The following is a 288358-nucleotide window of genomic DNA, read 5'->3' as shown; positions in this document are numbered from 1 at the left end:
GTGCCAGCGGATTGTTCTTCTTCCAGCCGCTGGCTGTGAAATCTTCGCTCTCTCTGAGCTCGTAGATCATCTGCGCCACACATTTAGCTCCTTCTTCATCCACAAACACGTCTCGACTCCGCTCGGACACAAACTGGCCAGACTCTCGGGGAGACAGTGGCTCTTCCATTGCTCACTCTGTGGGAACAAAGTGAACATTGAAAGACAAACGTTGCTCCCAATGGAATATTCAGTCTCTGCACAGTATAGCCCTGTTCTGACAACATTTGTCATGTTATGACGTACAATAGTAATGTTTCAAAACAGTTGTAGGCATGTGTGTTGCATTTAGAGATTCTATTTTCAGATCTTGTTCACAGTATGTCACAGTATTTCTGTTCCAATCTTCTGGTTTAGCATTATTTGAGATGCAGTTTTGCACGCTGTGAATTATGTTGCATACAGTATATGCAAGATACGAAGTATTAAATCTCGTGTGCGGATCGAATATATCAGATAAAGTCGATGTATTTTAATGTCCCTGTAACAAGTATTCATAACGCTGAGAGTAGTGTAGTTTTGCAGAATTTCACTTACTCAAAAGGAAATCTCCAAGTACTTGTTGTACACCGTCGCCGTATTAATTCTCAAACCTGCCAAGCGGTCAATGTTCATGTAAGGAAAACTGCATGAAGGGTGTGTGCGTGGACCACTGGTACAAAGTGCATTAGATAGTATTATATACGGCAGATTTTACTGAACAAAATCCTTTCAAACCATCTTCTTTTTGTTTACTGGTGGGTTACAGTTCCTCGTGTAAGCTGAATACTGCCATCTACTGTGCAATGTTTGGGCGGCGTGCCTTACGAACTGCTCGTTTCGGGCCCGGGGGCTGGATTTGATTTGGATTAGGGTCAGACAATCAAAACATTAACGTCATGCTTTACCATTTGGTTGCATTTGACCCATTTTTCCGCTTTATTTTGTTCACGATTCAGTGGATCATTATGATGGCAAGCCGACCGGCCCAGATGGAGCAAAACAGGCCCATAACGAAATGCAGTTTTTGGTGTTCTGTCCCCGTTTTACAGCACGCACAAAACAACCAGAAAATGAACCGAAAAAGCCCGATCAACATCGGAGTACCAGCGCAACAATGTCGTGATTATTTACACCAGCAGGGGGGGCTGTAGCTACACTAGTTACTAATGAGTTATTATCAAATATCAAACGACTAGTCAAAGTGATCGGGTTCAAGGTAATAACTGCTCATGTTAAATGAAAGTAAAACAGTTTGTATGTGTTATATAAAAGGTGTAGGCCAGGGAGCTGGATTGGTTTGCACGAAATTGTAAACCTATAAAAATATGAATCTAATACAAGGCGCAGAAAGGACATCTGTGCTCAAAATGAGCCTAAAATGCAAAAAGAAAGCTTATAATGTAAAGGTCAATTTCCAAAAGCACCAACATAGAAAGTTCCTTTAAAAGTTGTATTACCAGTTGTAATGACTGTATACAGTTTTTAAAAATTAGAGACAATTAGAGAATGTTAAAAATGCGGAAAATACAGTATGTTTTCAGATTTGTTATATTTCTTTGTGTAATTTAATTTTGTGTTAATGGATACGACCGTTTGGATCATTTGCAATGGTAAATAGTTTTCTATTTTCACAGTGGATTGTTTTTCCACGGAGTTTTGGTAAACTATTAAAACCAGCATAAAGAATATGTCGAAGTACTAGCAGAGCTTGTGGAACAGGTTCAAGAAGTGAAAGTGACCTATTTGTCAGTTATGGTGAACCATACCTGAAATGTGACCTCTGCATTTAACCCATCCAGTGAGTAGTGAACACACGCACAGCAAGTGGTGAACACACGTACACCCAGAGCAGTGGGCAGCTATCACTGCAGCGCCCGGGGAGCATGTAGGGGTAAGGTGCCTTGCTCAAGGGCACCTCAGTCGTTTCCTGCCGGCCCTGAGGACTTTCTGGTCACGAGTCCAACTCTCTAACCATTAGGCCACGACTGCCCAAGAACTGGAAAGAACTGCTCTATAAATCTAGTAGTGATTATATTGTGAATCAGTTGACATTTTTGTGGCTTTGCATATGGGTGTACGCACTTCTGTCACACACTGTTATGCTTAAACATTAGTAGGCCTACTTTATAATATGAAAATACTTTTTACTTTGCGAGTCTGAAAGTTATTTTGCGATTTTCACGAGCCTGTTTTCAGTCAGATCAGATGTCATATCTTATGCTGGGGACACACCAGAATATTTTTTAAATCTTATTAAAGAGTTTACGGTGAGGGACCACAAACATGAGAAAGACATACACCAACAGATTTTCAAAAGTCCTGACTGTTGAACACAGGAAATCTCGCGAATTATCTCGAGATTTCAGAATAAGTTATTTATATTTCACTGCTTTGTTTATTATATATGTGTTCAATATAAACAAATGTGTAGGCCTATATATAAACTTTTGTCATTTTAAAAATATTATTCATCGTTGAGAAATTGCTCAAGCATCGTCGTGTAAAGGTGGCACAGCAGTAGATATTATTTTATTGCAACTCAGATATTGTTTTATTTGTCTTCACATTAATTATGAATATTGATAGTTTTGTAAAAAAGGAACGATGTTCTTCCGAACTGGTTTATTCACACTTAACACACTACAGGGAAATCTGATAAGATCATCGGGACTTTACCTAGGACGGTCGGAAGGGGAGAAATCGGCCACGATTTTCTTTTGGTGAGGCACCAGCATTACTAAATTTAAAATTGTGGACCTACAGAATGTTTTACATTTAGGAAAAATGTAGGTCTTCAAGAAAAATATTAAAAATGTGGTGAATTTCCTAGACACTATTCATGCAAAAAGTTGACTTGTGTGGTCACAATTTCCTAGAAAAGTTGAGCATTTTATCCATTTTGCCCAATTTAATTTCCTGTTTTAACTCTCACTCTTCCTTTTAATAGCTACAGAAAGAAATCTTCAAAGACTGTTCCATTTAAAAGCAGCATATATAAGGTTTTGATATAATGCTGATGAAGCATGAGACATACTAAACAAAATAAATAAAAGCAGCGGACGACGAGTGTAAGAAAATTACCATAGACCACACTGGAAAAAAATGGCATTTCCTTTATTTCAGACAAATGACAAAGTCTACAAATGTGTCTGGTTGAAGAACTTGAGAGACAATTGGAGTAAAAAAATAAAGATAAAAAGAAAACAAGAAAAGGGAGAGTGAGAATTGTCTGTCACAAATTACTACCTAAAAGTACAACTTCAAATTCACTTTTGTAAAAAAAAAATATGGACAATGATTGTGGGCCTTTAAGGGGGGGCAGACCTACAATAATTCCAGAGGTAGAGCAAATTTCTTTTTTGCAAACCAAGCAACACACCAGGGAAGACATACAAAAAAGTACTGCAAGGATTCGGTTCTTGGTGAAAATATTTGTACTTCTAAGGAAAAAAAGAGAGCACACACAGGGATTATATTCATGTCCATAGAAATTATTTTCCATACCTATGACTGGATATTTACATGTCATTCCTTAAAATAAAAACTCTGGGGTGAACATATGCAAATATGTACCTTCTGGAGTGAGCATTTTTAATGGTGGTAAATATAATTAAAAACATTTAACACCGCTGACCCATCCCCCCCAAACACACAAAATATTTATAAAGCAGCTTCCTTATCCAATGCAAAGTGGTTGTGTGAAGTATGTGAAAGTTGGCCCATATAAAATTAAGATTTATAAAAACAAATCAAAAGAAAGAAACCAATCCCACAAAATCCACAAGAACAGCCAGTTGAAGCTCAAATCTATGAGAAAATCCTGTCAGGCCATTACGCGGCGGTGAGGACTTGAGCTGCATTTGGATGGATATCCTGAGAAAGTCGGCTGGTTAGTTCTGCCGTCCCAAAAGGTGTAAAGCACTGGCAGAAGTAAAAAAAGATAGAAGACATAAGACTTTAGCAACTGTGATTCAACTGAATATAGCATGCATGCTGAATGAAGATACAGAGTTTGTGACATACCTGTTTTGTAACAGATACTGGGCGTTCTGTATCTGGTCTTGGGTTCCTGTGATAGTAATGATGCGGTCTTCAGAACCTTGCAGGGGCTCATCAATTTTAATTGATGCTCCAGACTCATGACGAATCTGTTTGATCCTCTGACCCCCTTTACCAATGATCGACCCTGCCAGCTGAGAATCGCAGCGATGGGAGTAAAATTCACATTTTGCTTTAACATGCCATTAGATGCTCTTTATGCATAAAGTAATTCACTTACATCTTTAGGAATTGTCACTTGTGTGGTGATCACAGGGCTCTCCAGGTCGTTATAATTTCCCCTTCCACCTGAATATCATTGAAACACAGTGAAGAAGAAATTGTTATGCAATCGGACATCAACGATGTTATCATCAAAAGGGCAGATGGCTTACGCTTTTATTTGGGGGTTGGATACTTACCAGACTGATAGGAATCCCAAGATGAACTATTGTCTAATATAAAAAACAAAGAACCAAGTGTGATTAAATTGGCCACTTATGAACAGACCTATCAAAATGTTCAAGTGACTTAATTTACTTGAAACCCTGCAAGTCCAGCAAAACAAAAGCCATAAGTTATAGGAAGAACTGTATATTCTGCTTTGTACGAGTAACATATATGAAATAACCTGTCCTTATTACTTTTGCACGAACAGACATTCTAAAACGGAGATGTGTATGACATAGGTTAGTTATTCAAATCTACCGCAGCAGCTTCTTACTGGATACTTAGAACGTAGAACTCAACTACATCCAAAAAAAACATCTTACCATATCCTCCATCAGTCTGCAAAGCAAGAGAAAAAAGAACATGAGGACACAAATAAAAACACAAAAAGCACAAATGAGATTTGCAGCTATAGAGTGAATCCTCTGACAACTGGCTACATAAACATGGATGAAAGGTAGACATGAAATTTGTTCAGGTGGTTTAAATTGAATAGTTTAAAGTGTACAGAAAGACATGCAAGACTAACCATGCTGCCTCCATAACGATCATTGCGTCCTCTCCTTTCCCCACTTGAAAAAGAAAACAATGAATGAATCATATATTAAACATAGGTAACTGTAAAGAACTCATTCTGAAACAAGGCTGAGCTAAATACTACTGCTTTCAAAACACTTGAGTAAATATTCAACGACGAAATAAGTGTCAATAGCAAATACAGCTTAAACTAAATAAAAATCTAAATGATGTGTGGAAACAGGCAAAAAATTTGATATGTTATTCATTTGACAGGAACCAAGCAAATTAAAAAAACAACAACTTTGATTCTGTTTACAACTGAAAAACTTACTGCCGTCTCTCTTCCATGTGGCCACGGTGGGAGCTGTGTGAATACTGGTCATCTCTGTAAACCGACACAGATTTACACATTTATGCTTATTTCAATGTCCCAAAACATTTATTTGTATTTTGTTTTACACAAATAGGTGTAAAACAACACAAGGGTGAGCAAATGATGATTTAAGTTTTTATTCTGGATAAATCTAAGAATTCTGATTCTAAATAAAGCAAAAAGTGTGTCAACTTGACTTTTTTGGAGCGAAGACGAGCAGTGCTTGCAAATTACGAAACATTACACTACCATTTTCATGAGTAGTTGCCAGAAAGCTGTCAAACAGTTAGATTGCATTTAGAAAAGTAATCCCAACCCTAAATATGATGACCAGTAACAGTAACATGCCTAGCAAACACCATTAAAACAACAATTGCTTATACTGGAAGATCTGAAGAGCTAAGTGGCTCACCCTCTCCTGTGGTGCGGGGGTGCCATTTGCATGTTTCGAGGAGGACGACTCCCTCCTCTTCCCCCTCTTTGAGGAGGGCCCCTGCGTGGGCTCATGTCATCATAATCTCTCCTGTTTGGTGGCATGTGGTGGCCACCACGCCCTCCGCTGGGGGGCATGCGGTCAAACCCCCCTCCACTGCCCCGTCCCCTGGAAGGGAAGCCTCCCATAGGTCGCCGCCCTCGCTCTTCAAACATCGTGCTGAAGCCACCATAGTCATACGTTTCATCATAAAAGTTGGGGTCGTACGGCTGGGCACGTCCTTTAATGGGAGCCTGAAGAAAAAATGGGAGTTATAGGCCTGCCTAATAAGACCACACACGTCTGTTAACGTTGTTATTTATCTCACATCAACGATGAGCTCTAGCATTGTCTTAATGCACTCCACCACACGCTCTGCTTTCCCCCCAACAAGCACCACACGGTCAGTAGACTGTGGACAGCACTCCTGGTACAGTTTGATGGTGGTCTGGGTGCTCTGAAACAGTTCAACATTTTCTCAATGAAAATCTTTGCTTTTTAATCTGCGCCGGAAAAATTGACAGAAAAGTCCTCTTACCTCACGAAGTTCTTTAATCTTAGCTCCCTTTACACCAATGATGCTTCCGGCTAGACTCTGATGGATGAGCAGCCTAAGTTCACAGTCAAAATCCACACCCTTGTGATGCTGGTACTGCGCAAACCAACCAAACTGGACATTAATTCAATTCATCAGATCTCATCTCAGTTTGAGACAGTGGCAAGAATAGTGCAGGGCAAGGAGACATTTCCATTTCTTAATTTGAGTTGAAAAACTCACCTCTTCCAGAGTAGGTATGATCTTCAGCATTATATCAGAAACCGTGGGAATATCAGCACTGATGCTTAGAATTCTGTTAAAACAATGAATCGCATTCCACGAGAACACAGAAGAGAAGCAAAATCAGACATACAATCAGCCTGAGAGCAACAACCTATCAATCTGCTGTTAGTACATTTATATGTGAGGAAGCAAACTGATCCCAAGGAGTGGCATGAAGGCATAAGCTCCTTTATGTCAAAGGGAGTGGAAAACAGAAGAAAAACAAGCAAACTGAAGCTCCTTTCCGTTGCTGAAATGTAAAGTACAGGGAAGGTCAGATATTCAGTGAGAGATGCTTGGGAACCGATAAACGGGACAGATTGCAAATTAAAGGTCGACCGATTTTAGTTTTTCAGGGCCGATATCGATTATTACAGGTTGAGTAGACTGATATTTGTAACCGATTTACATTTCTGTTGTAATCTTTTTTTAAATAGGTTCAAAATTACAAGAGCACTGACAAAAACTTTGCCCAAAAACCATGGTTACTACACGTTTACTACAGTAACACCATGTAAACAAGCAATAGTTGTCAGAAAGACACTCCACTTGATGCATGTTGCTCTTTAAAATGAAACAGTTTATCCTTGTGGTGGCGATCTTTTATAGGGAATGTAAACCTTTCCTCTCTGCATGTAAAATGAACATATTTAAAGAAGAGTCTTGCTGTTTTCTTGTGCCATTGTTTGGGGTTTGCGCGGATCATGTTAAATCGCTCTGTGCAAGGATGTGATCACATAAGCGGATGCAGGAGAAACTGCACCTGTCTTTCCTTTCATACATAGTCCCTAATCCGAGAATATTAATTGGATAATTTCAAATTAGAGACTTCAAGCTTTCATTGGACGTATGCTTTACATTTCTATGATGAGTATTCGCTGAGTTTTAAATCTGTTTAAATGACATAACTCAAACAGGCGGCTGTGTCCCGTGTGCGCATGCATTGCCTGAGTGCGCTGACTGAAGATCGTCTTTTGAGAGCATGCGATTACTTGATGCTTTAAAATGGTTTGTATTTATGAATTGGCCTGATTTAAAATAATCTGCAAATGCCTTTTCCCTCAACTGATGCGCGATCAATGAAGCAGGTCGAGCTAGCAAATGCTTCCAGTGCCTTCAGCCTCCCGCTTTGATTGGCCGGACTTGTGAATCAGATGGGCGGCGTTACACTAGGCAACAGACTAGAGTGCCGTGTTCCGACGGCTCTCACTAAATCCTTGGCTGCATCAGAACCACATAGCGCATTTCAAAATAATAAAAAAATGCTACACATTGCCGTCGATAATCGGTCGACCCTTATTGCACATAGAGAGATCGGAAGAGATGAGATAACAAGATTGAAGCAGAACTTCCAAGCACATTAGAAAAAGATAAAAAAGCACAACAGAAGAACAGACTGGGGACAGGAGTGACAGTAAAGAGATCATTCGGGCATACCAGAATAAGTAAAATACCACAACACAACAGAAAAAGGGAGAAAATGTATCTGCGCAGCCCCTTCACCCTCAAAAACTAAACTCATCCTCGTATTACAAAGAAACCTTAAAATTGAACTACGTTCCATAAATCTACAATAAATATTTTTTTTCTCTCAATGTGGACGAAGAGGGAGAGAGGGTGGGAAAGGGCTTTCTTGTGTGACAGAAAAGGCAGTTTTAAAGCATAACAGTTGTTCATAATAATAACAGTCATGACAGCATCAAACTCATGTTTTATGGCAGTATGGGAATATTTTGTACATTAAGGAAGTTAAAACAGTTCTGATATTGGCAATAACAGAGCTGATATGACTTGGAGGTTTGGAGTATCTGACTGGCACGTACCGCTCGGGCCCACTGCTGTCTGGGACTGACACAGTGGCATTGTACTGCAGGGGGCGGGGCCAAGCCCAGAGCAATCAAGCACACAGATGTCAATGAAGTAAGCCGCCCAATAGGAAGGGCGCGATTATGGGTGTGGCCAACCAGGGAGTCAGGAGGTCAGGCGGCAACGCAGGTGGGCGGTATGAGTCGATCCGGAATATGGGAATTGGCCAAAAATGAACAGAAAAATAAAAACAAGGAAAAGGGGAGAGGGAGTGGAAGAGGAATACATTTTTTAATTGGAAAAACTTTCAGTTTGATTTTCAATTCTCATAATGTTGGAGGAAAATGGAGGACAGGAGATGAACAGAGATTATGAGAATATATATTAGGCCAAACACTACTTTAGCGTGTATAACTCATTGGCACATTTCAAATACTCTTCAATTTATTAAAGAGTACAATAGAATGTGGTATATACATAATCCTAATAATCATACACATCGAACATTAAAAAGTAATTGCCTGACTTTGTACAAGGATTGTTGAGGCAAAAGTGGCCATTTGGTTTCTTGGACTATATTGACTAGTAGCATGCCCAGTATGCAGGCTTAACAGTAAAGTACTCACATCTGTACGAAGGGCTTTAATATTCTTCCCGCCCTTTCCAATCACCGCTCCGGCATTCTGCAGAAAGAGCCAAACACCATTCTGATAAAGCTGAAGAAAGAAAACTGTATAAAATACAATAAAAACACTCAGATCTTACTTTGCTCTGTAGCAAGATTCTGAGCTCCACCATGTCATCAGAGTTCCTGGAGCGCTTGTGGGGTGTGTCCTCATCAATATCCTCGGCAGAACGCTTACCTGAAAAGCAAGCATTGGTCATAATCACAACCACAAAAGAACAGTGACATGCACTTTTCCAATTACAGAAAGAATTCCAGAGACTATATATAACACTATTCACACCCCATTTTAAACGCCACATTTCCAAGTACAGAGGGGTATTTAACCAGAACAAAACCGTAGGGTGGCGCTTATTATCTGGAATCTATTTGAATGTGAAGCGTGTGTGCTATATTTAAATGCAAGTCGTTCACATTCGTTTCTACGTTATAACATGTGATAATGATTTGTAACGTATACTATAGCATTGGATTTGATTTAGTGTGAAATTTACCATTACTCTCTTTGTTGCTGAAAGTGGTCTCCTCATCTTGGGGGTCCATTTCTAGATCCATTATCTTTATACAACGAGTGAATATACAGTCTTCTCTGTCCCAATGTACCCCTAAGGAAAAATACAAGTAATGTTAGCGTAGAAACAAACTATATGACCAGACAATAATCTTTCAGTCTCATTGTGTTAAGCCTTTATCGTAACGTTAGTTGCCTTTAGCGTGACTACTGAAAAGGTAGTTTTAAGAAAATAATTTATAGTACTTCTGTAGGAAGTTTTCATATTGTGGTATGAAAAGCAATAAATGTATAGTATATGTTCTGTCTCTATGCCAATGGAGAAACTGCAAAGGAGGCCGTGATCACTCACAGGAATAAAAACACAGTTACAGTTTGGCTGCTTGTTTGAAAACACGCTTTAATTCGCATATAATGTTTACAATCGCTCGTTTCAAAATACGACTAAAATATTCCTGTAATGCTTCCCGATACGAAACCCGAGTTTAAAAACACAACCGTCATCTAAAATTAATTCAATGCTTCCTGTAATGGTTAGACTGCTAATTAACAATAGATAGTTTCAGGAAGCTAATGAACCACCTAACAATGTAGCACGTTAGTCGCTGTTAATTACCCCCGTGTTTTAAAAATAAATCTACTAAATAATCGAATAAAAATCGACTAAACCAAAGCCCGGCCATGAGCGTAAACGATAATAAAAAAGAGATTTCGTCAAAGCGGTTAGCTTCCATTAGCTAGCATAGCTAAAGCTAGCGATCTAGAAGGAGAAAAGCCAGGCGATTAAGCCTTCTGCGCGGAAACGCAAATCGAACATTCAAGACTGCGAGCGTGTTTAACATTAAAAAATACATAATTGATAACATAATAAACTATATGGAAACGTTATTTTACACCAGGAAACGTACCTACTGACCTGTTTCAGTCGCTGTTGTGCTCGGTTCGTAACAACAACTGACGCACACAACCTTGGTTTCGCCGATAATACGTAGACCAATGAAAGCGCCTCCCTCCACAAACCAGACGCCTTGTGATTGGCCTAAATCGAAGCCCATCAAATACTAAAGCAGAGTCATGGACGATCATTGGTCAAGTTTAACGCCAGTCAGTTTCATAACAAGTCTAGATGATCTCTCTCTCTCGCTCTCTCTCAGTAAGTACACAGTTTGTTGTCTGCTACTTTCTGCGTAAAACGAAATATTACAGATCTTCATATTAAGTCGCCGTAGTTCAACCGCAAACACAACGTTGCCTAAATTATGATAATAATCCACCGATTTACAGCAAGCCGCGTGTGATATGTTGATCAATTCATGCAGCCTGCACTGAAATATAAGGGGACTTACTCATTACGTTTTTGGTAAGTAATTAACCGGCAAATAAATAGTATAATATTTACTACTTATCATCTTTAAATAAAAAATATATAAAAAAAGTTTCCCATTAAATCAATCTAATGTTTACCATTTTAAATGTGTGTAAGTAATACAAATTAGGCAAATTATTTAGTTTAATCTATAAATCAACAAGTCTCTCTTTCTGTTTAACAGATGAAGCCCCCTTGTTTGGGTCAGTGAAAAGATGTACACAGAAAGTGAAGTCCAGGTGACCAAGGGATGGCTGAGCTCTCAATGGCACATCTTGGTCCCACCTGCCTGGCTGGATGCTTGTGTAAACTGGGTGAAGGAAGAGGCCAGTGGAGAAGCCATGCCTCAATCGCTGCTGAAACAACGTGTTTTGGACCAGTGGCTTTTAACTGACCTGAGGGACTTGGCCCACCCTGTGCTCCCCGCAGGCCTTTCCGATGCACAGAAGACGGAACTGAATAGCTGCTACTGTATTCAAATGGACTCCTTATTGGACATCAGCCAGCCTGCATACTCTCAACTACAGCATATCCGGGGCACTGACCACTCCAACGATCAAGTCTCAGCCGTCACGCAGGAAACCCAAAGGCCTTGGGAGGCCAAGTCTACGCGCATGTTAATGCTGCAACTTACGGATGGAGTGCAAAGTTTGGAGGGTATGGAATACCAGCCTATTCCAGCCCTAAGAGCCAACTTGCCACCTGGCACAAAGCTACAGTTGGTTGGGCCAATTGTTGTCCGTCTTGGAGTGTTGCTGTTGAAGGCAGAGAATGTTAAGGTGTTGGGAGGGGAGGTGGAACAGCTCTTGGAGATATATTCTCAAGGCAGATTGCTAAATGGAATATTGGGTCTGCCTGAGGTAAACCATCCACAGCCTGAGGAACCAGATGACCAGGAGCTCTTGGCCAGCGTGGAGGCTGTGGTAGATCTTCAAGTAGCTGACAGTGGTTATCACAGCTTACCTTCACAAGCTTCTACCAGATTATCTTTCCCCCACTATCAGTCACAACGGCAGCCAATTCCCCAGCCTCAGATAACACCTGTTTCTAGTAAAAACAATTGGGATGTGGTTGAAATTCCAGATGATGACTTCAATAGTATTCCAGACCATTTCGGTGATGTTCCTCAAAACGTTGATAGTTATATGGTGGATGATATTCTTGAGGACTTTGATGACATCCCATTAGAAGAGCTGGACAGTGTGATGTGCCCCATAGATTCAGAAGTCTTGCCAAGCACAGGGGCTCACACGGAAATTGAGCAGGCCTTTCCTGCTTCAAACTTGCCACACATAGACAGTCTCACCAACCAGGTAAAAAGTGGAGGATTGAGCCATACAAAATTTCCTAAAACCTCCACTGACATCAGCAGCCACCACAATAGGTCTATACGTGAAATTCCCTCTACATCTGGTGTGAATGGATCCAAATATGTTGCAATATGTGAGCAAAAAGCTGTTCCTCCTATACCCAGGTACCTTTGCACAATGCAGGCTGGCTCTTGGCCACCTGCTGTTGTTCAGGTTTTACGACTGCAAGGCTTTATCGTCACGCTGATCGGGAACTTGCGCAGTAGTGGAGGCGAATGGAAATTAGGGGCCACCATATCTGATGGAACTGGGTACCTGGATGTGGATTTGTGCGATGCCATGCTTGCTAACCTGATAGGCTTTTCAGCAACAGAGGCCAGAGCGCTGAGGAAAGATCCAGCGAGACGCAGTGAAGTGGACAATGGAATACTGCACTGTCAGAAAGAACTCGTGGACATGTGCTGTATGATGAGTGTGAAGGTGGATCAGATGGGCAGAGGAGTTGTGTTGCGTGCCGATCCGCTTACTGAAAGTGAATGCTATGAGCTGCAGAGAAAAGTGAAAGAGAAGAGAATTTAAGTGATTTTATTTTCTCCATAAAATCTTTAATAAATCATCCTTCCGCTTACTTTCTCTGAAATGCGCCTTGTTAAAATATTGTATTCTATTTTTTCATTATGTTGCGTAAAGTTTTTTTTGTTACGTGTTAAATTTTAATATGTTCAGTGTTTATAATAAAAATTGATTTCTTTAATTTGTAGGAATGTTTTAATGGATTTCTTTAGAAAATGTGTGCCTGACCAAGAGTTATTGTCACAATCCTAACAAGTGGGTCCTTGCACGGGGCATTGCTAGAGCTATGCCTTTACTGATCCAAAAAAGACATGCGTAGGTACAGCTTCGGTCCCTTAGCCCCGGGCCACACTGAATGAATTTCAATTTAACCAGTTTTAAAACAGTGGGAGACCACAGGGCCTCAGAAAAGCAAGTTGTGCAATGATTGGCCCAACAACCAGTGGATAGTGATTGGTCGAATGTTGGACACGTGTGATGAAAATGTTAAGCCTCTTACAATATTTGGAACATCAGGTTTCAAATTGTACGGATAGGTACGCCCACCTTACTCGCGTATACATTTGGGCGGTCTTAGTCTAATCCTACCACGAACTGATGTAGATTTGTGGGGGTGTGGTTACACGAGGCCTTTCAGGCAGGTCTGGGTGAGTGTCCACTTTTAGATAGAATGCATCTTTTGTTCTGACACATAAATGCAATTTTACGTGTCTTCTACAGGTATGGGCAACTTATAACACACTAAACACACAGAAAAACATGTATTCGCGCCATATGAAAATTTTACAATGGCACGAGATCTCGCAGACATTCGCATGATTAAATATGACTTCAGAAGGACACCAGCCCTGCTTCTGTATCCGGATACTATCATATATAGTTGCTTAAATTCTGTATGAGTCATGAGTATGTCCGAAACCAGCAGGCTGGGGCAGCCTTTGTCACGTAATTGACCTTTGAATGTGGCCTTTGAAGGACACAGCCTTTAAATTGAGATGCAGAAGGAGCTGGAAAAGCAAAGAACCTGAAAAGATTTTCTGAAGGCAGTTTAATATCTCAGGACAGACATGAGACTAATGAACAAAACAATGAAAACAGTTGTGGATCGCCCAGTTAACAACAACAAGAACATGATCGTCACTTAAAAAGTTAACTTGCCTTTCCATAGCACTCTGAATGTTTCATGGGATGTGCTCAGTAAAGACATGAAAGATTATAATACTATATTCTGTGTTGTTAGTTTAAGCACATCCTGTTTTCTCAATACCTGTGACTTTATCAGGTAACATTTACAGTAATGACACATTAATTGCATAAAAAGAAATCTAAGAGATCTAAGTTTTTAAAACCCCAATCTGTTGACTAATATAAATTATAATACACTGTGTGGCCAGTCCTACATGTTGTGGCCAGTCATCTGCTCTGAACTTGCTTTCTTATCTCTGTGCCCTTCATAAATAGATCAGACATTTCACATACTGCAAATCTGTAATAGTCTAATCTGCAATGTTTCTTGATATTTTCAGTCATTATATGTGTCACGTGTAACCCGTTCCTACTTGTTCTCTTATTTTAAATGAATTGGATATCGTTGGCTTCGAGTTAAAACATTTTATGCAATACAAATAAAATCCAATAGATGGCGCGAGCTTGCAGTGCGGCATTAAGTTCACTGCTTTCCATGCCATCAAAAATAGAAAAGTGTGGCGTGTTTAACAAAGAACGGACATCAAAATGATTAATCGAATATCGATGATGGTATGTCTGATCTGCCAAGAAAGTATTGCTCTTTTTACAGACTACAGCCTGCCTTCTTTTGTTTTTAACTAAATATTTGTGGTGATGGATAGGACTACATAGTAAAAGTAAAAGGCTTGAGATGTTTTGCTCATTGTAAATATGCTTCACAATACATATTAAAGGAGAATTTTATCTTAAATTGTAATCTGGAAACGTGTGATAAAAGAGGTTAGATGGTACAAGTAACAGAAAACTTACTAAATTTAAAGTGATAGTTCAATTATTTTGGCCTTGTGCCATTTTAAACCATTTTTGCCTCCTGCCATTTTAAACCTGAATGACTTTCGTTCCTCTCAGGTGTACAGAAGGAGATATTTTGAAGATTGTTGTTGGTAACCAAACAAAATGATCCCCCGGACCTCCACCAGTCCCAAACCTCTTAAAACCTTTTTTAAAATAGTAAAACATTTCTTAATGTATTATCGGAATGTCTATTTACACCTTACACAAACTCCACCCACCAGTTTCTGATTGGAATAGAGAAAATATATGTGTCCTGTGGATACACACAGTAGAAAGAGAAAGAGACAGAAAATTACCCCACCTCCAAATGAGTATATAACCTTCTATTTATTTCATATTTCATAGCATATATTTTTTGCACGAACTACCTTTAGAGAGGTGCTTAAGAAGCAGTCAATTATATAAAGCATTTAAGTTTTTAGAAAGACATGAAAAAATACTTATTGCAAATAATTCATTTACAATTGTCACAAATATTACATTTGTAATTATTATTATTATTATTATCCAAAAAATACCTAAAGGATCCCCGTAAATCTATTTAAATCTCTTATAGGGGTGTAATGCCTTATGGTGGGGTCCCCCATCGGCACTGTCCCCCACTTATGTTTATTATATTGACACACAACAATTCTCAAAATATATTTTCCATAAAAGAAAGAGTCATATATAGGTTTTGAACAGCATGAAGGCAAATAAATGATGACAGAATCTTTATTTTAGGTAAACTATCCCTTTAAACCATTGTTAATCATTAGGTGAAGACCATAAGGGCCCATCACTTGGATTAAAGTTAGCTAATCCCTAATTTATACAGTACTTTGAAAATATATATAAAAAAATGCTTAAAACTAGCAGTCACATACAAAGCAATAACAATAATTTGCTAAATTATTTATAAAATTTTATGTGCATTATTTTTTTCATTTGAAAAATAAGCACAAAATACTCTTCTTTCTGATATTTGATTTGACTGTGCACTGCTCATCTGCATTGACAGAGGATGAAGATGCCAACAAGCTTGTGCTGAACAATCTATAAATCTCTCTCGAATATAAATTAAACTGCCATTCACAATCAACAACTTTGTAAATGTTTCGAGTGATGGAGATATGTCAAGACGAAATGGTAAAATTGGGATAGTGCACCCAAAAATGAATATTTACTGCAAACCCGAAAGACTGCCATGGTACAGGTACAAAGTCATACTTGAGAATTTGACATGAGGGTGAATAAACATGATGACAATTTTTATTCTTCGGTGAACTGATGGACATTGCTGTACTCTTTTTAAATCATTGATTATCATTTCACCTTTTTATTGAACTGTTCTGCACCCCAGAACGTTTTCTTTATCTATTCACTTATTTAATGTGATTGTGTCTGTAGGAGGGTGAGCGCACAACATGAAATCACGTGATTTTAATTTTACTCACTTTATACTCATTTACCCTTTTAACTATCTATGAATGTATTGAGAATACACGTGAAAACTTGAATGGTTGTAATTCTTGAATGCTTTGAAATAAGGGCTTGTCTCTTAGATTGTTGGTAACCAAAAATCACTTAAAAAGTTATTTACTTTATCTTTTTCTACATAATGTATATTGTAATAAACTGGTCAAATGTAAATTATAAAGGCATTTCTAGTGATATACAGTTTGTCATAAATAGATAATTAGCCTACATTGAAGTGTTCCACTGAATGAACAGTGTCATTTAAAAGGTTCAAATGCTAAACAAAAGTTAACATTATTTTCAATAAGTTTTTGATTGTAACATTTTATTAAAGATATTAAAGCTTTTCAAAGTGTGGTTTTGACCCAAGGACGCCCCCCTCAGTGCGGCGCTCATGCTGCATGCAGTATCAGTGCACTGTTATTCGCTAACATTCGCGCAGTTGGGTTTAAGGCACTGCATAGTTTAAGCATTATGGTTTATGCCATATGTCATAGTCTAAATATAGACTAAATATAGGCTAACTAGATAGTGCAAAGGCAAGGCAACCTTCACTGTACCCCACTGCGCGCACACGCTTATGTCCGCTTTGCCTTTGATTTATATTCTGGCTTCACGCGCGTCTAGTCTGGCGTGACGAGATTGACGCTTGTGCGCGAACTGCTGCTGTGTGCACATCTGCCAGGTTTTGGGCTAGTGGGTAGTTGGTGGCTTTCATTAACCCAATCCGAGAAACGTGAGAAAACAATTGCCCGGTCCTAAACTACTAGGAATGATTTAATAAGTGATGCACGGTAACGCATGACATTCCATATGCGTTGCCCTCGATAAATTCATACAGCAGCGTAAATCAAAGTCTTAAAGTCTGCGTGAGGCTCGATCGGGATGCTGTCAATCATCGATAAGGTGTTTTAATGATCTTTTCGCCCTCTCGTATCGTCTCCTCCCCTCTGATGCGCTGCGCATCATCCGGCTCTGCGCGCACTCACTCCAGCGCTCGCATTTCTCACGAGCGCGTCTCCTGCTCTTATTGCGCCGCATCAGACGCTGCAGTAAACGCATCTCATACCCGTCGTTCTAGGTACAGGCAAACAAAGGCCAGAAACAGTGACACTTTACCCAAAGACACACGAGAGATTAGGTGACCTACTACGCGTTCCAAATCGTTTCTGCGTGTTCCGCGCTCGGACGCTCCAGACGCGAGCGCGCGTTTTTGCACTGCCTTCGCGCATCCAGGAGTCATAAATCTGGCGGCGAGGACCCGGAGATGAGCCTGTTGTGGTGGGGGTTCGGTTGGGTTCCGGTGCTCCTCGCGCTTTGGAGGCCCGGAGCCGCTTGCCCCGAGCTCTGCACGTGCAGTGGCGTGCGGATCTCCTGCGTGGACTTGGACCGTAGTATCAAGGCTTTTCCCATGCTGCAATCCGAGGCGGAGATGGAGAACATCACGGACATGTAAGTTGAGATGAAGACCCTTTATAAAAGACCGAGGAGCTGCGTGTCAGGCGGTTTATACAGAATCACAAATGATTTGTCTTACAGTGCTCCTTTTGGTCAGTAGATTTGGTTAAAAAAACTAGTTATAAAATAGTCATTCAATGAACTACAGTGCCATACCTGTCATAACTGTGCTTTACTTTTGTGATTTATTGCACGTGTTCCACAGTAAATCTTTTATATACAAGCATTGGTTTTGTAAGTGCATCCAAGCAGTGACATGTCTATCTTCTTAAAAGAGTCATTTTATAGAGATTGGGTTAAAATGAATATATTCTACTGCCGTTCTTGTGTTATTTGTTGCACACAAATAAATAAGAGTGTTGTAATTATGTGACATAAAATATCTGGTTTTGTCACTGTCATTGAAATCATTTGCATCCATTTAAAGGGGTTGTGTAGTTGCATGTCAAATTAAATCTATTCCAAAATGTTCCTAAAATACTATGCAATACATGGTCTGGTATAGAATGTCTTTTCAGATAATTGCGATAATATTTGCTGTGTATTAGTTATGAATCAGTTATGATATTTATTGCTTGCCATGATCAGAAACGAGTGTATTTTGTACTACAATTTATCTGGGAAATAAGAGCGAGCATGTTTTTTTCATATACAGATACATTGCAAATCAAAGCAATTTTACTTCTATTAATGAAAAGGATCTCGTCTTATACCACAACCTAAGAAACTTGTGAGTACTATAAATATGATTGACCCTTATCATTCAGATCATATTTTTTAGCAATGTGGCAAATTGTAACATTAATGTTGCATTGTTCTACAGAACAGTTACAAACACAAGGCTCACGTATATTTACCGGGAGGCCTTTGAGGACAACCAGAAACTTCAGTATCTGTGAGTGCTTTGTTATGGTTTATGAATAGATGTTGCAGTTGTATTGATCAGCATATTTTAACTGTTTAGACATGTCATCTGTGGTACAGAATTACACATTTTGCAATATAATGTATGTGCAACTTTAACTGAAGATTTAAGAAGTGAATTAGCGCATGAGTTATGGGCAAGTAGTATGTTGTATGCTTATATGAATACTAAATGTGTTATGGTTCCTTACAGAAATCTCAAGGAAAACGATCTGTCATATCTGTCGTGGAGGACTTTTCAGCATTTGAACATCTCATATCTGTGAGACTTTTTACCGACTTTAACCGAAACTAAGTTTACCGAAAAAGTTTTGTTAAGTTTGTAAATCTGGTATTTGTAATAATATATGTTAAATATATAAAAATGATAATAATATGTTACAATGTAAACAGTATACCTGTATATTATAATATATTACACACACACATATACAGTACATACATATGCATATATGTATGTTTACAATCTTGCTTAAATAATGTATTTATTTGACATATTTATTCCAGTCACTTAAAAATTCAGTAAAGAGAAAATGTAAAATATCCATTAGCAAGGCTTCTCTGAAAATGATGCGACTTACACAATGAAAGCTGACACTGGAAATCGAATACAATGAAAGCTGTTAATTAGCCAAGCAGGACGGGTTATAAAGCGATTATCTCCAAAAGGCCAAATAAAGGCAGATGAACTGGCCTGGCCGCTGTATCTGTCAATCACTAACGCGCACTGTTATAATGCAACATTGTTCTTTCAGGCTATGCATGTAGCGGGTTGTGTTTTAGTGCATGCATGATTTTTAACATGTTTTTTAGAGATTGAGAAATGTCTCTGTGTTTCAGATTGCTAGCAGGTAACCCTTTGCAATGCTCATGTGAAAATGTCTGGCTAAAGCAGTGGAGAGGAGAGGAGGCGGAAGAGCTGCTGTGTGTGCTGGAGGGAGGGAAGAGGAGATATCTTTCCACGCTGACGCTGCCCGACTGTGGTAAGATCAAACTCATCATTAAAGAAAGGAACATTTCCTTTTATTGTCACTTTTTATTAATGAATGGAAGAGAACATTTTAGTTGCTGTTATCATGAAGAATCAAATTTTCCTTGATCTTTTAAGATAAAAGAGTTCATTGTATGAAAACATACTGAAAACTTTCCTGCAAGTGAAAAAAAGACCATTTACTTAGTTTTAGTACATCTTGTTCTGTACTTCCATGGCATTCTGACATGAGAAAGATTAATACATTTTAAAACATAAATGCCCACATTTACATGTCAAGACAACACTTGTCTTGCCCAGTCTACGTGGGTTTGATTATTGTTTATTATTATTGTTATTATTTGTTTGAAAGTTTTAACTTTATATTGTTTTTTTTTTCATTTCTTTTGTATTCTTAAAATGGGAGCTTGTAGAAAACCAGGGTACTATTTCAAGTCAACATTTAAATGAAAATTAAGTTATATTAAGAACTCTTGGTATTATAATTAAATGTAATTTAAGTAGGATGCGATTGTATAGAAAGATGAGCATGGAAAAATAAACACACTTGTCTATGTGTTTGGTTAAAATATAACAACTTTTTTTATATTTAACATATATTCATTTATATGTTTTATTTGTATATATATATATATATATATTGTATTAAATGACATTAAACTACTCAGCAGTTATAGATTCTTCGCAGAGGTCTACCGAAAGTTTACTTTGGGCCACATAACGTTTGTTTATGTTATTGCCGCTGAAACCGTCTGCAGTGGAAAAATATATTATCATTAATAAATTACATTATAAGTTGACCTTAGAAATATAAATAATAGAAACAAAAGGTATTGTAAATGTATTTTTGTAAAATGCAATGAATATTTTTGTACTTCTTTCAACTAAACGTATGAACTAGGTAGCTTTGCTACATTTCTTATGGATTTGGGTTCAGTAGTTTTCTCTATCTCTTGATCTCAGACTGACTCAATAACACAGAGTGACGATTGTACTGCTTTTTCATTTTAAATAAACCGTGCCAATTATGCTCAAAGCATGCACGGCAATATAATATTACGGAGTGAAGTTTTGTTTGTTTGTTTTTTTAAATTGGTCCCGTCCAGGCTGTAGCTTCATGGCTGCGGCTTAAGTCGTGGATAATTATTGATCCAAAGATCAACCTCCAGCCAGGCCTATTTTAAGCATTACCACAGCCAAAGGGCCTCAAGGGAGGAAGAGAGAACAAGGAGAGAGGGAGGAAAAAGGAAAAATAGAGTGAGTCGGGGGGGATCCCCGGAATGCAAAAACACTGGGACATTTAAAGTCCGATTTTGCTCTGAGCGTCTGCTGGCCTATGGCCACAGACTGTCTCTGTTTTCAATTTTTTTGTGTCATGAAGGAAAATGAGTTGCTTCAGTCAATTGTTTCAATCTTTCACAGTTTGGAGAATATCTAGAGTGCCACATTTACATGCAAGATTTTGTCATCATTTGCGATGCACATGAACAGACAGTAAATCGTATGAAATATGTAAAGTGACCTGCAGCTTTCTGCTGTTGCAAGAGATGCCAGGGGCACAGTGATAAGCACCCAACTGTGGCCGTCTGGATGCAGAGAGAGATACAAATCTAACTTTGCTATCCACTGATGACATCAACACAGAGGCAGTCTGAACTGTCCACACTGCTTGAATTGGCTGTTAGCACTCAGCAGGCTAAAATGGCATTCCTGTGATGCATGGGGAAAACTGAAGGCAAATATCAAATATTAAATGAAAGAAAACACGAAATATTAATAACAATATTTTTTCTACCAGTGACCAAAAATATGTTTATTAGGTTCATATTAATTTTTAATTGATCAATGTTTATTCTTGTTTAAAAAATTTAACATTAAGTAAATCATATAACTTGAAAATTAAACATTTTTAATATATAGTTTTTAAATATTTTTTGCATTAACTTGATTATAGATTGGACCTTATTGTAAGTGTGACCAATACAAATTTATAAATTCAAGGTCTATTATTAAAACAAGTACAATAAAACAAGTAGACTTGGTAAGATTTAGCCAGATTTGCATATTTAAAATCTTAATAAGAATGAATAAGAATGTTTCATTTTGATCATTCATAAAGTTGGACATTTCCTGAAGATATTTATAGAGAAAATGTGGGCACAAAGAACATATAAAATTCTTAGCTATTTTGTTTAAATGTAAATAGCATTTCTTTAAAATAAAGTACACCAATTCTATTAAGAACATACATTTCTGTCAGAGTTCATGTCAACTATACGTCTTAATATTTCAACAAGATCCCACAACAATCGTTGTGAACATTTTGCTGCTCATGTTACAACTTTATTTAGATGTTTTAGAAGATACAAGTTATTAATTGTAAGTCAGCAGATGTAAGTCTTTTGGTTTGTTGTGTGTTTCGCTATAGTTCTCCCCACTGTGAGTCTCAGACCTTCTAAGATCACCACGTTGGAAGGGACAAATGTGACGCTGACATGCAACACATCAGGCATGCCCACACCCAGTCTGAACTGGAACACCTGCAAACTAAGTTCCCGATACGAGGTAATGGTGAAATTAATCTGAATATTAAGATCTGACTTGGGAAGTATGGTAAACAATAATGTTTAGGTTTAATACAGCTCTTAAAATTAATATACTGTAACAGGAATACACTTGTTTAGGTCTTTGGGTCTTTTGAAAAGAAATTAATCATATTGTGAAAGTAAAATGTGTTAAATACAGTTTCCTCTATGTTTTAAGTCAATAGTGTGAGATTTGCTTTAGATTTTGCGTGATAACATTACATTTAATTTCTTTGCGGTTCTTGCAACACATGAAATAGACAGTTTTTTAGACTGATTTGTGGAGCATAACAGGACACTAGATATAGAAATGACATTGACGTTGTTGTGACACACACCATCAGCTCAAACGCTCGGGTCAGATGTCAGAGCTGAAGCTCCTGAATGTCTCTTTCTTGGACAATGGATGCAAAATAGCCTGCACATCTGATAACATGGTGGGAGAGTCTGAGGCGTCTCTGCATCTGGACATACTGTGTAAGTCTTCATACTTTGTTGGAATATGAACTGTCTATATGTTCTTTGCTTTATGTGAACAGTTTATTTAAAACTGGTGCCTAATTCATATTTATTCAAACTGGAGCCGCAGTAAATATGATGGTTAAATGGTGGTTGATGTTTTACTTATTTTAAGCGTTGAGTCAAATTTCAGCATACAGAGAACAAGAAACAACTTTTGCTCAAAGCCTATCCTCTAAAATAAAATGACCCCAAAGGTCGTTTTTGCCAGCATTACATTACATTTATGCATTTGGCAGACACTTATAGTGACTTACAGTGCAGTGACACTATACATTTCATCAGGTGAGATGCGCGGATCAGCTCAAATGCCACCCGAATCCGCTGCTTCATACAAATCATCCACCCTCCACCAACCTGCACATATCTTTTTCTCTGATCTAGATATCCGCACCCGACCCGCACCCGATCATCACATTATTCATTCCAATTCTAATTCTTTGTTTTTAAGCGTGACGTCAGTGTATCATTTATTTAACAGCAGCTTCCCTGACTTTAGAGCTAATTTGCGCCTCTCTGATAAATAATACGCGTATTTTACATAAACACTTTTATTTATCAAACAAAGTTTGGCTTTCCCCAGATTTGCCTACATTTTTCAATTAAATAAACACAGGCTTTATTACTCCTTTCAGACTTTCATGCGAATATCGCTGTTTCTGTCATTGCAACACAGACACACAAACTGTAATCTTCAGCCCAAAGCAACGACTGGATAAACTAATAAGCATTGGAGTTGACGCTGATTAGATTTTTACATTTTCTCTCGGATCTGTTTCGCCTCCATTTCTTTAAGAATGGACCCCTGGCCGTCCAATCCTCGCGATGGACTTTGTTTTTAACTGAGAGTCTGCAAATAAGTGCCTGTCTGCCGGATGAAAATGCATTTAAAACACGTTCGTATTTTACAGAATGTAGTTAATATTTGCATAATTAATGACTGATCTTATCCACCAGCGACCCACCCGCAATGAATCAGAATGAACTTTTTTATTATCTTACCCACCCGACCATTCCCCACGCATCGCTAGTGACAAAGTTTTTACATCATGTGATGGTTGTTTTCTTTAGGTTGTGTACATTTTTGGACGTTCTCTCTAGTCTAAGCCTAACTTAGTTCTTTAGGTTCTATTCGAGTTAATCAACACTTTTAATGCGGATGGATCAGCTTTCTTTAATCCCTATTCTTGGTCTTTTTTCTTTTTAAAATGAATTCCTAAAATGTCCTGAATTCAAGTCAACACTTTTATTGTTGGGGTCTTAATTACAAAAATAAACATAAGCATGGTATTTCACACATACTTCTATCTAGAGAGAAAGACATTGTCCCGCTTTCTGTGGAATAAAGTCTAGGTTCCTTCCTAAAATGAACTTCCAAACTAGACAAAATATTCAGCACTGGCTTTTATGCGCTACTTGACCAAGAGGCATCCGTCCTAAAATATCAAATGAATGTCAAAGAAAGCATTAAATAACTATGTAATGTTTTAAAACAAACGAAGTAAACTGTTTGTGGTGCTTGAAAAGTTGTGTTTGAATTCATGTGTTCCCAAATAAAACCTTATTAAGCGATTATTTAGATTTTGAAGGTTCTTTGTTCACTTGACCTGTTCTCTTAACCTTAAGATAAAAAATCTCAACCTTATCGCCTACATAACCATATACTTTCAATGCTGCCTTAAATATTTTAGGATACTAATGCCTGTTTTTGTTTATTTTTGATTGGTCTGCTGATCTGTGCCTGATTTGGGATGACAGTTCCTCCTGCAATCAACAAGCTGATGGATGCTATCTCAGACCACCACTGGTGCATTCCCTTCAGTGTGTCGGGCAACCCAGAGCCGAAACTCAGCTGGTTGTTAGATGGTAATCCAGTGGAAGAGGGACGCTTCATTCGAACCAAGATCCACGATTACTCAGAGGGCGAATACCATGGTTGCTTACAGCTGGACAGTCCAACGCACATCAACAATGGACAATACACACTGCTGGCTAGTAATGTGTACGGGACAAAAAGCAAGGACATATCTGCTCATTTCATGCGTGAGCCGTGGAATGGTGAGATGACGTTGAAGTAATAAAATAAAAATGGATATTGTTTTTACAATTATGTCACGGTAATAGACAATAATATCTGAAAAGTTTCCTATTTCTTATTTTCATGTTAATCAGAATCGGTCACTGATCCAGTGTATTATGGTAAGATTCTTTATAAGCATGCGTACAATTAAAGCCGAAGTGTGTAGTTCTTTATATATTCAAATAATTTTTTTCTGTCCGAGCGTACAGTGCTCAGTCACTTATAACTAAGCTATTTGTAGGTTGGTCTTCCAAAGTGTAAAATACTTTGCTCCTGACACTGTCAAAATATTGATTTGTTCATTTCAGCATCTTGACCAGTCAAAGTGCCCAACAAATTGTGTGAACGAAATTTGAGTTTTTAGAAAAACTGTTTAAAAAATATTAACACTTCAGTATAAGGGGCAATTTTCACTATTAACTTGTTGTTATTAGCATGCATATTATTGGCATATTGGCTGTTTATTAGTACTATTAAAGCACTTATTCTGCATGCCCATACTCTACAACCCTAATCCTACCCAATACCTAAACCTAACAACCACTTTACTAACTATTAATAAGAAACATATTAAGAGTTTATTGGGGGAAAAGTCATAGTTAATGGTTTGTTAATAGTGAGAATTGCCCCTAAACTGACGTGTGATCTTTTTGCAAGTCTTTTGGGTAAAAATGACACATTTCTGCTTTAACCAAGTGAATTGCAGATATTTACATAGATTGGTAATGCTGCTTGACTCTAAAGTTTTTCTTCTGTTTTTGTCTTTCTCTTCAGATCCCACAACAGGTACGAAGAAAAGCACATATATTATAGATGACAGATTTGTAATTTGATAAATGTAAATCTAAATGTTTATTCTATGTACAGATGACACACCTCTTGGACCCCCTGAAGATAAAGTTGCTGTGAGTGAAACCGAATTATTCCTACACAATTGTATGAAAATCCAACAATAATAATGATTTGTTTTAAATTGACAAAAAGTAACAGTTTGTATCTTATTATGTTTAATATACAATATTCATACTTCCAGCTTTTTTATATGTTTATGGAGGCTCAGAATGCAGACTTCAGCTTATCCAGATGAAACGTTGAAAGTAGTGACTGCCATGTAAAAAGCATTCCATTCTTCTCATAGGTGTATGTGGTCGTGGGAATCGCTGCGGTCACATTCACAGGCTTCATCTTGATGCTTGTCATTCTGAAGTTTGGACGCAACTCAAAATTTGGAATCAAAGGTAAGCGGCTCTCGGTTCCTTGCGCAGCTCTGCCAAGCTTCATTAAGGACTGTAGCTCTGGGCGAATGTATTGTGCAGACAGAATGAGTGGGTTTCTTTTGTAAAGTTGAAAAGAGAATGCTTAAGGAAAGGCTGTGATTTGTCTTTTTCTAGAACTCTACTAATTACTAACATGCACCTAATCTATTATGTTATTTTCTTGTATATATGGGTTAAGGGTAGACCAATGTGTTAAAGTTAGCAGAAAATGACAAAAAAATGTTTTTAAGCATTCATTTTGCTTATTTATTAGACACTTTTATATTTTCAGAAAATTGAGTGGTGCTTGCATGTACCAACTCCGAAAAGATAGTTGGGTGTTTTTGCATAGGCGTACAGAGTGTTTTAAGAACATTGTTAAGCGGTTTCTAGGGTGTTCAGGGTGGTTACAAGGTTACTTGCTGGCCCAAGAGCCCATATCCAGGTCTTTGATCAGATGCTAAGAAAAGTAATAACACGCCACATGATTTGAGGTATTATTCATAGCACGAACAGTGTGTCATGAGTTATTTGCCAATGTGTAATACTTCGGGTTAAGGATTTGTTTATGAGTTATGCTAGACAGTGAGACTATTCCAAATTTTCATTTCAAATCAGCATTTCTAGATGTACTGTGGTCGTTCCAGTCCAGTGTGTGTTAAATTTACATCAGTTGTTGACAGCAATGTGAAAGACTAACAGCATGACACGACACATGAAAACTGTGATAAAAATCCCAGTTACCACATAATTTATTTATCAAGGATTACTGTTTTATTTGTGTAAAAGTCAATATGAACTTATAGAGGTCTGAAAATATACAGAGCATCTTTTCTGTTATTTTGACCCGTTTCTCCCATTTTCTGCAAATAAATGTAAAAAGAAACAATATTTTTATTTGAAATTTGATAGAAATATTGTTAGTAGTTCACAAAATGAGACCAACATGAACATAAACAAATACTTATAAATAGTAAATTCAGAAAAACTGAAATGGTGCTTTGAAATGGTCTTTTTCGGCGGCTGTATATTCTTGCCTAAGCAAGCAGGCAACACTGACTAATAAAACTCAGAAACAGATCTCTCAGTTGATGCGTGTAATAAAAGGTGGAATTTAGTCTGGCCGTTTAATGTGTAAGAGTATGTTTGTGTTTGTTCTGGTTTATGACAGCTTGATAGTCAGTTGGTCTCTGAGTGGGAGCGTGTGATTGTTTTTGTGGTTTCTCTGAGAGGAAGTGTCGAGTTAGATGTCCTAAGGGGCTTATTTTCGCACGGTGGTCTTGAGTGTATGTGTGTGTGCTTGTGTATATGTCTTCTTGGTTTTCCGCAAGGACAAAATTAACGATTATTTACATATATGAACGCTTAATAGTGAATTATAATATTCTAATGGGTTTCGCTTTAGCGTTTTTTTATGATCTATTTGGTGTATAGCAAACATACCATTGCATCCCACATTGCTTCTTTGTTGCATTATTCTAATGTTATAACATTTCAGTATTATGAGGACTCATTCATTATTTGTAGTTAGTATAATGCCCCATGCTTTTTTTTACTACAGCATGCAGTTAGGCAAAACATTTACTGACCTTTGTAAACCCAGCTTGACTCGAGAATTGTGTGCTCGATTGCATGAAAATCTTACCTTTATGCCTTGATATTTCTTTAAAAAACATATTTTATGATTAAATGAAGATTTGAAACTGGGTCTCAGACTTTTGTGCCCCACTGTAAACACACATACACAAACGCAGGGACTCACTAAAATGTGGAGAAAAGCAGACCTGCACGTTTAGGAGAGGAAGTGGATGTGGAATGGAACTTGGTGAAATTTTAGCCCTCGGGTTCAGGAAGTGTGGGTGTCTGGAGAGACGCAGCGCTCCATCTGTATGAGACTGAGGAAGAGTGAGAGAGTCAGCAACCTTGTGCTTATCAATGATTCAAAGGGCAGGTTTCGTTTTTCTCTGGTTTGGACGAATAAAAAATCAATGAATCTCCTCAAGGTCAGAAGTATCATTGCTCCTAGACTTGTGGCCTTTGGTTAACGTGCTTAAGGTGCATCTCACCAGTCTCCCCTCTTTCCAGCCTTTCCCACACGTCTCTGCACTGTCAAAAGGTTTTTAAGGGAATACTTTGGATTTTAAACAACATTAAAAGACCATAGAAGAGTATAAGGACTTATCCCCCAATTATATAAAAAAGAAAACATGTCAAAGTAATGCCTGTAATGTCTAGTGAAAGACATGCACTGTTATTATATAGATACATACTGCTTCAGTAGTATGGACAGTTTCAACTTCTATCAGGACAAGGCAAAGCTGAAACATAGTACATAAACGTCCAGACAATATATGCAAGGACTACATTTGACTTCAAGAAACTACAAGCTCCACATTTCTAGATTTGAATTGAAACAACCTGAAATGTTTTGCTTATTGATAGCGGATTACTGTAAAACAAATTTAAACTGAAGTCCAACTTATTTCAGCATGCCTGAAATGCTTTCGACAGAGCATTACATGTTTTGGACCTGGAACATTCCTTTTGAAAAACAAGACGCTGTTTAAAACTAATACTATTACATTTTATCTAGTATTACTGACGTACACTACTGGTGTGAAAGTAGATGACATTTGTAACATAGATTTTGTAAATGATTCTATCTTCCTACTATAAAGCAGGAAAGGTTAATAGTCACTAAAGATTTCCATGTCCATGTTTAGTGGATCTGCGGCGACCAGAAACATTTTTGTTAGCACGGCTGCCCAATAGATCTTAAATAACATAACATTTTAGGATCAAATTAATTGAAAGCAAAGTCCATCCTGATGTTTTTTGGACATCAGTTTTTTACCATAGCGTTTTCCTAAAAGTAGAGGTCCAAAAGAGAGCGGAACTCGTCATAAAGTTTGCAAAAACAAAGGCCACCGTGATTCGTCAATTTTACTGACACTATTATACTATCGCACAGTCCTTGTGTAGTTTCACAGATCAGCTTACTGCAGCAAATACAGTACACCGTGACGGAAAGCAGTATGCTGTGCTCTTGAATTATTTTGTGATACTTTTAAATCAAACGTGGATCTGTCTGCGCAGCGCTTCAGGAAGTTAAACAGACCTATTTTAATACCCGGAGACTTTTACTGAGACTAATATTAACATTTAGGTCCACTCTGAGGGCCAAGAGAAACCTGACAGTTCCCCACATGGCATGTAAAATGTTTTACTGTGTCTTGGCTTTTCATCTGCAAGTGTAAGAGCACCATCAGTACACCATCTGCCGTCTTGATAGCCAGTATGTTTGTCTATGTTGCACTAAAACCAACAGAAAGAGCTCTGGTTGAACCTGCAGTCCTTCATTACAAATCATTACCAAACGCCATCTTCCGTCAGCCATTCACAGTGTACTTACAGTCTGTCTGTGCATGTGTGTGTTTAGAGTTAAAGGAGTGGATGTTGCCTTCCCACAACATTGACTGTTGCCATAGTTACAAGCGTCATAGTTACTCAGTTCCAGCCATGAATCCTTCTCAATGAATCACCAACAGCTGAGATCACACACACACACACACACGTTATACACACAAACATGTATACCTATACAGTTATATTTGATATCTGCTGGTATGTTGAAGAGACTGTTGATTAAAGCCTGACACATTGGGGCGGTTTCCCAGACACGGTTTATCTTAAACCGGTTCTAGGCCTTGGTTAAAATAGGTTATTATAATAACATTTAAGAAAAATTACTGTGTGTATCTTGAGACAAAACATTTGTGCTGATATATTTTCAGTGTTATTTGTTTTTGATCAAGACACCTCCAACATTTAAGTTAGTCTGGGACTAGGTTTAAAGGTGGGGTGACAAGCTATTGCATGCATTTTGACTCATGAACTGTTAAACGTGCAGGCTTCTCATGCTTAACATGGTCAACTTGACAAAAAACAAGTTAGACGTATCATGTCGTATTTCTGGTTTTGTTTTGTGGAAGGAAGAAAATCATTCAGGTTTCAAACAACATGAGGGTAAGTTAGAATTTCTGGGTAAACTGTTCATCATCATGTCATCATCATGACGACAAAAAGTTTTCCCAAATTTGTCATCTCATACACTCATTTTTTCATTGTGTCAAATCACTATTAGTGGGAGGATGTTGCTTGTAGTGTGAACTGTGCATTATATGTGTAGTGCTGCTGAAAAACAACACGTGTGGGGCTCGACGGTATGTTCTTACCTTTATCTAATGAAGTTACAAGTTTGATTCAATTTGGTAGCATTCATTTGGTAGTATATTGGTAGATATTAAATTGAGATAAAATTGCAATGAATTGTGTTTAGTTTGCCACCATCCACCGTGTTATTGTTACAGTATAGTTGATGAGAAGTTGAATATACCATCTTACAAAAGCACTAAAGACTAACTCCAGAATAACCCTTATCTTTTTCTCTGCTAAACTGCTTCTGGCTTTTGTACGCCGTTGACATTGTAGCAAAATCATTTACCCTATTATTTGTCTTTTTTGTTAGCTTTGTATTCATTTGTTCATTATGTAAATATATCATTTTTTCAGCTGTTATGTTGTGCTTTTTATTGTTTGATTTATATTAATGTTGTGATTTGTTTTGCATGTTTTGTCGTGTTCTGATTTGTCTTTTTTAGGTTTCATTTTTATTTCACAATGTTCCTGTTGAGGTCGTAGCAGATAACAATGACTGTGCTCACATCAGACTGAACTGGACCAAGAATTTTGTGGACCATTTTGGAAGAGCAGAGAGGTTTATGGCTGACCTCACCTGTAGCTTGTCCAGCCATCTAGACAATTGTACAGTAGCTGATATTGGACAGATGTTATTTGGTTGTTGCAGGAGAAGGGTTCTTGTAGCCCCTCCCCTTAGTCTAACCCAGTGTACCGAGGGAAATAGTGACCTGGTCACATACTTTTGCTGAGTGGATAAATGGGTGAATCCATCAGTGGCTTTGGGAGTTTCCAGAATCTGTGTCAGTGGGCAGCGCAGTCCTTAATGTTTTGAGAGAGGAGAAATTGCTCCCAAACCAAGTCCCTCATAAATGAATAATGCTAGATGGGCCCTATTTCACCCTGTTCAAACATTTAATGACCAGACAGCTAAACCATAAAGATGTGGACACAATAAGTGCAGACACCCATGCATATACTGTATGTGCAAAACAAGACATCAAATTCTATGTCATATATGAAATTATCATTTATAGATGCATACCGTAAGCATATATATACCATACTATTACAAGCAGGGAGAATGATTTTAATGTTAGTTAACTATCACTTTTATTCTCTGTAACACATGCACACACATTCAAAAATGTCAAGCAGTTTAAAGCCTCTTAAGCCTTTTGTTTTGTTTGTTGGGATGCACCCTGTAACCTAAATATTATTGGCGTCAACTCAAGTTGTTTTCCATTTAACTTCAGGCAAGAAATTGGACAGCCAATGAAATAAAAGATATCTTCAACATTAAATCTAAATTGACCCTATTTCTTTATTTCTGGTTTTACCATAAGTAGTTATTCAGCGCACATTATTCCAAAGAAAAGAGTTGTTGTTCTTCTCATTAAAATGTGTTAACTCTAAAACAACTATTCTTTTTAGTCGACATTTCCAAGCACTGTTATCTTTCAGCGAGACTACATTTTGTGATGCAATTTATGATGTAAAAAATTCAAGATGCACCAACATTTTTCTAGTTGAACACCTGATTCCCTGTCACATAACAGAAGTAATATGGGTTGCAAATGTTGACTGAATGAGAACATTTACATTTTGTGTTATTGTTTTATTACTACTGTCCATGTACAAATATTGTATATTTTGTTTTATAAGGGCAGAAAAATCTACTTTAGACATCAGAGACTTACTAACTTAGCTGGATATGTACAGCCTACTTAATCTAATGTGGTCCTAAAATGATTTAATCTTGCTCATCTCTGTTTAAGTCACTGTCTGTTGTTTATGTTGACTGGTTAGGTGTTGATTTTGTTTTAATAATAGGAACGATTTTAGATTATAATAACCCCGGACTCTCCCGGGATGAAAAATTTGATTTATTGTTTTTGCTTCAGAAAATAAATAACATTTTAAAATGTCCTGTTTATCAAGATCTCTTGCAAACCAACAAGAGACCGTGCTGCATTTAATAAAATGCATTACTGTAAATAACACAGTTCTGTTTTCTTGTCTCTAGACAGCATCAGTTTAGTCGGAAAACAGTAAGACTTCCTAAAAAACAGAAAAACAATCCGTCTCATGTCCCAGAGTGGAGGTGCAAGAATTTCCTCTCTCCCCCACCCTCATTCTTTTACGTATTCTGTCCCACACAAATATGACCAGATTTTAAAGGCAATACTGCAGCGTTATATGGCAGACATCGACATGGAAGCACAGAAGCAGCATCAGGCTTAAACACAGAAACTGTAAAGTAAATATGTCATTCTCATTGGATTTTTCACCAAGTGATAACCATGTGTTTAGCAAGAAAACGTTAAAATGTTCGGCGAACCGACAGCACTACGGGCGAGCATTGTTTAGTGAACACGCCTCTAGTAAGCGTTACTACATTTACATTTGTCATATTTGTTGATGCACCTTGAAACGGATAGCCTGGAGTGCTTTTCCTTTTTGGTTGTCGACGTATGGCGAGCTGGCAGAGATTTAAGCGAAAGAACGTTTCATGAAGTTAGTAATTATTTTAGGCTTGTGTCTACAGTTTAATTGCATAATGTGTTGTATTGTGAAGAGAAACCTGCTGGGCCACTCCCCCCAGCATACTGTGCTGTGACTTTGTTTTAATTGTCGCCTTCCACTCTTCGATTTACAACATCTGTTCTCATATTTTCTTTCTTTAATTCTTAAAAGACGAAGTCCGTCCTGCCACTCTCTTTACGGAACATATTTTCTTTTTTCTAGGCCGAAAGTATTCAGTGGGTTTCATGTTGATACAAAGGGTTTCATCCAAATCTCTCAACTCCCTAAATTCGGCCAGGAGACTGAAAACAAACCCCAAAACATTCTCTAACCTAACTTTCCACCTTTGGGCTACATGTGTTTACCTTCTAAAGATGTTGAGTGACATGATCCAGGCAATGCTCCGCTAGCTGAACAATTCCTTAAGAAAGAAAATATTTACTACTGTCACTTTAAAAAGCTTTGCTGAAAGATTCAAGTCTAGCATTCGTGTTATTTTATGTTTGGTCAGAAGAGATTGTTTATGATTTTTGCTTTGAGAATACCCTGTTTGAGAATTCTGGGCTGTATCCTGAATAGCGCTGAATACCCTAATGACCTTATAGCTTTAGAAAAATGTGCAGTGTACAACAGCGCACTATGCAATCCCATAATGCAATTCACTTGACCTTGAATTTGCATTGAGAGGAATGAAAGATAAGTAATCACTAATATATTTTACTTGACTCATTAATATAACTGCCAAAAGTTACCAATGTATGCAAATCTATTCAAATGGAAAATGATCATAAATATACTGTATCTATATTAAAACTAGTTATTTAGAGGGACGGTGTGATTATGTGACACCAAAATGATCATTGTTTAATATTCTACTTTCTAAAGAGGTAAGCTGTATTACCGTATGTACAGTCTGTTCTTAGCATTAGGCTAGTTTTCTGTTCCAGTTCATTTGATTTGACTTTTATTTGAAAGGGATTTAAGAATCAGACCAGCAAAAATGCGAATGCAACCCGAGCTGGTAAGGTAGTGTGTATTCTATTGTTACATGAACTTCCTGTCACCTTGGGGTCTCCAGAAGGAATAGCGCCAAGCATTTTACTGTCACACGAGACGGTGAGAGCGTTTTCGTCTTTAAAAATAGCATCAAACATTAAAACAGAGAAAACGAATCAATCTCAGTTATTTTTGGGAATATGATATTTTCCTCTGCGTGTGCTGGCCTGACTTTTTGAGAGCGCCCCCGCTCAGTATTGCTGTGTAACCGAAATCCAATCCTGGAAACAATCTGCCCGCTGCTTTCCTCCCTCATCGCTCTTTCCTTCCCGCCCCTCATCCATTCATCTATCCGTCCATCTATCCATCTCTTCTCATTAACTCCTTTGATCAATAGATCACTTCCTCTCTGCTTGCAAAAAGAAAAGCAGAGTTTAAGAGTGAGCATTGGCTGGGTTTTCTTACAGGATACATCCAGTTCCTTAATGAGCACAAGAGCACTTGATTCTGACTGAGTGTCTGTGTTTTTTTGGCCTCTACTCAATGTGCATCTGAACAGAAATACCTCATTCAACATAGTTGAAACAATCCAGGAAAACTGGCCGCCGGGGACCTGCTGCTTATTGTATTTTGGGGGGCTACAGTGATATGGAATTCATTTCCAAAATTTGATCTTTGTAGCTCTTATTCTTTTATATATAAAACCATATTCAATTTACAATGTTTATTTTAAACATATATTGGATGGGGTGCCAGAAATGTATTTTTCAGTCAATTACTATAATTCCACGTTTTACAGAATTTCTGAAATAAATATATATATATATATATATATATATATATATATATATATATAGAACGCTTCTGTGCCACATGAAGAAATCATTTGAAATAAAATGTCAAAAATTTGGTCTCCATATAAATATTTAGATTTTGTTGAGAAAAGAGACAGTGGAGTGATATATAATATACAAACAGCACTGGCCAGCATGACTATGTCTCGTGTAGCCAGACCTTTTCATAGTTTCCCGCTTTGAATGGACAAAGACTGCCCGTGAAGACATATAACTGACAGGTAAAGCAACAAATCACGTTTTGTTCTATTTAGGGGCGTGGAAGTGTCCCCACAGTAACAGACCCGTGTGCATTCGTGTACATGTCCTGCACCATGGAGATTATAGACTTTGAAGTGAGGAGGGCATGTAGTGATCCTTACGTTTGCCTATTGACTTGGAAGAACCAAATCAAAGTTTGTCAGTGTGTCTGCCGGAGTGTATAGGGTATATCCTCCAACACTTTCCTGTTTAAAGTCATTTAAAAAGCACTCTCATTGAACCATTACATTTTAAAATAATGTGTAATAAATGACATACCGTATTTCACACTAGGCCTAATAAGACTTAAAACTGTGCTAAAAGGCTGATATTATTAATCCTGCGTCTTTGAAATTTGTTTGAACCCCAGAAGCTTGTAAATCACAGTGTGACATGTATCTCGTGAGGCCTTCAACATTAAATTATCAGCGAGAATCAATATAACAGCTTGAGATTCGCCCTGCCTCAGGCTCATATGCTGTAATGTCAGGACCCCTGGTCACTTGGTTGCTTCTGATTGTCTCTTCTTTCAGCTGCTTGCTCTCATTGTCTCGCCCTCTTCACTCTGACCAGACTGCAGTCTCTGACCCCTGTCTCTTAACTCTATTTGTAATGATTTTAGGGAGTGAATAGAAAACAAGTATTTAAACTTAAGGTTAATCAATCAAATGCGGGGTTTGCTCATGTATGTATAAATGTATGAATTACATTTAAAAATTAAAATAATTTTATGGCAAAAAGGTGTTTTAGGTTGTTCATTTTCTTTTTCGGCATTGTTATTATCAGCAATGCAAAAAAAGTGACGATATCGAAAATACATAACTGCCTTATTGTTTTTATTAAACATAGAAACTTCTTATCAAAACTTTGTTTTGGTACACAAACAATGTTTTATCCGTCTGCTACAATTTATCATTTATCCTTCACAGACCATTGGACTCCTAAACAGACTCTCAGCCAACAAAGCCCCTAGTATACCCGTTTTATACCCCTGTAAAAAATACAAAACGTATTTGGTTGAAAAACGTTCATTAAGAAATTTTATTGGCACTACATGTTTTTATTCTTTTTAAAATTCTATTTAATATATTCACACACCCACGTAGAACCATATATCATATATAACACAATCATCAAACCTCCGCAGTGCACAACTTTCAGTAATCTTTACAGTTGCTCCATGAATAAAGCTGAGTATCTTCTGCAGCTTCAGATGATGCCATAATTGCCATGAATACATCAAATTGTTCATTATTTTCAGAGACACTTTTCTAATGGGGTACAAGTAACAAGATGCTTAGTTTTCGAGTAAATGTGCCATCAGATGGGTCATCACAACATGGTGAGGCTTCAATTTCCTGTTTTATTCTCTCAGATGTCACTAATAAACCTCCGCCAAAGCCACGTTTAACACACCACTGTGATCCAGGCAAACCTAGAATGCTGTACGTCTTGTCCGTATTGTCACTAGGAGTTGAATCTGTAATTTTCTGTATTATTACTTATGGTACAACACAGTCTTGAAGTATGTATAAGAGGCACATGAGACATTTTGTGTGGTGTGTCCAAAACCAAACGTAAAAAATAACAAAATAATCTGAAATATTTACAAAAAGTGAATACAATTATGGAAAGAAAGATAAATGACATAATTAAACCCATTCAATAAAACCCAATAGGCAACGCATTTAAAGGACATACTTGCTCTCATGTTCAAGACAGATGTTCTTTAGAGAAATTCTCATGAAAGCTGATCAGTTATACCCTTGACTATTGCACAATTTTGCTGAACATTCTTTGCACATTGTTCTCGACATTTGAGGATATTAATTCAGGTTTATTAATTTCATCTATTGTTTATTTCCAAAAACTGATAACTGACTGCCGTAATAATTCTTTGGTGACTGATTTTAAACAGAGTATGAAAGAAAGAAAGATATTTAGTATTGTACTAACTTCTACAGTGGGCTCCATGAGTCTGAGAACACTGGTAAAAACAACTATTTAGCTTTGTTCTCTAACTACAAACTTCTCTATTACAAATTATATGAACATAACAATATATACAACGTTTGATAAGAGCATTTACACGAGTTTCCGAAAATGTTGTATTTATTTAGTATGTTCTACATTTACTATAAACGCAGCATTTACGTGATGATTTATTTTATAATTTAAAACCCCAATGTCGCATTATTTAGGACCTCACTGTACTGTGTACAGATACTGTGTTGTGCGTACTGTACTGTGTGAGCTGCTCATTCTTGCAGCTGATGTAGTCGACCAAGGGACTAGCAGTGACAAGATAATTCTTCTATTTTTATTGTATATTTTAAACCTTGTTTTATAGCTAAATGTATATTTTTAGTGTTATTGCCATAATGTATCAGCAGTCTTTTTAATGATAACTGTATTTAAAAACTAGCTGAAAGGAAATTGCTTGTTCATTTTGACAATCAAAGTAACATTTTTATTGTTTATACAATATATAAAATAACCGTTTAATAACACTATACTACTAGGAAATGTTTTATAATCGCATGAAACATTTAAAAGCTGTATATTGAAGCATTACTTCTGTAACTGAATGTGTGTTTGTCTTCAACACAGGTCCTTCCTCAGTCATCAGTAATGATGACGACTCTGCCAGCCCTCTTCATCACGTCTCCAACGGCTCAAACACACCTTCATCCTCTGAAATGAATGCAGACGCCGTCATCATCGGCATGACCAAGATTCCCGTCATAGAGAACCCACAGTACTTCCGCAGCGGCCTTCTCAAATCTGACACTTGTGAGTCCACTTGTTTGTCTGTCGGTTTAAAGCTGCCTGTCTATGTACTGTCATTTACATGATAGCAGTAATAATAGCATATTATCCCAATGCCAACAAAAAGAGTAATGAATGGGTAAACCTTGTGTATTTCATGTCATTTCAGGAAATCATATTTAATCATCATGACATCATTCTCAAAAGCTGTTATACAGTACTTTAAAAGTCTGAAGTTGACCTTATAACTAGCAAATATTATATTAATATTATAGCAAATACTAGGCAGTCAGTATTCGTTTGTTCTTGTGCCAAGAGGAAATACTTTTTTTCTATGAAATTGAGTTCCATCATTTGTACAATCATATATCACAGTGTACATTTATTTGAAAGACTACTACTTGTTAATATAGTATTTAATTATAATAATAATATATGTATTTAAGTACCATAATAACATATTAATTATATTTAATGAATATATCATTTTAAATACTATAATTAAAGTAAACGAGAGTAAATATATCATTTCTTTTTTGGTCGACAGTATCAGTATCAGTAATGAGAGTAAAACCTTGAGTCAGGTGGAAAATTAGCCATTTATTTTCTATCCAGATTTGATCAATACAACTTGAGCATCAAACTGACAGGTTCCCTGTGTTCTTTTTTCCTGTCCAACCCTAGTTACTTTTAATATAGCCAGGGTTATGGTGTACAGTCAGTTACTGTGGATCGATGCCACCTCATCATGTAGCCCTCACTAATGTAATCGTCTGACCGGCTAGTTTTTCTTCAAAAGCATTTCTTAATCGCATTAAGAATAAATCTCAGAGAGCGCTGTGTCTGTTCAGACTGTCCTCTCCCGCTTTTCTCCTATCTCTTTCTCTCTCACCACACTAAACGCCTGATTCATCATGCTTTATCTCTGTACTGTCCTCACTCTTTTCAGAGACGCCTTCCTTGAGTCAACAAACACTAAAACTCTTTCCCACCATATCTGAGATCGTCTCTAGTACACCTGTATTCTTTTTTTCGTTGATGATTTAAACTCATGGACACCAAGAATTTTATAGAACATGACAAAAAATCTCTTTAATTTAGGTTTTAAGTTTAGCGGTTTGGTTTTATTATTGCTCTTTTAATATACAGCGTGAGCCCCCTGATAATGAATTTCTTTGAGATGATGCTGGGGCTTGCAGTACGCAGCGGTAATGCTCTGCGGAAATGGAAATCTATCATCCACAAAAGTGTATTTCACTGTTTGTTTATTACATATTTTGTACAAATTATAATCCTTTCTGTAACCACTAAGATTGTAGTCCTATCCTCCCAATTTCCTTGCAATTCCACAGATGTCCCCCCCCAAAAAATCTCCAGATTAGATGGGGCCTGTCTATACTCATGGGGGTGGTGTGACTGTTGTCAGGCTAAAGCTCAGGTCTGGCGACCATAAGGAAATAGTTTGGGCCCTTTAAAGATTGAGCCATGACATGAGCTATCACCACTTTGACCATGAGCGAGGCACTTAACCTCAGGATGCTCCAGCATGATTGTCCTTGTAATGAGTGTTCTGTAGTCTCTTTGGATAAAAGCATCTGCTAAATGACTACTTACATGCTTACATATTTAACCATTCCCAAAAACAATGGGTTCCAGATTAGAAAAACGGTTCAGGTGTAACCCACCCGTAAAGTAAACTAAGCCTATTTCAGGTCTATTGAGATAATATAACAACGGAATTATACAGTATTATGCAACATTATTTTCCTGACATTTACACACATTTAAGTCCCTTGTGTATCGATGTTTAAATTAAATATGCTCTTATGTTATTTTTTCTTGTCAGTTGTTCAACACATTAAGAGACACAACATTGTGCTGAAGAGAGAACTTGGTGAAGGAGCTTTCGGAAAAGTCTTCTTGGCAGAATGCTACAACCTGTCGACAGAACAAGAGAACATTTTAGTTGCCGTGAAGGTGAGTTTTTTTTTAAAAAGACAATCGATCAACAATGGTGTAACCTGCTATCGAATGGAAATCAAGTTTTTCATGGCATATGAAGTGTTTGTATGTGCTCCGTGTGTTTGTAGACTTTGAAGGAGGCCAGTGAGAATGCCAGGAAGGACTTTCATCGTGAAGCCGAGCTGTTGACTAACCTTCAACACGAGCACATTGTCACGTTCTATGGTGTGTGTGTGGAGAGCGACCCCCTTATTATGGTATTCGAGTACATGAAGCACGGCGATCTCAATAAGTTCCTCAGGTACAGTTCTGCTTGAATGAGTCTGTGTGTATCGGAATCCAATAGTGCCTAGTCAGTTCCTTTCTGTAATTTCTGTGTCCTTGTAAGACGATAGTCACAATTTATCATGTGAAGAAGCCGCCACCGACTCCCAGGAAATCAGCCAGTCATACCACATACTACTAATACTACCAAATTCACATTTAGTGTTCCTTGAACTGTGATTTGATAAAGTAGTACTGGATCTGACGTTTTATAACCACCGGATTGGAAGATTTGACCATAAAACCTTTTTTTTCTGTTCACCTGCAGGGCTCATGGTCCAGATGCTGTCCTGATGGCTGAGGAACAGATCCTGCAACAGGCAGAGCTCACGCAGTCTCAAATGCTCCATATTGCTCAGCAGATCGCAGCGGGCATGGTGTATTTGGCCTCCCAGCACTTCGTTCACAGAGACCTGGCCACACGAAACTGCCTTGTCGGAGAAAACCTCCTAGTAAAGATTGGGGACTTTGGAATGTCTCGAGATGTTTACAGCACAGATTACTACCGGGTAAGCTTTCTAGTGTTTCTTCTTTTCTCTCTGTACTTAAAATCAACTATACTGTACACAGTGGTCCCCCAACTTTTTTGTACACTTATACTAAACCACACATACAGTGATATAAATGTTACTGGATTAGTTCCAAAATATGGAAAAATTAAGCAAGTGGTATCTGCAAACACATAACACCAGAGATCTTTAGTGAATTTTAGTAAATAGAGTATATGAGGTCAGTTCCCCTCAAGTTCATGCAGGTGTTTTAGCAAAGTAACCACCGGTAATCGTAGACAATAACTAAAGGCACACTAATCTTTTTAATCAACCTAAAAATACTTCCTTCTGTGTCAGTTTTTGCTATCTGAAATATGTAAATGGATGTAATTTTTACGGAGTTTTATGTTTTATTTTTCTTAGACAGTTTCAATATTTTGATAAAATTTTTAAATAAATGGATTTAAAGTGAAGCTGTATTGTTAACGCTATTTTAACAGGCCATCATATCAGTTATTATCATATAAAATTATTATCACCTTTCAGTGTCAAACTTTTTTTTTACATTGGTGCATCCTTCCCTCCCTTACTATAATTTAACTCATAGGTATACATTGCGGGTCAGACAGGTGGGACATGTCCCCGCCACTTTTTGGAAGAAATAAAAAATACAGAGTGTCTATTTACAGTGTCAATAGTCCGTCTTGTAAGCAGAGGCTATTTACATGAACTCCCCCTACCAATTACAGATTGTAATAGAGAAAATGTAAGAGCCGCACAAACAAACTGGCTGCTACAGTGGTGTAGAACGTAAAGCCTGTGTTGCTTTTCATGTCGTCTTGTCCTTATTTTTCTCGATATGCGGTTGCTATTGTCTATCGCAAGATTAATTCCATTGTATTTAATAGAAAACTTGTTTAAAATAAAATGAAAAAGTCACAACTTTGTAGTTTCATGAAATGTATAGTTTTCTGAAAGTTCTAAAATTCTGAAAGTTCATTATATATTGGTATCTGGCAATGAACGAAGTAACACGTGAAAATAAGAATTCAGACACACCAATATTTTTACATGGGGAAAACATACACATTCGTTTGCTGTAGTTTTTATTTAGTTACAAATTAATATATTTAAATGCTACATAAAAATATCTGATGGTAGGTCTGCATGATTATGACAAAATAATTCTTGCTTTTCCCCATGACATTGTAGTTGTGATGAATAATGTTGATTCAATTGTTTTGAAACTGCACACCGTATTCTTTACAGAAAACATTCTGCTCCTGAAATGATTACTGTTTTCGTTCTGTTTTACACATTAAAGGAATTGTTCACTTACAACAAACATTTTCATGATAATTTACTTTTTGATGAAAACATTCCAGGATTATTCTCCATATAGTGGACTTCAATGGACTCCAAACGGTTGAAGGTCAAAATTACAGTTTCAGTGCAGCTTCAAAGGGCTTTAAACGATACCAGATGATGAATAAGGGTCTTATCTAGTGAATTGATTGGTCACAAATGCTCACCTCGCTCTGTTCTGCAAAGCGTGTTCACGACTCAACATATTACGTAATTATGTTGAAAAGGTCACGCTTGACATAGGCGGAATCAAGGATAGGCACATGAAATTACCATTTTAAACATAAAACTGACACAAAGACAATTAAATATGTGTCGTAGAACATTCAACAACTTTTGAATGGTCCTCCTTCTCCACATTTGTGACCTTTTCAACGTAATTACGTATTACCTGAAGTCGTGATGGCGCTTCGCAGAACAGAGCAAGGTGAGCATTTGTGTTTATAAAGTATATCTTTTTTTTTTAAATGACAATCGTTTCGCTAGATAAGACCCTTATTCATCATCTGGTATTGTTTAAAGCCCTTTGAAGCTGCACTGAAACTGTAATTTGACCTTCAACCGTTTGGAGTCCATTGATGTCCACTATATGGAGAAGAAATTATCATGAAAATGTATGTTGAAAGTGAACAATTCCTTCAAAACTCCTCAAAACTGTAAAATAACTTGTAGATAACTACAAGAATTATTTGTGACTGCTGTAAACGCGCTGTTTATGCACCCGTTAAAATAAATGGATCCTTCGCACCATGTACGTGCCCCTTGCGCACCCATATTCCCAATATTCGTTATTAAAGTATTCTTTTCCTGCTACCCGTCATCCCCACCACTTTTCAAAACAAAGTTACACTGCTGATTTCACAAGTCTTTAAAATGATAAAAATGACATTACCTTACATTCTATTACAGTTTCAGTATGTGAAAGTGAATGCTGGCTTCAAATCCTTTTCCCAGTATACATATAAATCAATATGCTTCTCATGTTCGTGGCTACGTATGTATTACTGAATACCAGTTATTCGAACACCTTGACCCTAGTGGATTTTGCCTCTGTGATGTCAGCAGAATTTCAGTCAGTGTGTGCGTGTGTCCTGATTTTCTCCTGTCAGTAAGTGTCTCTCAGATTAGAATTCTGAGAGGAAGGTGGCGTGGGAACAGGAAAGAGGGGTTACTATGGCAACAGCAAAGAAAAAGAAGAGAGCGCTTGCGCCATCCGTCAGAAGCCGAAAAAGTCATTAAAGATCTCTTATTAGTATTCACCTCCATGTTCAGCATGTAGGCCTACGGAGAGAGAAAGAGAGATCTAGACACAGGGAGAGAGGCCTAAGTTAGGGAAACAGTCAAAACCAAGGAAAAGATAAAGAAATGTAATGATCGGGGGTAGAAAAGGCAGAAACCAAACCTTACACTATAGGAAAGAAATGCAGAGATTGTTGTAGAGAGACCGACATGTCTCTTTATTTTTGTATATTTATGATGTTCTCCACTTATTTATTGATAGTGTAAATGATGAAGATAACTGTGTTCGTCGATAACTGTGTATCAGATGTTTATGATTCTTATGACACGCTTCTTCATTTCACGAGCCTCTGTTGAGATTCAGATGTGGGTCAGTGGATTTGTGTGTGTGCGCTATGAGTACACCATTGATTAGGCATATACGTAGAACATCAGTTGCCATAGAAACAGCTGGTCGGAGAAGGCAGTGGATGATGGGCGGAGTGAAAGCATGTTGTGCAACCACAGAACTCAGGCACTTCATAACATTCTTACAAACCCACATTTGTTCATTATAATCCATATTTAGAGACTTGATAACCATAGTGCAAAGTCTTGTCTTGTTATCAAATTGTCAGACACCACTCATTTTGGTCTTTCAGACTGAGCATAATATTAATCCAAAATATATTAAATATTAATTAAAAAGGGCCGGATTTTACAAGGTGGCTTATTTGTATGAATTCATATGATGTGAGTTGTGCCATAAATGTGTTAAAAAAGGAACAGGTTTATTCAATTCATTACGGATGAATAAAATCAAGTCCCAACCTACATGTTATCAAATGAAATATTTCGTCTTAAATATTGTTATTTAAATATGAATCTACAACATTAGCTCCGGTAACAAACCAGTACCATTGCTCATATTAGAGATCTGGTTGAAGCTGTTCTCAGAAGGGCGTTTCTGTGTGAGTGTGTGTGTACAGAATGTGTGTTTGATCCTAGTGAATTGAGGTTTTAATAGCACTTGTGTAGTAGACCACTTTTTAAGTGACGCTTCCAGTCGGCAGCTCCACTGTGGGACCACTGAAAAAGCCTAAAAGCTTTTGACCTTAATATTTGATGAGTCCAGTATGTTAAACCAATTAATCTGAGACTAATCCACATACTGGACCGCAATTTCATAATTAATATTTCAGAGGCAGCGCATTATGGAGAAAGCTAATAAATGAAATGATTGGTTTTGGGGTTGAGCTTTAGGCCAGACCAACTCCCCGACCTTACGGCATCCAAATCCAGAGAGGAAGGCTTTTCTGCACTATATCAGGTCCTGAACTGAAAATACTATTGACCACTCGTGCTTTGAAAGTCTGTATGGATCTTTCCATTAAGATTTGTCAGACACTTCTGGTTTTGCTGTAGAGATAAACTTTTATTCTACAATTATTTGACTCATCAGTTTTTTGTTAGAGGTCTGTTTTTTAGAGTACTGTATTTTTGCCCAACATTGAAAAGTTGATGTCTTTGGTTTTTTAATTAATGTGGCATAGTTGTACTTGGAGTTTAAAGTGAAGCTTTGAAAATAATTCAAGAAAAAAATACAAACAATAGTGGTAGTCTGGGGAGGGGGAATTGGAGCTCGAGTATTGTATCCTCTTCAAAGCCCCTCTATAAATGGCACAAAAACTCATGAAATACCCCAAATGTTTAGTGTCTTTTTTTTGTACCATACACATCATATTTGATGAGGACAACATGAGGGGGCATTAAAAGCAAATGTTGTATGCCCCCAGACATAACTTTGCCATTACTGTACACTGTATGTAAACTAGTAACTTTGTATTAGCACCTAATGTACTATTGCTCTTGTATGACATATCGCTTATTGCTCCCCGAATTCTTTGTAAGTTGCTTTGGATAAAAGCATCTGCTAAATGACTGAATGTAAATGTTAATGTAGTTGAAAGGGTTATAAACATACAAACACAAAACATCGCATTGACAAACACACAGAATCTTTCTACCATGACCACTTTTTGGAAATGCATTTGTATTTTATTAGGGTACAGTAATTCATTCACACATTTTTGATTTTAGAAAGTTATTTTTGAAGATAACATTGAAAGAACAACATTGTGAGTTTGATCATTTGCATATTCAGTCCCTGAAATAATGCGATTTGTTGTCATAATTGTATGTACTCTTGTCATTTCAAACCTGTATGACTTTCTTTTTTCCGTAGAACACGAAAACATTTATTTTAAAGAATGTTGTTAACTGAATGGGGTCCAATGCTGTTCAGTTACCAACTTTCTTCAAAACATCTTCTTTTGTGTCCTGCGGAAGAAAGAAAGTTATAATGGTTCGAAATGACAGGAGATGACCGAATTTTCATTTTTGGGTGAACTAACTCCTTAAACACACTCCTTGATAGAAACAGTGCGCAGAGATAGGAAATTATATTGGGACCAGGAAATGTTGCTGGATATGAGCCCCATGGCTCATGTAAAAACACATAGACAAGTCATTCCATTTGTCTCTCATGTGTAGGTTGGAGGTCACACCATGCTGCCAATTCGTTGGATGCCACCAGAAAGCATAATGTACAGGAAGTTCACCACAGAGAGTGACGTCTGGAGTCTTGGAGTGGTGCTGTGGGAAATTTTTACCTATGGGAAACAGCCCTGGTACCAGCTTTCAAATAATGAGGTACACAAACTCTACATCCAGATGTTATCCACACCATGTTGCTCTCAATCTTGTGCTAGAATTCCATGACTTTCTGTTTTATATCTAAAACTAAGTGAATGCAATAACCTCCTGTACTCGATTTGTTTCCTGGAAGGATGAGCTGTTAGTGTGTCTACCAGTTGGGCTACAAGAGCACTGGACAGTTGTTTACGTTTGATGCCTTGCTCTTTCTAGGTTATTGAGTGTATCACCCAAGGACGTGTGCTGCAGCGACCCCGAACCTGTCCTAAGGAGGTGTATGACTTGATGTTAGGATGTTGGCTGAGAGAGCCACACACCCGGCTCAACATCAAAGAGATCCACAACCTGCTTCTCAACCTGGCAAAGGCATCCCCTGTGTACCTGGACATCCTAGGATAAGAGAGCCTGTGTTATTTGTGTGGGACTGCACATGGACACCTAAACCTGCCCTCCTCTTGCTTATCCATCCCATCATTCTTCTCTTCTCCAGCTTTAAGACCTTATTTTTTGCCTTGTCGTACTCAACACCTGTGTTCACAATGTAAATGTCTAGATAGATCAGCAACAGGGTCTCGTCTGTTTACATTATGACTACGTGTGATGTAATTCCGAACAGAAAACGCAGGAATGACGATGCGGTTTTTACGCACCTAGAACAAAATGTCACACAGGTTGACCTTCCTCAACTTCTGGACCAAGTGAACTCAACTGCATACTCGATCATTACACTGGTCACAACTGCGAATCGGATTTTGTCCAACATTCAGGAGCATAATGAGAGGAAAAACAAACAGCTTTTTTTCTGCCCACTGGAATCTTGTCAGCACACGGCTATTGTATATCTTGTACAATATCATATACAGTAAATGTCATGTAGGGAAAGGTTTGGACACATCAACTCTTCATTCGCTAGTTATTTCCATATTTTAGGATAAAGAGTTTAAAACTATCAAATAACACAAATGTAATTATTATAGTAGAATGTCAAATCAAAATCTCAGTTTTACTGTATATCTGTGTTCATTCTTCATTCTGGGAATGTAGGCATAGTTTGTTGCTTTTTATTTATAGATATTTATTTATTTGAAAATGGATGAAAAGACATTTTAAGATCATGAGAAACACGCATTCACTCCAATGTGTCCAAACCTGGGAAGTGCACATCTGATTCTGAACATCATGATAGCCAGTGACATGCTGCGAGTGCTGTATACACTATATATTCATATGATGTATGTGTTGCTAAATCTGGGTGTTTAATTGTAAGCTTTTGGACTCTGACCAAGCAAATGGGAAATGACGTGACCCACTGAAATGCGTTCAGCACAGTAGAAATTTCTGTTCTGCTCTCAACACTACAGAACATGCACCATAGAGGGCTAAATGGAGTCCTTTGAGAAAAGGCCGTACCTCAATACTGTCAATGTGCATTTACTACAGGAGCTTAATTAGGGAGAGTGGACGATTATGGCGAGGACTGAGTTACAACCTCCTTCCGTCTTTCTCATTCGCCATGTTTTACTACGAAGTTGAAGCTCTAATGTAGTAGGCTACTCAAGCTTTGGGTCACACAACTGCTATGGTGTAATATATATTTCATAACGGGACAAATGTCTACTATTAGCGCCAACTCCCTATAGACTCATATAGACTGTCAGAGGAGGAAAGGGAACACCATGGAGAGAAAGAGACGGCAAGAGATAAACATGCGTAAGCTACATTCTTTTTCGTGTTATCGTATCAGAATCAGCTTTATCACTACGGAGGCTTTATTGTTTGCATTGATATTTATTATTGAACTGTCCATCTTCACTCCTATTTTGAAGCTGTCTATTTTGTGGACTGGCTAAAAATGTTCACAAATGCAAACTGGGCCTCATCGGTTTTACGTCCTCTTTCATTTTAGATTTTATTATTTAAAAAAAGGATTTTATTATTTAAAAAAAGGATTTTATTATTTAAAAAAAGGATTTTATTATTTCGATTTGTGTTTGACAATTTTATTTATATCAAATTAATTACTGATGTTATTTTTATATTCGGTTGGGGATGAATGTAGATTTGTCTTGGGTCGAGTGTTCTTAATCGGGAAGTATTGATAAAAAAGTCTGTATGTACTATATAATGTATGTACTGTATAATCTCACAAACATAAAACCACTTATGACCTGCATAAATTACCAAAAAATCAATCAATCGACCAACAAACAAAATCAAGCCAACCAGCAAGCAAACTAAAAACAAAAAAATAATATTTTTGAAGGCATGTTTCTATAGAAATTGGGATTTTTTTGGTCTATTGTGACATTTTATTTGTGACAATTAAGCACATTTTCTTCTCAAATTCCAACTGTAATGCTAACCTGGATGTTGTAGTTTGTTTTGTGCAAATTTTTATTTCGCAGATGGTCATTACTGCTGTACAGTATTTCTTAGTAAACAATAACCATAACTTTTCGCACTACAGTAATAATAATTTGTGCTTAGTTGTCATAGAAATTATGTTGTAAAAAAATCCCTATGATCCCAAAAAATAGGCTTCATTTTCTTTAAGCAAAATATATTTTCTTATTTCTATTGTTTTAGGGGGGGGGTATGACTGGGAACGTACCAAAATCCATCTGAACAAAGGAGATACAGATTTGGAGTTCTCGGGTGGTTTGGGAAAGCTTACACAAATATCCACAACCGTCTTGAGACAGAACAATGAACTGTGACTGCATACTTGACAAGCTCTTTTAAACAAATGTACAGAACCTCTTCTGATGTTTCAGAATGCCTATAAGCTAAATTAGTGTCCACACTCCAGGTGTAGAATTGAATTCAGTGTTCTTAAGAGACCCTTTTCCTTCTCTTAATACATTTTCAGACTGCTGGGAAAGGTGTTCTTGACACAGTCCGGAAAAAAAAGCTAAATTAAACTACAATAAGGTATCAAGTTGTGTGCGATTTCTTTTATGGAGCTATACAGTTATCCTGTCGTCTACAAAAGTACAATCAAACATTAATGTCTGTATGGTTTCTATATCTATACAGTGACATTCCCTAAAAAATAAGGACGAGTCAGATGTCCTACATTGTATTTAATAAAAGTATAATGTCTTACCTTATCATCTTTGTGCGTGTGTTGAGTTTGTAGCCGTGTGTAACAGACTGTGAATTATGTTTGTGTTTATAGGTTGGTCAATAGAGGTCCATACAGGGTGTTTAGACGGCATGGGCCGAACATATTGACGTACAGGCACTAAAATGCTTTATTGACAGCCGTATTATTTATGCCTTATTGGCTGCCAGTCTGAGAAATTAACTTCATAATGAAGACCAAGGTAGTTAATACAAATTTAGATGAAACTGCACAATCAATGAATATACTGTATATACAATGTATAAAATGAAGAGCTGAATATTTAAAAACCAATAGAGAAAAAGGGCAGAGAGAAAATAAAAGAATTGCCCCTCTTGTTTCACTGACGTATAGGCAGAGGGGAAAAGGGATGATGGATTGATCAGTCGGTGGATCGATAGCTTGTTTTGACATTGTACATTAAGACCTAACTAATTGCCAGAGGGCTAAATGCTTTTAAAAACACATCCATGCCACTCAGAGCAATCGCAATGACTTCTCACAGCATGCATCAAAATTCTCTAAGGAACAAATGTGCTTGAGTGCCCTAAAACCACAAAGCTCCACTCTTCTGGTTTCATTGTTTTACCACTTTTATGGTGGTTCTGTTTAAATGGTAATATATCATTGTAATCATAGTGTGATTTTTGCACCACATACAAAAATGTAACTATTAAAAACACTGATCGGTGATCTAGTATCTTTTAAGCAATACAATCTCATAGGCAATTGTACGAGCACGCCATGATTTGTATGAAATAATAATCGTATTCGTTTTAGTATGATCTGTGGACCAGTGACGAAACAAACAAGCTAAAACAAACCTAAACTGCTCGGCTGGTTTTAAGTTGATCTTCTAGCTTAAGAGGGGCTTTGGCCACCTTTACCAAGTCAAGCTGGTTTTAGCTGGTCAGAGGGAGGATGAGGGTTTAGTATAGTTTTTTTCAACAAATCATAGACATAATCGTATGTTATTTTGTATGATTCGCATCATACAAATGTATATGCGTTGGACACCTTCAAAATTTACTAGTCACAAATTTCAGGCTGATTTTAAAACATGCCATAAACAACATCATTGTTTATGAGGCCTTTTGACTGAAAACCAAATGAAGTACTTCATAAAATTTTAAAGGGAGGGTCACAGCTTTAACAATGACAAGGCCCCCATACCAGCTTCCTCAGAGAGATATAAGCTTTTAAGCATCACTTCAGTACCGGCATTATGTGGTTATAACTGTGAGGTTTTGTGGTTTCGTGGATATGTAAACACTATATACAGTAACTGTAAATACAGATTCACTCTGGTGTCGGGGCTTTTATTCTGGGAAAGCAACGAATTTCATTTGGGATATTAGCGCGTGTTTGTCTATTCATCGGACTGACCACATGGCAGCTGCTTAGTGTCAACATGTGGAGAGAAACCAGCTGTTGACAGCCAGCTTTGGGTACTATTGATCAATGTGTTTTACTGTTCTGTGGTTTTGTGCTTTAACTGATTATCAGAGCTTAAATAGTACATGCGTAGCGTAAAATATACTTTATAATAATTCTGTCCTCGATTCTGATTTGTCATTCGCTGTTTTGCTTACCGCTGTAACGATTCGTTATATGCACCTTAGCAACATACTGTATATGCAAAACATATATGGACTATTTTTCCAACTAAAGAAAGGCTTTTTATGCTGTTACTTAATGAAAGTTGCATCGATACATATTTTTTGACTCTCATATTTGTATTGTGCCTAACAATGCCTTCTCTTATTCACGATACAGCACTGCCTCTCCTTGTTGTTTACGCTCTATAAATAACGTATTGAACATATGTAGGTCAGAGGCTTAAATTGGGGGTTAAAATATGTGTATTATTTATATTTCAATACTGTCAAGTCAGCTTTATTTATATAGCGCTTTTTACAATTTTCATTGTTACAAAGCAGCTGTACAAGTCAAATATCAGACAGACTATATATTCCTATATGCAGTGTTAACGAAATAAAACTCTTAAAAAAAAATTAAAAACCAGAATGAAAAAAAAAAACTAGAAAAATTCTAGCAGCCCCCCGGCCAGGCAAAACAGTATGCAAACGGTGGCGAGGAACCCAAAACTCCAGAAGAAAAAAAACCTCAGAGGGAAACCAGGCCTAACCAGGGGATTCCAGTTCCCCTGTGGCAAAAGCTGCAACCTCTGCACAAGCTCGACAGTCCTTGCACAACAAGGCAAAATAAATAAGAAATTTAGATTTAAGATTATCATTAATAATCTAATAGGGTTGGATTAATAAACATTAATAATCTAATATGCAACGTCATGTTCAAAAGCAGGAGAGCAAGAAAAACAAGTGTTCAACTAATTAAGCATAAATTGCATGGTTATGTAAGTCTTCTGTAATAAAGTCTAATAATTCGAAACATCATTGATTTTAAGTAGAGACTATATGATCTGTACCTGAACGGATGGCAAAAGTCTGCCTCGGGTGTTACCCCTGAGGGGATTAACTTGCTTTTAAAAATGACTTTGATCAAATAGCCTCAGTTGTACAGTGATAGCCGTTCACAGTTGACTTGAGGTGCTCTTGTTTTTGTCCTAGGACTGTGCTGATGGTCTCATGCAGAATAGCTTGGGAAATCTCTAAAGCGTACAGTTCCTACGGTTGATTTGCTGTTTCAAATCAAGACATTCTCGTTGAGCTCACATTAAGGGTGAAAGCATTATTATGGCAAAGTATCAAGTGAATCTCCACTCTGCAGTTTCATCAATAAAACGCATTGAACAAATTAGTGTGGCGTCATCAGCAAATGACTTGTGTTGACAAGCATCACTGTAAATATAAGCGGGTGGTTTTCAGAAGTAGCCTATTAACTTTGTTCCACACTATATGAATGAGTGATACCTCAAGTCTTAATGAGGGGATGGCGGGTAAGTGATTAGACGTTCAAGTGATCAATGATAAAACAGGTCAAATTAAATGTACGATCTAAAGTGTCCATTTTTGGAAGATTGACATATATAAATCGAACATGTATTAAAAACTTTGGATTCACCATTTGGAGAAGAATTGAAGGAGGCTTTGGCCAAACATTACACACAAAGTTTATTGAAACTATAAAGGCCCAAAAAGGGATAAACAAATATTAACAACAGATTAAAGATAAAAGGGGAGATTTTCCCGTGGATGTTACATGTTGTGTTAAACACTTTTCCGTGGATGTTACATGTTGTTTTATACACTTTCCCGTAGATGTTACATGTTGTGTTATACATTTTCCCGTGGATGTTACATGTTGTGTTATACACTTTCCCGTGAATGTTACATGTTGTGTTATACACTTTCCCGTGAATGTTACATGTTGTGTTATACTCTTTCCCGTGGATGTTACATGTTGTGTTATACACTTTCCCGTGGATGTTACATGTTGTGTTATACTCTTTCCCGTGGATATTACATGTTGTGTTATACACTTTCCCGTGGATGTTACATGTTGTGTTATACACTTTCCCGTGGAGGTTGATGTTACATGTTGTGTTATACACTTTCCCGTGAATGTTACATGTTGTGTTATACTCTTTCCCGTGGATGTTACATGTTGTGTTATACACTTTCCCGTGGATGTTACATGTTGTGTTATACTCTTTCCCGTGGATATTACATGTTGTGTTATACACTTTCCCGTGGATGTTACATGTTGTGTTATACACTTTCCCGTGGATGTTACATGTTGTGTTATACACTTTCCCGTGGATGTTACATGTTGTGTTATACATTTTCCCGTGGATGTGGATGTTACATGTTGTGTTATTCACTTTCCCGTGGATGTTACATGTTGTGTTATACACTTTCCCGTGGATGTTACATGTTGTGTTATACACTTTCCCGTGGATGTTACATGTTGTGTTATACACTTTCCTGTGGATGTGGATGTTACATGTTGTGTTATACACTTTCCCGTGGATGTTACATGTTGTGTTATACACTTTCCCGTGGATGTTACATGTTATGTTATACACTTTCCCGTGGATGTGGATGTTACATGTTGTGTTATTCACTTTCCCGTGGATGTTACATGTTGTGTTATACAGTTTCCTGTGGATGTGGATGTTACATGTTGTGTTAAACATTTTCCCGTGGATGTTACATGTTGTGTTATACACTTTCCAGTGGATGTTACATGTTGTGTTAAACACTTTTCCATGGATGTTACATGTTGTGTTATACGCTTTCCCGTAGATGTTACATGTTGTGTTATACACTTTCCAGTGGATGTTACATGTTGTGTTATACACTTTCCCGTGAATGTTACATGTTGTGTTATACACTTTCCCGTGGATGTTACATGTTGTGTTATACACTTTCCCGTGGATGTTACATGTTGTGTTATACACTTTCCCGTGGATGTTACATGTTGTGTTATACACTTTCCCGTGGATGTTACATGTTGTGTTATACACTTTCCCGAGAAAAAGTTACATGTTGTGTTATACACTTTCCCGTGGATGTTACATGTTGTGTTATACACTTTCCCGAGAAAAAGTTACATGTTGTGTTATACACTTTCCCGTGGATGTTACATGTTGTGTTATACTTTCCCGTGGATGTTACATGTTGTGTTATACACTTTCCCGTGGATGTTGCATGTTGTGTTATACACTTTTCCGTGGATGTGGATGTTACATGTTGTGTTATACACTTTCCCGTGGAGGTTGATGTTACATGTTGTGTTATACACTTTCCAGTGGATGTTACATGTTGTGTTATACACTTTCCCGTGGATGTTACATGTTGTGTTATAGACTTTCCCGTGGATGTTACATGTTGTGTTATACTTTTTCCTGTGGATGTTACATGTTGTGTTATACACTTTCCTGTGGATGTGGATGTTACATGTTGTGTTATACATTTTCCCGTGGATGTTACATGTTGTGTTATACGCTTTCCCGTAGATGTTACATGTTGTGTTATACACTTTCCAGTGGATGTTACATGTTGTGTTATACACTTTCCCGTGAATGTTACATGTTGTGTTATACACTTTCCCGTGGATGTTACATGTTGTGTTATACACTTTCCCGTGGATGTTACATGTTGTGTTATACACTTTCCCGTGGATGTTACATGTTGTGTTATACACTTTCCCGTGGATGTTACATGTTGTGTTATACACTTTCCCGAGAAAAAGTTACATGTTGTGTTATACACTTTCCCGTGGATGTTACATGTTGTGTTATACACTTTCCCGAGAAAAAGTTACATGTTGTGTTATACACTTTCCCGTGGATGTTACATGTTGTGTTATACTTTCCCGTGGATGTTACATGTTGTGTTATACACTTTCCCGTGGATGTTGCATGTTGTGTTATACACTTTTCCGTGGATGTGGATGTTACATGTTGTGTTATACACTTTCCCGTGGAGGTTGATGTTACATGTTGTGTTATACACTTTCCAGTGGATGTTACATGTTGTGTTATACACTTTCCCGTGGATGTTACATGTTGTGTTATAGACTTTCCCGTGGATGTTACATGTTGTGTTATAGACTTTCCCGTGGATGTTACATGTTGTGTTATATTCTTTCCCGTGGATGTTACATGTTGTGTTATACACTTTCCTGTGGATGTGGATGTTACATGTTGTGTTATACATTTTCCCGTGGATGTGGATGTTACATGTTGTGTTATACACTTTCCCGTGGAGGTTGATGTTACATGTTGTGTTATACACTTTCCAGTGGATGTTACATGTTGTGTTATACACTTTCCCGTGGATGTTACATGTTGTGTTATAGACTTTCCCGTGGATGTTACATGTTGTGTTATATTCTTTCCCGTGGATGTTACATGTTGTGTTATACACTTTCCTGTGGATGTGGATGTTACATGTTGTGTTATACATTTTCCCGTGGATGTTACATGTTGTGTTATACACTTTCCAGTGGATGTTACATGTTGTGTTAAACACTTTTCCATGGATGTTACATGTTGTGTTATACACTTTCCAGTGGATGTTACATGTTGTGTTATACACTTTCCCGTGAATGTTACATGTTGTGTTATACACTTTCCCGCTGATGTTACATGTTGTGTTATACACTTTCCCGTGGATGTTACATGTTGTGTTATACACTTTCCCGTGGATGTTACATGTTGTGTTATACACTTTCCCGTGGATGTTACATGTTGTGTTATACACTTTCCCGTGGATGTTACATGTTGTGTTATACACTTTCCCGTGGATGTTACATGTTGTGTTAAACACTTTTCCGTGGATGTTACATGTTGTTTTATACACTTTCCCGTAGATGTTACATGTTGTGTTATACATTTTCCCGTGGATGTTACATGTTGTGTTATACACTTTCCTGTGGATGTGGATGTTACATGTTGTGCTATACATTTTCCCGTGGATGTTACATGTTGTGTTATACATTTTCCCGTGGATGTTACATGTTGTGTTATACACTTTCCCGTGGATGTTACATGTTGTGTTATACACTTTCCCGTGGATGTTACATGTTGTGTTATACACTTTCCCGTGTATGTTACATGTTGTGTTATACACTTTCCCGTGGATGTTACATGTTGTGTTAAACACTTTTCCGTGGATGTTACATGTTGTTTTATACACTTTCCCGTAGATGTTACATGTTGTGTTATACATTTTCCCGTGGATGTTACATGTTGTGTTATACACTTTCCTGTGGATGTGGATGTTACATGTTGTGTTATACATTTTCCCGTGGATGTTACATGTTGTGTTATACACTTTCCTGTGGATGTTACATGTTGTGTTAAACACTTTTCCGTGGATGTTACATGTTGTTTTAAAGTGCATAAAAAAACACACATTTATAGTTTGATTATGTAATTTTTTTAAATATTTTGAAGTATTTTATTTTAGCCTTGTCTTGCTTGTCGATTCAGCTTTCACATCAAATTCCTACATTACAAGCATTTTTGTCTTTGGACTTCTTTTCAGCAAAATGAAGTGGCATTCTAAAAAATGTATTTTATAACCAAAGATTTGCTTTCACGTCCTTTCCTGTATCCAATGTAAAAATCCGATATTGGTCTAAATGTAAAGGATGCGATGTCACCGTTTTGCTGTACGTCTTGCTAAGATACTAGGTTTCATTTCCTGTACTTGCCCTCAACCCATCTTCCCGTCTTTACCTCTCTGCATTTCTCTACTCATCACTCACTTATTCAGGACACACATACACATCAAGTACAGCCCTTCCTCCCCCCACCGGCATCTTCACAAATTAATAATTCAGAACACAGATAATCAGTCGATAGTGTTTTTCATATACAACTAAATAATTCACTCATCCATAGAGGGCATTCTGCATTTATTTGAGTGTGTTTGTGAGTATGCTTTATGGGTGGTTTTGTCTGTCGGGGCAGTGTTTGAGTGATGCTGTTAATATACTGTGCACAGTTATTTTAAAACAGCATAGTTATTGTAAAAAATATTATAATAATGATACAAATATTAATATAATTAAATGTTGTCAGTTTAAAGCTGTGTAGCCTACAATTGTTTTAAAAGCATTGAAGAATTAGGTAATTTATTTAAAGACAACATAAATCTTTTTCAAAAATGCTTTCAAACGGATATAGACATCATTGAGTTAGATTTCTTTAGCGCTTGTGGCTACACTTTGACCCCACTGAAGACCCTAATTTTGTTTATTACTTTAGACTGAATAAACCTGTAACTTTTACTGTTCTTTTTTACAGATTTTTTACGTATAATGTCCAAAATGTAATAGGCCGTATAATGTAATTTTACAAAACTTTGTTATTGACAAAAATCCTCAAATTACAGAAAAAGACTGCAAAACAGTTTAAAACATGTTATTTTACCGACAAAAACTACTGTTTTTACAGTATATTTCTAGCGCCCCCGTTGCAAGAATAGTTGTTGGTTTTTTCACAAATCCACATTCTGGTTTTTAATGAATAGTCAGCAGAGCATCGGGTTGTGTTGTCATATGCATGTCAAATGTATTTGCATGGTTAATTAGAGGTATGGTGTGAATGAATGCAGCTGCATGTTTTTAAGGGCAGGCTGGGATTGAGTCTTTTGTTTCTTCACAGTTGAAAATAAAGGGACACTGAAAGGGGAGAAGGCAAAGAGGGAAGTGATGGCGTTGAAAAGACGGAAGTTTTTGTTTTGAACGCTGACTGTGGATTAGCATTCTTCCGATGATCAAGACGAGTCTCTCCCCCACTTATTGACTCTTTCCAGCCTGACCAATCACTTAAAGAAATGTTTTGTTCAACACAGAATTAACGCTGAAAATAATTTTGTGTGTGCAGAAGAAATCAATTGTTGCAAATTATTGTGAACAGCTGCATGGACAGACGGGCGGAGTTAGTTTCATTCCGCCAACCTTAAATATAGCACGTCAAGGGATAGTTCACCCAAAATGACAATTTTGTCATCATTTCCTCACAACAATTGTTGTTCTAAATGTCTTTTTTCTGCTAAACACAAAGGAAGATATTTGGAACAATGTCAGTAACCAAACAGATCTCATTCCACATTTACTGCCATATTATACAGTATCTTCCTTTGTGTTCAGCAGAACAAGGACATTTATACACGTTTGGAGCAAATGTTGGCAGATCTTTCTTTTTTGGGTGAACTATACCTTTAAATATTTGACGATAGATGTCCTGAGCGAACTTATAGTCGTGTTTTACAGATAAATCTTGTTATATGTAACAGTTTTTTTCATATCATGCAAAAGGAGTAACATCTTAAAATGCCCAGACATGTTGGTCAATGGCTCATACATTTCAGGATGAAGTAGCAAAAGAAAATCGATCAAATATCAGTCCAAGCAGCTTTAAGCAAGAGACAAATTGGCTTAACGTCTCTTTATTAACCATTTGTCCAATTCAAGTTTGACAAACATTACAACCAAATTTACTCGAGTGGTTTTCTCTAACACATTCAAATATTTAGTACATCGGGCAACTGCTGTCATCATACACACACAAATACAAACACTTTCACACATTGCACACTCTCAAACTTTTCCTTTTCTCCCAAGAAGCAAATTAAATTAATAAAATACATTTAAAACTTTTAAAGATCATGCACTAATTATAGAAATACAACAAAGAAATTAAAAATCACATGAGCTCCCATTAACAAAAGCACATACAGCCAAAAAGTGCTGTGAATAAATACACACGATAGTGATGTAAGACTGTCAGGACACGGCACGCAGGTGAGCTTTCCTGTGAGAATAAGAGTAACGTTACATTCATTAGATTGCATTGTTGTATGAGGTGTTTCTATGGCCGTGCAAGCGTTGATTTTATAATAATCATAATATTATTATAATTATAGGTAATAACACATGTATGTGAATCCTGTGCTAGGCAACCATTGATATTTATGAATCGTTTCAAGACTTTCCTACAGTAGCACACTACTGTACGTTTTAAATGTGAGACCATTTAGCACATAAAAAAAGTAAAATTTAAGGATTATTATTTTAATCCAGATTATAAGGACCATCAAATGTGCCTGTTTTATGTTAACAGTTTTTAAATTCTGTCATCCTTAATTCACCCTCATGTCATTCAAAACCTGTATAAGACCGAATGTGGCTTTCTTCGGTGGAACACAAAAGAAGATATTACAAGAAATGTCAATGGAGTTCAATGTTGTTTGGTTACCAACGTTCTTTCAAATATCTTCTTTTGTGTTCTTCAGAAGAAAAAAGTCAAAGTTTGGAACGACATGAGGTGCACGATAAAGCATTTTCGAATGTGTTCCATATTGATATCTATTTTGTGTTACCATGCTACAACATGTAAAGCATCTATATGTGACTAGTTCTAAAACAGGACTTTCTCAATGATGTTTCTAGGTGCATAAAGCTGGTCATTAAAATTAAGGTACATTTTGTGAACAGATCAGATCAAACAGAAGTCTACAGATTAGGTGCGTAGGCAAACACGAGTGATGTATAATACAGGCCAACAAACGGTGAGGTTTGGTTTATTTAAGTTCAGATAGAGCATTAGGCTAAAGTAAACCTGGTATGATTTCAGGTAAGACAGTCTTGGTGGCTAAACTCAGAATCAGAATTGGGGTCCGGGAGGGCACGGTTATCCTGGAGATCGGGTTCAAGATCTGGGTCGTTTTCATCATTGCTTTCCGCACTGTAGTCAACTTCTTCCAGGAATGCTGGCTCATCCTCTTCCAACACATATGTGCTGGGACTGCAGAAAACATACGTGATGGGTGGTTATTAGAACCAAGAGAGAGATTTAAGGTGAAATCTATCTTAAATAGCACTAAAAATGATCAAGATTTCAAGATAATGCTTTTAAAGATAATTTGACAGAGTGAACACTAGGTGAAATCATAAGTTGGATCCCTTGGAAAAGTAATACACCTGTCCTTAACAAACCTCATAAATTCACGTATCATTAATGTCCAAAGCAGTGCAGGACAGTTGCCAAAGTTCATTACTTAAGAATCAGAGGTTTGTTGAGCAATAATAAATAACCCATCAATTTAGAAATACCAGTTAAGGACTCCTGCAGGTTAGCGGTCAAAAGCCTTGTGTTGGCAGATGAGACATTTTTCTGCATCACTCTCTCTCTCTCCTAACACAATAACCTTACAACGAGTGATGATGGTTTTATGGCTCTCTTGTTAAGCAGTTAAATTGTTTAATGTGTGGTCTGGTGGTTTGGCTGGTTTTAGTGGGTTTTTAATGGTTTTAATGGTGTGAGGGGGAAGAAACTGGATCCGAGCGAGACGGGCGGAGAGGAGGGGGAAGGCTCAAAGTGGATTAGCGGGCGTTTTGATCAGGTGATTAGATGACTATAATGAGCAGAGTGCTTCTTTCTTTTTTCGCTCAAGTGCGTCGAACCCCATGTGACTGAAATCTCTTCAAGTGGAGCCGGCCATTAGAAGAGGGCTGCAAGACTGTGTGTGTGCGTGTGTGCACACGCATATTGTTATCCATTACAGAAATACATAAATTGGGAGGGGCTGAAGATTGTCCCAAGAAGCTTCTAGACGCTAGAAGCATCTGACATCATGGACATCTTGGCTATTATTGTTCTGACCATTGGACTTCAAGCTGCTTAATGTTTGTATTGAAATGTGATATCCGAGCTGTTGCATTTGTAACCCCCTTACATTTTTCACAGTATATTTGTTTACTGTTTGATACATTATCAGAATTCCCCTATAGACGGTGACGCATGGTCATATTGTGGGCAGGCAGAACTGCCCTATCAACACTTACAAGTAAACAGGGTAGCTGTGTCTTTGGATAAAAAGCACAAAAACGCTCAATTGATTTCAATGGTTTATGATCTATGTGGCCATTCTGGCTGTTTCTGATCTTGTGTCCTCTTGTTCTCGCTCTACATCATCATCAACTGTCAAAGCCTGGTTCCAATAGTCAAGAACACGAGTACAGAGAATGCAATGAAATGTGTTCCTGATATCAAGGATGCATCGAATGCAGACTTGTGCATCCAAAACCCGCTTGAGGTCGCAGAAGTCACTGCAGCGCGTCCATCCGAGTTCATTCTTTGTGTTCTTGGAATTGAGAAACGGCCTCTGTCTCCAGATACCAGTTGTACATAGTTAGACTTGGAAAATTATACATTGTCGTAAGTAATTGTGAAAACTCCTTGTTAACTGGCAATGGATTAGGCTTTATTGTTCTTGGTTAAGAATTGTGAAGAGATTTATAAACCCGCCGCTCCCCCATTAACTTGTATGCTGCATGACAGTCTTGCCCTCACCAATATGGCTGCCATACTGACGTACAATTTAGCGGCATTTGCAGTGTCGATTCTAATCTATGGCACACTGTGACCAACAGATTTTGTATGAAAGTTCATTTCTAAAATGGCTGCTCTATAATAAGTAATTGGAACAAGTATTTGTTTTTATGTGGATGGAGTTCTATGCAGAGTTAAAAGATGACATTTTTTGAAGTATTATGGTATTATAATGCCCTGTTTTTATAAACAGAGATGAAGAAAGATGATAGATTTACTTATTGTAAATTTAATTGAATGTACTTTCTATGTATGAAAAAAGTGATTTGCATTTGAAAGTATTTTGAAATTGCAGAGGATTCAATTTGTATTAAATTTATATCTATTTGTACCAAACGTCAGTCTGAAGCAGCATTTCTTATAAGACTAAAAAAAGTATGATCATATAAGCTTGGTTCTGACAAAACTACACTGGTTGCCCATAAAGCAATAGTAGAAACTTGAAAATCCTGTTTATTACATGTAAAAGTTAGCTTGTACAAACAGTATTAGCTTGTCGAGGTGCATTAGTGTTGTGTTAACGTGTCAGCGGAGAACTAAATCTCCAGGTTGAGTCAGATTTCTCCCAAAGTTGTGTCCTATTTATTTACATCATTGGAATTTTGTCTAAATTTAAATGACTTTTTCATACAATTTTCTGTCAGGAGCACTGTTGTCAGATATTTAAACAATAGCGATATTTAAGGTTGGCGGATTGAAAGGGTTCTGGACAAACTCTCCGCCTATCCATGCAGCCTTGCATTGACAGAGCAGGAGCACAGAAATACATGTACCCCTCTGGGGAACCTGAACAGTTCATGATGCGTAACAAGATAAAATAATCTCACAGATACAGTCAGATATGGTGGAGATGGGGATGGAGGTGGGATTTGAGTGCGGCACGATTAAGCAGCTGATAAGGAGCAAGAATGGCAACTTAAATAGGACGCATGTTGTATGACCATTGGTTAATGTTGATCAGCTGCACCTGACGTGTAATCGGGTGATGCAAGTTTGCCTCACTTGACCTGCCAGAACTGACGCTACACTTGATTTTAGAGCTGTATTGTTCTTGTTTTTTCCTGTACAGCTACTTTGATACAATGCAAATTGTAAAAAAAATCTTGTCTTGGCATTCATATAGTATAGTATAAATATAATGCAATCAGCAGGTAAATTTACATCAACTTTTTAAAGGTCCAGTGTGTCATTTTTGGGATGATCTATTGATAGAAATGCAATATAATATCATAGCTATGTCTTCAGAGGTTTATACAAACTTACACCATTTTACTACCTTAGAATGAGCCAATTCTATCTACATACACCCCTTTGCTTGTAATTCGCCATGTTCTTCTGTATTGTGAATTTCTCATATAAATGTGTTTAGTGACAAAAATGGTGATGCAGAGCAGACATTGAAGTTTGACCTGAACCGGATTGCATGGAAGAATTTCTCATTTACAGCTAAGCTGTTGCTTCCTACACATTCACTAGCCGGGTAATAGTGCGAAAAAGGCCCTAACATTGTACATTCATTTTATCTCACACCACATCATAAAGAGTATTTATACCATATAGGCATAGCATGTGTGCACTGTAAATGTGATACCTGGTGATGTTTGGAATGTTGCGTGTTTCAATCAGGTCATTCTCCACGTCCAGCAGATGGGAGTTGTGTTTGTGATGCTCTAAAGGGGATGTAAAGTGTCTCAGTCTGAACAGACCCAAACAAAACTGAGCACCCATCTCCTCCAGTTCTCGTGTCCCAATCTGGAGACCCTACAAACACATATACAGAGGGACATTTTTGTTATTTTGGACCTAATTGATACAAGTGTTGTTATTGTAAATCCCTGAATGCTACATTTTAAAAAGAAAAATTATTATAAAACATTTTTGGCAAACAAAAACAGATCAATAAACTAAAACAATAAAGCTTAAAAATGTAAAAAAAAACGACATGATACAATAAACAAATACAATAACAAACACATGGCAAAAGTAAAGCATCTTTGCTTGGCACTTAAGTACTAAAGAAAAGATAAAAAATAATGGGTAGGATGGGGAATAAGATTAGGAAATGTTGCAAAGTGGATTTAAATTTGCATTGATGTTGAGAGCACCGTCAACAAGACCATATTACTCCACATTTAATGACTCTTAATAGGTTGCTAGGGCAGTTTGTTTTTAAATCCCTGAATGGTTTGGCGCCTTCTTATTTGTCAGAACTGTTAAACTTGAATAAGCCAGTCAGATATTTCTATTACAAAACTGCAGTCAAGAGATGATCATACCTTTGCAGTTGCTGCTAGGCTATGGCAGGGGTTTTTCCAGTATCTCAGAGATCTTTACATTTTACAGTTTAAATCAGGTTAGAGTCACACCTTTTAACTCTGTCAATGAAGTCATTCTGATCATCGCAAATGAGCGTACTACCGAAAACTGGGCCTACGGTCGTGTCCACGCATTTATCAAAATGGACGTGAGTGGTTGTTACGATTAAATCTCGCGACAGGTCTCAACTCTTGTACGCAAGTTTTGAGATAGGGTCCGTGTTTGCTGTACCCTTTTTATAACTGATAAGGACTAATGACAAAAAGAAAGATAGATTACGTTTTTTTTTGTTTATTATGACAATGTAAAAATAGATTCCAATGCGTGTTCTTAACTTCATGATATTTATAAAGTATTTTCTTTTCTAGCCTAAATATATGATCATTTAAAGGTTAACGGGTGCTTTGGTGTACAACTTTTAATGAAATTTTAGGCTAAGATAATTTACGACAGTTAAAAAGCACAGTTAAAAGTAAAACATTTTAAAAACTACAATAGGCCTCATCAATATATTTATAAGCAATGGGTTACTTTTCCTATTTTCAAGATGATCGCATCTTTGTTTGAGAAATATACATTCTAATGAAAAACGACAAAACGCATGATTTAATGTTTTTTTATTTGTGCGATGTTCTCGTGGGAGTTTAAGACAGGGTCGCAGTAAAAGATTGCCTGGCTTTGTGTGGCATGCTCCAGGACCACGGCCCCCCTGGTTCTTGCCTGAGACTGACAGGTCTGAAAGAGAAAAATAAATAAATGAAGCAAACATAAACTGTGTGTGCTTGATTTAAGCAGCATGAAATGCAAGATTAGCATTAGATCCCGTTTAGAAACATGCATCTATCTCCTCCACCACAGACCATTTTCTCTTCACCTAAATTCTTTTTTTAATAAAAAACATTTAATACACATTTGATTGCGTCCCAAAAATGACCAGTTCAGCTTAATTTACACCTCAATTCGTTTTTATATGAACACATTACTGTAACTCAAACAAGGTTCTTTAAGACTGAAGTCAGATTCATTTTTTTAAAACTTAAATGCATTATACAACCAAAGTGATTTAAAGCAACTACAATACTTTCAGTGTAAAAACTGTCAAACAATAATAATAAATTATTAATTTTTACAAAATATAAATATCCAGTAAATATCCAATAAAAATTACAAACCTCAGCTGGAGTTCGGTGCGCTGTTGACCGCAGCACTGATGTCTTTACAAACTGTCTTTCACTTCTTCTGATTTCGCTTTTCAAGGTTAAGGTTTACATATCTAAATCGTAAAAGTTCCTCGTTTTGGCCGTATTGCGTTTCTCCGTGTCGCACAATCTAGGGGCGATGCGTCTACAGTGACCCTGAATTTATAGGGGGACGATTTCGATTTCAGCCGCGCATTCGCAGATGCATTTCTATACACAGAATTCAGTGGTCTTGCACAAATCCTATTAGACCCTCCTCAGCTACACACTGAAGAAAGTCAGAAAGAAGCCATGTTACTTTAACAGCTCACAGAGAAGCCATTATGTGTCCCAGAGACAGTGACTCACTATTCGAAATCTAGAGGCCTGGTGCCATCTACTGTTTAGATGCATCATGACAACATGTCTTATCTTCCCTGATATTTTTACACTTCATTGTCGGAGACATTTAGGCCTTTCAGGCCATTCCTTTTTATTTATTAGAAAAGTACTCACATTTCTGTAGAAATGACAGTATTATTGGCAGCAGTTTGCCAATAACTTGCTGTAGATTTACATTTATGTAATTTACTGCCACCAGTTTATTAACCAATTAACCATTAAACACTAACAAGTCTTGATCCTTACAAAAAAATATAAATAGCAGCCTCATGCAAAGCATTCTGGGAACCAAAATTATAAAAAAAAACAGAAAAAGGTTTTCTGGTTCCCAGAATGCTTTGCATGAGGCTGTTATTTCATCGTGTTTTTCTGTAACGATTAAGACTTCATGTTTAATGTTCATTTATCTTTGAACAAATTATTGCCAATAAATTAGATGGATAAAAATCTACAGTAAGTTACTGGCAACTAGCTGCATAACTGCGGCAAAAATGTTTTCAGCGTATGTGCAACCCATTACATTGAGTAAACAGGAGAAAGTGATAAGTTTTTTTCATTATAGACTAATCATTTCAGTGCAAAAGGAAGGAAAAATAGCCAACCAGTGCACAGCACTGTCAGATGGAGCTATACATTTCTATACAAATCCTTTTGGAAAAATTAACCACAAAACATACACTGTAATCTTTGTTTTCAGTGTGATTTTTGTCAGATTTCACTGCTTGATTTTATTGAGCCTTTGATTGACCAAATAATGTTATTTATGAAGATGAATAAGGTAGATAACAACCGTTACTTCAGGGGCTATTCATATTGGACCAGTGCAGCACATCAGCATATCAGATAGTTAAAGTGGAAGTCTTTAAAACCCAGCAGATCCCCATATTTCACTGTATGTATTTTGGTGACCCAATTAGTTTTGCTTTACAAAACAAAACATATTGGGACCCAGAAGAAGCCTAATACCAACTGCCTCAATCTTAAAGGGGAAATTCACCTAAAAATCGACTGTGTTTCTTTTATCACCCACATGGCGTTAAAAATGTTTAAAGAAGTTCCGGCGGCTTCGGAGCACAAATAAAGATATTTAGGTCACATCCCAGAGATTTCCAGACCTCCTCATCGACATCACAGTGTCAGTTTTTGCCAAGGTACTAAAGATATTGTTAAATTGGTCCATCCGCACATAGTGGCTCAGTTGATTTTTTTGGAGCGCCAAGAATGCTTTATGTGTGAAAAACAAACCAAAATACCAAATTTAATTGATATATTCTCCTCTGTCTTGTCAGGGTATGATGCGCGTTCACGAGAGCACTTGTTCTTCATCTTCTTCTTGGACGAGAGCACTTTGACGCATGCGTATTAGGTTTGTGCGCTGAACGCTGCATGTGGCTTGCCCATTTTGGATGCTCTTGTCCAAGAACAGGACGAAGAAGTGCTCTCGTGAACATGCGTCATTCACTGACAAGACACGAGTAGAATATATCGATTAAAGTCGGTATTTTGGTTTGTTTTCTTTTTTTGTGCTTCAAAAAAATCAACTGAGCCACTATGCACGGATGGACCCATTTAACAATGTCTTTAGTAACTTTTCTGGACGACAACAACTATAACCATGATGTATGTGAGGAGGCCTGGAAATCTCTCGGTTGTCATCTAAAATATCGTTATTTGTGCTCCGAAGACACCGGAATTTCCCTTAACATGTTTAACGTCATGTGGGTGAGTAAAAAATCACCCAAGGTTGATTTTTGGTTGAACTTCCCCTTAAATGTAGTTGTGATTGTCACAAGTACTCTACATACTTGTTCTGCGAGTATTGTAAATTTCGTGCACAAAGAAAAAGCCACCTTATATCCCTTACCTTGTATTTTCCCTGGTCACAACCACACAAGGTGCTCTCCATAGTGTAACTGCGCTGAACTCCGATCTCTCTCCAGACCACCACTCGTGCCGTGGCCTCTTTAGAGCGCTCCACTACAAAACTGCAGCTAGACAGGCTGAACACTGGAGCTATCTGAGAAAGCAACTTGGGCAGCGTCTAAAACACATGGAAGACAGTTTTAGAGGCAGATTCCACATTACACGAACTGTGAAACATTGTTCAACGGGACCGTTAAGGTGCCAATCAAATATTTAGTTATTAAACACACAGAAGTGTGCGACTGCGACTAACCCTGTATCCGAGGTCCTCGTGTAGATCAGAGGAGCTGGTGTTGACATTGGTCTGCCACACTGTCTCTTTGATACTGCAGCCATACATGAACACGTTCTTCTTCCGTGAATGGCCGTGATAATCGCAAAACACCTGAACACGCACAGTTGACACACAGTTAGCATGACATTTTACCACATTCTCTTGGATACGATATGATACCTACCAGTGGAGTTCTTGCTGTTGCTCTGAGGTACTGCAGGAGACTCTTGGCATGATAGATGGTGGGGTGCAGCTCTGCATTGGGGTTCTGCCACTGCCTGTTCAGATCTTCCCCACTCAGAGAGCAACGGTGACTATGAAGACAAGAGTAAAGTTCACCGGCGGATACAGATTGGGTGCAACAAGAGGCCATTCGAAGGATTTTTTTAGGACACATAACTGCTTAAAGGCATGGTTCACCCAAAAATGACAATTCTGTCATCATTTACATACCTTCAACCTGTTCCAAATCTTTATAAATGTATTTGTTCTGCTGAACACAAAGAAAGATATTTGGAAGTATGCTTGTAACCGACCCGATCTCTGCCCCCATTTACTGCCATAGTAGGGAAAATAAGTTCTATGGAAGTTAATGGGGATGAGATCTGGGCTGCGTAAGCCTACAGTACATTGTTTGTAGATCCATTGGTGTCCATGTTTCTAAGATCAACTTAAGGTTACGATGCTTTTGGGAAATGCAGCCCTGTTTGGTTACTGACATTCTCCCAAATATCTTCCTTTGTGTTTTAACTGTTGCAAATAAACATATATTTTTTTCACATAGACTATATTATATATAAACACTAATATATAAAGAGGTTTTTCAAATAGAAAATGTATGTTTATTTGCAACAGTTACGCTTCATGCTTAAGTTATGCCATTAAAACAGCGACATCTCTTGACGGACACCATGCTGCGTTGTCACAGGAACATGCCAGCTGAAGATATTGAGGAAATTACATCGCTCCCCTTGCCAAGTGCTCCCCTTTTCCAAACGTCTACATAATGGCACGCACATGCCCTGCTCGCTCCGAAGTCTAAACTCCAAGGGCTCTGCCCTTCGAAGGGAGTAGGGCATAGTAATGATCACTTCAAAGTGGAATTTCCCCTGGACGGTTCGGTACGAATACATGGTTGGCTTGAGCGGTCCAGAGCCGTTGAGAAAGAGAGTTGACTCCAATGGAACAGTTTTTGCACAGCAATGGCGGTTCATGGAGACTCTCAATAGTTCCCGGAAGCACTAGCAGCGCATGGACCTGCAGCAAAATAGACCGATTGTGACTAACATTTAACCCATTTAAAGACTTAAGTCGATAAATAAATAAAAAATGAAAGAAATGAAGCATTTACAGAGAAAACATAACTTCCTGGAACTATCTGAAGGCTCCATGAATCACGCGAAAATGTTGAACTTCCGTTGTCGAGACACTCTCTTTTAATGGTTCTGAAGCAGCCCAACTGTCAGTCTGCCGCCTACTTTTCTAGATCCAATCAATTTGCAGTGAAAAAAACAAACCACGCCCCCCACTGATTTTTTTCTCATATCACATATTGAATAACGCTTTATTTGGCAACGCATTTTCATATCATATATTTTTATGACTCGAAGTGATTTTGATGTTTGTTTACATACTTGCCATTGATGACTCCATCAGGGTTGAGCATGGGGATGATTTTGAAAATGTAGCTCTCTCTCAGACTCTGTGCTTCAGAACTGCGGCTCATAAGGAATTCCAGAGTGCCCTTCATCACCCAGCTGGCGTTTGTCTCACCGGGATGTACCCGGGCAGACAAAAACACCACTGGACGACTCCCTACACACACACACAAACATTAGGACGCAGTAGAATTTAATCAATAAAACCAAACTACATAGGAGGAAGGGTTTATGGCTCAGACTTCAGAGCTACAGATCATGAGATTTTCCCATGAGAACAAGTCAGACGCATGCTGTTTCTTACATGGTCAGAAATGGCCTTAGAGTTGCCAGAGTAATTTGTAACTGTGCCTGTGTGTAGTACGTACTGAACTGGCTGATGTGGTCGTTGCTGGACGACTCTGGCATGGCAGTGATAGTGAGCAGTGGACAGCTGTTTCCTCCCAGTGTTTGACACAGCTCATCCTCTCTATAGTAGATCTGAGCTGTACGTAGAGCTCTCAACTTTCGCAGGTGCATCTAAAGGACAACACCGTTTAAACTGAATGACTTTCAGATGTTACTTCAGTCGCCTTAATCTGCCAACGACTTGAATTTACAAGATGAGCAACAACGTTGTTATCAGTGTCACATTTGACATCAGTCTCTGTGACAGCATCTGAACAAAAACCTAATCACGTTGTTTGAATGTAACAACACCAACTCAATAAATAAATGAGTTACATGCTCTGATACCAAAAACGTTAACCTGAACACATTCTAGAATACACGGTTGTATGGCAGTTGTATGGTACCTTTAGTGTAGAAAAGGTATACGGGTAATGGTAAGCGAAGTAGCAGACATCATCTTTATGCTGAAAGGTCACAGTAAAGGTCATGGTGAAGTAAGATTTTCCCTTTTGACCTCCAGCCGCAATGGAGCTTCGTGAGAAATGGTTCCTAGGTACATTAATAGAAAGGCAAGCCAAAAGTAATGATGAACTTTTTCGATTTTAAAGATTTAATTCACAATAACTCAGCATAGTGAGGTCTGTCCTTACTTGTAGTAGCAGATATCCGATCCTGTTCTGGCCCAATGGGGGCTTCCACGGATGGCTTCCTGGACAGAGTACATGAGAACCTGCATACCTGTGAAACCAAAGGAAGACCAGAAAGAACAAATCACATCAATTAATATCTCAGAACCCGTCTGTTTATTTGAAGCTGGTTAGAGGTGAGTTGACTAAAATCAAACAAACGTTCCAGTCAGTATACTTAAAGTCTGATCCATACTCTCTGCAAAAGCTCAAATGCTTAGCTACCATGCTAAAAACTACATTTGTAATTAAGCAGCGCCGAGCCAGGCTCACGTGGAAACATAACCTTAAACATAACCATGCAACGGTATTTCATGCATTCTGACTTCTTTGCAATGTTAAACATGCTGGCTTCTAATCCTTAACATGGTCAACTTGTCAAAAAACGAGTTGGACCTATGACGTTGTATTTCTGTGCTCTCCCCCAGCGTTCGTATAGGTTCCGGAAAGTTTTCTCCGAACATGAAAATACGTTTCGTGTCTACACGGGATGCGGTGCGACAAGAGACAATAGAACGCATCCTTTCTACTTGTGCGACAATGAGTTAAGGTTAGTTAAACTCCTCAAAGCTAGCTTCCTGTCAGATCCTAAATAGACCCACCATAATTGAACTGGCTGTTGGACTTCTCACAGTTGATTATGTTGAATCGATAGCGAACACCTGGACGCATATTGCCCACTTCAAAATAGAACCACTGGTGATAGTGGTTACTATTGATATCGGAGTTCAGGATCAAGTCATACTCAAACCTTCAGATAGAAACAGATCGTGCATGATTATAATAGGATAATACTTAATATTACCAGAAGAAAGGTTCATATCAAATATGTTCAGCACATACTTTCTGACTTGTATTGCTTTCCGTAGGTTTCCGGACTCAAATTTCGAGTTAAATTTGAGAGATTCTCCGTTTTCAACAACTGGAGAACTGAAAGAGAAGAGGCATCCAGAAATGACCAGAGATTTGTAGCAGTGAAGTCTGCTTTTTCAATGACTATAGTTTGGGACTGTAGGTACTTTCCGGATTGGTATGTTTTAATTGAATGATTTTGAAACATCATGTCTACTGATAACAATCTAGCTATCTTGGAACCATCTAAGAACTAGTGGTAAAAAAAATTCAGTAAGTAAATAAATTCAAGTCTATCTAGCTCACTTAAACCGGTTCTAGATCATACATAATTGTTAGTATATTTTATTTTGTATATATTAATTTGATGAATTATTAATGTTATGTGCTACTTTTGTGTACTGGATGCTTATTTTTACAGTGTCTTGTTATACCTGTAGTAACAACAGAAAGTAATGCATCATTTCAAGCAACCAACACTAAACTACTAAGCATTTCTGCAACCAGTTTACTTAGCAAAATTGTGATCTTGCATGTCCTTTATTTCGTAACACAACCTACGTATGTTTAAAATGCACACTTACCTCTGATTGTCCAAGTCATATACGACTTTATCAAGAATGTCAATGGGATGAATAAGTCTCTCGATGTCCTGGAAGATCTTTGTTCTGTTGAAAAGCAAAGCTTTAAATGGCATAGTACATCCAATAATACAGTTCTGTAGTCATTGACTAGCTTGTGTCTTTTCCAAAAGTGACAACCACCTTTGGAAATGTTTGTATACAAGAACTTTATTGTCCAAACAATAAAAGCATTAGGGTAGTTCATACTTGCAATGTATATTCCTAGTGTTATGAAGTTGGCTGTGATGTTCCAAACTTTACCATAGAAAACAGATAAGGTTACAGAGAAAAGTATGTTTTTTAGCAAATGAAAGCAATCAAAAAGCAATCATATGACTTTAGAAGACTTGGAATACATAAATCATATGCTACTTTTGCATACTATCTTTTCCCAGAATTTACTTTTATTTAAGGATGGTATTTTGTGGTAACACCGTGTCTACAACGGACGTGTCAGGTGGGCGACATGACAACCTGCTTGTACTTAATAGGTTTGTCGCGCCATGCCGCATCCATGTGTGGAAATTTTTTTAAATTATAATGGTTTCTAATCCGTTTCTATTGTCTTTTGTGGTGTCGTGCCGGTGTAGACACTGTGTAAGAAAGGGTTATTCAACTTTTGTGTAATACCTTTGCACACCATAAACTCTCTCTACGATGGGCTCGCGGAGATGAAGTGCCACATGGCCGAAGTAATCTGGGTATGCCACCTCTGTGTAGGCGGGCACTGAGCGGGTACATGTAATCATCTCCAAGTAGAGGTCAGGGTCGTGCAGTGGCAGAACAGCGGCTGTATCTGGAACCTCAAGTACTGCCTGCTCCCCACTTTCCTCCTGATACCCATCGTCAGAACCTCCATCCAGGACCAGCCGGCTCAAACTACAGGCCAAATCAGGGGCCGATTTGCCCTCTGGGGTTTTTGAAATAGATATGCTGCCTTGCTCCAGGGGTGATTCTGGCGATTTTTGTGGCTGAACGTTTTCCAGTCGCTGCCGTTTTTTTGGAGACCCGACAGGGATGAGTGTGGTGGGAATGACGATAGGGCGATGTGAGTCTGAGTCAACAGCTTTGCAGCCTTTGAAATCATTATCCTGAGACAAAACAAATTTCATTTTTAGTAGTTGAACTTCTTAAAGCTTTCTAGAATGTCTTCCAGATTTAAGTTATTCATTAAGTCCATTTAAGTTTAAAAAACAATAACGTTGATAAAGATGCTGATAAATGTTGATAAAATAGAACAAAATGCTAGGTCGGAGTACTATTACAAGCCTCTGAATGCATACATTCAAATGTAAAAAACTAAATTGTGAAAAGAATAACGCCACAACTGTCCTCACCTTAAAATCCTCTGTGAATTCCACACAGAAACGCTCGTAGACTATCAACTCATCAAATGGCCGTGTTTGCATTTGTTTGGGCCGCAACTTGTTGATATCGGTCTCAATATCATCAATCTGCAGGAAAAACACCATTACAAAATAATTGCACAAAACTTTATTTGTTGTTCTGTTCTAAAATTCGGAACTTCATTTAGTACTGTGAGCAAGAATGTGTGGTTATAAAAGGATCGACAAGACATGTTTAATATTTACATTTAGCAGATGCTTTTATCCAAACAATAACCCATATAATATACCGTACATTTATGTATCTTGCAGATGTTTTTTTCCAAAGTGACTTACATTTATGTAAGGTGTGCAGTACCTGGACCAATGTATTAAAGGTTTTGAAGGCTATGTAATGACATTAGGAAAAGTTATATGTAATGTTTATATGTTGTTACACTGTCCTTAAATTTAAAGTAACTGCACGGAATTACACTCTTGACCCTCTAAATCTAAATCCACCCAGTTCAACATGCATGTGCACAATAATTGTCTCAAATCCTTTTTCTTATGCAAATACATAATATTTTAATGACATCATCAAATGTATAATGTACTTTTGTCACTTACTCGTTCTTTATGTTTTTTCTTAATTTAAATAACAGGTACTATCGAAAGAATGAATCAAATGTAAATGGGAATCCACAGTAAATCGAGACAATGTTTGATTTTATCATCTTAAAGAGTTGTCCCTGAAAGTGCTGTTACTCCCTGTACACTTTAAGAAGACTACAGTTCCCAGAATCCTTTGCACTTCCGTCAGCCATATTTGATTATCTTCTGGTCCTGATCTTTCTTACAAAATAATGACATACACGAAAAATTCAGTCAGGCTTTAGAGCGCATCATTGTACTGAAACTGTGCTTATTAAAATTACAAACGACCTGCATATAGCATCAGATAAAGGTAACATCTAACTCCTAGTCCTGCTTCACCTTAGTGCTGCATTCAATACTAGACCATAACATACTACTAGAGCACTTGTATTAAGGGACACGTACAGCAATGGTTAAGATCTTACTTATCAGACAGACATCAATTTGTCCATTTAAATGAGGAATTATCAAATCTAACACAAGTAAATTATGGATTACCTCAGGGATCAGTTCTTGGACCTGTGCTGTTCTTCACATACATTGAAGTGCATCGAAGATATAAAACATTGGATGACTTGTAATTTCCTTCTTTTAAATTCTAATAAAACAGAAATATTACTTATCGGACCAAAGATACGTAAATCGAATATTTGCTGTATTGCGAATATTAAACCTGCAAGTTGAAGGATGTTTTGTTACTCCAACAAATACAGTAAAAGATCTAGGCGTTATATTAAGACAGCAACCTGTGATTTCGAAACCACATCTCAAATGTCACAAAAACAGGCTTTTTCCATCTAAGAAATGTTGCCAAATTACAAAATATTCCAGGTCTAGAAAATACGATCACATAACCCCAATCCTTCGCTGGCTACCCATTAAGTATCGTATTGACTTAAAAGTTATTTTAATCACTTATAAAGCCTTAAACCAGTGGTCTCCAACGTGGTGCCCGTGGGAGCCCGCATGAACTCTGTAAGGTTCCCGCTAAACACAGGGCTCACCAATAATAAATCTGTGACTATATCGATCAGCCAAGTGCTACATCGTCATGAAAGTTTTCTTCTAAGCAAGTGTTATAAGCTTTAATATATTCTTTAATATAAGAAAACTGAATTTTGTTCTGTGAGCGTAAAAATAAGGCATCACTTGTTTAAAGTTTGTTATTAACCCTCTACAGGATTTTAGATATTTTGGTAGCCCTCGCTAACAAAAAGGTTGGAGACCCCTGCCTTAAACGGTTTAGCCCCTACCTACATAACAGAGCTTCTTTCTAAATACAACCCATCACACTCTCTAAGATCTCAAAACTCAGGACTTTTGATAACACCTAGAGTTCCACCAAAGGAGGTCGAGCTTTCTCATACGTAGCACCTAAACTATATCCTTCCCGACACACTCAGCAAATTTAAATCAGGATTAAAGACACATCTTTTCAGCCAAGCATTCACTTAATGCTAAATATGCTAAATACACCACCGGGAGACTGCATTTATTAGATTTTATTTACTAGAATAATTTAACTTGTTGTATAAACAGCATGTACTGTGTTTTACCTTTAAAGTTTTTTTATTGGTTTCTTATTTTCCCCTGTAAAGCTGCTTTGGAACAATGCACAATGTGAAAAGCACTATATAAATAAAATTGAATTGAATTTCAAGATTGGATAAATGTGTGAAACTCATTAAAGAAACAGATTATTTTAAAATATCACTACAATCCAATGATGTCTTATCTTTTCTAAGGGGTACCAACAAATGTGTTCAGGCCATATTTAGCATATTTTTGTAGAATAAGCAATAATTTCCACAGCTTTTTTGCTTTGTTTTATGACATACCAAAGGCATGCAGTTTACATGATGCAATAGCTTTTAATTGACTCACTCTTCAGGAGGAATGAAGCATTATTTCAATGAGCTGTAAGGGTACCAACAAGTCATGGGTTCGATCCTCAGGGAACACAAACACTAATTCAATTTGTATAGACTACAAACACAGTTGCTTTGGATAAAAGCATTTGCTCAATGAACACATGCCAATGTCAAAATATATCAAATTAATAAGCTCTCCAGATATCAGTGTTAGTTACTCAAAGGTCCATATATGGGCCAGCCATTAGGATAGATATGTTGATGGTTGTACCTGGCTTTTGTGCCCGGTTTCTTCCTCCTCATTTTCTGTGTCAATCTCAGTGGTTTCATTCTCATCGCTCTCATCAACGACATCATCCACTAACATGAAAGCACAGAAATGCATATTCAAAGTTTTCTCACATACAACAGCAATGTACAATTACTTTCTTATCAATAGCAATACTTCATGAACATTACGCATGTTTTACCTTCTGGGGGTTGGCTGTACAGCAGTGCCACCGGTCCTCCAGCTGGTATGTGTGGTAGCGGGTGTTGATATACACTCTTAATTGTAGGCAGTGGTAGGCGATTCTTTGGAAAGCATTTCCTCATAATCAGGCTGGATGCATTGACCAATGGATCCAGTGTCCGGACAGGCAGGCATTCCTAATCAGATCACATTTATTTTTAAATTTACTAGCCCAAACTGTAGCAAAGCGATTTGGCACGTTAATAAATAAAGTTGTAACACTCATACAGTGGATGTGTTGTAAAGGATCCTCATCCCGTTTGCATCAATGAACGCCTTTCTCCCAAGCTTAATGGCTGTAAGGTTTTTGATGCACCCTAAAATGCTTTTGCGAATGATCAAGTGGCAGTGGCGAATGTCGTTGCGATGCCAGTCTTGGTAGAAGGCAAGTAGAGTGGGCAGATAACCTCTGTCCACTGTCCGCCGGGCATTCATTTCTAGAGAGCACACATACAAGAAATATTGTATGTTCCACTCCTCGAATCGGATGTTCCAAGAGTTCTGTGATGTTATATTGGTTTAGCTGTATAGACAATATACTGTAACACAGTGACCTATGGTACAATACTAAAACCTTTGTCAGATCAATGTGAATTAGCCTTAAAATATTCAGAACTTCAAAAGATTTAGGGTGATTCTTATTAAACATGTACAAATTGATTTAAAAACTTGTATTTTTCCATCAAGTAAATTATTAAAATAGATTTTATATGCAATCCACGTAAGGAGATATCTTACTGGACTTCAGTAACGCCGCCAGCGTATCCAAGGCCACCCTGTTTTAGAAAAGAGAAAACAAAACATGTTATTGAGCATCATCACACTTTGATTTTCATAGTATGAGGATCATTTTGTGATCTATATTCTATACCATTTAAAATTGCATTTAGATATAGTAGTAAACATGAACACACATACTTGAGCAGAGTGGTGCTCTTCTTGCTGTAAGGTCCAATAATTTCAAACATGAGATCCAAAGCGCCACTTTTACCCAGCGAAACAGCATTTACCACTATAGGTGAAAGAAGTAAGACCTGCATGTTTGAAACTTTAACTAGATGTACAACTTAAAGGATAGTTCACACAAAAAATTCAAATTGCATCATCAGGCTTTCCTTTGGCTCAGTGGTTAGACCATGCCACTAGCAACGCCAAGGTCAGGGTTCGATCCCAGTGGATTGCACATACTTAGCTACAATAGATAGTAAAATGCAATGTAAGGGCGTGTTCATACTCATACATACTATGTTCAATTTGTATATTGGTCCGGACCAAAAAATATATATATTCCTGGTTCGCTTCGCATTCACACTGGCATTTTAACAGCGAACCAAAGATACCGAACCTAAAAGCACATGGGTAAGGCCACAACCTGATTGGTCTTGGCTTCCGTGACATGTATCATGCGAAGGAACTCTGAACATACATAAAAATGATGCGTGCTGTCACAAAAGCGCTCGTTTCTGTGCTCATATTGTGGTATTTTTATCATATTCAAGCTCACCATGACCTCAAAAAATGTCAACATAAATCAAAACAGCGTCATGAATTCTTCCGCTGCTTGTACAAACAAAGATCTGCTGCTACAGAAGACAAATTGAATACGGTAGTCAATGCTGCCTTAGAACTGTTTGATTTCTCACATTATTGAAAGTATCTTCTTTTGTGTTTTACTGAACCAAGGTTTGGAATTTGATAGTGTGAAAATTTTTGGGTGTACTTTCCCAGAGTTTAATCTAGAAATAACCATCCGGTTTAGTCCAGTAACTAATAGTAATTAGTTAAAAACAGTAGTAAATAATATTATTAATATAAAAATATATTGAGGAACATATTGCACCAAAGGTAGATTCATATTACCAACCTCACTGGAGCTACGGTGTACAAACAAATGTACTTACTGTTGCCTGCGTAGACCCGCAGCACTTGAAGGCACGGCAACAACATTTTGCAGTTCTGCAGATTGCGTTTCACTAAATTAACAGTCACATTCAGAGCCCCGTTCAGACGTGCTTTAACACCAAACTTCCTGTCTGAGAAGGAAGTGATGTCAGTGTCACTGGCGATTGGGATTTCCAACAGCTTAGTTGAAATTTTCGACAACTTAACATTTCACATTAACACTCCAGTTAATATCCCAAGAAAATGTTTCGATTGTACCAAAGATCTTATATACTGGGCTTAGATTACCATGTCCAAACATACAGTAATGTAAATAAATGTGATGTCAGTCTTACCTTTAGGTCCGACCTTAACCAGCAGAAAGTGAATGTGCAGCATTAGTTCTTCATTCATAGGAAGGTCTTTGCTGGAGCTTACCAACAACTGTAACAGAATTGCTGTTCCTCCCTTAGACACAAACGCCCCAATCCTGCGGCCTCCACCTACCACAGTAAGGACAGGAGCAGATGTGACACAGCCTCTCTGTAATATAGTGTAGTGATCGAGAGCCGGTCGCTCGTCCTCTTATGCTACCAATCTCCTCCGCGATACGAGACGTGAGTGATTACAAGCGTCAGCTTTTCGCGCACTGGTCTCGTATCGCGGAGGAGATTGGTAGCATAAGAGGACGAGCGACCGGACCGTCAGGCAGAGAGGACCAGGCCTGGACTTTATGTAATAGTTTGTGTGTGTGTGTTTGACGGTTCCCGTCTCCTTCCTTCGCTTTTATTGAACATGTTACATATAGTATTAAACTCAGGCTGAAAACAAAAAATCATTATATATTAAAATGCCATCATTTTATCTTTATATATAGGACTCAACATGTTAACCCTACAAAAGTACATATATATCTTATTAAAGTAATTCAACTTCAGTGGATTAATAAATGTCTTAAGAAGCAAAACGATAGGTGTGTGAAAGAAAACAATATTTTCAGTTTATTTAGCAAAACTTAAAAGCACTAAATTCAAATATGGTGGCACATAAACAAATTCAGAATTCCTTGGTTCTTGTCTGTCTTGCGACTCAATATCAGACACGCGAAAACCAATGAGATTTGAACTTATCAACGTGGTCCTATATTTGAATTTAGCACTGATATGCATTGGCTTTGATTTTCATGAAGATGATAAAATGACAGCATTTTGGTGTTCTGTGGAAGGAAGTCTGTGATTTTAAAATAGATTTTTCATTAAAGTGGCACGTATAATTATTTAATAAATCAACAACAACAGACACAGAAAATAAACACATACCCACTGTCAGCAGTTCATTCAAAATATTGAGAATGTTTAGGGTGGTCTGCAAATCCCGTGTGTTCTGTGCAGAATAAAGTGGATTAGTTGTTGGAAAGCACTTAAACAGAATAACCTGAGCATAATGAATGTGATTGTGAGTGTAATATCATCTGCTCTGTATGCTAGCAGCAGACAAAATGGAGTCAAAGTTCGAGATCCAAGTCAAATCTTAAGTATTTAGTCACAAGTCACTCTCAAGGCACAAGGCTTTTTTGCAACACTTGTATTTGCTGACGTTTAGGTTAAAACCTGTCAAATTACAATTCGATTGTTTATAATTGTTTTGCCAATTGTGATGTATATTTGAGTGTAACAGCTTCTAGAATGAAAAACACGGAAAGCGGGGCTTGAATTCATGCTTTGGAAATCAATTGGATTGTTGTGAATTTGCCAAGAGTGTGAAAAAGAATAAATGCAAAAGGTTGCAAGAGCATACGGTGCTGAATAACAAAAAGTAAATTTTTTAAGTCGAGTTTTGCAAATAAAGTGTGACTCAACATCTCAAGCCTCCTGTTTCCATCCGTCTAGTACCTCTAGAGATGAGAGAATAACTTCCATCCCACTTGAGCCTTTAGAGACCATCTCCTTACGGGTCTTTTCTGAAAAGAAACAAAGAAATGTGTGAGGTAATACAACAGAAAGAAAGTTCTTGACTATTTCCAGATCATTCAATAAATCAAGCTGCTAAAAGGTTCACAGAAACTTTCTTTTACAAACCAATTTGCCCAGCAACCTGGGTGTAAATGCCTTGCTCCAAGCAAGACCAGTCAAAATTCCACCAGGCTTTTCTGTGGTTCAGTGGTTAGTGCATGGCGCTACCAATGCCAAGGGTTCGATCAGAAACAATGTAGGCCTATAGTTTAATGCAATGTAAGTTGCTTTACATAAGTGTCTGCAAAATGTATAAATGTAAATAAATAAGCTACTTTTATATTATTCAACATATTTTCTACCTATAAATGACTGTATAACCGGGCTGTACAAATAATTTAGCAATGTGTGCACCACTAATTTCAAGTCTTTAACGCTGATTTACAATATACGACATTGCCACTTTGGCAACAGTAACGTTTTACATTCACAGAGTTAAAAAGAACAAAAGGAGCGTCCTCCATCAACTCAACACATGTACAGTGATAGAATACTGCTTACCACTACACAAGCACTTTAAAACCCAATTATTAATAACACTTCAAGCATTGGAACCTAAAACAGTCAAAAACATCACAACTTTGCATGCAGGTTACGTTTCAAAGGCTACACCTTGTCAAGAACAAGTAGTTTGGGCAGTGTCAGATATCAGCGAGTTATGCTGGCTCATAAAGAGACACACAAGACAGAGCTGCCCCGTCCTCCCAAATAAACATATCGCAGTCTACAACAAGTACTTGCACATAAATAAAATGTGCTGTGCAAATGAAATACTGGTTACATGGCAGAAAGCGAGTGTGTACAAGCTACTGTGGTGCATGGTTTCCATTGCTTTTAACTCTGGACTGAACGCAGTTAACTGAAAAGACACGACCACAGATCAACTTGATAAAATGGGCCGAAGATCGACGAGTAGAAGATATTTTACATTTCATATAATTGGCATAGTACAATTGACATAGGCTACATTGTACAATTCCGTTTTCTTCATGAAGTTTGTTGCTGTTAATGGGCTTTGGAACTATGTGTATGTACTGTATTCATGAGCTTACACTTTGATTAAAGGAATGAAAAATGGGTTACATTTATGCATTTTGCATTCAAGGTTTTTATCCACAGCGACTTACTTTACATTGTACTACACTTTCCTTTTTTTAAGTATGCACAATCCCCTGGGATCAAACCCATGGCCTTGGCTTTACTAGCGCCATGCTCTAGCCACTGAGGCACACGAAAGAGTTAACAAAACAATAATATTGATTTATTCTAGAAGAACAGTAAAAATATATTTTTTTGGTATACATTTGGTTATAACGACTCATAAAGAAAAAAAAATGAAGGTTAAAAACACTTTTTAAGTACTTTAATAATGAAAAGTAAATAACATCTTAACATTGTTTTTAAACATTTTGCATTAGGGTTTAGCTTTAATGCAGAGTCATTTTTTATTATATTTATCATCTTACCCGGGCTGCCTGGGGACCAACACAAATTGTCTGTCCTCCTTCTGGCACGGCTTCTATAGTCCATCTTTGCAAACACTTTCAACCCACCTCTGTGTCTATTCTCATAACTTCAACATACTCCAGTGCTTCAACCATAGCACTGATAGTCAGGAAATTCTACACCAGTGTAATCATATTTCACATAGACATAGACCTCTCCCCCTGCCCAGGTGCTGTCAGACAAAACATACGCCTTCCGTGATAGATCCAAAATAAAAAAAGACAGTGACACATTAAAGGAATGGTTCACCTTTAAAATTACAATTCTGTCATAATTTACTCGCCCTGTTGTCATTCAAAACCTGTATGATGTTCTTTCTTCTACAAATCACAAAAGAAGATATTTAGAAAAACGTTGGTAACCAAAAAACCTTTGGTCCCCACTGACTTTTACTGTATGGACACAAAACTAGTGCAAGTCAATGGGGATTTTCTGTACCAACATTTTTCAAAATATCTTCTCAAGGTATACAGGTTCGTGATGACAGAATTTTCATTTTGAAGGTGAACTATCCCTTTAACACCAGATAAAACAAGAGTAAGATGCGATTACGAATTTGCAAAAGAGGAGTACGAAAAAAGAGAGGAAGGGGGTTGGCACAAGAGGGACCATTCGGGAACATGGGAGCATTCCTAAATTTTTCTTAGTTGATGAAGGCACAGTGCAGGGGTCCTGCTGTCTGCAGACAGTGTCGATGTTACACTTATGTGGTGTACGGTTACGGTCAGCAGGGGTCAGAAAGGGCAACCAAATGCTGGCTATCCCCCATCGTCACATTTCACAGTTCATCCAGGATCTCGGCATGCTTAGATATGACAACCTCGTGGTTGCATGGTTAGGCTTTTATTAATTTATTTCTTTTTAACGCCATTCAAGCATCTACGGCCATATTCGTGACGAGAAACCAGCTAATTCATACACAAGTCAGTGTTATGTTTTCAATATCCAATGCAAATTATGTTGCTCAACATCATTTTATTGCTTTATTCTCTTATTGCAACACTTTATTGGATTCTTCATTACTTCTGTAATGTGTGTTTCCAAATGAAATACAGCATTCCACAAGAAAAAAAATATAGACCTGAATGTGAGTCTCTCAGTGGATTGTGGAATGCTCTGCCACCCAGCAGCTACCTTGATGCCAACCGGCATTAAATTACTGTATAATAAATCAAAACACAACAACTAAATGAGCATTGGTTTACTTCAACCTGTAGCCTGTGCAACCTAGATGATTTCAGCTGAAATGTGTGATTGAAAACATTATATGATCAATACATGTCTCAAGAAAGTAAAAGGGATCCCTTTTAACTTCACGTCGACCCTATTGGTTTTATTGGGGAGGTACTCTAATCTCACTCTCCGTAGGACGTCTGCAAGTGCATTTTAATTTGTTTTGTGTACTGTTGCATCAACTCACCTTGAGTCTGGAGGATGTGAAGGATTTTGCCTGTGATCTGGCGGATGGCATCCGTATCGGACACTTTGGGCTCTTCGTTCAGTCTTTCCAGCTGACTCAGCAACATCAGCACCCGGGAAGCACTGGGAACACAGGAAACCATCACAGAAGCTAAACAACTGTCAAAGTCGTGCGTGTATGTGTGTAAGATAAAGACAGAACTAACCATTTTTCCATTGCCATTTTGGGTTTATTCATTCCTTTCACATTTACAGCTCAATCTGACAGCCAGGGGGAAACGAGGCAGGAATAATTTACAGAGATAATAATAGAAAAGTCACATTGGTGAGGGGTATGTACAGTATAATACACCTCAGCAGATTACTGCATACAATCCTGTAACGTTGCCTAAAGCACATGACAAAAAAAATAAGCAGCATTCCATAACACATCAATATCAAAAGTCTATGCCACATTGTTGTCATCAGGGCTAAAATATGTTTTGGACTATTATGAGACATGGCGTGAGTCAAGAAAAGGTCTTACAGTTGGAATCATTAACGTTAGATGGTTTAAAAAAGGTTGACCACAGTTATTCAGAGACAGATGAATTCGACCACCTTTAATTCATAAACTAACAGAAAACCTTCCAGTATTAAGAGTGTTCATGTTCATGTCAGATCCACCTGTCCTCCAGATGAAACACTACTGCTAGCACAGATCCGCTAAGGGGACAGGACAATTCTGACACTGACACAGCATAAACAAAGCAGCAAACACATGCGTTTCCTGACCTTTAAAACACGCGAGATATCCGCCATCGGAACTTCTTGCACCTGTCTCTGTTGGCAACACAGACACAAGCCCCCCAACGGTATTATTATTTACATGAACCCACAAGAGACTCGGAAGTGAGGGCGCGTCCCAGTAACGGAGAACTGGCGCACAATCTACGATTTATAATGCATTGTACACCAGAGTCTTTCGGAACGATGATCTACAGATCAGCGTTCCAATGTAGCTCCACCTCTTTCCGGTGTGACGTGAGTCGCCAACGCCAACAGAGTCCAAAGCAAATAGTTTTAAATAAATATACAAACAGATTCTTGTTGACAATATCATGTTTCCTTATAGGTCTGCGAGAAATAATATGGACGTAATATTGGATTCATATTTTCTCAGACAAAAAATTTTAGGTTCCCAGTTTATCCCAGAATTAAAGAAACACAACAATAAAATAAATAATATATAGTATTTTTCCTTCCGGAGAATTACTAAGGGTTAGATTTAATTTTGAATTCATTCATTTGGTTAAAGGAGAAAAAAGTTGTTGAACTTAACTTAAAATATATTTACTAAAATATATATTAAATATGGAAACTATGAAGAAGGAGGACAAAAAGATGTTTCTATAAATAATATGGCCTACTTCCTTTAGCCAAGAATTGTATTCATAAATGTAGATTTTTTTTAAACGCCCCCCTTGTTTATAGTATTTTAAAAGCTTTTTGCGACAATATGTTAAAACTTTGTTATTCCCCCTGCAATATCAGTTTTTTTTTGTTTGGATGTTTTATGCAGAAAGTTTATTTATTTGGAAATTTGTATTTTTTCTTATTATGTCTAAGCCCCTCTTAGAATTTATATTTTGAATGTTAATTGTATGCCATCTTGTTTGAAATAATTTCGTTGAAATCTATTTCTAACAAACACACCATTTAGGAAAATCAACGAGCATTTGACAAATTCACAGGCACGATCGCAAAAAAACAATGATGCCAGTGAATTTAGTTGATATACAAAATGTTACAAATTAAAACAAATGTTATGTTGATGTCTGTAAGATTTTGACATTGGTATCTTTCAGCAGAGCTCTGGGAGCAAGAGACACTGACACCAAAATGTGATGGTATCAAGTTCATTTATTTCTTCAAAGAGCACTTTACAAAGAAATGTCTTATACAAAGGGGCTTAATTAACCCCTAGGGGGATTTACCCATGTCCATTGCTCATTAGGGTGGGGAACTTAATGTTGATACACCTTCAGGTCCTACGTCCACTGGCCACAAGGGCGGAGACAAACAATCCAACAGTTGGCCCCATCAACCCCAAGTGGTTTCGCTTGTCCATTGGTCAGAATGTTGAGTAGTAGATCGGCCTTTCACAGCATACAAACAACAGCTTGAGTTATTTAAATCCTACAGTTAAAGATGACACAAAATGGCAATGTTATAATGTTAATACCAGAAAATGGAATAAGCATTCTTTATAGCATTTTTATAGCTTTAAGCCTAGAACTACATGTCCCACAATGCAAAGCGCAGGGATACGTCATTCACTGGCGTCCGCTGCGACGGTGCTGATTATTTTCACAGAAAGCCTGACCATCAAAAGGTATTCATATATTTTCCTTTAAAACGTCTTTTTGTTAGTGAAGGTATATCTTAATTCTTCGTGTATTATTAACATAAAACGTACGTATAAACCAGTAACGTTACTTGTACATTTTGAAGTTAAACTGCTGATTGATCACAGTATCTGTGTCATCTGGGGAATTTGTCCCTGTGCAAGAAGACACTTCGAAAACACGTCTCGTTGGAATAAAAAGGTTTCATCTGATATTTTGTTCAAATTGAGTTATTCGCGCATTCTCACTATGTGACAACTTATTTACATTTTGTGATTTACATTTAAAAAATTTCTCTTTTCGTTGTGTACATTTTGGGACGTGAACTGAGTGTATTGAATTGCTTAGTTATACAGTTTAAGTCTGTAATGCAAGTAAACGAAGCTAATGTATGTTCATACTATAAGTCAGAGATCTGACACACAGCTTACCAGCTGCTACCGAATTTAAGTCAATAATGTGTGCATTAAAATCTTTCTAACACATGGATGTATTTTTATTGCGTTAGAAGCTGTCTCCATGGTGATGAAGTCATCAGTAGAGGAGGAGGAGGGAGGCTGGGGTCTAGGAATTCCAGAAAAGATGAGGAACAACGCCAACTGGGTAGACGTCACCAAAGACTTCAAAGGAGCTTGTAAAGGTGTGATTTTACGTTTTAGCTACTAACATTATCTGGGGATGTGGCATAGTGTTTAAAGACAAGTGTTGCCGATCAAACGTTTGCAGGTTAAATCTTCAAACGATTTAAGCCATAGAGAACATTACTTAGAGTTGCTACTGATAAAAATGCTTGTCAAGCCTGTCTTATATGTCTTATTGTAAGATGATACTCTGTGTGCAAATATACCAACTTCCCTACTATGTGGTATGTGGATTCCACATAGAAAATACCTGCTTGTCAACTGTGTGAGATGATAGAACAGCATACAAGCAATATAAGGCATCTACAAAAACAAAAAATTCCTACTGTGTCCAGTCGACACTTGTGACATGAGCGGTCGGGTAGAGCTGTTAGATTTAGAAATTACAAATGTAGTTTTGTATTTATATGTATTTATAGTACCCCATGTACTGTATATTGAGGACCCACTGCTATTTCTTTCAGAAGTATTACATTGAACACAATACATAATGTCACAGTACACAGTTTCTATGATGGCTGATAGTTGATGGTGTCTTCATTTTTTTGCTAAATTATTATTGACTAATGGAGCAAAATTGTCTTCATCTCAGAATAGACATTTTTCACCGAGCCTTAAAATACACCGTCTACAGACTTCGTATGATCCTACTGTCATTTGTTTGTTCATTTATTTATGAGCTACTGTCAATGGTCTTTGATCTTGTATGCAGATTATATTTACACCAATACATTTGGGAAACACATTTATCCAAAGCGACTTGCAGTGCATTTGAGTTATGCATTTTATCATGATCTGACTTTGTCTGACTAGATGGGCTAAGAGAAAATGCAGTAAATGTTTAAAACTAAAAGAGTGTTGGATTGATAGTACATTTTCCGAAAGTAAAGTTGGGACTTGGCAGCATGACTGGTTTCTGGATACGTTTTGCTTTATTCCTGCTTGCTTTTGGCAGGCTTACAATTTATGGTCAATAATAGTTCTGAAATTACCTACTTTTTCCATGCCACTGTAACTGCATCATACATCGGCTCCCTCCTACACTATGACATAAGCCATTAGAATGCCATTAGAGTCTTGATGTTATCCGTCATGTTCTGTGTTTTATCAGACTGTTGATTTGTGAATCTTACCTGTATTGAAACGGAATTGTAAATTTACTGAATTTAATAAATGCTTTTCTTTGTTGCAGAACTTAGACTTGGCGAGTTGCTACATGATAAACTGTAAGTACTCTGTGTCCTTTAAAAATTCTTCCCTCATAAAGGTGCTTTCAGACCTTCAGCAACTGTGTCACTGTGTGTCGCTAGTCTCTTGCTACGAGGTCATTAAAAGGCATCCTAGCTTTGGTTGCTCTAGTAACATTTATAAACAAACCCTGCAGTAAATGATGAGAGACGGATGCCGTGAGCTTTACTGCTTAACTCCTATTGGTAGTCGCTCCCGAAAGTCGCTCATCATTTTGCATAAAGTTAAGCAACTCTCAACTTTGTTGCATCGCTAGACACGCCCACTTCCTGTGGCCCACGGTCACTGTCACCGGAGATTAAATGAAGGAGATCGCCTTGTCGCTGGCGGTCTGAAAGGGGCGTAAGGTTCACTGTAAACAACGTTTTTACAGATTTTCCTTTTTTTTTTTAAATGCGGTCACAAATGTGGGGAAAACGGTTATTTTTTCATTTTATTTCTGGTGCCCCAGCTGGCAGAAAAAAAATATTTGTATTATATACAGTTTATTTTTGAAATACAGTTGAACTGTAGAATTACAGAACCGCAAATTTACAAGAAAAACAGGCAAAAAAAATTCAAATATCCTTATATCCTGTAATTTTACAGCCTAAACTGTTATTTTACTGTGTATATCTCTCGCTTCAGCTGACAGAAAATTTCTGTTAAAAAATATATATATCTTGTTTATCCTTAAACCAAAAGCTTTTTAAGATTTAGGAGCACTTTTGGATGTAATCTGAAATTTGGTTACATTTTGAGAATTTGTGTTTCTGCAGGTTTGGCCTGTTTGAGGCAATGTCAGCCATTGAGATGATGGATCCTAAAATGGATGCTGGGATGATCGGAAACCAAGTTAACCGTAAAGTTCTCAACTTTGAACAGGCCGTTAAGGTAGCACCTGTGGTAATGCTTTCAAATGATGCATCTCTCGTGATATTTGGTTCATGATCTTGCTACCTTAAATGGGTGAATTTCACAAAACCAGTGAGCAATATCAAAAGAAAGAACTAAGAATATTTGTCATGAGGACTATGGGATTATTTTAATGAACAATTCAGTACATTTTCTCTCCTACATGTTCATTCATATAATGCAGTAAATACAGATACATTATTTAAGCATATAGTTGCATTTCTTGTTCTTCCTTGAACTTATTCTTACTAAAAAACAGTAACTCTAAACAGTGTACTGTTTAACAGCGATAAGTATACAGTGATATCTCTCTCTCTGTGAAGGACGAGGCCATTAGAGTGAAAGACCTGAGTGTTCCAGAGCTCATCGGGATCATGGACACATGTTTCTGTTGTCTGGTCAGTATTATATCATTTACCAGCACTATGTTGTGTCTCATAAACCTGTATCAAGCTTTCTGTCACCGTTGTCTGTAACTTTTTAAAACTCTTTTCTTTAACTCAGATCACATGGCTGGAAGGTCATTCACTCGCTCAGACTGTGTTTACATGTCTGTATGTTCATAACCCGGATCTGATTCAAGACCCTGCTCTTAAAGCATTTGCATTAGGCGTCCTCAAAATCTGTGACATTGCCCGTGAGAAAGTCAATAAAGCCGCTGTGTTTGAGGAGGCAAGACATTTTATAATGTAAAACTTTATATTCATGTAATTTATTTTGTGTAATATTACAAATTGATGTTAAGTATATTATGAATTGTTCAGTGAATGTTCATTTATATGTTTGAATCAGGAAGATTTTCAGGCGATGACATACGGATTTAAAATGGCAAACAACGTAACGGATTTGAGAGTTACAGGTCAGTAAAGAGACTGATCCAGTTCAACAATTGTAGTTAGTTATAAACATTTTACAATTGTTTCTAGGTAATGTTAATTAATGTACAATATAATTGATGAGAAGATAAAATGTATAAATAAAAACAAATCCTACAGATCTACGATTATGTTGAATTACATTGTTATATTATTCAAGGATGCAAACTACTGAATTTTGGCAGAAATGTGTAAAATTGTGGTGAAAATAACAGTAAAAAAATCCTATTGGATTGAATCCCGGAAAATGTATTTCCATTTTATTAGGTATGCTAAAAGATGTTGAGGATGAACTTCAAAGGAAAGTAAAGGTATGTTGATCTGTCTCAAGCCTTCATCTATTTTCATGATTCCTCACGTGTTAAATAGGTTTTTGCTTTCTTACAGAGCACACGCAGTCGACAGGGTGAACAGAGAGATCCTGAAGTGGAACTAGATGCAAGTTTTTATTATACAAGCCATTATTTCAAGCAAAACAGATAAACTTAACGTTTACATAAAAAAATGTTAAAGGAATAGTTCACCCAAACAAAAATAATTCTGTATATCATTTACTATACTTGCCCTTTTGTCATTTCAAACCTGTATTACTTTCTTTCTTTTGCAGAACACAAAAGAAGATATTTTGAAGAATGTTGTTAACTGAACCCCATTCACAGGGTTTGTGTCTATACAATAAAAGTGAATGAGGTCCCAGTTCTGTTCGGTTACAAACTTTCTTCAAAATATCTTCTTTTGTGTTCTGCAGAAGCAAGAAAGTCATAAAGGTTTGAAATGATAAGATGGTTAGTAAATGATGACAGAATGTTCATTTTTGGGGGAATTATCACATCATCTTCGATCAGAATCTGAATTTGATCTGAAGTTATATTTATTTCCTTTTATTATGAAAACAAAAAATAATTGTTTAAAAACTTCCATTTTATGGAAATTTGATGAAAAGACAATTATAGACAAAACATGAGTGGTAGTTTTCACTGAGACGTAGTAAAAACGAAATTTTCTCTTTTACTTTTCAGCATCAGCAGTGTTCGGCTCTCTTTAGCCGTGTTAAATTCACCCGTCTGCTACTCAGCGCACTCATTTCCTTTACTAAGAAAGAGGTAGGCCACTCATTTTCTGTAAAGCTGCTTTGTAACAATGCACATTGCTCAAAGCATTATACAAATAAAATAGATTTAAAAACCGCTTATTTTTAGTGGCTCACTTCACAATCAGTTTTTCGTGTTTAAGACGAGTGCTGTTGGTGAAGCACAGAAGCTCATGACACAGGCCGCCGATTTACTGCCTGCGATACACTCCACCATCCAGTATGGGATACAGTCACAAAATGACACCACCAAAGGAGGTAAAGCCTGCTTATGTGAGACATCTTACTTGTATCAATGTGGGCTCAGTAGTATTTTAGTACTCGCCTTTTCAAAAATGTATAATTTATGATTCAACATTCAATGTTATTTAATGTTGGAAAATGCAGGGTACCAGTATGAAGTAGTATTCGCTGGTCATGTGATCTCATAATGTCTCTGTGAACTTCACTGCAAGTCTTCATCTCGTATGGGTGCACGAGATTTGAAACGTATACCTCAAAAGTACAATTTGTTTCGATTTCCAAAGTTCAAAATGACTACATGGACCTTCACGGCCTTGACCAATCCTGAAAGTAGTTTATTATGAAGTTAACTTGCCGAATGCCATTTTTTTTCTAGATCACCCAATCATGATGGGTTTTGAGCCGCTGGTTAACCAACGTCTGCTGCCCCCTACTTTTCCACGCTATGCCAAGATTATCAAGAGAGAGGAAATGGTCAACTACTTCAGTAAACTTATCGAGCGCATTAAAACCATCTGTGAAGTCATCAACATAACAAACCTGCACAGTATCTTGGTAAATAATTTGCCAACGCATTTGAATGACGCACTAAAGGAAGAACATTGGTGGGGAGGGCCTGATGGATTATTTGCACTGACCAATTTCAAAGGTCACTGCCTAAGTAAGGTTTTACCTCCAAAGTCAAAGATTACAGTAATTCTGGATACACAAACGATCCAGTTAATGTATTAAATCTTCAACCACATGGTAGGCTGTTTTTTGCTAAGTATTTGCGTACAGTATGTTGGCTTTTATTTAACACTTGGTTTACACGTCAGGGATGATATCTTCTGGTGGAAGAATAAACTAAAATATAATTTGAATGAAAATCTTTTGTTCTTAATCTTTTTACCCTGTAGCTGTTTCATAAAAGCAGTAAGACACTCTGAGCTGCGGAATCTGTTGTGCCAGACGGTGGTGACCAACTTTTACAATATGGCAGTGCATACATGTGATGCTGAGTGTGTTTGTGTGTGTAGGATTTCTTCTGTGAGTTCAGTGAGCAGTCTCCATGCGTTCTGTCTAGATCACTGCTGGAGGTAAGAGTGCTGCCATCTCAAATAATAAAGCTCTGCTCTTGGATCGTAACTGAAAGCCGTAACACCTTATTGTTGTCTGTCTGTTTGTGCGATGTAGACCACGTTTCTTATTGACAACAGGAAAGTGTTTGGGACTCATCTGATACAGGACATGATCAAGGATGCACTGCGCCATTTTGTAAGCCCTCCTGTTCTGTCCACAAAGTAGGTGACCATTTTGCTTTTTAACTTATTAGTTATTCCTGTTTATATACACAGGTGGGGTTTCCGACAATTGCATTAGCAATTTATATGGCCTGTCAAACCATCAATCGCATCCAGAATAAAAGTTTGTGTTTACATAATATACAGTATGTATGTGCACTGGAGATATTCATTTTGCATTTATAAAACATAGACATACGTGCATATATTGAAGAAAGACAAAATACAATAACTCATTAACGTATAAATAAATACATGTTCATATTTTCTAAATATGTATACATGTATGTGTTTGTAGACAGATTCAAAGTGACAACATAAACAAACGTTACTGCGCATGCTTCCAGTACACATCCAGAAACAATAGAGTGCCTGTAGGTTATTTCTGATAACAACCAAAGGAAACTGAGAAGAACTGTTACTTGGCTAAACTCTCCAATATTTCGAATTTAGACTCCCATTAAACCGCTAGATGTCGGTTTCTTTAAATGCGACCAAACTACAGGAGCCATTCAACAAATAGTTTATTTAATAAAATGATTATACAATAAAATAATATTGCAAATTAATATTAACACAAATAAAATAAAATAGTTATATTATTAGACACTGGCCAAACACAAACCGGAAGCTTACTGCGGGTCAGGCCCGCGCAATACAAAATGAATAAGCACAGTACACAGACATACTGTATATTATGTACGCACAAACTTTATTCTAGAACCGATTAATCGTTTGGATGTATATACAGTATATATTGGATAGATAATGGATGGAAAATGTTACAGTTTTGGTCTCTTTGTATGTTGCTAGTAGTAGATTTAAAGGGAAGGTTTGCCCTAAAATAGAAATTCTTGCATCATTTACTCACTATCATGTCATTCCAAATCTGTATGCTGTATGCAGCAGAGCACAAAAGAAGAACGTTGGTAACCAAACAACATTGGTCCTCTTTTAACATTCATTGTATGGTCACAAAATCCACAAAATATCTTCCTTTGTGTCTACAGAGGACAGAAAGTCTTACAGGCTTTGAAAGAAATGAGGGTTAATAAACGATGATGTCATTTTTAATTTTTGGGTAAACTATCCGTTAGAGATAATACTGTATACGAATAAGAAGCTAAAATACTCCACATCAATTTATTCAAATATTAAAAAATAATATCTCTGTTAATATATCCATGCTGGGATTTATGCTCCATCCAAGATTCACACGAACATTGTGATGATGTTTTTCTCCACAGATGCAGTTTGAACAACAACCATCAGGCAAAAGATTACATTGACTCCTTCGTCACACACTGCTCACGGGTTTGTTATAATTTTTCTTGTGAATCTTATTATAACTAAGGCTGAAAATGGGGTGAACAAGTGGGGACAAGAAGTCAATTTCAAAGGGAACGAAGTTCCACCTCAAAATTGAGCGATTTCCATCTTTTATCAATCCCATTGCAAATATACATAAAGTGTCAGTTTTAGCATCCGTTCTTTAAAAATATAAAAAATGTCCCTAACTAGATCCCCCCAGCAAAAAACCCAACATAGTATGAATTTAATGAAATAAGAGCGGTGTGACCCACAGCCCTTCTGCAGCCTCATCCAGATTCACGGACACAACAGAGCACGCCAGAGAGACAAACTGGGTCACATACTGGAGGAGTTTGCCACCCTTCAGGATGAGGTGTGTTTGTGCAGAAAAACAGCCAACAGCCTGATTACGTGGGCAGACATTTTGCGTTATTGCATTTTAGATTTCATGCCATTATCATCCAGCTTCTTTGGCTGTTTTTTTAGGCTGAGAAGGTGGATGCTGCTCTTCATGGCCTGCTGATGAAGCTGGAACCTCAGAGGCAGCATTTGGCCTGTCTGGGCACCTGGATCCTGTATCACAACCTGAGAATCATGATCCAGTATCTGCTCAGTGGTTTTGAGCTGGAGCTGTACAGCATGCATGAGTATTATTACATTTACTGGTGAGACAGTTTCATGTCATTATGTTTTAACGCTATAGACCCACCCTTTTCCGCTTTGTAGTAGTGATACGTTTCTGTCGGTCACTGTGTATATAAACAGGTATCTATCAGAGTTCTTGTATGCATGGCTGATGTCCACGTTGAGTCGAGCGGACAGCTCTCAGATGGCAGAGGAGAGAATTCTGGAGGAACAGCTTAAAGTTCGGAGCAGCAAGAAAAGCAAAAAGAAGAAGAAAGGTTCTCACAGACTGCCAAGTGGAACAATTACATATTATTCTTTCGGATTCAGAGCTTTTAAAAAGAAATAGTAACAAAACATCTGTTGCACTTCCTCTTACAGTATGTGCACATTAGTTTAATCTCAGGGTGTACTGTTTTAATCTATAGTGTACTGTGACAGTTGTATTAAACATTCTGTCATCATTTAACCAGCCATAATTTTCATTGTTTCCTCAGTTCGCCCTTTGAGTAAAGAGATCAGCATGAGTCAAGCTTACCAAAACATGTGTGCCGGCATGTACAAGGTAATGGCACCAAAACCAGAGAACTTACCATGCAATGTTGACCTAGAATGCACTGTCAAGCTGAGTGTGCATTTTGGGAGATGTGTTTATGTACGTGTGCATTAAACAAAGAGGTTCAATGAAATCTATACATTTGTTATGACATTAAATCCATGATCTTTGCGCTCCTAAAACACTGCCTACAAGAAACTCTCCCTCCAGTCTGATACTGCTCTCACTTTTCCTCTGCAAGACAATGATAGCGCTCGATATGGACAAGAAGGTGCGTAAACCTCAGTTTGAGCTGGACAGTGAGCAGGTCCGTTACGAGCATCGTTTCGCCCCCTTCAACAGCGTCGTCACACCGCCTCCTGTGCACTATATACAGTTTAAGGTACTCTTTTGTTTTTCTGACTTCTTGTGTTGGAATTTTTTGTTGGGTATATGACAGTAAACAATGTGTGTGTTTGTAGGAAATGTCTGATTTGAAGAAGTACAATCCTCCTCCTCGCTCAGCGGATCTCTACATGGCAGCCAGCAAACATTTCCAGCAGGCCAAACTCATACTTGAAAACATCACAAGCCCAGATGCAGAGGTACATTAAACATTCTTGTAGTTTTAAACTCATTCAGTCAGTTGTTGAAATGACCTGAATTATTTAGATGTCATACATGTGTTCTTCCGGGGTCATTTTGGTGTCTTGTTGCAGGTCAATCGCATTCTTAAAGTGGCCAAACCCAATATTGTGGTAATGAAACTACTGGCGGGAGGACACAAGAAGGAGACCAAGGTACGTGATGTGTAATTCTATAATATATAAGAAATATTTCGGGTTCATGTCTGAAGTTATATGGGTGTACTATATGCTCTTAATTGTCAATGATCAATAATCATGCGCTTCATTTGCAAAAGCAAACAAAAATCATGCATTCAGTAATGGACTTCCAATCGAGGTCTGTGGAAAAGGCATGCCACTGTAAATAAATCGTCGCCTTGGAATTCTTATTATTTATCTGCATTCTGTTGACGTTTTGAGATGGAAAGCTTCGGTTTTGCATTCCATTTGACTATAGATACAACCGTTTTGTTTTTTAAAAGAAGAACAAGAAAGAAAAAGAATAAAACATCACATAACGTTAACAAGTTGTCACAGAACAATTTTGACAGAAATAACCTTTTTGACCTCATAATTCTTCAATTTTAAATTATAGTTTTGTAATTACAGCCACAAAATATAAATGTCAAACATTTAGAAATGAGACAAGTGTGCTAGGTGTTCACTTGGTCAAACTTGTAGAAACTTGCCCAGATGCTGCCCATACAGCTTGCAATATTGAAAAAAACAGACCTTTACATTTTCATTTAGGCATTTAGCAGATGCTTTGATCCAAAGCGACTTACAGAGAATTCAGTGAGCAATAAGTGACATGTCATACAGGAGTAATAATACAATGGGTCAACACAAAGTTACTAGTTTCAACAAAAGACTTTGTTTGGTTTTAAGTAGTTTTTTCCATGGCTAGATGTTCACATTTTATAAATCAATGCTAAAGTAAATGTGAAATCCACTACATTTGAGTTGAACTGATTTGATTAACTAAGGACTTTTTTTCCATCCAGGCACTTCCTGAATTTGACTTCTCCGCACACAAATACTTTCCTGTAGTCAAGATCATTTGAGAAGAACTGTGATACCAGCATAAACTCCTTCGAAGCGTGGACCGAACCATTATTGTGGCCACTGAATAAAATCCTATCCATAACTTTAATGGGATTCATCTGGTTTCAATGTCCTCAGAATTGATACTTTGCATCAGGTGCAGGTATTGGAAAGATAAAAGTGTATCGAGGTCCATTGGTATTTTTTTGTTCGTTGTCATTAACAAATTTACAAAACTTAATGTGTAGAAGAGAGCAAATCTTTTTCAAATGATTTACTGTTTGTAAATGTTCTGGTGGAATTAAAACTTGTGAATTTCAGATGTGTTCTCAATACTTAACATAAACATTTGCTTCATTAGACAAAGAAATGCTGCATACAGAGCAGATAAAAGTTATTCTAAATTCAAGAGAATAACATCCACAACTATGAAGGAGGGAATTTGTTGGGATCACTTTCAGTGTTTTTTCCTCCGTTGATGCACGACAATGCATCTCTGGCCAGACAATATCTGACTGGTTTCCTAAATGTTGTTTGTCTCTTGTCGACGTCCCCATGTCTTAAAGAAATGGTCCCCTTTAACTTGACCATAGTATTTTCTATTCCTGCAATGGAAAGTCAATTGGGACCATGTTTTTGGGTGAACTACAGTATTCCTTTGAATCTGATTCAGACTCAAGTCTTGACTTTTGAGTAATTTAATGTAATCAAAACCAACACTGGTCATCTACATCTAATAGAATTAATGTTTATTGTCTGTTGGTGTGGATGCAAATAAATGTATAAACCATTACAAGCACAAATGAGAAAGAAATGCAAATAAAATGTTAATTTCTTTTATTATGAGATCCCAAATTTGGTAAGAAAACTACATTTTTAAAAACAGTCCTTAACATGAAACAATATTTAAATCAACATATAAGAAACAAACTTACAGCAAATAAAAGACTAGAATGTGCTGTTATTTAATGAGGTACTATGAGTTTGTGGACACCTGGATAAACAGTCCTTTAATCTAAAAGATTTTTCACCAGTTCACATATCAGCTTCAAAACATAAAAATCCCAAAAAATAAACAATTTAAGCTTAAACGTTTTTTCTGTGGCTGACTGTTAGCATTTAAATGCATAAATGTCCTGTAATATATTAGCTTCTGTATTCTGCAAGAGCTAAGCATCTTTCGTTTAAGTGAAGGTTTGACAACTTGATTTAAAGGCCTGATTTCGGAGATGTTCATTACATTCAAGTTTCATCTAAAGTTGGTACTAGTAGTGGAATTTTGTACCAGGCTTATCTTGGTAAGACATATGAAAGTTTCGGTTTTGACATGAATTCTGTGTGGTGCAGATCCTTCATTACACAGTAGTGCAGTATTAACCCAGCACGAATCTACCATCATTACAGCAAGTTTAACCCTCCCATCATAACATAAACGTCTGTCGAGCCATGAACGGGGTCACGACTGTCACTCCAGCCAATGATATGTTAGGGAGTGTATCAGCAGGCACATTGTGTGATCAGGAATTATAACATCCCTGTGAGTTCTGCTTGTTTCTCATCCTCAGACTCTGGCTGGTTGTCGTCATCGCCGTTATAGTTAGCCATCTCGTCCTCAAGATCCTGTCCGGCATCTTGATTTTCATCTGTAACAACACATGGTATTGTTATACCTAAAGAAACAGCCCTACATTCGTTTGAAAGCAGCAAATTGTAATCTCTGTCTGACATTTCCCACAAATCCCAACTCAAATAATCTATACTGTGATTTTACCGATGTCAGAGTAAGATCAGAAGACTGAACACTGATTTTTATGTCCTTGCTCCATAACTGAATCTTTTTTTGGTTCAAACCACTGCATTCTGTTGTGTAAAACGCTATTTCCCTTGTGGGGTAAAAGATGTTAAAATGCACCTTTAATCTTGGAAAGTTGTTTTTCAATCTCTCCCTCGTTGTCATACATGATGACATCATCTTCTTCCCTCTCTTCTCCAATCCTGTCTTTTTCCTCATTCCCGTCCCCAATCCCGATCTCATCATCTTTCGGCTCCAGAATTCCTGCTTCATCCAACAGAGTATCTACATAAAAACAATATAAATGAATAATGTGGGTGTACGTGTGTGAGTATTTTGCCCCACCTGTCTTTAAGGATTCTCTTTTAATGTCCATCACTGCCTCTAGAACTTTCTTACTGTCTGGTCTCTCAAGAGTTTCATTCTTATTTGTTGTTTTGTAGGTTGGGATGGGTGATTTTCCTATAACGGCAGCAGCTGAGAAGCAAAGAAAGTTGTTATAAAATCATAGGCCTACTGAAGAATGAACAGAAGAACAGTGTACTTTGATTAAAAAATGAATTAGAGAGGGAAAAACATATAAAGAAGTGCAAAAAAAATGATAGGCTGCTCAGCTAAAATGATATCAAATGCTTTAAAATGTCAACCAAAACCAGAAAGACGTGGAAGAAAACTGAAAACTACCATTCGAATGGATCGAAGGATAGCCAAAATGGCAAAGACAAAAGCCAATGATCAGCTCCAGAGTGATCAAAGAAAGTCTGATGTTACCTGTGAGTACTGTAACAATAAGAAGACGCCTATATAGCCAAGCTGTCGGCAAGAAGCCCCCCGCAAAGTCCCATTGTTGAAAAAACAACATGTGCTGAAGAGTTAGTTAGATTAACACATTGGCTGGACTAAAGAGAAATGGTGCAATATTTTGTGGACTGATGAAAGCTAGATTGTTCTTTTTGGGTCTAGGGGGTCGCAGACGGTTTGAATTCCAATTCCAACACTGAATTCAAGCCACAGTACACTGTGAAGACAGTGAAGCATGGTGGCGCAAGCATCATGATATGGGGATGTTTCTCATACTATGGTGTTGGGCCTATTTATGGGATTCCGATAATAATGGATCATTTGAGTACATAAAATACTTAAAGAGGTCATGTTGGCTTATGCTGAAGAGGAAATGCCCTTGAAATGGGTCTTTCGACAAGACAACGACCCCAAACACCAGTAAGCGAGCAGCATCTTGGTTCCAGACCAACAGAATTAACGTTATGAAGTGGTCAGACCTTAATCCAACAAAAACTTGTGGGGTGACATCAGAAACACTGTTTCTGAGGCAAAACCAAGAAATGCAGAAGAATTGTGGTCTGAAGTGCAAATGTCCTGCGCTGGAAGACTTGCCAGAATGTTGCATGGTTGACTCCATGCAACACAGATGTGAAGCAGTTCTCAGAAACCATGGCTATACAACTACATATTAGTTCAGTGATTCACAAGAACGCTAAATCTTATGTTTGACTTTGTGAAGTAAAATGCTATTATTTTGAACACAACTGTGTATAAACTTTGATGTACGAAACCTTTGCAGCACTGGAGAAAGGTCATAATATCACAACAATAGGTAATCAGAATTAAAATCTACATAATATACTTGAATGCCACTATTGGTAATCTCATGGTCATACATTTTCATTTTCTGTAATAAATAATGTGTATAAAAGATATCGTTTTTTTTTTAAACATACCAAGTTTTTCATTGTTCTGCACCTGAACTTCATCTTTTGCACGTGACTCCACTTCTGGCTTGCTGTTCGAAGGTTCTTCCAAAAATGTTTCTGAATGGTTTGTAGCAGGAATCTCAGATTTGGCTTTTGCTGACATATTCTGTGCAGAACCGGCAACATCCAATCGAGATGAAAAGAGGGATTGTAATTATTTTACACATTTTTTAAGAGCTGGTGGCAGAAGCGATTCTTCTTTTTAAGGGATCTGAACCTCTTGCTCAGTATTAACTAACCAGCACATAACCTAAAATGTATAATGAATAATATATATCAAATATATATATATATATTATATAATAAAGGGTGTTTTGAAAAGCGCTTAAACATTCCAGACTTTGATGTCAGATTTTTTCATAACTGTACCTGGGTAGCGACCGGTGCAGGTACCGTTTCAGCATTCTGCTCTTCTAGTTCTGACACTGCAGTTCTCTCATTGCATTTCTCTTCCATGGTCGCAATTTTTTTGTTACACTGGGACCTACACAATTCCGCCACAAATAGCCATTTAAATTATTGTTCGGCAGTATGATAATGTAGTTTGATCAGTATTGAGAATGGACTTACATGAACGTGTCCGCATTACTTTGACAGGACTTCAGCTCATTTTGCTTCTTGCTTAGATCCTCCAATAATGACTTCATATGATCTTAAACATAGATACACATATATATATATATATTACGATATGCATCGCTTAGAGGACAATAAAACGTACAAATACAAGGTAAAGGGACTTACTCTTCATTTCCTGCACTGTTTTAGCACTGGTGGAAATGTTAAGCTTCAGAATTTCCTATAAAAGAGAAGATATTTCTTTATTTAATAAAAAAGATCATACACACTAACTATATGATGAAAGTGAAACTTTTTTCAGGTGGTCATGTCATAAATATATCAATTCCAACTATCAATTTAAAGGAGCAATGCAGATATTTTAGCGGCATCTAGCAGTGAGGTTGCGAATTGCAACCAATGGCTCACTCCACCCCTCCCCCCCTTTTGAAGCATTACGGCGGCTGACCACAACAATGATGTCGTTGCCGAAGGAGATAACGTATTTATGAAACACGCTTTGTAGAGCAGTTTGTCTGTTTAGGGATACTGTAGAAACAACATGGCGAATTCAATGTAAGGGTGTATGTAAGAAGATAGTAAATAGCTCATTCTAAGGAAAGAAAAACACTACATTATGTAAAGTGAAAGAGGACATAGTTATGTACATTATACTGCATTTCTGTTAATAGATCCTCCAAAAAATTACACACTGGACCTTTAATAGACAATTCATTTAAATAGTAACTTATATAGTAAATTGAACAAATGTGTATCACTTGTATAAAGCATATCCGGTTTCCTGAATTCTACCAACGTTTTAAATTCTGTTTGTCAATGTCCAAAGAATAAATACAGGGCATTTTCTTATACCTTCTCCTGTTTCCAGTTGTTCAGTGCTGTATCCTGTTGTCTACGATGTGTTTCCTCTATTAGCCCCATCCTCTCATTCTGCATGTGCATCTCATCCTCCACCTTCATCTTACTCTGCTGCTCTCTATCTCTGTCTGCAGACAGCAGCCTCATGCGATCTTCCAGCTCCAAAATCTTGCTCTGGTGGAAAAAAAATCACTTACTTGACACAAGACTGTGAATGGGTCCCTCAATAGGCCTCAATTTTGTGCACAATTTGGCATTTGTGCATCCAATGTGAATTTAATAGAAAGTTTCTGCCACTGTAGCATACATCTTTTTTTTTTGTATTGAACGATTTTTTAATCAACCTGTAGCTCAATGTTTCTTGAGTTTGAGACCCAATAGTTGAAGCCAAGCAGAAGAATGCAGGCGATGAGAGCAGCCACGAGCAAAGATGGCGAACGTCCACCACGTCGACCGTTCCCCAGCGCAACCATCATGCTGTATACTCCACAACAACACCCTAGAGATGGATCTAAAAAATTCAATATACAGCGAACATTATTACTAGGAAGAAAATGAAACAAAAAAAATAGTTCAGTAAAAATACACACTATAAAAACAATACAGAAGACAACTATTAAAGAACAAACAAATGCAATGAATAATTTATTCAGGCTGGGAATTAGTCACATTTTTAAAGGGATGAGTTACTCAAGTTGTTCCAAACCTGTATAAATGTATTTGTTCTGTTGAACACAAAGAAAAATATTCAGAAGAATGTTAGCAACTGACATCTCTTGGGCATCATTGACTACTATAGAATCATTTTTTTTTTGTTCTGTTTATCACAGAATGACATATTTTCAGGAATTTAGGAAAGCAAAAAGTTCTGGGGTACCTTTGACTCCAATTTAAAAAAGGTTTTACTATGGTAGTTTGTATACAGGTTTGTAACAACTTGAGGGTGAATAAAATTCATGATGGAATTTTCATTTTTGGCTGAACTATCCCTTTAAGTATATAAGCATACGCAGGATAATAGGTGGAGCTGTATCTAAAGAAATCAATTCAACTTCAGCTAAAGTTTTTGTTTACATGTTAAATGAATTGACCTTTTTTAATATAAATACGTTTCAAATGACTGCAGTGGATAACAGAAGCTTACCATATATTTATTAAAAAATATATGATATATATATATTAGTTTTAACTTTATTTCAAACATTATACATACATATCACACCAGGGAAAGAAGTCTTCACATGCCATAGACAGTGAACAATAACAATAATAAGAAAAATAAAACAACAAATAAAATCTTGGGTTTGCGTACATTAAAGTAAACTCAAGATAATAGAAAGTCATATTTGTAAACAAATCATCATAATGTTTTTGTTGTTTACAAGTCTTAAGGATGAAACAAAATATTTAATTTCAGCAAGAAATAAAAGGAAATATAAAGGAGATTTAAGCCATTTTTGTTTATGAATAAAATACGTTGCATATAAAATAAAAATATTAACATTTTCATGAAAAAAGCAAATTAGGGCTTTCATAGTAAAATAAAATATCTGTAAGGGTGAATGTACAGCCTGCATTTATAGGGCTAAACCATACGAATATAAGTAAACACAAATACATCTGTTTCTTCCATAAGACCACAAAATGAGCAATTTTCATCAATATTAGAATATTTGGAAATAGATAAATTCACAGGATAAATGTTGCGAAGGATAATAAAATGCATTTCCTTAATCTTATTGTATATACAACATTGACTTGGCAAAAGCCAGGCTTTTCACCAATTTACATTTGAAACAAACGAGACCCAATAAAAATATATAATGATATGGTAGGTAGGTAGTGTCTGGAATTTGTCATGTAACGTTATAACCATAATGGTTGAATTACTTTTGTGGAAATAACAAAACTATGGTACAATGATCCTGCTCGTACTTTCATTCATCAGAGACATTTGCACAACTAACGTTACCATGTTGCATTCAGGGGACGCATTTGAAAAACTAATGACATTTTACTTTTCGTTTGGGAAAAAGAAGAAAAAACGAAATGAGGAGAGGTTGTTTATTAAAATGCAAAGGAAGCTGCTTTTGTCCTGGTAGCATGTCTGCTAACAGAAAAACAGGTACATAATTCATGGCATTTTCTTCCTCATACCAGATAAACCGTTGGTATTGTTTTAAAATTGCTCTTACCACAGTAAAATGTAAGAGGCCACGTCAGGTAAATGCACGAAACATGTACACATCGATGATCGGTGCTCGTGTTCCGGTTTCGTTAACCTCCGAAGTACAAACAGGAGCGGTGCTTTCGCGTTGAGTCCGCGCATGCGCACAAGAACACCCTCAGCGAACAGGCTCTCTACAGGTGTCTGCTCTCATTTCTGTCTACATCAAAATCATTTAGTTTTCACCATATAAGATTACATTAAATCAAATCATGCTTGTGACTTCACCATTTTAAGCATTTCAAATGACTGCACACATGCATACTAACATTTTGATTCATAATGGTAAAGCAAAATAAAAATAAATTATTTTAACATACAATCTACATGTATTCATTCTATTGCTCTTTAGGCTTAATATATTTCAACAACTGTCAATTTTTATAAATAAGAAGAACTGATAATGAACTAAATCAATTACACCAGGAAAAATTATAAAATAGATATTTTAATTGTCTATATTTAATTATAGTTGTATAACGCTTTTACAGAATAATAAAATATATACATAAAAAGAATCAAACATAATAAATATATATTATCTATGAGAAATGTAATGTGAAATTAATTTCACTATGATTTAAATCTTAGACATGGCCTTACCCGGTCAATAATAAAGATTTCAAGGTTATATTTTCACAGAATGTTCTTTACATCATGTAGGATGGTTTCATGTCAATTAAAGAAAGGGTCAATCACAAAAAATACTTAGCTAGATTTTTAGAGGCTAGGGCACATACTTTTAAAATGTGAAACTCGCTTTTTTTCCCTATTCTTACCAGTCTGACCCAACAAAACAGAAATTCTAAAGTCACAAACCTGCAGTTACTCCATTTGTTTCTAGTTTTGACAATGACTTACACCGTGTCTACACAGGACTCAATCGGCGCGGCGCGACACGATGGGATTGTTGCATCGCATGTCCAGTGTTGACTGAATTTGAATTGATAATGGATTTCTATTGTCTTTTGTAGTGTTGGAATGTGCCGCGTCCGGTGTAGCACAGTCTTATACTTAACATGGCCGAATAGCAAGGAAACACAAAATCAATGTCATTTATAATAAATGTGTATTACTTAATGCAAAATAATTGTACATATTTTCATTTTATTCAAAGCATTTAAGCCTATTACATTAAGTTCATATGATGTACATTATTTCATTCTTTCAAAACTTTAAATCATCACTGGACATTCAAATAATAAAAAAATGCTTGCAATGTTCTTTTCTCACGATCGCTTCTTCACATTTTCCTCCTTCAAAACAAAAATATTAAATGCATTATGTTTAATAAATCAACTTGGCACATTTTGGAATGTAAAACCTTGATTTCAGAATGGCAAACATTAAAATACAGATGAAATCAGTCAAACCGTAAGCTCCCCAAACTAAAACAACGTCTGCCAATGAAATGTAATCCAATAACAGAATCCCATCCCAAAACATGCCAATAAGGCTTTAACTAGAGAACCCTCAGCAAATGTGTGCTTACCTTTACAGTTTTGCCAAGCTCAACAAGTGTTTGTTCATAGCAGGCTTCCATGCCTTTAAGACTTTCTGGTTGGACTATCTGCCTCTCTATACCAGGACTGCCTGCGTCCAACACCATCTGCAAGAATCTCTTTTCCTAAAGACAAAATAAAGGTTTACAAATTATAAAATGGTCAGTCCTTGATTCTGATTGGCTAAGCGGAGTTCTAAGCCGTTATAAAATTCCCCAATTTATAACGGCTGACCGCACCACATAGCCTAAATATCTTTTTATTTACTTTAATTTTTATATTACTTTAACCTTGCTACGCATATGGAATAACCGTTTTATAAAAGCAATAAGCCCCTCGAAGCAGTGGGTAACAGTGCATTTTATAACAGCTATGTGCGTTGTGGCACAACGCAAAGCTGTGGTGGAGACAAACTGACATACACACAAACAAACAAATGAACATACAATTCAAAAGTCTGATGCTTCTATCTGGCATTCTTCTAGTTTAAAACTTATTACAAACATTTTTAATGCAAAACAAATTTTAATGTAAACATAAATCTAAATCTATTTATAATGATTATTGCTTTATTTTGCTGGTGTCAGTTGTGACAGCAAATTATAAGATAATGTAACTTGCAAAGGTGTAAGTTAAAACAGTCATATCAAGCCCTGAAATAATATATATACAACAAATATAGCAAAACATAAGAAAGAATTTTCTTTCTTAAAAAAGAATCCTACCTGCACTTTTAAAAGGAAAGTGAAAGCCAGCCCGGCTTTTCCTGCCCTCGCTGTTCGTCCCACCCTGCCCGTGAAAACAGGCAAGTAAAAATTGGCTCAGATCTCAATTAATTCATAGGATTTGATATACAATTCTGTTCAATTCAGATAAGACAATAATAAATGTGTGCGATTTATAACGGCTGACCGCACCACATGTGATGACCACACCACATAGTATTTTTCATTTGTTATGATAAAAACTAAATTATAAAAAACTAAAATATAAAAACACGAAGTATATTAAAAAACGAAGTATATTTTTACAGCACTGTAACTGAACAACTAAATTAGGTCATTAGAACATTATGGTTTACAGTCATGGATAGCATCAGTGATTGTAATGGGTTCGATTCTCTTTTTTCGTGTTGCGATGTTCACATCCGGTGTAGAATATGCAATAAAAAAATTAAATCCACATATAGCATATGTCCCAGATATATTGTGCATCTCTCGTTTCTATCATGATCTATTAACTTGCCTGTGAATGTACGTCCTGATGTATTGTGGAGCATCATAATTAATGACACATTTCACTCCGTTGATGTCAATGCCTCTCGCAGCGGCATCTGTGCTTATCAATCTAATAAGACAAATAAGTCCAATCACATAATTATAAAGTGCATAATCCTTTCAAATCAAACGATTCATTATCATAAGCACATTCCAGAACTAGATACCTACAGTTGGATCTTCCCCTGCTCAAAGTCTTTGAGCGTTCTTTGTCGTTCGCTTGGGCTTAGTCTGGAGGAAAACTCTGCAACATTCACTCCGCCGAAGAGCTTCACAACCAAATAGAGTCTAAGAGCCAAAAAAGACAGATAGTTAGATGACGCCGAAAATTGTATAATCACAAATTGACATTGATTTGTTTTGTCCTGTCTAAACAGTTGTTCCATCATTGTTTTTTCTGATCTATAGGCTAAAATGGTATTCCATCTGAACGCTTGTACTTTTACCCCATCAAAAGCATATTCATTATTGCAGGGAAGGAAATACCACATCAGCAATCTGCAATAACAAGGCATCATCAGGATGTATTGCTAATCTCAATGATACAGGAGCTGAACTCCAAAATTACCGGTGTGCCGTTTCTCTAGAGTTGGTGAAGCACAAAACGGGACTGAACTTGAGCCGAAGCAAGAAATGAAGGAGGACTAGTGGTTTCTTGTTTAGGTTGCAGGGGACATAATACTCCTGCGTAAAACAAGCACATATCAACCGGTGAGTGCGAAAGCGAGACAAGACTACTAATACACTGCTCCAATTGACTCATGTACAATACGACTTACAGAGAGGCTCTGAGGAAAGTGAAATGACTCCTGGTTTTGTGTGGCCGTGTCTATAGAGGTCTGTGTGGAACTGAAGAGTCGTGGCTGGTGCAGATCCAGCAGTTGTAGTTTCTCAGGGTTATGGGTGAGAGTGGCAGAAAACAGCAGCTTCTGCAAAGGCATCTGTGGAGGAGACAAACTGACATACACACAAAACAATCAAATGAACATATTCAAAAGTCTGATGCTTCTATTTGGCATTCATCTAGTTCAAAAAAGTTTTAATGCAAAAACATATGTAATATAAACATAACAATTTAAGTGAAATCTTGATTTTTAAAATCTATTTATAATGCATATGGAGTTTCAATGAAAGTAAGTTCATCCGACCCTTTGTGCAAGGGTAAACTATAACATGGCAAATTTACACTTTCAAATCTTAGAAGGTGTGTGTATTCAAAGGTGTGGTTACACGAGATGTTTCACGTTGCTATATGACGTGTCTAATACATGCATGGGCAACTTATAACACACCAAAGACGCAGAAAAAAACACTACAAGAGTACGTAACATTGGTTTATGGAGTGTCCAACAACAAGTTTATGTACATACAAGGTGTAAAAACACTATTATGTCGTAATAATAGGCAAGTTATTCTTTCCTTACTTCTTGACTGACTCTCAAATGATTTGTTCCGCGATTCATCCGTCTAATCTCCTCCTATCCTAGCCTAGTGTCATGTGATTGGTCAGATGGTGTAGTCTGATGTGATTGGTCAAACGCGTTCAGCATGTGTCGCAAACGGAACGCCTACTGGATTACGGTTAACATGTGGTATAATATAACATGTTTATTATATACAGTGTATAGATAGAGATGGCTGGGATTACTTTACCAGTTTGAGCCCGAATCTGATGAAGAAACATCAGAAGGCGCTTTGGAGCACAATGTTTCTTAGTGACAACTCTTGTCAACAAAACTTCCAGTGCTTTTGCAGATCATTGAATTAAAATATTATTTTTAATTAAAATACGTTAGTTATAATATTATTTCGTCTTTACCGTGTGTTGTTATTGTACAGAGCATTTTAGAAAGTCTCCATTATTTGTCGGTCCCTTTAAATAACCAAAAACCTTGTTGTTCAGCATCCGGGGAATAATGACGCCTCGCAGATCAATATGATAAAAATTTAATTCAATCAGATCCAACTTGACAAATCTTACCTTGACACTGTTATTGGTCCAGGCAGTATTCTTCTAAAGACGGACATCTGTGGGTCACCTTGGCATCTGTACACTGCTTTGGTCACCTGGCTGAGCCAAGACTGATGCATGCTGTCAATCATCCTGTCTGCTTCATCTATTATCTACAACAAACACGAACATCTCCACAAATGTATACAGGCAATATTTGAAACAAATATACAGTATATTATTCTCACTTTTGTACAGAACTTACCAGAAACCGTAGGTGTCGTAGACTGAAATTGTTGTGTTTGTTGATGTGATCCACAAGACGGCCTGGCGTAGCCACAACAATATCAGCCAAACTGTAACAAACACCCCCTCTGCTTTTAGAAAGCAGCGCTTGCTCTTCAGCAAACGATTTCTGTCCTGCGATCATGACTACCTTCACACCGCTACCTTCAGCATATGAGCTAAACACATTTGACACCTGGAACACATAAATCACATGCAAAAGTAAAGATGAGGAATGGATAAGCAATTCCTCGGTTAAATGTACATTATTAATATTGACCATTTTTAATACATTACCTGCTGTGCCAACTCTTTGGTGGGTAGTACAGCCAATGCACGGACCTCACACACCACACGCTTAGAAAGTGCCTAAGGTAACAAACAAGTTCATCCACATGTACCTAAAAATCCAGTCCCACATTTAAATGTGATTTTATACATATTTTTGGTTATTGGCAATTTATCAGTTGCGACAAATTAATTTTAGATTCCTACTGTACCTGTATAACGGGTATAACAAAAGCCAGTGTCTTTCCACTTCCTGTAGGTGCCGAAACACAGATGTCTCTGGGCCGGTAGCCACCTGGACCGACCAGTAGCTCTGAGCTTACACTATTCAAAATGGCAGGTATGACTTCAGCTTGAACTGAGAAAGGAAATATAGTAATTAGTAATAGAGAATAATGCGATATCTTCAGTCGATGAGTTTACAGATATGAAAATGAAAATTCTGTCATCATTAACTTGTATTCTTTGTTCTGTTGAACGCACAGGAAGATATCTGAAAGATTTTCAAATCTCACCCCCTATCGACTCCCATAGTATTTATTTCCCTACTACGGCAGTAAATGCAGCGTGAGATCTGACATTCTTCCAAATTTCTTCATGTGTGTTCAAGCAAACAAAGACATGAAGGTTTGGAACAATCGAAGAGTGAGAAAATGATCGAATTTTTCATTTCTGGGTGAAGTATCCCTTTAAAAGAACTTTGCCTTGTACCAAGCACAACAGATACTCCATTATTCAATGCAATGTTAAATGATTATCTTTCTGTCTTACCCGGAAAAAAGTTCTGTATCCCGTTGGCTTTGAGCTTCTTTAGCAGAACTGGACAGATGCCCGGTACCTCATTGACAGGGACAAGGTTACCCTTAATGTCCCTCTCAATGACATCAGGCTGTGACAACCACTGGGGCAAAACTCTTTTGACCTGTAGATGTTCAAAACTAAATATTGTATTTTTTCTTTATAGCAGATAATAAATGTATTATATAACATTTTCTACAAACCTTTTGCACGTTCTTTTCTTTGAACCCACCCAAGATATGTAAACCGGTCTTGGTGTCGTTGTTTTCTGCATGTAACTCATCATTCTGTTGGTTTACGGCTGTTTCAATGTCCTCACTTTTCTCCAAGTCACCTTCGGTTTTCTCTATCGTTGTTTCTGCAAACTCCTCATTGTCTGGTTCATCATCTCCTAAAATTCGTATATGAAAATGCATTCATTAAGACTGATTTGATTTTGTCGTGAGCATAATGAATGAAAACTAAAATAACATTACAATGTGCTACATAGAATATTTTTTATACAAAATTTGGCTGCTGTGAGCAGTCCTAAGAATAGGACACAACGTTGCACCACTGTATTGGCAAAATTGTTTTGCAACCACAAAATTAACATGCATTTTTATTTCAACACAATAACACAAACAGGAGCTCGGTAGTTTTACCTGTTTTTGGACTTTCATCGCATAGCGATGCTCTTTTGCGTTTCTTTTTCAAAATAACACCTTCATTGGCAAGATCTGTTTTTCTAGCCCGTTTTCCTCTTTTCTTGGATTTCTGTTGCGTTTCCTCAGTCTCTTGGTGTCCATCTTTAATTTTCTTCTTTTTTATGTTGCCCTGGTGATCATCATCTTCGTCTGCTGTGTTTGAGATGCTCTGCAGTTCTCTGGCTTTGGCTCGTTCCTGCAGTTTAGCCAGCAGGGCTCTAGATCGAGACTCTCCGCTAAATTCACTGTCCTCCTCCTCCTCCCCCAAATACCTGTTCAAACCATATCAAGTTATGATCTAAGTAACTTACGTGGAGGTAGCAGGTCCTCCTTGTACGAATAAGACAGCACACAACTACAAAAACGCAATGGTCTGCAGCGAATATGAGATTTGAATCAACGCGGTGCAGTCGTTTCATATGAGAAATACATTTTCATAACTTTTTGATGTTTTCTGTCAAATCAATACATACCGATTTATCATAAACAGTGCCATTGTAGACTCCTGCCTCAATATCAAGTTAATAAATAAATGAATTAAGGCCCACCATTAAGATAACGTGCACATTTATATTAGCCCTACAATGAAAACAAACTGTACCATACACCTCTTCTAGTCAAACATGTGGGTACTGAAGTGTATGACGCGTAGTGATGACGTAGCATTAGTCACTGTAGCCCTGTCCCAAATGGCGCACTCCGGGCTTGTGGACCTCCTGCGAGTCCACACTTGGTTACGTAAAGAAGTACAGACTGTGGGGCATTTAAGAACGGCACACGAGAGTGTGATTTAGCACAGACTCGAAATCGAGAGGAATACGGTAGGTGTCCGACTTCGCTTAGCACTGCGCAGACATGTCGGATTTAAAGCGATGCTTTTGAATGACCTCGCGCTACTTTGATGTCATAGACAGATCGGTCTGCGCAGCGCTGCGCTGTGCTGTTCAACGCCAGCATCGGGCAGAACAGTATATACTTATGTTATGTTTACAATGCTGGTGTGTTTATACATTTGTATAAACAATATTACATGCGCATAGTGTTCTTAATTTGTGTTAGGCCTATATATTTATTAGTTATGTAAGAATCTGGACAGAGCACACTCACTTTATTGCATTAAAGGTTTTTATACTTAAATAAGGTCCTATATTAATTTAATAAGAAATAATGTTACTTACAATACAAATAATAATTAAAATTTAAAAAGTAAAACATTCTCCATCATGTTTACTATTTACATCTACGAAACTCCTCCTGTCCATTCTCTGATTGGTCGTTCGCAAGGATTCCTGGGTAAATAATCTGTGTACAGAAGTCCTCTTCAAGGGCACAAAGGCTGCGCCCACGAGAACCCTATTATCCCTGCGTTCCATTCCGAAGGGCTCATCCCTATGCCCTGAGCAATTCAAAGGGTTTACCCTCGGGAGTGAGAGCTTTAAAGGGCTGTAGGGGACCTTCTACTTCTTGAAGTTCCCCTCAGAATCTTCATCCCGATCCCATAAGGAGGCGCCACTGTCCTGCAGAGTTTAGCTCCAACTTGTCTCAACACAACTGTCTGGAAACTTCTGGGCTCTTTCTTAAAATGCATTCTTCAGCGATCTTGTGTTCTCATGTTCTCGCTCTATGTCATCATTAACTGTCAAAGCCCTGTTCCAATACTCGAGAACAGAGAATGCGTGGAAGTACCCAGATGTGTTGTTGATATCAAGGATGCATCGTATGCAGACTTGCGTGTACCAAACCCGCCTGAAGTCCCAGAATTCCTGTATGGGACAGTCTAGCCGACACAAACATAGCCGCTAAGTTAAGACTGCTTCAGCCATTATTCTCACAGACATTACACCAATTGAGTTGCTTTAATTGAGTCAATTATGTTGAGTAATTCAATTTTCTACCAATTTACAGGAGATATCAGCAGAGACTGTCAGACTGTCAAATGTTTATCATGATATCAGTGTTTTTATATTAATCATTATTTGTTGATAATATTCAGGTTGCATATTCCATTGCATTTTACTTAACCTGCTACTTATTGCTTTCATCCATTGAATGTGTACTGTTAAAAGGATACTCCGCTGTAAAATGAAAATTCTGTCATGAATTACCCCCCCAGAAGTCGTACAATAACCCTAGGTTTATTTTTCGTCGGAACAAAAGTCAAAATAGTTTGCAGGAGGTGCATGAGCTGACTCCTGCCCAATTTACTGCAACGTAACTGACATTCTGCTCTTTGAATGTTCAGTTATGTTGCTCTTCTTTAAGTCAAGTCAAGTCAACTTTATTTATATAGCGCTTTTTACAATTTTCATTGTTACAAAGCAGCTGTACAAGAACATTGACTATAAGCAAAACATATAAGGTTATGCAAGTCAAAACACAGGTCAAATATCAGACAGACTATAAATTCCTATATGTAGTGTTAATTAAATAAAACTATCAAATTTAAAGGTCCAGTGTATGACATTTAGTGGCATCTAGCAATGAGGTTGTGAATTGCAACCAACGGCTCACTCTATCCCCTCCCCCCTCCCTTTCAAAGCACTACGGTGACCGATACAGCGCTAAGATGTAGTCACGTTTACGAAACAAGCTTTGTCCGTTTAGGGATACTCTACAAACAACATGGCGAATTCCATGCAAGGGGACCCGCAGTGTATGTAGATATAAATAGCTTATTCTAAGCTACTAAAAATATAACGCTTCATTATGTAAGGTTTTTATACACCTCTGAAGCCATAGTTATGTATATTATATTGCATTTCTGTCAATAGATCCTCCTGAATGACACCCTGGACCTTTAAATATTTAAAGACAAAATCTGTTGAGTGAATCCTGTAGTCTTTGTGTCTGCAACATCAACCTCTATGTGGTTTTGGTAGCATTGTAGATAAAGTTATATTCCAATAGACGGCAGTAATGCCACACGCATTATGTAGATCCATAGTGAATGCAATTTACTGAAAAAGCGCAGCACAATATAGCCATTATATTTACATATATTATAAACAATAATGGAGTCATCAAAGCATCTGGTTAATACAAACGCATTTCTGATTCTTCATTAGTTTCTCTTAAAGTGATACTTTGTCTAAAAATGAAAATTCTGTCATCATTTACTCACCCTCGAGTTGTTCCAATGTGTATACATTTCTTTGTGCTTATAACCAAACAGATCTCAACACCCATTGATTCCCATAGTAGGAAAAATAACTTCATCATTTGTTTTGTTCTGTTGAACACAAAAGAAGACATTTTGAAGAATGTAGTTCTGAGGCACTATTGATTACCATTGTTTTTTTTCCTACTATGGTAGTCAATGGGTGTTTAGATTATAAGCATTATTCCAAAAATCTTTCTCTGTGTTCATCAGAACAAAGAAAGTTATACGCATGTGTACCAACTCGAAGGTGAGTAAATGATGACAGAAATGTCATTTTTGGGTGAAACAATTGTATTTTGTGTTCACTTTAACGCTTTCCTGTAGCTCAGTGATTAGAGCATGGCGTTACGTCGTGGGTTCAATTCCAGGGATTGAACATATATGTTTTTCAACTCCACATGGTGTTATTAGAACGAATGTCATAGTGTTAAACAAGCAACACTTTCAAGAGTGTTGTTTGAACTCTATAAATATTCGTTTGGAGTTGATTTTAACTCTATTAGAGTTGAATTAACACTGATCATTTTGCTGTGTACTCAGAAACAGTTCTATGGTATAATGCAATGTAAGTCACTTTTTTTCTCCTCCAATTGAGATGTGGGTTCTCGGCACTGTTTGCATACTGTTTTGCACTGTTTGCCTGGCCCTTTGGGGGGGGCTGCTAGAATGTTATAGTTTTATTCAATTAACACTGCATATAGGAATTTATATTCCTGTCTGATATTTGACCTACGTTTTGACTTGCATAACCTTATATGTTTTGCTTATAGTCAATGTTTTCTTGTACAGCTGCTTTGTAACTATTTGACTTGACTTGACTTGAAAGCGTCTACCAAATGCATAAATGTAAAAATTGTAAAGGCTGTCTAGAGCCCTCTGTGGACCATCATTGGAAGCGCATGTCTGTCTTCCAGCTGACGTCACCTCTTTCTGCTAAGCAGCTACAACTACCACCTCGTCACTGACCGTGGACGGTCGAGTCGGTCCACTAACGCGCTGTTTATTCCTGTTTACAACCCGTGTATCATTATTTGTCTATATGAGCAGAAACCCATTAACACTACCATAACAAGATCTCTGAAGATCTCTGCTTCCCTCCGTACGTGGTGCACTTCCTGATTTTCGGGCCAACGTGTGTTTTTATGGGATCAGCTGAGATGGTTGAATGAGCAAACGGAGAGGGGGCAACTCTTGAAAGCTTTACTGCCGACAATCATTGCGGATAAAGCTGTCGAAGAACAACCGGTGTTCACCTTAAAGTACAGCGTGGCGACAGGACGTGGACCCGGGGGATATTATTTTGTCTATAAAAGCACATCGGCTGTGAGGCTAAGCGGAGTGTGTGGCTTGCTCGAGACATTTAACAGATACTTACATAAGATGAGAAAAAGGTGATGATAGACCAAGGTACACAAGTAGGCTATAAAGACCTGATGACTCATCCTGCTGGGCGATTCCCTCTATTTGTTTGTATTCAACTCGGATATTGCCGGATTAAATGCAACTTGAATGAATGATATTGTGATAAAGGTTCGCATCTACCTCCGTTAAACGTCATCGGTGGATCTGTCGCATACACAAGGAACTGGCTGTTTATGATTCAATACTTGAAATAAAAGTGTTGGTGGCTGGAAAATGAAGAAGTTCTTTGACGCCCGACGGGAGATGGTGAGCTCAGGGCCCGGCTCCGGGTCCAGTGCGGGAGGCGCCGCGGGGTCCGGCAACGGCGGCACTTTCATCGGACGGGTTTTTACTATAGGACGGTATCAAGTGACCGTGGAGGAGACTGTGGCTGAGGGTAAGATATGACTTTGGTGACTTTATGGATGCGCCTGGTGGAATTAGTACATCGTCAATACAATTCTAAATATAAATCGAAGTCATTAATGAATTATTAGGCCTAATTTAATAAAAATGAAAGGGCCTTCGAACAACTCAGATCCTCTGACGTAAACAATTTTCATTCATGCGTCACGTTTGCTGACAGCACAGAGTGACGCGTGCTGCCTCAGCAGATAAAGCTTGAATGAGTATTCCTTTCCAAAATGAACACTTGCTTATCAGTAATGCCCAAGACTTAAAAAGTAGACTTTGATCATTCATCTTTTAAAGTATGCCACTCTCTGTGCCTTTGTTGGAGCTTAAAGTCCTCATGAATGCCATTCAAGTTTGCTTGCTCTAATTTAGCCTTCAGAATAAATAACCAGTGTGCTCCAAACCTATGCTCCAATATACGCGTCAACCTCAGTGCATATACAAGACTCACAATGTATGCTCAGGCTTCAAGATACATAACAATAGTCACCAGCTTTACTTCTCTTAAGAGTTGCTTTGATAAGCAGAATATGAGTCATTCAGTTTTCCCACAAATTTACTGGAAGTCTCCACAGAGTGCTTTAACCTGGTTGTCAGTAAAGGCATAAATGTGGTTTGTCAAATTTGTGAAATTTTAGGCTACAATACATCTTATGTTAATAAAAGATTGCCTATTCTTAAATGAGCCATGTCAACCCAGCAGACGATTTAATGAAGTCCGTGAGACAACAGACTGGCAAATGTTTTCATGACCTCAGTCTCTGGGGATTTCTAAATGCTTGAGGCTCCAGCTTTAGGTTATCTCTGTTATTGCCTAAGCAGATTTGGAACAGTTGTGTCTCACGAGAGATCGGATGCATTCTGCCATAAGAAGAAATGTTGTACGGAAAGTCTAAAAACTAATGTGATTGTTGTATTTCAGTTGTTCCATACCAAAAGAATAATGAAGCTTATAGTTCTGCCAGTTTGAAATTCAGATAAATTTTAGGTTCATTAAGTTAGTAATTGTTTGAATGTCGTACTATTTTACTATTGACTATACTGTAAGTGTCTTTTTTTAGGGTGAGTATTACTTTCACAATAATCAAGACCATAAAAGTATTGTAAATTGGTGTAAGTACCCAAATTGCTATGTCTTATGTAAAGGAAAGTTTAAAGTACCAGTGAAATTAAAAACAACAATGCTTTTTTTCATTAAATATTGCAGCGTTTATTGTAAATGATTTATCAATGTGGATCATTCTCTTTTTAAAATTCGTGTGCCCTCATAAACGTAAAAAGGAATTTGTAAGGAATTGTAAAATGATGTGTTAGATGGCTGTGGTGGAGCATTCGTTAACTCCTCCCCTTCAACTGTCAGTCTGCTGCCAGTTCCATTTCAAAATGCTGTTTTTATACATCCAATCAAATCGCAGAGAAACCCAAAGACCACACCCATTAGTTTTCTCATTAGAAATTCCACTCGGAAATGCACCACAATATGGAAAGTAAAAATACTCGCAACTTCCTGTTCACAGGGACTTTAAGAAGAGTTCAGCAGCCAATAAACAGTTAAATCCAGCTATTCTAACAACATCCCAACTGTTGGGTTAGGAAATAACTAATTCGTTGGGTTATTTTTGCCAACATGTTATTTATTATTGTTCTTTTTGTTGTTTATTATTTTTGGCCATCCTTTTTTATTATTTGATTGCAGTGTAAAAAAATAAAGCACAACATAGAAATACCTTTATAATACTTTATTTCCAATAGAATAAGTTTTGGTTGCAGTTGTTTTATTAATGTATGTCCTTTATCATATAGTTACTAGCATTTAATTATCAATTTACAAGAATCAAATAAACAGAACAGAATAGAGGCTATTCTACCTTATACAATTTTAAACTACGATAATTAAAAGCTACCAAACAGCAGCACCACCAGGCTTAGCAAACTCCAAAGTGTAAATAAACAACATGTACAACTGCTTGTAAAAGACAGTGTTCCACCAGCATCATGCTTTCCACACTAACAAAGAATACTGAGATGGAAATCATGACTGACTCTGTCAATGAATGAGTAAACATCATTTTGTGACATCCATATCCTTTATTGTGGAGCAAAATAATGTTTGAGCAAGCGTTAATAATTAAAATATTCAGGCGGAAGGAGTTAGGGGTTTTCCATGTGGCATTCTTTACTGAGCCTTTTAAAATCATAACAGTTAATATCTACCCAGTCTAAACGTTTTATTGGGTTACGTTAAATACATTTAATTTGATTTATTTATGTACTGGCTTCAGTCACATTTATTGGCTCCAGATCACATCAAGTTGAACTTAAAATCCCTGTGTACTAGAAGTCGCGATCGTCTTTGCTTTCATATTCTGACAAATTTTCAACGGAAACATAATAGCGAATGATACAAAATAGAAGGCATGTCTTGTGTTTCCAGTGCTGAATTAAAGAAGTCCTTTTCTTTAGAAAGAACTTGCAGCTGACTGACAGTTGGAAGGGAGAAGTTAAAGGGACAGTCCACTTAAAAATGAATATTCTCTAATCATGTACTCACCCTCTTGTCATTTCCAGCCTGTATGGCTTTCTTCTACAGAACACAAAAGAAGATATTTTAAAGAATGTCAGTGACCGAACAGTTGCGGTACCCATTGACTTACATTAGTTATGTGTCCATAATGTAAGTGAATGGGTACCGCCATTGTATGGTTAGTTACCAACGTTCTTCAACGTTGAATATTTTCTTTTGTGTTATGCAGAAGAAATTCAGACAGGTTTAAAACGACAAGAGGTGACAGAATTTTCATTTTTGGGTGAACGTTGCTGTCTACGGGCAGAGTCAGAAAGCTCCCGGACCTCTTCAAAACCATCTTAACCTATAGGGTTATCGTACAAGTTAAGGGTAAGTAATTCATGACAGAATTTTCATATTGGGGCAGAGTATCTTTTCTAAAGGATACTGCTCTTTCTCATTTTCTGCTTTGTACAGTATAATCTGCATCTACATTGTAACATTATTTATTTTTGTCAATACCGCACCTGGTTAGGTTTTTTTTCTTGTCATTCTGATAAAGAGGGGCTATGTGGGTAGGTATCACACTGCCCTCCGAGAGCAAAGAGATCGCTGTGCTTGTGTACGTTTATGAATAATAGATGGCCAGCAACTGTTTTATTCATTAATGTGCTTAATAGTTGCCATCTGTTAATTCTCAGCTGTCATGCCCAATGTGTGCTCGAGCATTTATGTCTGTATTAGTATTGGCGGTGTTCACAGTTAAGTCTTATTTTGAACTTGACATCGTTTTTCTCATTTGAATCTTTACAACAGAGATTAAACTGTTTTAATTTAACTATAATTCCCAATATAAAGTCCCAATAAAAAAAAATACATATCCTATTTTTTATTGGAATATTGCAGTGTTTGTAATAAATAGCTTGTCAGCGTGAGTCATTCTCTTTTTAAAGTTCATATACCCTCGTAATCTTCAATCAAAATCTGAAAATGCGCAAGTAAAAACGACCACAGTGTCCAGTTCAAAGGGACTTTAAAGATGAGCCAGTTTTAACTTTATGAACTTTATTTGTGTGCATTGAAAGTATTTTAATATATCATACGAAAATATACTAAACTAGATGTTTTTCTTTCATTAAACACAAACTTTCCTGTATATAACTATATTTTTATGAAAAATACTGGTTACACCAGTTGACACTAACCAGTTACACCACTTTACACCACTTATTGCTTTGTTTGAAAACATTAACACATCCGACGAGTCCTTTAAAGGGTTTGTTCAGGGTTAGAATGAAAATTCTGTCAAGAATTACTAATCCTCTAGTTGTTTCACAACCGTATGAAAGTTGTTCATCTTCAGAACACAAATGAAGATAGATTTCTGTCATTCCCCAAATATTCTCTCAAAATGAATTTAAACAGAATTTTAGTCATGGTTCTCAGAAAGGCGAATAACAAAGTAATTTACGGATTATGGATTTGCACTGAGTTGTGAATTATGTTCGGCCATCATGAAATTGTTAACCCATTACATTTTCTGTTTTTGAGAATAATCACTGCTCCTGAACTGGTGGAATAGTGATGCTCACTTTTGAGTGGGAATTGCCTAGAATAAACCAAATGGAAAATGGGATGTTTGTAGTTTAGTGCTGTAGATTTAGTGGGTGAGTGTGAACCATTGGTGGATGGATGATTCATAGTTACATTCATCCAGTTTTTCCTGGTGCAAACATTATCACATGCAGACACAAACAGGACAACGGGAAATGAGAAAAGGGAAATTATACCTATTTCAGAAGGCTCTCCATATTTAGCACTTTCCTGAGACAGTGGGTGTGTGCATTTTTTATGCTTGTTTGTGTGTTTTTATGTTTTTTATGCTTGTTCCTACAAGCTCAACTGTCTGAAGTCTCTACAAACCTTTCAGTTTTTTTTAACAGGCTATTCTAGAGTGTACATTGTGGGACCAGACTGTATGCCGACTCTTTGAGATACTGTTGTCTCAGACACTGCAAGAATAGTCTCAGATCAGCACATAAATATTCAATAACTTCACCATTGTGCCCTTGAGCATTAGAAACAGCTGTAATTGTATCTTTGTATCACTATTGGACCGTGCTGTCGTATTGTACAATAGAGAAACGATATTTAATACACACAGAGAAGAAACCTGAGAAGTGCATGCTGGGACACAGGGTTCACAATAGAGATGGCACAGATACTCTCACACCATGTGATGAAGAAAATATAGTTTTCCGATTGAGGTCATATCTGCATAGATTTTACAACACAAACTCAAGCACAAAGATGCCTCAATGCCAAACCTCTGTGGTACAGTATAATGGACTATTATTCTTATACTCATTTTTTGAATCCCTGATTTTAATCCCGAAACTGTTCCCTAAACTAAGGGATACATCATATTTAAAAGTTTGAAATGTAGCTGACAGCATTTTGTATAATTGACATTTACCTAGAATATAAGATGCTGCAGTTTTGAGTATCATCAGTGTCTGTCCAACATCTTAAGGGATTCTTAGTAATCAGCATTGTCACCAGGATGGTGGACACAGATATTAATAGACCCTCTTACATAATAGCATTCTCCGGGAGGAGCAGGGTTATTAAGACTGCGCCACACCTCATCTGAACACAGGCATTGCTTGTTATTTAACAGTTTGCTTGTTTCCTCCGATATTCATGTGTTTATTTAAATGAATTTTGAATCTGACTCATCACATCTCTAACGCACAAACACAGAACAGACTTGACTGTGTGTCCAAAACACAGCACCTCCCTATGCATTTGGTTTTTGTCTAGAATCTGTAATGGTCTTTGAAGTTGAAGTTATCTAATTTATTGGCAACAGTTTGTTCAAAGATAAATGATTGAACATTAACAAGTCTTTATCTTTTCAGAAAAAAAGGTTCCCAGAATGCTTTGCTATTCTTTTCTGGTAGGATAAAGACTATTTATTTTTGAAGCAAGTATATAAACTGTAGATTTACATTTATGTAATTTACTTGCTTCAAAAATAAATAGTCTTTATCCTACCCACAGGTTATATATATATATATCTATATATATATAGATATATATATATATAACCTGTGTTCCTATGATACGTTTCTGCAATCCTAAATGATCGCTTTCAGTCTCGTGCTTAAAGATCTCCAGTATCTGGATTTCCTCTTCACAGGTGGTTTTGCCATCGTGTTTCTGGTGAGGACTCACCAAGGGCTCCGCTGTGCAATGAAGAGGATGTATGTCAACAATGAACAGGACCTTCAAGTCTGTCATAGGGAAATTCAGATTATGGTGAGCATTTTCTTTTTTGTATCTTTCTTTTCTGAAAACCACAGTCTACAATAAACATGGACGGACCAATTTGTATTAGCTGGACTAGCTTGTGACCATCTTAATTTATTCACAAGATAGTTGTGGCTGATCACAGGGATTAATGTGTTGATCTTTGAAATCCAGTCTACTAGTGAAAATGTCAGCCCTGTTTCAGCTTCACAAAGTGTCTTGTTACTTTAAATGCTCAGCTGCACGCAGTTGACTCCCAAATAGATGACTAAAAGGAGCCTTTTATTTTTTGTGAATGAATGAGTTTATTTTAAAAGGCATTCAAGGACTTAAGCTATTTCATGATTTAAAACTAGTATTAAGGCTTTGCTGCCTCCAAGTGTTCCTTGTCTGAGCTTGTAGTCTGTGGTAAAAAATAAAAGGCTCTTTCTTGGTCACTATTCAGTAATTGTGACTAAATGTTGCATTGATTCAAATCTGACATTAATTCCAATGGTCAATACACACTCAGTATATGTTTGTTCAGACAAAAGTGCTCTTCTATAATGTCCGTCCAATGTTAAGCTTTTAAATGAGAATGGAATGGTGTCTTGACAAAGCCAGACATCTACTTTTCAAATAGGAGGTTGATCAAACCGCCAGTGTGGGTTTTCGCAACATTATTTTTAGTATGTTTATTTGTTCAAACAGAGGGACCTGGTGGGTAACAAAAACATTGTGGGCTTCCTGGATTCCAGTATTACGGCAGTAGGATCAGGGGACGTTTGGGAAGTTCTCATACTGATGGACTTCTGCAGAGGTCAGTCTGAATTTTGTTATGGCTTCTAGTACATGTGCATGCCTGGATCTGCTAGTAAGACATAATACAAGTGTTAAGAAATCTGACAACATTGTTAAATTGAATCTTGTCCCCTTTGTCACACACATAGTCTTTGCACGATAGGCTTAGCGTATTCATTATTTTAAATATGTCTGATATGAATCTAGGTGGCCAGGTTGTAAATCTGATGAACCAGCGCTTGCAGACTGGATTCACTGAGCCAGAGGTGCTGCAGATCTTCTGTGACACATGTGAAGCGGTCGCACGACTGCATCAGTGCAAAACTCCCATTATCCACCGGGACCTTAAAGTATGATCTACACACACATGTATTTTACAATCACTTCATTTATTATTATAAAATTATTATTTTAGAAATAAAGTACATTTAGTTCAGTCGGACGCTACAGATGAATTAAGTCGCGTCTGCTCCATAAAGCGCATGTTGTGCAGTTTCTTTTTAAAGGGCAAGAGAAGGTTGTTAGTATTTCGTTCGTTTAATATATGGGAATTTGTCTTTGTTTTTTTTTTATTGTGTATTTATTAAAATAATTATTTTCTTTTGTGTTGTAACGCTTATTATGTAATTTCCACCTTATTCATTTTTATTAATAAAACTATGTAAAATATAAGCAGGTTTGTCATAGTGCTATTTTATTGTTTATGGATAATTTGTTAGGAATAAAAATGAGCAAACATTTTGAGCATCATTTTGTTAAAAGAACATATAAGATGTACAGATCTAATGTTAAAGTTAAAATTTTGTCAAAAGTTTATTGATATGAAAAAAATATTCATCCCTCAATACAAATAGCATATTTTCCCACATACCGTGATTATAACATTTAGAACATTCTGAGTGCTGCAAAAGCTCTGAGAAGATTTCCTTTATCCAGTGATCTCATAACGTAGCGTTTAGCGCCATGTTGGCATATAGAGTATTTCAATTTAAAATAACTTTGCCCCTTTCTTTTTTAATAATTAGACGATACTTTTCCCTCAAGTCCCCCTGCGGATGAGCCCTGCAGTCTAATGTGAAAGATCAGAGAGTAGAAAAAACGGATTTCCAGCACCAACACTAGTCCCGATGTAAACACAGCTTGATGACATCATGAATATGCTAACAAGCTCCAGAAATCTAGTGGGAAACTGCGTTATGGTAGAACGTTAGAAATTCTAATGCTCCGATCCTGAATAGCAGATGTTACACCAGAATACTGTTACAATCGAGTCATGCGACAAACATAATTGGGTCTTCTCACTCATACCTTTTAGTGTCTCTTTTAGGTGGAGAACATCTTGCTTCATGACAGAGGTCATTATGTGTTGTGTGATTTTGGTAGTGCCACTGACAAAGCCCAGAATCCTCTTACAGAAGGTGTAGCAGCTGTAGAAGAGGAAATTAAAAAGTGGGTGTCCTGTTGTATTTATCATACAAAATTCTTTTGAGTAATGAGTAATAAATTAACTGAAATGTTCCATAATTTCTTTTGTGATTTTCAGGTACACTACCCTTTCATACCGGGCCCCAGAAATGGTGAATCTGTATGGGGAGAAGGTTATCACAACTAAAGCAGATATATGGGTATGTGAAGGGTGGGTAAAATAATTTGAATGTCCCAGGCATGTCATGATAACAAACATAATTGCGATAATCGATTTTATTGTCATTTTATGAATATTTTATGGCTCTGATAATGTTAATAAAATGCAACTAGAAATGGAACAAACTTTATGTTGGCTTGACAAAGCCTGGCCTGAAGAATGTAAAATAGTTTGAAAGGTTTTAGGTAAAGCTCCTCCAATACGGTGTAAACAAATATTTTGTGACCCCGGTCGGTGAAAACCAGGCTAAGTATGTTGTTAGGATGAATGAGCATGTTGCTAGTATGATGTTTACACGATGACCATGTTGCTAGCATGATGTTAACACGATTACCATGTTGTTAGCATGATGCTAACATGGGTAACATGTTGTTGGCATAATGCTAGCACGATTAGCATGATGCTAACATGAAACTATCACAATTAGCATGTTTCTAGTATGATACAGCAAGCCACGAGTGAAAGGAACCAACCCCAATGTCTCTACGATGTTCTGATGTGGAGATATATGTATTGCGTAATGGTCGCTTAAGGACTCTGTTAGGGGGTGGCATGGCAGCTGCCAATTAATAATACTCCAAGGCACAAGTTAAATGAACCACAAGTTTATACTGGTGCGCTTTCTGACAGATTTTAACAGTGTTTTTTAGGGATGCTCCGATCCACCTTTTTTGCTTCCGATACCGATTCCGATACCTGAGATTCAGTATCGGCCGATACCGAGTACCGATCCGATACTAAGGTAAAAATTTTAAAGTGCACAATTACTTAATAAACTATGTGCATTGCTGTGCAAGACATCAGGCTCGACTTAACATAAATTTCCTGACCCCGTAAAACAAAATAACAAACTAATGATTCACAAATTTAGTAAATAGTTTATTAAACCAGCACCGGTGCAAAACAAATGAAAAATAAAACAAAAGTGTTCACTATCTTTGGACAAAAGACATTCAAAATTAAAGTGCAAATTAAGCAGCTGAATAAAACAACAGCTTCACTAGCTTGATAAACGGGTATAAATAAATGGAAACAAAATCTCTTAATAATTTTTAAGAAAGTGCAAAAATAATTAAAAAATCAATTCGCAAAAAAAAGCTGCTGAAATTGAGCAAAAAAGTAATAGCTTTACTGCTTTAGATATTCAAAGTAACATGAATCAGATCTTTTTAATGCTTTAGTCACTAAAGCAAAGTCCACTTAACTAAACTAAAGTTTAGTGAAAATAAAATGTAACATCCAACACAGAAACAGATGAATAAACCGCTAGCTTCCCTAGCTGAGTAAAACTGCACATGTTTGTTGCATTTAACGTGGCATTTTGTGGCACAAATTTCTCATCCAACCAGTGTGCGGTTAAACTTAAAAGCGACACGTCGCAGCTCCAGATATCTGTTGTAAAACTCACCGCATTGACATCTTTAATTTTTTCGGATATGTGTTTGCTTTTTGACTTTTCGGTACAGTTCAAGGTAGAGTTAAATATTTACGCTTCGGCGTGTCGTACTGCGGCTCCAGGTGGTTTATAAGGAGTCTGAAGCCATTATTCGCAACGACGGACAGCGGTTGCCCATCCATAACAATGAAAGCGGTGGAACTTATTGGCGTAGCTGTTGTAAAATAACTCCAAATGACAGATATTTTGGCTCGCTCCATGCTGTTCGCTGCTATATGTTCACTTGTTCACGTGCACTACGTACAGAGCACGTTGCTAGCGTATGATGGCGCACGTTGCTAGCGTATGATGTCACACGTTGCTAGCGTATGATGTCGCACGTTGCGCAATGCGCAGCCGCCCACGAGAGAGTTTAAGCGCCGGTGTCTCCATGAACTTTTACATCGTCTAGCACAAATTTTATGTCAGATCGGGTATCGGTGACAAATTGCACCGATACCCGATCTAGAATTTTATTACGTATCGACGCCGATACCCGATACGAATATCGGATCGGAGCATCCCTAGTGTTTTTATTGTGCAGCAAAAGTTGATTTTGATGAAGGGGTAAACTGCAAGCATTTACTTAGAATCGTAGGAAAAAATGGCTGTTAAACCTGAATCTGCAGTCGGCAGGAGACGAGCCACGAGGTTTAACGTACCCAAACAATGACCAGGGAAGCCCACATTTCTGTCAAGCCTTGTCATAAACACTATATGCTGTTAAAGGAACGAGTCAGATCGTCCAGTATAAGAAAACAGCTTAACATAGCCTACCAAAACAATGACTACGCAAAACCAAATTTCCATTAAACCTTTATTTTAATAAACACTAGCTACTGTTAAAAGAACAAGCACTTTTTCCGGGGATAACATTAGTCTCACGTTTAGGTTGTTTATTTTAAAGAGACCACATAACGTGGCTCAAGGCAGCAATAAACTATTGTACTTACTTTTATTAAAAGTAAGGTTTTACAGAATTTTGGGCTTACCTGGTCGTGGTTAAGGTCCTTAAACATTAGTACTTTGAGGTTGTCATAGTGAATTCCTATGGAGAAAATCACTTGCTGCCGTCCACGTGATTGAAAACAACCGTTCAGTGAGCTATTTTTAGTGTGCACGTGATGCCCGCATCAACACAGGCAGACTGCTCGGCCCTACTTCTCCGTGGCGATGATGGCGTGTGGTTAAAAATCATAACAAACTCATTTGAAAGGAGTGGGACACGAACAGGATTTTTAAAAGTGGAGGGGACATGTCCCCAGTGGAAATTACGACCCTGGGTGTCCCTAATTCTTCACTAGCTTAACCCGTCAGAATGTCTTTGTCCACTGTTATTAAAAAGAAAACATCATTAATCATTTAAACCCTGTACATGCATGAAGTATGATGACCACAGTCAGGTTTAGTTTCCTTTTTGTTGCTCTTAGGGCATAGAAAAACAAGAAGAGGAAGAGGTGGCATTGAATAGGATGATGCCCTAGTTTAGTGGTTGAAGTACAGTTATGCCATTAAATCCAATGAAAACACAGAAAATGGCTTTTTGATAGCTATTCACTGTAGTGACCTCTAGTGGAAGGGTTAATGCTAAATAACTTTGTTTTTGTACAGACCAAGAGTGTGATTTCTGTTTGTTTGTGTTTCAGGCATTGGGCTGCTTATTGTATAAGTTGTGTTATTTTACATTGCCATTTGGAGAGAGTCAGGTGGCCATCTGTGACGGCAGTTTCACCATCCCAGACAATTCCCGCTACTCGCACGACATGCACTGTCTCATCCGTAAGTTCAGATGACGATTGATCTGTCAGCTAATATTAACATTTATGTCTCACATTTATTTATTGCCTGTTAAAACCCTTCTATATGTTATTGAGGGCTTTCTTTTTTCCTTCATTTTGAAAAGTATTAAAGTGGCAAAATAGCATATTCATAATGATATTAAAACTTTTGTTTGTTTGAATGGGTGTTTCTTCAGCTGTTATAATTTTTATAAAGTGCCCATAGTTAATAGTTGCCAAAAATGTCCTTCCTTGTCAACGTCCATTTGGTTTCATTTTCCTCTCTCAGGTTACATGCTGGAGCCGGACCCTGACTTCAGGCCAGATATCTACCAAGTGTCATATTTTGCCTTTAAATTTGCACGGAAAGAATGCTCAGTACAGAATGTCAACGTAAGAATGAAGAGGGTTTCTTCCCACTTTTCAATCTCACCTTACAAACAACCATGTACACATCCTCTCACCCAGAGTCTTTGTCTGGCACATCCATGTTTAATTCATGCCCATCCTTTTCAGTGGATATCGTAAGTGCTGGCACATAGCGGCAGAGGAAGTAGGATATTGCTTCTAGCTGCCAATTGGCTTAGATCCAGTGGTCCCATTCTGAGCGGTATTGATAGCATAATGGAAGCATTGAGTCATGTTCAAAAATCTATTAACATCGACACCCGCAGAGCGCTATTTTGAGTTAAATTCAGGGATGGCTTTGTTGTTGATTTTAACTGGAAAAAGCTTTTCAGGACGACTTTTGATCCTCAAAGGGTATTAACATTAGATTTTTTTCTGGCCCATTTTGAAGTATCAATGTCACTATATGCATTAGAAAGCCATAAACTTTATTTTTAGCACAAGCTGACTTTTCAAACATTTCACATAAGTTTGACATAAGAATAAGTTTGAATTATGAACCAGAACTTGACCAGTGGTTACCCTGCTAGGATAATATTAATTTGATAGGAACTGTTTTGCATCAATGTTTTACAACAAACAAATTTTACAGACACAAATCCTGTATAAGTATGGTAATAGTTTCCTTATACATTTTGCCTTGTTCCCTTTTATATTTTCAGAATACACCCATTCCAGAAAAACTTCCAGAGCCAATAAGAGCCAGTGAAGCTGTGGTCAAGAAAAGTCAAAACAAAGCCAGGTAACCTTATCCGTGTGCAGAACCTGTGTTCATGTTTTTTACATTTTACAAGTGTTCAACAGATATGTTTTGAGCTGAGTGCATTATTGTCTATATAATACCGGTAGAGTATATGGGGGGAGACCACGGGCTACTGTAAAGTAAAAATGAATAGCTTGTCTACATTTCACGGCAAGTTCTGTCTTGTGTATTACTGTCTGATGAACACATTAAATTGAATCCATTCAAGAGAAAATTCGTTTTTAAAACTATAAATTAATAGTTTGGTAGATAACATATTTCATGTTTTGGTTTATCATTTGTATGATATTATTGAATGCATAAGGGACTTCCTGTTATTCAGGCTCACTGATCCAATCCCCACTACTGAGACTTCCATAGCACCACGACAGCGACCCAAACCTGGACAGGCTCAACCAATCACAGGCATATTGCCCATTCAGCCGGCTCTCACTCCTCGCAAAAGAGCCAATGTACCTGCAGCAGCCAGCAACCAGCCAATCAGTGAGTGTGTTGAGCGACACTATAGAATATGACCAGACTGCTTACTGCACATGCTGTATTTACACCCATTAGTGTTGGTGAAGCACCGCCGGATTGGGACTCATTTTCAGCCCTGGAGTTTCATGCCTTAGACCGGCCCACTTTAGTTTACGACTGACTATATTAAAATAATGATAATTAAAACCTAAGTCTGCAATAGCGCACTGTTCTCTACAGCCTTGAATTCATTGTCATTCAGTGAAAATAAAGTTTTGCTTCACAGTGAAGATTTATTAGAACAGGACAGTATCAGAATCTATTTTCTTTAAGAATAAGTGTTCATAAATATCCAAACATTGAAATAAGGAAAAATATATAAATTACAAAAGATTAAAATAAAATGTATTGCACTGTCTAATGACACTATAATTTATTTTAAATAAACATCTGCTTTACAACTTCAAATATTTTTTTACAAATATGAGAACATTAGTTAAATAATAAAACTATTGGACTGTTATCTGACTTTTCTTTCACAAAGATTTCTAATGATTGTTTCATCTCTTTTTCCTCTGCATAAGTGTAGCTTCAAGGAAACATGGACAACCCTAAAACATTAATTAACGCGGGCTTCGAACCGACGTCGGTCCGAATGGGGGACGGGTGCTCTAACAATGAGCTATCTCGTCGTCTTTATTTGCTTTGAGAAAAAATGTGGTCTTCTTAGAACATTTGGTCAGTTTCCAGAGCTTTCTTGCTTTTTATTCTGGACTTTTCAGCGCCGCCTTTGCGCTTTCTGTCATCCATTTTTATTTCTGACGGTTTTTTATTTTGAGCAACTTGCAGTGGCGCTGTCGGGGGCGGGGCCAGGGAGTCAAAAGATAATCACGTCCTGCAGGCTGCGCTCTGAGTTGGGCTGCGAAAAAATATGAAATAAAAAAGAGTGGGGCTGCGATAAAATAATAAATAAAAAGATTAGGGCTGCTGTGAGTGAAGGCAGCCCAGGGAAAGCCACATTTCAACCGTGCCATGACAATACCGGCCCTCGCGGCCAAAAAAACTGACCGGCCCACCCCGGTGCTCCCGATTACCCAATCCGGGGCTGTGGTGAAGTATAATGAATGGACACTCTTTAATGACTTAAAGGGAAAGTTCACATACAAATTGTGAAATCATTTATTTATCCTCATGTCGTTCAAATACTGTATTTGACTTTCTTGTGCAAAACACAACTTCATCAGAGGACTGTTTTATCCAGGCCACAAATAATTTCTAGATAACAAATTCACCAGCAACATTATTAGGTACACCTTGCTAGTACCAAGTTGGACACCTTTACTCTTAAGAAAAGCCTTTCAAGTTTTCATGGTTTGCGTCTGAAAACGTTTGTCCATAGTAACATGATAGAGCTGATATCAGAGAGCCGCAGATTTGCGACTGCACATTTCTCATTTGATTGGATTTAGATCTGGTGACTGAAGACATTATCTGGATTTATGATACCGGACACATTGTGGTCAGAAGGGATTGAACAGGACAGGAACAATTTTCAGAAAATAATTTCCAGAAAAATGTCAAGTTCTTTTCAAATCTAGCGCATTTCTTGTTGTCTGTAATGCGCATATTTGACATATTGTGTTTTAGACAGGAATCGGCGGCTTAATACATAAGCATACAAACCTGATTGGTTAACTTGTGAATGAATCTCGAAACACTGTGTCATAACTACTCAAAATTACAGAGTAGATCACACTAGCTACATAAAGTTGGCACCGCTTGATCATGGCATAATAAAAAAACATATAAAAAACCTTTGACCTTATTGGTTGAATCTACCTGATTGATAACATTAGGTGAAAGGCATTCGCTATACAGGTTTTGAATGACACGAGAGAGCAGGGATGCAAACTTAACTTTTGGAAAACACAAGTTCTCACTTCTTACAAATATAAGTGAACTTGGTCAAAACCTCACTGTCCTGCTTTTCTGTTGGCTCGCAGGTGTTAACATAGCTGTACAGCCTGTTGTTCCCGGCCAATCCCAGAACCCTCAGCTTCAACAGGTTCCTGTTGGACAGCTACAGGGTACAATCACTCCAATACAAGCCATCCAACCTCAGACCCCATCCCAACACACACTTTTTGTGCAGCAGCAATCTACACCTTTCTTTACTGCTCAACAACAGGTAATGCCTACACATTCTATAAATAATCCCAAATTACCTATAGTTACCAAGGGATACGTCAGAATGCTTTTGATGTTAAATGGGACATGTGAGTGTTGGGGTTTTAAACAATTGAATCAAAGTTTTATTTAAAACTTGTGTGCTTTTTTTATATACGATGTGATATCAATTCCTACTTCCATATTTTAGCAGCATCATGCCACACAGGACTGGGGCTTATCTTCACAAACGCTCGCAGTTTCCTCAAACCCAGTTTTCACACAGTCTAAGCTTAAGTCTAGGGCACCACCTCCACCAATGCACCACACATGTTTATCAGCAACCACACAGACAAAAACAAAGGCTACCGCCCCTGCCCCGCCTGCAGAATGTTTACTGACTAACACCGTAGTTTGTGATATGATTATATCTGGTTCTGGGACCCGACCCGTCCATCGTAAAACCAAAGCTATGGCGCCCCCACCCCCTACATCACATGCTTCCACCCTTCCGCCGCCCAAAGCCAGCCCAGAACCTCCCCCACCTCCATCCGCTCATTCTGAAGTGGAACTAGATCAGATGGTAATTCCCCACACATCTGCTGTGTTTGGATGATCTTTGGAGTGTTTCGGTTTCCCTGTCTTTTCTCCTTTAAGTATAATCAGAAAACATTTTTACACAAGTGCGCCAATGCACATACAGTGAACATAAAGTGTAACATACAGTGCATTTTTCCCTTTAACTGTAGTGCACAATAAGTTTATACTTAAAATTGCTTTTTAAAAAAAACTTTGTTGACTCCTTTTACATTATGATATTCTGTTTAAACGTCTTGGGATGCAGCAACATATACACTTATATACAGATAGTCTGTATGCACTTGTGTAAAGAATGTTTCAGTCGTAGAACTTGCACACAGGGGCTTCATTGTTGTAAAGAGTTTTCTTTTCAGGCTATTGTTCTATTCGTTTTTATGATTTATGACTGAATTTATTCACCCTCATGTCATTCAAAACCTCTTTGACGCATTCTTCTCTAGAACCCTAAAAAAAGATGTTTTGACAAATGTCTCATTGGCCAATGTTTTATGCTTACCAACATTCTTCAAAATATCTGTTGTGTTCTACAATAGAAGGTAAATCATAGAGTTTTGGAATGACATGGGGTGAGTAAATAGTAAAATAATTTACATTTGGATGAACCATTCCTTTAAGTTTAAGGGATGCCGCTGGTACATTGAAATGAATAGAAATGGCCTTAACAGACATTTCACCCAAATGTCAAAGGCGATCTTTCTTTCTTGTAATATTATAGCTAGATATTTTACATTTTAAAGGGGTCATATGGCACGAATACGTGTTTTTCTGTGTCTTTGGTGTGTTATAAGTTGCCCATGCTTGTATAAGACATGTAAAATTGCTAAAATTAATGCCAGGTCGCTGTGTTAAAGCGAAAGCTCACCCAGAACTGCCTGAAACGCCCCGTGTAACCACACCCCCACAAATCTATGTCAGTTCATGGTATGACTTGACTAAGACCGCCCAAGTGTAAACACAAGTAAGGTGGGCGTACCTGTCAGTACAATTGCTTTAGAACCTGATGTTCCAAATATGGTAAGAGGCGTTACATATCCGTCACACGCTTGCAGTATTCGACCAATCACTGTGCACTGGAAAACTGCCCAATCATAGCACACCACAGCGATGAGCTTTGTAAAAAATCTGTGCGTTTCAGAGAGGCGGGGTAAGGAGGAGATACAAACCTGCACGGTATGTTGAACATGCAGCGTTTTTTAACTTTTATTTGGTGTATACACATTACCTTGCATCCAAAACAAACGATAATATACGTTTTAGCCGTGTCATATGACTCCTTTAAGCAAATCAATAATGGACTCTACTAACTGGTCGAACAAAGTTGGGATATCAGTTTCCGGTTTACTTTCGGATGTGGGTATTTCTAGAATGACTTGGTTACCGAAAAACTGACTGGGGATACAACATTTCTGTCAAAATGTACTTTTAATGAACACTAGCTGCTGTCAAAAAAACTAGCTCTGCTTCCATGGATAAAGGGAATAATCTCTTGTTAAGCATTTTGTCCCACGTAAAAGTCATTTATAAGAAATAGCAAGGCTTTATGTACCTGAACAACATGAATTATAAAAAGAAAAATGATCACTGATATCAAACATCAGCATGATATGATGATTGTCGTTGCCTTGAGCTTTCCTTATAATTGACTTCTGTAGAGAAGAAAATGCTTAACATTAGACAGGTCCGTAGCCAGCCAGTTGAAAGGGGAGGTTCTTTTTTTTTTAAAGTGGACCTTTTTTGCAGTTTTTCTCCTCCTTTTGTATTTAATTATGAGGTTCAAATACCTTTATGCACTAATTTCTGCTGGATTAGTTTGTCTGCTGGTATCTTAACCAGCACGCTTTTTGATGTACCTAAAATATTTATTGCATTGTTGTCAAATTGCTTCCTCAAGTAACACTTTTGTCAGTCCATACACAGTTCATAAGTTTAAAAACCACACTAACAACAGAACAGATTTAATGAACTTTACTGAAATATTAATAATAATTCCACTCATCATAATTTCTTGACTCTCTGTCAATGCCTCTTTGTTATGTTTTATTATTATAATTACGCTAAGTTTATATGGCTATTATATTGTAGACCAGGGGTCCCCAAACTTTTTTCTGCAAGGGCCACATAATTCTCCCTGTCTTTAATGGGGGGCCGGGTCGGTTTGTAACAGAAAATTACATGGGCCGGAGGTACTACTTGAATTATTGTGGAGATTTAATTATGATTTGAAATGTATTTATTATGCCTCCTAATGGTATAATAGTTTATTAATAGTATATAGTTTAGTGCTACTCAAATTCAAAACATTTTCTTTTGCATATTAATTAAACTTTCTCTTTCCCAACCGCTTGGCCATTTTGTCGTCTCTTTGAAATTTTCCGATGGTTCGCGCGTCAGTTCTATCGCATTGGTATGTTATGAATTTAACAAATTATTAGGCTATGTGAGTAATTTAGAGAAATTTGGGTCTGAAAGCCAATATTCTGACGCTCGCTCACGGCCCTACTAGCGCAATCTCCTGACTGGTTAACGCTGCGCAAATTTTCACCAAAGTTCAGATTTTAAACTCGCGCGAATCACGCGAACGCTCAATGCGCGTCATTCGCGTGAATCGCGCCGCAAGTAGGTCATCGCATCTTTGCATTGACTTAGATCACTCGCGCTATAAGGCATTGTTCAGAGGGCCGGTCCAAATCTGTGGGCGGACCACATTCATATATACCCCTCCCCTCGCATCATTCAGAGGCGATGCTTCTTCACGTTGCTTTGAAAAGTGTATGCGAGAACTCTCTCTGTCTGTGCACGCACATACACGCGTCCTGCAATAATAATCGTATTAATTTGAAACAGCAACCCAGAAATTTGTCACAAGCATTGATTAAAACAATGATGACAATAATCACATGAAAAAAACGACTTAAATTCTGGACCTTTGGCAGTGAGGGGGGGTTCGTTCGAACCACCCGAACCCCCCCTGCCTACGGGCTTGTTAGATGATTCACTTTATCCGTGGAATAAGGGCTCATTCTTTTGTCAGCAGCTAGTGTTTATTACAAATAAATTTGGACAGGAATCTGATTTTCACTGGTCATGTTAAGGTTTCGTTAAGTTGTTTTAGAAACACCTACATGGGAGTTCAATTGTGTTTGTTTTGGGAGTTACATCTGAAGTTTACCAACTTTCTTCTTTAACCCATCTACTCTGTAGAACCAGTCCTGCAATCATCCTTGAAAAATATACAACTGTAGTATTTATTGTTCTCTTACTTTTCTTAAAGTCTGTAGCTGGGAGTCGTGGGGAGCATAAGGTCGGCTCTTTGACTCCTCCCTCTTCTCGTAAAACGGCTCCTAAAGGAGGGCACAGACGAATTGTGAGTGATGTCACACACAGCACCATATTTGGAGTTCCTGTTAGCAACTCCACTTTACTCCTTCAAGCTGCTGCCGCGGAGGCCAGTCTCAACAAGTCCAAGTAAATCAATTAAACACCAAATTTATCATTTTACAGGCGAAAAGGAACATTAAGATATGAAAGTGTGTTTGTCTGCAGGTGTGTGTTTGAAGAATATTGTTTGTCTATTTAGTGTTGGGGAAGGGAAAGATTGAACCTTTCAAAGATGGCAAATGAGACTGAGAAATATATGCCAACGTGCCCTTGCTCTCAAGGGATGGGGACCACACCCTGTGTGTTTTGTTTGGGGACGTGATTAATGCGTAGTTAAGTCCGCTTTAAAGGGAATGTCTAGGTTATGCAAGTCCGTTCACTGAGAAGGGAATGAGCCCTGCACCATACTTAAAACATGCCTGCACATCTTCCTTCAGACAATTATATATATAATTCATATACAGTACTTAAATATAGCCTTAATGCCTCTCTATGTCACTTTACCTTTGTCTGCCTAAAAAAAGGCATTATTTCACATGTCCTTCTGACACCAGTGCACACAGGAAGTGTTCCCATAGTGTCAACAATCTGATGCAATCTTATTTAGCAACTTATCCTACCCTAATGAACTACAGTGTGACCACAAAGCCAGAATGTGGAGGTTAGTCAATAATAACAGGGGTATAGAAGGTATGCTTGAAAAACAGTCAATTTAGTTCTAAGGGTCAGAGAGAACATAAAAAATGGTCATGTGCCAAAAAAACTGTTGAGTATGACCCCTTTGAGACCAAACTTCTGATGCTGTAATATCATATAAACTGCATTGAAGTTTTTTTGTCTTTGCTTTAGGTCAGCTAGCACCACCCCCTCTGGTTCTCCATGCTCGTCACAGCAAAGTGTTTATCAGCCAGGAGGCACCTCAGGACCTTCGGTGGGAGTACCAGCATCCTGGAACCCTTTTGGCGACGACAATTTCTCTAAACTTACTGCTGAAGAGCTGATTAACAAGGACTTTGCCAAACTAAATGGTAAAGTCAACACTTTCATAAGAAGACAAGTATTTCAAGTAAATGAGTCAAGTCAAGTCAACTTTATTTGTATAGCGCTTATTTTATTGTTCTTTGTTACAAAGCAGCTGTACAAGAAACATATTAACTATAAGCAAAACATAAAAGGTTATGCAAGTCAAAACAAAAAAGGTGAAAACACAGAAGACCGACAAAGATACACAGATTCAGACACAAAGCACTCCACACGAACCAACACAGACAAACATACAAACGGGCACGAAGACAGACATGCACAGGGGCCATCACCTAGAACCACACACCAAAGATAAGGAGAGAGAAATACAGGTCAAATATTAAACAGACTATAAATTCCTATATGCAGTGTTAATTAAATAAAACTTAAAAATTCTAGCAGCCCCCGGCCAGGCAAACGTTGGCGAGGAACCCAAAACTCTATTGCAGGAAAAAATACTCACAGGGAAACCAGGCCTAACCAGGGGATTCCAGTGCTCTGCACAAGCTTGACAGTGCTTGCACAACAAGGCAACATACTTTTTTTATTTAAGATTATCACTAATAATCTAATAGCAGCTGTAATTTTGTAGTGAAAACATGTCAAGTCACAGCTCTTTCATCTTAGCTTTTGTCAGGTCTGGGCATGGACTGCGTCCTGCCGGCTCCGGTAACCTTGGAACAGTGAGACAAGACTGGCTGAGAGTAGAGTGCACTCTTTGATGCAACAAATGCATCAGTTGTTATTGGAAGTGTCCCTGGTTCCGGTTGATCTAACTAGTGCAGCTTAAACCTTCTTAATATATATATTATGATAGTGTAGTGTATGCAAGATTAAAAAGATGCATCTTTAGTCTAGATTTAAACTGACAGAATGCGTCTGCCCCAGTGCGGGGAAGACTGTTCCAAAGTTTAGGTGCTAGATAGGAAAAGGATCTGACACCTGCACTTGATTTTGAAATTCTAGGTATTACCAACTGACCGGACGCCTGAGAGCGTAGTGCACATGAAGGACTGTAATACAAGAGAAGTTCACTAAAGTAGTGAGGAGCTAAACCATGTAGGGCATTATAGGCAATAAGCAAGATATTAATGCGATGTTTTATAGGTAACCAGTGCAAGGTTGACAGAACCGGGCTAATATGCTCATACTTTTTTGTACGTGTAAGATCTTGGGGTCTGCATTTTGAAGTGTTTGGAATAAGCTTGCAGGCCAACCTCTTAATAGTGCATTACAGTAATCTATTCTTGATGTCATAAATGCATGAATTTACTTCTCTGCATCTGATGGTGACAGCATATGACGTAGTTTAGATATATTTTCAAGATGGATAAACGCAATTTTACTGATGAGCACAGAAAAAAGTATTTGATATAGGATTTTAGGTTTTGCTTAATAGTGCAAATTGTCTTTGCTTAAAAGTGCAAATTGTCTTTGCTGAACATTTTTAAAGAAATAATAATACTAAATAAAAATATATTTAGACTAGTCATATTTAAAAAAATCCATATTTAAATTTATAATAGAAGGCCGAAATGTGTAGATATTTTTATTTATTTGTTATTGTACATTGTTGCAGCATAGATTTATTAATGTCTGTCTACAAATAGATCATGAACTTGATTCTGTAACTGAAAACACATGCAGCATTGTATGTCACTCCGTGTCAGCTTAACAAGATGTCTGCTATATTAGCCAGCACGACATAAATAAAAAATAGCTGTGTGCACATTTGAAGAACCTTTCCCAGACTTCAGTAATTTGTGTATGTGTGTATCTTCAGCTAAAACAGGAGAGATGTCTTGTCCTGATAATCTGATTTCTGGGTTGCAGTCTGTGTCTTCCAATCATGTCCTTCTCCAGGGAGGAGGTAAGATATATTTATCTTTCACTGTCTCGCTGTGATCTCCTAGCGCTTAGTGAGTGCCCATAAACCCATAAAGAAAATGATTTCATTGTATAGTGGCACTCATGACATTCCAAACCTGTATGACTTTACATTAAGCACTTCAGAAGATGAAATACAGATTGTTGAAGCTGTACTTTGTAAACTGCTCTTTTCCATACAGTAGAAGCGGATGTGGATTTACAAAAAATAGCACCATAGAAACAGTCCACGTGGCTCATGCTTTGTATTGCGTTGTCAGTGCTGGCGCATAACTATCTTCAAGTATCGCCACCAGTGGCAAATGGCTAGGGCCCTCCAAATATTACTTTTAATAAAAGTTGTCCATTTTACCCCATTAGAATACGTCTGATATGATAATTATAGGGGACCATGGAATAATAAATCAATGATAAATGAATTTGAAGTAACAGTAAAACTGACCAATCTTATTGGTGTGCTTTGTGACAACTTCCGCTTGGGATTGCCAGTCTCGAGGAAACACTATGGAAAATAATTGTATTTTGGTTGCCCTGTGCACTGCACTGTTTTGTATATGTTACGCTTTTTTGAGATGAGTCATTTTGCAGTAAAACTTGTCAATCTCATAATTTACCAACACATTTGTTGTTATTCTTTTGTTGTAATGCTTGTTTAGAAATATCTAATAATCTGTTAATCTTTAAAGTGTTTTACTCTGAACAATTTTCTTATTGGGTACTGTATCTGCTCAAATCATTGCCATTATACGATAACGCCTCACTAAAATTGACATGTTCCAAGTTAGCCGTTGGAACTTATTACATTTTGTTGCATTTTTTTGCAATGGTGGAACAACGCAGTTTGTCATCTCTGTAATTAAGAGTATCTCTGGAAAAGAGTTCTTGAAAAGCAAAAGTCAAATGGATTTATTGTGACTTAAATTAAAATGCCATTTGAATTTTCATTTTTGTATGAAATATTTGTTTATATTACACGGCTCGTTGGAATGCTAGATTCTGATTGACCAGTCGCGACATTTGCAGGTTTGTTATGTAAGGGATAATGTACAGGAAGCCGGTTGTAATTGCAGAAATAAGCCCCGCCAGTGTGATCAGGACCCGGAGTGATGCGGCGCTTACATAGAACTGTCTGCGTTGCAACATTTATTTGAAAACTACAGTGTTGGGAAAGCTACTCTGTAACTGTAGTTAGCTAAAAGATATATTACTGTTCATCAGTTTACTTTAGAGTCAAATTTAAGCTTTGTAACTTTGCAGATCTTTTTTATGCTCGAACAGATATGTTACACACAGATGCGACTTGGCATTTTTGTATCTCAGGTCAACTCCAATAATAAGACAACCTTGAGTATTTGGCCTTTTAAACTGCACTCTCCGTGGCATGACCGTTGATGTTTGCAGCATTACTTTTTTTCATGTTTGAATAAAAGTTTAACATATAACAAGACACTTGATTTATTTTATTATAAACATGTGAGAGAGTGTACTTCGCAACACGATTAAGTTAATGCACTTAGGAAAAATATAATTTTAATTACGATTTTGCTGCAGTTTTGCTTGACTATCTTAAACGTACATAATCAGTCCAGGAAATGCATTTTCATTTTTATTTTGAAACTTAAAATGCGTTCAAATATCTATTTATTTTACATATTAAAAGTAGAAACAGGCAAATTTAAATTTGCATTTGCAAATTAATTTTCATTTTGCACCTAATGTTGCGCATATGATATTTAAAATGTATATTTACATACATTGAGGTACGTTGGTTCCGGTATCATGGGAGATGTTGCTGCAGTTCCCTTTCGATACGGTTCACTTCGCATTTTAGCAAACCATAGGAAAACTCCTGTTTTATCCGAGACTGAAGCCTATTGGTTAAGGTCTGTGAAAATCACAGACCAATGGTGTTTGGGCCCACCATTTTGGGTGGCACCGCTCGCCTGTAAAAATCCAGGCCAAATGCCATTAAGTACGATTTTCTCCTTCAGTGCGATCGTCTCGGTGCGCTGAAGAAGCTTCACTCTCCGTAGAAACGAGTCCTGCAGCAGAAACTACGCTCTCGAGCGCTTCCCCTGTGGCTATCCGAAGAGCAGAACATCTATCTATCAATTACGGCTATCTAAAAGAGCATAAGCGTGTCATTTCAAATGGCACTTAGCTCTTGCTAAGCCTCTCTGCCCACTAAAGATTTCCATTCCGAGTGTGTGGTCTGCCTGGGATGGACCCACGGCGAGACTACTCTCACAGGATCAAGCTGCCCTCACTGCGAGCGCTTTTGCCTCGCCATGCTTCGTGCTCTGATCGCCTCCATCAGCGGTCCAAACCTACGCCAGCTAAGCCCTGGTGTGCTCTCTCTCCACCACAATGCAGCGATCCTGTCTGTTTCGCCTACGAGGACCTACACCCATCCTCCAGTGCCAGCGGAATGGTCTCGTTCGGCAGTACAATCAAGCTGGAATGAAGTTTTGTCTCCCATCTGCGACGATTGGGCCGCTTCATATGAAGAAGCTGCCCTGCTGGCAGAGGAATCCAGCAGCACCAGTCCTCGCTCTGAACAGGATTCTGACAAGCTCTTAGTCAAAGTGGTTGCGGAGGTCTGCATTGACTGGTCATCTCATATTGAGCCAGAACACCGCGCCTGGATGCTTGGTTTCTGCAGCTGGGGTGCTGTCACCAGCCTGCCCGCCAGAGATCCGCTGCCTTCTTCCCAGAGGTTCATCAAGAGTTCACTAGATCGTTGCACGCACCCTACTCTACCCATCTCCTCGGTTGACAGCGTTGATGACAAAGGCTATACAAAGCTCCCACCTCTGGAGGAGTCCGTAGCTGCCCACCTCTGCCCGTCTCCTGCCAGCAGTTGGAAAGCGAGACCCAGCCATCCGTCCAAGCCGTGCTGCCTGACATCTTCCTTGGCGGCAAAGTCTTATGCTGACGATGGCCAACTGCTTCATGCGATGGCGGTGCTCCAAGCCTTCCAGGCGAAGCTTCTCTGTGATATGTACGAAATGGGGCCTGACCCGGTGTTATTCTGCGAGCTGCGCAGCGCAACAGATCTGGCTCTGCGTGCCATGAAAGTCACCGCCCAAACAGTCGTACGAGCCATGGCCAGCCTGGTGGTGTTGGAATGCCACTTATGATTAAATCTGACGGACATCAAGGATGCCGACCACGTGTCACCCAGTGTCTTCACCCAGCGCTTCACCGAAGCACAAAAGTTGTTGAAGGCGATGCGCCTCTTCAAAGCAGCAGCTTAAAGCGGAGCCTAATCTGAAGTGCTCCAGTCAAGCTAGGCGTGCAAGTCTTCGAGGATTAGGTTAGGTCTCGTATTACACTCTTCGGCCTCTGCTGCAATTTTGGCTAAAAACGAGAGTACCACCTCGAGCATGGAAGTCGGGACAGCTGCTGCTCAAAGTGACGCACGACTGCACGAGAACTATGCAGCCCTGGAAATTCCCTCACCTATTTCTCACAGGCACGGAGCTCGGCTCGTTATGCAGAATGTCAAAATGGTGACAAAGTCTGTTGCCAAATGCAATGCGAAGTGAACCGTATCGAAAGGGAATGATAATGTCGTGTTACCCTTGTTCCCTGAGATAACGGGAACAAGCATTGCGTAACAGGCCATACTACAGTGCCACTCAGCGAGTCTTTATATCGCACTTCAATCAAATACGGTACTGAATTGCATCCAGCCTGGACTTATATATGCGAACTGTGCTGCCCAATTTGGACGTTAACCAATAGGTTTCAATCTCGGATAAAACTGGAGTTTTCCATAGGGTTTTGCTTAACGCAATGCTCGTTCCTGTTATCTCATGAAACTGGTGTTACATGAGAAACCTTATGTGGACATACCATCTGTGACCCATTTGGCATTTGCCCTTAAGGACTCCTTTTTAATATAAAAATGTCAATTTCACATATCAATCAATGATTGGCTGTTCTGATATTTCCTAGTGACTACAACAAAAACAAAGTTGATAAAAAAAGAAACATGCCTCAGACTTCTGCACATTACCGTGTGTGTGTGTGTATATATATCATCGTGGACTTCAGGAAGGCAAAAGGAGGCACACACGACCCCATCCACATTAATGGGATGGCTGTTGAACGTGTTTCCAGTTTTAAGTTCCTGGGGACTCATATTTCGGAGGACCTGTCCTGGACCACCAACACCTCATACCTGGTCAAGAAGGCTCACCAGCGTCTCTTCTTTCTGAGGACACTGAAGAAGAACCAACTGTCTTCAACTATCCTGGTGAACTTCTATCTCTGCACGATAGAGAGCATCCTGACCAACTGTGTCACAGTCTGGTACGGGATCTGTTCTGTTGCTGAGGGCAAGGCACTGCAGCGGGTGGTGAAAACAGCCCTGCGAATCACAGGGACTACACTTTCTCCCATTGAGGACATCCAGAAGAAACGCTCTCTGCGTCGAACTCGCAGCATTCTCAAGGACTTCTCTCACCCCGCTCATAGACTGTTTACTCTCCTGCCTTCCGGTAGGCGCCTCCGGACAAGAACCAGCAGACTAAGAAACAGCTTTTTTCCCAGAGCTGTTTCATTATTGAACTCTGCCCCTGATTCCACTACCTCTCTTACCTTGAACTCCAAGCTGCTATAACATCGTTTACATTGCACTACAGGGCTGCATGCATGACTGAACTGTACACACCAGTACTTCATGTTATCTGCTCTACTGGACTGTTTACACACGCACAGCATCATTTGCACTCTATACTGCTCACTTGCACATCTGAAGTATGCTCATTTGCACTAATGGAACACTTTCATAACTGCAGTAACTTATCTACTGCACTGTAACTCTATTAACTGCATCTACTCATCTATTGCACTGTAACCTAATTAACTGCATTAACTCATCTTCTGGACTGCAACCTATTATTAGCTCTTATACTGCACCGTAACTTTAATAACCGCATTAACTCATCCACTGCACTGTTACTTTAACAACTGCATTAACTCACCTATTGCATTGCAACTTTAACAGCTAATGTCAATAATCTATGCACACCTAAATCACTTGCACTATTGTTTAGTCTAAATTATTATCTGCTCATATCCACCTGTACATTAATGTTCAAAGTGTTAATGTTCATAGTATATAGTCATCTGTATATATTGTTCAGAGTACATACCTACTGTCATATTTTCATAGAACATACCTACTGTAAAATATTTTCATAACTGTATAATATTTGATCAATGTTGTATTCTGTATTTATTCTAACTGTACTTGCTAATTGCACTTCTGGTTAGACCTAAACTACATTTCGTTGCACTGTACTTGTATATGTGTAATGACAATAAAGTTGAATCTAATCTAAAAAATATATATATTATTTGTTTTTCTGCAGCTGTTGTGGATTCTCTGATTCCTGGTCTGGATTCTCTACAGACTGATCCTGGATCAGACAAAATAACAGGTCAGCAGTTCTTTAAATACCATCAACTCTTTATCATACAGGAGCTCTGTGCTGAAATGCTGACATTGTCAAGTACCACTCAACACTATTAGCCTGGCCAAAAGTGCAAAGTGTTCTGGATAAAATAGTCTCTATACCATAGTGATCTCCCTTACTGATTATTAGGGTGAGGAGAACATATACTTATTTTGTATATGGTCTTTTGATATTTTCTCTCACAGTACGGTATACAGTAGATATTCTTACAGATGCAACTTTTTGATCATTTCACATTTTTTGGGAATAAGAGTATTTCTCACCTGTGAAATCTGAAAGATTTCATGGCAATAGAACAACTTTCAAGATTCATTTATCTTTTCCTAAACTCTGACCTAAGAATATGCGGTAGTGACCAAAAGTGGTGTCCAGCTCTGGAAAATTTACGTCTTCACACTTTATTCAATTATTTAAATAAAGATGTATTAGAACGTTGCTGTCTATGTTGCAGGTTGATTTTGGAGATTCATTGGACTCAATGAGCAATGCTTATGTAATAAAAGCAACGGAGTAAGATCGAAATGTTATTGTAATTTGTTGATGTATCAATATTTTGCAGTGTTTTCTGCTATATACACATCACCCACCCTGGATATTACGTTAGGCCACTACTGTGATTGCACAAAACATTGATGTAGAATGCAAACAAGTGGCTAAAATAATATAAATTGGTATGTTATATACTAAACTGCTATATTGTATTGTACCCAAAAATGCTACTTCATAAGGACTCCATAATTAACCGTGTAAACACACATGCATGTTTAACAAGTAGCCTCACATAAGCCCATGACGATGAAGGACTTCACTAATATTTACAGCTCATTCTAAATTTCACCCATATACGTGAATACATGTGATAGGTATTTTAGAGACTGGCATAAAAACAGGAGACTTCTGTGTACTGGCTGTATACCTTCTACCTTCTGTAAATATAAATATAAAATATTTATATAAATATAAAAATTCTATCTTCACTTATAAGCAGTAATTTTCCCTGCTGATGAAAACATAGATTCAGAGGACCTCATCTGTCCTTAATAGGAATTATATTACTGTACTTGTCATCACTTTTAATGAGAACGTGCTTATAGGCTTGGTCAACTGATAACTACACAATATTGTATTTTGGTATTAAAATAATGAACCAGTGGCATATTGACCTTATCAGCACCATTGGTATATTTCTTTAAAACTCAAAAGATGCGGTGTCAACTGAACCTTTTGTTCTGTATAACTAAATTTGTGTGAATGTCCATTATTTTCCATTCAGCTTCCTGTTGGCTAAATGCCATAATGGATTAATAGATATATTTTTGTTCATTATTTGGTTTAATGGAAAAGCCGTCATTTCAAATATTAGTGGTGCTTCGTATGGCAAGCATCCCATGCACTTTTATTTGCATTAGGTTTTTGTTTGATCGACCGCATCCATATACACAATGAGGAACAGAGAATCATTAAGCCTGTAGTGTTAAGTGCAACTTAAGCAACTACCCAGAACAAAATAGCAGCTGTATAGGAACACATTCAAAGCTATGAAACAGTTATTTTCCTAACAACAATATATTATTTCAGTCTTTACTGATAAAGTGGTATGGAAAACTTCTGGGGGAAGAAACTTACTTACTCAAAACAACTATGTTGTGTGTCTCGCAGAATAATGGAAATACTGCAACCTCTTTCTGTTACAACCTTTTATTTGGCAGCTAAGCAAAGGAATAATGATACACATCATACGAAAAAATCAGTTTGGGCTCAGAATTTTAAGTTCATACACTTTTTACACACTTAAAACAATAAAATCGGATAGAACATATTTGCAACAGAATCAAAAGATCAAATACAACCTTTTCAACAACTATCTAAAAAAGAATTCCTAATTATTACCTGCAAATTATTCCTATATGCTTAACAGTAGTCAAGTTACAAACTCAGCATCACTTGCTAATACAAAAGTTTATATATGGTACACAATCACTTTAAAGAAAACAACAAACAAAACAGCAACTCCATAAGAGCACTCAATACCAAATCATCATGTACTGAGAGATCATAAGCTGATCAATCATGTCTATCCGTGCGTTCCAAACGGGATAAATCACCCTCCGAGGGGCCCTTGGGTAAGGTGACACCATGCAAATGACATTGTTTTCATTGCTCCTTTTGCTAAGAGATTTTTAAAACGGACATATGAAAGCGATCGTTCACCCAAAAATGAAGATTCTGTCATCATTTTCTCAACCTCAGAATCCTCCAATCCAATCCTGCACAAAGGAAGATATATGGAAGAATGTCAGTAACCAATCAGATCTCAGCCCCCATTTTCTGCAACAATAGGGAAAATAAATACTATGAGAGTCAAAGGGGGTATGAGATCTGTTTGGACATTCTTCCAAATATCTTCCTTTGTGTTTAGCAGAACAAAGACAGGTTTGGCCAATCAGAGGATAAGTACATTATGATAGAATCTTTTGGGTAAACTATCCCTTTAAGAGATACAATTGTGTTTTTACACAATGAGAAGGGCATAGCGATGATCACTTTGGAGTAGAACACAGGGTATATGTGAAGAGTTTGTTGTGTTTCATATGATGGTTTGAGGTCTGCTTTAAAAAGTGCGGCTTGCGCATGGTCTCCGTCAAAAGGGAAAGCGTTATCACGCACAGTCCCGAATCACGCGCAGCCCCGAATCACACAGAGCCTGCGTGTCATTTTCTGTCCACTGATGTGCACCTTTATCTTAACTTCATAAAACCCAGAATGTGTCCAAATATTGGGTGCGTTTATTCGCCAATGTACGTACAAACGAAAGTGCCACTTACTTTGAAAGGTCACATTTTCATTTCGATGCAGAATCTTTTTACCTCAGCATCACGATGCATAGTAAAAACATAGTTTTTTCACGGATCTAATGACCTCTTTTAATGTTCCATTGCTACAATATATAAACTTCACTCCAATTCTGGACTCCCACTTTTGGAGTCGATGGAATCGACACTTCATCTGGAATACGAATATAAAATAAATGAATGTAATTCACAAGTTTGGGAACTTTTTCTCTGGCATCTCGAAAGTCTCTAGCAAAGGCACACGGCAAAGTTTTAACAGTTGTTTAGAGAAATAAAAGCTTGACATTAAGCATTAAAAAAAAAGGAGATGAGAAGCATCAATTCCTGTCTTGGAGTCAAATCGGACTTTAGGGACATTAAGAGTCGAGGAATGGACTCTTTTGGAGTTGACTCCCCATCCATAGCATGCGCATAAACTTTACGCACTGAGGTTATGACATCATAGTTTTAGAAAATATATGGACGGCTTCACACATGAAACGTAAATAGCGGTTTCAGGCCCCCAAAATGCCAGTTTTGTCTGGACGAAACGCTGATACAATAGAAAATGTTTACATATACAGCTGAAGGTGTCTCCGTGTGGATGGCCTCTTAAAACCTATTTTGTGTCACCTTCATTCCAGTCACCAAGCTGTTTTCTTTTCTCTCACCCCTGTTTTCTGTAATTCTTTATCACCATTCTTGATATATGTCCTCTAGAATCTTTGGTATCTGGAGATTCTCTTTTGGATGGCCTTCTCTCCCACCCCTCCACTGGGGCTCAAATACTGGCTTCATCGCCCTCATCTCTTCTTGCCCAGTTTTCGGACCAGTTAACCCCTGCTGCTCTGAGCAGTGGAATGTCCCATCATGGTAAGATAGGTGTACGCCTGAAGTGTCGTTCCGGGTATTTGTTTTTGTTTGCCTGCATGCTGTCTTTTTTATTAAAGCGAACAAAGTTCAACTCGACAAGTCAAAGACCTACATGATATCTTTGACAAGAGTGCAAGCATTTTGGCTGTCAAAACTTCTCAACAGTTCTGTTGCTTCTCTCTCTCAACCCACTTCTGTATTTCTCGCTGTCTCTTTTTCTTTCCCTAATTTCTTTCTTCTTTTCTCTCCGCTGGTCTGCTGTGGCACTAACACCCTCCTGCAGTCTCTGGTCCTGTTCACACTTTCTCCAGCGTCCAGTCCTCTGAGACTGGTGGCCAAAGCATTGATAATCAGTTTGACCCAATACCAGTACTTTTCTCCAAAACCTCCAGCCAAGGTAAGTGAGTTGAGGTAAATAGCAAAAGTTTTTGGATGAGAGCAAATGCATTATTTGATAATCCTGCTAAACCAGTATCGCCATATGGTTGTAAACTGAGCAGCATTGTTGACATGTTTATAGATATTGTTTTATGTGGATTTGAAGAGGAAACTCCTTTTTTTCTAAAAACTGTGACAAAAATATTGACCATTGTTTTAGTAATCCTACTTCATTTCAGGATGATCTAATATTTTGGGCCTTATAGCTTTTTGAAGTCAACATGAAGTTACACGCTAGCCGTTTCTTTCTGTAGGTTAGATCTTGATTTGAACCATTGGAAATTGTGGTTGGAGCCAAACAGGGATGTTGTTTCAGTAGCAGGGCAAATATTGATAATAGATGACAAAGTTTTGGAGGAATAACATTCATGAAATTGTATTAATATGGGTCAAAATTCCTTTCACGTTGACTGTAGCATATTTCAGTGAATCTGGCTCAAGAATCTTGTTTTGGACTTTTACTTTTGATTTGTTTGTCAAATTTATACCGCCACTCCCACATATAATCTTAACTTCAGTGCTGTTTTATCTACTTTATTCCTCTGTTTCCTGCTATTCATCCATTTTTTGCTTTCTTTCTTCTCACCCTCTGCTACCTTCTTCCACTCACCTTCATCTACATTCTTTGGCAAATGATTCATTTCTCTCCTCTCTTTTCTCTTACACATTCTCTTCCTTCTTTTCTGACATGTTCTAGGTGGTCATTCTCACAGCAACAGTGGCAGTTCTGAGACCAGTCTGCCCACGTTGGCACGCTCCCTTCTGCTGGTGGACCAACTCATCGACTTATAGAGGAAACAAAGCGAGTCAGATGATAGAAAGGGAGGATGTATTTTGGAGGGCAGCATGGAGTTCTTTAATATAGCAAGAGTTTAGACGTGTCAGTGATCTTGAGTATTCAATTCCCCAGCCTTGTCTGTACACCTGACCCAAGGCACACTTTCATATTCATTCCGTTTTCACAAACATTGCAATTTGTATTCTCTTCTGTTGATCCATAAACATTCTCATGACCATCGTTGATAAATCCTTTATTCTCCATGGAAAAACATGGCAGTGGATTTGTTTTGACTCTGTAGTAAAATGTACTACTCAAGTAGATTTAAAGTCATACAAATCCCCAAATTAGCTCTGACTTAATTACAACAACATTGAACTTTCTTGTTGTTAGATATTTCCAAACAAAATCAAATATTCGGCAGTCAGTTAAGGAGGGCAGGAAATGTGTTTTAGCCATAAACAATTCATTGGATCATGAATATAAATGGTTGATATTTATCATCAAATTTTTTTACACTTTGGTTACCTCAGCAAAAAAGCTTTATTACATTTTGTTTAATACTTTTCAGCATATAAAGCTCTTAAAGGGATAGTCCACCCAAATATAATGAATTTCATGAATTTCTCATCCTAATGTTGTTCCAAACCTGTATACATTTATTTGTTCTGTTGAACACAAAGATATTTGGATGAATGTTAGCAACTGAGATGTCTGGGGCACCATTGACTACCATTGTAGAACAAATGTTGTATAAATGATTATATGAAAATTTATTTTTTTGTTCTGACAGTTAAACACTGTCCTTCTGTTTTAAGGATTTAGGAAAACAACCCGTTCTGGGGCACCTTGAACTAAAATGTTTACTACCCCAGAAATCTAAATAGCTAACATTCTTCAAAATATCTAATTTATCTTATTTATACAACTTGAGGCCGAGTTATTCATGACAGATTTTTTATTTTTGGGTGGAGTATCTCTTTAAGGCCAATTTATACAAAGAACAATGGCGGAGTCTACCCCGCAGTGATAAATCTACAGAGGAACAGTATTGTTGAAATCACTTCCTGAGCCTTTTTATGCAGCTGTTGAATGATAAAACATTGACAGCCAATCAAAATCCTGTTGAATTTGAAGATCCTGGACTTTCATACACTAGAAAGCTCTTACCAAGTGTTCACAAAAGAAAGGAAAATAGAGAAGGGTTAGTTAGAGATACAGCAGGAATACAGGGAGTTGTATCAAAATGTGAAAATTTTGAAAATGCAACCGCTCATAATTTGGTTTGTTAGCAGATGCCTGTGTCAGAGTGTGTGTTATATGGCTTTGGACACATGAGAGAGCACAACTTTTGCGAACACTTGTATTTTTGTCTGATGTCTTGCAACAGGCTATTGCCATTGACACTAATAGGTTTGCAGCAGTGTTTTCAGATTATGAAACCCTGTTAAACCAAGCAAATCATTACAGTAGTTTTAGAATTTTGCTGGTGGTCTTAAACATTTCCCTTCTGCATTGAATGCAATTTGGCCTGTCCTGTAAAAGTCAGCATATCGTGCAACAATAGGCATGACATTTTATACATATCAGTGCAAACACTATTATAACATAAATTGTAGAAACACTTTCATTAGGCTACTTTAAGGGATACAGAAATTCCTCTATTCTATGCTTTAAGACACTTGGATTTCATTCCTCTGTGATGTCTCATGATTTTGTTTGTCTTTTCCCTTCATTTGTTAATTTTCTCATTCTGCTTTTTTTCTGTTGCTTGTTGCGACCATAACCAACAGTGGCCCCAAATATTATATTGGTATTTTAGACATGATTGTTAATGGATGCCACTTGGTTTGATATTTTGTTAGACATGCAGCTTTATAAACTACATTTTACACCATCTGAACGGAAGACAAAAAGTGTTTGTACACTTTTTAAAGTAGCAGGCTTGGCATATCGGTTTTCATTGAATGTTATTATACTGTATGTTAAAACTGCAGAATCATTTCTCTTTAGTATTGGAGCATTATTGGATGTTAGTGCTGCTTTTGACTCTATAGACAATGGCTGTATGTCACTAGTGGTACGGGGTTACCATTTGCATTGCTGTAGATTATGTCTTATAGTATTTATCCAATCATTACCATTGCCATATAAATCACAAGTAAAGTAGACGCCTCCACTTATCTCTTTGTATGTGCTCCTTCTGGAAGATGTAAGCATACATTTTTGTTATGCAGATGATACTTGATAACTTAAATGAATAACTTGACATCGACACTTCACTTACTAAGTTAACGGACATGATGATAAACCGGTACGATGGTGCAGGTGCCGGATTCAAAAAGCATTCTGAAGAAGAAATTTCTTCTCAAATACCATATTTTTCTTATATTTTAATCTTAAAACAGTCCTTCAATGTTTTTTAGAAAAATCCTGATTCTCGAAGTAATGCATGTACCTATGTGGTTGTTTTTACATGTGACGTGTATTGCATTTAGCAAGAAACTTACCTTTTACTTGCCATTGAGGAATCTTTATATTGATGCACGGTAAGGTCTACAGCTGCCTTACTTTAGCTTTCATTATTAAAAAAACATACTGTTCACATTTATTCTGTGAAAAAGCGACTCGAAACTAAGAGGGTCACAAATATTATAGCATCACAAAATAAATAATTAATACAATATCTTAATGCTTGTTAACATTTTGGCCAACATGCTTTCTGTAATGTTATTTAATGCATCACACGCTAATATACATGAGAAAGCGAGGCGCTTAAGTTAAATAAAGTTTATTGTATATGAGTACAAACAGTGACCTCACGAGCAGGTAAAGGTCATCATTGACCATGTCATCTTTGTCTTATGGAAAAAATAAGGATATTCTTAAGAAAATGTTCAAGTATCGCATTTAGGAACATTCTTACGAACTTCCTCCATTTCATCTTAAGAACAGTTTCGTGAATCCGGCCCCAGATTTTTTAAACGCCTCAGATATAAAAGATTTGTATTTATTATTTCATTAGCGAATTTAAACACTTGCCTGCCTACCAAAGCCTGATTTAGCCCAATGTTTATTGTATTAGTTTGTATACTAAGTGTTTTTTAACTGTTGTTAAATAGTTTACTTTGGAAACAGAGCTGTATGATTAATATGTTATTCAACTTTCTCGTTGTCAAAAGTCAGTGTAACATATTTTATGTTCTTAACTGAATTGTTTGGTTGCAATACACTGTAGGTTGTCGGATAGGATATACTGTACATCCACTACAAATTCTCATAGATTGGATAAAAGTTATTGTGAATTAACTTTAACTGGCATCACACTGGTTGTCTGTAACATTCAACATTAAGATGACGTTGGTGCCCAGAGGGTCCAAGTACATCTTGGGGCCACTGTATTTGCGTCAATATTTTATTGTCTGTTTCATTGTTGTTGTTCAGTAATATATTAGCCCCTGCATGTTATGGGTATATTTGGCTTGTTGGTGGATGAATGTAAAAATTGTATAAAATATGTATTATTCACATGATAAATATAGTAAGAAAAAGTATATTGATATGGTAAAGCACAAATATATATTTTTTTCCTTTAATATTTGTGTTACATTTCTCTTGTGTTTGTTTCTTTAGTCTCTGGTGCTTTTATGTCAAAGATATTTTGAATTAACTTGAATTTACTATCAGAAAGATGCAGGGCTCAATAAATATTCATTTAAATGAAAAATGTTGGTGTAGTATGTCTGTCAAAACTTCATACACACCGGGGCGGAGCTATAGTGTTGGGCTAATGGGGCTGAAGCCTCAAATGTTTTATGTAAAGCTCCAAATATTTGTATTACCATGCCCTGTACATATCACTTACGGCCAGTGTACATTTTGTGTCTTTTGCACAAAATGCAACAGTCTTTTTTGTCTTTTTTTATTTAGATGAGCGGTAAGCGCTCCAATAGAGAGCTAGGCGGTCACTGCATGCGTTTGGTTCGACACTCTCGTTCCTTCTGGTAAAATGGTGCTGATAATCCATTTATTCTTTGCCGGATCCTTCATGGCTAGTGCAACTCATGGTTGAACAAACAAGCACTTTGAACAAACACGAAAGAAGCGGGCTTAGCAAGTCCAGTCACCCTAGAACCCGACCAGGATACACACTAGTGTTCATTTTTAGCATACTAACACTTAGTTAATGCATTTACAAATTTTTGAAAAAATACAACCAACACAAACTAGCAATGAACTATGTAGATTTTCAGCATTGATTTACCTTGTTTATCATTAGTTCATGCATCAGTTCCCTGTGCATGAACTAATGTTGCAACTTTTAATATAAAATTTTATTCATTTCTTTTGAAATGAACAGATTTTAAGATGAATCATTTAAAGTTTAATTACAGTAGAAGTATGTTTATTGGAAGGGGTGTCATGAAAAAAACTTCTTGTATACACTCACCTAAAGGATTATTAGGAAAACCATACTAATACTGTGTTTGACCCCCTTTCACCTTCAGAACTTCTACGTAGCATTGATTCAACAAGGTGCTGAAAGCATTCTTTAGAAATGTTGGCCAATATCGATAGTCAAAAACAATGCTCAGAATATGGTCTGAAACAATGCTCAGGTAGGCCGTGGCATTTAAACGATGCCCAATTGGCACAAAGGGGCCTAAAGTGTGCCAAGAAACCCCCCACACCATTACACCAACACCACCAGCCTGCACAGTGGTAACAAGGCATGATGGATCCATGTTCTTATTCTGTTTACACCAAATTCTGACTCTACCATCTGAATGTCTCAACAGAAATCGAGACTCGTCAGACCAGGCAACATTTTTCCAGTCTTCAACTGTCCCATTTTGCTGAACTCTTGCAAATTGTAGCCTCTTTTCTATTTGTAGTGGAGATGAGTGGTACCCGGTGGGGTCTTCTGCTGTTGTAGGTTGTGCGTGTTGTGGCTTCACAAAAGCTTTGCTGCATACCTCGGTTGTAATGAGTGGATATTTAAATCAGAGTTGCTCTTCTATCAGCTTGAATCAGTCGGGCCATTCTCCTCTGACCTCTAGCATCAACAAGGCATTTTTGCCCACAGGACTGCCGCATACTGGATGTTTTTCCCTTTTCACACAATTCTTTGTAAACCCTAGAAATGGTTGTGCATGAAAATCCCAGTAACTGAGCAGGTTGTGAAATACTCAGACCGGCCCGTCTGGCACCAACAACCATGCCACGCTCAAAATTGCTTAAATCACCTTTCTTTCCCATTCTGACATTCAGTTTGGAGTTCAGGAGATTGTCTTGACCAGGACCACACCCCTAAATGCATTGAAGCAACTGCCATGTGATAATTTCATTAATGAGATATTGAACAGGTGTTCCTAACAATCCTTTAGGTGAGTGTGCATATATACTATATATATATACACTGTAAAACGTTGCTGTAGTTTTGCATCAGGTTGACAGTAACTTACTGTAGATTGAATAAACAATTTTGTTGTAAACCTAAAGTTACCCAGTTCTTATATTTTCTTTCATTAAACAAGACTTAATATCTTTGGTTACTTTTCTTATGTAAATATATCATAATATATGAAGTTTTAAATATTTTTGCTAGAAAACAATGCAAAAGCATTTTTGTTGTGTAATGCCAGTAATGAGTCTTCTCGCTCATTTTGAGCGTGTGTTTTAATTCTGATTAATGTTAAGTTTAGCTAAAATTTAAAATGGAACTATTAGGAAAAAAATTCGTAATCAAATCTACAGTAAGCTACTGGCAAAACGGCTGCAAAATTACAACAAAGTTTAGCTACTGTTAAAACGTTTCTTTAAAAAAAAGAATTATCCAGACATTTCTATGTAAGATTATCCTTTTAGCCATTACATCCTATAATAAATCCAATATTTTGAATCATAATCACATAAGATTTAAACAATACAGGGACTGGACTGTATGTTTATTTCAAGTGAACTGTAAGTAAATGCACTGTAAAAAGTTTGTTTTATTCTATTGAGACAGAGCCCATGACTGAGCACCTCCTGAGGGTCGGGTCAATGAGATTTCTTTATTCATACCCTCATCGGGTTATAATCCTAAAGCTGATGTTACACTGGTGTCTAGGCAGAAGTTGTGAAACATGTTAACACTCTCTTCTAAAGCAAGTGCGCACACATTGCCAAAGAAAACAGACCGTTTCACTTACCATGTGCGGTTCATGTCCGGCATTGTTTAGGGCTGGGAACCCTGCTCCATCTATCAGTTTCAAACGATCTCCAAATCCACCGTTACTGTATATCCACCGCTTATATAACATTCATCACCCAAATGCAGTGAACAGACAAACACATCTGAACTTTGCGAACATAGTGCTTCTCACAAGGTGACTTGTGTGCATGCTCCTTCTCCCCAGTAAGAGACTAAGAAAAGTTGTTATGTAACAATTTTTCGTGTTCGAAAAAAAACATAACGAAACCTCTACGAACACTGGGGGAGTGTATCGAGCACAGAAATACTACGTAATACATCCAACTTGTTTTTTGACAAGTTCACCATGTCAAGCATGCGAAGAACATTGTAAATGTGCATTGCAGAATGCACGAAACACCGTTGCAGGGCCACTTTAAAGGAACTTATATCTTGTAGTGTACATCATAGCCATGAACGGTGATTTGTCCCTTGCTAGTTAGATGCAAGTTGTGTAGGCGGAGGAATAGTTTCATTTTAAAGAGCTTTGGATTGGCTAAAAATCAGTGTAGTGCAAGGTGAGTCATTCATATTTTTGGTCCATTCTCTGATAAAAATAAAGATATGAAATGTCATATTAGACTTTTAGATGTACACTAGCATTTAAATGGCCTCAAAGCAAAAAAACACAGACTGAAAATTCATGGGCTCTTTAAATGCACCAATATGACATTTGAAATAGTTGACCACATTACCGTTCCACATCAACTTACTATTAACTTTCTAAACTGTTAACATTAGCCAGGGCTGTTATGGAAATTATTAAATGGGCGGAATAAAAAATATCTTTAACGTTTCATAATAAAATGCCTTGTAATAAACATTATATAGAAACATAAACATGATAATCGCATTAACTGTCTTTTTATATATGGCTTGGATACTTTAAAGCTAGAATTAGTTTAATGCTTATAGCACTGTTTTGCAGATTAATGCTTTTATTTATTGTTGGGTCTGTGCCAATGTATATGCATTGGTAGAACATTTATGTTATATCATGTTATACTGTATATAATGTTACACGAACGCAATGTTTTTCTCATCCTCATCCTCATCGTTTTAATTTGGCTGACCTATGCAACTTGACTGTGGCGCTTTATCCTTGTACAGTGTAGCTATGGTAGACTGCTGTTAGAATAGTCTTCTTTGTGTTGCAGTGTGTATGATTTATAGCCCAAATCAGGAGAATGATCAAATCAGTCTTATCCATTGTGAAATCCTGTTCTTTATCTTTTGTTACACACCTTTTGACAGTGTTCCTTTTTTACAATAATGATGATATTAAAATGATGATATTAAATAAAAGTATGAATGGGGAACAGTGTATATTTTGTTCATTCTAATATTAAATCGCAAGGATTTTCTCATGATTGATAAAATAGAGATTTTGCTGTAAATTGACATTTTCTGTAGTGATTTTCACATGGTGCACCTACTGTGTAGTATGCTGCACACAGGACACTAGAGACAATATTTGTTTACGCTAAACCATCAAAATCTAATCCCAATGAAGCAAGCCTTTTTTTAACTTGTGAATAAACGTATTGTAGTTCGTTGAGTCACACACACACACACACACACACACACACACACACGTGATGGCTTCTGCAAATCCAACATTAAACTGTTTACAACATCTCACTGCTGGCAGTTTAGAGTGGACCCATTATAGATTGTTTCATAGGACGCACCCGTCTGACCTGAATTAACTTCGTGTCTGTGTTTGGTTATGGGTCTGGCAAGTGGCTAGTAATATAACAATTTATTTTATATTCAATTTATATGAATATTCATTTATACGAGTATTTTAATTGTTTATTCAATTCAATTTAAACTACTTAACAGTAATTTCCAAAGATCTACCGGAAGTTATGATTGCGCCACAAAACGTTAATGTTGTTACCACTGAAACGTCTATAACTTTTTGTTAGTCAAAAACAGATTTTTCCATGATCGGTAATGCTTGTTTTTTAAATTAAGTGTAAACCAAACACAATTTTTTTGCAAACGTAAAGTGAAATTTTCGTGGAGAAAAAAAGAGAAAATGATTGTCAAGATCTTCGTAGGCCCAAACATATGCATAATTTAGACTAAATAGGAAAGTTTTCAAGTTTTTCTTTTACTCAAAGCATATCACATGTGCTCTTTCAACTAAGTTAGTACTTAATGTAATAACAGAAGTAAGCCTCATAGTATTGTGAGCAAACTGTCCCTGTTGTTTTTTTCTATGAATGTGTGCCAGATTCTGGCAAGTGATTTATTTATGAGCTTTGGAATTCAGTCATTCATTGACCTTTAATGCCTTAAATGGCATCATTAAGTGCCATATATTCTGTGTTCGTTTTCTTATCTTGATCAGATTTTTATGTTGTGCACACTCTTGACAATACATCAATTCTAGCTGCAAGGACACCAGCAACATGTATATTCATACCACAATATTTACATGCATAAACCCACCTCATTTACATCTCACACAGACAACATAAAGTTCATCCACCTCGAAGACAGGCTCTATTATTTCTGTAGCTCAGTTGATAGAGCATTGAGCAAAGGTCATGGGTTCATACCAGAGAACATACACACAGACAGGCTAATGACAGGAAATGAACTTGTGGTTGCATCTGTAAAAATGGAGGGATGAGTCTGTATCGTTTTTTGTAATAATTGCAAAACAACTCGAGCTGCATCTTCTTGTTTTTAAGCGTGTCCAAATACACCCAAATTTCATAACATAAAACAAACCAATGACTCATTTAAAGTAAAATAAACATTCCCCTATCAAACATGGATACTATCCATCAAACATGAATATTCCTTTAGGCACTGTATACAGTTTTGTGCTTCCTCATTTTTCTGTGATACCACTGTTAAATACATACAGTACACACATCCCATTTTTCCACCTATCTCTATATATTGAATTATTTATACTTAATCGGCACAATGAAAGCCTTTCTAGTCTATTGGGATGTCACCGCTAATGCTAGACAGTTTGTTTAGTGCACATCTGTATTATCCTGACTTTAATGCTGACCTTTGCCTTCATCTTTAAGGTAAGACCTGTATCATATCTCTGCCTTTATCTCAGTTCTTTGAGTCTTTTCTGTGTTTCCTCCTTGTTTCCATGGCTCTTTTGTCACTGCATATTATAACTTAAGCACACTAATGTGGCTCAGTACCATCTCAGCTCAACTATTTGCAAGAACAAAGGCTTTACATGGCTGAAAACAAAACATGTTCTAGTCACATTTCACCCCAAAGTCAGAGGACAGAAAATTTTTTTTATTTCATGGTGGTGGTAATTGCTTCACACAGCGATATTTCACAGTTTTCATTTTTCCTTAAAATAAATCATTATAGCATTAGTTGGGATGACTTTTATTTTTTATGTATAAATACCTTTATAGATTAAATTATTTCCTCCCTCACATTGCAGTTGAGAATTCAGAAGGGTGGGTGCTCTTAATTTTCACGATGCAAAATCTGCCAATTTCATTTTCTCAATTGTTTCTTTTGATTTTGTGGTGAAATATTGGCTGGATGTTATTGGCAGGTCTCAGGAAATTCTCCCTATACCTCACAGACATCTTGCTGGAGTTTTCACTTCAATCTTTAGGAAATACAGTGTTGTTATTTAAAGATTAATAGTGGTGGTTTGTGGAAACAAGACTATTGTTTGTCAGTGGTAGATGTGTGTGGTCGATGTGTTTGGGATTTCTCAGTAGTTTTGTTGGGTTTACTGTATTAGAATGTGCTGTTCACATTGTACAGTCGCCCTGGTTAATGTTCTGTGTACCATCCTTTGCAATACAGATTTTTGCCCATTTATTTTATTTCGACATTTTTGAGCACACAGTCTTGCAGACACAATAAGATGCATCGCTGTGTCTCAAATCAATTTGTCATTGTTATAAAATGTTCTGTTAGCGTCAGTCCGATATCCGCTTGTTAAGTCTAAGTAATACCATTTCAGCACTATTTATTTACATCACACATTTAAGCTAAACTTTTACAAACTCTTGGTGTACACTACAGTCTCCAGGCTCAAATCATTTCACCTACTTTTTCGTAATAAATGAATCGCTGTCTGGTTATCTAGGATTTTGGTAATCTAGATAATGCACTGCATGGGTGTAAATTTGCTTTTTTCATTTGCCTTTGGCAGACGACTTGACAAGCTGATATTGTCCAGACTGATTATTGTTCAGTATTTGGACTTGTCATCAGACATTAACTCCTCGATTCTAAAATCTGCAAGCTTTGTCAAAAAGTTTTTGACAAACATTTTTTCAGACACATTTGCTATGTAGATATCTGCTTCAATCATTATAAAAACCCACCTCAGTTGAATGCTGATAGTCTGCAGGTTGGTTAATGTACAAATGTTCCAGAAAATCCCTTTGGATTTCCATCATTCTGTATTTTTATAGAGTGACAACATGGTGGCTTTTCATCTCATTCACTGACTGACCCTTCTATGAAATCACACTGGTTTAATGTACATGTGGTGACAGTTTTCTTGTTTGGTCTTTTTTGCAGAAGCCAAAAGGGAGAGTAGCGGTGAGGTTGGAAACATTGATGAGGACTGTCTTCATTCCAGTGATGAAGAAGATGATATTGATTCCGGTTCCGAGGATGAAAAAGAGGGGGAACTGTCACAGGTGAGCGGTGAAGAAACTCCAAGTCTGGATTGCAGTGGTTCCAGACCCTTGCTTCAAGACTCTGATGAGGAAGATGACCAAAGTCCGGCATCTTCAAGAGACCTCCAACTATCATCGGAGTCATTGCCATGTGACCTACCAAAGCCCTCTCTGGTTACTCAACAAAACTTGGCTTCTGCTCACAACCTGAACCCCTCACCCAAGCATCTGTTACAAGTCAAACCTTCAGACACAGATCCGAGTGTGGATGTCTTCTCTAAAGCTCCATTTCGGATTGGTCAAGGAGCAGATGGTGATGGAGATGTTTTTGACAATGCTCCTTTTCCTTGTGGCCAGGCTCAGCCTCAGCAGCCTGATATTTTCCTGCAGGCTCCCTTTGGTAGAAAGAAAGAAAGAAAAGTTCACCACCATCCAGTGGGCCATCATAGATTTGCCCAACCCAATCCACTCATCCTTGACCAGAGCATCCTTGACCAAGTGGCTCCTCTTCCCTTTAGACCACAGGCACTTTCTAAGTATTCGAGACACTACGAAGAGCCTGTGACCACGGAGCCTAATGTCTTCGATCAGGTTGTGACAGATATAGGGAAAAGGGATACAGTTGACCATGGGACTTCTGCTGACCCGTTTGTCTCAGCACCCTTTCAACTTAAAGGCCGCCAAGATAAACATTGAGAGTAGAGCGACTATAAAATTCAAACAACCTGCACTTGCCTGCTTAAAGATTTGAGTTTTTAACCTCTCTTTTCTCTGATTAAAAGGATTAAAATGAGTAGCCTTATAACATTAAAGATAAAAGCACATTTAATGGTCTCTGGCCGTCTGTCTCTGGGTAAATGATTGTATGACATGTTTTGCTACCTCACTTACAGTATGCTGTCATGGTAACTAAGGCTGTCAATCACCAACATCTTGTCTTTGTGTTCAATGGAAAGAAGAAAGTCAATGGGTTGGAGGGTGTTTGTTATTGTTCGGGGGACTATTTCATCACTATTCATATTGTTGAATTGCTTTTATCACTTTAAATTATAAATAAATATTGTTTACTAGGTGTTTTCTACAGCATAACTTCTCAAATTTTTTGTATTTGCCTCTAAACATGGAAAAATATTATCAGCGTTGTGCTGTTTAAATACATTTTAAATGATATATTTCTCTTTTAAGTTGTTTAGGTATGTTTTTCAACCAATTTCACTGGGGAACGTCATAAAATAAACTTTACCAGTGCTCACAAAAACGTTTCACTAAAAGCTCTGAATGTATTTCAGTTTTGGTGTTCTGTATTCAATTCTTTCATGCTTGAAATTACCTTAAGTTCCATTCCACCTCTTATGAATCACAGAAACATTTCTGTGAAAATGGTTTGAAAGCCGTATTGTGACACATTAAATTGATTGCAAGGAATAATGCAACGCAACATCACATTTTTTGATTCATTAAATGTTTTCTTAATACCTTGTTTTATGATGCCAACAAAAAAATATGATTATGCTCTGCAAATAGACACGATATAGGCAACATCTATCTAAACAGTGTTTCATCTGTTCTAGAGATGTTTAGTATTCCATACACTAAACATCTGGAAATTAAACAGTGGTGTAAAGTAATGGAGTACATGTAATAAGTTACTGTACTTGAGGTGGCATATGCAGTTTATTCCGCTCGCTGGATGACGAGTGGGCTTTTTCCGGGAGAATTGTCCAATAAGGGACTGAGAACCCTTGTTACGAAATGGGAATCCATGTGCAGAAATGCTTTCTGAATCCTGTACAAACCCTGGCGGTCTTCGTACTTCGTGCTACTGTCAACTTGTTTTTTGACAAAGATCTAGTCAGTAATATCTAGCGGCAAGGTTGCGAACTGCAACCAACCATTCACTCCACCCCTCGCTTTCGAAACACTACGACGGCTGACAGAACATGACGAATTACATGCAAGGGGACCCGCGGTGTATGTACATAGAAATAGCTAATTTTAAGGTAATAAAAACACAACGCTTTATTGTGTAAGCTCTTTATACACATTGGAAGACATAGTTATGATTATATTGCATTTCTATCAATAGATCATCCCAAAAATTACACACTGGACCTTTAAGCTTGACAAGCCAGCACATTTACATTGTAAAGAAGTCAGAATTTATGAAATGGCATGTTACCTCCACTTTAAGTATCTTTTTGGCTACTTTGTAGTTTTACGGAGTATCAAAGATATTAGAAACGACAAAAAGTTTTTAACAAGTATATGCACTCTTAACTCCACTACATTTGTAATGACTAATGCAATTACACATACAATTTTGCATGGGACCTATCTTTTTTTACAGCAGTTTATTTTTGCTAGAGATCAGGGCATTGAAGGTACTAAATCTTGTGGATTTTGCCCTTACTTACTGAAACTGGTCAACGTGGCTTCTTTATGTGAATGCGAGTGCATTATCAGGTAGTTGTCAATCGCTGGCGGTTTATATGTAAGATGAGGACATGACTGCAGCCAGTGGTGAGGCCCTACCAGCATGTCCAGTGCAAAAAGGCTTTGACTTCATCATTTTACTTAACAATATTTTATTTATGTCTTTAATTGAAGAGACCTTTTTGAAGGCTATAGGTTTACACTTGAGCTTAAGTGTTTGTAATAGACGTAGGTTACAGTGTTGAGTCGACCATGATTTGTTGCAATTTTAATATGATTTCAGAAAATAAATACGATCCCGCTCATCACGATTCAACTTTTTCTTATTTTTCAATGACATGTCACTTAAGTGTTGAGGACTAGTGCTTCTTTGAGCCTTCCTTCAGTGTGAGTAAAATACTTAAGAACTGTAAAAATCTGATATTTTCAAGATTTACATTCAAGTTCGGGAATTGGTGAATTGTAAACTTATCATTTTCGCTTCAAGGTATCTGTACTTTTCAGTACATGTATTCTGTATTCAGTTCTAGGCAAGTTTCTTGCCACTTTACAGTATAACCTGAAGCTGACATGAATTAGTTTTTTCATCAGCTAATAAGTATTATTGTATGGTGTGAAGTTTGTATCAATGATGCTGTATTTGTAAAAGCTATTTATACCATTTGTGATGGGGGTTCATCTTTTTTTGTTTGTTTAGTTGTATTTGTATTGTGGAAACAGCCTTGATAGTTTGGTGGCCTTGTATATACTGTAAATCTGAGAGCATTATACTTTTTAAATAATATATGAGGTAAAGCACTTGCTGGAAGGTTGGCATTACTATCTGAAATAAATGAACGGTATTATTGTATTTAATGTTTGTGTTAGTGGGTTTATGCGTGTGGGGTTAATGAAATGACACAAAGTATTGAAATAATTATTGACTGTCTGCCAATGGTTAACATGAATCTTCAAGTGGATAGTCAGTAAATGTATGATGGAATGTTTAAAGTTTCCTGTTGTAACTTTAGGCAAGGTAAGGCCAGTTTATTGCATAGCGCATTTCATTTGCTAAGGTAACTCTATATACATGTACCTTAAAATGCCAAGTCAGTGGTGTTATAGCGTTGTAATTTGTCATCAAGATAAATAATAACCAAAATTGCACTGTAAGTAACTTAATTTGATCTGCTTTTATATTTATAGTTACATTTTTATATTTAGCAGATGCTTTTATAACAACTTACGTGAGAGTGATATTTTCCCTTTGTGATTTCGGCACCACAAGACGTTCGATAGCTGAGCGCAAGGATTGGGTGGGTGCCGAGTGGGGGTGGTGGTTTTGTAGGCCAAGAGCAGATATTTGAATTGGATGCAAGTGACTATAGGGAGCCAGAGCAACCTAAAGAAGAGGGGAGTGACGAGCACTCTTTTCGGCTCGTTGAAGACCACTCTTGCCGCTGCATTCTGGATCATCTAAAGAGATCTGGTTGTACAAGCTGGAAGAGCAGCCTATAGAGCATTGCAATACTCCAGTCTGGAAGGACAAGAGCCCGGACAAGAACTTGCGTATCATACTCAGACAGGAAAGGTCTAATTCTCCTAATATTGCATAGAATGTATTTACAGGACCTGGTGGTGCTGGCACATGATCTGTGAAGTTCAGCTGATCATCAATTATCACTCCCAAGTTTCTGGCTGTTCTGGAAGGTGTAGTAGTTGAACAACCTAGTTGGAAGGAAAGGTCGTGCTAAGTCTTCGGGTCAGTTCACGAGCAGTTCAGTTTTTGCAAGGTTTGGCTACAGGTGATGGTCCTTCATCCAGAGCGAAATGTTGTTCAGGCATGCTGAGATGTGCGCAGCAACTGTCGGATAATTAGGATGATATGACAGGTTGAGCTGTGTGTCATCCGCATAGCATTGATAGGAAAAGCCATGTTTCTGCATGACAGAGCCTAGGGACGTTGTGTATACATTATGGAGAAGAGCAGCGGTTCAAGAACTTAGCCCTGGGGTATCCCTGTACTTAGATGCTGGGACTCAGAGACCTCACCTTTGCAGGATACTCTGAATGACCTATCCGAGAGGTAAGACTCGAAAGATTGATAAAGGAGGATGAGTGCAGATGATTTAGAGGCAGCCCTTGCCGGGGACAACAGATGGCAAGATGGCTTGAAGGAGATGGGTGGGCACAGTGAACTGACTACTGATGGTTTAAGTTTTCTCTACAAAGAAAGAGATGATTTTTTTAACGTAATTTGCTGTTACGTTTGATGAAGGTGGGGGAAAGAAGAGCAGGCGAAGCAAAGAAGAGCAGAGAATGTTTTGAAGAGTGTACGAGGGTCGAGCGAGCTGTTTTTTTTTCAGTGGTAGTACTGAGTTTTAGCGGAGGTGTCATCAGTGGAGAAAGATGAAAGGAGAGACTGATAGAGACAGAGGTCAGCAGGATCACTTGATTGGATCAAATTATCCTGTCTATCAGGCACTAACCCACGTACAGTGGGACTAGATCTCTGGTTCAAACCCTGGCTGGGACAGGAGGCCTTTCTGTGTGGAGTTTGCATGTTCTCCCTCTGTCAGTGTGGGTTTACTCCAGACTCCATCCACAGCCCCAAGACATGTAGACAAAGTTTATTGATGATTCTTAATTATCCCTCCCTTAAATTGTGTTTGCTTAAACTTCGACCGACTTGAACTGGTTCTCGCAATGAATATAACCATATGTGCCGAAAGGCGAAAATAAAAAAATACATCTGTAAGAGTAAAAAAGAAAACGTAAAACCCCATATTTCTTTTTCTAAGTTGCTTACCTTTTATAGAGTATATCAACAGTGATAACATTTTCCATTGATGACATAGAGGGAAATTTCAGATATTCACAGATAAGTATTATTATCACTTGTTACGTTGTTATAAACAATTCAGCGCGCCAGAGATTTAGCTCACACTTGCTCTCAGTTTTAATTAATGATGTATAGGCTAACTTGAACCTAAAGCCCTGGCCTTTATTTTTTATATTACACCACTAGAAGGAGACATCTTCAAATGATTGCCCTATTTCCCAAATGTTTCTCTGTAGATAGAAATAACTTCACAACATACCAAAGTTATTTTAAGACTTAATAGTATTGACCATATTTTGTCATCTAATGAAATAATTAATGCTTGTCATAATTTAATTTAGAATATAAAACCTGCTAGCAACATGCTTTCATTATGCTTTGTAAAACAATCACATCTGCTTGTTTGCTACAATACATATAATCGGATATATCGGTTTTAAAGTTTGGACATTTATATGATGATTATATTGAAAACCAATTTTTTTCAGGTCAAAGTTCATTCATAAATCACTTTACAAGTTATAAACAGTGGTCCTGGAGCAAGACCAGCTACAGTTTTTATTCATTAGTATTATTTAAATCTTACATATATATATATAGTTAAATGTTAACAATATTTGTTTAATATTTTAAAACGTTATATACTTTTGGATGCATTATTAAATGTTTATGTAACTGAACAGGAAATTGAACCAGTTACAGAGGTTAAAGAGGTCTATAAAATTATTATCAATGTAAAGTAGCTGAAACCTATATAAAGATAAATAAAGTTGAGAGGCTTTAAGGTACACAGCCTTTTAATCGCATTTGGAGTGAAAAAAATGTACATTTAGTTATTAAAATCATCCTTTTTAACAGCAGCACAAGAAAAACTAAAACATGCAGACATCTTTATTCAGCAATTAACAAACCTATTTCCAATGAAGATTAATTTAACAGAACAAATGGCATTGCCAGAAAGAAAAGACTCAAAAAAAAACTTTAACATGCTAACCTGTTAAAAAAATTATACACATATATAATTCTCCCCTCCCAGATTTTTTTGAAAATGGTTTAATCTTCATGTCCAGTGGTAACTGAAGTTGCTGAAAATCTTTCAATTTTAAAATCTACACTAGAGCTCCGCACAACAGAAAACCTTCAACCCTCTCCATCCATTTGTAATAGTTAAAGCACTCAATTTTATGTTTCCTCTGCAAAAGAAAAAGAAAGAAAGGTTTTACTGAGAATGCTTAAACAAGAACAAACAGACAATATGTGATAAAACTTTATAATGGTATGCATGTTTGCTTAAAAAACACGAAAGTTAGGGTTTGAAAGATTTCCATATTCAATAATAAATTACAAAGAGCAGAAACGGATGCGATTATGGTGGAGAACTATGTACACAAATTAAATACTAATATTGTACAGCACATTAAGAGAGTTACAATTGTTCATAAAAGGCAAGTTTATTAACATGTGGCAAGATGGAACTTCATTAAGTATCTACAATCACTAGTGTCTCCCCTCTCCTGGAAGTTTATTACATTAGTACACCAGAACACTGAATCTAAAGTTTCTGTCGATCTGTGAAGGACACCAAATACATGACGGACTCGTCGACATTAAATTCTGTCACCGTGGAGGTCAAGTAATGATTGATGATGGGATAGTGATTAAACGGCTTCCCAACAATTTCCATACAACTGAAAACTTCCAACTCATTGCTTGGTTAATACCAGCTACAGGTTAATTAAAGTAAAAGGTCATTCAAAATGAAAATTCTGTCATCATTTTCTTATCCTCAGGCATCCTGTCGTTATATGACATTATTTTTTGTGGAACCCAAAACATGCAGAAGACTGATGTTTCCATAAAGTAAATTTAGATGGGGACTGGGGATGTCCTGCTTGAAAAAGCACCAATGCATATGACTACATTCTGAGGGTCACATGAAAAGCTCACACGATGACAGAATAACTGCTTTTATGGTGCTTTATGCTATTTTTAGCCTGGTAACATCTAACCCCATCCAAGTCCCATGTGTGAAGTAGTAGCTACAACAAAAATTGTATTTTCGGGTGTACAATTCCTTAAAATCTGTTGGAGAACGTAATGTTTATCAAGTCCTTGAGTTTGGAGAAGAATGGGGACAACCGAGCAAAAAGCAGACAAATCTCACACTTAATATTTAGGCCTTTCTGAATTGCCCAGTCTTATCTCTGCACAGGCAATGAACAGCAGTTCTCAAAGGACCAAAACCCAAAAGATTAATGAAGGCAGAAAAATATTATAATGCTAATCTTATTTCAATAGATCCAGATATTTGTTTTACTCTAGAAAAAATGAAAAAGGGGGAAAAACCCTCAGCCCCTTTTACGCACCATTATTCATCAATAACTTTAATTTCAGGAGGGAGAATTTTAACTAGCAAAGGGTTTCCCTGTGTCTTCCTTGCCTCTGTAAGTTCTCTTGCCATGCGTGAAGGGCAGGTATCTGTACTTGACCATGTGCTGTAAGAGAAAACAAAACATTGTCAAAACTGAGTGGCCAACTCAGGAAATGCTATTCAAAATATTCATTACGGCACTGTAAGTCACTATCAGTGAAACTCAAGTATACACACCAGGACTGTGTCAGGTCAATGATATCACTTAAATTAGTGAAAGAAAAATATTTCATTGGCAAACCTTGATTTGACGTTTCATGGTGATGCAGAACAGCATGATGAAATACATTACAAGAATGGGCCAGAACACCGGCACATCAAAGGCTTCAAAGAATGTGCAAATCATAGCGATGACAATGCCTTTTGTTGCAGAATGCCTGAAACATCAACCAAAATTAACACACAACAAATATGTACTTGGAAACAATACAACATTTTTATATACTGTAAATCCGGACAAAGACATTTCTGTGGGCTTGCTGTGACATACAATTCACAAGATATGTTAACCTCATGCTTACATTAGTGCAAATGGAAATACAAAACACATAATCCAATTATTATTCACTCAAAATTCCTATCAGCATAAGGTCACGTGACAACTCACCAAAATTTAAATTCTGGCAACCTCCTGATGAATGGCCGAAACTCTTCATTTTGTTTTGTGGGTAATGCTGGACCTTCATCTAGATATAAAACAAAACACTCCCTCAATAACCACTAAATAATCAGAGAGTGAGGAGGTGCATAAGCGTTTCAGTTCATAAGGTAAAAATATGAGTTTGCCGCTCTACATGCAAAAGCCAGTTCTGGACTTACCTGGATCATCCATCAATGAAGGATCCACTTTCGGTGAGAGGAAAGCGATGAAGAGGTTAAGGTGGTATATCCCAAGAGCATATGTGACTATGTACCACCCCTAACAAATAACACACAACAAAAGTTTCTTAAATTTAAATTATGATTCATAATCAGAAATGCCAGGTTTTACAGTCAATGAAATGCATAATTTTAAAATGATAAGCCGACATATCACAGTTAAACCACAGCTTAAGAAAAAGTACTCTGAAGTGCAAAAAAACAACATAAAATGTATAACTGTAAACGTGGATACTTTTGACAAATTCTAAACTATCCATACACAACTGTATGTTGACCCACAATGTTTTTAAGTCAAAATGTAAATGAAATACAGAACAAATATACAAAATTCCATGCTTTTACCTGTAAAATATATACCCTGATCATATATATGGCCGTTAGAATAAGAGTGAATGCCCATCGGAAAACTGAAAATGGGGTTGACTTGTCCAGCCATGACTGATAGATCTGAAACAAATAATAGAACAAAACACTGTAATTTGGTAGTCTTATTTAATTAACACTGCATATAGGAATTTATTGTGTGTCTGATATTTGACCTGTGTTTTGAATTCCATAACCTTTTATGTTTTACTTAGTCATTTTTTTCTTGTACAGCTGCTTTGTAACAATGAAAATTGTAAAAAGCGCTATATAAATAAAGCTGACTTGACTTGACTTGACTAATTCCTTGTCGTCAAGTACGTCAATTTGTGCTGGAATCTAAAGAAGCACAGCCGTACCTGTCCAAGCCGTTTAAAGAAGTTTCCAATCGCTGATGGTTTCCCATGGATGGACTCACCAGTACTGTCTCCTTCTGACATTCTGTCTGTAAATTTGGAACAACAAACAAATATACTCTATCAAAATTGGACCATTTGTATACTTCTTCAAATGAAAGGGAAACATTTAGATTTTAGGCAACTCTGATCAAAAACTGATAAGACATTAAACTGTTGACATACAGACGGTGCTAAAATCAGAACTCATAACTACATGCAAACATGCACTACAATTATGTTTTACAAGCCAGTTGAAGAATATCACAGCAGAGCTACACATGTACAATAAATTACCTTGATGAATTCTTATTTCTTGTTATTGTATCATTTTACTTTACTTTGGTGGTGTACATAAACTGAGTTAAAGACCAATTACTAGTGTAATAAAAGGTATTGTGTGATCTTTTATCGTTTGTCGGCTCCATCTAGAAATACTGGGGTAGTTTTCAATGTTCAATAACCATATAAAAATCAGTGGTTTCCAGTCATTATTTCCTGCTCATCTACACATGTAATCTGAAGTCCAAGAGACAATAACCTGACAAAAAGTCAACAACTAAGAGGTTTGGAGTGTAAGATAACAGTAGGCACAATACATAACAGCCCAAAAAGATCATTTAAATTAAGAAATCAGAAGACCTAGTGTAGTGCCTCTCCCAAAAACAGGATTCTCAAGCCAGTATTTAAGTTACTGGTTTTGTATAAGAGTCTACTGCTTCTTTAGCTGAGGATGGCCCCACATTTACCTATATGCTTTATATTGACGAACCTGAGATTTCTTTTCCAGAACCTAATCTTGTATCTTAGGTATAACTCGAAAAGGACGGTGAATGCAAATGAAAATTGCTAGAGGACGTTTCAGTTCCGGTATATTTCGGTAACATGCCTCTTCTTCTTGGACAAAATCACCTCGACAAACACTTGTCGTTTAAACGTTCACCACTTATCGTCATAAACGTATTGATAATGTAACTAACAGCCTAAAGATCAACACATTCCAGCTAAATTGCTAATTTAGCATCGGTTTAGCCGTAGCTAAGCGATTCCTTAGGCCGCAAAGCATGCTAGTTACTGTAGTTTCACGAAAACCCCATATGTATTGAAATTACACAACGACGGAAGGATACTGAACTACAATCCCCTGCATCTTTTCGCCATACGTAAGCCAGGGCGGAAACAACCCTGTTGTAGTTTTCCTTAGTCAATGTGGAACAGAAGTCTATGTAAAAGACCGTTAGAAAGAACTACGAAGACCAACAGGAAGGCAGAAAAGTGGACAACTCACTTCCGGGGAAATCCAAACGCAAGAGGTAAACTTTGCTAGCACTAAATAATATGCTAGATTTCACAAAGCATACTGTTGTAATTGTCATGTCATTACACATAAACAAAAATAAGAGGGAACATCAGCGCAACTCGAAGCGTCGAGCCCTCTGAAAGGTTAATATTATATGTGACGTGACAGAATATATAGTCTTCTTACCCGGTTCTACCGCTGTGTCACTCTCCGACTCCGATCCGCGCGGCCGTCGCGCTTGCTGGTGCTCTGTGTACACGTCACTGTTTCTGTGATCTCTGATGAGTCAGACATGATCAGTCGAGCTCAGACAACTTACAACCCATCACCGTGGTGAAGTGACATTTCACTGTCGTTTTTACTTTTAACGACAGTACAGTTTATTTATCTTAGAGTCAGGGCATTTCCCAAAGCTTGTATGTTATATAATATGCTTATATTAAACTTATATGTAAACTTAAATGAGTATATGAAACTTTTTAAACCCATGACCCCTTGTTGGATAGAATAGGTTTACATGCGAAAATAACAAAGATATTAAATAATTATCCTTGGTATGCTCTCAAATTTTGTTGACATACTAAATAACGTTATATATTTTTTGTAGTTTCACGTAGAAATTACTTTGCCGTGGTAATAAATTACTTTTAATATTTATTTTTAACTCAAACGTATTTTTTTATTTAGTTCGATGCCCAATTTAATAAAAAGAGGATATCTAACAATAATTAAAAGACCCACTGGAGTACAACATATACCCATAGACTACTATATTGATATAAACATATTAAGACATTACATTATTGTTGCTAAAAATGATTGAATATGCATTATTAGATAAAAGTTTTATTTTAATATCCAGTATTGTATTATAGCATATCACTGATTGACAGTCAACAGCAGTGTCTTTTGCAATTGAGATGGTCAAGGCAAATACATATATATACAACATACTACAAAATACACATTGTATAAAAACGCACCTCATATGTAATAAAGATAATTATATAATGAATATATCTAATTCCATTCTATATTCAATCTACCGATGTAGATTTGGAATCGAATTGTCTTAATATATACATGTTCCTTCACCTTTATTGATACTTTTGTTTTTAATAGTTAGGATAGGATTGTTAACATTTTAGAAAAAATATATATATATACATATCAATATCATATTTTTTGCACACTTTAGCATTTATTTAAAAAAAAGTCACATTACATATTTTAAACATGGCAATATAAAAGAGAAACAGCATTACATTTCTTTGATGAAACCACAAGATATTAACTAGTAAAACATTTCTAAAATCTATAATTGCCAAAATGACAGCATAACATAATACTGACTGATATTAACTGTAAATATAACATTGTTTACAATATCCTAAAGCCATAAAGTGCCTTATTGTACAAGATGGCATTTAACCATCATTGCCAATAAAAAATCCTTAATTATCGTCACCTGCAACCCTTTTAACAGCACCCAATATAGAAAAGGGTATGTTTAACACACGAACAACAATGAACAGTATTGTTAACACTAGTTACATACTTATGTAGTTGCATGTTGATCGTTGAACGTTGTACCTTTGACTGCATACAACCGACTTAACTATTAATGTTCAAGACATGGGCCCTCAGTTTATTTTTATACAGACGTTTTTCTGCTGACATGTAAATAAACATGCTAGAAAATGTAAAATTGAAGGAAATTTTTACACATTCATGAATGGACAATTAATACTCCCTGGAACACATTTCTGCTTTCTTAAAAATTTCCCACCTAAAAAACATCAAGACAAATGAGTTCTGATGAGTTCCTATTATATTAGATGTGTGGGTAAGCTGTACTCTTGTTTTTTTCCTAGTGGTATCAAATTATATTACTGGCCCTCAAAGAATAAATTAATCTTCGTTGAACCAAATGATTGATGGAATCTTACATATTTCACCCCAGAATCAAAACAAAGAAGCAGAAAGAAGTTATTTTTGCTTAATTAAAATTAAGCCTTTTTAAGATAATAAAAAATGTGGTGCATTGTGACATAATTTACATTACACTTAAGCATAAGAAAATTATGATTATCATTATTGCTTTACAGTAGTGAGAATGTGGGACAACTGTCATGAAAATGGTAAAAAAAGATGCAATATACTATAATTTATTTATAGAAAATTCTGGTGAAATCTAACTCGGACATTTTTACATGAGATTTACCCTATAACACCTCAGCTTTTCTTAAGTGAGGCACAGTTTTGCAATTTGATGAAGCATCCTGAAAACAGAAATCATTAATACAATAAAAAATAAAACATTACAGTGACTACATTGTGCTTACTGAGTAACAAAGACAAATTATACGCATTATTATAATACAGCATGATAAATAAAACCTTGTCCTGCAAGGCTAATACTACAAAACCTATTCCCAGTAAACAACATAAAAGAAAATTCCTAAAAGATAAAAAAATGCAGGTTAAAGCACCATCTAATAAAACAATTTGAAATATAAAAAAATGTTTGCCTTATTAAATTAAACAAACAAACATTAAGAGATTTACACTTTGCTTACATTTATGACATATACTCATGTACTTGTATGGTACTGTGACTTATTATGTATAGTATGACACTGATGACATTTGGTAATGAGAGAATGGTCTTGTATTTTCCTGCAGTTCAGCTGTGTCAATCCCCAGGTCATTGGTTTGTTTCCCAGTCTCTTGAATAAAATTGTCTGCCAATGGTCCCTCCCGGTCCCTCCCACAAGTTACATAATGTCTGTTGAGCTAGCCATACGCATCATATTTATTTTGTTGTTTTAATAAACCTATCACCAGAAAAATAATGAAAGTATGATTTCAGGGAATTCACTTGTGGGCACTGATTCTTGCCAGTTTGAACATGCATCGATCCATATCCATGTACACGTACAACTACAATATGATGTCCCATAGTCCTAATATGAATGACTTGAGTGAAGTCATGTCGTTTTGTGTCTGTGTTGAGTAATATAAGGCCACAGCTGAACTGAAAAGAGAAAATGATGCATTGGAACTCTTAGCAGCACAATGAGGAACTACTAAATCATGCCTGGAAAATGGAATTGTAAACGACTATGGTGCCTCTACAAAGCATTAGCAGTTGTTTTCCATTATTTATTACCTCACGCAAAACATACCGTATTATACAAATTATGTGAAAAATAATTTGTTGTCAAATATGGAAGTTCTACTATGTGATGTACACACAAAAATAATATAAACTGTCCATTGTAGTTTAAAAAACATACAGACAGTATGAAATGCAGGGCAAACTAAAGACATCATCTCTGTGGATCACCGTTCCTTCTCAGTGGACGTTGCTTTCTGCAAACTCTTCTTTAATGGAGTGCTTGTGTATCCTGCAGTCTGGCATGTCAAAACCAAAGTCAGCCCATTCCTCGCCCCCTGTGGACCCTCCGCGGTTTGGGATGGTAATAGTGTGACGCACTCTAAAGTGCACAGCCTCCATTACTCGCTGACGCTGCAGTTCTCCACCAGGCCCGATGGACATAGTGGCCATGTTACTGCTGGAGCGAATAAGCTGCTGGCCGTAATCGTGGCCCTGCTTCATGTCTTGCAGGCCCCTCCAAATCGCCACCCGGAACTGCTCAGGGATTTTCAAGGCCCCAAGATCCTGGAATATAGAAACTGAGTTTTACTGCTTTGTTCATATCATTGATAATAGTTGATTCTTATAGGTTCTGAAGAACCCCAGAAATTGTGGCCCATTTAATCGATCTTAAAAGAACATTTTGTTTCCATGAAAATAAAAGTCATTGATAATCCATCATGAATTTTGAATGTTCATAAGTCACCACCAAACACATTATGTGTTCCAAAAATCCTGAGATGATGTTTGATGGTAAAAGTCGAAAGGGTGGATGTATTTACAGGTGTATACTATGTTTTAAGAATAATGCAAAGGCATGTGTTTATCACTAAAGAAGACGATCTGGCCGTGTTTTTTTTGTGTGATAATGACATCCCAATTATTACATAACAATTCACCAACTTTTTACACCACTGTTGTAGAAAATCATTTCACTGGATGAACATTTTGACCGAACTGTAAAGTACCTCCATTGTAAGAGTCTGAAGGTGGTAAACACTCTGGACTCCCTGTGACGTGAAGTAGTCGATACAGTTTTGGCAACCCAGGTTGGTTAAGAAACTGTTCAGAGACAAAAGGAATCCCACTGAGACCAAGGGGCTGCGTCCTGTGAATTACATATTCACCCATGGAGAACATAACAAGCAAAGCACAATGGCATTTGCAGCTTGCAATGAATATTATGTACTGATGGAAGATTAATAAAAATGGTTTTAGCTCAAAAAATATTTTAAAATAATTAAATGAAGGTGTAATAACAAAGCTACATCAATCACATACAGATACCAGAAACAAATGCAGTGCAGTCAAATACACTTAGCATGCAATGACTTCTATAATTCTTTTCCAAATTAAAACATTGCAATAAAGATCATGCAATTACATTAATGATGCATAACAACTTTTTCAGTGTATTGATCCTTTTATTATAAATAATTCACCATCAAAATGATTTGCTTCATACAATAAAATTTTAATATTTGGAAATGTAGCAGACACATTCATCGGACAAAATCATTTTAAAGGTAACTGAGGCATACAAAACTTCACGAAAATGTTGATCTGTGGCTAAATTATCACTAAATACAAGTTGTGAGTTTTAAAAAAACACTCAAAAAATGTGGTTGCTATTGCGTAAATGTGTGACACTGCATCTTAAAAAAACTGCCATCAACAGAATTTTTAACAGAACAGAAAGGTCACACATGATCGCAAAAATCACCTGATTTCATTTATTTTGCACAATAAGTCACTGCCTTCCTGTTGAGTTTTAGGGGGTGTGCGTCTCATTATTGTTGGATTTTGTTGGATTTGGCATACATAGAGACTTTCAATTTTGATACATTGAGACTAAACGGAGATGGAACATTACCGGTTATAATCAAATGAGTGACGATGGAGTTAATAAAACAATGTGATGTGCATGAAAAATTACATTTAGTTTTAAATGACTCACTGCTACTAAAAATTTGGATTTTGAATGATAAAATCCTATTAGGATTTTCGGAATTATTGCACAAACAATACTGATGTGAATCAGGTAAATAGTGGAAAAACACTCAACGTGCAGTGTGCTGAGTTATGCTTAATTTAAAAAAGCAACCAAGATCATTAAAAGAAAGAAAGTACGAAGGTTAATATTGAAAAAAGCTCATAGTCTTTAAAATGCAGATTACAAGCTTAAGTACATAATATACATTTCAGAGGTCTTCCCTGCCAGCAGGGAAATATTTAGAATGCATGTATATCTAAATAGCGAATATCATAGAAATCTTGCTTTGGCGTTTTAGCAAAGCATTATTACAATTCCATGACTTTCTAAAGATGAATGATTCAATTAAGCCAGAATGCATTCTTTTGCATCTAAAGAGGGATATTTGAAGTATAGTCACAATAGACCTTATTCAATCTGCCGCCATGATGATTTAAAAGCAACGCTGGGAGAGATAGAAGCGCAGGAGGCTGCATTACACTGCGTTGATTTATACAGAATGCCGTCAAAGCAAAAAATACATAATTTCACTAATTTCCACAGGATAAAAAACTAGGAAAACATGGATGATTAAAATTAGAACTGTCTTTGCACCTATTTTGAGTGCATTGTGTGTTTTGGGCATTAGCCTGTTGCTCATAGCTGACTTCTGATTTTATACACGTTCATATTTCTTTGAAAAACTAATCTAGTGCTACAATTTATTTTATGACTAAAACTTTTTATAGATACAATTCTTCTTGATTACAAAGAATGCAAGTGTGTGTCAAAATGTTTTTCTGAGACAAGGTTTTCCAAGAGCATTGACTGGGATCAACAGAAGCCGAGCGGAGTCATTTCTAACTAAATAATATCACATTTTACGTCACCTTATACTTACGTTTTAAAACTCTACACATCTCAAGCTATCATATTAATAGTTTCTCTCAATAAACTGCCAGAATGCAGTGCAAACAGATGAACACTCTCCAGGGCTCTCCTGTCAAAAATGGACGGACAGGAGGGGGGAATTGTCTCCCGGATTCTTGTACTCAAATATTCACAGGTATGGTTTTCAGGTCATGAAAAGTTCATGGAGAAAACCTTTGGAACACTCTTGAGTTCTTTGGAATCTATGCAAACTGGAGACATATAGGCCTACTATATATTCTGAAATATCATACTATGGAAAGGTAAACGTGTCTAATATCCAAATTAGATTTTTCATTGACAATTCACTATTCTAAACAGATCCCTTTTTTCCTTAGTTCTCTGTCCTGTGGAAATGAATGAACTGATGTATTTTCCTTGTTTTTGAAATCATCATGGCGGCTGGCTGAATAAGGTCTATATCAGAATTTAAGTACACAATAGTGAGCCGCAGAGATGGCGTATTTCTGTATGCAAAATCCAGAAGCGAGTCAGCATTTTAGGACTTCTAGTTCCATCGCTTCAAAGTCTATGTTGTTTTTGAATGGGTTTTTGGTATATCGCCCGAAATAAGGTATGTGTTAAACTGTCATGATCTATTCTGTGTTCCCCTGTTATTTCGTTGCGTGGTTGCTCTACTCCATGTTACATCGAATAAAACGTAAAAATATTTAGAGGTTTTGTTCAAGACATAAAACACACCTTATTATTTCTTAAAAAATGGCGGTTGCTAACAAGTTACTAAAGGCGAATACTTGCTTGGGCGGGGACATTAGGCGTCATCGTGCATTTAAAGCTCCCAAATAATGCAACATTGGCACACATCTCTTAAAACATAGATGCGGATTCATACACGGAGTAATTACTTGCCAGTGAACACATTTATGATAAAGTTTTGAAAGATTTGTTGGAGGCTTTGTGGTGGTGATGCTGATATCGAGAGACCTTAACTGTAGTCCGTTTTAGCATCGTGTTAGCTTTTCTCCTCTGTCGATTGTATTTCGGCATTAAAAGTATAAATGTGGTGTTAATTTGTTAAGATTATATTGATAGAAAAAACATGTAAACATCATAAAACTTTGTTAATCACAAAGCATCTTTTTTTAGATTAAAATATTGCATAGGCTTTCGGTCGAGGGAAACAGCTTACTTACATTTACATTTACATTTATTCATTTGGCAGACGCTTTTATCCAAAGCGACTTACAAGTAGTTTTATACAGTGACACATTACTGCAGAGCAATCAGGGGTAAGGTGCCTTGCTCAAGGGCCCTTCAGTCATGACCTGCTGGCACTGAGATTAGAACCGGCAACCTTTTGATCACAAGCCCAACGCTCTAACCATTAGGCCACAGCTGACCCCTACTTCCGGGTTAGCCTACAAAAATACATCATCTCTGAGGTACTGTATTATCACGGCCAACAGAATTCCTCATAACGCTATTACACACTACTATGTTGCAGTATCAGCCAGATACTGGCGCTAAACGTTTACAATATTATGTGTATTAACACGATATCAATAATCACGGCTATTAATATCATGGTATGTGACACCCATAATATAAAAGATTTAACCGAGAACAAGACAACCTGTAACCACTTATGATAACAGACATCCTATACATTTATTGTTTGGCTAATTTCAATTACACCGAAATGAATAATTTCAGTAGGAATCTATTTTAACTGCTGTATGGGTCTTCGGTGTTGGTAGAAGACAAGTTCTCTATATCATATACAGTCTGTATGTACAGTATGAGTTTGTGCGAAAGAGAGAGACAGGTACAGTAAGTGCTACTGCAGAGTGAAGTACCTGACGAGGCTGGGGTCGGGATTGTAAGGTGGCGGAGGGGTACAGTGAGAGGTGGACACTATAGACTGGGACGAGTGGGCTCCATTCACATCACCATTGGTCTGCATGTGGTGTCCACCCATCATGTTCGTACCTGTAAGGAAAATATCAGCACAAGTAATTCAACAGTCATTTCAGCAAATCATGTCATTATATTTATTTATATAAATACAGTCAAACCTGAATTTATTCAGACACATTTCTCACAATATCACAGTTTATCCGCCATAATAAAAAAATGGCAACACAATATGACAGGAACTCAGAGTTAAACTCTGTCAGAACAAATTCATATTGATAATGTCAGGTAACATTTATACAGAAAGGTAGAAATTCGGTTGAATAGCTGTCAGCTGTTAAATTAAAGTACACCATTAGATAATACCAATTAAGGGCAACCAATTACCAAGTTATGCTTAATTTTGTTCAGTCTGTGGTGTAAAAGTTCGCATTAGCTATTAAAGAAAGAAACACTTAAGCAAAACATGGTCAGGTCAGTGTATGAATAATTTGGTCCCATCTTTCCTGGTAGTCCACTTCATGAAGCATTCTTGGCTATAATATGTACGGAAGCCGTAAAGTGCCAAACAAAACAACAAATCGCAAAACAAACAACAAATCTAAAAGCCAAAAAACGAATCCCAAATCACAATTACAAATCTGAAAACGCAAAACACCGAATCTGAAATCACATTAACAAACCATAAAGCGCAACAACAATTCTGGAAACAAAATAACAAATCAGAAAACACAACGACAAGTCAGAAAACACAAAGACAAATCCGGAAACAAAATAACAAATCAGAAAACACAACGACAAATCAGAAAACACAACGACAATTCGGTCAAAACGGAAAAGGTAGGTCTTTTGTGTGACCAGGGTAGTTACTGCTGATTGGACGGAACCCCTGTCAATCAAGATAAACAGTCAGGTGTGTGTTTTCATAGAAAATAATGGAGTTTGTTCAGCACTACTTTCAAGAAGGACATTCATATGGCTAGATATGCTTCTAACATATCATGATATTAAGATCAGCTTGCGCTCTCTTGAAAGACACCTCAAGAATGCAGGTTTATTCAGATGAAAAAACGATTCCCTATTAATCGATGTCAGGAATGCTTTCAGAGCAGATGCAAAACACCAAATTTGAACCCACAATAAGGACAGTACATTATATATTTGTGTACACTGCCGCCAGCTACTTCTTCTTGTTATTCTGTACCGCTAGCTACAGAACTGTACTTCCTGTTTATCTTGATTGACAGGGGTTCCGTCCAATCAGCAGTAACTACCCCGGTCACAGAAAAGACCTACCTTTTCCGGTTTGACCGAATTGTCGTTGTGTTTTCTGATTTGTCGTTGTGTTTTCTGATTTGTCGTCGTGTTTTCTGATTTGTTATTTTGTTTCCGGAATTGTTGTTGCGCTTTATGGTTTGTTAATGTGTTTTCAGATTTGGTGTTGCGTTTTCAGATTTGTGATTTGGGATTCGTGTTTTTGGCTTTTAGATTTGTTGTTTGTTTTGCGATTTGTTGTTTTGTTTGGCACTTTACGGCTTCCGTAAATATGTCACAGTTTCCTGCACCCACTACTAAAAATATAAAAAATGATATCTGGTGTCATAATAATATTTGGTTTGACTGTACTTTCATCAAAACATTGATCAAGATCAGTTCATCCAACATAAATATTATAATTATATTAATTGAATATATGGTAAATCAATGTATAATAAACACATTTATAATCCTAGTGAATTAAGGATAATGATACTTACCATTGAATGGGTATGTTTTATATAAAGTCATTAACATTTCATCTGAAGATTCAATAGCTGTGATACATATCATATAAAAAAACTATTTTAATATGCTGTTAAAGTACCATTATATTGAAATAAGTCTTACTTCTTGTTTGTAAGAATTTAAAAAAGAAATATCCATACAGTAATATCCACATAGCCAATAAACTAATTTAACACCCCTGGAAAAATTACGCATCACCAATTAACTAATACCTAATAAAATAAATCATCCTTGTTGAAAAATCTTCAACTCACCCATATGTGACATGGATGCAGAAGGCCCTGCGTTCTGCTGATTCTGCTGTGTCACAAGCTGGTTGACTGAGGGAAGCTTGCCCATGGGCCCATGCATCTTATTCATATTCATGTTATTGAGTGTGCCATATGTTGATGGAGAGGCATTGTGACCCCTGTAAATCACATGAGCCAAATACAATTATTATATGACACTCGCTAAAATGCTAATGCATATATGTTCTGATTATCTTAAAGAATTATTACCTCCCCCCCAAAATCCTGAGCAAATCACTCATCATTTTAAAGTACTGCGGTCGAAAATGTATCTTGAGCTTCAAAATAGCATAAGTAAAAATGTATTTCTGTGATAATTTCTTCATTCCTTAAAATGACTTGAATGTAGCCCCACACCCTTTCCACATAAGTTTCTCAATGTACTTGAAGGCTGCACTAATGTTAACGGGTTAGAGCATTTACAATGCACGTGTGAGCAGCGTGTTGAAACAGCAGTGCCGTGATCGTTTCAGCCGGGAGTCCATGCAGCGTCCTTTAATACAGTACATATCTTTCAGACTACTGTGATATGATTGGTTGCAGGTTTATGACGGTTTTAAACTGCAGTTTTATGAGAAAAATCCTTTGCAAAGGTTTTAAATGATACATTTGCATATGATTTGTCTTAAAGCATATTAAAAACACCACATATACATTTAAACACTTGATTTTAACCACAGAGGGACATGAAACATAAAAATCAAGATAATTTCTGAAAACTAGGCTGCAAGAAATACAGATCACAACAAAGAGCACCTTAGCATATAACTGTGATGTTATATAACATCTCATGATCTGGTGCGTTTCCCAAACAATGGCCACAATTACATTACATCATTACAGAAACTAAGTTGCTAGTTAAGTCCATTTCCCAACAACATACTAACTTGTCCTATATCTTTTTTTGGGGGGGGTCCCATTATTTGATAGGACAGTTAAAATAGACAGAATGCGTTGGGAAGTAGAGAGAGCGGGAGGATCCGGAAAGGACCACGAGGCAGGACTAGAACTCAGGTCGCCAAAGCCTAATTGCACCGTCCACACACCCATGGACTCCTACACATGTCAGTCTTTTGAACCACGTTGGTTCAACAATATAGTCAATGTTGTCACAAATGTGGTGGGGTAATAAATTATATTTATTCATCTGTTCAGATCAAATTATGCTAGGTTATTTCTGTAAATGACCAAAATGGCATCTAAAGATTACTTTTGTTATCATATTTTTGTTCTTTTGTGTTTTCTAACCAGATGTTTTATTAATTTGCTCTTACATCCCGCTAGGGTTCCCCGAGATACTAAAGGATGTGTAACATTCACACTCATTGAAAACAGTGGTGAGAAACCGAAGCGTAACTGAGTTACAGCAGTCAGTTCAGTGTTGTGGCATGAGGGACACAACATCTTTTTCCCTCTTTCAGGGGACAGAGGTTACAGATTACAGACCTTCCCTTTCTTTCACTGACTCGATGTTATGTCAATGACATGACACTAGGGGTCCGTATACAAAACTCCACAGCACTTGGACTGTACAAGATATCATAATCTTCCAGTGCTAAAAGTGAGGTGCCTCCCTTATCCCGACACGAGTACTGTGAAAGGTCCCGAAAGGAAGTGTTGGGAAGGGGAGTGTTGGGCACATACCCTGGCTTGGGCCTCAAGATAACGTGAGAATAACCCAACCCAAACTGGAGGCACTCATTGGTAACAGAGAACACCTGCAGGTCACCCACCCTCTTGAAGGAAGTGAAATCCATTGTAAGATGACTGAGCCTTACCAATAGCTGCCATGTAGACCTTTGATGGTCCAAGGAGACAGATATTTGACAAAATCCTGTAGCAAGCTGTTCACTAGAGCACCCAGTGCCTCAATCTGGAAGGACCAAAGCGGGCCAAAAGGTCCATCGTTGCCTGACCGAATTTCTCCCAGATGAGCTGAACTGCACGGGGGTAGAATTACAAATGCTGTCCCCAAGTTTTGTGGAGTGTAAATTGTTGTGAAAGTGCCTCAGCTGCATGACTAAGGTCTCCGAAGAGTAGCTCACAGCGACCTGAACATCTGCAAACTGTGCCCCAGCCTAAACTCAAGGCATCGGTTATAATGCACTTTAAGTAAAGGAACCTCTGATCCATCTAGGGGCTGAAGGCGGGTCAGCATCTGTGTATAATGACCAGCTAAGGTCTCCTCAGGACTCGACTGAAGCCAGTGCTGGAGCGGTCTCATGTGCATCCATGGGGAACCACTGCTGACAAGGATGGTGACTGAGCCTGTTTGATGGTAAATTGCACTGTCATAGAGATTGAGTCCAGTTGCAAACAAAGAAAAGAGATGCTCTGCATGGTGAAGAGCTTGCTCTTTTCCCCATCAATCTGAAGACCCAGTTAGTGCTGAAGCACTAAGTCCTTATGCGTACACAACTGACCTTGCGAGTGGGCCAAAATAAGCCAGTCGTCAAGACAGTTGAGAATATGGATTCCTCGGGAGCAAGAGTGGCCTCTGTGACCTTGTCGAGGGGACAAGGACAGACTGAACGGAAGTATGCCAACATTGTATCATCATCCCAGGCTAAGAATGTTACAGAAAGCCTTTCCTGAGAGAGACCTATTGCTTCTTTCACTAGCTCTGACAGAGAGAATTAGCGTAAAGGGCAGTGGAAGGAAAGCAGGAACTGAACCACCGGGATGCTTTCCACCACACGAGCAGCAAGTGGAGAGTCATACGAGCTGTAGTTGCAACCACACAATTTTGCGATGCTGTTTGTGAATATTCGATGGAACTGTGGTTTCGTGGAAATCCCAAAATGTTCAACTACGCTATCGACAATGGAACTTGTCGCAAGTTCATAGTTAGCTAATGATACTTTTGAAAAACGTACCCCTGTTCAGTATTCAGCAGCTTGGTGGGACAGCATTGCTAATGACACATATGATGAAGCTGGCCAATCAAAATTATTGAACAGTTATTTACAAAACAAAGTCTTTAAGGTAGGAAAACAGCTGCTTTTTAAATTATATGTACAGTCATAAAGGAAGCAAAAGGTGTTTCTAACGTTAAAAACCTGGACTGACATTTCTATATTCAGACGATATTCTTCAGGGAAAAGGTCATTATAAAACTTTTGTATCAAAGCATGTGATAACAAAAACTCACTGTCTCTGCAGGAGCTGTTGCTGTTGTTGTCTGTAGGACTCAACTAACTGTTGTGGTACAAACTCCACAAGCTCCAAACTGTCCTTTATCTTCATAAGGATGTCAAAGTTTTCCCGTCCACGGACCTTCACAATAATTCAAGGTTATTAGAATAACATGACAAGAGGTCATGTTTAACCAAACATGACCTCTGTAAAGCTCTGTAAAGCCAAACCCAGTCACAATCATGAAATGTTTCCACACTCACTGGTATGTAATACATATCTTCTTCTCCATGTCGCCTTCTCTTGATGTTGATAGAAGGGCCTGTTAAATTGGCTGGATTCTGTTTGAAATCTATAAAGTCAAAAACAGAGACTCAAAGGTCAAGAGACTCAAATAGAAAAACATAAAATGGCTTATGAGAGAGTGTAATGTGTAATACTTTCTTAGACTGAATAAAGCAGATAATAAATAACTTCCAAATCTTAAAGGGATACTCCACCCAAAAGTCTGTCATCATTTACTCACCCTCAAGTCGTTCCAAACCTGTATTAACCTGTCTTTGTTCTGATAAACAGAAAGGAAGATTTTTGGAAAAATATTGACTACCATAGTAGTGTCACAGTCCCCCTGGTGTTCCCCAGCAAGTTTCCCCATGTTTTCACCCTATGAACTCCCTTTCACCGGACATTTAATTTCATGGACTTTATTCCCCAACATGCACATACCATCTTTGATTGCACCCTGACCTGAGACCCATGATCACACCTGAACCTCATCCCCATGGACACTACAGTATATGTATATACCTTGTGTTTTGTTGTACTCTGTTTTGTTGTAATCCATGACATCATTTTTGGGTGGAGCACCCTTTTATGATTTTGTTAAAAAAAAGAACTGCGACTAACTTCGTTTATTTGCATTTCCATTTTTGGCCACGCTTTCATTAAGAGCCTGTTGTTCTCTGAAATGGTCTTCATCTGCTTTGCGATCTCGGCCTGGACATGCACAAATTCGCCCCTCAAATGAGCGTCTACCCAAGACCTGTCCACTGTGGAGAGAAATGCTGAAGTTTAGCTTTGACTTTCACCTAAGATATTACACTTTATCTAAAGCATTTTGTGGAAACACTTTTCAATAAGGTGCTATGTGTTAACAATTAGTTAATGCATTTTCTATCATGAAATGACAATGAACAATACTTCTACAGTATTTATTATTATTAATTCATGTGAATTTCAGATTTTATTACATTATTAAAGTTAAACGTTGTCACTGTAAACATTATAGTTTATGAACCATGAACTAACATGAATAACTGTAACAGAAACTAACATTAACAAAGATGAATACATTCTGAAAAACAAATTCTTTAATTTTAGCTAGAATCTGATTTGAAATTGAATTTGATAGTTTTATTTAATTAACTCTGCATATAGGAATGTATAGTCTGTCTGATATTTGACCTGTGTTTTGACTTGCATAACCTTATATGTTTTGTTTATAGTCAACGTTTTCTTGGGCAGCTGCTTTGTAACAATGAAAATTGTAAAAAGCGCTATATAAATAAAGCTGTCTTGACTTAAATTGTTCATTGTTAGCTAATGTTAGCTAATGCATTTACTACTGTTAACTAATAGCACCTTATTGTAAGGTGTTACCCATTTTGTTAATTGTTTTACAAGTTTATACTGTGTATGTAGTATTATAATTCTGCTGCTTATATAATACTAGCTGTTTTGTAACAATGAAAATTAAAAGCGCTATATAAATGAAAGTTGAATTGAGTTGAGTTATTATAGGTCAAAATAATAGATACTACATAACATATTTGTACTTTTAAAAAGTTCAAACTAAGTTTTACGTGAAAGGATAGTAAAGCTCCAGCACTCACTCCCTTGTCTCTAGCGTGATTATGATGAGGATCGGCCTGCGGTTCATTCCACCAACACAACTGCTGTTGCACATGAAATTATACAGAATGGTTGTGAACTCAGTCCCCACCTTGAGAAAGACATAGGTAAATAAGTTAATGTGCAGTTGCAACAGTATTACATGACATTGCACAAAAGCATGTAATGCCTGCCAAAAAACATGGTTAACCTTGAAGGTGGGTCCCTAAATTTAAAACGTTTGATCAAGGGTGAGGATGTTTTTAAACTTGTTCCTTTTCAGGGGTCTGAGCATGCTTTGCTGTTTTTTTGGGCCATATGTGAACACTTCGAACAATCTCAGACCCTTTTAAGGTGAACCGGACCGAGGCCATCCAAGGATGATACATTTTCGTCTAATGGTATGGTTTGCTGAAAAACGTCCATTGTGAAGACAAACTTGATCCCGTCTCCCTCTCTCTTCTGATGAGTAAATTGAACTTTGTCTAAATAAAGTGCATTGTCACATATTTCTGTTCTAAAGCTGTTCATAATGTGTAAATGTAAAGATGTAAAATGCTAATTTAATGAGTAAATGACGTTAAATTTACAGTGACCTACACTGAAACGCTTTTTACAAAAATTCCTAGGGATCAGTCCCCAAAAAACGGTCTGAACCAAAAAGATGGAGTCCCCATTACCGCTTAAAGGTCCAGTGTATGAAATTTAGTGGCATCTAGCGGTGAGGTTGCGAATTGCAACCAACAGCTTATTTCACCCCTCCTTTTGAAGAACTATGACGGCTGACACAGCATTAAGATGTCGTCAATTATTTTGCTTCGTTGTCGAAGGAGATCATGTATTTACGTAGAGTTTGTCCGTTTAGGGTTATTGTAAAATCAACATGACGAATTCTATGCAAGAAATACAATGTACTAGATAGAAATAACTAATTCTAAGGTAATAAAAACTTATAATTTTGTAAGGTCTTTATATATTGCATTTCTGTCAATAGATCCTCCATTATATTATACACAGGTCCAAAAAACAATCCGGGACTCTGTGTGTGTAAACGTCAAAAGAACTTGTCCCTTTTCATTTGGTCCAACTCTTGATCTACTTAAAGGGGTCTAAGTTCGGTTATTTTAAAGAAGACCCATGTGTGAAAACACCCTTAAAGAGGAGTCAACTCCCAAAATTGTAAAAAAAAAAAATTAATAAAATATGTGTTTTAAAAGTAAGACTCATTTTTAACACAAAAATAATACCACCCTTTCTGCAACACCAAACCCATAAAACACAAAATACAAGAATACATGTGCCCTTAGGTGGCGCCAAAAGTGTGATATTTAAATAAGCGAAGAAACTATGTGTTAAAGAAATGAAGGGGATAACTATCATATTGTTGCTCAGAATGATTCCTTGGCTATTCCAGTCGGAACATGTTTAGAGTCCTGAACTGTGTGATCATTAAAGCAGAGAGATAATAAAAATGAGGTCAGTGCAGTAAGAACTGTGTAGCACTGTTCTGCAAGCAGCACCATAACTAACCTGAGGGGCTTCAAATGGAACTAAAACACTCTGTCGACCTGTCACAGGGTCGTCCACATACTGACACAAATTACTGCCCTCCACTCGTATCAAGTGACTTGCAGGAGCTGTTTGACCTGAAAAAATAAAAACACTGCTCAATCAGAGTTGAAAAGAGAATATATAAATATATCGTGTGTATTTTTGTTATGTATTGTGCTTTAGAATGAAATGACTAAGATTCCAGATTCAGTTTGTTAACAAAAGGCCTTAATTGTTCACCGTAAATGATAGATACATTTTTACATTGTGATCAAGAGCTATATCTCAAAAGATTTCTTCCACATTTTAGGATCATAGAAAGCTATGAAAGTATTTCATTGTGGTAATTAAATGTAATTGTGGAAATTATAGTAAAAACAATATTAGGTCTTTAAAGTATTCACCCTTTGCCTAGAATTTGTGAAAATGTTCTCAGTCATTCTACCTTCACCCCATTCAATCTATACTGGATTCACTTACATATTACAATAAGGTTGTATTTGTTATTTGTATTTGTTTATTAATGCAGGAACTAACATACTGTAAATTAATAATGCACTAGCATTTACCAATGCATTTTTCAACTTAAAAGTTTTGTATCTGGTATCATTAGTTAATGCACAGTGAACTAACTTCTGTATTTTTCAATTGTATTGTATACAATCTTATTAAGTGTTATCCTGATTCTTAAGCTTATTAACGTCATATTTACAGTAAACATACTGTAAATATGATTGAAATAATTGCAGTTAAACAAAAATGTCTACAGTTGAAGGGGAATGATTTTTATGTACTTTCATTGAAGTCCCGTCCAAGTTCATGGTTAGGGCAACGCTTGACCACTTCTGTGACATGTTCAGCCTTCTTGTATATGGGCATGGCTCGTATCACACTGCCGTTTGGAGGGGTGGAAGCCAGTTTAATCTGAATCGGACAGGTCTTGGCGATCTGACAGTACAGTTTCTTGAGCAATGGTGAGTACTGTGGAAAAAAACAGAAATAAGACTCATGTTTATTTAAAAGCCTCCGTAAAGACTGCTGTGCGTTTTTTACAGCATCAAACCAGATATGGTTAGACCTATGCATATGAAGACAAGCACATCATGGGATGAGACTCCTCGTCATTAAAATCCCATATACGCAAACTCACACACAGAGGCGCACATGTCAGAGCTTGTCGAAAACTATAAAGATATCCCAAATATTCTCCCTAAAAAACCAAATGTACAAGTCTGCCTTGTGTGGACATGTATTAATGTAATTCAGATTTTATGAAAGGGAGATTGTAGTCCAGGTGCAGTAACACTCTTTGCACTTTGAAAATATCATGAATGTTTTGTTTTCAACGACAGATGAAACGGCTGAAAAGAAACTTAATACATCGACTGAATTTACAGAATATTAGCAAATGTGTATATTCCTGAGCACAAATATTACAGTAAAAGAGTTGCAGTAAAAATGAATATTCTTGTTATAATAACTATAGCTGTGGTATGACATCACAACTAGCTCACATACTTTCACTGAGAGATTATGTATGAGAAAAATATAAACACACTCTTTTAGATGCACAAAGGCAGTGTTGGATAGGGCTACATAAATCATTGGTTATACTGTAGATGTGTGAGAACAAGATGATGTCTTAACACGCCTATGTAACAAAAGATATTCAGAACTTCATTTCATTGTCTTACAATGAAGCCATTAATCCTTAGAATATAGTTTGTTTCCAAAATGAGATGACTCCGTTGACTCAAAGATCTTGTTTTTTTATTGTGCATTCCAATTAATATCAATCAAACTGCAGTTGGTTTGTTTTGAATCAAGCCATGACAACTAAAAAACTACAGCTAACTAACAAAATAAAACACAAGAAAAACATGATAACATAATAAAAATATGATTTTTGATTTATGTTATACATAAATATTCATAATTTATGATAATCTGGTTAAAAGGGGATTAAATAATTATTTAATTTACCGTAAAATCATTGATGCATGATTGTCTGAAGCTCATGGTGACAAGATGGGTTTGAGTGCTGAGTGCTTGAATGCACGTAAAGATGCTTTAAATGCTTTAAATTGTTGACACTTCAATAAAAGGAAAAAGAAAATCTGTGACTTTAAGGCTGATCATGGAACTTTCTTATCACCAGCTTCTTTAAAACATGTAAAGAATGTCAATCTGTCAGTGATTTTTTAAATATATTAAAAAAAGTTCCTATTAATAAGAAATCAATAAGAACCTTTATTAGTTCACAAAAACTTGTATTTACTGTAGAAGTACATGCGCTTGTGTTATAAGGTGGAAAAAGACGGTAGGCCAGAGGTAGGTAAGCTTTGTAAAGGCACACGTTTGGGCAGGTTTGCCGCCCTAAGTGATAATGATGAGTCTGACAGCCTGATGGACATGTTTCAGCATGCCACCTACAAATTCAGCCACCCGCAAATTCTGTCAATAAATTCACAAATGTGCTCCCTATGCTAACAACTGTGAAATTGCAGCCAGCATCCCACTGGCAACTCAACCCGTTTCTCTCTCCTGATATATGCTGTGGGAAAAATACTTTATACATTAAGAAACGTGAAAATAAATATAGAAGGGCCTATTTTGGTAAATCTGAGTTTTAAGGTCTCCAAGACACATGAGATTGTTATGTGATTTCATTTGTGATTTCTTTCTTTTGGTTGTTTTATGCCAGGTATGAGTAAGTTTGCTGACATTTTCTTTCTCGAAGGAAAGTATAATGATCTAATGAACTGCTGATACATTTGACTTAAACATGCATAAAACATTATTCACTATAGTTTGCTGATGATGAAGATTTTTCATTTACAAGTACACAAGTATTTACAAGTACAAAGGCACCGATTATACTTTAACATTGACTTTAGGTCTATTTGAAACAGCCTCTCCTGAGATCAGGGTGCATGATGTCTGACTTTAGAGTTGGCTGCAGTATAGTTTCCTGACATGTGGAAACAGGTATTCATTATAGGGAGGGGCAACGCTTTTTCTTAAAACAATTCTTGTTTAGTTAAAGTATCACGCCCAAAAGACACATTTATCTTAAAATCGTAACTAGAGTGAAAATGTGTTGTCTTGTGTATTTTATTAGTTGTTTTACTTTGTATTAAATGGCAGTTTCTGATCGAAGCATATTGAATAAAATAGAAAAATTATGAATTGAAAATAAATATATACAATCTAAAATATAGACCTACATGAATAACAATTAAGCAATTATTAGATAACTGTCAAAGTGGTTTTACATCAGGTATAAATGAAAACACATAGGAATGAGGCTGAACTCAACCAGAGGAATGACGGGTATTTTGAGAGAACAAAATACCTCTTTTACATCCATAAACAAGATCAGCATGTAGAATATGCCTGTTCGTTTTAATGAAATTGCTCTCATCAGTTGGACTCATAGATTTTATTTTGGAAGGAAGGATGCGCTGGCTGTGGGGCGTGTTTAGACCCGCTCACTGACTATGAGGGAAAAATCTACAGTAGGAAGAGCAGCCTCAAATACCCTAGAAGCAAAGACATGCTGAAACCTGCCCTACTCATATGCCAACAGTGAAAAAAGTGTTGGGGTCTTTATTGGAAAAGCTGAGGTGTCAGAACTCATTTTCGTCCCATATGACAACTCTTTCTTTCAGCCATGATGTGTGTTTGAGAGTGGGCTTTTAAATAGTTTTATGATTCATAAAAACTAATACCATAATTGGGGCCTTAAAAAAACAGGCAAAGGCCTGTAAGCAGAAACAGTCATGATTCTGGAAGCAAAATGTAAGTGACCCTAACGGCATTGTTATATTGTTTTTTATGTCATCTTTTGTACATTTCAGTGAAGAGAATCATATAGGAAGGTCATTTTAGAAACACACAAAGCAGTGTAAATGAAGTGGTTCAGTACCTTTGGGAGAGACGATGAATTCGAATCCAATATTGATCAAATTTTAACTTTACTGGCTTAGATCACTTTAGTAATAATGTACATTTTTGGATTTTAATAAGCAATATAGTTTTAGCAGCAATTCTGCTATAGTGAAGCACTATATAAGCAGAAGAGAAAAGGGAGGAATGGAAACAGGAAATGACACAAATCTTACTCAAACGTTTATAACCACATATATCAATTCCCAACCTGAAACAACTGAGCACATGGTGTCACAGTACATTGTATTTCTGAATCAGCTAACCCTTTAAATGAAGGGATCGGGAAGTGCAAAACAAATTAGTAAATGGCAAAGCAAACTGCACATTTGAAAACACAATAGCAAATCTAAAAGCAAAACAAAAACTTTGATGTCCAAATCATGTGACTTTAGCAGTTTTAGACACACACTGAAGCATAAAGTACAAAGCAAAAATAAACACGCACATCAAATAAACTTCGTTTACAGGCCCAACTGGCATACTTTTCATTCAAATATAGTTTTCGGAATTCGAAATTTATGTGTCACCAATAAATAAGTAGTTCACTTAAAATACAAATTTCAAGATAATTCTGTCAAAAAACAAAGTTAGCCTTTTGAGGAAAGGTTTCCGGGGTTATATCCATGTAAAGGAATTCAACAATTGGTCATTTTCCAGGACAATGAACATTTGCATACTTTTTAAAGATAAATATATGGCTTGTTCTGCCTCGGAGGTCCTCATGAATGGGCATCCACGAATTCCGTATTAGGCAGTCACGATAGGAAAGGTTACATAAATTACCCAAATTATAATGAATAAGTTGTAAATTGGTTTAGATAGACTTTACCAAATTTCTTTCTTTTAGTGTGTTATAGGTCATAGATTTAGATACTTTTTACTCAAAATATATGATTGAATGTACTCTTAAAAAACGTTTACTTCAATTTTATTGAGTAGATTCTATAGGCTGTTTTTTAACAGTGTTCTCACAAGCTATTTCAAATAAGGGTTATTGTTGACTTATTATTTTGCTTTTAGAATCTTTACAGCAAATTTGTAATGTTTGCCATTTGTTTTTTATTTTGCACTTTCCTACCAAATAGTTTGAAGAAGATTTTTAATCGTACTTTTACTTAAACCCCCTTTTAACACGTTAAGTATTTTACTTGAAATGAAAACAATGAATGCTTGAACAACAAAATGCAGAACATTTATTTGAAAACAAATTGGGATGGTGAAGAGCTGTAGAGCACACCGTACCCTAACAAGTCACAGACTGTGTAATGCATTTTCACAAATGGTTTATTCATGAGGTTCACTAGAGGAGTGTTGTTTTCAGGGAGCAATGAGAAGTATTTACGGATCAAGCAGATTACAATCAATATGCCCCCATGCCTCACCCAGAGCAGCCCGAGGCTACACAAACCCCAAAGCACCATATTACAACCAATCAGTAGTCACCTACCGCTAACACACTAATCCTAAATATCCTTGCAAGCTTTATAACTGGAAATTCCCTACATTTGAGAATGGATGACATCAACCCTTCATACTTTTTCTTTGGTGTCTTTATGAGGATAAAGTAAACAGTTTAATGGACTTTAGAGTGGGTGGAAGACTGAAAATAAAAGCTATAGCAAAATACTGTAAGTAAAAAGGCAAGCAGCATTTTGTCTTCTTGTGATGGACATTCGACCCCCGATCACTGTAAAAAAACTGCCATCTTAAATTTGATGAATCTCTTTCAATCTAATTGGCTTCATTTCAAAATAATTCAAAATAATAATACATTTTAAATGCTTTTGCAATATTTGACTTTTTAGTTTTTTAGTGTTTACCATTAATGTTTTATCAGTTGTTAGTGTGTCTAAACGTTGATAACGTTGAAACGTTAACAACGCTGGTTCAATGCTGGTTCAGAATAACTTCCTGTTTCGGTTCTTTCACACTAGACAAACGTTTGAGCAAAATACAACCAACAGAATATTTATAACCAATTTAAAATACTAAACAAATATATTTGAGATTTAATTATAAGTGTAAGATTAGAAAAAGTACTTATAATAAAATTATAAAAACAAAAATCGGAAGTGATTCTGGACCAAAGTTTACATCCTGCAAAGTGGTCTATATTTCAATCTACAAGAACGTTGCAAGAACGTTGATAATTCATCTTCCACTTCCCCTTGTACATTTCAAGTCACATTTTTCTATTTTCAATCAAAAATAGGCTATGTACAAAGGACAAAAATATTTTTTCAATATCTTATTTTATTTCCGTAGGCCCAATAAAATGATGTATGTGAAGCCTATATGAATTAGATGAATATAAGGTAGAGTTTGTAAATCTAAATTAGTGTAGTGGAAATGTTTTTATTTGCTTACCTTTATAAGTCATATGACAACCATAGCCCTCATGTAAAATGGTTTTCAATACTGCCAATATACTGTATTTTCATCTTTTTCATTTAAAATAAAAATAGATTATTAGATAACAGTGTCTTTGAAAAAGTTTTTGTATTCTAGATTGAACTGGTCGCCTCGTGGATACTACTTTGTAAACGCTCTATTTGTTTTTCAAAAACAAGCCAATAAAAATATGCGTGAAAATAGGATATTTTCACAGTGGCATCAATAACTGATACTGTACCAATAGATATTAGTATAAAGTGCATAAATATCGTCATGAATGCCAGTTTAACATAAAATGAAGGGCACCCATAACTATAAATTCACTTGGATATTAAGGTGTTGTCAACATTAAACAAAATTACTTAGTCTTGTGCCACTTTGACAGAAATGCCATAAGTTAAACTGAATTATGAATTAACATGAACGATCATGAAAAACAGTTTATTTATGAATAAAAATTAACTGAAATAAATAAACATGGAAATTGTTTGTATAAACTAATGTGTAACCAACAATGAATACAGAAGAACCATATTGTTAATGGTTCCTAATGGTTTCTTATAAAAGTAATGTTAAAAAAAACTGTTAAACAAATAACTTGATTGTAAATGTTATACTTATGCCAAATTGACACTCCAAAACGTACTGAGACCTGACCACTCAAGGGCATGATGGGTAACGATTATCACAAATCTCTTTACCAATCAGGAATATATGAAATAAATGATGCAATATATTTGACTTATGCAACATTAAGACAACAAGATTTATCGTAATTGCCAGTGTTGTAATTTAGCTACGATCTACTGTAGCTGAGGTTTAATGACGCTCAAATTTAGAACCTGACAATTTATATTAAAGTGTAAATAGCAATCTCTGCCTGAATCTCCACTCAAGCCCTTTTGGACGCTTCTTCTCTTGTTTTTACGCTTCACATAAACCTTTTCTTTGAGAATGGAGCGGAACAAGACGTGCCAGAGGTGACAGTCTTCACAGACAGGCACTGAGTGATGGCCATAGCAATCACCTTTCTCGTTGTGCTATCACCTTACACTTCCACATCAACTCAGAGAGCAAGCCTCATGCTTGACTTCATCCAACAAACAACCTAAGAGCCACCTGACACAAGAAAAAGCCCCATCTTCTGTTTCAGAGGGTCAACTTCATGACATACTGATGTAGCACCTTTCTGCATGGCGACACTAGACTTTGGGGAAAACACTGACTGCTCTGGTTTCAAGCTTCACTGTGATTCCACACATTGTGCTTACAATGACAAGCATCAATGACTATCACTTAGCTTTAAAATTGTCCCCTAAGTCACAGAAAAGAAAACTCTAATCGCTACAACATAAACTATTGAATTGCTTTTGAGGGAGATTACTTTCCTGAGCATTCTGACACATTTATTTTCACCTTGTTGATCTTAAAGACTTTAGTAATAAAGGAGAGGCCAGAACCAGGCTCAGAGGACTTATGGGTGGGTTTGATTGAGTCGACTTTGATTGATTTAGCAAAATGCTAGCAACCACTCAGAACTCCTCAGAATGCCATGCAATACTTATACATATACGGTCGTATACGCTTTAGCGTTTACTAACTGAAGTGATATCTGGCAAATAAGTCCCTTCCAACCCCTCATAATATCCAAGCAGATATCCATTCACTGAAGAATTCAAAATTTGTGTTTGAACTGAGGAACAATGTGAGAGTCAAGAAGTGCAAACGTTCATGCAGTTTCAAAACAAGACCAACCATCATTTAACAAAAGAAAAACCTTGCACATCCACGGGTTTATGGAAAATAAACCCTGCTACTTTGCTCACGTGACACCATGGCGACACAACATAGAAGACGCTATACTCACCGTCCATGTGGCTGATTTGGCGGTGCTAGACTGCTGGAATGTGACCTCAAAGTTGTGAGGCCCAGGGTAGTCAGTGTTGGAGGGGATTGCCGGGGCTGGAGACATAGCCTCGAAAGTGGAGTTTGGCTGGGAGTAGGGTGATGGCGTTGGCACGTTGGAGGTGTTCTCTGAGCTGTACGGGCTGGTCGAAGCTGCTCTGTTCCCCAAACTTTGTTCCATGCTGCTGCTCAGTAGGCTGTACTGAGACTGAATGGGAAGACAGCAATAGAAAGGAAGGTGAGAAAGGTAAAGAAGTGGGAGGGGAACAGGTGAAAAAAGGAGGCTAAGATTTGACATTAAAGGAAAGAGGGAGGAGATAAGAAGTTTAGTGTGCAACCACCACTCTACCTCTGGAGCTCCAGTTACACACTATTGGGACGTAAATGGGAACCATGCCTTCAGGTAAAAAAACACAGCTGTAATCTGTAAAACGTCTAATTGCCTTCCATTCTCTTACCTACAAACAAATCATAACCCCCACTCGTAAAGTATAAAGTGCTTTAACCCTCGGGACCTCAACAGGTACGTCTGATAAAGGCTATCAGGACAAATCGAATCATATTTGTAATTCATTACGTCTTATTATTTTTGTGTGTCCAGTTTTAAAGCTATTCACGATTACTTGAAGTAATTTAGTTCATGCATTTAAACCAAACACTTGAATGTTACTGATTTTGCTTCAGGGACAATGCTAAGCTTTAAAATGTTGCTTCAAAGAATGAAAATCTTTGATGGTTTGCTTGCAACATTTAATATCTTTTTCATCATTAAGTGGAATTGGAAACACTGGAAATTGTACAAAAGACGTGTCACTCTATCTATTCCTTCATGCGTATTTGAAATGTGCTTTTCCTTTGCTGTGAAATCTGAAAAGTAAACAGGTGAAACAATCTTAAAAGGCTTACTCTGAGGGAAGATCCATATATCAGGACCAAAGTATAAATATAAAGTATTTTAGGGGTGGACTTGCTTGACCTGGGTCAGTTACAACCACATTATGAAGGCAGCAAACAAAGAGACACAAAAAACCCTGTTTCAAATCTTTCTTTTAAATGTTAATTATTGAAATACGTTCATTGAAAAAATGAAATCATTTTCACACAATTCATTCCAAAACATGAATGAAAAACGATTGCCACATAAACTTTGGAACATGTGAAATCAGATATAAACACGCTGCCACGGTACATCAGTCAAGCATAGAATGAAATGCACGTTTATCTTCCTTTTCACGTGGTAAATTGTCCAAACTGAAAGCATTACATGTCTCATGTCATGGTTGACACAAACGACTGTTTTCACCGATCGCGGTTCTTGTGGACACAGCAAATAAGAGTGGGTGGAGTCCAGAGGGACAGAGGACAAAAATACACATTGCGTTAATTATGGCATGTCTGCAGGCAGACAAAAACACTTGAGTATGTACTTGATGGAGAACATTATCTCAAGACAATGTCTGTGCCAAATTGTCTAACCATATAGTTCAAAAGGGGCGTCAACATGAGTGAGGTTTTGCCATGCCTGACTCGAATGTATCAAACTTTCTGCCACAATGCTCCAATCTTGTTTGTGTTTTCAGATATTGATATGTGTTTTTTTAAGGTGTTTTGAGTGTTTTTTAGCACTTTAATTAATATTGCCTTTTTGGTAACGTTTTGGCTGTCATTAACTCAAGTCAAGAGAGCACATCCCTAAGTTGTTATGATTGGGTTACTCCTTCAATGTTACTCAATGGGATTTGTCGCTATGCTTAATCATGCAGAAGCTCCAAAATCCAAAAGAAGTATGGCATGTCTATGCCAATACATTTCAAGGATGATTCATGTTTGTGGCATAGGCACAGAATGAGCACAAAAGCCTAATACTCAGGCTTAAGGGTTTGTTTAAATGCCTAACCCCAAGAATGAGTGTCAATAGTAGCAGTGCTTGTCTTAGCATGTAAGCTTTTCTCACCACAATAGTTTGGGGGCTTTCCATATAGGAAATATATGATCTCCTAAAATTGACAAGTAAATGTGAGAACAGGGTTCAAAATCAGTCACACAGACACACGCTCAGGTCTGCATCATTATCAAGCCTAAACATGCACCGATACAAGTGAAAACAAAACATAAGCATCATTATGGGTGCGTGAGGGGCTGTAAAAGAGAAAGCGTGTGTGTTTAGTGCATGTGTGTCTGTATGGAAGTAAATGCATTTGATGATTCATTTTCTATTGCGCCATTTTCTTTGTAATTATGGATAAACACTTTCACATTCTCTCACCACCTAAATACTGCTCATTTATTTAGTCATTCACTGCCGACTGTGCAAACTGTGCCGACTTTCAAAAGAATGTAACAAAGTAAAAAGAACTTTACAGAAAAAGTCAAATAAAAAAAATCTAAACAACATGTAAAGTTCAGATTGCTTAGAAATATTCTATCCCCCAAGATTCACAACCTATCAAAGACCAAAGAATCCTTCTTCAACGTATCACGTGCAAAATACAAAAGAAAAAAATTATTTCCATTTTTTAATAATCAGAAATCAGATCTCATCTCTGTAAATTGCTTTTTCTTCAATTTATGCCAAGCAATGGAGTCTGTGGTTTTCAGCAACATGTAAAAACAGCACCCTCTTCTGTAAACAGAGAGCAATGCTAGTATCTTTATGATTGTTTAGATTTATCATAGCACATCTAAATAGTGTTACTCTAGTTATAAACTAGTCATTAAATCCTGTTAATAATGCACTGTACATCTGCTTGAACTCCGCAAATGAGTTGGCTCTAAAAGTTTATCATAGTTTTCAACAAACTGGATCGCAAATGTTACCAAAACCACATCAGCAATTATAAGTTAGTTTGCATGATTTAACATCTAACAGTATCATTTAAATTCCTTCTATAAATTAATTCATCAAAACTTATGATGCACACGTGAACTCAAGATCAACAGGTGTCTGTCTAAAGAATTTACTGTAGCTTCAGCATCACCTTAAAATCGTTTTAAATATAAGATTATATGACAGATGTATTGACATGCATCCTTCATAACTCCACAGAGTTTTATTTTTGCCAATACCATTGAATATGAATTCGCCACTAAACAGCCTTACCAGTGCAAACTACAATATGTGAGTAATCACTGCTATACTAAAAATAAGACATCGACTTAAAGCAGAAGCATGCTATAAAGAATAAAATCGCATATGTGACACAGCCCTGTAACACAACTGAGTGTTATAAACTGAATATAATCAAAAGTTATCAAAGAAAATTGCCAAAACCGACAATAATAAAAAAGTTTCTATAAGAATAAACAAGACATTAGTGCATAAGATTCAAATAAAAAATATCCCCAAAATAACTATTTCACTCTTTATAAAAATAACAAGTACAGGGAAAACAATGAATTTGAAAGACAACCTGTCCATGAAAATAGAATATAGCTACCTAAAAAATCAATTTGAAAATCATTGAAGCTGCTCACCTACCGTGCTGTAGTAATGAGGCAGGTCACCGATACACAGCATTGTAGCGATCCCGCAAGGCAGACACAGACAGGGGAGATTCTCCCACTGGTCTGGTCATGTGACCTCACAGCATAAACAGGTGAGTATTGCGAGTATCAATTCTTCACGTCCCTACGTTACTGTAGATGCTCTGAGTGAATTAACTAGACAACAACTCAAGGTAAGATATGGAACTGTGTGATGCTTTTTCTGATTTTCTGCCAGTTCTTCTTGCCCTGACAGCTTAGATGCAGCCAACAACAAAAATCTTTGGCCCTCCCACTTCATGGCCTCATGATTATTCATTAAATAAAAAAGCAGGTCTAGACTTGCCCAAACTCTTTTAGACGAAACCATTTTTTGGTTCAAGGGGACAACTACACTCTTAATAAAGGTACTTCAGAAGGTTCTTCGATGCCATACAATCCCTAACATCTGAAGAACCTTTCTGTTTCACAAAAGGTTCTTTGTGGCTTACTTAAAAAAAGTAAGAAAGAGATAGTTCTTATGCTGTGAAGAACCTTTTATGCACCTTTATTTTTACGAGTGTAGTTTGTCATATTCAATTCCAAATGAATTATTACATTATTACAGGAACACTTCAAATAAATGTTCATGAAATCCAAAGTCTAAAATATATACCAACAAGGCAATAAACGGAATTATGTAATAACTTCATTCAGTCAATATATCATCAAGCCATTTTAACTTCCTGTCAAGGACATATTTCACCTCAAATTATGCCAAACCCCGGCACCAAACACTAATTATTGTAAAACGTCCTATCATTGCACAATATTGTGTGTTTACACGCCATGGTTGTGTTTGGTGCACTCCCTGTTCTATACTAAATTGAATATTGATTTATGTATAACAGTCATTTTGTACTTTATGGAGATTTTAATAAGTTTTTTTTTTTAAAGTATGATTTTAAAGAAAGTCAAACTCTCCTAATAATTGTATAGAAATACAAAAAAAATCTATTGTCCTAAAAATATGCTTCTTATGTTCTTTCTTATGCATGTGCTCATTTTTCCTTTTGGACTGAAATATGACATGCAGTATATGTTTTCATGAGATTCCCCCAGCTATCCTAGTATGTGTCCATCTATCCCCTTTTTCGTGCCCCAGATGGGAGGTAGTAGCAGGTGTCATATTCCTAGCTCGGCTTTTCTCTCTAATTAAGACATCACTGCCTCCCACTACACCCTCCACGAATATACTCTGACCTGCAGAGCCTGAAGGGAGGGAAAAATCTGCACAAGAGAGGGAAACCAGGCTCTGTGGAGGGAATCCTGATGGATAAGGAGGGAAAACCAGCCAGTATTACTGATTCCAATTTCTTTTACACTTGCAGGTATTGAAGCTAATTTACACCGCAAAGCATGATAAGAAGAGCGCAAATAAATGTCCCGTTTGGTCGAATGCATTTACCTCAAAGATAGTGACTTCAGTTGAGAATGTGTGCATGTTACATACTTCAAGTGTATTTTTATTATTTGTTTGAGACAAACACACACTCGGATCACTAAGCATTTTTCCTTACCATCACATTGTCGTTCATGTCTCTCATGTGGTAAACGCCCATGCAGACTTCAGCACGGTTGCTGGGCAGGCTGCTAGTAGCCACCCTGTCCCCTGAGTGTCCAGGCTGAGGAAGTTCATAATATGTGCTGTCTGGCTCACTATAACACAATAAAAGAAGGTCAACTTTTGGATTCTAAATTCTTTGAAATCTGATTCGCCTTATTGTGCCTTACAACGTGGTAATAACCGCTTTTTTAATTCCGAGAATAAAATACATTGCCTATCAAAACGGTAGGCTTTATCTTGAAATAGCTCAAATTACATGAATTAGAAAATATACTGCTGATATTACAGACATGAATGATCATAAATATTTAGCCAGCTAGGTTTCAACATTCTAAGCATCAAAAAAATGTTTTTACATGTTGAAGGTAAAAATGTAGATAAATAAACTTACAGCGTACTCCACAAGTGTTCGAAGGTTGTACCCTCGTCAGCAGTGGATGACTGGGACATCTTGGATGTTGAAAAATCCACTGCTGGGTAGATCCGGCTTGAGGGACATATACAACAAGAGTTATGTGCATAAGATAAAAACATCCTTTGATGTTGAATTGACATTGCTCAGTTACATGCCGTATATATGCTAATTCAGACCAATAGTTACATAACTGGCTAAATGTACATTGTGCACATTGCATATTCACAACCACCAACCCCTTTTTGGAAAACTAAAATATTAATAACAAATGCCTATATATTTACAATGATAATCATTATGGAAAATGAAACATTTCATGGAAGAGGAATCATATGTATGTGTGTTTATATGTGTTTGAGTCTATTGTATGTGAACGCATTTGTTTTTTTCCTTTACCTTCTCTATTTCATATTACTTTTAAGGTCTATTTTACATTATGTGTTTTCAATTTAGGTGTTTTTTATTGGTTTTCTTGTACAGCTGCTTTGATGCAATGCCAATTTAAAAGCGCTTTAAAATGACAATTGAATTAAATTCAACATGATTTTCAACTATAACGGCTTAGTCGTAGACACAGAATTGTATTTACATTTCCACCCTGCATGCTGTCCTATGCATATTCGGAACTTTGAATCCCAATAGATCGGAGATTGGATGCACAAAATCAGAAAAAAAGATGCCAGACTTGACGTGCCCAAACCTGCCTTGCACGGTTTCTGTGAAAACCCACCACCGACCACATGTCCTTTATATTACGCAGAGGAAATAAGGACTATAAATGTGTAACTAAGACATTCAGTTAATATAAAAATATAAAATGCTTCATAAAAAATTCTCAAACATTTGTCAGTAGACACTCACTATGAGAAAATAGATTGCTATCAATTTACAATGTCTCAATGTCATATTAATGTTATTCGTCGTATATTATAGTCAGAATTCAGAATCAGAATTTATTTTATTCTTAAGAATGACAAAGTACACTAGTAGTACACTAAACTAACCGAGGTAAAAAAAGCTAAAACTTACTAAGTGATATCACTATTTAAACGTAATAATTTTAATCGTAACAAAAAAGTATTAAAGAATTAATTAGAACCCATAGTTTGTTTAAAATGGTAAAAAATAAGCTATAAATTAAATAAAACGGAGCTTTAATTTATAGCCTATATAATATAGAGTTGATGTGAATTCCATAAGTATGCCAATAGTCCGGTCTGCGACTCTTGAGTCGCGTTTGTTTCCTCGGTAACGCCGAGTGCACTGCCTTGATCTGTCAGGGGCAAATACCATAGGCTATTAAAGTTTACTCAGATAAACAAATCAAAAGCTTAAAAAGAACCACTTTATGTATCAAAGAAAAGAAAAGCAACGTGAAAACATAGAAATACAACAAATCTTCAATTTAGTTTAAACAATATGCCAATTTATGTTTTTTTATTTAATGTCAATTTAAAATCAAGAAACAAATGCCACAAAAAGTAATAATAATTCAATTTCAAACGTGTGCGTTTATGTTAAACACATGTCAAGTTTCCATCATACATTTATGTGGAAGCAACGTGTTTACTTAATGTGACCTGTATTCCCGTGGTAGCTGCCACCTTGAGAGGAGTTAAAGCTCTTCCAGCAATTATACAAAGACAACAGGGAATCAGACGGAGAATTGAATTATCACCCGACGAAGACCTTCGTTTTCATTTTACGACTAATAAAGCAATAGCTTACCGATGCTCAAACTGAACAACCCCCGAAATGATCAACCATATCCGCCAAACTAGAGCACGCCATGGAAATAAACTGAAACTTTAAGCCTGTACGCTTTAATTTATGATTAGATGTCGATGTATAATATTTGTTATTTCGAATTAGGCTACAAGCAAACGAAAAATCTGAAAAGAAAGTATTCATACCGACAACATCGCCGTTTGAGAGAGCATAACTACTGTTAGCAAAATAGCGGCACCCTTGACAACGAATTACACAAAACCCGTCACACATACCCTGCCTTCATGTTAACTCAAGCACAGCCATTAATGACGTTATATATAGCATTATCTTTTATATCTGTGCTTAAGTATTTAAAAAAATTAATTAAAAAGATAAAAACAGATGCAAACATTTAGGTCTGCATTTTAGGGATCTGTTTATGTAATAATAATAATAATAGCCCAATAATAATAATATTAATAATAATACAAACATTTATTCGTTTAGCAGATACTATAATCCAGAGCCTTTAAAAAGTATTTAACATTTACCTTATGTAACAATATTATAGAATCGGCTAAACAATACAAAACATATATTTTCCTTGAATATGTAATAACAATAGCACAAAAAATAATAATAACAGTTACAATACAACTAAATAACATATTATTGTTATGATACATAAAAATGTGATTAAATCGTTTTCTAAATTTAGTTTCATTGCTTAAACGTTAGTTTTAACATATGATTGAGAAAAGCACAAGCGCATTCTAAGTTCTTCTTGTCAAGCATGGTTTTATCCTCATACTGTACTTGTTGACAGACAATTATTATCATAGTGAACTCTGACCAGTGTATCGCCGTTGCGGGGCAAAATCGATTTTTACAGACAATCGATTATTTTACAGATTTTCTTAAAAAGCCGCAAAATTATTCCGCAACAAATACCGGTGGGCTACATGTATAGGCTACTTGTTAGGCTTAAATTCAAGTTTAAACAGTTCTTTGGTCATTTTACAAAGACATCTGTAGCCTTATATTAATAACAATAGCCTAATGAATATCAATACACAAAGAGTTAGCCCTGCTAAAATGACTTCATCATAGGCTATGCTGTGGATGATGAAAACACGGGGAGCGCTTACCACCAACATTTAGTGGGTGGGTTTAAAAACATGGTTATGTGAACACTAAAGTAACATTCCATTAATGCTGACTTTAACCGTGGCAAATAGTACACTGGTTTGGAGGTGTCCCGTTTAAACAAAGTATTTATCAAACATTACAGTTACTTACCAAACAAGATTTTTTCCTCTAACGGAATAACGATGTTCCTTCGATCCCAAAATCAGTTGCCTTGACCAGGTAGGATTAGGAAACGAGCTGCGAATTGAGCCATTTAATAAAAACGCACCTTGAATCACTTGTTATGCCTACTTAAAACGCACGTTCAATCCCTTAAATAATAGTCAAAAACGCAAGATACGAGAAAGAGGCAGATGAGGCTGATTATGCAGGTATAGGGTAAATAGGCTCACTGAGTGTGAGTGCACTTGGCTGTGGAGGGTTGGGTTGAGGGAATGGGGGGGACAGGAGGAGGTGTTAGCCGCCGTTTGGGTGCACACGAGCGGGAAACACTAATCCCCCACGAAGAAGTCGCTGAAATGGGATTGAAGCCTGACATTTCCATTATCACATTACAAAATGATGTGACCGAGGTGTGACAGTCGTCTTTGATCGCACAGAGACTTAAACTTCCCTAAACAACATCCCCAAACCCCCGGGGACCTGTTTCTCCTGACAGCACAATACGCGTTTTGCATTGCTTTAAAAATACACTTACGATCGTAACAAAGACATGTCACAACGTCATAAAACGACACAATCTCGTGGTCGCACGCCTTATATAATTTGATGCAGCGTGTTCATAGAAAATAGACGGTAAACTACATTTCCCATAAATCTCATGTGACATCTACAACAAAGCACGGCGCTGATTGGTTGCTGTCTCCTCACGTAAGACGTTTACGCACACGTCACATCCGAATAAACAGTATATGCGGCTAAGACAGTTGGTTGCGTTGAACAGCTTTGTTTCATTCAGCAGATCTCAATAACTGATCGACAAACTCAGCTCATCAATACTTACAGCTAAAACAGGTAAATTGTCCAACTGCATATTACCGAGCTTTCTGGGTACTCAAACAATAGTTTTTTACCGACATGAAAACAGCGATATGACGCCGTTAACGTCCCAGGTCTCTGACAAGTGTTCAGTTCATATTATTAAAATGTTAAAGGTCAAAAAGGCTTCCGAAGTTCTCAAAAACTATCGTCCTGGAGCGTGTTTTCATTGTAAAAACAAAACAAAATAAGGGTCGTCAAGTATAACAAAATAATTTCCAGATAAGTAACGTTATATTGTGAAATATTTAGCGTACAACTGCAATTATTCTTACATTGTTGTAACTTCATTAGGGTAATACAAGTTGAATGACAATAACCTACGCTAATAATTTTTTTTCTTTTGCCACCGAAATCCTCCGGAAGTTTTTATGCATCTAATCTGTGTTTGTTTCTGTTAGAAAGAGACATTTGGTGTAGCATCCGCTACTATGAATTTCTCAGAGGTCCTAAAACAGTCAAATCAATTGTGCAAAGTTTCTCCAGATGGAAAATATTTGGTAAGATATCATCAATGTCATACAAGTAATGACCTAACTGATGTACATGTTTAGAATACCAGTTACATTACATTCCACAATGTATTTCCACTTTAGTACCTACAATTTAGATAACAATGCAATACAATAGCATTGTGGCCACATAAGTGATTTTGTTTCTTTCTTTTTTACCCCGTTCAATCTGGACACGTAGGCAACCTGTGTTCAGTATCGTCTGATGGTCCGGGATATCAACACCCTTCAGATAGTGCACCTGTACTCTTGCTTGGACCAAGTAATGCACATGGAATGGTCCGCGGACTCTTTATTCATCCTTTGTGCCATGTACAGGAGAGGACTAGTGCAGGTATCCTACATTGCTTTTTTTGGTTACAGTAGTGGATTAAAAGAAATACGCAGAATCTTTTTTTGCATAATAATTTTTGTTGCTGTCTGAACTGATTTTAATCGACCTAGTGCTAAGCACATTCATAGATGCTTTGAAAAGAACCAAACCAGATTAAAATCACTGTGTAAATGTGTAAAATACATAATGCAGTGTCTAGATTTGGAAAACAAATCAGATTTGTATGAAGTAAAATAACTACGCACCATAACCTGCTATATAACAGGTTTACTGTTGTAACATAAAGACACAAACTTTTATTTCTAATTGTCACTTCAATCCCTCTTCAGTTTATATGTCAAATGCGCCTTACCTTTGTAAGGGAAGCCACTGCCAGTCTTTCATGCTGAGTCAAAAGGAGGTCAATTTGAGTTAAAAAAGGTTGTAAACACTGTAACTGTGTTTGTGTCTCTCTATTTTATTTTCAGGTGTGGTCACTAGAACAGCCGGATTGGCATTGTAAGATAGATGAGGGTTCGATTGGACTCGTCTCATCACGCTGGAGTCCTGACGGGCGTCATATTCTCAACACCACCGAGTTCCATGTAAGTATGAAGGTGGGAGGAGTGATGTGCAGTGTCAAATGTTGCTGCCTATAAATAATACCCTAGTAACAAGTAACAAATTGTTTGTGGACAGGGATGAGTTTAACTTATGAGTAATAATTTCTGTTGAGTCTGAAATACACGAGAATTTCTATACTGCTCTACTGAAAATGAGAGATCGGCTTAATGTGAGAGGTGAATTTCAGACTGTCTTGTCACAAAAATCTGTGCTTTATTTTTGGGTTCTATATTTGATAGTGTATTCATCTACATAAATGAATCTTTTATTATATATTTGATATGCCCTCTCGCTCCCTCTGTTTGTCTGTGTGTCTGAGTTACACTTGGGCTGAGTGTCACAGTAGTCGACTGTCGCATGAACTTGATTCCATGAATCAATGACAGGTGCTGAGATGCAGGGCAGCTGTGTGAGTGTGTGTGTTCTTTATGCACTTTGAAAGATGTGTCTGTCAGTTTGTCTGTGGAATTCTTGATCTTTGTCCAGAGTGTCTGAGGGTAAGTGATGGCTAGACAGTCTGTTTTCATTTTTCCAACATCTTCGCTTACTCTTTTGGAAATTAACACGATCAGTTTGAAAAACAACAGATTCAGTTTTTTGCGAAATCAATAATAGATGACGTTAAATAATTGTTTACATCACATGGTAAAATATTGCGACACATAAACCAAGAATGAATTTATTGCTTGATTACATTGTTTTCGAGAAATATGTCAAAGTACAATGTTTGGTTTTCATTGACTTTAGACAATAATCCCTGATAGTATGCTTTTCTTAAACAAAAATGGTTATGAACATACAGAATATTAACTTAAAATGCATATTTATCGTTGCATGTTTGAAAATAATTGAATAGCACAGGCCAAGTCAGCTGCTTGCTCCAGGGTGCCATCTAGAGGATACTAAATGAATCCTGACAGAATTTATATGTCTTAAGTGTGTTCAAATAACAGATGAGCATTTGTAAGTGATTTATGGGTAAATGTAAGTACTGTAGTCCTCTTTCTCCCTCTCGCTCCCTCTCTCTCTCTCTCTCTCTCTCTCCCTCTAAACAGTCATGAAAGTATTGTTATGACCAGATATTCCCTGATGTTATGAAAGTGTATTCATAAGAATATAGGATAAAGGATGTCATTTGTAAGTGTTGAAATTGCCAGATACTGTAGCTGTTTCTACAGGTGATACTCAAAGAGTCAAAATAAGTTTAACATCACCTAGAAGAAATCGTATCATCATTAAATGGATGCTAAAGAATTCTAGTAAATGTAGAATTCTGGTTAATTTCAAGTACATGTATACTGTGTTATTCTCTAAAGGAATATCGCTTAATATTTGTTGTTAATGTATTGCTTTTCCTCAACATACTGAAGAATTCATTGGGCTAAGATTCTTAGATTCTTCAGGGAAGGCTTGGCAGGCTGCAGTTTCTGTGTGCATTGCAGCACGTCTCTTCACCTCATTACATGAAACAGTCCCTATTACAAGAGTAGGAACAAGATGCTGCATGTTATTTTGGTCCAAGTGTACCCACATGCCCCATCTTTTGGCACTGTTCCCTGTTTTCTGCTTGGTGTAAGGTACTTTAAACATGATCAGTTTACCGTCTCCACTGTCTCATATGCTATTTACATTTCAAATTATGAACCCTGTAAACATTATCAATCTTTTAGACAAAGAACAACATTCTTTGGATTGTTGGGTTTGCAAACTGGGGGGGGGGATTAAGTGTGTTTTCAAATTTTTTAACTATCGCCATTTACATTACATTTGCAACAGAGATTCAATACATTAATGTCAAGACATTCCAATAGACCTACCAATCTTTGTGTAGAAATATAAAAATTATGCTCCGAGTCATTTTTCACCCAATGTGAATTATTTTGATCTCGAACACCCTCTTTAAAATAGTGTATTAAAGTGATAGTTCAACCAAAAACTTTAAATTATGTCATCATTTACTCACCTTAATGACTTTATTTCTTCCGCATAACACAAAAGGAGATATTTTGAAGAAAGTTGGTAACCGAACAGCGCTGGACCCCATTCACTTCAATTGGATGAACACAAAACCAATGCAAGTGAATGGGGTCCAGTTAACAAGATGTTTCAAACTATCTTCTTTTGTGTTCTGCGGGAGAAAGAGTCATACAGTTTTAAAATCACAAGAAGGTGAGTAAATAATGAAATTTTTTATATTTTTGGCTGAAGTATCCCTTTAAATATTCAGTCATGGTAGTTAATAAAATTGAAACGTCTTTTTAACTTTTAAGTTATTTTTTTTGCCCCTTCCCTGATTTTGTAAGCATATGTTTCACACTTAAAGGATTCAGTGCATCAGACTAATTTTAATATTAGACAAAGATAACCCAAGTAAATGCAGAAATGCAGTTTTTAAATGATAGTTTTTCCCTTGATATATGAAATTATCCAAACATACCTGGCCCTATGTGAAATGGTAATTGCCATAATAACTGGAATCAAACTGTTATTTAAGTAAAAAATAAATAGGTTAAAGAACAAATCTTAAGAATGGACAGAAAAAATATTATTGAAGGCTCTATGTATGTCTAATATCTAAACGTTTGCTGCGACGAGGACTTGTCTGGCCATCGTCTCCCCCTTTTGGACACGCCATCCAATCTGAATACAAGCCAGATCCAGAGGTGGGTCTGACCCTGAGGAGAAGGCATTGAAAGACAGAAAAAACTGATATTAGAGCATGGGCCACTTGCAAAAACAGTAAGAAAGTATGATGGAGGTTGTGAGTGTTCGGTTGCCACCAAGCTAACTGTATTGTGGCATGAACTTGTTTAGGCAGTGAATTAGATTAATTTTTTATTAAAGAGATGAATCTTTAGTCTAGAATTAAACTGATCGAGTGTATCTCAATCTGAGTTAGGAGCAATGTATGAAAAGGACCTAACGCCTCTGGAAGATATTGAAACCGTTGTTTACCTCATTTGCAAGTCGCTTTGGATAACAGCATCTGCTAAATGAAAAGAGCTTTGCAACTGCAGTGTGCGTTATGCAGTGTTTCCACTATATTTATTTTGCATGAATTTTTTATTGGGCAGTAAGCTTTATTACAATACAGAATGTTTAGAAAGCAGAAGCAAAACAGGTCTGAAGTTGCAACTCAAAAACGACGCCATAACGTCACAATTATGTTAATTATTGTGTTATGTCATCCAGCAACACAGTTCCACAAAATCTTAGCGGAAATTGTAGCTTTTTTATAAGGGGCTGCTAATTTAAATGCTTCTGGGTTATATCCTTATGCTAATGATGAGTTTATAATATCTGTAACAAAATGAAAAAACATATTTTGTGGAAATATGATTTATTATAAAGCCGGATACCATTTCAGAACTATTTTATAGGTGTGCAAACTGATAATTTTGATTTCATTCTGTCAACTAATAACAATATTTCTCCCAAATTTCAAATAAGAATATTGTTTCTATTTGCAGATAGAAACAAGTCAAAATAACAGGGAGGAACAGCAAACAGGTCAAAATCAGTCATTTCAGGTTAAAAGCGTATCTTACTGTACATGCTTTAAATACTTTAATGTGGGTTTTTATGACGGATCTTAAATTAGCAGTTCACCTCATAACATGTTTTATAAACGTATACTCATTTTCTGAAGCTGTGCAACGTGCAAGTAGTCAATTTTGTACATGTATTTAAGAAAAGTAAAAAAAAAATTTTTTATTTAATAAACTGACCAAATTCGAGGTTTTCATCTCTTGTCATGCTGTCAGTCTTTCACACTGATGTTGACAGTATAAAGACAAGTTGGTCTCAAAGGATTGGAATTACATCTTTGTATTCATAGCAGTATTTATGTGTCTTGTATACTATATGTGTAGTCTTGAATTAAAAAGAGTACACATTTTCCTTGTTTCGTTTACCTAATACGAGAAAGAACTACATGTTCCATAAGCTCTTTGTTTGGTGTTCATTTGTATGCCACTGGATTTTTGTTCAAGTTCTTATGTAATGCCAACTAGTTTAGCCATCAGATTTGTAATTAGGCCTTTGTTTAGTGCTTTATTTATATAGGTATTTTCTAAAATATGTTTTTTCTCTCTCTCTCTCTTTACAGTTAAGAATAACTGTCTGGTCCCTTTGCACAAAATCTGTATCCTACATCAAGTATCCTAAGGCATGTCAGAAAGGTGAGTGCATGGGAATGAATGTAAACATTGGGTGTATGCAACTAATTCAACTATAAGTGTATCTTCATTATTTGAAATTCATATGCAAGACATACCTGGATTTTATACATGTTTGGTTTATGCTTTTCTGTGCCATGAAACAGGGATAGTCATCTTTTTCTGACTATTGAATAAGAATAAAACCTGATGTACAGTCACAGGTGCGCTTTTATTGGCTAGTTTAAAATTACTCTTATCAGATTTTACAGCTCGACCTGACAAACAGTTTTGTCTGGAAACCCAGGAGACCTAAGGATAGTCCCTGGCCGTTCAGCCAGAAGTCTCAAAGACAGCTGTGGTATATGGCACATATTCTTCATAACGGCCTGTCAACAAGGAGAGAAGTTGTATTCCACAAAACTATAATAGATCAGCTTAACCACTGAAGCACATCGCTCATTTTTTGGCCTGCATTGTATCCAGCCGTCTGTCACCTTTTGTCAATAGATCCTAACCTAACAGCGGTTTTTATTATATCCTTCATTTTTGTTTTATAAGCAGTATAGTATAGTGAGGGCAAAATAAATCCAGATTATGCTGTGAGAAACAACTGACTTGCTTTACATATTACTGTATATAATAATAATACTAATGATTTGAGATGATTAAACTCCACAAATAACAAAACAGCAGCACATACAGTATATATTCCTCTAGTCTTAGTAGCGATACAGTGCGAAAGCTTTAATTTAGAAACAGACCAAACTTCTTCATTTACTCAAAATATTGCCAGATATTTAATGGTTTTCGAACCCCCCCATACCCCCCGAATACAGTAAAACTGCACAGTCTAGAGTGGCCTTTTGTTGTGGCCAGCCTTAGGCACACCTGTGCAATAATCATGCTGTCTAATGAGCATCTTGATATGCCACACCCGTGAGGTGGATGGAGTCTCTCGGCAAAGGGGAAGTGCTGACTAAGACAGATTTAGACAGATTTGTGAACAACATTTGAGAGAAGCAGGCCTTTTGTGTACATGGAAAAAGTCTCAGATCTTTGAGTTCAGCTCATGAAAAATGGGGTCAAAAGTGTTGCGTTCATAATTTTGTTGAATGTATATATAGAATATACTGTACATTCAGCTTGTTTGGCTTTAAATGCATACATTTGTTGTGCCAGGGATGGACTTTACATCTGATGGTCGTTATATGGCTCTGGCGGAGCGACGGGAATGTAAAGACTACATCAGTGTGTTTGTGTGTGATGACTGGCATCTTCTCAGGGTGAGTTTATCACTTCCATTCGGTTTATTGGCAGAGCCTTCACTGCAAAAAATTATTCTGGGTCGTATTAGAGTTCATTAAATGAATTGAGTTAACTTTCCTCAATACAATTGTTTTCTGTTTTTTTAAAACCAAAATTTTAATTAAATTTATAGAAAAAAAATCTCTGAATTCTGAAAGCACAAAATATTTAATGAATTCAACTCAATTGTATTATGTTCAACCCACTTAAACTTGTATAAAGGATCTTTACTTAATTATTTTGTGGTTGGACTATATAAATTATTTTAGTTAATTCCACTAATTGAGCAGTGTATTTAGAGGTCCCAGCATGCTTAGCATGCGACAACATTATGATGGTCATTTTTGTCAAAAAATGTATGGGCTAATAAGAGGAAAGACTTGGATAGTGTTCATTGTCCAGTTGTCTTTGAGATATTTTTGAGGTTCGTTGTTATCATCGTTCAAAAGAGTAGTGCGTGTGCTTAGGTTATGGGAGAGCTCATGATGTGTGTTATTTCACTCAGTGAACAGTAATTCCAGTACTGAGACAACTCTCAGCTTTCTTGTACATCATATATGTTGTAAACAATAATAAATGTTAAACTGAAGTTAAAAAAAGAACACGAAGTTAACTCCAATGCTCAAATTTGTATTTTTTAAAGTTTATCATGTGACATGTGCTTAAATAATTTTACTTGATTTAATCATGGAATATTGCGTTAAAAGTAAGCTTTAAAGGTCTTAAAATGATAGTAACAATATTGGACAAAATATTTGTAAGTAAATATTCGTGTCATTTTTTTACAGTGTTGGGCTAGCAGTTCACACACATGCTACAGGTTCGCCGAACCTTTATTGCTTGTGTCGGAGATGTAGTTCATGTTTTAGATAACCGCTTTTTATTGATTCGTTATTATTGTAATACTGTATAACATTTTTCATCACATTAAAGCATTTTGAGAGTGAAACTCAAGATCTGGCAGGGCTGGAGTGGTCTCCTAATGGCTGTGTGCTTGCAGTGTGGGACAGCTGTCTTGAGGTGAACTGCTTCATATGTCAATTGTACATTAAACTTTTATTGTCAAATGCTTTGGTATTACTGTAACCAAACGAGTGTAGTCCTACAATTGTTTTTATTAAAACTGAATCGTGATGTAATGAAACATTCTAAAAACAACTAAGAAACAACTTGATTTTTTAACGGCAGGTATGATTCTGTCTGTCTTATTTCCTTAGTATAAAATGTTGTTGTATTCGCTGGATGGCCGTCTGTTGTCCTCCTACAGTGCTTATGAGTGGTCTCTCGGCATTAAATCTGTCACGTGGAGTCCCAGCAGCCAGTTCCTGATCATTGGCAGCTATGATGAGAAGGTATGAAATCTTAACAAAACGTAGACAGAATTTATATTTTAGGGTACATTAATTGTCAAGTATGGTTTGTAGGTGATTACAATTGTCTGTAATATTAAAGAAAGTTCTGTTGAATAAACCTCATGTAATTAAATGTACTTTGTGCTTGTAATAAAACAAAGGTGTGGACTTAAATTTTAAGATGTTTTGATGGATTTCCACCAGGTTCGGATCCTGAATCATATCACCTGGAAAAAGATCACAGAGTTTGAGCACCCTGGGACAATAAGCAACTCAAAAGCTGTAAGTTTTTTAATCTGTTAAATGTTTTAGTCTAATATTTTATAAAAAAGTAAAGATTCACCATTCCTTTAAGGGTGAACTATTCCTTCAATTTAGTGCTTTGAAGTCCCCATGAAATCAAAATGTATATTTTTCTTTTTTTGTCTCGCCAACCTTGTTCCTGGAGAGCTAACGTCCTGAAGATTTTCGCTCCAACCCTAAAGACTAATCGTTTTTATCTCTATCCAAACACATCGCATATAAAAGACACAAGGATTCAAAACTCACATTCTGGCATGTGCGCCCATACAAAACTAGACATTTCATGACATAATTCTACACTTAAGCCTCTCATCAAATTTCCAATTTCCGTCCTGCAAGAGCATTTGACTATAAAATAATGACAAAAATGTATTTACAAATTATTTATGTATAATAAAAATGAAGAAATAGTGAAAGATAGAAGTGTCCATGACTGATATTCTTATCCTCCTTACATTAAGACACACACAAATATGTTTACATTAAGTTTACTAGCAGATTACTTTATATTTTCTAGTTAAAAAGGTAATATTTTCTTTTCACGCTGTGTACACGAATCTTTTTGCTCTCATTACTGATACAGGTAGTTTTCCGCATTAAAAAACTGTGGCATGTAATATAATATACAGTAATTCGTTAATGTCTTATTTATGATTCATAAAAACTTGCTTAGGCATCATGGCTTTTTTTGCAAAACATGCTAAGCGATTGACGGTTTTAAATGTTTACAGTAATGATAATTCTTTTGGGGGAAATGTTAAAAATCGTATTGAACTGTCAGTAAAAAAAAATGTGTTTAAGGAAACGTTCACCTCAAAATAAAAATTGTGTTATTTATTACTGAGTCACATGACGTTTAACATGTTTTGAGACCTCCCGGCATCTTCGGAGCACAAGTAAAGACATTTTAGGTGAAAAAATTTAGATTTCCAGGCCTCCTCACAGACATCATGGTTATAATTGTTGTTAAGGTCCAAAAAAGTACTAAAGTCATTGCTGAATTGGTCCATCCGCTTTTAGTGGCTTTATTGAATTTTTTTGAAGCGACGTGAATACTTTGTGCGAAAAACAAACCAAAATAATGACTTTGATCGATACATTCTCCTCTGTCTTGTCAGTGTAGTTCACATGAGCTCTTAAACGCATGCGCATTGGGTTTGAGAATATATCAATTTAAGTTGTTATTTTGGTTTGTTTTTCACACAGAAAGTGTTCTCATCGCTTCAAATAATTTCAATGCAGCCACTATGAGGGGATGTTCCAATTGTCAAATTGACCAAAATGTCTTGAGTACTTTTCTGGACCTTGACAACAACTATAACCATGATGTCTGTGAGGAGGCCTGGAAATCTCTCGGATGTCATCTAAAATATCTTTAGTTGTGTTCCAAAGATGCCGGGAGGTCTTAAAACATGTTGAATGTCATGTGGGTGGGTAAAAATAACACAATTTAGATATTGAGATGAACTTCCTTTATTGCTTTGTCATACCTTGTGGTACATGAATAGAAAGGGCATTTGTAGAAGTTTTATCAAGAAAATCATGTTTGACATCTTGAAACCAAGATGTTAAACACCCAGTTTGACTCCTAAAACCGAAATTTAACACACACACAATTGGCAACGCCTCATAGAGCAATTCAAAGCGCTCAGGAATGGTGTAAAAAATTACAGAGCAGGACGCGAGGGTCGTGAGGAGCGCATTACATGACAGAAATTGCCGTGTCAATTTTCTACTGTAAACAATCGCATGTTTACATAAAAAAACGATGGAAAGGGCCGCAGTGCAATGGGAATAACGCTTTCTCAGTGGGTGACCTTTTACAGTCTCGCTCTTTCATTCACAAGCACGTCCTGCCTCATTATTTCTCACTAATAACTGAAACAGGAACCATTTTGCGTTCCCCTAAAGGACATCCGACACCTTCAAAAACACCCAAGCAAGCAAGCCAGTTTCATTTGTAATCCTTACTTTGTAAAGTTACTTTGGTAACGTTTCTGTTTTTGTTTTGTATTAGGTGGTATTTAAGGAGGTGGAGAAAAGTGCTGTTGTAGTCAGAGATGATCTTTCTATTCATCAGTTAACTGTGGGCAACTCGCTCTTTAGCACAAAGAGCAAATGTAAGTTTCATCAATCTTGGGTCGGGCTCAAGTCTACTCTTCTTGCTAGATAGACTATGTAAAAAATGTGAGGAGAGTCCCTACTGTTAACGTTTGCACTAATATTACCAGCTATGCAGACAGAATAGTCTCGATGGAGACTCTAGTGTGGCGGCTAAGCATGATGTCAGGTCATTAAGAATTGTGAGCAACTATTTCTATCGATGACAAAGGTCTGCACATAGTATAGAGTACCACTTAATAATCTGAAATGGCATAACATTTTATTGTAACATTTTGTGCATATTTACTTGCATATAAAGTCTGTTTGAGTAAATCCTACAAAAATATGTCCAGGTGATATTTCAGTCTGAAATCAAGAGGGAAAACATGTTTTTCTTACATTCTTAACAAAATACAGTGAGGAAGAAACTATTAAATACAGCAAGAAATGTTCTTTCCTAATGCTATGCAAATGAGACCATTTGAGAAAACATTTGACTAATAAACATCTATACTTTATTACAGATGAGATAACACAGCTGCCAGCCCAAGTGCCAGTGATCAAGCCCGATCTAGACCGCGCCAACCCTAAAATCGGCATCTCTGCCATGGCTTTTAGTGCCGATAATCTCTACCTGGCTACAAAGAATGGTGAGATTATGTCTGTAATATGCAGTGGGGTCCAAAAATCTAATTTAACAAGCATTGATGTCATTTAATCTCATTTATACCTCTTCTGTTGAATCGCATATTGTGTTCTCAATGATATCCTCAAATAATGAATGGAAAACATTTACTTACAAATTCATACTGTATACACTTATACTGTTATAATGTTAATCTAAGGTTTATTTTAAAGTGATACTTCACCCAACAATGGGTCTCGCCTTCGAGTGGTTCCAAATCTGTATACATTTCTTTTTGCTGTGATGAACACGGAGGAAGAATTTTTATAACCAAACAGATCTTGACCCCCATTGACTCCCATAGTAGGAACAATTACTTTATCTTTTCTTTTGTTCTGTTGAAAACAAAATAAGACAATTTGAAGAATGTAGGACAGCAAACAGTTCTGTGGCACTTTTGACTACCATTGTATTTTTTTCTATGGGGGGGATCGGTTTGGTTATAGGCATTCTTTCAAATATCTTTCTCTGTGTTCATCAGAACAAAGAAATGTTTACAGATTTGGAACATCTCGAATGCGAGTAAATGATGACAGAATTTTCAGTTTTGGGTGAAGCATCACTTGAATAAACTATTCAATCAAATATTTAAACTGAGCTTGACAGCCAACCAACAGCAGCAGCTCTACTTACAGTACCTCATGCCCCTTGCTCTATTTGGCAACAGCAACAGCTATGAGAAGCATTGCAGCCTGCTAAACTGGATCAGATTGTCTGAACCATTTGGCACATTGCTTCCTGGGAAATCCCCTTGTATTTAATACACACAAGCTTATTCCACCTATTCAGATGTCCTGACAACTGTCTGATTCACAGTCTCTGATTCTGTCTGTGAGGGTGTTGTTACTGAGATGCTGATGTTGTGTCAAATTGCCGTCAGATAACATGCCCCAGAGTCTGTGGGTGTGGGACATGCAGAGACTCAGTCTATTGGCTGTGCTTGAACAGACGAGTCCGGTACGCTGCTTTAACTGGGACCCTTGCAGACCCCGACTGGCCCTCTGCACCGGAAACACCAGAGTTTATCTCTGGTCACCAGCTGGTTGCGTGTCTGTAAACGTACCAGTAGAAGGTATGTAAGATATGTCATCGCCATTGTTTTGTCTCAAGATGCACACCAGTAATATTTTTATCTGAGGCATTTTATTCTTAATTATAAAAGCTACTTAAATATTGAACTAAGGCATGGTCCTGGCTTAAGCTATGCCTTGTCTGTGAAACCAGGCCATAATCTTTAACTTGTAGTGTACTGTAATCTTAAACTTAAGGTTGATTGCATTATTTGTCTGATGTTTGATTACACAAGAATTTATAATACATTCTAAATGTTAGAAAAGGCCCTTTTTAGGGTCCCCAGTTTGAGAACCACTGTCCTAAACGTAGGCTGTTTGTGGTTACCAAAAACATACAGTATTATGATGATTTTTGGCCACTATATGAGAGTTATCATCACAGTTTTGAACCAACTTTTTTGTAAATGCCTAACCAACCAAACAAGACAACACATGAAATGGATTGCATTCAATGAAGTTCTATGGAAACAGTGAATATCTTATTCTTTGTTTCTACACAGGCAATTTCCAGGTTCAGTCTTTGTTTTGGCACTGCAGCGGCAACTCGCTTATCCTGTTGTCTAAGGAGCAGCTCTGTCTGTGTTACATGGACTCTGAAAATAAGAAATAGACCAAAGGGCTTCACCAATACTTCCAAGAGTTTGATCTTACGATACAGAACTTGTTTCTATGAAATAGAAATACTTTCACGTGAGCATGAGACACGCACAAAAAAACACTAGTGAAAATATTGTGCCTGCGACCATAAATCAGCATGTCATTAAATTTTTCAAATGGGATTTTTCCATTTTAACTAAATTAAACCTAAACTAAATTAAAGTTAAATCAAAAGTACAGTTGTCAAGGAGTCAAACTCAAAATCTGATTACAGCCGCTGTGAAATGTCTGATATCTGTGATATCTATGATATTCTCTAAGATCTGCTTCTCATGTTCTTAGTTATAGCTGTTAAACATGAAAAACCAAATGTACAGTACTGTATCATCTTAAAAATACAACAAATGTATGATACTTTAGCATTACAATTTTTAATTGTAAATGTAAAACCTTTTGCTATATTGATAATGTCTGTGTTGTATTTATTTTTTGTGTGTAAAATCGTTTAGATTTATTTTTATAGGATTTGTAATAAACTTTATCAACTATAATTATTTCTCTCCTATTTTTCTAGCTCTCAGGTAAATCTCACAAAACCTGTCATAACAGGTCACAATTTCACCACCCCCAAAAAGAAAAAAACTATTTTGGGACAAGATTTTCCCACTCACATTTCTATAAATTGTATTAAAGCCTTTTTGATTTAACTGATTAAATTGTTTTTAAAAAGTATAATTCGTATGATAATGGTATGTGAATCTAGGTATTGGAAAAATCCAGGTAATGTAGGTTTCCTAATTCAATTTAAACCACTCCGGCTGCTTTGGGTATTAGAAACATTTTATTACAATGAAAGGAATTTCAAAATACTGAAATATTGCGCATGATAAACAACCTTAACGGTGATATACGGTTGTGAACTGCAAAAGTGCTTGGGTTATTTGGGTGATTTAAAGCTATGACTTAACAATTTGAGACCTAACATGCATGCACAACGTTAAAATTAAACTAAACAAATGCCAAAACCATTAAATAAGACTACATCTGGTTGTCTATGCAAAGCAGAATAAGCAAAAGGGCCAAAAAGTGCATGAAGATAATGTTTCAGTCTCACAACCCGTAATAAATCAACAGTGCAAAGTCTTTGTAGAATCTTACACTTTATAGTGCATCCACAAGCAAACAAGTTAAAGCAAGACCAACTTGACCTGAGGAATTGACAGTATGATCACAAATGTATTAAATAAATTAATTTATGGCTTAATTTATCAATTTATAAAGCAAGCTAACTAACACAGAAAAGCACATGTAGTACAATATACAATAGTTTGTGATATACCAGACAGAACAGCTGATATTGTGAATGTAAGTTCTTACGGATATCCACAAAAGAATGCTTTGTTATTTTCAAGCCAGTTTTGAGTCAAAAGAGGACGGACACATCACTGGGTTGGAAATAACCCAGCATTTTTAGTGTATATTAATATAAATCCTAAAATATTCGAGATCTCATTAGACAATGACCAGATGGCAACCTGGGGACTGTCTCAAAGTTTATGCCTCAAAGTTAAACCGTATTCTGGGGATTACAAAAACAGCACAAAGACAATAACAGAACATGAACAGCACTTTTTAAGCACACCTTGCGCAGCTATAGTATAAGAATACCATAATGTAAGAGGCAGAAGAATGTTTTGTAGCAGTAGTAAATTAGAGAAGGCATGCAAATAGATTTATTTTCCCTTGTGAAATGCTTTGACACTATAACAAACTATTTGTTTCCAGTGAACAGCCAGTCTGTTCAAAAATCGATAACCTTAAAATCCTGTACAGGCATTCTGTCTCTTTCCCTATCCAAACACCTCGCTTAAGATTGTGGAGTGATAGGTAACCAAATGGTTAACCTGACCTAGGGGCACAGGAGGAGTAAAAAAAAAGTCACTGCCCAAATCATCACCCTTGTTAAGGACTGTGACAGTTTTTGGTCAAATGTTAAAAAGCATGCAGAAAGAGGATCAGTGCATTTAGACTTAACATTAATCATCTTCACATTAGCCAAGGCCACACACACAGACTGCACCATCAAACCATTTAGCCATTAGAATGGCTTTTTTATGGGGTGAATGGATGAAGGGCACAAAGATTGGCATTGGGTGCATCCACGACATTCAGAGAACATTTTTCACATATCACAAACATCCGACAACCAAAACAGCTTACATACTTTCACAATACTGGCAGTAGCTAAAACCCAATTTTTCCTCTTGTCATGGAGTAACCCAATTTGGCTTCATTGTTGATAATAGACATAATGCCCAGGTAAGTTTCAATGAGAAGTGGGCGCTCCAGTATCAGCACACCATTAGCCCGTCCTGGGATCGGGAACTCTTTATGGGCCCTTTTCACTGCCTGCACGAGCTGGGTCTTGAAGTTTTCAAGCTGAAAGACAAAAGACAATTCTTTTCCTACTTTTCTTTTTATCTACATGGCTTAACTTTGTGACAATCAATTGGGGCAGCTTGGACATGTGTATCTTCCTCTTACACACTCCCTCTTGATGAGAGGGACAGAAACCCAACATAAAAACTATCATACAAAAACTAAAAACAGTAAAAGGTGATGTTTTTTGCGAAAAAATTAAGTAGCACGAAAAGAAAAATCCAAACAAAAACAAAGAAATCTAAAAATAAAAGATAAAAAATAAAGACACAATAGCAAAAATAAATGACTTGTAAAAGAAGTTTAATCCTCAAGTTATTTTATGTCTGCAACAGATTTTTTCTGGCAGCAACACATCTTCAGACTGATCCATTTGAAACGCTCTACACTTAAATGCTGTTGAGGAATTCTTGCTTAGTTTTATAAATAAACACAACACGGTGAATGAAGATATTTGAAAAATATAAATTTTATTATAAATGAAAAGATGTTTCCTATATAAGACTCTACATTGAAAACTAAAGTAAAATGCTAAAAAGGATCAACGTTTGTTATTTAACTACCTTTTTACAGTTTTTTTATGTATATCTTTATCTTAACTATGTTCTGTTTATATTTCACAAAACATTTTTTTAACTTTGATTTGTGTAATATTAATTGAATTTTACTAACCATATTTACTGATATCCTGTTGATACTTCAATCGTTATAATTGTGTAAATTGCTCCGTATCAGTAACCGTAATATTCTTAACTGTTATGACTAATATCACGTGCGTTGACAGAACAGCATTGTATATATCGAGTTCAAGTTTTAAAAAAATGTATTGTATTGAGGAAAACGGCAGTAGTTTCATGTTTTATTATTATACCCTATATTGTATCTTTTATTTATTTATGTAAATGTGCTTTGCAATGCAAAATTGTGAATTTTTCTGCTAAGTGCTTAACTTCTGCTAAATGTTATTTTGTTTTGCAAATATAGGTGGCATGGATTTAATACCATAGTTACTGAATTTTACTACACACCAGTTTTGCTATTATACATTTTTTATGTTTTTAGTCTTATAGTATAGATATTCGTTTTATTTTTATCGTAAAATATAATAGGATGCAATTGCTGTTTTAATTAAAAACATTTACCTGGCAGATGGAAGCCACCTTTTCATCTGCATGTGCCATGGGATGTTCAGTGAAGGTAGCATAGGGTATATCACTGGACCACGGGTTCCAGCGATTTATAAATGAAGCTCTTGGCCGCTTATCCCACTGCACACGGATACCAGTTCCCTCTCTCCTTCAGAAAAACACACACAAACAATCCTGCAATAATATATCTGAAACCGTTTTTTTTGTTTGTTACACTGTATAAAATACACCAGTAGCCTATGTATAAACAATTACTAAAGTGAATGATGAATGCCGTTTCACTGAAATGTAACGCATCGTATGTATGGTAGACTTAATTCACTTTACAACTGGATCATAAAAACTGGCTGATACATAACAGAAAGGAGCAAGGTGACTGGAAGAAAGAGGTTAAACATGAAGGAATATGTAATGTCAACTTAAAAGGAGTAAATTTATGGGCAAACATTACTTTGTTTTAAAAGGCATGCGCCAATGAACAATAAGACTGTGACTGTGTATAAACCACTTCGGATGACGTAAACAGCGCTGATTCAACACAGGTCCAGAAGAACTCCCTGTTTTCTAACACTACACAACCGTTTGAACGAAACACAATCGACAGAACATTTATTACCGAATCAAAATGTTAAGCCAATATATTTAAGATTTATTTATGCATGTAAGATTTAAAAATAAATGAAACTGTAAGTGCCAGTGACCAGTGTATACATCTTGCAAAGGGGTTTATAAGCCTAGGCCCATTGTCAATGTTGACTCAAACATACAGTAACCCTTATTTGTCTTCAGTTAATGTAGAGCAGATATAAACATCAATAAAAGTCTTACTTATTTAAGGATTTTGGGGGAAACTCAAACTCGCCAACAGAGATTGTGTCCACAGCGTTAAGAGACATTCTAATCACTTGCTGACACTGAAGGTTGATGAAGTCATATTTGCACACCAACAAAGACCTGGAAAACACAAATGTCTCTTTAAAACTGATCTACAATTCTCTTGTCTGTATTTTCTCTTGCTCTTACCTCTCAGTTATAAGTACCAGTCTCTCTTTTTCATTGTTCCAGTGATCAATTCTGTGGAAATAGATAAAGCCGTCATAAACATGAACTGACGTTTACAAATATGTGACCCCGTCTGTGAAAACCAGGCTAAGGTATTAAACTCTAATCCTGACAACGAAAGTTTGTTGTCAGCTATTATTTCACTATGATTTCAATCTTTGACATGGCCTTACTCAGTCAAGATTTAAGATGTCAAAGTTATATTTACATATACATTTACGCATTTGGCAGACGCTTTTATCCAAAGTGACTTACATTGCAATATCCTATACATTTTTACATTGGTATCTGCAATCCCCTGGGATTGAACCCACAACCTTGCGTTGTTAACACGATGCTCACCGAGGAGCTACAGGAAAGCATTTCATATTTTTAGAGAATATCTAAAAGAAATATGTAGAGCACAAATATGGGTTTTCACAGACAGGGTCACGTATTATCCACAGAATAAATAGTAGTTAATGTGTGCTTTATCTCCTGTGAGAATCTTATGTATTTTATGGTATATTTAAATAAAAGCCTTCCCTTACATCCTGATTCGAAATAGTTTGTGTTCAGAAAATACTTAAAGTTTAGTATTTTGTCCAACATGTTCAAAAACAAGGTTTTTGTAACTATTCAATTAAATTGAGGGACTTTCTGATCATTTCGTTGTTTCCAAAAATGAACACTGTATGTACAATAGACTCACTCTGCCAAGAGCCACACACTAAGAACTTCTCCATCTTCTGAAGGCAAAGCAACTGTGCGGATGTCATTCACCGCCTGCTCTATGGTACCTGTCTAAAACGAAAGCAACATTTTAGATCAAACTAGCACAAATGTTAAAAACGTAACACAGACGTTCAGATACAGTCCTTTACACAAAGTCACATTCATATGATACATCAAGAATCAAAACCCAGAAGCCGACGCAGAATAACTGTACATAAATATAAACTATTTCTGGATTATGTAGCAAAAGCAAAGAACATACATCCGTATTTATTTATGTACGTATCGAATACCTGAATTTCCAAAGCAGTATGTGTCAACGTGTGCATAATCTTTAAGGTTACTGATCTATTCGTAAAACAGTTATTTTAAATGTCTCCGCTATTCTTTAAGTTAAAATGGGTTTATAAGGGTGTATAATAAATGGATGTGTCTCAAACCCCTAGGCCACCTTTCTAGTTTTCAAAATACAGTTTAGAAAGAAAACAGATTTTAGGAGTGCCTACTTACCCTAAAGACGAAATAATCTTTGACTTTAGCTCGCATGGTTGGGTTGTGGACATGGAAAGGCGTGAGTTTTTGTAGCGGGGTGCAGCAGGCCACTGAAGCTCCAGACAGGGCCACTGCATCATCGCAGTCAGCCGGGTGTAAAACAGCCGCACCCGGGCTCTCAGGGTCTACGCTGTCGTTCAGCTGCAGCATCTTGCGGTCGATGCAAAGCTGCAAATACAGAAGCCTACAAGCAGCGATTCCGCTCAGCCGCACTGTTATGTTGTGTTGTAAGGGGAACGCCCACTCACGATTTAAAGGGATACGCTCGGTTTATACGTTTGTCACTTTCTAATTTGTACACAATAAACGATGCTGTAATATTTGACTGTAACGTTGCTATAACTGTAATGGTAGTTGATCATTTCCACATCTACTAAAAACCAAACATTTTAGTTATGAATGCACTACGAACTAACAGTAACGGCCATAATATTTGAACGCTTTTTAATGACGTTCCACAGTGTTTGGCTCCATCTGGCGGCCGTCAGTTGAAGAACCACTAGTGTTGCTCATTTATAGGGTCCAGCAGCTAGTGCACAGATGCATCCATTCTTCCCAAAGTATTTTCTCTGTTTATTTGTTGATTAACCTCTCGGTTATTATTGCTTATTGTGTACTCTTTATACATTTCTTTGTTCTGATGAACACATGGATGAATGCTTGTAACCAACTAGTTATCGACCATTGACTACCATACTAGGGCCCAAAGCAACGTTTTCAACCTTTTATACTGTAGCTTCAGGGTGGGCATTTTGTAATATACCAAGCTCTGTTAAGTGACTGTGCTAAGACATCTACGACAAAGTACAACAAAGGTCGGCGGCAAAGGAATGGAAAGTGAGCATTCAAGAAAGTGAGCACTGTTCGTACTCTTTGTGTATAGTGCATGATTATTGTGTGTTTTATAGTGCTCATAAAGATCCCTCTTGATTCATAACAATAGGTAAGGTGAGACAGATAGTATTTAGGTGATTGATTTAATCATTTACAAGCATACTGTCATTACATCAGAGTTACTGCATTTTTATAACACAAAGAGCCAGCACACCGTGTCTTGGCAATGTGATGTTTTAGACACAATTTTCAGAAAAGGCTGTTTAGGTCAATAAATGATTAAGCAAACATGAGGTCTGCTAACAGGTGTTTTCTTTGAACGTGCACGTCTTGTCTATTATTGCTTTTTACCATATTTTTCAACTAGACAGTTTTGTATACAAATGCATGTACAAATAGTTGCCATAACCCTTTACCTCACTGGTTCATTTAAAAGTAAGTAGGTGTCACCATTGTGCATAAATGTTTTTCTCAATAAGAATCTCTTAAACTACTTTCATCTTTCTCTTCCATTTCCAGATAGTATACAATGGAACTTTGTGCTTTTCTTTGGGCAAGTACGCAGATGACCTACCCTTCAAGACCATTCCGCTGGAGAAACTGATATGACAGATCGAGTGGTATAGGCAACAAACGTCTTTTTGTTCAAAAGCTGGCATTCTCATACGATCAGTACTTCAGAAGAAGAACAAGTCCCAGTGCTTGTGGCAACTTTAAACTTAACAGCAGATGATGGGGATTAAAACAAAATCAATGCAAAAGCTTTATTTTAAAAAACTCGATTAGGACATTAGCCGCATATCAGACATTTCCCAAGGATTTTATTGTATTTGCTTCATAAGCTGCAAAAATAAATTCATTCAAAACTTGTTTGGATCCTTCATAAATTTGATATCTTACTCTTATTGTTAATTTACAACTTAACCATAAGAAAGCATTGAACATAAACTGGACAACAATCACAAGTGCTAATTAAATACACAAAATGTAAAGGCAAAATTGTCCCTGCAACTCAATCCTGAGAGGACATCCAGAGATATATTTTGTTTCTGCAAACACTGGATTAGGCTTCAAGCAGTGGTATCATCCTGTTGAGATAATAAATAATGTAAATATGCATATTTAGGGTGCAAAATACATTTGTTATTATTTAGAAAGCAGTTGTGCCTTTATTGTGGATCATGGTCGGACTTCAAATTATACATTAATTTAGTTTTAGAAAAATAGTTGAAATTAGGAATGTTCTGAAAAGCACCATTAAAGTATCACGGGAGTTTACAAAACAACTGGTGTCCTACTAAAACTTTGAAATATGATATTATCGTGTGAGGAACAGACCAACATTTTGGATAAAAGATTGATCAATAGCACCATTGCCTGACATTCTGTAATGTTGACAACCAGATCTAAAACACCTTTTTTATGGATTGCATGCTTTCTTTTTACATTTGGAATTGATTGTTATTTTAGTTTTTTACAAGCCTGTTAAATCAAAATCTTCAGAAACGTTATAACAATCAACTTTGTAATCAGGCCAGTTTTGTCCTGTCCTGGTTTAAAATGCATATTTCCCAAGAAGTGTAGTAACACAGTGTTATTAAACATTGCTCTGTATGTTTACCATTCTGGTAAGACCTACATGGACAAACAGGGAACACTTATCTCAATCAATGAGTCTACGTCTTCTATTTGGTTATACAAATTACAGACATGACACAATAAATAAATGAAGAGTTTATTTCCAAAACTCTGCAGTTCTTTTTTTGCAGTTGGTTTGTTTTGATTTAAGCCATAATAACTCCAAAATACAGCTAACTAACACAATAAAAACATGATAACTTATGAAAAAACATGATTTTTGAAACTGCGTTATCTTATTTTGGAAACAAACTCTTTAAATATTGCTGCAATAAAAGAGGCATATCTAACTGTTGATTTGTTCATTTAATCAAACTAAAGCAATATAAAACACAACAGCAACACTGCAAAAAGTTATTTTTCAATTTGTACAAATAAAAAAATTTATACACGTTACTTCTGCACTTCAACACTGAAAACTTCGAGATCCACAACGCAGATCCTTACAAACAAATAAAACTGGATTATTTGACATAAATAGTTTAGACTAGGTGCATATCTCTCTATCTCTCTAGTTCTCAATATATATCCATATATGTTCTTCTCTCCTGCTATCAGGATTTCCAGTACAATTGCCTTCTGGGATTCATGACTATAGAAAGTGTGTAATGGTGATTAGTGAAAAAAAGATGATGCCTATTTTATTTGGGTTTAAATTTTCAATAGCAGCAACAGATTCATATCAACAAGGTATTCAACGTTGAAGAAAAGTTAAACATTTAAATCACATGTGAGACTTTGTATAAAAAGAAGCAGAATGTAAACCAAAAAAAGACTTGGCAGAAAAGCAGAATCCTTTGAAACAAAACCCCCTTTAAACAAACTTGGAAGAAGAAAGACTTGAAGGCACCAGTGAAAATTTTACACACAAATACTCCAAACAGATGTTTTGAGCTTTAAAAGTTCTACATATAGAATAAGGAGCTGGTCTGTTTGAATTGATTGGATTCTAAAATGACTGATCAAAATGCTGCACTTCACAATCTTTGCAAATGGAAAATATCATTTTGTAATAAAAAATAAATATGTTAATCTTTATAATGGTCATTTATTAAACGAATCAGAACCGATTGTGTTGAAAAATAAGGAAAACTGCTCTACAGCACTGGTGCTTTCAATTTAGCATCAAGTAGCAGAAAACACCCAAATAATCCAATAATTACTCATTGTCCAGAAGTAGAATTTGAGTTAGATCAAATTAAAGGAGAAAAAAAGGAGACACCACACCACCAATACCACCTCAAAAAAACAATGTCTTGCTCCGGTCGTCTATACCTTGCTTCTGAAGAGTGGCTTGGCTCCAGGCCCACAATACTCATTGTAGATGAGTTTGAAAAGGAAGAGGTGGAAGAGTGTGATGAGGGACGCCACACTGAACCAGAAAAGGAACGGCAGGCCCGGGTACTGTTTAGCCATGTGGTCCTCGTGAGCCAAGATGGCCTTCACGTGCATGGTGTGCCTCAGGTCCTGAAGGTGAGTGAGATCAGTGGAGATGTACAGCAAGGGAGTTATGGGCTGGGTTACCATAACAGGAAACGTGTGACCTCGCAGCTCTGAGGTCAGCTCCACAGGCTCATTCATGCACCCTGCTTCACAGGCGTACAACTTGACGGGTTTCTCTTGGGGTTTGACAGACATATGAAGGAAGGGTTTTCCTTCAACATCCTGCAACACAGCCAAGTTGATGAGGTCTTTATTGTAACGGATACCTCTCAAAGAGTAGCTGTTATGAAGGACGTCGGGGTCGGCCTGAAATTGGAGATGGTTTTCCGTGAACTGCAGACCTCCGAAACTAAGCACCATGCCCTGCATCATACCATGAGCGCCTGCTGCAACAAGCACCTTGCAGCCTCTTTTCTGGAATGTCAAGTTCCAGAGGTTGACGAGCTGTAAAATCTGAGCTACGTTGGTAAGGCGCTCTGGCCACAGGTTCTCAGCATGCATGGTAGCATGACCGCTGAAGCAGTGGTCAGCATAGTTCAGACTGGCCTCCAGCTTCTCATGCTCTTCTGTGGTGAGACTCTGATCCAGTAGGGGTGCTGTGGAGGTGGAGAGAATGTAGTAGAGGGTGTTGTTGACCGTGCGACTGGACGGAGTGTGAGTGTCTGTTATCTTTCTGATCTCAACACCTGTGAAACAGAAAACAGTAAAAATGAAGAGTGACCACATGTTTACACCACTCTGGTCACCAGAATTGGAATCTGGTCAAGCCACCTTCATTTTATTTACATATGGTACTATAGGTAACAGCTCAAGACTACAACAAAATATATTTTTTTAAAATATTTAAATAGATTTTCGATTTCATTCAACCGATTTACTATTAAAATTATTTTTTTCTGAACACCCAGTATCCACCATAATGTGATTGGTCACCATGTGTTTAAAACGGTGTACTTGCCAGATATGAAGAGATCAACCCATGCTTGCTGGTGCTCTTTCATTAACTCTTCCACATTCGGTCGAAGAACATCCACCATCTCTTTCTTGACTACTTCTCTGAGCTCGCCGAGTGTCTCGTCCAGTTTTGTGCCCTCAGTGGGCTCCGAGGTGTGAATCACGCTCACAACGTTTTCGGAATATTCCGATTTGGCAGGGATCTGGATCTTTGTGCTCAGTCGCTTCGTTGCTACCACAACCAAAACAACATCCTTCTTCTCCGTGAGCACCCTACCGGAGGACAGCACGCATTCTTTATCTTCCATCTTCTCTGTGGTGCTCCTAAACGAAGGAGACTCCATGGACACTTCAAATGAAACCGTGCGGTCTGTAGGATTTGATATGTGAATCCTCTGAAGATAAACATTGGGTCGGCTTCGATGGGCGACAAACTCCTCTCGCACAACTAGACAATCACGAGATGACTGAGAATTACCAGTCAGAATGCACCGCGAAGATAGCACGGAGCCTTTACTGTACCAAAGCATCATGGCCCTCGCCTCCAAATGAGCTCCTGGCATCTGAAGCCTCACTATTGGGGAGTAATCTGTTTGGTGAACGGGTGAAGAGCCAGGCTGTGAAGATGAAGCTACCCAGAGTTTGTTCGAGTCCACATCAATTAAAAAATGTCCATTACCCACAACAAACGGTACTGATTCTTTTGTCTTGGGGGTGAAAACCACTCCCTCCCCCCTGTCAACCAGGGACATCCACCTGTGAATATCAGTCTGCAAACACACCCCCGCAGCTCCCCTAGATTCCCCGGAGAGGCTCAGAAACTTAAGGATCCCATCTGAGCTCAAGTACCAGTAAAAAAAGAGAAAAAGCAGTAATCCAACTAAAACACGGCGGGCCCAGCTGCTCGAAAGCAAACCAGGCAGGCCCTTTAATCTTTGCTGCAGCCACATGATCTCTGTCTTTTGCTCCAGATGATCTTTAATGGATTACTCATAAACTGCTGCCGCCTTCCGCAGTGATCACTCTATTGTGCATGAGTGACTTCCTGCAAACAGTCAATGCTAGGAGTGGCAAACAGCTCTGACAGTCATAACACTGAACTCATCACGTTTAACTCGAAAAACAACAAAGAAGCGCGATAAGCTGCTGGAATAGACAAATATGTTTATCAAATTCACTTCCTGTCAAAAGAAGTATTAAACATATTTCTCGGCTCGTTGGTCTTCAATCGTTCCAGTTCGTCGATGCTATGCAAAATGTGCATCCAAATACATGACAGATGATCCACTTGTTCTGTTGTGTTTGTATTTATGCAGTTGCTGTTATTTTGCCAGTCAGCTCAGTAGTCAATACATTTCTGCTCACCTGGCTCACGTTGACTTTTTAGATTTGTTTTCTCGAGCTCGACCAACATGCGTTGTTTATTTTTGGTGTGTTCCTGTCCTGCCAGTTTGATCTCTCAGCAAACTGACATCTCTCATGTTTGCGGAAGGAAATCAAATTGCCGTAAAAACACCGGAACTGTCGTAGTTCAAGAACTGTCGCAGTTCAAGCACGTCAATGTTTCACGGTCAGGGATACAGCTATGCCCGAAAGTGGTGCAAAATCTCTCCATATAATTATAATAAATTACATTAGCTAACGCCTACACCTACACCTACCCCAACGCTAAACATAACCTTACAATATAAAAAAAATCTACTGTTTTAAGCGCGACAAAAATGATGCGGTATTGAAGTGCGCATGCGTAGCCGTGTCCCTTCTAGAAAAACCCGATCAGACGATCAGGCATCTGTTTCCTGGGATTCAAACCAACAACCTTTTGCGCTGCTAACGCAACCACTGAGCCGACAGGATTATTATATCAATAAAAACGAGAACATAGATACACAATAATCTTTTAATTCTTATCTCTTATAATTATGTTATGTTAATCATATTTAGTCAAAATTAGTATGCAAAAACGTTGCTTTTCAGACAAATGTTTATTAGATATCAGTAATAAAACATTAAAGTCTTCAAAACTTTTCTTACAAAACAAATCTTTATTTATCACATATGAACATAATCGGTTGGTCCAAAATGAGTTAAACTAAACGTGATAGGCTAATACTTTATTATACAGAGTTTAAGGTATATTCTGTATATTTACCAGTAGGCCTATATTTTCCATGGTACATTTAGGCTCCTATTAAAAGTAATTTACTGTTGTCTATATAAGGCTGTATGTTTTTGGAAATGTCTTTGGTTTAAATGGGGAAAATAAGAAATCCTACCTTTCAAACATTAAAGTAAATGCTTTGGAATCTTTTTCGTATTTTGAAATAAAAAATAAAAGAAGGAAAAAATTGATGTGCTGTGGGTAGGAAAGTATTGTGAGGGTGGGAGTCGAGGGCGGAGTTAATGCAGAAGAGGGCTGGACATTTTGAACTGCATTAACAACTAACTTTCCCCGATAAAAGCCCGATTTTATCAGTCGCCGTTATCACAGAGGGTTGAAGAAGAGCGAATCAAACATGAGAGAAACAACTTCAGTCTTTCTTGTGTGTTTTTTATCGTTATTTTCCACGCATTCCTGTAACCAGCAGGACTCGATCCCCGAGGGTAAGGCAGTGATTTCAGTTTATCGTCTTGATGCGCCTTCAATCTCGCCGTTACTTGTCTGTGATAATGGATGTCACTACCGCGATGCTAAAACGATTCGTTATCTGTACATCAAATGCATCATATGTCTTGCTCACAGTTAGTAGGGAATTACGTACGGTCCCACAAACCGCTGACGTGGACCGCTCGTGCGGATATCACGGATCGGTGTGAAATTACTTCGACAAACTTTTCGAGTTTGCAAAATACAAAACTGATGAACAATTACAATATACCGCGAATAACTGCAAAAAGTAACGTAGTCCCTCAGTTTCTAACAATGTTTACTGCACAGGAGCAACACGCTTTCAACAGTAGACATTTGTTACATTGCAACAAGTTTTCTAAACACGAGCAACATTGTTTTTAGATTTCAAGCATTGACATTGAGTCGTGTATACAAAATAACCCCTCTTTGTATCCCAGTAAAATTTGCTGTCTTGCACCAGGCGTGAAAACGGAATATAAGTATTTTAGTCCATATTCCAGCTGTGCTACCCCGAGAAAAGACGTGAAATAGCCCATTAGACAGTGTTCTGTTAGCACGTAGGCAGAGGAACAGCTGTGGAGATGTTATGACAAACATTGGCTGCATCTACTTTAACTTGTGCTTTTTCTCTTCTCAGGAGATCTTCTGGTGCTGACTGTAGCCACACAGGAGACCGATGGATTCAAACGTTTCATGAGATCTCTAGGACACTTCAATTACACTGTTAAGGTAAAGTTTAAAGTTAATAGTTCGTTAATATTTTATTTTATTGTAGTCCCGTGTCTGTTGAATTTCAACAAAATCAAACCTTCCATTAGCAATGTATATGACTGACAGCCTGACAAAACTCATAAAAATCGAGGTTATCACATAAAAACACTTTTTTAACTTTTCTAGATGTACAAATATGACTTTGTTATTGCTTTAAAGTGAATATGAACATGTTTCCTTTAAAGTATATATTTTCTGTTATTTTGAGCAGTTTATCCAGTTTTCATTTTATGCAAATAAATGAAATTAGAAACTAAATGTTTATTTAAAATTTGGGAGAATAATGGTTAGTTGTATAATTTTACTGAAACAAGGACCTATAAATAATTTTGAGATGGTATTTTAATTTTTCTTTTTTCGTATATATAGTCTTGTTTTAATGCATAGGAATGAGTTACTTTAATAAAACAATCCTGCTTAAGCACAGTGTTTTAAAAAAGACAAATCAGCAAATAAATTACATTCTCAGTACCATTAGGGCTACTGAATTAAAAAAACAGACCAAAAAAATGTTAAGAAAAAAAGAATCTACAGAAAAACAGTGGACACTCTTTTGGTGTTTTTAGGTACTTGGGAAGGGTGAAGTATGGAAGGGTGGAGATTACATGTCTCCAGGTGGAGGACAGAAAGTACGTCTGCTGAAGTTTGCTTTGGATGAGATAACAGAGGACAACAAAGTCATTCTGTTTGTGGATAGGTAGTTATCTCCTACATCATACTACTAAATGTAACTTTTAAACTACTTTTTGGAGCGTTAAGAGTTTTAATCGTTGACATAACAGTTATTTGTTTTGTATTTTCACAGCTATGATGTTATCTTTTCTTCTGGTCCAAAAGAGCTTCTAAAGAAGTTTCAGCAAACCAAGCACAAAGTTGTGTTTTCTGCCGAAACTCTTATATGGCCAGACCGCCACCTTGAAGACAAACATCCTCACGTTAGGGAAGGGAAAAGATTTCTCGGAGCAGGAGGTTGGATAACTTGGATTAGTTTACATTGTTTTACATTGTAGACAGTTATATTCCGGATATATTAATGCAATAACACTTGAGTAGGAGTGTGATATGGCTCTATATCAGCATGGTTGTGATTGGGCCAGAGGCGCGAGGCCTGAGGCAATCACAGCAATGCTGGCTGATATAGAGCCCTATCACATTACTACGAGAGCAATATTGCATTTATACAACAGTTCGATGGCACAAATGTGTTGATAAATCAGAAGCAACTTCAGAGTTTCTTTAAAACCCTCCGGTTTTAAAGAAACTGAGGAACTGCTTTCTTATGCCACCAGTTCCAGCCCAGCATAACAGTTAAACAAACCACCGGTACTAATTCCAAACCGTCACATCTTTTAAAATTGCTGCTTGTCTGAAGTTATTAGCGAGAGATAATGATACAGGACGTGCATGTGAACGAAAGAGAAAGACTATAAAAGTCAACTGACTGAGATTGTGTTAATCCCATTGCACCGCTGCACTTATCATTGTTTTCAATGGAAACATGCGCTTATTTGCAGAAGCAAGCTGGCACAGCAATTTCTATTATCTAAAGTGTATCTCGAGAATCTTGCGTCCCTCACTGTAATTTTTTAAACCATTACTGACCACCGTAAAATTCTCTAAGAGGATACTTAAGTAGTCACAGTGTCACTTTGTTGTGCCTTTGAGTTGACTTATGCACATCATTAAATCAACAAGGGTAAAAGATTTGAACTTACATTTTTGCCCTTTCTTACATTTAACTGTGGATTATAGCAAACAAAGAAGTACAATCAAATTGTGGTTATTTTATAGATCCACAATGAAAAGGCACTGGAAATCACAGGAAAATATCAACCACAACATAATACGGGATATAACAAAGCAAAAAAAGAGGCTTAAATACCAGGGGGTATTTTTATTAATAGAGTTTTTCAGCGTCAAACATCAAAACTCTGATTTATAAAAAGATTGTACCTACTATGGGAGTCAATCTCTCTATTTATAAGCATTCTTCCAAATATCTTTGTCTGTGTTCATCAGAACAAAGACATTTATACAGATTTGGAACAACTCGAAGGTGAATAAATGATGACAGAATTTTCATTTTTGGGTGAAGCCTTTAGGTTGCTTTCTATAAAAGTGTCTTCCAAATGCATAAATATAACACTGGCTGTTTCATTTATTTTTTTAGGCTTTATTGGCTATGCACCCAATATCAAAGATATGCTTTCTGATTGGTCAGGAGCAGATAATGACAGTGACCAACTCTTTTACACAAAAATATTCATCAACCCAGACAAAAGAGTGAGTGTTTTTTTTTCAAAGTTACCCAAGATGTGGTTTCATAAAACTTTTTTTCTTTGTTCTCTGATGATTACATGTGTTTTATGCTGCGCCTTGACATTTTGTTTCCTGTCATTTCCACTTAAGAAATCTATAAATATAACTTTGGACAACAGATGCAGAATATTCCAAAATCTTCTTGGAGCTCTTGGTAAGTGTTGCTCTTAGTAACTCTTTGCTCGTATAGCTTGTTTATTTTAAATATACACATTTAGTTGGCAAGCAGTATTTGCATACAATCTTTAAAGCCCTAATGGAAGCCAAATTTTCCTAGCATCAGCTCTTTAAGAGTACATCCTGTTTCGTGTTCTCATAAATGCAGCTACAGTAAAGTTCTTGCCATGCCTTCCGATACCTGCTGGGAAATGTCCACCTTTGTTCTGTTTAATGAGGAATTTCTAATGAAATGCTTTGATGAGTGTTAAAATGGTAACTAATTCCATATTAAGTTTATTTGCAGTGCTGATCCTAGACGTATGGGGGCCCTAAGTAAACCTTAGTGGGAGTCCCTTAATAATAGTTAAAACATTTATATAAAAATATATTCAAACTAAAAATTATTCAGACACCTTCAATCTTTTTCCATATTGTCACAGTTTATTTGCTATAGTTTAGAAAATGCAAATATGACAAGGACTCAGAATTATGTCAGAACAAATTCATCTTGATAATTGTCAGATAACTTTAATAGAAAGGTATGTAATGGATTAGGTTGAATACATTACACATTCAATTTAAGTGCACAATTAAATAAAAATTTAGGGCAACCAATTACCAAGAAATGCTTATTTTGTCTGTGGTGTAAAAAGGTTGGACTACCAATGAAAGAAAGAAACAAAACATGCAGGACAAAGTGTCCAAATCATTTTTCATTTTTACTTTATTTTGCAATCCATACTTATATAAATCAAATACAGAGCACCCACTAGTCAAAAATATTAGATCTGGTGCCTGAATAATTTTTGGTTTGACTCTAACTGTAAACTATGAGAAATAACAAATAATAAATAAATTGACACCATATTAAACATTGTATGAAAATAAAAAAAATGAAATCCAAATTTTTATTGGCAGGTAAATAATTGTTTTCCTAAAGGGCTCTGTGAGCCATAGAAAAATAAAATAAACAAAAAATACACAAACACTCAAATGCTGTGTTTTTACTAACAATATGAGTGATTTATTAACAAATATAATGCATGATAGAATTACTCAAGAAAGATTAAACATATGAAAAACATGAAAAATGTTCTGATCTTCTTCACGTGAAGCATCTCCTCATCCAGGCTTGTTAATTAATATTCATGAGATGCAGAACTTACATTGGATGATATCGCTGTGTGGGCAGTTCTCTCCGCCGAAACGGCACAAAAAGAGATTCCTTTTCTAAAATAAAAACCACTGTCGCTCGTTGCACAGTGTTGCCGCGATTAGTTAGGACGAAAACTCTGAGAAACATTTAAAATATACATTTCATGGTGTGTTGTGGCCTATGTGACGAGTGATGCATCTCAAATGACCCTATATTGATGACCATTCATGAGAGTTAACGTCGTTGTTTGGTGGTGCACATGGGGTGGCCAACTGGATTTCAAGTGGGGGCCGGTGCAACCCCTGGCCCCCATGTAGACACACCCATGGACAAATATTGAATTAGGAAATATTTTTATTTCTGTTCAGCAGAACAAATAATTTAAGCAGGTTTGGAACAACCTGAGTGTGCAGGTGTAATCAGCGGTGCTAGAGTCACTGGGAATTGGAGTCTAGTAGAACTCTAGGGATAACGCCCTCTGCTGGCAAGCGGGAGCCTACTCTCCTACATACATGATGCGTAAACATTATGAGAAGCATAAAGGATTTTATCTTTGCCGGCTGAAGACTTAAAAGTTTGGTTTAAATGCTGTTTTCTCAGCATTCCAGCTTTCTAAAACACTCCTACAATGTTCGGTGTGGTGCTCTCTGTATGTTTTCTTTTTGTCGTCTCCGTTCACGTTCATGAGTACATTGCATGTGCTTATTTAGTCCATTCTATCAAAATATACAAAAAAATCCCTTGTATTTCGCCGCACATAAACCCTCCCCTCAGGACAGAGGTGGTCGAAAGTGGACAAAAGTCCCAGAATAGGGTTTTTGATTCTGTACAGATAACTGCAATAACTGAAATATAGAGAATTTGTATCTTTTTTGTTTTTTGCATGACATGGATAGATGAGGTTGTGCTGAAGTTCGAAGAAGGACATGTGCGAGCCAGGAATTTGCTTTATGACACCCTTCCTGTTATAATCCATGGCAATGGACCCACCAAAGTACAGTCATGATTCAAAAACATACAATGGATTGTACTTTACTTAACAAATCCTATTCAGTGTACTTATTTTATTACGTTGTTACAGCTCCAGATAAACTATCTTGGCAACTATATTCCGAATGTGTGGACATTTGAAACTGGCTGTACGACTTGTAAAGAGGATATGAGGCCTCTTTCTAAACTCCAGGTGGGCTGTTTTAACCACTCCTTGCATGACCGTGTTTTCTGGTTTAACCTATAAACATGTTAAGCCAGTCATAAAATAATGATTGTTTCTTAATTTTGGATTTAGGTTTCCAAAATAAACACATCTTTTGTTATCAATATATTTTTTACAGAGTTATGAAAACTTGGTAAAATATGTTGACATACAATGTTATGCTTTAACAAGTGCTCAGCATTAAATATTTTATTAATATCTTATTTCACATGACTGAATAGACCTGATATTATTAGCTTACAAATATAAAAGTCATTCTAAGGGAAAGTAAGTAAGTTTGTGAGATCATAAAGATCATAAATTGTACAGCATTGTGACCACATGTTTCCTTTCAATTTGTGTTAAACCTGACCTGTTTGTCTGCAGGAAAGTGAATATCCCGGCGTGGTTATTGGGGTCTTCATTCAGCAGCCCACCCCATTCGTGACTGTGTTCTTTGAGCGCTTGCTCAACCTCAAATACCCCAAAAACCGACTTAGTTTATTCATTTATAATAAGGTAAGATATAATGCTGCTGCTATATCGCGCCTCTGTGCTTTATCTGACTTTTATCAGACCACTTTATGCCCTGTCTTGGTAAATAAAATGCACTGAGTATATTATCTTGCTTTTATAAGTAAGGCTTTTTTGTTTGTTTGATTAAAGTTAGATGAAAGCAATGTAAACCAAAGCAGCTTTTGTCCACATGGACCTTTTGTAATTTATGAATGCTGTTTGCCTACACGGTGTTCATCATTCAACTGATATTTATTGCTACCTGCAGGTGTAGATGAATAGTGTTCCTTTTAACATACTAACCACTAACATGTGCCACTAACATTCCAGAAGTTGTGAAAATATGCATATTGGTGAAGACTGCAATAAATTGTACTGTATCATTTTCATTTGAATGTCTTTTTGCAGGAACCACATCATGAAAAACACGTCAGAACATTTTTGGAGCATCATGAGTCGGAGTACCAGGCTGTGAAGCTGGTTGGACCTGCGGAGGGTATAGATCCTGCCACCTCACGTAACATCGGCTTGTAAGTGTGCCGTTATTGTGTATTCATTAATTATTTTTACACAAATTAAACACGAAATAATTTCTCGAGTGATTCGAGATTTCATGCACACGCAAACCTGACACTTAAATGTTGCTGTTTGTATGCCATTTTGCTCCATTATGCAAATCCTTTGTTTGAATATTACATGAACTTATTTTTTTCGTTGTTTTCGTTTCAGCGATATGTGTCGAGATGACATTCACTGTGAATACTTCTTCAGCATAGATGTGGATGTGGTTCTAAAAAATGAAGACACACTTAAGATCTTAATTGAGCTCAATAAGTAAGTACATGAGACTTAAACTATGATAGGTAAATATTTTTGGTGTGTTTATGTTCTCTGCTTTAAAATGATAAATTGAAGTACTCACTGATCCTAAAGGAAGCAGACTGTTGATAACCATAAAAATTAGATGACTTGTGCCTTGTACAACTGATGCCTGTATAGTCTATAGACCAAAACATGATACAATCACAAGTGAGTCAAATGTACAGGTGATAACTATTTTGATGAATCCCACAGGCCTTTTATCGCTCCAATGATCACCAAACCTGGGCGACTGTGGACAAACTTCTGGGGTGCACTCAGTGCAGACGGGTATTACGCCAGGTCGGAGGACTACGTGGACATAGTTCAGGGAAGCAGAGTGTAAGTTTTTATCTTAGAGAAAACATAGACACCATATAAATAGATTGTTTTTAAGGAGAGCAGCATCTCTACAATCTTGACTGTGCTTGCACAACTAGGCTAAATAAAAATAAAATAAACATAGTAAAAAGGTAAACAGTATAAAATTAGTTAAACTGAATAGTTAAACTATATAAACTTATCCAAGTTTTAGATTATACTATACAAGCCCGTAGGCAGGGGGGGTTCGGGTGGTTTGAACGAACCCCCCCTCACTGCCAAAGGTCCAGAATTTAAGTCGTTTTTTTTTCATGTGATTATTGTCATCATTGTTTTAATCAATGCTTGTGACAAATTTCTGGGTTGCTGTTTCAAATTAATATGATTATTGTTGCAGGACGTGTGTGTGTGTGTGTCTGCTCGCGTGCGCAGACAGAGAGAGTTCTCTCAATACACGGGAGTTCTCCGTGAGCGAGCGTCAGAAGCCCCTCCCATGACGCGAATTCGCGTCTGTAATTTTTGTTTTAAAAATATAGGCCTACAGTTTCACTTATATCATGTCTATATTTGATAATAAATATTGGCTTTCAGACCCAAATTTCTCTAAGTTACTCACATATTCTAATTATTTGTTAAATTCATAACGTATCATTGCAATAGAACTGACGCGCGAACCATCGGAAAATTTCAAAGACAACAAAATGGCCAAGCGGTTGGGAAAGAGAAAGGTTAATTAATATGCATAAGAAAATGTTTTGAATTTGAGTAGCACTAAACTATTAATAAACTATTCTACCACTAGGAGGCATAATAAATACATTTCAAATCATAATTAAATCTCCACAATAATTCAAGTAGTACCTCCGGCCCATGTAATTTTCTGTTACAAACCGACCCGGCCCCCCATTAAAGAATTATGTGGCCCTTGCAGAAAAAAGTTTGGGGACCCCTGGTCTACAATATAGTAGCCATATAAACGTAGCGTAATTATAATAATAAAACATAGAAAAGAGGCATTGACCGAGAGTCAAGAAATGATGATGACTGTGTATGGACTGACAAAAGTGTTACATGAGGAAGCAATTTGACAACAATGCAATAAGATTTTTAGGTGCATCAAAAAGCGCTCGTTAAGATACCAGCAGAGAAGCTAATCCAGCACAAATAAGTGCATAAAAGGTCACCAAAATGAAGTATTTGAACCTCATAATTAAATACAAAAGGAGGAGAAAAACTGCATAAAGGTCCACTTTTTGAAAAAAAGAACCTCCCCTTTCAACAGGCTGGCTACGGACCTGCTATAGTATAATTTCTGTAATGTACTATGGTGTACGTCAGCATTTTTATGTGGGCGATCATTCAACATGTTTTTATCATCTTTTGACGTTTAATTCATGTGATGGATGTACTTTGTGCTGAATAGACCCTTATGAAAATGTGCACTGCTCAAATGATCATTCTCCGGAACTTCCATAGGGGTTTGTGGAACGTGCCATATGTGTTTCACATTTTCCTGCTGAAGGCAGATGCATTAAGGACTGACCTCAAAGCCGCTGACCTGTTTGAGTCTGCAACACTTGATCCAGATATGGCCTTCTGCGCCAACGTCCGAAATAAGGTAAGAGACACAAATATGAATCAACCCACTATTAACCTAATTGTGGATGATGCTCAAAATATGGAAGATAATCAACCACCATTTACAGTGCTTTCAGTATGACCCAATAAGATATTTTATTTCTAGGGCATCTTCATGTTTGTAACAAATATGCACACTTTCGGTCGAGTATTATCTGTCGAAAATTACCAAACAAACCACTTGCACAACGATCTCTGGCAGATCTTTGAAAATCCTTTGGTAAGATAAACACAAATTGTTCAAAGACTATATTTATTTCGTTATTATACACAATATTCTAAATGGCCCTGTTTTTTCTGTTAACGGTTTCCTTTTGTTTTCTTGTATTTTTTACTTTTCCTTGGAACAGGACTGGGAGGAGCGATACATTCATAAAAACTATTCAAAGATAATGAGAGACCACCTTGTAGAAACTGTGAGTATTCACCCACAGGCTGAATGAGATATCAAATTTTGTCGCCTTAGATTTTGTTATTCACGTATTCATATTCTGTGAACAAAATATTTAGCACTGGCTTTTATGCTTAACAACTTAACAAAACAAAATGTTATTCGTCCTAAATAATGAAATATATGTCATTTAATGTACATTTTATTATTACAACAACAATTTCGTGTTTTAAAACAAATTAATGAGGATTTTGATATTTTACAGTTTATTACTATATGCAAATACATTGTCTTTGTCTTTTTCATGTATAAAAGAAAATTGTTCCCTGTATAATTTTTTGCTATATGGAATCCAAAAACTTTATAAATCCAAGTTGACAATTTTCTAAATATGTTTTAATTTACACTTTTTATAATATGACATTTAAGGAAGTTTGTTTAGTGTTATTTTACTACTATTCGATGGTGGACAAAAGTGTGCTTGCATAGAAAACACACAGCATGTTCTAAATTAAACAGTCAGTCTAGTTTTACCTTGTATGATGATCCTAGATACCTTAGGCCTATGTCAACATACGATAACGGGACTTTATCCATGTTCAATTTTATCTTCTGAAAACTATGAATAGCACAGTTTTCTTTAACAAGCTACTCAATTTAGCATACAAGTGGACTTACGTTTTTACTTAGGGAAATAATTTTAACAAACCCTGAGGAATGGGTAAGTAAACATGATCACTATTTCTCCTAATCAACAAAGTGTTTTGTAAAGTTGTTGTACTTTAAGCGATCCTTATGTTAAATTCTTTGTGTAGCCATGCCCTGATGTGTACTGGTTCCCTGTTCTCAATGAAGTGGGCTGTGATCATCTTGTTGAAGAGATGGAGAATTTTGGCCAGTGGTCAGGAGGTGGTAATGTGGTATGTTGTGTTTTTCTTTTTAAAAGATTACCCTCTCAATCGACACTTCGCAAAACACCGCCCCCCATCGTTTCTGTTGCTATGTCAGACAAGCTTTCGGTATCAGCCATGCGCTCCCAGTGTAACTATGTCCCGGGGAAATAGTGGAGAATTTCAGGAAAAATGATACAGTGATTTCAGACACAAAAGTCTGCAATATGCATTCGAGGGATCTTGTACACAACGTTTAGGTCAGCGATATATCCATTTGTGTGACAGTAACGTTAGTAGCCTACTGCATCGTTTGAGTTTAGAATGAACGTAACGTTATCGTCTGATGGTGTTGTCATTACTTCAAATTTGAAGTAATGACAATTTTAAAGAGTAACTTTGGGCAGACTTTTGGTCAGCTTTGATCCTTCTTTGTGAACACAAAAGTAAACCTTTAAATATTAGTTCATGAAGAAAAGAATAACAGTCCATCGGTGTCTTAATCTTTATTTGTGTTAAATACAGCAAACACAATACGGCTGTTGCTTTACGACTTTACAATAATTAAATCATATAAATCACAAAAGCTCTACTACGCCAGGTGTTTTGTTTGTTGGGAAAAATGACGATCAGTCACGGGGTCACATAAGATCGGTGTTATGATTGGTCAGATCGCCTGTCAAGCAAACTCTTTGTTAAGGGGCAATTGCGTAATTGCTCCATCTTGTAGCTATTTGTTTAACAAAAATATTTTTTTGTTGTGTTTAGGATCAAAGGATCCAAGGGGGTTATGAAAATGTCCCCACAGTCGATATTCACATGAATCAAGTGGGGTTTGAGAAAGAATGGCGAAAGTTCCTGGTCGATTATATAGCACCAGTCACAGAGAAAATATTTCCAGGGTACCACACAACGGTAAGCCCTGCTTTTCCTTTCAATTTGAATCGACACACTTCTTTTTTCTTAAATGTATGAATTTTTGATTCTCTAGAAAGTTCTGTGGGAACAGATTTTGTGTGGGTTTGCTTAGAATTCTATTTTGACAGATTTTATATGAATATGAATGTTGTCGTGCATTATTATACCGACCCGGCCCCCCATTATCTGTTAATATTTGATTGAAATATGCCTTGCACCCTTGACATTAAATTAATGTGTCTGAGACTACTACTTAATCTCATTGTTTTCTACTTGGATATGATTTGAACAGTCAGTGCAGAGCAACAATATTGGTGGAAGCAAGATAGTGGGGTGATGGGAGCAAAATACATCACTCATCATATAGATTTGACTCACCTGACTGTGTACCTTGTCTTTAGAACCTCCCAAACGTTTGGGTGGTTAGAATGGATTCTGCTGGTAGATGCTGTTGCTAACTACACCATAAGGCCGTGTTCAGACGTGACTTCTTTTTTGACAAGAAAAAGTTGAGCGCCTTTGCAATAACTAATCTCATATTTAAAAACTACAATACTAATACCAAATTATGCTCCAACGGGCGTTTCGGTCGCCATTTCATTTTTTTCGAGTTTGAGCCAATCACATTCCGAGCATGTTCTTATGGAAACGACAGGTCTCTGTCATTGGTTAGCTGTGAAAAAGGATCTTAACGTTGGGTGTATTTTTAAGAAAAGTTGAACTTTCTTCAACCTCAAAAGACACTGTGCTGCAGAAAAAGCCGATGGCGTTTAAAAAAGCGCTCTGGACGTATATTGAAAACACGTTTACTCCATAGGATTATAATGTTAAACAGACGCTAGCAGCTCAAAAAAAAGAAGTCAAGTCTGAACATGGCCAAATGAGGGTAAAAAGCTTTGGATATGTAGTTTCAGTACTCCTCAGAGAGAAAGGGAACTCTTCAAAAAGACTCCCTTTTGGTGATGCATTGTTAAGCATTTCTTTCGCCAATTAGGATCATTTTCTACACTTCACCCGTCAATATACATTATTGTTTACATTTAACATAGCCCTAAGATAAAAATAAGATAAGGGAGGTCAGTGGGTACTCTGTATGCAAATGAGTGGTTGTGAACATGAATGGATAAGTAAGTGCGGCTGTTCATTTTTTTTGTGTGTGTGTTCCGCAGGCGCACTTTGACCTGGCGTTTGTAGTTAGATATAAACCTGATGAGCAGCCCTCTTTAAGACCTCATCATGACGCCTCCACTTTCACTATCAATATGGCACTCAATCAAGTGGGAGTTGACTATCAGGTAAGATGAAATAAAGATAATAGATATTAACAAGATGCGTCACTGGCAAAAATGGGGAGGGAACGCAACGCTCAATATGAGTGCTCTATCCAAGGAAGTCCTACCAGAGGCATTGCGATCACTAGCATGCTAAGTGTAGGCAATACTGATGCAATATGTTGTTTTTTATGTTTTTCTAAAGCACAAAAATAAAAACACATCAAAAATTATATTTGGGCCATTCTACAGAATTGGTGCAAATGTTGTCCCACATCAAAATGACACATTTAAAAAGCATTACAATATTCAAATCTTACTTGTATAAAAATTAGGGCTGTCAAATGATTAATCGTGATTAATCGCATCCAGAATAAAAGTTTGTGTTTACATAATATATGTCTGTGTAATGTGAATATTATATTTGTATTTATAAAAACATACACATACAAGCATATATTTAAGAGAAATATCAAACATAAACATTTATAAACATTTAAATAAAATTTTAATGATTGGGAAATTTGGATAAATACATCTACAGTAAATATTTCCTAAAAATACAATATATTCATGTATGTGTATGTTTCTGTGTTTATAAATACAAAAATGTACACAGACATATATTGTCAACACAAACTTTTATTTTGGATGCGATTAATCACGATTAATCATTTGACAGCCCTAATAAAAATATATTACTATTATCTATTGAAACCCACAATTATATTTATAATATCAGTAAGCTTAATATATATAAAATCATAATTTATTTGGTACTTTCAATTGGGAGGTGGCTGTCCCAAATGCTAACCCCTTAATTTCAACTTATGAATATTTTTTTCATTGTTGTTTTTAAAAATATATTTCTTATTAAAAAAATTAAGTAAAACAATTATTGAACTTTATGTGTAAAAATGTCCCGCATTGTCATGCCACTACCGAAACAATGTATGTTTTTGTCCACCGACTGAAACTGATTTTAGCTACACCCCTACATTTTTGATCAGGAATCATTCCTTAATCTTTTATTTGGGGAATAAACAAAATTCAGTACAGTTTTGCAAATCATTAGTATTTTAGTAGTGATATAGTATGTGAGCTGTAGGTGTTCTTATCAGATATTTACTCTCAGATGTGCTTCTGCTATATATGTGCTGCCTGCACATGTTCAACATAGTTAGTTATTTGTGTTAACATACTCTAACATGTTCTGTGTAATACTGTGGTCCCTACTAAAACATTACCAATACTGCTGTTCGTCACGACAGCAACATGGGGATGTTTTGTCAAAAATAAAGTCTATTCAATTATCTAGATGTTATGATAGTGTTCAGTTCAATATGCTGTATATGAAGAGTTTGGTGTGAAAATGATAACTCTCAAAATGATCAAATTCAAAAATCATGTTTTTTATTGTTCATTCCAATTAATCAAACTGCAGTTGGTTTGTTTTGATTTAGGCCACGATAACTAAAAAAATACAGCTAACTAACACAATAAAACAAAAACAAAAAATGTGATAGCATAACAAAAAACATGATTTTTGAAAATTAATTTCATATACAAACTAATGAATCCTAAACTTTGAAATCAGTATGATCAACTTTATGCCTTTTGCAAAGAAAGACTGGATTCAAAATACAACAAATCTCATAAGTTATACTTGAAATATTGTTAAAATGTTAAAAGTGCTATTGATTTACAAGTGAAAACATATAAAAAAAATAGCAAAATATATATTTTACAAGGTAGATTTAAAAAATCTTAATGGGTCAAATATAATCCTCATTTAAATGATATATTATTGTGTTTCAGTAGTGATACAATTTGGGGAGAGTATGAACATTTCTAAACTTTCTGAAATTAAAATATTAAAATGAACTGCGCAATTAAATGTGTACCTTTGATATTATACAATTTGCATACATACAAATATTCTGTAGAATGGCCCATTTACTAGATTAATAATAAAAAAAAACACTATTATTTACCCAAAGTGCATTCAAGCTAGATTTTAGTAGTTTACATAGTATATGTCACTGAAGGGCTGTTGATGAAAAATTAATTTTCTTATAGCGGTTTGGACCAGGGCAAGAAGCCAAAAAAGATTGTTTAGTTGCCAAAATGCTAATTATTGATGCAAAATGCAGGTGTCCTGACAGTGCTGCAATTATTGTGTTAACACTATAACAGAACCTACGGCATGCCTTTAACTGTCCTGTCAGACAGAAACACACTTTTTATACATCAGGTTTTTTGCTCTGCTTGAATCCTCATGAAACGGTTGAACCTGAAATACAATAATTATTTAATGTTAAAATACTTTAAGCTGTTTTAGATTAATATGCAAAGACAATCATGAATATAGCTTTTGCATTTAGAATTAGAGTTAAAATACTGTGGCATATTGAAAAGTAATTTTTTTCACTGTTGAGAAGCATACAGTATGGATGTAAGCCTCAAAGTATAGACTAAGATGACTGTAATTTGTCATCAAGACATAACTAGAGTTGAGGATTCTTTATAACTGAATCACAGAAGATGTTTTTCTGCATGTCCCTTTTTCAGTTGAATTGCTTTGGTTATTACTATTAACTGCATAATGTTTGCTTGTACTATTGTACTGTAGAGCATTACGTTTATCCACTCTTTTGTGCAGGGTGGAGGCTGCCGGTTCTTGAGGTACAACTGCTCGGTCAATGCCCCCAGAAAGGGCTGGGCGCTTATGCACCCAGGACGCCTCACTCATTACCACGAGGGCCTGCCCACCACAGAGGGGGTTAGATACATCGTTGTCTCATTTGTTGACCCCTGAGTTGAGATATTTTTTATCAGAAACTTGAATCTACTTTTAATAAAGAAGATAACTTAGCTCATCAAGAGGGGCTAAATAAGAATCAACAGGTTTGTGCTTGAACATTTAAAAACTGTGCCTTAATTCGTGAGTATGTCAGTGTAAATATTTTGTTACATCAAGGCAATACTACAGGTTGAAAGCAGTTTTCACAGATCGCTTTTTGACTTCCATGCAATGGCTTTTTTACTCCATTTTAATTTATTCCTCAGACGTTATGTGAATTTATGCAATACATACTGATAACCAATTCAATGGACATCTGTACCCTTTTAAGTTTTGAAATTCGACCAGTAATTGTGCTTAATAATGCCTCTTAAGCAATTGGTGGTGTTTTTTAGGCTTCACCAAAACTGACATATACATTTATAAGGGCTTAATATTGTTTAGAAATATATTGTTTTGCCTTGTTTAGGAATCATTTGGCTTGTCATGACTTGTGGAAAAAATTAAAACTAAAGGTTAAAAACTAATCTATTCTATTTAATTTATTCATATTTAGTCCCACTTTATATGAAAAGTCTTAAATAATATGTACTTCAATAAGGGAAAAAAACATTTTATACTTTGTATGTACATTATTGTGCAGATTATGTTGTTTTATAGGCAGGTTTAGTGGGTCAAGACTGTAATTACACGCAGATACTTCAGTACAATTTAACAACTCCATTGCATATATTGTATTTCAGTCCATAGTAGTTAAAGACACCTGAAATAAGGTGTCATACCAATCAATTAAATGAATTATCAGTCATAAAAGTATGGAGTTAGAGCATCTAAACTTTTGCACACCAAGAAAGAATAAATGGGATTATTTGACCATAAACACAGATTAGAAATGTATTGATGGAAATATAATTTACACTTCAATAACTTTTGCTTTTCACAATGTTTTTTATGTCTAAAATGTTTCAATTTCTATTCAACAAAGGGAAATAAACATGTTTGGATGTCTAATGGATGTCACAAAACATCTAATGGATGTGACAAAAAACAAGTTTTGAGAGACAAAATTCAGATCAGAAGCAATACTATCCAACAAATGATTAAAAAGGGATGGCTCTTCATAGGACATCAAATAGTCATTATATTCAATAATGATGATTTCATAAATAAAAGTGCCCATTTAGGAGGAATATGTTCAGTTATGGATGTGGTGCTTACCTGAGTTTAGAAAATCATGAAGAACAAATGAAGAGATTGGTTCCAAAAAGAGATCACTTCGTTTAAAAAAATCATTTATTATGTTATCAGGTTTTTATTGTGTTTTATTGTGTTAGTTTGCTGTATTTTTTTATTGGGGACGGGGGTGGTTTCCTGAACAGGGATAATCTTAAATCAGGATTAGGCCTCAATTAAAATTAGGATATTTAAATAGTTTTAAATAACATACTTAATAAAAACATTACTGTGTACGTCTTGAGACACATTTAAATTAGACGGGGACTATAAACCCTGTCCGAGAAGCCGATTATATCTTAAAACAAAACAACTGCAGTTGGATTGATTTTTATTGGAATGCAATGAAGAGTTATCTCATTTTGGAACCAAACTCTTCAAATGTACTTAATAAAGACCTCATGAATATTTTAAACCAAAGATTTAAACCACCAGCCCTATCGAGCTATGTATGGTCCAAACATTTTATAAAAAATAAATGTCAGTATGTTTATATGGCAAGGTGGATCTTACATGGAATTTTCCATTTGTTTACATAGATAAAACCACGAATTTGTTAATAAAAGATTTGCGGCTATGAACGCCCTCTGCAGGATGACCAGAATAAAGCGGTCGCACATAGATGACGTACAACACATAGACAACGCATAGACGGTAATGGTGGATGGCCGTCACTACATGAGGATTTAGATCAGGAGTAGTTTTATTTTTGGACCACACTTTAAGCTAATAACAGTCTTTATTTTGATGTCAAAAATATAGTTATTAGCCACACCCGTGACAGACATTTGTTTTCACTAGTTTCGTTTAACGTTAGCCTGAGGTTCATCGGATAATTTAAGTCAACGTTACTCATCAGTAAAGCATTTCCTGAATTTGGGATTCGTTCTGGGGACACTCTGATGGATCAACATGTTTGACATATAATTACTCCACATTTCCCGGTAAACGTATATGATTAGTCTGTATAGTTATTGTTGCTATGCCGGTTCGGGTTGTCTATCTTTTTGGTATGTTGGTATAGTAATACTAATAGATATTGGATGATATGTTTTGAAGTTGTAGACGCGAAAATCAGTCATTCGTGTCAGGGCAATCTTGCATTAGCTTTAGCAGTAACATAAACGTTACATCAAACTGTGCGGTTCAGGTGGTGTTTTAGCTTTTTTACTAACGTTACCTGCCATAGAAATGTCTCTACGGCTTCGGTTTGTGTCAGGATAATTTACTTCTATTAATGTCACAAATACTCGAAATAATTGTAAAGTATTCATTTATGCAAACCGATCTGAAATTGCGGCTGCTGTCAGTAACGACCAGTGTCTGACATCAAAGTACCGCGAGAGCGAATTAAAACATGTCGAATGTCTCTCGCGGCACCTTGATGTCATTCGCAGATTGTGCTGCGCAGTCAAGCATGATGTCGCCCTTTGGTTGAAGTAATGTTCCTTAAACCGCGTATCTGATTTTGTCTGGTCCTTGGTTGAGCTAAAGGCAAAGTGATTCCGTTTATTTACAGCGTTTAGACTCGTCCAACCCGGCTAGATTCGATATCGTGGAGCAGAGGACAGGAGTCGCGCCCTGCTGTCAGTGACATTGATGTGGTGAAAGTCATGACTCGGATATCATTAATATAAGCGTCATGACCTTATTCGGACGGACTCGATTTGATATTACTGAGGGAAATCTAGTTGTTAGGCTGCTGGAAGATGAAACGCTGAGGATATTATGCAGTATTTGACCATCTGATTATTGTGTAAAAGCTTTAAACTCGCTGGAAGGTGAGACTGTAGATGCAGTCTGTGAAGTAACTCCATGTTTTAATCTTACATTGCTTGCTGTATTACAAAATCTCTCTACAATATAGAAGAAGGTAAGTCATACAGTTTTTTGGAAGACTTGAGGCTGATCAAATGATGAGCGATTTCTTTAGTTTACACATATCTGCGTAGTTACTATGATACTGAGATGAAACAGTGGTTACTATGATACTGAGATGAAACAGTGTGATACATTTTTGGTGAAAGACATTTTTTGTAATCTTGAGTTAGAGGTGCAAAATAAGGTTCAGAATGGAAAAATGGTGACCAGTCACAGCATGTGAAACACTTGCACATTAAAATGAGTTATAAAAGCTATAGCTGAGTTATTTTAATATTGTTGATAGCAATTTTGCTTTAACATGTTGGTGGTCTCATAGAAACCATGAGAAATGAAGAAATGAAGATAAGATGAGCGCCGAAAACAAAAATATTTTTACTATAAATGTTAAATCCCTGGATAAGCGGTAGAAAATGGATGGATGGATGGATATTTCAAATGATGGATATAATTGACTACTATAAGAGAATAGTGCCATTAACAGACAGTTTTCTAACGGTTAGCTAACAGATCCAGGGCAGATCCAGGTTAATAGTCATGATACAATAGCATAAACAGTCTTGAATAGTATGTGCGTAATACTACAGTACCATTTACATCTTCCTGGGTTTTATCTTTAGACTACCTACAGTTAGGGAATTAATAATTTGATCCCCTGCTGATTTTGTAAGTTTGCCTGCTTACAACGAAATGAGGGGTCTAAAATGTTTATGCTAGGTTTATTTTAACTGATAGAAACCGAATATCAACCAAGAAATCAGGGGGGGAAATGTATATATAGGTTATAAATTGATTTGCATTTCATTCAGTGAAATAAGTATTTGATCCCCAACCAACCAGCTAGAATTCTGGCTCCACAGATTGGTTATGTGCTATATGGACCACAGATTAGTCCTGTCATTTTATGAAAAATACAGCTTGTTATGTATTTTTTGTTATGTATTTTTTTCTTGTTATGTCAGCTTGTTATGTATATAAAAGATGCCTGCCAACAGAATCTGCATCCTTCATTTCAACCTCTCCACCACCATGGTCAAGACCAAAAAGTTTTCAAAGGATGTCAGGGACAAGATTGTAGATCTGCACAAAACTTGAATAGGCTACAGACAGAAGCTTGGTTCGAAGGAGACATCTGTTGGTGCGATTATTTGGAAATAGAAGAAATACAAAATAACTATCAATAGCCCTTAGTCTGGAGCCCCCTGCAAGATTTCCCCAATGGGTTAAAGATGATCATGAGAAAGGTTAAAGATCAGCCCAGAACTACACAGAGGAAGCTTGTTAATGATTTCAAGACAGTTGGGACCACAGTTAGCAAGCAAACCATAGATTGATATCCCGAAGCACCCCCAAGGTCCTCCTGCCCTAGGAGGCCCGCCTGGCTTATCTGAAGTATGACAATGAACATCAAAATGATTCAGATAAGGCTTTGGAGAAAGTGCTGTGAGACCAAAATTGTCTCCTTTTTTGGAGGGAGAGAAATGCTGACTATGACCCCAAGAACACCATCCCTACATTGAAGCACAGTGTTGGAAACATTATGCTTTAGTGATTTTTCTCTGCTCGGGTACAGGATGTCTTCACCGCATTGAGGGGCTGAGGGACGGGGCCAATGTACAGTAAAATCTTGGACGAGAACCTCCTCCCCTTAACTAGATCAGTTGAAGATGGGTCGTGGATGTGCCTTTAACATGACAAAGACCCAAAACATATTGCCAAGACGGCCAAAGAGTGGCTTAAGGAGAAGCACATTAAATGTCCTAGCCAGTCTCTAGTCCCTAGTCCTATAGAAAATCTGTGAATGAGCCTAAAACTCCAATTTGCTGAGCGACAGCCAAGAATCCTTAAAGTTTGGATTAAAATGTATCCTGACATATGTGCAAACCTGGTGACCAACTGTGCTTGCCAACAAGGTTTTCTCCACCAAGTACAACGTTATCTTTTGCTCGGGGGATCAAATAGTTATTTCAGTGACTAAAATGCAAATCAATTAATAAAGCTTTATAAAACATTTTCTCTTTCAATTAAAATAAACCTACCATTAAAATTTCCGACCCTTCATTTTCTTGTAAGCAGGGAAACTTACACACGGACTTACTCTGTGTATTCATTTACAAAACGGATCTGCAACTTACACACGGAGAAATCCATGTCTGCGCGTGTCTGTGTTTCCTTTTGGCAGCACCCAGCCGAGCCATTGATTAACGATAAAGAGCCACACATTTCTAACTCAAACAGAATAAAAATAAAGTTAAATGTGGCCCATCCTGCGTCAAGAGTAAACTTGGAAACTGATCGAGCACTCGCATGCAAAAAGTACACATCCGACACGCGTTGTAGATGGCTGCTCTCTGCTTGCGTCCGGTGGCCACTGCTGCTTTAAAAGTCTTCATTCATAATGAGGTGTTTGTGAATAAAAACTTGACTTCCAGGATTAAATGTCATTATGTTCATGGTTCGTGCGACAGCCATGATGCACAAGTTATAAAAGTTTTAAAACCATGGCTGCCACAAAATAACTGAAAAACATGGTTTTCGAAAACCATAGTAAAACCAATTGCTGTTGTAAAACCATGGTTTTGCCACTGGTAATTCAAAACATGGTTTAACAATTTAAATAAAAAATTGCGTGAGAGATTCTCATTTCAATTCGTATTTCACAAAAGGAATAGCTAGTCCCTGCTCTGTTGAGTTTGCTATTCAATCATCTCATATTAAACGACAACTTTATACTAAGCTATTTCGTCTATTCTATTCTGCCTAACCTTCTATAAAAATGAAAGATCAGGGTGCCTTCGCAGGTCCATACCATTTGTTTTCTATTTGTTTGTTTTGTTTTCTATTTCTTTGTTTTGCAATGACCACTGTTACCTGGCAGCAAGAAGGTACCCATTCAAAGAGGAATGGTCCGTGTATCATGCGTTCGGTTGTTTTTCTATTTCTAATCAAAAGTAAACAAATAGATAACTTATTCTTTTATTCCTCAATACCGCTTCATTTCATCTCTTTCTTGTCAAACAACCAGACTAACTTGAAAGCACAATATGTAGAACTTTTGTTATGAAATATCCCCAAAAAAGCAGTGTTATATATTTGTTTACTTACATTATCCCAAATGTTCCCAAGAATATGCGAATCCAGGGAAATTCCTATTTTAAATAATAGCTCGTCCCTTGTCTCCCTTGTAATTGTCGCATATCAGTGACTTAATATCCGCTAGGCGCTTCTAAATAAACAAGGCATTATAGACTATGATGGCTCACCACAGTCTAATTTATTTTGCCATAGTTTCAAAACTAATAGAATTTTTTTTTTTACCCTTTTCATAATAACATAACGATAACATTGTTTGAAGCGTTGTTTCTGGATCTGATTCTGCAATGCATAATTTAAACATTAAATATGTAAACGACTTCAACTTTATTGGGTATTCAGGTCAGTAAATTCCGAGACTAAATGCGTGTTCATAGTGATGATGTCACAAACATGCGAATTAGCAGGTAGCACAAATATGCGAATTAGCAGGTAGCACGACCATGCTAATTAGCAGGTAGCACAAACATGCGAATTAGCAGGTAACATCACCTTGCACCATACAGATAGGTAAAAAGAGAGTCGGACTCGTGACCAGAAGGTTGCCAGTTCGATCCTCAGAGGCCGGCAGGTAACGACTGAGGTGCCCTTGAGCAAGGCACCTTACCCCTACTTGCTCCCCGGGCGCTGCAGTGATAGCTGCCCACTGCTCCGGGTGTACGTGTGTTCACCACTTGCTGTGCGTGTGTTCACTACTCTCTGGATGGGTTAAATGCAGAGGGCAAATTTCAGGTATGGTTCTCCATAACTGACAAATAGGTCACTTTCACTTAGGGAAAATAGATTATGACCGGTCAAAATTACGAAAAATGAAAAAGTGCAACGGTTAGTAATGTGACTCTCACTCAGCCATCCATTACATTACATTTTTTTATAAATTAATTTTGTCCTCCTCATACTTATATTGGACAATGTTTAAATTGCATGTATATGTTCAAATGGTAATCTGGTCGGAATTAAGCACACGGTCGAAATTTAAACGGCAGACTGGTAGGAGGGGTTAAAGGGTAACTCGGACGAAAGATAAAAATTCTGCCATTAATTACTTACCCTCAAGTAGTTTAACATCTGTTTGACATTTTTCCCCAAAACGCAACCAAACACACGAGCAACGCAACCAAACACCCGAGCCACATGACAGTGCATCCAGTGTCAGTATCGCTCGACACATGCTCTTTCTTACCTCACAGGCTCTGCGTAAGAAAGCGCATGCGTCAAGCGATGCTGACACCGGATGAACTGTCGTTGAGCTCTCAGGATACAAAAAGTATTAAATATTTGTTACATTGCAATCTAAGGAGGAGTCCGAAACTAAAGCTTCCGGAACTACCTTCATTTGCGTTTTTGGCAAAAATGGTGGTCATAGATATGTAAAACTACTTGAGACTGAGAAATTGATGGGAGAGTTTTCCTTTTTTGTCGGAGTAGCCTGTTTAACAATGTAAATGCAACACTTGCTGCGCAGTTATAACTGCCAGAAACTGCCAGAATTAGTAAAAGCAGATTTGTGGTCAAACTGGTCAGCACTGATTTGGGGTTAGGCTGTTTTACCATTGGCAAAATATTCACGGACAGGCACCACTTACACTTTATTTATTTTTCTCACTCTACATTTTCAGTGAGATGTCTTTGGTTTTCCCGCAACCCAAAAAGAGTGTGATTGGTAAGAAGGACAAGAGACTCATGGCTGAGGTGAACGCCTCTCCGCTCAAACACTTCGTCACTGCTAAGAAAAAGATCAACGGTATCTTTGAACAACTGGCTGCCTACATTAAGGAGAGCTCAGCATTTTTGGAAGGTAACTACTGCAATTCATCCTTTGACCAGGAGCTTTTATCTTACTGTTGCATGCTGGTCATCTGTCTTGCTGAGATGAGAAGCTCCTTGATTCTGACTGGCACACAGCAGATGGGGAAAATGTGTTGCGTAACAGACTGAAAGATGGCTGAAAGCTTAGGAAGAAAAACCTAGTTTAGTAAGCGTATCATGTAAATAAAGCAACTAATCTTCATTCAGAGCTCATAAGTTGTTTCAGTAACTTTACCATTTTGATATAATAGTAGATTGATTTGACGTTATATTTTGGCCTTGTCATAGGTCTGACACAATGTTTTTCATTATAAAAAGCCTTGAATTTTTAATGACCTGATAAAATAAATTTGTTATAATGTATCATCTCATAGACAGTGCCTTTTTTTTACAGTTAAGTGTCAGAATTGTGAAGATTAACTGTTTTTGGTATTCACCTCTTAAAGGTTTGTATTGTGATGACAATACTGTCTGCTCTGGACACATTGAAGTTCTAAGTGTGTCTGAAGTACTTGTTTTTTTTTTCACTTTCTTTTTTTGTGACAGAGACCTACAGCAATGAAGAACTGGATCCTGTTACCACAGAGGAGCAGGTGGCGGAGGTCCGAGGATACCTGTCCAAAGTTGCAGGAATAGGGGAGGTCCTGTCTCGCAGGCACATGAAGGTGGTCTTTTTTGGCAGGTACACTGCTCTCGTAATGCTACTTGTAGCATGAACACAGAATGGTTGCATTAAATATAGCACTCAGCCATACTCCCTGTTTTACAGGACCAGTAACGGGAAGAGCTCTGTCATTAATGCCATGCTCTGGGACAAAGTCTTGCCATCTGGAATCGGACACACTACTAACTGTTTCCTGCGAGTGGAGGGTACTGATGGCAACGAGGCATTCCTGCTCACCGAAGGATCAGATGAAAAAAAGAGTGTCAAGGTAATATTTTATTACCTTCTTAGGCATATTGACTCTTTTGTTTTTGTTCACATGAATATTTGGGTGTGCTTAAAATGTTGAGTCAGGTCAGTACCGTTTGGTATGAGAAATTGAAATTGGCCCCTTGCGTTACAGCGCATATCTCTATGCAACAATTAATAAGCTTTGCTTACCTGTCAAGTCAAGTCAGCTTTATTTATATAGCGCTTTTTACAATTTTCATTGTTACAAAGCAGCTGTACAAGAAAACATTGACTATAAGTAAAACATAAAAGGTTATGGAAGTCAAAACACAGGTCAAATATCAGACACACAATTAATTCCTATATGCAGAGTTAATTAAATAAGACTATCAAATTCTAGCAGCCCCCCCAGCCAGGCAAACAGTGCAAAACAGTATGCAAACGGTGGCGAGGAACCCAAAACTCCATTGGAGGAGAAAAAAAACCTCAGAGGGAGACCAGGCTTAACCAGGGGATTCCAGTTCCCCTCTGGCAAAAACTGCTGCCTCTAGACAAGCTCGACGCTGCTTGCACAACAAGGCAAAATAAAAAACAAAGTTAGATTTAAAATTATCATTAATAATCTAATAGCGACTGAAGTTTTGTAGAGTCGCCACGTCCTTCGTCCAGCATTTGTCAGGTCTGGGAATGGACCCTACCCGCTCCGGTAACCTGTGTAATCTTTACAGTCCGAATTGTGTGGTGATCACCCTGTAGAAGACATGTGTTTTCAAAGACAAATGAGGAGATGTAATTGCCTGAAATGTGTTCAGAGGAAAAGGTTTAGAACTGTTTTGCTTTTCACATCATTAATTTAGATCGATAGTCTGCATTGGGCTGTACATGCTATAACACACATCTATTATGATAAATATTGGAAGGCTATAACATTTGTATTGTAACATTAACATTTTCTGTAAAAATTTAAAAGTTGGCTTAAACATTTAAGGCAAGTTTCTGCACAGATTTTTTGAGTTTACTTAACTTGTGAGACATGTTGTTTACCTAAATCAGTTAAATTACTAAACTTTAGTGAACCAACCTAAAATAGGCAACAAGGTTATTTCTGAGTATTTACCCAAATCGCATCAATCTTTGTCAGAATAATGTAGAGACATGGCTGATTTAAAATTGTTAAATAATTTGATATCTTAAATAGTGTTGCCATGGTAATATGTGAAACTTTATTACTATTTAGATTTTTTTAGGCTCCTAGTATTCTTTAAATGTCCAATTTGGCGAATGCATTTTTTACATCTCAACTGGTTTTGCCATGGTGATGCAATAAGTTTATGGCAATAAAGAAATCAGGAAGTGTCTTATATCTACAGCGTGTATTGAGTGAGTTGACTGTGACAGTGACAACAAATAAAAACCATACAGTCGAAAACGATTTGACAGGAGTTCAAATCGTTTTCGAAACAGGTATGAAATAGTAATAGGGATTCAAGCCCAAAACAAAATCGGCTCCTCAACTGTTAATGTACCTTAAATTGGAAGGGCTTGAATCCCTATTACTATTTCATACCTGTTTCCCGTCTACTCTCTGAACATTCTATTATACATTTTAATACAGCTTTTTGTATAAAAAAAGTACATATTTTCTGTTTATGTTGTCAGTTCTGATTCATAACCACAACATAACACTGATAGCTTGTTTAATTTTCACAAACAAAGAGCTCAAGGTCTTGCTTTCCCGGCACAGGATTGCCTCTCTCTAGGTGTCTTTCCTGTAGCTAAGTGGTTAGAGCATGGAGAGAGCAATGACAAGTTCATGGATTCAATCCCAGGGATTGCACATACTCGGATACAAATGCAATGAAAGTCACTTTGGTTAAAAAAATGCTTTCCAAATGAGAAAATATAAATGCTATGTAAATGTGTCCAAACAGTGTTTCGAGTAACCTGTCACTGCTACTGATTCTTTGGATGTAAACATGAACAAATTATTTTTGTAAATACAGGGCTGCCACCAAAATGCCTTCAAATGCGATCGGTTTTTATAACGCGCATGGTGAAATTTCACAGGGTCGCATTGGTGCGATTGAGTAAAGCGAATTTTTACCCTGCCAAAGATTTATTTACATTTAGTCATTTAGCAGACTAGGGCAATAAAGGAGGATTGTGAAGAGTGACAGGTTATATTTGTGTCAGATCATTTAATAGCCAATATGTAACTTGAATATATAAATAAATAATAAAAACTGTATAAAATAACAAATGCAAAGTTTCTTTGCATTTATTTTGGATTTATTGGGCTAGCAAGTGTTAAATGTCAAATATGAAGTGGTCTGTAGCTGACTATTTTAAAAGACGGAGAGACAAAGATTATTAATGATAATCTTGAATCTATTTACCTTCATTTATTTTTATTTAGCCTTGTTGTTCAAGTACTGTCGAGCGGAACTGGAACCCCCTGGTTGGGCCTGGGTTCTCCTGAGGTTTTATTTTCCTCCATTGTAGTTTTGGGTTCCTCGCCACCGTTTGCATACTGTCCGCCTGACCGGGAGGGCTGCTTTAGATTAAGAATTTTAAAGTTGTATTTAATTAATATTGCATATAGGAATTTATAGTCCGTAAAATTTTTGACCTGTGTTTCTCTCTCCTTTATCTTAAATGTGTGATTCTCAGTGATAACCACTGTGCATCTGTCTGTGTGCGCATTAGTGTGTGTGTGTCTATGTGTGCATATTGTGTATAACCTTATATGTTTTACTTATAGTCAATATGTTTCTTGTACATCTGCTTTGTAACAATGAAAATAGTAAAAGCGCTATACAAATAAAGTTGACTTAACAAATTAACTGAACGATTTATCAACTGAGGTCATTTTGCAAGGTCATTATGATTACAATAAAAAACGGTGCTACCAAATTGTAAGACCAACTGAGCAAATGGGTCGCACCAATGCTATCACTGTAAAAAATGAGTCCAGAACCCTGAAATATGCACCTGGTTGGTTACCCAGACGGAAGCTGTGTGCCAAAAATAAAGTGCAGTAATTTTTGCTATAAGATTTTGACAGACAAAGTTGTGCTTATAGAGGGTTTCATCTTAACAAAATAAACAAACATTACTTCGCATGCGCACTTTTGTGACCCCAACTGAACTTCCGGTACACATTTACAAACAATTGAGTGCCTTTCGATTATTTTTGATAACAAGCAAAAGAGCCATTACTTGGCTAAACTTGCCTCTCCAGTATTTTGAATTTAGACTCTGATACCAATCTCAACTGCTAGTGTACCATACGGTTTGTTTAAATGAGTCCGAACTACAGAACCCATTCAACAAATTGTTTATTAATAAAATGAACATACAACAAAATTCAACAAATAATTTAATACAAGTATAATGCAGTAAAATAATAATACTAATTAATATTCACATAAATTAAATATCATATCAATAGTTCAAGTATCAGACTCTAGCCAAACACAAACCGGAGGTTAACTGGGGTCAGGCGCGCACGCGTCTGATAAAACGGTCCATAAATCAGGACTGACCGCAGAAACAGGAAATACAGTAGGTAAAAAATGTGAAGTAAGTTGTATGTTTACTACTAAAAAATGTTCAGAGTAGAATGAAATCGATCTGAAGCTGCAACTCAAATACGATGTGATGATGTCAGTAATATGCGGATTACCATGTGACGTCATCATGTCCCACTAAAGTCCTACAGTCCCACTAAATCCGGGAGGAAACACTGTGGTCATATAAAATAGTTAATGTTGACCAAAGATGATAAGCTAGTTTCATACTTCCTCTTGTGCTTTATCAGTGTGACCGAATCTTGGTTGGCTGTTTGTGCGGATCAATCTATATTTACACCTTCATGAGTCGGGTGCTTTTTTTTCTACCAGCTGTCACAAGGGCACCGGTTTTGACATTTAACACCTGTTTCCTGACCTTTCCTCCTCTGTAATGCATTATAAAACTTGTATCTGTACACGCTGCACTTATTGTTTGCAGAACGGAATTCTCGGAATTCACTTGATTTACTTGCGGGTTCTGTCTTGTAGTGATGTCCACAAAACAATTACTTTTGAGAACTAATGAACCATACTGTTTATTGCTGATATAGTTTTTAAATGACATTAAATATTCAAAATGTCAGTGTTTTTCATGTAAATGTTTAATTTTAGTATTTGCTTTGAAATGGTATAAAGGGGTGGTACGATTAGTTTTCACTTTTTTAACTTTACTCCTTGTTTAATGTTGTTTGAGCATTAAAAAGATCGGCAAAGCTACGTCGCTCAAAGATCACTGCAAAGGGAGATATAATATAATATTTACATTTATTATGACAGAGCTTTGCTTTGTTCTCTTTGTCCATTTTGTTAAGTCAGGTCAGCAACTGGGCAGAAAGACAAAAATCTGATATTTCCCAAATTAATCAGGCATAACGGAGGTGTCCTCACTCAGTAGGGTAACAAGAAAGGCACTCAAAGCTCGGAAAAGACGCATTTCATATTTTTCACATCATGTGCACATCACAGCCTCTTGCAATTAGCAACTCGCAATATCTCACAACGCGATTGCGATTCGATTTCAACGAATCACTCGGCCCTACTCTTAACGTCTGGTACACATTCACAAATGATAGAATGCCTGGTGAAGAACCATAAGATGGCTAAACTTGTCTCTCCAATATTTTTATCTTAGACTGCGATACCAAGCTCAACCGCTAGATGTCAATGTACCATATGGTTTCTTTAAATGTGTCAAATATACAGGACACATTCAACTAATTAAAAAACTAATTATTTAACAAAATGATTATACAATAAAATAATAATGTAAATGAAAGATCAGGTATAACCGTTTATATAACATCTATCACTGAAATGTCGTGAACAAACAAACACAGCTCAAACTTATCTCCCTATCGCCAGAGTAACAAGCTGCAGTGCAGCCAAGCTTGATGCAGAACAGACAATTTTGATGGGTGGTTCATGGACCGGCTAATTTTTTCACCTTGCAGTGCTTTTCCAGGAGAATTGCCCAATTGAAGAAATAAGATCCCTCTTACGAAACAGGGATCCAGACATATAAAAAACTTTCTGAAACAAGTTGGAGTGCTGGGGGAGTGCATCAAGCACAGAAATACTACGTCCAACTCGTTTTTTAACAAGTTGACCATGTTACACATGAGAAATCAGCATGTTTAACCGTGTAAAGAAGTCAAATGCATGATATATCATGTAACCTGATCTGTAATATTAACATAAATTAAAATAAATATAAATCGTTACATTATTAGACACTATATAATGGTATTCATAATGGTGACACTGCAAAATGCACAGATTTCTATCATTAAAGTAATACAAATGTTTCCAACTGTTTCCAAGTCTTCTGAAAGGAAACGATGCGTTAATAAGCCTACATTTCTAAAGATATTAAAGTTCTGTTTATCGTTAAATGACCCTTTAAGCCTTATCCGATGTTTTCACAATAGTCAGATTCAAATATGAGTTGTTTGTGTGGGTGGTGTGTGTTTGCAGACCGTAAACCAGTTGGCCCATGCCTTGCATCAAGATGAGGATTTAAACGCAGGCAGTCTGGTGTGTGTCATGTGGCCAAAAGCAAAGTGTGCCCTTCTGCGAGATGACTTGGTGCTTGTGGACAGGTAAGCAGTTGTCACATGTGTCGCTTTCAGAATTGATACATTTAATACTATACAGTATTAGAAAATATTGATTGTTTATAGTAAGTGTTCTAATTAAGTAATAAATATGTTATTCATTATGTGACTAATATATCTGTAAATATGAAATGTTCTTTTTCAAGCCCTGGCATTGATGTCACCACAGAGTTGGACAGCTGGATCGACAAATTCTGCCTTGATGCTGATGTGTTTGTGTTGGTGGCCAACTCCGAATCCACTTTAATGCAAACCGTGGGTTTTCAATGAACTTGATGACTTTTTTCTTAAATACCTTGTTAGACATACCCAGATAAATCTTAAAACCTTTCCTGCACGATTATTTCATATCTCATATTTGGATGATTTCATAAATTCAAATGTCTTTGTGAAGCTTACATTTGATCTATTTTCTGTGTTTTATAGGAGAAATCCTTTTTCCATAAAGTGAACGAGCGACTCTCCAGCCCCAACGTCTTTGTTCTGAACAACCGATGGGATGCCTCAGCTAACGAACCAGAGTACATGGAAGAGGTGTGACTCTTATGACACAACAAACTACACACAGTCTGTAAACTATGACACCACACATCCTCAAATTTCCATTTGCATACGTCGGTAAAATCTTACTGGTTTACAGAAATGTTATGTGCAATGTATATACTTTTACTCAAGTAACACTATAAACGGGATGCTTCTACTTTAACTGAAGGAATATTTTATTTAAATATCTGCACTTTTACCTAAAAACAAATACTTGAGTAAAAGTAGAACAGTACTTGATTAATGCACCTAATGATTTAATGTAAGTATTAGAAGTAAAAAAGAATTTGCTGATGATTTGCTGTTTTGCATAACTTTTAACGTTGTTATGGAAAAAATAGCTTACCCGTACAGACTTGGTCAAACAAATATGGAAATATCAACTAGGGCAGTCATGATTACACAGTTCTTTTTGTGTAGCCATTTGGTGCTGTGCGATGATGACAGCCTGACCACAAAAACACTAAAGACATGACTGCCAGAAGAAATTGACAAGAGATGGGAATTTATGGGAAATCTCGCGTCCAGCATTTATACACAAGCTGCTGTCTTAGACCCACGTTTTAAGAGCTTGTCATTCCTTGAAAGTACACGTGACAAACTGGTCGCATATTTACAAACCATACACACTGCTTTCTTTAAGTGAAAGTACCCACGAAAGAAGAGTGAGAATATCTTGAACCCCAAACACATTGTTTTCTATAAGCATACCTGTTTCCCCTGTGGGGCCATTTACGAAAGCGCTCCGGTCCGGTGACGGTAGCTTTCGGGGGTGAGACCCTCGATTGCGTTCCGGGGTTTCCAGGGTGAAGTAACAAAACGGGAGGGTGGAGGGAGATAGGTGTGAAAAACGGGAAATGCTATCAACTCCACACCTCGTTCAGTGTGGAGGATTTCCATGGACAACTAAATAAATCCAGTTCTCTCTTGCCTCCTGTGAGGATGGGAACAGTGTTCTGTGCCTGTCTATGCAGTCAACAACACAATCTGCTTTGTTTACTTTTGCCATGGTGTCAGAACTAATTCACGTAAACAAAAATGGTGGCGGTGCCATGGGTGGACACGTTCAGAAAAAGAGACGGTAATATTATATTAAGAACGGCTACCTATGTCAGAAGGGGATACAACTGAATGGCTCGTTTTCTCACAGGCTTGTAGAGATAGGCTCACATAAACACTCTCACATTCTCGTTTTCTGAATTTGTAGATGCACCAGAGACCCGATTACAGCATTTAAACATGGAAAAAGTCTGATTTTGGAATAGGAATAGCCCCTTTAATATTATGTATCCTATGTTTCTGTCTATGCGTGGATTGCAGTTATATCGAAGTAATCTGTGGGTAGAACGGATCGATTGATAAAAATAAACATTCTGATTAATTGCGGGTGGGCAAGATCAATTATTAAGGAAAGAGCAGTTTATCTGTCTAGAACCATAAATGTCAACATTTGGTTTTCAGAATCCGGGAGACCTATAAGCGTCCCCTTTATCCTTTCGCAATCCCTTGTCCATTCATTCGCAAACACGTTCATGGATCCCCCTTCTGTTGTCTCGCGATCACTCGGTCTCTGGGTTGGACAGGCCTGTAGAGCGTCCGTCTGTGCGTGCCCGCATTCTGGGAATTACTAGGAGATATGATAGGAAAACGGGAGCGTTGACAGGTATTTTGAATGCTCAAAAGCTAAATAAGCTTCTTGAAGAGGTTTTGGTCATTATCTACTATATTTGAAATAACGGAATGGAAACTGGAAGCGGACATGTGCCGCAGATCCCCATCAATCCATCTGTGAACTTTGACAAGAGGCTGAAGTGTTGCGTGATGTCATGGAATATTTTATTTTTTGGAGCACACGTGCCAGACTGTCAGTTTTGAACGCTTATAGCTTATAAATAGGAATTTTGTCAGAGTGTCCTTAAGGCTAACTTATTTTTTTAATTAAAGGAAATAAAACGTTCATTTAGATTTTACAGGGGCGTTAAGATCATGCTGACTGATCCCTCGGTTTAATACAACTGCAAACTGAGCATAACGTCTGTGCACTTGTAGGATTTAAAATTGTTTATTTGTCAGGTGAGACGACAACACATGGACCGCTGCACTAGTTTTTTGGTAGATGAGCTGCGGGTGGTGGACCGCGCACAGGCCAGCGACCGGATCTTCTTCGTCTCTGCTAAAGAAGTCTTACAGGCCCGCATTCAGAAAGCACAGGGCATGCCTGAAGCAGGTAGACGCATTATAACATCATCATGCTTCAATTATTGTTTCCTTTGTTCATGTCTGTTGATTTACTCAACATGAGAAGTTGGTGCTCATATGTTGATGCGAAAGTGCAAGTAAAATGTTGATTTCTATATTTTGATTCTTTTGGGATTTATGTAGGTGGTGCACTGGCTGAAGGTTTCCAGGCGAGAATGTTTGAGTTTCAGAACTTCGAAAGACGCTTTGAGGTGAGTTTGCTGTTGTGCTAGCGCGTATCATTTGTTGAAATTGTTGTTTGCCTGACTGTCATAAACATGCACACCTATAGGAATGCATCTCACAGTCAGCGGTGAAGACAAAGTTTGAACAGCACACAACGAGAGCCAAGCAGATTTCTGAAACCCTGCGTAAGATAATGGACTCTGTGCATATTGCAGCACAAGAGCAGAGGTGAGCATGAAGATGCTGTTATCCAAACACTACTTTTCGTTAATTTACTATACTAATATGGAGGCCCTGTTTAGCTTTGTGACGCATTTCCACAATGTTGCTGCATTATCACTGGCTGATTAAGCAATTGGGGCCAAATTGCACAAGTAACCCAAAGTAGCCGCCAATTAACAGGAGAAAGGCAAGTTTGTAAAAGCTAGAATCCAATTATTTTTTCAATCAGATTCAAAAATAGATGGTACGAGTGTTCACATCTTATGTTTGTGTCTTCCATTTTTGACACAATATCACTCGATTCTTGGTGCAGGAACATGATTTATAAAAGGCGCTAATAGGGAATAGGGATATGTGATGTACATTATGCAGGCGCTCACAACGATACGTGATGTACATTATGCAGGGTTAATGTGTTTTTCAAAACATAAAAAAAGCAAAATTATTCATGTCATACGAAAAAAATGGCTTTGGAAAACTCCTTAACAACTCTCTCTCACCAGTCTCGACTACATTGATCCAGATATGAAGGGCAAACATGACAGGCGCTGTGTACATTTTTGCCAAGTCTTTGGGTTTTGGCTAGTTTTGAATGGCCATTGCAAAGTTTTCACTACACAGATTTGGCAAATCCAGACTGCATGCTTGTGCAGAGCTTGCGTCAGAATACATTTATACAGAATATCTTAATCTGATTGTACAGTTTAGTAAACAAATAAACAGTACTTTTCGCCATCAGTAATCATATTCAATTCAGTTGGTTTGACGGAAATGGATGCATGCTAAACATGGCTATGGTGACATGATGGTTTGTACTCTAGGATACATTGTTTAGAGATGAAAGAGGAGAAAGAGGACAGACTGGAGTTTATCGAAAAACAGCTGGATCTGCTAACCCTGGACTGCAAGACCAAAATTAAAAAGATCACAGAGGAGGTTGAGAAACAGGTAAACACAACATCAGCACTTTTAATTGTACTTGTGCAATTTTTCCGCTTGGATTTGTGATGTCACACACTAATTAACATATTTGTGACGTCATCACATAGTTTTGAGTCGCAACTTCAGACCCGTTTCGATTCTACTCTCTGAACATTATTTTAATACAGCTTATTGTCCAATACATCTGTTCTCATTAAATACTGTATTTTCTGTTGTCAGTTTTGTCTAATGACCCAGGCGCATCTCGCTCAACATTTTCCCACTGAATAAAAGCTAAGGTTTATCCAAAAAGTCGCTAGGTTGGTTGTTATGCTTGTCTTCTGAACTTCGTAATAATGCCCGGACACATAAGGAATGAGGAGGACATTCTGCGCCACTGTAGTCATGGTGGGGAGGAACTTTTTTTGGTGTGGCGGTGTGACACTGCAAAATGAATATAGCGGAAACGCTTTTGTACATTTTACACTCTCAGGGTCTTGTGTAGACTAGCTGAACAGTCTTACTGCTAGCAACTTTTAGTTTCAGATAAAATTTCAAACACGATGATTTTGTGGATGTGCAGGTGTCCAATGCTATGGCAGAGGAGATCAGGAGACTGGCTGTGCTTGTGGATGACTTCCACATAGATTTTCATCCATCTCCAGTGGTGCTGAAAGTGTATAAGAACGTGAGTGTCTTTTCTATTTAAATGTCTGTTACTTATTTTGTATTTCACTGCTGTTTTTTTGTGTGGCGTTTCATCTCAAAATTGCACCACAGCCCAATAACATGATCTTATTTAATTGGAAATGAATGTGTTGTTGCCTGTAGCTCATGATTTCAGTCTCATGTTGTTGTATCTCTCACTATACACTCTACTTGTAACAGGATTCAATAAGGGGAAGGAAAGAGACGGGAACCTGCAAACGTAAAACAAGCTTATAATTAAATAAACATTTACATTTACATTTATTCATTTGGCAGACGCTTTTATCCAAAGCGACTTACAAGTAGTTTTATACAGTGGCACATTACTGCAGAGCAATCAGGGGTAAGGTGCCTTGCTCAAGGGCCTTTCAGTCATGACCTGCTGGCACTGAGATTAGAACCGGCAACCTTCTGATCACAAGCCCTAGCTCTAACCATTAGGCCACAGCTGACCCACAACATAAACACAACATAAACTCCAGGCCTGGTGCACGCACAGGTGGCACTCGTTATCACTCACGTGCCCGGCCTCGCGCCTTTCCGACACGGCTCTTGTCCCACTCTGCTCGCCACACTACTATCTAGTGTATGAACTTAAGAAAGGTAGTATTGTCTCAAATGGTTAGATGTAAAATACTTACACTAACCAGAAGTATAAGCAATTTCCCAGATGAAGGCAAATTTACCAATGCACGATACAACCAAAAGAAATGGATGGATGGTGGTTGTTAAGTGTATGTGTGGCAGAAATAAAGCACTCCCTATCTCCAGTGGAAGTAATAGATTTTAAAGCTAATTCACACCGCACAGACAAATGCCAACCAACACAGAGCGACACGTCTGTTGGCGTTTGGTAGATCAGTGTGATACCCCTCCGTCGGGGTTTGTTGGGTCGTAGATTGTCTGTATGTTCAATTTATTAATCATAATCAATGTCCCAACTTTCCTGCACCTATTGCCATTCATTTAAGCGTTATAGACCACTGTAGTACCACGTGTCATTTGGATTGTGTTTTGTTGATTTGATTGCAGGAGCTTCACAGACACATAGAGGATGGTTTGGGCAGGAATATGTCAGAGAGATGTTCCACTGCTATAACTGCTGCCCTACAAACCACACAGACTGATATGATCGGTCAGTATTTAATTTTTGCAGAGTGTTGAGACAGGTTAAGGCAGCAGTTAATGTGAGATTTTCATTTCCCTAAGATGGTCTGAAGCCACTGCTGCCCATTGGGGTTCGAGAGCAGGTGGATAAGATGGTGCCCAGACAATGCTTTGCCCTTAGCTACGACCTTAACTGTGACAGACTTTGCAGTGACTTCCAAGAAGATGTTAGCTTTCACTTTTCTCTGGGCTGGACAATGCTTGTCAACCGCTTCTTGGGTCCCAAGAACACACGTCGTGCCCTCATGGGCTACAATGACCAGGTAATGTTAATTGTACTTGTTTTTAAATGGTAATTATAAATGGTCATTTACCTTCTAAACTAAGGAAGCTTGTATGTTTGTTGTGTCAGGTTCCAAGGCCATTGGCCATCACTCCGGTTAGCACCAGTATGCCTCCTTTCCCTCAGGGCACCATGACCCAGGAAGAGCTCATGGTTTCCATGGTAACAGGACTGGCATCCCTCACCTCCAGGACATCAATGGGTATTATTGTAGTTGGAGGAGTGGTAAGAGTGCATTTATTACCTAGATTGTGGCAGTCCACTACAGTTTGATAATAAAGCATAAATATTCCTGCACAATAATAATAAGATCTCTAATTGTTTAGCATTTATCATTCACAGACTGTGAAGTGTGGTAACATTTTCCACTGCTTTTTGCAGTTAAATGGACAAATACACACAAAGTTATATTAAAATTCCCATTTTTGCCAACTGTGTGGCTTAACCGTTTGAAAAGATATCGGATGTGTGTCGGTACGGGGATCTATGGATTTGGTCTTGTTTTTAAACTTGAAATTCACTTTTTATTGTATGGAAGAGAGCACTAGTCATTAGAGAATTTCAATGTGTGTTTCAGATCTGGAAGGCTGTAGGCTGGAGACTCATTGCTCTCTCTGTGGGTTTGTACGGGCTGCTGTATGTCTATGAGAGACTCACTTGGACAACCAGGGCCAAAGAGCGAGCATTTAAAAGACAGTTTGTGGACTATGCCAGTGAGAAACTACAGCTTGTCGTCAGTTACACTGGATCCAACTGCAGCCACCAGGTTCAACAGTAAGTTCCACTACAGTGTCGACTACAGTAATGTGTTGAATCATTGCAGCTAGGGCTGGGACGATATATATCAACACTTAACACTAGTTATAACTGTCTATGGCGATTCTGAAATCACAAATGTTTTATGCACAGCTCATTCGTGAACTACGGCTCTTTGATCAGTAGTGCGCGATCTAAAAATCACTATGAGATTGAGTCGTTTATAACTTGCCTTTGAAAAAGCAACACTCGTCAAACATCATCATTATAAATATATTTTATTATCAGGGAAATCCTTGAAAAGGTTTGAAGAACAGTGATAGAATATGACTTTTGGCATTTCCTGGAACTATGTCTGTAAATTGCACTTCTTCTGTGTCCCACATTAAGAGAGCGCAAGACTACCCTATGGCTTTTGGATGTGGCTGCATTTAACCGTAATCCATTGAGAAACTGAGCATATCACCGTGTCTACACTGGACGTGATACGAACAAAAGACATTAAAAACGCATTAGAACCCATTATAGTTTTTAAATTTTGTTCACACTGGATTTGGTGCGGCTGTCGCATCCGGTGTAGACACGGTGTAAGAATGCACAATATATCGCCCTAGCCCTAATTGCAGCCCTACATTTCTTCACAGAATTTATATTATTTTATTTTGTGTACATATAAAATATTTCTGTGTAAGCCTAAAGCATCATATAACTAAAGCAACATATTTGTGTTTGTTGTAGACACCTAGAGTTTTGCTGTCCTATTAGACATTCAATAAGTAAATATTACGCAATTTTTATACTCACTTTTTTCTCCTTTCAATTTAAATTCTTCAGACAAACAAACTATGTGATTTAGGTTTAATGTCATGTTTTTGGAGCCGTGGTTCGGTCCAGTTCTGTTTAATGTCGGGTCAGCGTTCATAGAATGGCAACAGCAATGCTAAAGAATACTAGCTTCATATGAATACAAATTAAAACAAAGCACTGTCACTTTATTCAGCGTGAGCCTCTGAAAAATAGACTCTGAAGCGCTGAAATGATTACTGCAGTGCTGCGTCAACGACTCAATAACGTGCAGTTTCTAACCTGTTAACATGAGTGGCATGGAAAAACGTGCATCTTATACGCTGCTGACACATGTGGTGGCCAAGGCGGCGCAACAGGGGTGTTTGGCACGCCATGAGGGTGTCATGTTTCTTATCATAAGTGGTGTATCACGGTTTTCGGTTTCACCCGTTTTGGTTTGAATAATGGTGTGTATGATATCATCTGTAAACAACATGGTTCAGCGTTCTCAAGTTTTGAGAGTTATTTCACTGACGTATAAATAGATTAACGCAAGCACTGCTTAATTCAGTAAAGGAATGAGCTGAAATAACTGCGATAAAACATACTTCTGTGTATGAACATTTGTTTTCCAAATTTTAAATGGATGTTTTAAAGCAGTCCTTTTCACAGTGTTGCTAAAAACCATATTAATTGTGGCAGGCTTGTAAACTGACCTTTGTTTGACACAGAGAGCTGGCCGGCACCTTCGCTCAGCTGTGTCAGCAGGTGGATGTGACCAGACAGCAGCTGGACGATGAGATTCGTGAACTTAACAGCAAGATCGAGCAGCTAGACTCCTTGCAGAGTAAAGCCAAGCTGTTGAGGTAAGGCTGTCACATCCATTATTTTGAGACCAAAGATGCTTGAAGTGTCATTTGCTGTTTGATTGGCTGTAAGATAGTCTACAATTAAATATCTTAATTAACTTGCAGTACACAACTGTTTTAGTTTAAAATAAGCAAAAATGTAGTGCTTTATTAAACTGTTGTCTAACAAGTTTTGAGCATTTATAATTTGAGTTGTTGGGTACGATGATGCAGGAGAGGTCAGTTTGATGTAATTTCACTTAAATCTACATAGCCATGTTTCAGATTGATATGGTGACATTGGAAAAGTTATTGATTGCATCTTTAAATTAAATTACTTTTGATTAAAGGTGCAGTAAGCATTTTCTGAAAACACTGTGGATATTTGAAATTGATACCAAAACAAATACACTAGTGCTAGGCGGAATGACGGAATATGCCGTTACCGCAGATTAAAATGTCAACCGTAAGAGATTTTTATATTCCGTCAAACCCAAACGCACTGATTTACACACTTACGCACATGCCAGACACATAACCATATGCACAAACAGCAGTGTATCGCAAACAAGCACCGAAGAGACACAACACCCATACACATGAAAGGGTATTATTAATTCCTGAAAAATGTTAAATTTAAAGGAATATTGATAAAAAGTAAAAAATCTCAAAGCTGATGTCAGCAACCCCCAAACAGTGCAGACAGTGTGCAAACAGTACCGTGGAACACAAAACTCCAGTGTAGAGAAAATAACCCTCTGGAGAACACAGGCCCAGCCAGGGGAACCAGTTCTCCTCTGGCACTACTGCTGCATCTCTTCAAGCTCGACAGTGCTTGCACAACTAGGCTGAATAAAATAACCAAAAAACGGTGGTAGATTTAATATTATCTTAATGTTCCAATAGTTAATTGCAGTTGCAGTTTTGTCGTATAGTAGGGACATGGCGGTTAGCCGCCTCCCTCTTTCAACCCCAACATCTTGACGTTACGGACTGCATCCTGCTCAACCATGGTAACCTTGGAACAATAAGAATAGACCAACTGAGCGCAGAATGCCATTCTACACCCTTTGATGCAACAAGTACATCAGTTGATTTTTGAGTCTTCAAACATCTTTCGGAAGACTGTTCCTAGATAGGAAAAGCATCTACCTCCTGCACTTGATTACCAACTGAGCAGAGCCCAAAGAGCGTAGTGAACGACTATAGTAGTTGAAACACACTCGGGTACAGTGAAACCGTGTAGAGCCTTATAGGTAATAAGTATGATTTTAAAGTGAGTACGTTGCTTAATAGATAACCAGTGTTTAATAAAGTATATTTTTGTATTTATTTGAGATACATTATGGTTTTTATTAATCGAGCAGTAGAAATTAATCGTTAGATGAATTGACAAATTTTGTTGTTAGACTAGTCGACTAATCGTTAAAATAATCGCCCGATTAATCGTTTAATAAATAATCGTTTGCCCAAGCCCTTAACGGAATTTTGCTATTTTACACGTCTAATACATGCATGGGCAATTTATAACACACCAAAGACAAATAAAAACAGGAATTTCTGGCGAATCAAGTCAAGTCAGCTTTATTTATATAGCGCTTTTTCTAATTTTCATTGTTACAAAGCAGCTGTACAAGAAAACATTGACTGTACAAGAAAACATTGACTATAAGTAATAAAAGGTTATGGAAGTCAAAACACAGTTAAAATATCAGACACACAATAAATTAATATATGCAGAGTTAATTAAATAAGACTATCAAATTCTAGCAGCCCCCCGGCCAGGCAAACAGTGCAAAACAGTATGCAAATCGTTGGCGATAAACCCAAAACTCCATTGGAAGAGAAAAAAAACCTCAGAGGGAGACCAGGCCTAACCAGGGGATTCCAGTTCCCCTCTGGCAAAAACTGCTGCCTCTGCACAAGCTCGACACTGCTTGCACAACGAGGCAAAATAAAAAACAAATTTAGATTTAAAATTATCATTAATAACCTAATAGCGACTGAATCACCCCTTTAAAAGGGTTCGCAGACAATTAGGTTTGTCCAAAAAACAATGCTATAGCCAGTTATTATGTCTATTTTTGTTTTGGTCCGTGTGACCCCGCCCACTGACGATTAACCCAGTAGTGTGTTTTGACAGCTCGGTTGCCAGTTGGCGACAATCACAGCATATTGCAGCAAACAAACGATCTGGGTCAGAGATAACAGATTCCACCCTACTATTACGTTGCAAACTTGGAAAGTATTACTATATTTTACAACTTACGAGTAGTAATATAACATTTTATCACGGTTATTTAAACTAGACAGCAATATGGTCCGTAAATGCGACCTGCGGCGGACACAACCTCTAAAACGAGCTGCTGATTGAGTTTTTGAGTATTTGCAAACAACAAAACCACTGCAAATTTATACATTTCCGGATAAACTTTCAGTGTAAGAGTTAATGCTTTCCTTTACACTGCTGTAAGTGTTTGGCGCATCCTGTGAGCGTCCAGTCTGAGGATGAGGGGAACCCTCGACCATATTTTGAATTAGGACTGTGATACCAAGCTCCACCACTAGGTGTCAATGTTACATACGGCTCCTTTTAATGGTTACTTTAGTATGTAACTTACTTATAATAGGCAAAGTGACTAAAATACGTTTCACCATAACTTGTTACATACAAGGTATGGAAGAAATACAAACAGATTTGGAAAGATTCGTAATAAGTGAAATTTCACCATGTGATGTTTGTTGATAATATGTAATGCGATCTGGGAAACCCCATTTCTTTTGCTACCCTATTTCTTTACCCCTATTTCTTTACATTTATGAATCAATATTTATGATTCAAGCAAGGCATTTCATACCTTCTGTATGAGGCTTTAGAATGCAAAGGAGCTGTCTGATTTTTGGACTGGCCCATGAACAAATGAAATGTACACCATAAAAAAATAAGCAAAGTTTTTACAAGTCCATGCAACAATTTTGATTCAAAGTGGTTGATTTTATGTAATAATTGCTTAATTTCAAACTTATGAGTTATGTCAAAAGTAATGTAATTTTTGAAAAGACATTTAATAATGATCAAAATAGTACATTAAATGACAAGTGTATTAAAGCAGTTATTGTTTTTACATAAAAACTTAAGGCAGCAAAAAATGTTTTACAGTGTAGTAGAAGTCTTTTGAATAATATTTGTAAATATTTAGGGCTTGTTCACAAAAGTGGAGGATTTGTGAAGGTCTAAATTGTCAATTTGTATTATGTTACATAATGTCTGTATTTCTATCTTCTACAGAAACAAAGCTGGCTGGCTGGACAGTGAACTAAACATGTTCACCCAACAGTATCTTCAACAGGGTCGATAGAAAGCTTATTTGGGACCAACACTATGAGCAGTGTAGAACAGTCTGTTTATGTTTTAATATTTCTTACTGCAAATATTGTAACACTATGCCATGCCTGGATAAATTCCAAATATAATTTGTTATTGCATATCTACAATGTTTTATTGGTATTTTTTTCTGAGATTTAAGTCCCGACTTCATAGTGATGTGCCTCTAAAGAGAATGTGCTTTGTTGATTTTGTTTTTGCACGGAACACTTTTTTTCAGTTTAATAATACAAGAGTAATGACTATTTATTGACATGAGGTCATGTAACTTTATCTTTTCGTATGTTGTGGCTGTACAGATTTCCAGGCTGAGATTTCTCGGTATACACCAAAAAGTTTGAAGAAGTAAGACGACCATTTTAAATTTGCTCTAACATATCTTGTAGGGTGTACTGTACAACAATGAACTAAAGTGCTTTAACAGATTAATATATGTAAAGTTATTTGAGCTTAATGTGCTGTCCCCATTTAAGTCTTTTCATGTATTCGGAGATCTTACTGTGTAAAAAGGTATGGCAGTTTTAAAATGGCAAGATCTCAGTTGAACTGGAGAAGGAGGTTAACCTCACCTAGGAATTCAGTGTAAATACAAGCTCAGTGTTGCTCAGATAGCTGAAATATGATCAAAAATAAATATTATATATTTCCCGAAGTATTGTGCAACAAAAAAATGAACTGATTGTTTTGAAGATACACCTGCTTTGTGCAATAAACGTATATATATTTTTGCTTCGTGTACACCATAGTAATACTTATTTATTGTATCACTACTGGCACTATAGACGGTTTCATCTAAACAACATAAACAAAAATTACTGCGCATGTGCACTTTTGTGACCCGAACTGAACTTCTGGAACACATTCACAAACAATATAGTGAATGTGTTATTTTGATTATTTCTGATAAAAATCTAAAGAAATTGAAACCCGAAATTTAGCTTAACTTGTCTCTGAAATTTTTATATTAAGACTCCGATACCAAGCTCAGCCGCTAGACGTCAGTGTAACAAGTTTTTTTCAAATGGAACCAACTAGGACAGATTCAACAAATCGTTTATTTAATACAATTATTATACGGTAAAATAATAATACAAATTAATGTGAACAGAAATTAAATTAAATATAAATAGTTATTATTATTAATTATTAATACTAATATTATTTGACAGTAGCCAAACACAATCCGGAAGATAACTGGGGTTCAGGCGAAACGGTATTAGTTCAAAGCAAATTGGCTTCAAAAAAATCTGGCGTCTGCCAGGCTGTGTACCAATTTTAGGTAAATCCCCAAAAGAAGTTTATTTTAGGACCAACATTGTTCAATGCAAAACTTTTTTAATTAAGCATATTTATGGTCTATGGTCTATGGTCTTTTTGGTTTGGATTGTGGTGTGCCAGAAAATCTCTTTCAGAAAATGATATATGCACTATATTTGCTGCTTGTTCTGCATTCATTTACAGCAGGTCCGTTAGATAGAGAATGGTACAGTGATTTATGTAAACGGTAATGTATAGATAAGCATTCAGAGACTATTGTAAAATTACGTGTAACTCACTATTGCTGTTAGATGAGATAATAAAGGATTTCGAAAGATTCTGATGGTTTGATTTTTTTGTGATATCGGTCTTAAAGTTGTTTTTTTTCTGCAGCTATTCAACATATTTTAAGACATGAACCAAATCAGCTTAGAGGACTTGCAAATGTGTTTTTGTATAGTTCTATTCAACACTATGTACATTCTGTCCCAAATAGTGTGCTCTTACTATTTTCCTCAACACTGCGATTTTTTTTGAAAAAGTTTATACACATGTGGGTACAATAGGTTGCTCAGCACAATATATCAAAAAGTCAACATACATTAGTGTATTTCTTCCTTTCATATGTTTAACTGTTGTTTTATACGTCAATAAAATATGAAACCCATAGTTCTATATATTCTCAAAATGGTGACTTCATTCTGCAAGCACAATACATTTGAATGTACTGCTTAATTAAAGAAGCTAATTAAAGGTTGCATACTAAAAGTGGCAAATCTGAAACTTTTAATTAGCTGTTTAATTAAATTACTTATAACAGAGTAAGTACTTCATTTTAATTGGGTAAAATGTACATTTTCTTTGTTCGGAGAGCTTAAAAGCACCTTGAAAATGTTGGGTACTTGAAGGGTGTTTAAGAGGGCAGTGGTCATGGTTTTTGAAATCTAAAGAAATATGAAAAACTTAGTAAATTAAACAAAATGTAAAGTTTATAAAATGGAGTTCATTAATAAATTAAATGAAAACTGAAGACCCAGATGTTCTGCAGAAAGCAAAACTGTTATGAAAGCCCTAATTGTTACCCAACCCATTACATAAATATGTCCATTTATAACCCTGATATTTCTGTTTTTTTAACCGTAATTAAGGCCTTAATGAACATTGCACTGTTGCCCCCACCTCACATCCCTGAGCTGATTTGCATGTTAATTATCATTAGCTTCGTGAGGGGAAAGAGACCCATAACAGCTTAATTAGCAGTTTAATCATATTTTTGTGCATGTTGTTAAAGAAAAACAAATCTATTAGTTCTTTTTTCCGAGCCCCATCTTTTTGCTTGCTTTCTTTAGCACTTATTTAACGAAATCGCAACCTTGAAATCTGTGTCGCTGTCATAAACGGTGTAGTCAATGTTTGCCTTATTAAGAGTTTACTTGTTACTTTTTAAGATGAGTTTAAGCTTTTACACCCATTAAACATGGTACGAAAGTGGTAATTTATCATAAAATGTTCTTGTAAGCCTACAGTATGTCAACATACCTATCCAAATACGTTAAAACAGTAGGTTTCTCTCATATTTATTACCTTGATACCATCCTACCAAAAGAGGGCGATAAAGCATCACACTACCAAATGGAAAAAACACAAACGGCAGTTCATGCTTAAACCGTATCAGACATTTAGAGGTGAACGAACTCTGTAAAATGACGCTTATTGTTTGCGTTATATTCTTGTATAGTATTAAATACAATTGGTTTAATGAATGAACATTACATGTGTTTTAAAGACACGACTACACTGTTGACACAATGGAATGGGTCAAGTAGAGATATTACCGCAAATTAAAATGTGCTAAAAGGGCAATATTTGTGTTATACTTGTAAAGTAGATGAAAGAGATCACCCTTTGTGACACCTACACTGTATTTTTTTTGTCTAATGCAAAAGAATATTCGACAGTTGAATCTGCTTTGTAGTGTAGGGTACAGATGAACAAGCTTAGACAGTAAAGTGTCACATTTGTTGCATTTTATGCATTGATTAGGTGATTATTAAAGGATTTATGTTAGAAAATAATATCTGACTTAAATTAACAAATTTCACATACGCATTTTTACAGTATATGGTACCAAATCATATGTCATGACAGATCTGGAATGTACTGCAGTGCCTGTAGCACAGCAGAAAACCATTTGGATACCAATACAGATAACATATCTAGACTGGCCAACAACATTAGAATAAAATTGTACAATATTTTGCACGATTTTGCTATTATGTTGTTTTGTTTTTGTGATGGGTTTAACTTTAAATTTTTCCTTTACTCCATATGTTTGTACCAACTAATTATTGGAATCATGCCACTAAAAGCCTACCAACTAGCAATAGACAAATACACTCCCAAGAAATCACTTTTTTATATAAAAACGTGATTTAATCAGAAAAAATGGTTGGAAAGCCTTTACATATACATTAAATAATGTGAACATTTAAAATGTTTCTTATTATTTAATTGTGTAAATTGTATTTTTTTATATAATACTAATACTCCCCTTGATAAGCTATTTTAGATAACATATGTTGGGAAATAGTTGCAAGTGTATCTTATGTAGCTTCTGAGGTTTCAGTAAATACAAATAAGCTTTACACAAAATAATGAACACAGCTACATTTAAATGCATTCCTGGCTCATGATGTGTTGCCGCATCTTAAACATCAGTAAAAAATGTGTATTTTTCGTGTTGTATAAGTCTCTCACTTACAAAATTATAGTTAGTTTTGCATCAATCCCTTAATTTTTATGAACATTTTTCAGATTCAGCAAGTTTCATTTGTTAATTTCTGTAAACATGTACTGTAGTTATATTGTACATACAGCTGTTGCACGAGTACTGAGGGTAATCTGAAAATTGTAGAGCGATGGACCTACTCTAAACACTAAAGTAGTGGATTCACATAAAATAAGTGCAATACAGTTCAGGGCTTTGCCGTGTCCAGGAAACTCCTGTTGATGTTGTGTCATCATCAGTGCTGCCCTACACATGCTTGACGTTCGATTCTGGTTTCAAGTGAATAGATTGAAAACAGACTACTTTAATTTGGATTAAGTTATCCTAAAGAGAGATGTGCGTTCATGCTGTGTAAATTGCAGTAAATGGACGAAAAGTTTCACTCCAGTGACCAGTCTGAAGACCAGAGCTTGGATTAAATAACAAACCTCCAAAAATTACAAAAAAATAAAACTTTCCAAAATAAATATTAAACAAACACAATTAACCATTCTTGTATTTTGCTTGTTTACTATTTATTTCAATGTCAACATTAAATTCTCAGTTTTTAACACCTTACTAATTTTGTAAAATGAACATCAATGAGGGAGTGGGGTAATTGTAGACTGTAGACATTTTTGCATTAGACCTGTTACTGTATAAAGACCCTTCTTCGTTTCAAAATCAAAGTTATTTACCTTACTTTTATAGAGCAACACTTTTAATGATTTCAAAATGAATGAAGTTTGACTGCATTATTATTGCCTCAAATCCATTATGTCATCTTTAGGCCAAACTGTGGTTGTGATTATATCTGTCTGTGGTTTAGTGGGTTTTAGCCAATGATATCAGTTCTCACAGAGACGTTTCCCGTTACACAAGCTGTTCACATTTCATTTTTACAATGAGGGCGTGTGGATCATTGCTGTCTGTGGTTTTATATTTCCATTAACCGAATGTGTGTGTAATAGTCCTAGTTTTCTTGTTTCTCTCTGCTTTATATGATATCCGTGTTCTTTAAGAGCTTTAGCTAACAGCGCTTGGCTTCGAATTCTGAAATGTTCCTCTTTGATCTCACATGTTGGCTATCGTTTAAGCTCTGACTGGTCATTGTGGTTTGAGTTTTATAACCACAACCTAGTGCAGAAAGACTAGTGTCTATTAAAATTGTGCCACTGAAGATAAGCATCATGTGGACATATAGCCACCGGTTGAAGTGTATGGGAAAATATGAATGACTGCAGTGGAGCCCTTGCTCAATTACAGAACTTAGTATAAAAACTAAATATGCAAACCAGAGCTGGACTATGTCATACAGTGTGTGTGTGTGTGCTGAGGGTGGGCACACAGGGACAATATGCTCTTTATGTGCGCTTCTGCAGTCCAAGACAGAAACATTGTTCAGCAATAAAACATTCAGGAATGAAAACCACATGCTCCAAAGTGTAGGACACGCTTTACATTGCACAGCGGAGCTGTTGCTTAACTGGGGACCATTGGCTCCCGAGTCATGCCACACTGGTGTTGGACATTGCACATTTTCATTTGTATCAGGAAGTTCAAATGAATAACAGACTCCGTTTGAGACATATTGGTGGAAAAGGGTGTGGGGGAGGTTACGGAGATTTGAAACACTATGGAACAGATCACTCTGAGTTGAGTGTTTTGACAGGCTCAAAATGTGCTCCTTTCTGTTAACTACTGTTAAAAATGAAAAAGTATTTTTCCCTGCCCATGTTGGCTATTTGACAAAAATGCTCTAGTTACATGAAGTATGTTTTGTCTATGAAAATGCAAGAAACATTCAAATGAATTATTTGTAGAACGTCTCCATAGTCAGGTTTGATGACTGCTGAGCAAGGACAGCATGCTAAATCCTTTTCTTTCCGAGCCAGCCTGTGCAAAGACATTATACAAAGCTCTCGAAGAATTTGTTTATTGGATGTTTGCATACACTGCATGCATATTTGCCGTTTAAAACAAAATGCAAAGAAGCATGTGAAATGTTTGTCTAATGAGTTGAAGGAGGTACAGAGGTGACCAAGTGCACATCTGTGTCTCATACCAAACCTCGTGCCGCAGCTAATGCATTTTATCCTTCTCTTATAGCCTTGCTATTAAATAGCATGGAGAAAAAAATCTGCTTTTTGGTTTTGAGAACAGTTTAGAACGAGTCTGTTTTACTGCTTTTTTTCAAAGATGCCTCTAAGTGCAGGCATAATTTTCCCGCTCGCAAGTTTAAGGCATGTGGAATTGCATGGTTCTCAAAGGTGGCTGGCTTTCAAGACACACAATTAAACCGCTCCACAGGTGGGAGACAGGGGCCCAGTGTTAAAACCAGAGCTAGCGTGTGCCTGTTAGCCATGCATGGCGATATAGTCAAAAGGTAACAGACTTTTACGTTCGTCGCCCCAAGACATGGTTGAACCTCTGACCTATGGGCTGGCCAGCCATGTTTCTGAGCAACCAGCCCACGTAGTCAGTGTGTGCATGCATTAAGTAAGGAGTAATAGGGTTTTCTTTTCTGAAACCACTACTCTGACAAGGTTTATGTTGGGCAGCACAGTGAGTTTGTCATGCCTAAAACACAGCCGATGAAGGATTTTAAATCTGTTATTACCTGTCTTCTATTTTAACAACAAACAGCATTTTTCTTGTCATTTATTACCAAGTTCACCTGTTTTTTTTACAACATGTAAAAACTTCTCTCCTGAAACAACTTTATATTTCTTCAAATGCCTCTATGTTTGCCAGGCCGACTACAGAGATGCAATAAATCATTCAATTTGTAACAGACAAAATCAAGTAACGTATTTTTTCTCATTGGATATCCTGCATGTTTCACTTTATTTATTTTTCCATTTCCTCACTTTTTTGAAAAAACAGTCTCAACCACATCTGTTACATCCGGCGCACATCATACGAGAAGTACTTCAGGCTATCCGTTTTAAGCTGCATCATACAAGCAACATGGGAACCTCAACGTTTTATGTTTAAAAAACGTAATTCGGCAGTACGAATTAAGGGACGGATACAAGAAGTTATCCCAAAGATTTAAGGTTTGTGTCTCCACAGTCAGAAATATGTCAGAAAATGGAAGCCCACCTGAACAGTCTTTGTGAAAGAAAGATGTGATAGGCCAAGAATAATGGAGAAGAACCTGCTCCCTACTGTTACGGTTTTGTGTAGGGTTCATCATGCTGTGGGGCCGTGTGGGAAGCACAGGTACTGGAAACCTTGGCAAAGTTGATAGTTGCATAGATTCCGCCCAGTATCAGTAGATTCTTAAGAACATGTTCAGGAATCAGTCAAGAGGTTGAAGTTGGCTGTTTCAGCAGGACAACGCTCCAAAGCATTATTCTAAATCTTTGAATCAATTCATGCAGACACAGATACAATGTTCTAGAATGGCCATCCAGGTCCCCAGACTTAAACATAATTGAAAATCTATGGAATGATTTAGCATGCTGTCCTTGCTCAGCAGTCATCAAACCTGACTTAACTGGAGACATTCTGCAAAGGATTAATATTAATGTTATTATACCATTAGGGTGCATGCATTTTTGCACATCTCTGTTTTTGTTTTGGCTTACATTGCAGTGTTGAGTCAATTGATGTTATTTCAGAACTAAAATGTAACTATTTCCATTAGGCAAACATTATATCCAAACGAAGTTGCACAGTGTTTAATTCAAATCATAATAAAACATATGATTGAGATCGTAGGAATTCACACGAATGAGCCACATCATGAAACGCATTCCTTTTGTGTTTGTATACTGTATATATTAACACATAGGAAAGATACTATGTATTAAAATATGTTAGATTAAAAGACGTGCTGGGTGACACGAAAGAGAGGGGAAATTTGTGTTTATGAACACGAATCAATAGGCCTACATTACATTCTCTGACAATGTCACAAATTCATGCAAATCCAGCTATTAAGCACAATTTCCAAATAATCAGACTGATTCTAAAAGCCTTGTGACTTTACAGTCTCGGAGCAGATGGCATGTCTGTATTGAAAGCTTTTGTCTGTGGGGAAGATACATTTTTACTGTTTTACTGTTTTAACCTGTTGACTGTTATGCTCTAAGCAAACACATCACACATCAAAACTTGCAAAGCAGGAATGAAGCCTTTATTTATCCTTGTTTTGCAGCATTAAGCTATTAGTGTTCTGTACAGATTCATCAAATTCATTAAGAGGGTAATTTTAGTCATCAGATGCTGCTTTTATCAACTGTTTCTCCAATGTTTCCAACTCCATATACTGTAGAACTATTACATAAATGTGAATTTCATCACTTTGGTAATCTGGAACTTGATGAGAAACTGGAGATATTTTATCGGATGCGGATGACATCTAAAACTTTAGAAGAGTCACCGAATAGGTTTTGATATGAAAGTCATGAAATGATCAAAATGACACTTTAAATCAAACAAATGTATAATCACTTAACATAATTCTTACAAAGCCATTAACAGGGGAATATAATAAATACACGGTTGCAACATTTTTCATCCTACATGAAAGCTTACATTACAAGAGCTGACACCTGTAAGCATTCACAGAGTTCACTTATCACTCATACACATCCAGAACATCGAATAAAATGTTCTTTTAGACGTAGATATATATATATAGTGATGCAAATGTAATACTTTAGAGACATACTAGTGTCAGGAACGAGGGTGAACGTGGTGGAAGAACCCAAGTGCAGGCAGCGGTGAAGGGGTTAACAGATTTTAATATATACAAAACAGAAAATAAACACCCACGATGGGGTAACAAAACAACAGGGGACACGATAAACCGATAACTAAACACACTAGACAAGACCACTAACTACAAAATACCAAGACTAAACAGAACACTCACAAAGGTAATTTACATATAGCTGACTGGAACATGAACAAAGGAACTCTATGTACAGCATACAGGTACAGGTACAACGAACGAGCACAAGACAATAGACAAGAGGGCATTTTATAGGGAGACTAACAAAGGAGATAACGATGGGCAGGTGTGGGTACTGAAACACTCAGGGAAGGTTAACGAGACAAAAGGGCGGGAAACACTGACAAGAAACGAGAAAGCACATGGCAAGTTAGAATCAAAACAAAGCCATGCCTTTCTCACACAAAACCTAAGGCAATGCCATGACTTCGCTGCAAGACCAAGAATAAACATGACATGATAGCAGAATCATGACATAAGCCCCCCCTTAAATGAACACCTCCAGGTGTTCATCAAGGGGTAGACTGACAAGACAAGGCAGACTGGGACAACGACAAGACAAGGCAAAACATACTAAACATGATAAGGGGCAGACAAGAATACATGATAACAGGGTTGGGGTGACATAATAAAAATAACAAACAAGGGAGGGGGGGAGGGGGAACAACAAAGTTCATGGGGGGAAGTCCAAAGGAATTGGGACCAGGGGGAACAGCGGGAAGTCCCAGGGGACTTAGGAGGGTGTACCCTGGGGGGAGGCACTCGAGAGCGTAGAGTCCCAGAGGCTCTGTGAGGGGCCGGCTGAGGAACTGGACTAGACGCCAGCTGGAGGGCCGGCTTGGGACCACCGGACTTGGGACCACCGGGACCGACCGGAACCGCCGGGACCGCCGGGACCACCGGACTTGACGGGACCGCCGGACTCCGAGCCGGACTCCGAGCCGCCCTCCGAGCCGCCCTCCGTTGCCTCTTCTTCAGCCGAGCCACCCGCCTGGTGGTCGGCTGCAGGAACGACGAGAATGGGATGGGCGGCTCGGGATTGGAGGCTTGGAGCTCCCTCTCGCCGAACACACCTTGTTCCGCGATGTCCAGGAACCTCTCCACATACTCATCCACAGTCTCACCTCCTTGGCGAAGCCTGCAGAGGCGACGGGCCAAGCTGGACCGGTCAGTGTCCATGCTGCTGCTGGGTTCTGTTATGGCTCATTCGTTCTGTCAGGAACGAGGGTGAACGTGGTGGAAGAATCCAAGTGCAGGCAGCGGTGAAGGGGTTAACAGATTTTAATATATACAAAACAGAAAATAAACACCCACGATGGGGTAACAAAACAAGAACAGGGGACACGATAAACCGATAACTAAAGACACTAGACAAGACCACTAACTACAAAATACCAAGACTAAACAGAACACTCACAAAGGTAATTTACATATAGCTGACTGGAACATGAACAAAGGAACTCTATGTACAGCGTACAGGTACAGGTACAACGAACGAGCACAAGACAATAGACAAGAGGGCATTTTATAGGGAGACTAACAAAGGAGATAACGATGGGCAGGTGTGGGTACTGAAACACTCAGGGAAGGTTAACGAGACAAAAGGGCGGGAAACACTGACGAGACACGAGAAAGCACATGGCAAGTTAGAATCAAAACAAAGCCATGCCTTTCTCACACAAAACCTAAGGCAATGCCATGACTCCGCTGCAAGACCAAGAATAAACATGACATGATAGCGGAATCATGACATACTAGTAAAAAGAATAAAAGTTTGGCTTTTTCTGCACAAAGTAAATTATAGGGAATTTATAAATATGAGTATATTTATTACAATTCCATATTAATATGTAAAGTGTATGGAATGGAAAGCAACTCCTTAAATTACTGGTAATCAATGTCGTTTAGTGGTAAGATCTACCAGTTATTGGGAAATGAGACCTCGGCCAGCACACAGGTCTGTCTTTTATCCAGAACATTACCATACGACTTTCAGTCCAAATAAGAATTGCTTGTTTTTGAAGTTTTTAATGCAGTTCCTCCTTTTTTTCTTACCTAAGAAATAACTGAAAAACTACCTCTGTCTTTCTGTCCAAAACAAACTACAGTAGATTCTCTTGTCCTATTCTTTACACTGAAGCCTATCCCCCTTTTGCCTTGTCTTCTCTTCCATATTCTGAATATTGCCAATTCCAATTTAATTTATGGAATATTTTGAAGGTAACCATATACGCAGGGCGTCGTTGATAACATCTCCAGGCCCCCGTGACAGGCAGGAACTGTGCAGCGCATAGTTAATAACATAAACTTCAGCACAGGCCAGACTCAAAAAGAGAAGGGTAGTGGAGAAAAAAGGGGCAGTTACAGCAACCATACAACGTAATTGGGTCCATGTGAGATTTCCCCCAGCGGAGGATTAGCAAAGAAACGGAACTCTGCTAGGCCTCGAGATCGCTTTCAATTAGATGTGCCCAGGGCAAGTGAGAGAGAGGTACTTGGTGAAATATTCAGTATGTTGCGACAACCGCAGAGCATCTTGGGGTCATGTCTAAATGTTGCTAAAAGGAGAAACCATGCTTTGTTTGTGCACCAAAATGTACCATACTGATGATCATGTGCCAAAAAAAGTTCGCATTGCAACCCTTATTTTTTGTAGTCAAGCTCAAAATGAGATCTGAGGCAGAATGTCTAAGGAGCTCTTTTTCCAGCAATAAAAAAATAGTTTTAATATGCCAAGCACCTAAAAATGAAAGCATCATAAAAGGAGTCTTGTTGACTTATTTTGCATGAGTGATACTCTTATCTAAGTGATGTGTATATTCCAAACCATATGCTATAAAACCATGGCAATGGTAGGAGAAAGCTGCTCAGTGAATCATTATCAGTCAAACTTTACAACAGATTTTTCAAAAACAAAGTAAGATTTAAAATGTGATGGAATTTCTAAAGCAACTGTGCATGCCAGTTGCATGAAGTTATTACTTTAAACCCAATGAGCGAGGAGACTTCCATGTTTATATTACACACTTACGAATACTCTGTAAGACATGCATTTAGTTATACATATGCTGAATAAATGGGCTTGTCAGTGACAACATGCAAATGTTATATTACACTGTTATAGTGTATAGTCTAATCATTGCTGTGTCAATGACTTGGTACAATGAAGACATTTAGGAGATCTTTTTTTAGTCACATAGCGCCAGTGCACAGACGGTGACCCAGGTTTGATTCCTGTCTCAGCTTTCTGTCAGCTCTCTACTGTCCTCAGTTAAGAGATAAAAAGAGATATACCTGTATATAACAAACAAAAATTGGTTATTATACATGTAAACAAATAATCATTACTGTCTGCTTACCTTTCCCTGAGTCACAAAAGTTTAAGTTGATAAAAAATTAATGTTATGTTGTTCCTACAATTTTGTGAAAATGTCTGTTTGACATAATGTGGCAACCCACGTAGAACAGGTAGGTCGAGTATTAAAACAAAGAAAACGATATCGAGCATCATCATTTCCATTCTTTGCTTCCTTTCCTTATGTCTTAGCTCTGCCCCCATAGGATGTGAGGAAAGAATACACCTGTGTATCTTCGATTGGCATGTGGGCCGAATTGTATTTAATTTTAGACATAAGAGCCTTCAAAACACACACAAAACAAACAGGTGGTTAAGAATATATTTTATGCAAGAAGTCTGACCACACTGCAGGCGCACTGCAGAGACCCACCACCATTGTAGTAAATGATTGACCGAATTTTCATTTTTGGGTGAAATATCACTTTAAGAATGCAATGCAAAACATGATAAACCAAAACATACTTTATGCAAATAGAAAGTATGCGTTTGGCAGTTTGACATTCATTGTGTTCCAAAATGCGCTAAATAATTGGATTGGATTCAGTTTATTGTCATTACACACATACAAGTACAGTGCAACGAAATGCACATCCGATTTTTATAGAGAAATACATTGTCTTGAAGCTTTAAATAGAGCTGCATAATAAAAACTGCGTAACTTATAAATGGGGACTGAATGTAAAGCTCTGAAACGGAGTAACATTTTTAAGTATGAAATGAATAAATGTAAATGAAATACTGTTAAAAAAAGCAATGCAAACATGTGTTTATTTTCAAAAACTTTCGAATCTTTTTTGTTAACGTTTCATGAAAATCTAGGCACCTCCTGCATGCAATATGCTTTCTGCATCGTTTAGTTTAAACTGTGTGCTTTATATGAAGACATGCACATCATAATCCACAATGTTTAGCAAATTGAAACCTGAGCATAGACTTGATATGAAGCACATTTTTTCCTAACTCTAAAATCAACTGATGTATTTGGATGACATCTAAATACCGGTGAGATTGATTTAAGATAAATGTGTCCTTGCTGAAGATAAATATGCTCAAATTTAACTTACTGTAAATGTGTACATTGCATTTTTTTGTGATGAAATGAGAGAAATGGTAGCGTTGAGGTTAAAAGCCAATGCCTTTACAGATGAGGTAATTATATCTGTGTGTTAAGAATATGTCGACTGCCCACTTTTCCTTTTCCCTACCTCCCTTCTTCAATTTCCCTCACTTTCTCTGTTCTCCTCTCTCTCTCTCTCTCTCTCTCTCTCTCTCTCTCTCTCTCCCTCCCTTCCCCCAACCCTCATGTTGGACGTCTCCCTGTGGGATGAGGTGCCTGAGATGTTGGCTGGCCCATACATCTCTGTCAAAATCTCTATGAATAAATTAACCTTTTAAAGATTAGTGCACCCTAATACCGCAGGGTTTTTACACAGAACAAACACTGAAAAATGCTTGGGTCCCCCAACCACCACTAAAGCTTCACAAGGGTTTTAGCAATGTTTTTCAAACTTTCGCGCTTTATCATATTTTATCTAGTTTTATGTGTACACATGCATGCACGTTATCGTAACATTAATGTATAGGGATCTTTAATGCAGTTTAAGTAATAACTGCAGCTAAAACAAAGTCCACAGTTGACATAAAGTATACTGTATTTACATACAGCAACTGATTTCTCAAATGAATCTTTGCGGAGTTTGTTGCTGAGCAGACATTTCTATAGAAAGCCCATAGGTGTTCTGGATTTTCTCTCTGGTTTCTGTAAACATTTCCCGTTTAGCAAATGATGGTTTGTCCCAGAGAAAAAAAGGAATCGGATTTAACAGCCAATTTAAACATTTTAGTTGTACCAGTTTAAAATGTTTCCTACAATATTGTTCACCACAGTATTGGGACATTACTCAGTTTAAAGAATGTAAGTTGTATTTGTGGTTCTATTGCTTGGAGATGGCAGAGATGTTTACTCAACGCTGGCAGAATTTGGTATTTAACAGCACTCATCTAGTGACTAGGGTTCTTTACGCCAGGAACCACAGCTGGGAGAGATCCAAGCACCCTCTGGCTCAAAACAAGAATCTCACTTTCGCTGCGGTTGGGATTATAGGCCTAGCTGCTTTACGGGAATTCTTTATCCACCATCTTGAATGTGTTTGTACCTACACTTGATTTTATTGGCTGCAGTTACAGCACTGACAGCATCAGCAACATTAATAGCCTGAGACATTGTTTTATTAATTAAGGAAAACTCTGGTAATTTATATGTGGGTTGTGTCGTTTTTTACCCTCAACAACAGTGGTTTCTTGTTCGTGGTTTGGTGACATTTTAAACAATCAGAATAATTTTAAGAGACAGGTTTTAGGTTAAAAAATAAACTGTTCATGTATACTGAGGGAATATGACATGTATTGACTATGTCATTGGTTTTGGGTTACACTCTCAGAAGGCGCAGGAGGCGTCTCTTATACTTCCTGACTACTCGCTTGTGCCAGCTAATATACTGGAGGTTGGTGAACCCCCTCCCTCCCAAACTTAGGGTTTTGGACTTGGCTGGTGGTGACGTTGGGGGTGCAAGCGAGTTCACGGCTCCATTTGTCCACACACTCCTGAATCTACCCTGTTCGACCTCATTGCTCAATCTTCGTTTAACCCTGACGTTTTAGGTAAGCACACTCAGGTTAATTTATGTTTGCTAAGACAAGCTTGGCAACAGCAGTCCCAGTGTGAACAACCACTGCCTTACATTGTGATGAACTGGCTCATTTCATTCTTAGACAGAAAGCACTTCTTTATTACATTTCGACCCCAAATAGCAGATCTAAAATTCTACAATAATTCTAATAATAATGAAGAATCTGATCAAGCATAATATAATAGGCTACATTATAAACAGGGATGTCATTTATAGTATATTCAAATAATAATATAAGTACACAATATTAGGAAGGTGGAACAATAAACAACAAATTTGGTCCCGAAAGTGTAGTCTATGATTATAACAAATAATATAACATGCAGCTAAGCATGTTTGTGCGTTGTCTCAGCTGATGTGCAGTCGGGGTGAATATGGCATACTGTATCAGTCGGCACTGCAATAAACCATTACTGGTAAAGTCAGTATGCTGTATAAAAATGTCTCTTCACTATTCACAGTAGGTGGCTCCATAACCCATGATATCTTGCCCCCTGAGCCGTACAGCCCTGAGACAAACACCTCATCACAGAACTATTGTGGCTACAACCAACATATGGAAGTGCTTGATTTGATGTAGTGTCACTTTACGTTCCAGAAATAAGTGCATGTCGTTTTTAGCCCCCTTACCAATGAAGCGAGAAACCTGATCCAGCCTAAATACTGTTGTGTTACCAGTGTCTTAATAAAACCATTATTAATAAATCATTAACAGTCTGTCTGGAGAGTCTGTCTGTCTGAACATTTTAATAGAATATATTATTTTAATATAAGTAATGTTTACAATATAAATGATATACATTTGCACTGATCACCACTGATACCAAATGATTCCTTCATATTTCTAATCTATAATTTTGTTATTCCTCTCTGACATTCTAACTACTTAATCAAGGGATCAGAAAAGAGCGAAGTATGAGCCTTTGTCTGCTATGAGGGGTAAAGACAAAGTGTGTTACGTTTGTTTGTCTCTATCTGTAAGAGAGAGAGGTCACTGAGACAGAGCTTCTGTGTGGGATTTGTGAAAGAGAAGTTAACACAACAATCTAACATGAGAAACAAATCACTCTGCACAGTCGAGTGTTGCTTTTCTTCAATATATTATAAAACATGTTAAACACTTTATGAATCACACTACACATAAAACACAAAATTCTGCCACTCAGAAACATCTATGCATTTTCATATTTGGCAGGCGGTTTACATTTTTTACAAATTTGTACATTCCCTTTTAATTGAACTATTTCAAATAAACAAACAAATAAATAAATAAAATTCTTCTGCAATAACTCACCACACATTAAAGGGTTTATTTTCACTTATTATTTAACCTTGATATAAATAATAATAGACACATTAAAGAACATTAATAAATATAGATAAATATCAATTAACATACATTTTATTTGACAAATAATAAACAATATAAATACATAAACATGTCCAAATCTTTCACTTTAAATTGATTTAATTTTGGAAATATTTTGTATCACATATTTTTACATCACAAACTGTTGTATAACCTGGCTTGGCATAAATCAACCTATTCACAAATGTTTTGATAAAAAAAGTTTAAATTTGGCTTGCAGGAAGAATTCTACAGGTCACATTGGATCTGTGTGTGTCCAAAATATATCACAATGTAACTTGGGGCATGAAAGTGAACAAGACACAAATCTGTGCTTCTACAGCGAGAGATTGCAGTCCTTGTAACCAGAAGCAAATAGAACTGTCTGTAGTATATCTATAAAACCCTGAACAAACCTTCTCCTGCTCTCAATTCAATGCTAGAGCTGTTCTAACACAGTTGCCATTTTGCTTGCTTTTGTGTCGTTTCCTCTGGGGCTAAGGTTGGCCCTGGCTCTTCTAATCTTGCACCACTTGAGGCTTCAAGCGCCTGTCACCTCCGCTGTAACGCTCCAGTGCCTGCCCCTGATAGGCTGGAGGCATATTTATTTCACTCTGTCACAGCCAATCGCGTGATGGCGTGGCTCAGGGTTCTGTTTAGTTACAGTGACAAACATGTTGATTAGAGGCGGGACATGATGGATGGATGCCGGCTGAGGAGTTTTTATCAGCTCATAATGGGCCTGATGTTGCACAGACACACACTCACATAAAGACTGCCCTCAGGGTCAAGCAAAATACACACGCACACACTTACATGCTCACACACACACACGCACGCACACAACACACAAACTTTAGGGGTCAGGAGCTAACAAACAATGCATGTCCTGCCAGACCACACTCAGTAATGAAACGGCTCTGCTTTGAGTCATATACAGATACTTTATCATCATCATCACTGTCATCTTTGTCATTACACGTTTCCAGGCGCCTCCTTTTTGACACACAGAGTGATTGAGTCCCATTTCAAGCTTGAAAAAATAAAGCAAAGCATAATGATGGGAACTTGCAGGCCCCCTTGATTATGTCAAACTATAGCCAATATGTATTCAGTCTGAACCACTGTGGTGGTGGTGCTTTTCATCTGAGCCGTATGCCGAGTCTTTGGGCCAATTTGGAGAGAATTCTGGCATGAAGTCATGCCTAAGATTGGTTCTGTTTCAATTCACTAAAACTCATATGAAGAGCTTTGGAAAAGTAGAGCAATGTTGACAAGGTCATCCAAATACCTGATAATGTATTTTATTGTGGGTTCGCATTGTGATGACCTTTCACCAAAGCAATGTATATATACGATTTAAGGTATGTGTTTAGGGAAAATGATTACTAACTGCGACTAACAGTATTTCTCATACCATATTTTTTATACAAGTATTGTTTATATTTGCATTTACTTGCAAAAAATGAA

The 288358-nt window shown here is 37.0% G+C and overlaps 16 protein-coding genes across 37 annotated transcripts in view; 7 read left to right on the top strand and 9 right to left on the bottom strand.

The window, feature by feature from the left end:
• qng1 (Q-nucleotide N-glycosylase 1) overlaps window positions 1-821 on the bottom strand; it is a 2867-nt gene extending 2046 nt beyond the window's left edge. Inside the window, exons 1-2 of the mRNA XM_079468562.1 lie at window positions 577-821; window positions 1-177 (exon numbers count right to left, since the gene is read on the bottom strand). The exon at window positions 1-177 is cut by the window's left edge and continues 168 nt beyond it. Of these exons, the coding sequence (XP_079324688.1) occupies window positions 1-169 (169 nt within the window). The 5' untranslated portion in view covers window positions 170-177; window positions 577-821. The remainder of the gene's footprint in view (window positions 178-576) is intronic.
• A 2290-nt stretch (window positions 822-3111) lies between these two features.
• hnrnpk (heterogeneous nuclear ribonucleoprotein K) lies at window positions 3112-10922 on the bottom strand. 4 transcript variants are annotated; one of them, XM_079467083.1, is made up of 16 exons: window positions 10612-10725; window positions 9679-9789; window positions 9265-9362; window positions 9126-9182; window positions 8517-8560; window positions 6652-6724; window positions 6412-6525; window positions 6202-6330; window positions 5814-6127; window positions 5360-5413; window positions 5039-5081; window positions 4833-4848; window positions 4482-4514; window positions 4301-4368; window positions 4045-4214; window positions 3112-3942 (listed from the first exon to the last, which is right to left on the bottom strand). In XM_079467083.1, exons 2-16 carry the CDS (start codon window positions 9737-9739, stop codon window positions 3912-3914), a joined length of 1305 nt encoding a protein of 434 aa, XP_079323209.1. In that variant the 5' UTR covers window positions 9740-9789; window positions 10612-10725; the 3' UTR covers window positions 3112-3911. The 4 variants fall into 4 exon arrangements, with proteins under 4 accessions (XP_079323209.1, XP_079323210.1, XP_079323208.1 ...); XM_079467084.1 differs by having other exon boundaries at window positions 10604-10678; XM_079467082.1 differs by lacking the exon at window positions 4833-4848 and having other exon boundaries at window positions 5035-5081; window positions 10612-10922.
• rmi1 (RMI1, RecQ mediated genome instability 1, homolog) lies at window positions 10787-13130 on the top strand. Of its 2 annotated transcripts, XM_079467080.1 has the most exons (3): window positions 10799-10848; window positions 10980-11055; window positions 11246-13130. In XM_079467080.1, exon 3 carries the CDS (start codon window positions 11277-11279, stop codon window positions 12948-12950), a length of 1674 nt encoding a protein of 557 aa, XP_079323206.1. In that variant the 5' UTR covers window positions 10799-10848; window positions 10980-11055; window positions 11246-11276; the 3' UTR covers window positions 12951-13130. The 2 variants fall into 2 exon arrangements, with proteins under 2 accessions (XP_079323207.1, XP_079323206.1); XM_079467081.1 differs by lacking the exon at window positions 10980-11055 and having other exon boundaries at window positions 10787-10848; window positions 11246-13124.
• Window positions 13131-17712: 4582 nt separating this feature from the next.
• Window positions 17713-46314, top strand: ntrk2a (neurotrophic tyrosine kinase, receptor, type 2a; the record flags this gene model as incomplete). The annotated part of the gene is made up of 18 exons (XM_079467110.1): window positions 17713-17897; window positions 18559-18633; window positions 18727-18798; window positions 19021-19089; window positions 19668-19810; window positions 22247-22383; window positions 22748-22880; window positions 24681-24980; window positions 25095-25121; window positions 25777-25788; window positions 25870-25907; window positions 26141-26240; window positions 37682-37864; window positions 39687-39817; window positions 39931-40103; window positions 40395-40635; window positions 45754-45912; window positions 46129-46314. The coding sequence occupies 18 exons, from the start codon at window positions 17713-17715 to the stop codon at window positions 46312-46314; spliced, it is 2364 nt and encodes a 787-aa protein (XP_079323236.1).
• An 11583-nt stretch (window positions 46315-57897) lies between these two features.
• Window positions 57898-83312, bottom strand: agtpbp1 (ATP/GTP binding carboxypeptidase 1). Of its 3 annotated transcripts, XM_079466717.1 has the most exons (26): window positions 83131-83312; window positions 82563-82617; window positions 82358-82479; window positions 79312-79379; window positions 78739-78802; window positions 77776-77922; window positions 77440-77571; window positions 76457-76550; window positions 76277-76314; window positions 75767-75975; window positions 75498-75675; window positions 75299-75387; window positions 72512-72628; window positions 71805-72265; window positions 71136-71219; window positions 70543-70629; window positions 70302-70450; window positions 69664-69751; window positions 69418-69562; window positions 68992-69142; window positions 68600-68780; window positions 67150-67279; window positions 66945-67076; window positions 66633-66809; window positions 62464-62633; window positions 57898-59285 (listed from the first exon to the last, which is right to left on the bottom strand). In XM_079466717.1, exons 2-26 carry the CDS (start codon window positions 82592-82594, stop codon window positions 59111-59113), a joined length of 3420 nt encoding a protein of 1139 aa, XP_079322843.1. In that variant the 5' UTR covers window positions 82595-82617; window positions 83131-83312; the 3' UTR covers window positions 57898-59110. The 3 variants fall into 3 exon arrangements, with proteins under 3 accessions (XP_079322843.1, XP_079322845.1, XP_079322844.1); XM_079466718.1 differs by lacking the exons at window positions 57898-59285; window positions 62464-62633 and adding an exon at window positions 63715-63923 and having other exon boundaries at window positions 83131-83281; XM_079466719.1 differs by lacking the exons at window positions 78739-78802; window positions 79312-79379; window positions 82358-82479; window positions 82563-82617; window positions 83131-83312 and having other exon boundaries at window positions 77440-77567; window positions 77776-77849.
• A 1337-nt stretch (window positions 83313-84649) lies between these two features.
• Window positions 84650-95477, top strand: naa35 (N-alpha-acetyltransferase 35, NatC auxiliary subunit). Of its 2 annotated transcripts, none has more exons than XM_079467525.1 (23): window positions 84650-84730; window positions 85252-85383; window positions 86577-86610; window positions 87391-87505; window positions 87850-87924; window positions 88031-88198; window positions 88319-88385; window positions 88669-88712; window positions 88789-88839; window positions 89421-89504; window positions 89635-89749; window positions 90111-90289; window positions 90754-90813; window positions 90911-91017; window positions 92265-92331; window positions 92603-92701; window positions 92815-92993; window positions 93094-93230; window positions 93450-93517; window positions 93750-93890; window positions 93970-94092; window positions 94207-94287; window positions 95118-95477. In XM_079467525.1, exons 2-23 carry the CDS (start codon window positions 85263-85265, stop codon window positions 95175-95177), a joined length of 2175 nt encoding a protein of 724 aa, XP_079323651.1. In that variant the 5' UTR covers window positions 84650-84730; window positions 85252-85262; the 3' UTR covers window positions 95178-95477. The 2 variants fall into 2 exon arrangements, with proteins under 2 accessions (XP_079323651.1, XP_079323652.1); XM_079467526.1 differs by having other exon boundaries at window positions 84729-84944.
• A 494-nt stretch (window positions 95478-95971) lies between these two features.
• Window positions 95972-102547, bottom strand: golm1 (golgi membrane protein 1). Of its 4 annotated transcripts, none has more exons than XM_079467529.1 (10): window positions 102354-102547; window positions 100503-100669; window positions 100153-100332; window positions 99466-99520; window positions 99292-99373; window positions 99091-99205; window positions 98689-98827; window positions 97295-97426; window positions 97070-97213; window positions 95972-96800 (listed from the first exon to the last, which is right to left on the bottom strand). In XM_079467529.1, exons 2-10 carry the CDS (start codon window positions 100632-100634, stop codon window positions 96682-96684), a joined length of 1098 nt encoding a protein of 365 aa, XP_079323655.1. In that variant the 5' UTR covers window positions 100635-100669; window positions 102354-102547; the 3' UTR covers window positions 95972-96681. The 4 variants fall into 4 exon arrangements, with proteins under 4 accessions (XP_079323655.1, XP_079323654.1, XP_079323653.1 ...); XM_079467528.1 differs by having other exon boundaries at window positions 97070-97216; window positions 102354-102533; XM_079467527.1 differs by having other exon boundaries at window positions 97070-97234; window positions 102354-102493.
• Window positions 102548-103436: 889 nt separating this feature from the next.
• On the bottom strand, window positions 103437-110056 carry ddx51 (DEAD (Asp-Glu-Ala-Asp) box polypeptide 51). The gene is made up of 15 exons (XM_079466765.1): window positions 109646-110056; window positions 109131-109444; window positions 108690-108877; window positions 108460-108610; window positions 107901-108046; window positions 107698-107769; window positions 107381-107596; window positions 107146-107288; window positions 105944-106121; window positions 105733-105848; window positions 105336-105452; window positions 105133-105234; window positions 104613-104676; window positions 103878-104012; window positions 103437-103641 (listed from the first exon to the last, which is right to left on the bottom strand). Exons 1-15 carry the CDS (start codon window positions 109666-109668, stop codon window positions 103615-103617), a joined length of 1992 nt encoding a protein of 663 aa, XP_079322891.1. The 5' UTR covers window positions 109669-110056; the 3' UTR covers window positions 103437-103614.
• A 3167-nt stretch (window positions 110057-113223) lies between these two features.
• aak1a (AP2 associated kinase 1a) lies at window positions 113224-158994 on the top strand. 5 transcript variants are annotated; one of them, XM_079467975.1, is made up of 18 exons: window positions 113268-114130; window positions 119856-119974; window positions 120656-120764; window positions 120953-121095; window positions 122073-122194; window positions 122289-122370; window positions 125472-125604; window positions 125893-125996; window positions 126674-126753; window positions 127097-127257; window positions 129237-129421; window positions 133271-133464; window positions 134227-134405; window positions 136184-136270; window positions 141669-141737; window positions 145325-145477; window positions 145761-145874; window positions 157471-158988. In XM_079467975.1, the coding sequence occupies exons 1-18, from the start codon at window positions 113968-113970 to the stop codon at window positions 158265-158267; spliced, it is 2994 nt and encodes a 997-aa protein (XP_079324101.1). In that variant the 5' UTR covers window positions 113268-113967; the 3' UTR covers window positions 158268-158988. The 5 variants fall into 5 exon arrangements, with proteins under 5 accessions (XP_079324104.1, XP_079324101.1, XP_079324105.1 ...); XM_079467979.1 differs by lacking the exon at window positions 157471-158988 and adding an exon at window positions 146613-147874; XM_079467977.1 differs by lacking the exon at window positions 113268-114130 and adding an exon at window positions 116938-117043.
• A 4707-nt stretch (window positions 158995-163701) lies between these two features.
• On the bottom strand, window positions 163702-168552 carry rer1 (retention in endoplasmic reticulum sorting receptor 1). Of its 6 annotated transcripts, none has more exons than XM_079467994.1 (8): window positions 168383-168552; window positions 166861-166946; window positions 166481-166585; window positions 166076-166175; window positions 165864-165942; window positions 165498-165633; window positions 165192-165320; window positions 163702-164018 (listed from the first exon to the last, which is right to left on the bottom strand). In XM_079467994.1, exons 2-7 carry the CDS (start codon window positions 166939-166941, stop codon window positions 165231-165233), a joined length of 591 nt encoding a protein of 196 aa, XP_079324120.1. In that variant the 5' UTR covers window positions 166942-166946; window positions 168383-168552; the 3' UTR covers window positions 163702-164018; window positions 165192-165230. The 6 variants fall into 6 exon arrangements, with proteins under 6 accessions (XP_079324120.1, XP_079324122.1, XP_079324118.1 ...); XM_079467996.1 differs by having other exon boundaries at window positions 165266-165320; window positions 168383-168533; XM_079467992.1 differs by having other exon boundaries at window positions 168185-168407.
• An 831-nt stretch (window positions 168553-169383) lies between these two features.
• Window positions 169384-198573, bottom strand: tp73 (tumor protein p73; the record flags this gene model as incomplete). Of its 2 annotated transcripts, XM_079467796.1 has the most annotated exons (13): window positions 169384-171881; window positions 172325-172418; window positions 176076-176208; window positions 178173-178327; window positions 181360-181484; window positions 181607-181695; window positions 182250-182392; window positions 183236-183345; window positions 184764-184879; window positions 185579-185765; window positions 192997-193242; window positions 198077-198215; window positions 198515-198573. In XM_079467796.1, the coding sequence occupies 13 exons, from the start codon at window positions 198571-198573 to the stop codon at window positions 171555-171557; spliced, it is 1923 nt and encodes a 640-aa protein (XP_079323922.1). In that variant the 3' UTR covers window positions 169384-171554. The 2 variants fall into 2 exon arrangements, with proteins under 2 accessions (XP_079323922.1, XP_079323921.1); XM_079467795.1 differs by lacking the exons at window positions 198077-198215; window positions 198515-198573 and adding an exon at window positions 177891-177947.
• A 3709-nt stretch (window positions 198574-202282) lies between these two features.
• On the top strand, window positions 202283-216015 carry wrap73 (WD repeat containing, antisense to TP73). The gene is made up of 13 exons (XM_079467797.1): window positions 202283-202411; window positions 202837-202935; window positions 203129-203281; window positions 203749-203865; window positions 207993-208065; window positions 209224-209327; window positions 210283-210369; window positions 210567-210701; window positions 210906-210983; window positions 213022-213124; window positions 213632-213757; window positions 214673-214864; window positions 215366-216015. Exons 2-13 carry the CDS (start codon window positions 202867-202869, stop codon window positions 215473-215475), a joined length of 1347 nt encoding a protein of 448 aa, XP_079323923.1. The 5' UTR covers window positions 202283-202411; window positions 202837-202866; the 3' UTR covers window positions 215476-216015.
• Window positions 216016-216287: 272 nt separating this feature from the next.
• On the bottom strand, window positions 216288-221604 carry tprg1l (tumor protein p63 regulated 1-like). The gene is made up of 6 exons (XM_079468103.1): window positions 221336-221604; window positions 220803-220894; window positions 220073-220123; window positions 219878-220003; window positions 219044-219197; window positions 216288-217901 (listed from the first exon to the last, which is right to left on the bottom strand). Exons 1-6 carry the CDS (start codon window positions 221525-221527, stop codon window positions 217707-217709), a joined length of 810 nt encoding a protein of 269 aa, XP_079324229.1. The 5' UTR covers window positions 221528-221604; the 3' UTR covers window positions 216288-217706.
• Window positions 221605-222336: 732 nt separating this feature from the next.
• On the bottom strand, window positions 222337-227796 carry kiaa2013 (KIAA2013 ortholog). Its single transcript, XM_079468016.1, has 3 exons — window positions 226251-227796; window positions 225125-225978; window positions 222337-223299 (listed from the first exon to the last, which is right to left on the bottom strand). The coding sequence occupies exons 1-3, from the start codon at window positions 227194-227196 to the stop codon at window positions 223282-223284; spliced, it is 1818 nt and encodes a 605-aa protein (XP_079324142.1). The 5' UTR covers window positions 227197-227796; the 3' UTR covers window positions 222337-223281.
• Window positions 227797-228648: 852 nt separating this feature from the next.
• Window positions 228649-245105, top strand: plod1a (procollagen-lysine, 2-oxoglutarate 5-dioxygenase 1a). The gene is made up of 19 exons (XM_079466895.1): window positions 228649-228850; window positions 229516-229607; window positions 230216-230346; window positions 230455-230618; window positions 231820-231932; window positions 232059-232122; window positions 234180-234277; window positions 234365-234466; window positions 234866-234997; window positions 235403-235524; window positions 235724-235828; window positions 236069-236194; window positions 237650-237791; window positions 237918-238031; window positions 238162-238227; window positions 239018-239122; window positions 239861-240007; window positions 241180-241305; window positions 243944-245105. Exons 1-19 carry the CDS (start codon window positions 228763-228765, stop codon window positions 244097-244099), a joined length of 2193 nt encoding a protein of 730 aa, XP_079323021.1. The 5' UTR covers window positions 228649-228762; the 3' UTR covers window positions 244100-245105.
• An 836-nt stretch (window positions 245106-245941) lies between these two features.
• mfn2 (mitofusin 2) lies at window positions 245942-271629 on the top strand. Of its 2 annotated transcripts, none has more exons than XM_079467651.1 (18): window positions 245942-246261; window positions 251911-252089; window positions 252647-252782; window positions 252870-253032; window positions 258542-258666; window positions 258828-258936; window positions 259108-259215; window positions 261298-261451; window positions 261607-261674; window positions 261755-261876; window positions 262692-262818; window positions 263375-263479; window positions 264532-264634; window positions 264709-264929; window positions 265019-265174; window positions 265527-265723; window positions 267223-267357; window positions 270629-271629. In XM_079467651.1, exons 2-18 carry the CDS (start codon window positions 251915-251917, stop codon window positions 270696-270698), a joined length of 2274 nt encoding a protein of 757 aa, XP_079323777.1. In that variant the 5' UTR covers window positions 245942-246261; window positions 251911-251914; the 3' UTR covers window positions 270699-271629. The 2 variants fall into 2 exon arrangements, with proteins under 2 accessions (XP_079323777.1, XP_079323778.1); XM_079467652.1 differs by lacking the exon at window positions 245942-246261 and adding an exon at window positions 247064-247190.
• Window positions 271630-288358: the final 16729 nt, after the last annotated feature.

This window comes from Barbatula barbatula (genome assembly GCF_947034865.1).
Source record: "Barbatula barbatula genome assembly, chromosome: 11".
In the NCBI taxonomy this organism is placed as follows: Eukaryota; Metazoa; Chordata; class Actinopteri; order Cypriniformes; family Nemacheilidae; genus Barbatula; species Barbatula barbatula.
Note: the sequence above shows the minus strand (reverse complement) of the source record. Positions and strands in the feature narration are given on the sequence as shown.

Coding starts and splice junctions, on each gene's coding strand:
- hnrnpk (XM_079467082.1), bottom strand. CDS start 10,750: ATGGGCTTCGATTTAGGCCAATCACAAGGCGTCTGGTTTGTGGAGGGA. Junction 9,363..9,678: donor CAGCAACAAAGAGAGTAATG/GTAAATTTCACA, acceptor CTTGCTTTTCAG/GTAAGCGTTCTGCCGAGGAT. Junction 4,369..4,481: donor TTGGGATTCCTATCAGTCTG/GTAAGTATCCAA, acceptor AATGATATTCAG/GTGGAAGGGGAAATTATAAC.
- rmi1 (XM_079467080.1), top strand. CDS start 11,277: ATGTACACAGAAAGTGAAGTCCAGGTGACCAAGGGATGGCTGAGCTCT.
- agtpbp1 (XM_079466717.1), bottom strand. CDS start 82,594: ATGAATAAACCCAAAATGGCAATGGAAAAATG. Junction 72,629..75,298: donor AAACCGGGCACAAAAGCCAG/GTACAACCATCA, acceptor TTTTTCCTGCAG/ATTGATGATATTGAGACCGA. Junction 69,563..69,663: donor TCGGATATCTGCTACTACAA/GTAAGGACAGAC, acceptor TAATGTACCTAG/GAACCATTTCTCACGAAGCT.
- naa35 (XM_079467525.1), top strand. CDS start 85,263: ATGGTGATGAAGTCATCAGTAGAGGAGGAGGAGGGAGGCTGGGGTCTA. Junction 90,290..90,753: donor CAAACCTGCACAGTATCTTG/GTAAATAATTTG, acceptor TTGTGTGTGTAG/GATTTCTTCTGTGAGTTCAG. Junction 94,288..95,117: donor GACACAAGAAGGAGACCAAG/GTACGTGATGTG, acceptor TTTTCCATCCAG/GCACTTCCTGAATTTGACTT.
- golm1 (XM_079467527.1), bottom strand. CDS start 100,634: ATGATGGTTGCGCTGGGGAACGGTCGACGTGGTGGACGTTCGCCATCT. Junction 100,333..100,502: donor CAAGAAACATTGAGCTACAG/GTTGATTAAAAA, acceptor TTTTTCCACCAG/AGCAAGATTTTGGAGCTGGA. Junction 99,521..100,152: donor ACAACTGGAAACAGGAGAAG/GTATAAGAAAAT, acceptor TCTCTTTTATAG/GAAATTCTGAAGCTTAACAT.
- ddx51 (XM_079466765.1), bottom strand. CDS start 109,668: ATGGCACTGTTTATGATAAATCG. Junction 108,878..109,130: donor CGATGAAAGTCCAAAAACAG/GTAAAACTACCG, acceptor TACGAATTTTAG/GAGATGATGAACCAGACAAT. Junction 105,235..105,335: donor GAGCAGGGGAAGATCCAACT/GTAGGTATCTAG, acceptor TTGTCTTATTAG/ATTGATAAGCACAGATGCCG.
- aak1a (XM_079467975.1), top strand. CDS start 113,968: ATGAAGAAGTTCTTTGACGCCCGACGGGAGATGGTGAGCTCAGGGCCC. Junction 127,258..129,236: donor AGCCAGCAACCAGCCAATCA/GTGAGTGTGTTG, acceptor GTTGGCTCGCAG/GTGTTAACATAGCTGTACAG. Junction 134,406..136,183: donor GGACTTTGCCAAACTAAATG/GTAAAGTCAACA, acceptor GTGTATCTTCAG/CTAAAACAGGAGAGATGTCT.
- rer1 (XM_079467992.1), bottom strand. CDS start 168,284: ATGTGTAATGACATGACAATTACAACAGTATGCTTTGTGAAATCTAGC. Junction 165,943..166,075: donor TTCATTGATGGATGATCCAG/GTAAGTCCAGAA, acceptor TTTTATATCTAG/ATGAAGGTCCAGCATTACCC. Junction 165,634..165,863: donor TTGCCAGAATTTAAATTTTG/GTGAGTTGTCAC, acceptor TTGATGTTTCAG/GCATTCTGCAACAAAAGGCA.
- wrap73 (XM_079467797.1), top strand. CDS start 202,867: ATGAATTTCTCAGAGGTCCTAAAACAGTCAAATCAATTGTGCAAAGTT. Junction 210,702..210,905: donor TTGGCAGCTATGATGAGAAG/GTATGAAATCTT, acceptor GATTTCCACCAG/GTTCGGATCCTGAATCATAT. Junction 213,125..213,631: donor CTTTAGCACAAAGAGCAAAT/GTAAGTTTCATC, acceptor ACTTTATTACAG/ATGAGATAACACAGCTGCCA.
- tprg1l (XM_079468103.1), bottom strand. CDS start 221,527: ATGCTGCAGCTGAACGACAGCGTAGACCCTGAGAGCCCGGGTGCGGCT. Junction 220,895..221,335: donor AAGATTATTTCGTCTTTAGG/GTAAGTAGGCAC, acceptor CTTTCGTTTTAG/ACAGGTACCATAGAGCAGGC. Junction 219,198..219,877: donor CCCCCAAAATCCTTAAATAA/GTAAGACTTTTA, acceptor GTTTTTCTGAAG/GAGAGAGGGAACTGGTATCC.
- kiaa2013 (XM_079468016.1), bottom strand. CDS start 227,196: ATGTGGCTGCAGCAAAGATTAAAGGGCCTGCCTGGTTTGCTTTCGAGC. Junction 225,979..226,250: donor GGTTGATCTCTTCATATCTG/GCAAGTACACCG, acceptor TCTGTTTCACAG/GTGTTGAGATCAGAAAGATA.
- plod1a (XM_079466895.1), top strand. CDS start 228,763: ATGAGAGAAACAACTTCAGTCTTTCTTGTGTGTTTTTTATCGTTATTT. Junction 234,278..234,364: donor ATGGCAATGGACCCACCAAA/GTACAGTCATGA, acceptor ACGTTGTTACAG/CTCCAGATAAACTATCTTGG. Junction 235,829..236,068: donor ATCTTAATTGAGCTCAATAA/GTAAGTACATGA, acceptor TGAATCCCACAG/GCCTTTTATCGCTCCAATGA.
- mfn2 (XM_079467651.1), top strand. CDS start 251,915: ATGTCTTTGGTTTTCCCGCAACCCAAAAAGAGTGTGATTGGTAAGAAG. Junction 263,480..264,531: donor TGCTGAAAGTGTATAAGAAC/GTGAGTGTCTTT, acceptor ATTTGATTGCAG/GAGCTTCACAGACACATAGA. Junction 264,930..265,018: donor TCATGGGCTACAATGACCAG/GTAATGTTAATT, acceptor TTGTTGTGTCAG/GTTCCAAGGCCATTGGCCAT.